At 38.9% G+C, this 288,358-nt stretch overlaps 5 protein-coding genes and 1 pseudogene across 7 annotated transcripts; 2 read left to right on the top strand and 4 right to left on the bottom strand.

Moving 5' to 3' along the window:
• Window positions 1-24,129: 24,129 nt before the first annotated feature.
• Window positions 24,130-144,045, bottom strand: LOC146385308 (alpha-1,6-mannosylglycoprotein 6-beta-N-acetylglucosaminyltransferase B-like). The gene is made up of 18 exons (XM_084930967.1): window positions 143,456-144,045; window positions 139,211-139,323; window positions 102,859-103,009; window positions 84,235-84,344; window positions 81,776-81,852; window positions 81,098-81,277; window positions 78,861-79,025; window positions 67,900-68,069; window positions 45,855-45,986; window positions 38,857-38,990; window positions 37,653-37,783; window positions 36,384-36,389; window positions 33,407-33,565; window positions 33,106-33,252; window positions 32,703-32,819; window positions 28,818-28,892; window positions 26,758-27,041; window positions 24,130-25,749 (listed from the first exon to the last, which is right to left on the bottom strand). The coding sequence occupies exons 1-18, from the start codon at window positions 143,521-143,523 to the stop codon at window positions 25,551-25,553; spliced, it is 2,418 nt and encodes an 805-aa protein (XP_084787093.1). The 5' UTR covers window positions 143,524-144,045; the 3' UTR covers window positions 24,130-25,550.
• A 46,159-nt stretch (window positions 144,046-190,204) lies between these two features.
• LOC146385309 (uncharacterized) lies at window positions 190,205-192,833 on the top strand. The gene is made up of 3 exons (XM_084929979.1): window positions 190,205-190,544; window positions 190,772-191,104; window positions 191,461-192,833. The coding sequence occupies exons 1-3, from the start codon at window positions 190,454-190,456 to the stop codon at window positions 191,847-191,849; spliced, it is 813 nt and encodes a 270-aa protein (XP_084786105.1). The 5' UTR covers window positions 190,205-190,453; the 3' UTR covers window positions 191,850-192,833.
• Window positions 192,834-237,521: 44,688 nt separating this feature from the next.
• LOC146385310 (GTP-binding protein Rhes pseudogene) lies at window positions 237,522-239,154 on the top strand (annotated as a pseudogene).
• A 2,712-nt stretch (window positions 239,155-241,866) lies between these two features.
• LOC146385311 (phosphoribosyl pyrophosphate synthase-associated protein 1-like) lies at window positions 241,867-255,011 on the bottom strand. 3 transcript variants are annotated; one of them, XM_084930968.1, is made up of 11 exons: window positions 254,306-255,004; window positions 252,102-252,154; window positions 251,940-252,006; window positions 250,456-250,628; window positions 249,705-249,820; window positions 249,526-249,581; window positions 248,013-248,158; window positions 246,875-246,916; window positions 245,177-245,247; window positions 244,695-244,841; window positions 241,867-242,695 (listed from the first exon to the last, which is right to left on the bottom strand). In XM_084930968.1, the coding sequence occupies exons 1-11, from the start codon at window positions 254,467-254,469 to the stop codon at window positions 242,537-242,539; spliced, it is 1,194 nt and encodes a 397-aa protein (XP_084787094.1). In that variant the 5' UTR covers window positions 254,470-255,004; the 3' UTR covers window positions 241,867-242,536. The 3 variants fall into 3 exon arrangements, with proteins under 3 accessions (XP_084787094.1, XP_084787095.1, XP_084787096.1); XM_084930969.1 differs by lacking the exon at window positions 246,875-246,916; XM_084930970.1 differs by lacking the exons at window positions 249,526-249,581; window positions 249,705-249,820 and having other exon boundaries at window positions 248,013-248,198; window positions 254,306-255,011.
• Window positions 255,012-255,822: 811 nt separating this feature from the next.
• LOC146385312 (uncharacterized) lies at window positions 255,823-262,046 on the bottom strand. Its single transcript, XM_084930971.1, has 7 exons — window positions 261,936-262,046; window positions 261,045-261,167; window positions 260,725-260,866; window positions 260,488-260,596; window positions 259,777-259,867; window positions 259,324-259,509; window positions 255,823-257,814 (listed from the first exon to the last, which is right to left on the bottom strand). Exons 1-7 carry the CDS (start codon window positions 261,970-261,972, stop codon window positions 257,687-257,689), a joined length of 816 nt encoding a protein of 271 aa, XP_084787097.1. The 5' UTR covers window positions 261,973-262,046; the 3' UTR covers window positions 255,823-257,686.
• A 7,779-nt stretch (window positions 262,047-269,825) lies between these two features.
• pik3r6a (phosphoinositide-3-kinase regulatory subunit 6a) lies at window positions 269,826-288,176 on the bottom strand. Its single transcript, XM_084930972.1, has 6 exons — window positions 287,884-288,176; window positions 277,339-277,459; window positions 274,677-274,750; window positions 273,880-273,994; window positions 272,219-272,289; window positions 269,826-271,753 (listed from the first exon to the last, which is right to left on the bottom strand). The coding sequence occupies exons 1-6, from the start codon at window positions 288,050-288,052 to the stop codon at window positions 271,641-271,643; spliced, it is 663 nt and encodes a 220-aa protein (XP_084787098.1). The 5' UTR covers window positions 288,053-288,176; the 3' UTR covers window positions 269,826-271,640.
• Window positions 288,177-288,358: the final 182 nt, after the last annotated feature.

Here is a 288,358-nt window from a genome sequence, read left to right on the forward strand (position 1 = left end):
TGCTGGCCAACAATATCCCCCTCTCTGGAGCAGCAGACAAGAGAAAGGGGGTGGATATTTTGCAGCCAACATTCAGGATAGATGGCAGTCTGATTCTCGTCTCTCTCTCTCACTGAAAATCATCTCTACATCTGCAATCAATATTATTTACAGTCCGGCAGCTGAAAGCACATTTTCTCTGCTTGGCCTATTCCACACTGAAATTTACAACCTTGTTTTTATCTGAATATATGAGGATGATGATTAACCAGCTCAGCCTTGTCAAATACTACATATAAATATCATTTATATATCCAGGTAAAGGTCCGACTGAGATTAAAAATCTCTTTCTTTTAAGAGAGACCTGGACAAGAAGGCAGTAGAAATGTGAAAACTTGCAGCGAAGCTTTAAGGTAAAAAGTCTTCTTGTAGTGTGGATACGCGGTTTAGCCTCAGCAGCAGCAGAGCTCTACCACATGCTGTGCTCGTGAGGTTGTGACAGAATTAATTTATGGTGTTAAAGCTCCAGTGTATCCAAAGGTTTTTGCTCAACATTGTGGACAACTTGCATTCAGCTACTCTTATTTATTCCAGAGAGCTACAGAACAGACAAATTACACAACATAATTTGAGCTTTTAAATACTTTTGAAGTTTACTGACCAACATCTCCTATTTCAAATAGGAGGGTGGATCCAGGAAGTAATGTCCCTGGCTGTGTGTTTAATCAAAATTAGGCCCACAGTAAGTATACATTCAGTGTATAAATTGTTATAAAGGGAGGTCCAGTGCTGTGGTAAAACATGTTTTTCAGTTCTTCGTGAATCAGCATAACTGAAATAACAGAACAAAGCAATTTTTCATTATAAATAAAAAGGAGTAACCTACTGTTACATTTTGAATTTAATATTCCATTCCTGTTTAAATAAATGTGCACGTGAATACTTTTAAAAATCTTTGTGATTTAATAAATAAATATGCAGGAGAAATAACCCTACTACGAAAAAAAGGTATAAATTAAAAAGGAAGTGCTGTTATTAAATCAACAAAGAATTGCCTGAATAAAATACATATTCAGAGTACGACTACAGAAAAAAAAACTCTACTGAAAGCACTCTGTATATTTCCAGAGGGAATGACAGTTGGGCAAATGAGAAAACGAATAGACAATGCAGAGCATGTCAAAGACTGTGTGTTCAGTGAGAGAGAGCAGAGAGAAAACACACACTGGTATTAAAGCCAGCAGCCTCACAAGATGAGCTAGATGCACATAAAGGGAATCAGCAGTCCACGATCTCTTGTGAGACATCAGCTCCACACAGCTGTGTTTTTACCATCTTTGTCTTAGAAAAGCAAAATGTTGGGAGTGAGACAAAGTCAAAATAAATTCTCTGAGGTTAGTTGTCTTTGACAGTAAAGGAGGAATGTAGTATTTTCCCACAACACCAGGTCAAAACCCCAAAAAGACAACTATTGACAAGCTGTGTAAAGAGTTAATAGTGGATGCAAAATGGAAGACAGAGGGTACAAAAAATAAAAATCAAACTGGCTCTTTAACAGCTAATTTTGAAATGGTACATAATCCAAACACATGAGGTGTCCTATAAAGAAACAAGAGAAAACGGGGAAGCCAAATCAGAAACACAAGCAAAGACGAGGCTACATTTACAAACTGTGAGCGCTGATTATGGATTAGGAAGGAAGGGAACAAGATACAGGTGCACACAATCCAACTCAGGTGAAAACAATCAGGGCAAGTCAGACAGGAAGCAAAGCGAAGACAGGACAGGAAAGAAACCTTTAAAGCAGGGGTGTCGAACTCCAGGCCTCGAGGGCCACCCTGGGTCAACACACCTGGATCAAATGATTAGTTCATTACCAGTAGCTTCTGGAGAACTTCAAGACACGTTGAAGAGGTCATTTAGCCATTTAAATCAGCTTTGTTGGATCAAGGACATATCTAAAACCTGCAGGACACCGACCCTCGAGGCCTGGAGTTCAACACCTGTGCTTTAAAGCAAACCAAAAGAACCAAAGACTACTGCTTTCTAGTAAAAACAGAAGACGAATGTCGATGAAGATGTAAAATCAAAACTCTCAACCAGGATAAACATAAAAAATGGACACCAAAGGCTCAGTGACAAGAGGAATGAGACTCAGGAAATACTATAAGAATAAATAACTCAAAACAAAGAAGTAAAAATGCATTCTAAAATCAACAAACACTAAAGTTTAAATCCTAGAAGCATGAACACGAAACAGAAACTGAGACTCAAAAACACTGAATAAGAATCCAGAACAGAAAAACTTGAAGGGATTTATCCATCATGCCTGTAGGATTGCTTCTGTTGGTCAGGTCTAAGTTCAGCAACATTATGTTTAAAAAAAACTGCTAACTGAATATACTAAATGACCAGAATTTCCCATATATGGATTTTATTCTTCCCTAATGGTGCTGCCATTTTCCAAGATGACAATTTCAAAATTCGCCGAGCTCAAACGGCGAAAGAGTGGTTCAAAGAGCGCGAGACATAATTTTCAACCATCGATCGGCCACCAATGAGTCCAGATCTCAATGCCCACTGAGATACTCAGGGCTGTGGTGGAGAAAACCTTATGCAGTGGTCCAACCCTCCCATCAGTCTTGCAGAAAAACTGAAGCAAATTAAATTTTATTTTGTAGTAATCAACAAAATATCAGTTTCTCAAAGGTAGGATCTTCAAGCTGACAGCCTCCATTGAGTGACTGCTTAGGGGAATGATTAATGTTGGGGTAGGTAAAGCCAGAAAAAGATTTTGTCGTAAAGACGCCGGTTCTTTACATAATTTTACCTCTAGTCTCTTGCACTTTGCTCCTGCATTTCTATATTTATGAAGTGCAGCATTTTAATGAAGTGAAAACATTTAACTTAGGCAAACATGTCTTTGGGTCAATTTTCGCTACTGTGAACCAATACGTATTTAATTGCACATTTCCGTATACTTTGCAGAGCAGTGCCACCAGTAAATTTTGCTCCGAACAAACACTTTGGAGTCGACAACAAGACTGTATGTGTCCTTCAGTTTGATACGGGAGGTGTCAGTGGAGGTCGTATCCTTTGTGACATCAATCACTTTTTGTGCACTCGCACAGGAATTAGACACACTATTGAAGGCTACTTCATAAAAGTAACTGAGGAATCTGTCAGTGCAAGGCCTTTTCTCAAACACAAAAGCGTAACGCAGACTGTGTCAGTGTCATTTATTAAGATGGAGGCTGCTTCTCCTGGTAGAGAAGATGCCCTCAGAGCAGAGGGCTAACAAGAAGCATTTGTCTGGAAATGGAAATTCTGCCTTCTCTGTGTCACTGTTTGATACACACACACACACACACACACACACACACACACACACACACACACACACACACACACACACCAACACAGTGACCAAAGCCTGCTGAGCTCAGAGGTTGTCAACCGAAACCTTGAGAAGAGAATTTAAAGGAGTGAAGGATTATCTGTAGCAGCACAGGGACACAGATACAAGCGAGATATCAGAAAGCTTTGCAGAAGGAAGCTATCCGGCCCTCGCAGATACTGCCCTTGTTACCTTAAAGTAAAAGGCTTTCACACCCACAAACCCTTTCTGACTCCTTTTGAGATGAGGAAAAAGTCTATAGTGCAAAAATTGGATATATACTGACAAAGGTTGGATCAAAAGAATGGATGAAACTGAACCTGCAGGCAAGGCTGTTCTTAGGACATGCCCTCTTATGTCTCCACACTGTGAGATTCTGGATAATACCTTTAGGAAAAATATCTTGGATCTGAGTAGACATCCCTTGACTGTTTCTCACACTCCCTGTGACAGTTGCTTCAGGTGAAAGAAGTTTCTTTGAATCTTATTAAAACTTTCATCTAATTCACTAGAGATGCTGTCAGCGCCGGTGCCTACGCTGAGGACTGAGTCAGAAAGTCACTGCATGCAAGTCTGTGATCTGAAGTTAAAGCTTTCAGGTTCCAGTTTTGATTGTGAAGCTGCTTCCTTGTCACCAGGGGTCGCCACAGTGGGCATCTCCGCAAGGCAGGTTTTCTTTCTTTTTTCTTTTTTTTCAGACACTGGATGCCATTTTGCTAATCATATATAAACAATCAACCTGCTCTTGCCACCTAAATATATATATTTTTAAAAACTGTTTATTTGGAGACCATAGACGTTTGTGTTATCATTTGTTGCACTTTGGTGTTCAGACGGTCACCCAAAGCCTAGAGCAAGCATTAAACAAATCAACGCCTCACTTGGACAGTTCACAAACACAAAATCTTTGTCCTGCTGGCTAAACTGGCTAAAAAATCAAAATGGCATTCTCGGAGGACACTGGGACTGCATGGTGACCGGTTCCTGTTTACATTTCAAAGCGATGCATGCAAATTTGCTGTGAACTGAATACACATGGTTGTCTGTTTGTATTAAGGTCATAGATTGACTGGCAACTCGTCCAGTGTGCAACCACCATCATCCTGCAGTGGTTGAGAAAATGGATGGTTCATGGTTTCTAATTTCTTAGATGTATGAACAACGGCTTTTGAGAGGAACGGTTGAGATGGCAATGTTTGTTTAACTGAAAAGTGTTCATGGCATTTTATGTTTACTCTGTTTATATATACACACACGCACACACACACACACACACACACACACACACACTCTGACAGCATACTAAAACGCATTGAAATAATTTACAGCTACACAGCCCTACAGAAGCTACAAATAATCAAGTCAAACTTTTAAAAGGTTTAGATTGATGTGTTGAAACATTATTCTCCATCTGTGTGATGTGCTTGTGGTCATTATGTATTCTCATATTCAGTTTTGACATTTATTACAGGTAATTTTTTTTTCTATAATGAAGATCATTTAAATTCAGAGTAACCAGCTGTCCTGGTTTCCACTGACAGACTACAAAGTAAATAGCCTAATACAACGTTAATACAAAAAAATAGGTAATTAAACACTGATGACAATGACACCTATAATGAGTTTCATTAATGCCTGGAGCACTAATGAAACCAGGTCATGTTGAAAACAAGTAAAAATGTTTAGTCCTAATTAATGAATACTCACAGAAATTTTATAGACTTTGTTTTTGAAACAACAGCTTTTGCTCTCCTTCCAGTATTAGCACAGCCAGTATCTCAATGCTAAAGAACAATGTCAACATATATCAGAGATACCAAAGACAAACTATCAGTAGCTTGTTTTTTTTAATGAGTAGTCTTTTACAGTTTGGAGAGAGCCTAGTAGCTTGCTACCAGCTGGTTAGCTGTTCATTTTGATTTTCAAGGTTTAATGCTAAGCTAGTCCCCTCCAGAAATGTTACACACAAAATTTCTGATGAAATTCAGATCAGAAAAGAAAAACTAATTCTTCTGAAAGCTGAGCTGTTTCTTGAGCCCTTGAAGCAATCTTGGCTAATAGTTCCAAATAAAATTTACAGTTTCTATGAAACAAAATAAAGATCCTGCTTTCAGATATCAACTTTAAGAAACTTTTTAAAGTTAGCTGCCCATGTGACCACCTCTCTGAGCTGCTTTTAACATAACAGCTCTGTTTTAGGCTCCAACACTCTGCTGCCAGTGCATCTGTGTTTATACTGGTCTAGTACTGTTGAGACCCATTTGGACTGTTTCTGTACCCAGACATGGCCATTTATAGGTGTCAGGATAAAACCCCATAACTCGGTTTTAATATCCAAAGCCTGGGCGACACTCAGGTATGCAGTCCAAGAAGCAATGACTTGGGGCAGGAGTACAAAAGTACAAAACTGGTCAAAAAATTCCAAAAAAACAGAAGTTACAGGCCAAAAACAGTAGTCCAAAAAAAAAAACTAGCAGGTCTCACAAAGAAGAAGAAAATGTTCAGAAAGATGTTGAGAGAGTCTAGGAGGGAAGACAGGGAAGCACGACTGTATAAATGCCACTAATTAGGTCAATGGAAGCAGTGTGGCAGAAACAAAGGAAGGTGGTATGTAGAACTGGCACTAAAAATACCAGGTAAGTGAGAACTTCAGTTCTGCTGTTTCTTCTAGAAAATATTGATACTTGTCAGGAAGATGATGTACTTTGATAAGCTTTATGATAAGAATTATTGGGTAACAGTGTTGTTTCCCAGAAGTCCCTGATCTCTGAAAGCTGCTGCAACTAAACCATCAAATGACTTCAAACACTCATCCTGGAACCTAAAATACTGTCTACACGTAATCGACAGTTTATCTGTTTGTTCAGATATAATTACAGTGGCTCCTGAAACAAGTATAAACATTTAATACGTAGCTTTCTTTCTTTCTTTCTTTCTTTCTTTCTTTCTTTCTTTCTTTCTTTCTTTCTTTCTTTTTAGTATTTCATACATGATGACATCCTGGTAGGTTGTTCCACAGGGGAAAGCTTTTTGCCATTTATTTAAGACAGGAAAAAAACACTTGTGAGCAGAAAAACCTAACAAGATGTTACTCTGAAATGGTGTGCGATGTTTTTATCCGCTGGGAATGGCGTTAGCTCTGTGGACACAACCGAGAGTGATAAAGGACTTAATTGAGACTTTTAACAGAAAAAAGTTAAATCTCCACAACAGATTGAATTTTAGCAAAGCAACATTTTCCTAATTATTCCATGCATGCACTTTCACTCAGACTCTCCTGGATAAAAATATTATACTCCTGCTTATATTTACAGAAATCGCCCTAGAGACTATAACTGCTGTGTGGAAAGTAAATATTTTTGGCTGTAGCTCATGCTGGTTTGTGTTCCCTGTGGGAGTTTGCTGCCTCCTAGCAGTCTCATGGCATCCATCTTTACTGTCATGCACAGAGATCGCAGCTCTGTTTTGTGTCCCATCCTCTCAATACAATAAAAGTCCATCACAGATCTGCTGAGGTTTATATCACTGTGATTTTGTTTGAAGTAGTGTATATATAGTGCATCTATACATTAAAAGAGAAGGCAGAGAAGCACAGAGTTATCATTTTTCTGATACCAACAAGGCCGTCGGAAGAGTTTTGTGCATGTGTATTTCCAGTGCCTCTGCCCACCCCAAGATAATCCACGATTTCTCTTTCCATGTAGCCTTGGGCTGATCAAAGCTTCTTTCTGCTGTAGAAGAGTCCCAAGGCTGTCTCTCTCTCTCACACACACACTCCTTGCTATAATTAAAGCTCATGTCTATTTTTGAGCATCACACTTATGAAAACACATTTCGCTGCAGTGTTTCATAAACCAGAGGTCAACACTTAATATAGGCCATGAACGTACTTGCATATAAAATTTCATTAATAAGAGGGGATTCTTCAAAGTGTGATCTTTGTTGGAGCGAGCAGCAGATTCACTTGAGGCTTTATTTTCCGAAACATCAATTTCATAGCTCTAAAAATTCCTGTCGTAAATCCTCTTACTTTTTTACACGCCACAAATCTGTGAGGTTCACTGCATTTCTGTGATTGACTTGATGCTATACATCTTTTTTTGTGAAGCTCACTTCCCTGACATGTCTACTGCAGTTGGTGAATTTCAGCTCTTTCACAAAGTGAAGCTTTCACAAAAACTCAAAATAGCGACTTAAAAGACATCATTTTTGTTTTTGCATCGATTCAAGAATCATTTGTGCTTCACAGGAAGTACAAAGTACTCCTGAAAATACCAGTATTTATGATCTATATATGGCACCTGCATAAGTGTACATAGGAAAGGGTAGGTAAGACAATACATGAGATAAAACAATATTTGTTTTAACAAATCATTATGTTACTGATATTATCACAATATACTTTTTGATTTTTTACTTTACCACAAACCACCTTTATATTGACTCGTATAATCATCAGTAGTCAGACAGCTAGTCTGTAACTTTGTAATCCAGATTATGCTGCACATTAAAATGAATGTACGGTGTAATCCTGCATGTGCGATCTAATGCATATGCTATCCTGTCGTGGATTATTCCTGCTGTAAGGTACACGAGAGTCAAGGAGGTGTGAGTGAAGGACGATCTGCACACACAGAGTGATGGCGAGCGTTATCTGGCAGATTAAGCGAAAACTCCGCTGTGGGTGAACCTAAGCTGCTCATGAGCCCAAATGTTAACTAAACAGAACAGGTGACTGAACCATGAAATAGCATTACTGTCTGTGTTTGTGCTCAAGCTAGGTTTTCCATCTTCACAAAGCTGGCTCACCCGATTGCAGTAACTTACACTGACCCAAACGTCGTTAGGAATGCATCGCTGGTACCAGGTTGGACCCTTTTTGCTGCCACAACTGCATTAATTCTTCATGGCATAGATTCAACAAGGTGCAGGAAACATCTCTCAGGTCCATATTGAGATGATGGGGAAAAACACAGGATGCAGATGTGTCCGCTACACATCCATGATGCAAATCAACAGTTCCACAACATCCTCCGGTGCTCCATTAGATTCAGAGTTAATGACTGTTGAGGCCACGTGAGTACACGAAATCAGTTTGACATGACTTGAGCTTTGTGACATGGTGGATTATGTAGCTCTGAAAAATACATGATAATTATAACTAAAACTAAACCCTCACACCATCTTCTGAATTTGGCAGTAATTTGATTTAAAGCGAACTTCAAAATCTGCACAAGCTGACCAATTTTTGTCCAGATTAAAGGTGCCCACGGGTCTTTCTCGCTGAAGACATTTCAACTGCAGTCAAAGCAGCGGTGTAAATAATAAATTGAATTTCATTTCAGTGCTTCACTTTCAGGATCCTGGTATATTGTGATTCCAGCTCACTGTCACACTGTCATGCTTTACTGAGTTGCTTGAATAAAGCAGCACCATTGTTAATGCTATTAGTAACACCTGTGCTTCTCCTACTATGACAAGTTGAAATGACTGCTGTGAAAAAAGAGACTGTGAAGCTTTAGAACACTCGAATGGCAGAGCTCATACATTTCCCCTGAATGAGAATTATAAGGTTGGAGGAACCCCCCTCCCCCCCCAAAAAAAAACCAAAACAAAAACTTGGAGAGTCTAAAGATATACTTGAGACACATGATATGCCACTTAGGAGTCAGTATTATCTTGTCATGATATAAAGTTAATCCAATGTAAAAATGGTAAATGGATATATCGCAGATTTGGATTTGGAGCACTCTGCCACTGGAAGCAGAGGCTCCTGCTTTCTTAAATGAAGAAATATTAGAAATTGCATGTCAAGGGGAAAAAATAGACAGAAGAGAACATCTTGGAAAAATAAAAGGATCAATTCAGTTAGTGCAACTACAGCACTTTTTGATGTTGTACACCTGCAGAGTCCTGCAGTGGATGCAAAATATGTTGCATTAAAATGAAACACCTAATTTAAGAATAAATATAATCTCAGGTTCATTATTAGCAACATATCTATAATCTATATTCCATACAATCCCTGATACTTGACATATGTTTGCCAGGGCAGGGCACATTGGGATTAGATTATCAAAGATCATCAGGCCTTCAAGGAAAGGAATGTATTATATGTTACTTTTCTTAAAAGTAATGCACTATGTTACTTAATTACTGGGAGGAGATGGTAAGTTGTTACACTGCTTGTTACATCACTTTCTCAATACTCTGTCAAATGACCCAAAACCAATTGTCTAATAATTAGCCTCTGATTAATATTAACTTCTATGGTCCAACACAGATCTCTATCTTAATGAAAACACACATACGATCTTTCATTTAGTATTTACGTATGGAAAACAAAGTTGACAGCACGAAGAAAAAAAGAAACCATCCCAAAGAGACTTCAATCGCCAAAGTGATCCTACTTGGAGGCTACAAACTTGACTGCTCATCACTGCTTCATCACTGGATGCAGTTTCCACTTTACCATGACACTGTTCTGCTTTTGTGCAATAAAAGCCAATGTAATATCCATATTTTCACTCCTCAAAGCTATATCACTGCACCACTCCACCATTTTCCTCCTCCTGCACAAAACCCGAAATCAGCTAATTGTAGAAGTGCACAGTTTAAAAAAAAAAAAGAAGAAGAAAAAAAAAAATTTTGGTTGATGTTTTCTTTCTATGTGCCCGGCTCGCAGATAACTGAACCTTTGTAACACAAGTAACGACACAGTTGTAACTGTAATGTTATTACTGAATTTAGTACAGTTTACATTTCAGTGCATTACTGCTTTTCTGATAAATTTAATGTCATTACGGTAGCGTGTTACTTTATTTCCACTCAAAGCTGGTGCTGGCACTAAATCAAGCTAATGCTAGCTTATGCTAAATATGAGTAAGACGTTTTTGTTTGTTTGTTTTGGGGTTTTTGCTTTTGTTTTTTGTTTTTTACAGTTGATTGGACTAAATGGATAACTGGTTTAAATGATGGAACAAATCCTTTGTGATGTTTTTGGGACGACGTCATAAAAAGTAGATATTTTATATTTTTTAATATTTTTAACTTCCTAGGACCTGGTGTCCACATATGTGGACATCACATTTTGGGTTGTATAGACCAAAATACTAAATTTTGCTCTACAAGGGCCTGATATCCACTTAAGAGGACATTATACTGCCACTGTTCTATTGAAAGCAAATGTCCTCATATTAGGATCTCATTTTTCTCAGAAACAAAAATCAGGTTAAAAAAAAAATCACGTAATTCTTTGTTTTTACATTCATCAGGTCCCAATCAGCCCAAATAACAAAGAAATTAAAAATGCATGCCATGAAAAAGTTTGGGAGGTTAAAAATATTTTAACAATTACTTTAACCTCAAGGATTTTGGTAAGCAGTATCCATGTATGGCAGACATACATGGATTACATGAAGTAGACATTCATTCACTGGGCGGTGCATGTCCAATGTATATAGTACAACATAGTTGCCACATCAACACATTGTTCCAATGAGCAGAAGCGACCAGTGTTTATCTACTGTAGTTGCTTATTTCTACATATCTGGATAAGACCTGAGAGTACGGTGCAGATGGAAGCTTCATATTTTTTTCCATTCAAATCATACACAGCCTCTTTAAAGTTGGTAATACAGAGTGACATGTTGCCAATAAGAAAGTAAGTATTGTCCCTAATCTTATCTTTTGCTTCAAGTGAGACAAGTATGTGGATGTCAAAGTAAGAGTCTGGTTCTATTTCTGGATCTTTCAGACAGGAGATGTCATGAAAATTGTGGATCATTCTTGGGGCTTCAAATATAATGAGTGACACAAGAAGCCATTAGTTCTGAAGAGCTTTCTTTTCAGACATTTGAGATATGATCATGTTGATGTTTTAAAAAAAAGCTAGCAGACAAACCTTAAGATCTACTGAAATGTCCTTTTCCCCGCCGAGGACATTGAACTTGGCTGTGAAAATAAAATTTATTTTTCAGTTCAGAATCCTTCAAACTTTATTCAGAATGAAGTTTGATCAGTACTAGAAAAGGCATCATTTTGTGCTTTCCATGTACTGGAGACTTTCAGTATCTGCTAGTGAACACTTCAGTTTATTGTGTTTCACTGTAGGTAATTGCCACTTTGTGTCTTTGTGTCTCCCTGTTTTTGCTTCCTAGTTGTCTGGCTTGTTTGCTTTGTTATTATGTGATCTGGTCAGTTTGTGACAGGCATGTAAGGCTGATTCAGACATCAGAGAAAAAGTGTTGGAGGGAAGTTAAAAGATGCTCTCATTCCTGTCCTTTTGAAAGGAGCCTATTCATCTCCTCAGCCCTCCTGCTGTGCACCCTCACTGGGCAGAATGAACACTAAGGCCTCCTATCTACCAGCTTGCAGCTCCTCTGCTGTCTTTTATCCTATCTTCTTGCAGTTGTTTTTGTTGTTTTTTTAAAAGTATATAAAGCAGCTTGAAAGAAGATAAGAAGAAAGAGACAATTTGGAAATGCCTATCCTTAAATCCCTGCTTTTAACTGACTGAATTGACCTTGAATTTTATTTTCAAATGTATTTGTTCTGATGCATGTCAGTCTTGGAGTCACATTTAACAAGTCAGCTACTTCTGTTGGCAGACTCTTCTGTGGTCGCTTTGACAAATATGAAGAGAATAACCTCAAAGCTACAATACCAATATAAATCAATACACCCAGTATCTCAGCCCATTGAGCACAATGTGATGGTCAACAGTGCAAAAGCAGCTGAAGCTGCTTCGCCATAACCTTGTACAAAATCTTACCAATAAAGTGTAACTGTGAGATTGGTTTGTAACTGCTAAGAAGCCAGGGGTCGAGCGTTTCTTTCCTTCTTTTTTTAAGTGGTTAGATGATAGCGTTCTTAAAATAGACAGGGATTTACAGGGTGGAAGCAACAGTCTGAAAGGTTGCAAAGAAAAGCGTCTGGACTTCTTTAAGTTACTTGAAGACGTTTCACCTCTCATCCGAGAAGCTTCTTCAGTTCTAAGGTCAAATGGTGGAGAGTCCCAGATATAAACCTAGTGGGAGTATCCCCCCACAGAGGGGGGGGGATACCCAACAAAGATGCACGTAAAATGCCAAGGGAGCATCATCTAATTGGAACAGATCAGGTTAAAAAACAGGTGAAAATCTTTCTAAAATAATAGGATGAGCTGGGCTGGAGAGAGGAAATTGGAACAGCTGGTGGAGCAGGAGTAAAAACATCATTTATAGTGTCAAATAACACCCTAAGATTACCTCGACTCTTCAGAACAAGTTTGAAAAGTGCCTCAGATCATAAAAACAAATGATGATGATCAGACTGTCTTAGAACATTTAAACAGGCAACTTTAAAGTTAATACTGCTAACGCTACAGGTACTATTACTACTATATAACAATCATATTTTGATCACTGTAGTGCATTTATGTTTGTTTGTTCCCAAACTCCTCCTACTTAGCTGGTTAAATGTTGATGAAATATAGGAAAACCAGATTTGTGACATATTTTTGGTTATTGAGTAAATTTGAGATACAAAGCAATGCTTTTTTTTCTGTGTACCTTTTTATATAGAAACTGTGTGACCGGGGCCGGTTTATAAACTCATACGGTTTTTACACATTTAAATCCAGTGTAACTTTTACACATTCACATGCACGTTACACATATGTTTGAAAGGTCACCAGAGAATTTAAGAATTGGCAAGTTCTCATTTCCTGTCTAGCGCACCGTTACCATTCTGTGCCATTAACTGAGGGTGAAAGATGGTCCCAACCATGGTCCCAAACACCATGATCGAAATAAAACATGACAAGTAGTTGCTGTGAACGCGACTTTTCATTCCATTGAGCTAACATATTGCCTTGTATTTTTAGTAATTTTCATCTTAATTTCTATTTTTTTTAATTAAAAACCTCTGTTATTGTTATCAATGTGAGGCTTAAATTGTCTGACCTGTAACAAAATGTTGTAAGTTGTGCCCTTTCCTCTCTCAGTGACTGTGTAAACGTGCAGTTTTAAACACTGCTCAAAATATATATTATTATATATAGTATATATAATAATAAAATGTTACTCAAACATCCAACGAAAAGTTGGTATGACCACAGCTTTTCTCAACTTGGTGCGTTTTTTGAACAAATCTCGGATGAATTGCTGTCACTGAAAGCACTTCACTGACGTACGCTGGTGCTTGTCCATGAAGGGCTCTAAAAGTCAAAATCAGAACCTTAAAGTGGGCCCTGAAGTTAATAGGCAGCCAGTGTGACAGAATTATCAATGCTGTGATATGTGAGTACTTGGAAGGCTTAGTGAGGATTCTCACAGCGGTGCTCTGAACAACCTGCAGACACTCCAAGGAAGTTTTCTTAAGACAAGTGCACAGAGTTACATTATTTGCAATGTGAAGGCATTTTCAGCTGCAGTGCTGTTTTAGATGAGACTGCTGAGGGGTTCAAACTGTGAAATTTTCTAATACTACATAAAAACAAAAATGTAGATACTGCCCCCCCATTCCTTAAAAACTATTTTAATTTTGTTTTGTTTTTTTACAGCATCCTCTCATGAGCATCAGCTGACTGTTACTCTGCAGTTAGCAGTTTGTTTACCATTTTATCTCTGCATTTGCCTAACTCTCCTGTTACCACCTCTGCTGCTTTTTTAAATCAGGTTCTTTCCTATTTTTTACTATTTCTTGCTCCCTCTGCCTCTTATTCATTCTCTTCCTCATTACTGCAGCTCCCCGAGGGGATCCTAATCAGTTTTAGCTGGCCTCACCTGCACCAGCTAAGGAAGAGGATGGGAGAAGGAATACATGCACATAGAGAGGGAAGGAAAAAGGAAATGATGAAAGAAGAGTGTAGGCGAGAGATGGGTGAGAAAAAGAAGAAATGGTTAGAGAGGAGATAAGAGTAGAGGACTGCTGTGAGGTTGGGCAGGTACAAAGATGTAAGAAATGAATTTGAAAATATAAGCACATGCATATGTGCACGCACACCCCAGCTTTAGGTGTTCTGTGCACAGCTTGTTATACGCTGCTTTGAGCCACACATGGCCCGCTTTCTCATTTATAGATGATTGGGAGGGGCTGGAGAGATGGGCTGGAGGAAGAAAGAGAGGGGGATTTTTTTTCTCCCTTTCTCACCTGTTCACCTGAGACATTTGCCATTGATTTGCTTCTCTTTAAATATTTGAGCGGCTCTTTTATTTACACACTGATTATTTATTCAGGCTCACGTCGATGCTCAGGAGGGGTCAGCCAATTACCTTTGCATTATTGACGAGGATAGTTGCGGCCTCTTGTGGCTACAATCTCTTCCTCCCTTTCTCCTTCTTTCCTTCTTCTAACCTCCTTCTCTTTCTTACAATTATGTCTTCTCCTTCTTTGTTCCCTCCCATCTTTTTTTTAATGTTTCTCACAATTTCTAACAGCTTAACTGCCTTTTATGGCTCTTATATTTCACTCGCCCACTCTGCTGGGTTCGGACATATTTATATACAAAACACGAGTGATGACAGCCCCATCACACCATGTCACAAATTAACAATGACTAATACATACATACACACAACAGCTTTCTTTTGTTCTCAGCGTCTGTCAGCCCTGGCGTTCAAGCACACTTGAGGTGTAAATCCCCAATCACTGCGTCATTTCACTGCCAGATTTGTATTCAATTTGTATATTCACTTTTCCCACAGCGTCACTATTCAAAGGAACCTCAGTACATATAGCAGGAGGTGAACACTTCATCACTTACAGTCAAAATTTTATTTGGGCAACCAACAACGTTTTCAAATTGGAGACACGTAAAGGTGTTGTTAGATTGCCAGTCTAGAAGACAAGGGGCAAAAAATAGTAGTAGCTAAGCTGCTGAAAGCAAAGGTTTTCAGTTTCCCACATTTATATCATTTAACATGCATGCATACAGACCCTTGTTCCACCTTTTATAATCGATCTGTACATGTTTGGGTCCAACTCTGCACACAGCCAAGAAGAGGATGCAGTTCAGGCAAGGGGCAGCCAATTATAATAATATTGCCTTAAAGATTCGAGCTAAAAAAGCATTTTTTCAAAGAGTGACTCAAATGAGGCATTGCATCAAAGCCCATTATAAGATAACTAAGGGTTATTTTGAACTGTGACTTATGCACAGCCAAGACTCTAAGAATAAAAATATAGAACTGGGAATTAACCTAACAGGTCCCCTTTAGCCATCATTTTCAGTGTGGAGGGTGAATGGGGAAAAAAAGTGTATCGTTACCAATGTTGCAAGGTTTTCCTAACACACAGTCTCAAACAGGAGATAAACCAAAACCAAATCATCGCCAATGACAAGACTGTCACCCCTCCTCCCTTTTTCAAATGGGACCATTTTCTCTCAGCTATCAAGTTTGCTGCAGTTGGTGCATCACAGCACAAATGGAAAAGGACACCTTTATAATGCCAGATGCTTCTGACAAAACTGTTGCGTTTAACACCCTACAATGAGAACAGGTTGTCAACAGTAATGCAGACTGTCTTCAGTTCAGTAGTAAAGTTGGCGCGTGTTGCTACGTCAAGCTGTTGCCTACATTTGTACACAGGCTAAGATTCTGACTTTAAATATCCCAACAATGGCCTCTGATGTCTGTGTGGAGGTTTCTGCTGCTAGAAACTACAGATCCAATCACTAACAATACACTATAGTCAGTTTAAATGTTCATGAACTGTGAACCTTCAACGAATCCATGCATATTTAAGTAGAAACCAAGCGGTCTCGAGTGTGAATTATGTGTTGGCACAGCAGGGGAAGTTTCTTTACAGAAGGAAAGAGTTGGATAACAGCGCATGAGAGGTGAACGGGAAATTGACGCGCTCCACCTTGATATGAAAAGCCCAGCGGGGATCGGACCACATGACTAAAAGCTCCGGATACATCCTTCTCCTCTACTTCAAAAGGCAGTCGGCTTCATTAAAGTGCCGCGCGAGAAAAACACTGGAGAAGTACTACAAAGAGATGAGTGTTTGTCTTTACATTGAGCTCACACTTCCTCTTACTTTCACACATTGACACAGCTAGCCTCATTCACATATATGAAGTAAACTGCACAGAAATGTAACGGCTAATGTGGTTTTTCTAATCAGTGGCTTTAAATGGACAAAGAAGTGTGCTGAGGTGAAAATCAGAGGAAGGGGCAATTAAAATCAGTCTGCAGAGTGTCAGACTCCCCCCACACACACAGGTTTGGTGGGCAAATTGGACCTCAGAGAACTCCAAGAGAAATGACACACAAAAACTGCACAATAGAGAGGACAAGAGGGCAAGGGAAGAAAAGGGTAAGAAATCAAAGTTTGGATTTAGGTTGAAAGCTGACTTGTCTTTATGAGTTTAGACCAGGGGTGGGCAATCTCAGTCCACGAGGGCCGGTGTCCCTGCAGGTTTTAGATGTGTCCTCGAACCAACACAGCTGATTTAAATGGCTAAATTAGCTCCTCAACATGTCCTGAAGTTCTCCAGAGGCCTGGTAATGAAATAATCATGTGATTCAGGTGTGTTGACCCAAGATGAGATCTAAAACCTGCAGGGACACCGGCCCTCGTGGACAGAGATTGCCCACCCCTGGTTTAGACAATACAGAAAGTGTGTGTGTGGTATATAGTGAATTTTTACAAGCCATCATAAATTCCTACAGAGATGTAAAGAGCGCATGTATTTGTGTGCGCAGGCTGCTGTGACTGTCAAACTCATGTCAAACTGAAGCTGAATAATGGCAGGTTCTGACAAACATGTTTCCCATAAATTTATATATTTATTATCTTTGTTAGCTCCGTAATTATTTGGCTGTGTACATCAATCTGTTCCTGTACTGATTAATTATTGTTTAAACTGAATAAATAATATGCTTGGATGTGGTTCTAATTCAAATTTCTTAACAGCTGACAGACCAAATAGGACTGATAACAAGCTCATTAATGCTGCTTTGTAGATACAGTCGCCCACACAGCCTGGAAACACTGAAAACAAGACACTAACATAAGAATGAGACGCTGATGTGGCGAGAACACACACACACACACACACACACACACACACACACACACACACACACACACACACACACACACACACACACACACACACACAGTATATTTCTTCCAGTGTTGAACTTTAGTGTCATTCTTAGGTACTTCAGCTTAGCTTGAATATGTTACGTCCTTTCTGATTTGGTTGTAGTTTTGAGGGAGTTTATTGTAATTAATATTCACTACATTTACCTGACAGCTGGAATTACTTACTGATCCAAAAATACATGTATCAGATCTGATTTCCTTATTAATGTATTAGCCAGCTGGCCAGTAAAAAGTAATGCAAATTTCCATACACATTTTTTGTTGGTTCTTCAGTTTTCAGTTATCTTATTTTGTCTGACTAACAGTGTGAAAAACAGATATATTGACTACTGACAACGCCACGGTTTTCCCTTAATCTCAGGTTAAGAGCCTCGGTGTCATCCTTGACAGCTCACTATCCTATAAATCTCATGTCAATCATCTCACCCGTTCGGCCTATTTCCATCTACGCAACATTAACCGATTACGTCCTTCTGTTTCCATCATTCGTTCATTCTTGTTCATAGTCTCGTTACCTCCCGCATTGACTATTATAATTCTTTCTTACATGGTCTCTCCCCAAAATCCCTCCATAAGCTTCAACCGGTTCAAAACTCTGCTGCCTGCATTATTACCAGAACCCCCTCCTACCAGCACATCACCCTTGTCCTTCAGGAACTTCACTGGCTCCCTGTGAAATGCAGCGTCTCCACTTTCTGAGAGTGCTCAGGAGGAACAACCTGGAGGAGAGGCTGCTGGTGACATTTTACAGAGCCACCATAGAGAGCATCCTAACGTACGGCATAACATCATGGTATGCAGGGTGCTCAGCTGCGGACAGGAAAGTACTGCAGAGGGTCATCAACACAGCCCAGAAGATCACTGGCTGCTCTCTGCCCAGCCTGGAGGTCACTGCAAACTCTCGGTACCTCAGCAGAGCTGGCAATATCATCAAGGACTACTCTCACCCCAGCAATCAACTGTTTGAACTATTACCGTCAGGCCGACGGTACAGGTCACATAAAACCAGGACAAACAGATTCAGGGATAGCTTCTTTCCCAGAGCTATCACCGTAGTAAATAAGCACAAAAACAATTGAACCTATTCCATACCGTCACTGTCATTATATTATGCTGCTACTCATACTGTCATTATATTAATGCTGCTATCCTGTATATATTGTACATACTATTGTTTGAGTAATACGATTGTTTTTTTTTTTTTGTACTTTTTATATTTTACATTTGTATTTATTATTGAAACTTGCACCAAGGGAGTGGCACTCCAATTTCGTTGTACTCTGTACAATGACAATAAAGGCTATTCTATTCTATTCTATTCTAAATTCCAAATAGTATTCAAGCTTCTTCCGTTCAGCTTCAAGGCCCTTGCTCCTCCTTACCTTTCTGACCTGTTAAGCACTACCTCTTCTGCGCGCTCACTTCGATCTTCTTCTTCTATTCAACTTGCTGTGCTTTCTTTCTGCCTCAGCACCATGGAAAGCAGAGCTTTCAGTTGCTCTGCTCCCAGGCTGTGGAACTCTCTACCCCAGGATATAAGAAACATTCTCTCTGCCAGTTTAAATCTCAACTCAAAACCTGTTCAAGTCTGCATATTCACTGTGAACTTAATGTTTGTTTATCTTGTTTTTGTTATTGTTCTTTATTTTGTCGTGTTCTACAATGTGTTTTACTTTATTGTTAAAAGAATTAACAATCATTTTCTTACATTTGATTGATAAATTGATGGCCTCATCAGTTCCAATTCCGTAACGTTTGGCTGCTTAGAGGCTTACAAACATAAATCATGGGCGTTGAAGCTTGCTCTGATGTTGCATATGACACCAGACAAGAGCTGCCAGAGGGCGAGTGGGGCGGGGGTTGTACACTCTGGACAGCTCCCCACTCTGTCGCGGGGCCAACAGAGAGACAGACAGACGACCAATCACACCTACGAGCAGTTTGTTCCTAGATTGTGGGAGGAGATAATCCACAGAGACACAAGGGACATGCAAAATCCACACACAAAAAAGTGGCCAGCCAGATGGTGGATTTGATCCCAGGACCTTCTCACTGTGAGGCAACAGTACTAACCCACTGAAATTTGAAGAAAAAAAAAAAATCACACGTGCACCTGCCTATTGAACAAAAAGCAAAATCAGAAATATTTTTACTGAGAATTTTAGTCCCCTGCGAGGCTCCTTTAAGCAGGAAGGCAGGTGAGCTGTTTTCACTGAAGGAGCCTTGATTAGGCATCACCATCGGTGATCAGCCATTGTCTGTGCAAAGGTTTCCCACTGTGGATTTGCACCTCAGGTAAAGTTTGTTTTTTTTCTTATCATGTTAAAGAGAAAAAAAGATCCCGACTTCCACTACTATCAGATCTTTAGCCTTTAAAGTCACCATAGAACAGTAACAGCTTCTTAGTAGAGAGGCAAAGAAATTCCTTTTTTGTCATTTTATTTCAAAATAAACACGCCGTTCGAAATGTTTATTTCGTGTAAGTCAGTCTGGGCGGCGCCTTCAGCTAAGAATCATTTTGGATACTAAAAACATTCTGCTGAAAATGTATCCTGAAGGTATTTAGAGGAATCCTGTTTACTGTATATGCTCATGCTCTGTATGACATGTTTTCTTTCTCTCTCACACACACACATGCATGCACACACACACAAGCACACACACTTGACGCACTTGTCCTTCAGACCCAAGTCAAGGTTTTTTGATGGGGGTCCTCCAAAGAACAGGAGTTGCAGCTGTTGAACAAAGTCCCCATATAGTTACCAGGCAGCCATGTGTTAAGTTTGAATGTCACCCTGAGAGCAGAGACACACTATTAGAGAGATAGATGAAAGCTCTGAGTTTATTGGCTCAGATTAATATCTGATGGCTGTAATAAAACTATGCAGAGTCTTCAGTGGTGTGGTTTCACATGCCTGTGTACGCCTGTATATCAGGACCTGGTCCGTGACACTGAGACTATTAGAAGATATCAAATTAAGACAGTAACCACGTCTCACATTAATGGAGCTAAATTTACCTCAATTAGGTAAATATGAATCATAAACAATGTCCTTTTTTTTTTTTTTTTTTTTTTTTTACATAATTTACATCATTACAGGCTTTAAAGCCTCTGTGAAGGTGAAAGTATTGTAAGGTTGATGCAGCTGCTGTAGGTGTGGAGGGAATTGTAATTTTCTGACTATCACTTATCATTTTTTTTGGATGCCATGGCCAGAATCTCTCTGTAGGCTCTGTGTTCATTAAAGGATCTGTGTTTTCCTGGAGTCATGCTCCAGGCGATGTCCAGGAAGTGACATCACCTGACGTTCATCATAATATCCATGTGAAACCAGGCTTTTTAAAAAAATTTTTTTAATGTAAAAATTAAACAAACAAGCTGTAATGTATGAATTTGCACTGATACTGTAAGCATTATGTTCAGGATTAATGGAGCCAGCTTAGCCCTTTTTTGGTTTTCCAGTGTATCTGCTATGAAATTTACCTTCATTATACAGCTTCATATTGAATGATTTGTAATGGGAGTGGCAATATTTTTTTACCATCTAAGAATATGTCCAAAAATACTGACCTCCCTTGAAGTGGATCAATGAAGGTGAGAATAGAGCAACAAAAAGAAATCAAACACATAGTCCAGGCAGCGTTGTGTTTTCTTCAAAACATTTTAGCTACACAAATGTGCTTAGCTCTAGTGCTCAGCTTTTACTTCATGCCAATGAATGAATTTATGAGGTGACATCTTCAGACATTATGCTCATAGATGTTACTGGAACCTTTCCATTGGCTGCAGCCAACCCCGGCTCTGTGTCCACAGAGAGAAAGAAGTGATTTTCTGCACAGGGCCTAAGTGCTTTTTTATGATGATTGTAAATATTTCACTCAAGAAGATGGATGAATTGCTGAGATGAAATGTATTCATTGTAATTGTAATTGGCTCTGGTGTTAAATTGAAATCACGGTGAGCTGGTGAATGGGGTGACATTTTTTCCCATGCCAGTACAGGTCAATGAGGATTTGATGAATCTACTTTAACAATCACACTTTTGATTTATTATTCATTGAATTTTGCATTAGTCATTGGGATTCAGACCAACAGCACTGCTGTACCTCTAATCACACACACAACCCATACATATGACACACTGTCATAATCCGATAGTTAAAGTGTGTATCTACTACTCAGGTCTAGCACGAATTAGTTCCTATTATTACCAAGTTAAAGACGTACCAAACTGAAAAATTCAAATTACTATTGATTGATATTTAATTTCATTAGCTATGCCACTTACTGCTCATTGCACAAGTTTTGCACAAACTGTAAATACCAACTTGTCTTAAATTCTCTAAATATTAATACTTTTCAAAGGAGCTTGCAAAGAAAAGCGTCTGGACTTCTTTAAGTTACTTGAAGACGTTTCACCTCTCATCCGAGAAGCTTCTTCAGTTCTAAGGTCCAATGGTGGAGAGTCCCAGATATAAACCTAGTGGGAGTATCCCCCCACAGAGGGACAAAAGGACCCCTGATGATCCTCTAATCGCCTGAGCCAAGGTGTGAAACTGGGTGTGGGTCCCACATCAGGGGGTCCTTTTGTCCCTCTGTGGGGGGATACTCCCACTAGGTTTATATCTGGGACTCTCCACCATTGGACCTTAGAACTGAAGAAGCTTCTCGGATGAGAGGTGAAACGTCTTCAAGTAACTTAAAGAAGTCCAGACGCTTTTCTTTGCAAGCTCCTTTGACTACGATGACCTGGATGACTGAGAACCTTCACAGACATTAATACTTTTCTTTTTTCCTCTCTTTTAGTAGTATTATTATTATTACTGCTATTTTCTTGTTATTTTCTTCTTAATATAACTGCACATTCTCTATATGCTCATGTAAAGCTGAGGAGCATGAGCAAAAGAATTTCATTATGGGTAAATGTGGCTACACTCTTTTTCTGTACATGACAATAAAACTTGAAACTGTTTAGGGTTTAGTAATTTAGTAATGTTACATTAGTTTTCACTATTGATAGTGGAGTCGTTCCTGCTCTAAAAACAGTTTACCTGCCGGACTCAGTGGAAATTGTGCATTCTTGTAATCTATTGTAACTTTTGAATTTTATCTCAATAACATCAGAATACAAACATCTTTACTGCTGCTACACATTTAAGGCATTCAGCTCAAACCTCAACGAGTGCAGCTATATAGTCAATGATACCAACAGTAACATATATACATATGCACACACACATATTTATATGTTAGCCATGAATATATGAATATTTCATTAATTAACAGTTATTACGTGAGTTGTTGTTGTTGTTGTTTTTATCAGTATATAGTATATGTATAGTGCTTGACAACCCAGAGTAAGGTTTACAACAAAAATGGCCCAATTTAACATTTTTAAGACACGTTTTTGACAGATTTCTATTTTTTTTTTCTTAAATACCTGTACCTACCTGAAAAGCACCAGGTGGAGAAAGCACACCTGTGGTTTCATGGCTAACATACAGCCCTGTACAGAGTTGAGTAGGCTTTAGTAACAACAGAGCAAACACTGATTAAGTCAAAGACCGCATGAACTAGAGGAGCTAGGGTGGCTGTGGTTTAAAAATTAGCTTGCAGATCCACTGTGACTATTTGTAGGCTAAAGTTACTTTAAATAGTGCACATTACATGATATTTGTTGACTGGATGGTACCAGCTGAGCAGTGAGCTCATGTAATCTGTACTGGTCAGAAATCCCTGTCCACAATGGCCAGTTGCATTGCCTGTAGGTTTTGAGTTTGACTTTATAACCAGACACTAAATTTAAGGATATACACAAAGCAATACATTTTTACCTTTTCACCTTAGTTTTAGCTTATTAAATGCTAACTAAAGTCATGACAGCCCTGAGGTCCAATCAATGAAGCACAATTCAGGTGAGTGTTAGAGGTGTCTAGGTACATGACAGGATAATAGGTTGGTCTACAAGAGAATAACATCCAAAAAAGCAAAAAAACAAACACACACACACACACACACACACACCTTTAGTCAGACGTCTGAGAATGTAGGTTACAAAAACTACAAAACAAGAATTTTTTTTTTTGCATGTCCTTTTAAAATGTTGCAAATTACTAAACAGGAGCTACTGTGAGTGTTTATGCAGAGGGTGAATTCAAGGATGCACACTTTTCTAAGATAACCACCTACCATACTGAAAAATTCTAACGTCATCTGTAGCATTAAGCCTCACAGAATCAGTAGAAAGTTTAATTACTGACATTTGTTAATGAGTCTGTCTTTGTGGTCTACGTAGATACCATATTAGTCAGAATTCAAATCTTTGCAATTCACAGTACACAGTAAAAAATCTGATTGACAAAATCAGATCCTCCAGTCAGATGTCCACACTGAAGTTTGATTCTTTAATGCGACTTCCTGCTTCTCCCTCTGTAGTGTGCTACCTCACTTCTTATAGACTGCTCCGAACTGTTTTGGCTGTCAGCTTTATGCGAAAAAAATCACGTCTCTCCCTGGAGGTGGATGAATAGATGGAAATCTGGATGAATGTGAACGCTGGGATGATTTTAACAGATGGGATGAGGAGCAACCCTGGAGCATAATAAAGGTAGGAAGAACCTAAGTAAAGACCAGACACAATACAAAACCCACATTAGCATTTTGATCCATTCTTTTTTTTATTTTCTGATTTTTCCATCACAAAAGCCCGGAGGACTTTTTAAAAATCCAACTGAAGGCTCTAAAAGCTTATTTATTGAAAAATAATCTTGTGCCCTTTATCTTTGTCCTCTCTTCTCCTCTTTCGTTTTCTGACCAGAGATGATTGCATTGAGTGATGTTACCTCAGACTTGGGTTTCAGTCTGATAAATTATTCTGTCCATCACAGGAGGAGGGGAGAAAAAGCTGGGGAGATAACCTGGTTGTCCATCATCCTTTGTCCATGTGCAGAGAGGAGATTGGATATTGACCTGAGGTTGCCTTCTCCAAGCCAAGATATTTGAAGACTTTGTCATGGAATGACAGTGTAGTCCCAATACTCTGCAGTCACATGCTTTTAAAGGGTATATTTTTCAACTGAAACCCCTTATTTTGGTGGGATACAATTCCAAAAAAATGAAATGTTGTGTATAATATCATCAGTCAGCATCTTGCAGAAACTATTATCCTGTACGTTTTTGTGAAAGTCTTTCAGCTTTGTGGGCGTTAACCCAGTCTCTGGACACTTGGAACCACTCGAATGCTATTTTAAAAAGGTTGTGGGTACTTTGAACATGTAACATATGTGAACCATTCGCAGAGCACCTCCTGTGCCACTTAAACCTTTCTAATTAATGCAAATTTCCTCTCGAGGTGTTAGAACAACATTTAAGTGCTGCATGTGCTCTGCAGAGATCTGCTCTGCATTTGCAAAAATAGGCAAGTGCTCTATTTATAATTATTAAGGTTGATGTGTGCGGTCCTTTAGCACAGAAGAGAGTCATACACTGTTTTTTTTTATTTAAATGAAACTACTGGTTATAACTTATTTTGCCAGGACCAGCTGGCGTTTGTTTACTTATACCTTAAAAGGGGCGCGTGTAGTCTGTGGATGTTAATTACTCATATCACAGAAACTGTGAAAAGCTGTAAGTTTCACAGCACTGTGCTAGGTTAAAAAAAAATGAAGGCAACACAATCCCAAGAATGAAAGCTCAGTGTTTTGCTTGCTTTGCCTGTGAGTCACTCTGCTGCAGGTGAGCTGCAGGTGTAGCCAGTAAAAGATGCATTTCATGGCACATCTGCTTCTTGAACGGTCCACATGTTATGTGTTCAGTGTAGCCAAAGTGTCTCCAGTCTGTTGCAGTATAACATCTGTTATAACAACTACAGTCATCAAATATCCTCTGATACAACCCAGGCTCAGTTCCAGTGTAAACTCTTTAAATCCATGCATGCTTCTTCGTCACGAGCCTACATTTACTTTTCGAGAGAGGCTGGCTCTCTGCAACACCAGGTGATATGTCACAGCTCTACACTTTCTTCTCTTTCTCTTTGTCCATGTCTTTTCTGTCTGTCCTTCACGTGTTCTGTCATTATAGACAGTCTCTGCACAGCGCCACCTGCCCATGGCGGAAGTCCCTGCAGGGGCAAAGACGTCTGTATTTAGGGGAGTGTCCTGCACAGCTGAAGAGTAGCGGTTCCCTCTGAAGGCCACACTCCTGCCGCACCACCGAGAAGGCTGGCAAGATGTGGTTAATCTCAGAGTCTACAACTTCACACTGTACGTCCAACCTGAGGAGTGAAAAGAGCAGCAGAAATCTAAAAAAAGAGATCACTGAGATTTATCAAGAAGAAAAGACGAATAATAAAATTCACGGTTTCATCTCAGACATGTAACAGGAAAGTGGAACTGGCATTAACCTGAAAATAAACGGGAAGCAGAAACAAGGAATGGAAACGAGTTCACCACTTTAATCACAGACGAACCAACGGGAGGAACTCAAGGAAGTGAAAAAGCTTCGGGGAAGATGGAAAAAACTATGGAGCAGGTATGAGACAAAGAGAAACAAAGAGGAGAGGCACTGTAAACCAAGACAGATAGAAAAACAACAGAAACAGAAAAATACTCAAAGGATGAAGTAAGAGCAGAGAAAAGGAGTTAAGGCTGAAAGCAGTCAGGTGGGAAATGCTCGAAGGAGAGACTCAACTGCTGACAGGATTTCTGTCTTGGAGCTTGAGAAAAGGAGATGTCTGAAAGTGAAGTTTCTGGATCAGCAGCCATGGGCTGGTACAGTAAACTAAATAAATATCAGAGTCATACTAAGGTCAGAGACGGCCTAAACTGTACTTAGTGTCAATCTTCAGTTTAAATAGAACGTTTTGAACTCTTAATCATCTCCAAAATCCAATTTCTTATGTTAAAACTTGTACAATAGAACCTTTTTTCATTTCGGCCGGTTCAGTGGCTTCACAGCCTGCAATCAGAACCAACATCCTTCAAAACCACAGCTACAGATATTATTGCATGGAGTCTTTTAGATCACTCGTCTTTGTTTAAATTTGTGTGACGTACACAAAGATTGCTTGGTTGTTTCAAATTCTCCTTTTAATTTAATTTAGACATGACAGACAGTGTTTCTACCACAGATGGTACTCCTCAGGTAACGCTGACAACGTGTGATGAGGTGTTGCTTGGTAAGTTGTAGGAGTGGAGTGTTTGATGAGGAAAGCTTGATAGTTGGGACTAAACACTTAATTAAAGCCTCGCTAGCAGGCAGTTTGTACTCTCGGCTGACCTACCTGCGCAGAGCCTCCTTGTTGTTGATGAAGCGAAAGTGAGCGGGTTCACAGATGAAACCAGCTGACTGGCAGGCGTCCACACAAGACTGGCCCTCTTGAGATACAAGCAGCCTGAGGGAGCTGAGAGGAGGCCAGGCAGGGGGAGCTGTCACATTGGATGCCCAGCCAAGAGCTGTAGTGTTGGGCAGGGGCACAAACAGAGGTCCCATCATCCTGCTGCCACCAGCGGACCCCTTTCTGGAGAGGTTGGCTGGAATGAACGGAGGCTCTGGGGCACAGAAATCCTGGAGGTGAAATAAATACAATAATTTTTAAAAATCAAATAATTGTAGAACTGTAAAATATTACCAGACTAAATAAACCTGAGTCAGTCATTGCCTTTACAGTAAAGTAAAGTGGCACCAGGTAAGTTATAAGGCGCTGCTGCACTATCACAGTTACAGGCTATATCCAATGATGTAAGAAACTTTCATACAAGCTGCTTTTACCTAACGGCTGTACTCGAAAATGAGTCGACAACAAGAGCATAGAACCAGCTGCTTCTCAGGAGAACAGCAGCAACAGCTTCAGTCCTACACAAGATGCCTTAAGTACTGAGTGTAGGTCACTCAATTCTGTGCCTTAAGGCATCCAAGCATGTGCATTTGTCAAGTGCAACACACACTCACTGTAGTTATCTGCAGTTACGCTGGTAAAATGAAAGCAAACAGACTTGAGGAGAACATGCACAGAGCACATGCTAATGCAGAGTTCTGCTTCTCAGAAGACACATTAATATTTTAGACCGATGGAGAGAAAGATGTTAAAAGATATTCACTCAAATGTTATTTCTAATTTTAAAGCACGTGCAGTTGTGGCTTGGGAAGTTGCTCCAAATCAAAATATGGTTGTTTCTGATTAATGTAAATTTAACAACAAACACAGTGATCCAAGCATATAGAGTTATAGTTAAATGCAAATGGCAATTTTACATTTAAAAAAAGTGTTTTGAAAAAAATCATAAATATAAAAATATGATAAAACCTGTAACATGTGGAAAATGCGACAAAATCATGACGCTGCTCCAGATCAGAGTATCACTATTGCCAAAGGCTTTGTTTTCTACATTATACTAAGTGAAACATTAGAGAGTGTCAACGGTGGGATAACGCCAGCTGAAAGTGTTACTGAAGCCTGTAACAAGGTGATGTTCTGACAAATGAGTATTCATGAAGTACTCAGACCCCATCCATCTTTGAACTCTGCCTTCATTTGCAGCTCAGCTACACACATTTAAATTTGTGTGACTGCAGCTCAGCGTTCAAGCTATCGCCCTGACAAAATCTGTCCCGACAGGAAGACAGAAACACCTGCCGAGCAAAAATAAAAACTTGTGGTAGTTCCTGTTAAAGTAGATCTCTCCAGGATCACATCTGGTCACGGTGACATTCAGAAACACACAGGGAGACTCGAATCACAAGGCGAAGGCTATGCTATGCTATTGCAAACCAGCTGCAGGAAGCGGTTCCTTTAGAAAATCCAATTTGAACAGAAATGTAATTTAATGTTCTCCTGTTAGTCTTTCAACAGCTTTCCGGGTCCAAAACAAGCTGCAAGTCAGGAGTGAATAAAAGTCATTGAGAGAGCTTCTGTGGTTTGTCTAACATCTTGTGGGGGGGCTTTAAAAAAGTGCTTTTATCCTAGTCCTTCATCATCATTATTCCCACACTTGTTCTTTTCCCTTACTCATCCCTCCTCATTAGTGTCAGGAGACCTTCTGCTTTAAAGCCGGAGGGCAGATATGTAGCTCCTAATGAGAGTTAGCATGTCGATTAATCGCATGCCCACATACATGGGGTACATAATCTCACACGCACACACACAAAGGCCTAGATACACGACGTCCTAGGTGCTGAATGCACACAGCCGTGAAATATTAAGCAGTGTAAGGGTTCTGAAAGCTTCAAAAAAGAAGGTATATAAATGAGAGCAAGAGCTGACTGAAGACAAAAGAAAAGGAGAGTATAGGCAAAGCGCATATGTGCAGACATTGAACTGTAGACATTTGCAGCGACACTCACCTGATGCTGTATGTATGCATGCACTCTCTCGAGCATGCCCTCGCAGGTGTATTCATAAGGCAGATAAGGCTCGACCTGAGAATCACACGTGAAAACACACAATCATCACCACGTTATTATTGCCACATTTTACTCGCAGTAAAGTGTACTTTTCGTTTTCCTTCCGCATCATTGTTCTCAGTAATTGCAATGAATTGTCTCTTCTCCTTGGTAATTTGAGCTGACGAATGTTTCTATTGTCAGGTTTCTGCGAGGCCTAATCACAGTATGTCACTGCTTGGAAAATCATTAGGCTTTATTTGCATACCAATAGATCATCTCCTCCTTTGATGTGCTGGTTTTATAACTAAAGCACACTTTTGATTGCTCTAATTAGAGATGAGCTGGAAACACCATATATCTTTTGTGTCTCTTGCTAATACCAACATGTTCAATACTTGTTAACAGACTGTCTGACACAAAAGCCGAGGAATACGAAATAGTTGCAACTGCAGTGCTGGGATTAATAAAAAATGAATTTAGCAGATTTCGTAAAGTGCTAGACTGCTGATATTCAACAGCCACACTGTACAAAGACACAAGTTCAAGTTTTATATGAACTAAAATGATCCTGTTACACACTCCAACCAAATGAAAACACATTTTTGTATTTCTAACTGCAAATACCAAGCTTTGGTGAGATCGAAGTGGATTGTCTTTATGACCTAATGCAAAGACCTGCCTTTGTAAATGATACATGACTCACTAAATTGCATTTCCTATGTGAAATCAAAGCAGTCTAATGTTCAACCATCTGTGAAATCAGACTTGGCCCATTTCAAGTGAAAACCACTGAGAAGCAAACATGCAGGGATGGTGCAATTTAAACAGCTACACACTGCTATCTGATCAAAGCCTTATGCTAATCTAATTTATAAGCAGGAGCAGAAAGCAAACATTTGAACAAGGACAGGCACACAAGCGTCCTGCAAAAACAATCAATGGACGTGTCCTTTTTCTAACAGCGTTCTCATTCGCCTTTGCTTAACCAGGCATAGTAACCCAGGCCACGTTCGCATTTACAGGTGTGGCTTTGAGTGGAGCTTTTTGAAAAGGTGCTGGAAACACTGGCAGCGGGTGGAAGCAAAGGTTTCAGGTTTTGGGTGTATGAAGGCATTTAGCACTGTTTTGCTCTATTTTTTTTTATTTTTATCACATTTGTGTAGTTTAGACTTGTGACCTTCTCTTCTTTAAGTCCTTTCTCTTATCCTTGGCTGATGTAGACTTCACTCAAAAATCAAATAGAATGAAAATCCCATTTGCATGGTTCGCTAACTGAGAAGATCTATATGATTTTCTTGGGTGTTGTTGTTGGTCTCATAAATCATCCTATCTCCAAACTCTTTTAAAATATGTGCTTAACAAAACCTTCTAGCCGACTAGAGTCCAGAAAGCTGTGGTTTTTTTTTAGCAGTTTTGACAATCACCCCTTTGTGGTTGTATACCTCCACCAATCAGTAAAGTTGGAAAAGTTGGATCCTTTATTCAGATTTGGACAAATGTGAAATATCGTGACAATGGAAGTAATCACTTGAAATGAAGGGAACTGGTCTTCTTTTTGGTTTATGAAGGCATTTCACCTCTTGTCCAAGAGGATTTTTTCAGCTCTGAAAACTAATGGGGAGTGCCAGATATTTAACCTGTAGTGGGGCTGTCCCCTTGGAAACAACCCCACCACATCCCAATAATAGTTGACCCACCCTGGGGTAGTATCATCCAACACCTTCATGACCCCAAAATAAATCCAGTTGCCTTTATTTCAAGCCATTAAGACTACCATGAACTAGATGCCTAAGAACCTACGCAGACCTGTCACAATCAACCTACTTCTGTTTCTGAGTTTGGCATTGAATAATGATCAGGCATCATATCATCATTTTATCATAACAAGTATGGCCAAAATTTTGTTTATTATGGTCAGAGTGACCTTGACTTTTGCTCACCCTATTAAGACTACTTCATGTGAACGTTAAAGTTAGCCACATTTAAAACGCCAATTCCCATAAGAAATGGAACAGGGAATAAGAAAAGAAAGAAAGAAAGAAAGAGATGGAAAAGGGTTTTATTTGAACATGAGGACTTGTCGGCCAGAGATTGCTTTGTCTTGCATGACTGAACATGAGCCTCTGCCTCACACACGGTTTGTGTATGCCTGCGTGTGCCTTGAATTTAATGGCTGTAATGTGCAGGTGAGGCTGTGTGTACTGATACGTCGCATCTTTGCAATTTCAGTGTATGAGTTGTGTTTATGTGTTTGTTTGGGTGCTGGGGGTGGTGCGTGTATATGTTGTATGGGTATGTGTGAGTTTGCTCGGGGCATTGTGCCTCCAGTGAAGGGTGAAGTGGTCCATCAGCGCTTTCTCCGTGGTCTGTCAGTGCAGATGGAGAAGGCACACTAAGCCAGTGTTGCTGAACTGTAGCTTGTCTGACTACGCAGACGAAAAGATGAGAACAGCCTCTCTCACACTCACACACACACACACACTGACAAACACACACACAGAGCTAACACTACATATATCAGCTTTTGCCTAATCTCCCTACATACCATCTCTAATCTGCAAAGGGCAGACTGCTACAGCATGTTTAAAGGATCATGCAGACAGCTGTCTCCATGTTTCCTGCTTCCCTATAGACCGATGCCTTGTTCGAGTGTTACTGTGACTCGTATTCCATATGTAAAATATGTTGCATGTCTTGTGGGATGATGTGTGTTCACAGAGTTAAATGCCAAAAGCGTTATACCTCAGCCATAAATGTATCCAGATCCATCAGATTTCCATCAGATTTGACAATAAATTTAAACATACCTTAGCGTATGCAGAACAAAATGACCATTTATAAATTCAAGAGGCCAGTTTTTGTGATGCCAAAATGGCTAGGATGGTCAATTCTCTAGAAATTCGAATCTGCGTGAAAACTAGTGATTCACAACTTCACCTCTCCGAGTGTAAAATGCATCTGCAGTTTTGAACTTCAATAAACATTATTTAGTTTCAGATATAAAAGGTCTACCCCTGTATTTTAGAGTAGAAAATATGCCTGCTTGGCATATTGGATTTCTGTTTTATAAAGATTTTGTGACTGTGCAGATGCTTGGTCAGTGTACTCTCCATCTTTCAATTTTTCTGCTCATATAATTCATTTTTTTCAACATTGCACCCAATTTCAATGCTTTCTAAAAAGATTCAGTGTACCTGGCTGACTCTTTAATTAACCCTGCTCCCTCTCTCGGAAGCTAGCGTCCTTAATCTATATCACATTCACCGAAGTGAAAAGTTCAGCACTCTGCAGTATAACTCTGCTACCTACAGACGGCAAACTCCCTCTGGAGGACTTGACCACAGCAAAATTATTGTGCTGTTTCATCAAAGTTTAAAAAACTGTTATTAGGCTCACAGCAACAAGAGCAGGTCCAGTACTTGTATTTTATCACAGCTTCAAGGGAAAACAGAATAGAACAAACCGTGCTATCTGTAACTCTAAGAGTTATCATTGAACGCTATACAAAAATGAAACGTTACAAGAGCCAAACAAGGCACAAACCAACTGCAATTTTCCTGGCCACAAAGGCACAAAAGCAATAGGTGGATAAGTACATGTAGCTATTCTTGGCATGTCTATGAAAACACGTTTGTTAAAACAGAAAGAAACACCAGAGATGTCCCTCTTTCAGCATGAAGAGAGCTTATACGAGTGAAAGAGCAGCCAGTCACGGTTAACCTCATTTATACACAGCAATGCATAATTTAACTCAGTGTAACTAATTAGTGGACATAACAGGATAAATGGTTATGTCTTTTGTCTTTATGAATTCTTTTTTAAAGCACTGTTATATGTGAGCACCTTGGTCCTCATGATTTCCTTGATAGCAGAGTCAAACTCCACAGAGTTGTTGTAGTCCACTGTCATGACGTGAGGTCGGCCAACGTACTGCTCTGCGTACGGGTGCTGGGAGAATACCTATAGAAAACAAATGCAGTGTACACAGTGACAGCTCTATAAATAAATATTTTGCAAATAAATAACATCTCTCCACAAAGACAACACTTAGCTGCAGAAAAGTCAGTTTGTCTTTATCAAATGAACACTGTCAATCATTATTTTGTACAAAGACACATAAAAATAGTTATACTGTGTCCATTAGTGTGGCAAAAATGCAGTCTGGATCTAATGTTTGAGCCACTGCTTTAATGAATCTGTTGGCAGCATGACTGATTGTGGGAAGATATACAAATAATGAACCTACCTCTCTAGATGTGGGCTTGCCTCGGAAAAACTCGTGATTTAGTGAGCTGTGGGGTGGGTTGAACTTGGGCTGGAGGAAAATGCAACCATTGGCTATAGCTTCAAGAGGGGCCGGGCCCTCGTATGGGAAACCAAAACCAATGAAGAGCTAGGAGAAAAAAGAAAGATAATTCAGGGATGTAATTTAGTGATTGTGAAATTTAAAAGCAGAAGAATTTAGTTTAGAAGTTAGAAAAGCAGAAGAAAAGTTTGTAAACACTCTGTTCATTAAACAGTGGTGACAATAACCACAAAGTTCATGCCTTGGCCTTCCGCAATAATTGCTGCAGCTCGTGCTGGGGCAGCAGGCCATGGTTCTTCACAAAGGCTGGGACCTCTGGAGGTCTCTGGGTCTCATAGTAGACTGTGCCGTGGACTTCCATGTATCTATGGAGAATCTGGAGGAAACTCTCTTTACCCTGCTGGAAGAAGATGGTTTGGTGAGACTGATGAACTGCGATGACATATAGATGGGTCGTATAGAAGAAAGAGTGTGTAATAGGAAGAACACCATAAATACATTTTTTTTTTAAAAATGGTGACCTATCTTTTTTCTTATAATAATAAATATATAGTTAGAGTGTGGGACAGTCACATTAAATTTAGCTGAAGTTTGATATAATGAGGTCAAAATCCGTACTAGTAATCTTTCAAAGACAAAAGCTCAGGCTTCAGACTTCTTTAAATGCTCCATTTCAGGCAGTTTTTTCTCTAATCTTGGCTCTGTATGATGTCGGTCAGTGCATCTGTTCCAAATAACTAAGGCGCACAGCTCTGGCTGTAAACACAGAAGCCCCAGAAGAAAGCTGGATTGAAGGAGGGACTGTAAAGGGAGCTAAAAAGGCTTCCAGGTACCAGTTTAGCTCACTGGTTGAGCAGGTGACCATATGCCACATAAGTGAAATGCAGCAGCCCGGGTTTCAGTCAAACCTGCAGGCCTTTGGTGTGAGTCTTTCCCAGCTCCCAACCTTTCTGTCAAATCTGCTTTTTTTCCACCTGTCTTGAGCCAAGACTACTTGGATCATCCATCAATGGAGGAAAAAGAAGATAGGAGGTAAAATTTGTGATCCATGTTTTGCTCAGGCAGCTTTATTTACGTCTCTGAAACAGATCCAGTTCGGTGACATCTACGTATATCTTGTACAGAATCCCTCACCTTACACTGATGCCAGGATGAACGCTTTAAGAGTACAAACAGCTACATGTATTTTCGATCTGAATGGGTGAATAATGCCACTGTGTGAAAGGTGAAGAACAAGAAATAGTTCATTGTTAAAGCAAAAGTGCTATATAGTGCGTTTTGGTGACTTTTACAGTGTAGGGCTAGAAAACGTCTGTCTGTCACACTAATATTGTATCATAAGTGTAAAGCTGTGCGAATATTTTTCCAATGTCAGGTAAATCATTTCTACAGTTTAAATGAGCCATCCGATAGCACAACAACAATGCAGCATTTTGGCTAAATTAAACTGAAAAACGTTCAAAGGATGGATGAAGGACAAAGACCACAGTACTGTTTTTGCCCGCCAGGTGGGCGTGTCCCAGTAGCTCTTATGGGCTCTTTGATTTCCTACTTTTTCTACAGGGGTTAAAAGGTGCAGTCTAGTCCTTTTTTACTCAGTGAAACAAACACAGGGCTGTTAGTTTCATTTGGTTGAATTCTTACTTTCACCTATGAAAAATGCACCAATATACACACCGAATATTAACATGTAGAGGAAAATTGCCTTCTGTTTAACCAGCAATAATTTTTGAGTTCTGCACTCCACTCATCCTATTACCTGCTGTGAAGTTTTCTTCACCTTTAATTAATATCAACCTTGATGTGAGAAAGATGGTTGAATTTTGATGTGCAAAACAAAACAAAACAAATAAAAAAAAAGAAAAAGAAATGAACAATCCTTAATAAAAATAAAATAAAATGTCAGTAAACTCTGTGGAGAAACATCTGGCAGGCAGGTATTTATTTTGCTGCGCTGAGGCTTGGTTTTAAGCAGGATAAAGCATTGATTGTCCTTATTCACTTACTTACACTTACTTGTACATACTTCTCTCCTTTTTTAATCTAATAATATATACATTACATGCTGAGGGTGAGACAGCCAGAAGGGCAGTCAAGGTTCAGCAGAACGACTGGGAGAAAAAAACAGCTAGCATCAGTTAACAACCAAAATTTAATCATGTGAACGGTGCATAACCCCGACTAGAGTATTGACCGCCTGGCGTTAAGCAGCTTACGTTATCCCTCTGCTGTGGCCCCCCTCCCACGCACACAGAGCCATAATTGGAGGCTGTAGTAATCGATAGCTTCCTCTGTGAGGATTTTCCCAGCCAATTAGGAGATTAGCTCAAGCGCTAAGTGCAGCAGACAACGACAATGAATTAGCAGGAGAAACACAGCTGTGAAAGAGTGCAGATTCCATAACCTGCACTCTCGCTTTGTGACTATGTATGTACAAGCTAACCGTCTCAGCAGGGAATGGATTAGGAATGCTAATAAATATCTGTTGTGCTGGTTTTTTGTCCCTTACCTAAGATTTAAAAAAAGAAGTTTGTATGTATATATAATGTTGATTTCTGTGTGCACAGCAGGACAGAAAGATATGTTTTTTGTTTATAGTACTTTCATACAGATTTTTTTTCATATACAGCACCATGCATTTAAACAGTTAGCTGTATGCTGATGGAATTGTAAAGTCAGTGTTTTATTATTCAACTCTTTTGGTTCCTTAAATTAAATATTTCCATAGTACTATGGAACTATTAGAACTATTTAATGTTATCTTACATAACTTTAACTGTAGTTTCCAAAACTTCATGACAACTATACAGGGGGTGAATTTTCAAACTCATTAGCTTTAATTGTATTGAGGTTTAAAGTTGCAGCAAGACTGTTTTGCCTTGTTCAGCATTCTGTTGTTCTCCACGGGGTGGGAAGCTGCGCCGTACAAGTACAATATGTTTTAGACCAATTCTTCGAGAGCCAAAATTAGCATCCCCTTCCTCTCCAGTACCACAGTGAATAATGGATGCACCAAGCTAACCAGCAGAGAAATGACATGCAGCAGCATGACCGGTCAGGAGTCGCACCTGTCTCTCATGTTGTATGCATCCTAACAAAGTTTGTCTATTCCTAGACATGAAAACGATGCAACATTACTCTCTTTTTTTTTTTTTACTCTCCTGCACAAGTGTAGGATGTGAGATGAATATAAATTGGTAAAAGTAACACGTTCTTACCTGAAGCTAATGAACACCCATCCGGTGACAAGGTCCCCCACAAGGGAAAAAAAAAGAGTGACACAAAGAGAGTAAAGTAAATTGAGGCAGAATTGTAGCCAAACAAGGCTGCAATAATTGGTAGAAACAGCTATGTGTTACATTTACTTCCTTCCTCATCAAACTGTTGCAGACTGTGCATTCATAACTGCCTTTAAGCCCATCTCTCTCACAGCCAACAACCATAAACTAATCTGGGGACTTGTGTGGGCAGACAGTAGAAAGAAATGGCAGCAAACAATGTTTTAAAAATCCTTTTAAAAATGCAGACAACTTTTTCTCAGCTACATTGAGCATATGAACAAGCAGACAGTTTTGGAGAGGAAAATTGCCTGTAAATTGAAGCTATACAGTTGTGTATAAAGAGCCCTAAGAAGCAAACTAATGGTGCAAGCAGCTTGGTGCCTTTCTTCTGTTAACATTTCAGTCGATGGTTTAAAGATTGTGTCTGCATACATGCAGGCTGAAAGACAACTGGGATGTAGTGACAATCTTTCTGCATATACAATGCAACTATTGTGCACTGCAGTATCTCTGGCAGCCTCACATTTTGTTTCTGCAATGTGAGTATGACCCCAAAATACACAACTACAACCATGAAGAACAAGCTTGAGTGGCTAACAGAAGTCTCCAACAGATGTTATGCATCCTTTGAGCAATGATGTAAAAAACAAACTAACAAAAGCACGCAGTCTGAGACTGCAACGAGACATACAATCAACGGAGGCAGCCTTACTCCACAAAAAAAGTTCTCCAAGATGCTGAGAACAATCCATCTGCTATAAAAGTACCACAAAAAATTTGTAGAAACCACACCTACTGTATAAGAGAAGTAGTGCTGTAAAGTTAAAGGTTACTTACACCGTTTTTTTCTCTTTAGTGCACAATGTATGGAGTTAATCTATAAAAAATTCATGATCCTCATTTTACTCTTAGTGTATACAATATGAGATGTTTATGAGCTTATTAAGTGTATTGTACAGGTGTAAACATGTATGTATGTACCTACAAGAATATGCTTGGATACATTATATCATATCTACTGATAATTCTAACAGTATTACATGTTATTTTATTATTATAAAAACTAGGCCTCCAAATAATTACTTGTCTGTAGCTTGTGAATTTTGTGTGTAACCGCTAATGACTCCATCATTAGCGGTTACACACAAAATTCACTAAAGTTACACTGACTGACTACCATCTGTGTGTGTAAATTGTTGTCTGTACCTTCCACATGCTGGCTTCTTTCCCATACACTACAGCCATGTTGTTGACTTTGTTCTGTTGGATGCTCCTCTTCTCCGTCTCATTCAGCTCCTCCGAAACAAAGCCCATGAATGAGTTGTCTGGTGTGTGAGCTGAATGTATTTGTGTGTGTGAGTATTTGTGAGCAGCACAGAAAGGTAGGATGTTAGCAGATGGAGAGAAAACAAAAGACAAAGAGAAAAAGAGAGATAGGAAGAAAGTTAGTGAGTAAGTAAGTGAACGAGACAGGAAAAAGTACTTTATTTTTGAAGGGTTTAGTCAGCATGTGTATGGACTCTCTAAGCATTATTAATAGCGATTGTCATAAAGCCAGCTGCTGTTAATGGTAATTGTCTGAGCTGTTTAGTATGGGAATATATGTAATATTTTTTTAAGTACTCGCTGTGAGTTCAGGTATTTCTGATGATCACAACCACCCACGTTCAATCCACGGTTCCAAAGCTACGAGCTCTTATAAAATCATTTTTTTTAGCACAGGACATTTTTATGCACTGAAGAACTCTAATAATTGGCCAGTAATGCTGCTCTCTCACAAGCGTTGCTAGAGGTTGAATCTGTCATTATAACTTTGGACAGTGTGAAACGTGGCCGTCCACAGTGGGCCACATATTGATGATATAATGACAATGATCTTACAGACGAGTGCCAGCTGTAGCTAAACAGGTACGACACTGCAGAGAGTTGAACTGTGGAAGCAGAACAGAGCTGATTCTCAGTGTTTCAGTCAGAAAGTGACGAGACAGGCGGCAAGGAGAGCTTTGAAAAAGCAGATCAGACATATTGTGTAGCATATAAGAGAACCGGAAAAACTGGAGATAACGCTCCGAAACAACTTGAAGGGATGCTAGAAGCTGCTGTTGCTGAAAATAGCCGTGTTAAACACATTGCTCCAAATTAAAATGAACAAGCAGTCAGACCTGTCAGAAAAGTGAAAACACTGAAATGGAGTCATTTTATTATATTTAGAATGAATGTCAACTATTGACAGGCCTTTGAATGTGTGTCTGTGCATGTATGCATGCAAGCTGGAGGTACATAAACACCAATTCTCAAGCTGATGGTGTATTCTACATATGATATAAAAGTTAATAATAATAATAAATAATAATAATAATAATAATAATAATAATAATAATAATAATATTAAAAATAATATAGTACATACGGAACATAGTCATGTACTGCCTTGCATTGAGGTTCCAGTAGCCCCAGTTGGTCCGGTAGCCATGCAGAGTTGCATACTCCTCGTGATTATAAGCAGGCTCCGTGCCAAAGGTGTCAATCACTCGAATATGACACCTGCAAAAAAATGACACACTCAGTTCATGTGTAATCCTGTACTACATTATTAAAAAACCCCACAAAAAATAATTAAAATGTCAGTATATTTTACTTCAAATGGTCCATGAGTTGTTGGCGGCTGTTAATATGTGCCTCTTTGTCATTTCAAGTCAGTAAATTTCTGAATTTGCTTTAACCATTATTTAATTTGTAACATAACGTTTTCTAATGTGAAGCAGGATAGCAGGAGGATTTCTTGTCTGATCTTGGTGATGTCTGATTAGTGTGAGCTCTGGATCATTTGTAGTATCCAGACTGAAGTTTGTTGGTGAATACGTCACGAGTCGTTCTGGTTTTCCATCTTTGACAAAAGTCTTACTGGCACTAGCTGACAGCCATAGATGAGCAATCAAAAGTTTACACACGAAATCACCTGGATTGCCTAGCTAAAGCTACTTTTGGCTGCTCGCTTGCCACAAGGGGTCAGCAGAGTGGGTAGTGTCGCATGTTTGATTTAGTAGTTTTTACACCAGATGCCCTTTGTGATGCAACCCAAAAGGGGATTTGCATCTCCAGCTGGAATCAAACCAGCAACCTTTCACTTGCCAAGTAAATGTGGTAACAGTTACACCACTGGAGGCACTAATTGCAGTGTCTAACTAAAAAAATATAAAATATATTAACCCAATTCTAAAGGGTTCTATAGACCGTACTTCATGTTCAATACATGTACAATTATATATTTAAATGAATTTGTGCAGCAGGTCATTCAGGTGGAATGCCACATTAGAGTACAAGGCCATCAGGTTTCTCAAAAGTGAAAGGAGAAAAACAAGAAGCTGCCACTGGAGAAGCAGATAAATAACCAAAATAACATAAGCAACCAGCAGTGTGGCAAGTTTGACATAAAAATGACAAAAAAACAATTTTTAGAGGTCGGAGGTGCGATGAGCTGCTGATAGAGTTTCCAGGTGGATGCTTCGTGGCAAAGCAGTGAAGCATAACTGAGGTTCATAACAGAATCATTCACCACAGACAGACGCGCATGCAGACGCAGAGCTCACTGTGCCCTTGTTTGCGACTGTGTTAAATCTGGCCAGTATGTGGACTCAGGGGGGATTAGAGAGAGCTAAAGGAGCAGAGTCCACTTCCTCAGATCTGAGTCTTTCCTGGCAGATAACCGCGTGTCTGAGTGTGTAAAAGAGACAGATATGGGGTAATAAAAACATTCTGCATCTGGAGAGCAATTAGAAGGCAAATATTACATCAGTAAAAAAAAAAAAAAGCTAAACTATTTCCAGGCACGTGACTCTTCTTGTAGCCGTAATAATAATAATAATGGATTGCATTTATATAGCGCTTTTCGGGGCCCTGAAAGCGCTTTACAATTCCACTATTCATTCACTCCCACATTCACACACTGGTGGAGGCAAGCTACAGTTGTAGCCACAGCTGCCCTGGGGCAGACTGACAGAAGCGAGGCTGCCATATCGCGCCATCGGCCCTTCTGGCCATCACCAGTAGGCGGTAGGTGAAGTGTCTTGCCCAAGGACACAACGACAGAGACTGTCCGAGCTGGGGCTCAAACCGGCAACCTTCCGGTTACAAGGCGAACTACAGGTAGGATGTTAGCGGTTTATTTTTGAATATCAATGGTTATTTGTAGAAAATGTAATTTAATGTATAGGTGGTTACTTTGGCAGTACAAGACAAACTGCCAACTCTTTGAGCCACGATCGTTACACATGTAACGATTTTCAGATGCCAGCATTTGTGCATTACGATTTTATTTCAGCTTCGGTTTAGCTTTGTGATCTTATTTGCTTTTCAGAAACTGCAACAAGTTTGTGTCTGCAGTAAAACCCAGCCTGCCAGCTCCTTTCATTTGGCCATTGCCTTTCACATCTTAGCAGCCCCTTGACAGGCAGATGCTCTCCGACGCAGCAGTGAAGCAAACCGTTCACGTTTTATGTTAGAGGTTAGGTTTTTTTTTTCTACTTAAGCTGTTTACAGTGCAGAAATTGGTTTCTCTGGCTCTCCCATGATGGATATGTGTTGAACATTGGTGTAAATAGCGTGTTAAAAAACCACTTATTTGCTGTCTGGAAAGCCTTCACCATAGCCTGATAGCTTTTGAACACCAACTGGATAAAATCTCACGTTTTCTACATTTGTTTAGATTATTGCCTCATTTTGCAAGAAATTCAGCTATTGTTAACAATTTTTTTGTGCAATGCACTTACATAAATGTGTTAAACAAATAAGTTAGAAATGCAGGCTTTAAAGCTTAGAATCTGACTTCCTGCAACTGTGTTTTGGTAGAATACCTAGATGTCTCTTTCGCTCTTTTCTTTCCTTTTTTTTGCATTTACACAATTTCAGAAGCTTCAGTATTGACAGCATGAAAAATATTCCCCTCTGGGCATTTTATTCTTTTTACAGACAAGGTGACACCCCAATCGTGTTTGACAATTCTCAGATATTTCTGCCAGCTACTGCAGCATCCAAGAGGCCAACCAATAAAGTGACAAAGTAACCTGGAGAGTAACGTATCAGCAAGAAAACAAATAAATAAACAAGAAACGACAAGCAGCGGCACATTGTTCATTCAAAGTTCTGAGGATGAAATTTTGCAGAAACTGTTGTGCTTCTATTTGTAAGTATATCCGAAAGCTGATAATGAATTATTAATAACGAATGTTACTTTCACTCGTCTCTACCCCGTCTTCCTGCATCCCTCACTCCAACCTGCGGCATCACATATCGACCACTCTGAAATGGTGAAAATGTTTCTGCCACCAGATAAGAAGTCCCAAAGGGAGGGAAAAAGTGGAAGAAGAGGGGGTAAGCGTAGGAGTAGCTGAGCTGAATATCTATTGGGAGATCAGAGCACCGGGCTAATCTGGGTTAAACGGTTGCTCAGCGAGACTCGCCAGTCATCTGGGGTGAGGCGAATATGGCAGCATGGTTCATTTTCACCTGCAGTCTTGTGGTGTAAATGTGATGTGGGATTATAAGAAACTGGGCATCAGTGGACAACACCACCAACATTTAATAATGAATAGTGCAAGCATTAATTCAAGAGCAACACGTTCTACTGAGTGACTCATTTTTATGTTTGAAATATGGATATACTCAAACCCATAATAATCTGAATTAAATCACCAGACTAATGCGATACAATAGTAATTAGGAAAACAACATGTTCTCCGAGTTGTTCCGAAGATATGTTGCTGTGTCGCAGATGTAATGAGCTACCTCAAGATGCTCTATGTCTTTTTTAATTTTTTTTTTTAATAAAATGATGAATACATCTGTGCTTTGTTTGTGTAATCACAGTGCCATTTTCCCTGCTAAAGCTTAGACCTCACGTGCTGCTCACCACATGCCTCCTGCTCATGCAAGGTGTAATAGTGAAAAAGCGTCAGACTGCAACGGGGGCTCTCCACAGCTCTGTGAATGTAACTAGTTGTTAGAGGTCAGCTGTTACCCAAGATGAACTACTCATTGCAAAGTACCTAAGAAACAGTTTCTGTGTCCTGTGTAACCCTGCGATAATCATTCTCCTTCTTGTGTTTGGTTGCACTTCTTACGTTAAGGTTGGGCTCAGTTACACTCGTCCACAGATTTTTCAAACAGAGAAGCAGAGATTTGTTACCCAGCTGGCGACCAGCACACAGTTGGTCGCTCACTGACCAACTTCAGTACACCAACAATCAACAGTGAGAAATACAAACTACAAAATATTGCTTAAATGCATCTCTCTGAAACCAGTGAGCTGCAGAGTTATTCACTAATTCCACCCATTTACTGCAATCAACCCAGAAGCCTCTGCCCACTTTCATCCCAGTTGTTTCCTTTGTTTGTTGAGCTGTCGATATTAAATTTTAATAAAACAGAATGACGTGTCTAAAACACAACTTATTGATTTTAGATATAATTGCTATGTTTTTTTTCTTGTTGTGATTACAACAATTCTGAAATTTGATGAAATCTTTGAACATTCATTTACTTGGTTAATCTACTACACATTTCAGACAAAAAAAATCACAACTGTTGACTTCATCTACAGTATTATGTATGTATGCATAGGGCACAAATACTGCCCACCCTTATTATAACTGAAACTACAGCGCTGACAGTTGCCCATCACTGCCTTTTAAGGAGATTTGTATAAATGAATAGTGATAGAAATTTTCTTGCACCTCAGCAAAGATAGGTAGCACATAATCAGTAGGATTACTAATTGCTCTTTCTGCTTGTATTAGCATTAACAAAATGGCTCTCTAAAAAGTGCAGGGATTTTAGCAATACCTCCTCATCGACATGCTAACTGCGCTGTATAACACGCACACGCACACGTACACGTACTGGTGGTTTCCTTCAGTTTTAGCAACAATACTTTGTTATTTGTGTTTTGTTGCAGGCCTCACCCTTGATATCTGCTCCGACCTTGCTCCGTCAAAGCAGTGAATTCATCATGCAGAGGAAATCAATGATGCTGGTCCTATTATCAGATGAGATGGTTTGGATATTATCTTTATCAACTTTCACCAACTTTAACGGCACATGTGCACTGATATACCCTCGAATGTGCACGAGTTCGCACACAGGAGTACGCGTGATTCCAAACAGCACGCCGGACTGGACAGCACCGTCTTGTTCGGGCATAATTAATGACTGTGGATGTTGGTGGGAACATATAACAAAAGTAATTAAAGGGAGTTGAAGGGTCCCAAAGCACAGAGCACTTGATTAATGATTCCTTTCAGTGCAAGAGACTCAACTAGACCAGACAAGGTGAGAGAGATAGAACGAGATAGAGAGGGGGAGAGAGCGAGAGCGGGGCGGAGAGATCAGGACGGAGTTAGAAAAGGGGGTGGGAGGTAGGTGTTATTGACCTATCCTGCACCTCTGGGGACTGCTGGGTTAATATTAAGCATGAAGCACTGATCCACTAAGCTCAGCTCTCTGGCTTTACAGCAGTATAAATTAATGGCATATGCTAGATATCATTTACCTGAATGCAAATTTGATTGCATTCTTGAGAGCTGCGTGTTAATATGGATCCACATGGGACTTAATATCGTCTGTTCACTCCTCTTCATACATTTTAAATCACTAAAGTGTATCCTCTCGTGAAAGTGAAGATAGATGTTCCTGCTTCTGTGCCTGTATTGCTGGAACATTTGGATAATTCTTTCACCGCAGCCTCCTGGGCACACAAAAGACTGTCTCCTACAAACACTAAAAGCCACATCCTGTTAGTGGAGGCAGAAATCAAGACTCCACACGGTAATGACGGAGTGAAGAACTGCTGACCTCAGCAAGCAATTAGGTGCTGACTGTCTGTCGGGTGGAAATGCGGGGTTTTGTGTGTACGAGACAACTCACGAGAAGGGAGACAAATGGTGAGACAGCGGGAGAGAGACGAAAAAAGGTTGTGTGCTGGGAAAATGGCTCCCCGGCCCACCACTAATCCATTTCTCTCACCCATAATTGGATTTTAAAAATACATGGAGCGGCCCTTTATATGTGGTGCCAGGTTGACTGCAGGTAACTTCTACTCCTCCGTTTTGTGGTATCTTTCTCTCTCCGTTCCGTGCTCCATCTGCACGCACCATCGCCGTTTTATCTCGTCCTTATTCTCATCTCCTACTGTTTCACTTTCAGTTGGCCTCCTACTCACACATGCCCTCTCCATCTTTTATCTTTCTTTGCTGCTTCTTTATGCTGGAAGCCAAAACAAGGAAAGCAAAATGTCAATTGCCGTTATCACATGCAGGGGTCAGACAAATGCCAGTTTAGTGGACCAGAAAAAATGATAGTGGGACAGAGGGTAGTGACTGCAAGCTGTTTTTAAGGAGCTGGAGAGGACAAGGCAAAAGTTAGACTTTCAGTCTTGCTTGTTTCTGAGGCAACAACATGAAAGTCCTCTGAAGATAATGTGGCTTCATATTGCTGTGCTCTGCAGGAATGTGTAGCTAAGTTTCTTTTCTTCCTCTCCTTCTTCTTTAGTTTTTTTTTTCAAATGCACTGTGGTACTTTAAATTCCTGTTTTGGGTATTTCTTTATGTTTTGTTGCCACGGTCTCATAACTGTCATGGCCTAGTTTTCCAAGTTGTTGAATGTTTGTAACAATGCCAAAAGCCATTAGCACAATTCTTTAACAGCTCAAAAATAACCCCTCTTCCTCTCTCTTCTTCTTTTCATGTTTAATCACCTCTTAACCACTCAGCGAGTCTCTGAGTGCATTCAAACAGTAATAATAAGCTGCTGAAACAGGCTTTGACTGGAAATCGGTGCTCGGATGAACAGATTTTTATGTTCCTGTGGGGTAATTAGTACACGTATGCCAATGACAAGCTTTCAATTTTACATGCACCTCTACTACTGTACTACATGTGCTTTTCATTATTGCTGATGTGCAGGGTAATGGAGCATGACAGGTGATGCCGGTGCCGGCTTGTGAGTATGCATGTTGTGCATTCGACTGCACAGCAACATACAAACTCTAATGTGTTTGACATTTTGTGCACTTTGAGCCTGTTCTACCTGGAAGGGGATGCATGATTACAGGGACAGCAAGCGTGTTTTAAGTGTGTATGTAGGTGTTAGTGTGCGTCCCTGTGTGTCTGCAACTGTGTGTTTGCGTAACAGTGTGATTTTAACAAGCCAAATGACTTACAGTAAGACACGTATCCCTTATTACCAGCAATGATTAATCTATAAACACAGCCATTAAACTCACAGACAGGCACGCACGCACACACTCACTCCACTACACACAGATAAAGCAACACATATATAAAACAACGAAAAGCGAAGATACTCGATCTCAAAGGCACACGCACACACACACAACAATGCAGATCGACTAACTTGTGTTTCTTGAGTGAGAGCCCCATGTGTTGCTTCATCTGCTGCAGGCCATGGTAGTCTGTGTAGATGAGGTCAAAGGGCAATGGACCAGTGAGTGGGCAACTGCCTCTGCCTGGGGGCACGCCGAGGAACCTGCAACACAAACACAAAATACTCACTTTATACAAGCAGAAAAAAATGACAGACAGTCAAGACATGAGATTTACACTAAAAAAATCTCCCCAAGAGCGCAGGGGTTGAACTTAAGCTTGGATTCATGCATTCATTATTAACTCACACAAAACCATTTCACTTTGCTTTTGTTATACAATAAAAAGTGTAAGGCGAAGATAGTTTTAAAATGTCCTTGGACAAAAGCTGGGTGACTACAATGATGTCTATGCTTGTCCGGGAATGACATTCTCTTATCAGAGTTCACAATCTAATTCCCCGGAGTAACGCAAAAACAAATCTTCTATGAAAGCTGATTTTAAAGGTGTGTTTATTGATCAGATAGTACATTACAGGTGATGCTGGGTTCAATCAGAATTATGCAAGTGGGCACTGGGATGTTTTTTGTTTTTTTGGCAAAACATAATTCAAAACAAATAGGATGAAAAGCGCTGAATCTGTAATGACCTGGCTGAACTGTCCACAGAAGCACCATCAGCAATAACAACAGATGGTCAATGGTGATGATGTGTTGAGATTGTGTTGAGAATGCCAGGTTATGCTATACAATAAGCACTTATGTGTGTATGAACAATGATTGCTGTGGTGAAATCCAAACGTCAGCATGTCTGTCTGTTGATACATACACTCCTACTAGTTCCAAAAAGTCTATTTCAATTACAAGAAGACCTTCAAGGCACAAGCACAGGCACACGCAGGAGCACACACAGCACAAACCAAAGGAGAAAAGATGTTTTTTTTGCTGTTCACTGGAGTGTGACTTGTTTTCCATCCTTGTTTGACTCTGTTTCAACTCATTGATTGACTTAGAACCTCTCTGCTACTGTGCCAACAGACCTACTATTGGATATTTGACCTGTGAATGGTCTGCTTGCTCTTACTTAGGTCTTACTTCTGTGACAGATGAGGCCGAAGGCTAATGGAGGCTGTAATACAATTTGTACCCCCAGTGAATTTCATCTTGCTGTGCTAGTTTTACATCGGAGTCTCTCTGGCTACAGTACTTATCCAAAGGGTAATTTTATACTGTTGCAAAGCATGGCTTACAGGAGCTTTGCTGGCAGCTGCTAACTAAAATCAGAGGAGGGTGAAAACATACAGATAAAGAAGCTTGATGCAGTGACTGAATTAAAGGACAGTAAAGCAGAGAATGCAGCATGTGGCTGTTTCATACAGTATTGGAAAGGCTTGGAAGTGTTTAGTCTTTCATTTTGCAAATGAGAATCACATTATTCATCCATCCATTGATTCATCCACTGCTTACTGGGGTCTGATTCACAGGGGCAGCAGTCTAAGTGGGGCTTGGGGGACTTACAGAAGGATAGAGGTGGGGTAGGGAGATATTTAAAAGTCAAATAATGTCGAAAAGAAGTTCATATAAAAAAAAAGAGAAATATTTAAATTCTTGTAACTGAAATTCAGTTTCTTTTAGAATAGTAGACCTCACCACTGAAAAGTGATGATAACAACACCATAATAACCACAACGTAACAATATATGGCGACTTCCTTACAAAGCCACCGTGTTCTGGGTTCCATCATATGTTCAGCAATTGTATTACTCATGCACATGAGCAATACAACTGGGGTGCCTGGCACTTATCAATCCCAAAATATTTATCAATAAAGAGCAAACCTCTTTCCAAAGGATATCCTAAAACGTCAATGGGCTTTTTATTCACATTTCCAATATGTGAACAAAGAGCCAATAAGCCTGTTCATCTGTTAATCGGGCACAGAGATAAAAGCTGAAGTGGCACCATTCTGCAGTATTTTGATCTAGGAAATCATAATTTTCAGGTATTCATGCGCCAGAACACCACCTGAATGTAGGTGTGCGGATGTTAACTTGAAAGGAATGAAGGCCGGTGGTGCTGGCGGTGCTTACATTGGCCATATTCTGCAAATTAATTTCACACTGTGTGCATACAGTGTCATGCGATGTTATGATTTGATGATCAAAGAATGTGATTAAAGTTTTCAAAATGTTTAACTCCGATCTATTTAACTGGGATTCGTTGTGATATTTTTTTTTTTAGATTTTTCCCTCCTGTTTAATTGAGTACCAAAATATTCAATAGTCATTTTCTTTTCTTTTTTTTCCACCATTGTTTTTGCTGTTGTTGAACTTGTCCACTGGTTATTACCTCCACCAGGGAGATTACATTTTTGGTATCATTTGTGTGTGCATGCACACTTTATAGGGGGTGCAGAGTGGGGGTCATGTTTACTATCCATTAAGATTTGACTTGCATCCACAAAGATCTTCAGGGTCAATTTAATGATTAATGGTTGAATACAAACAAAAAAGCCTTATAACCCATAAACTATAATTCTTAAGTGTGCTTTGAATATTCAACATATGCAAAGTACTGTATAAAGATTTCTATGATCTCTTGATCTGAAGGTCAAAGTGATAATAACTGTATACAGAGCTATTTTCAAACTATGTTTCTTACTTCCATTGTTTGCATTGACACCATAAAGGCATATAGGGAATGAAACATGCAGATTCTAAATATCACACTACTCTTTACCACTGACCTCTTCTTTAAGGTCAAACAAGGTCAAACTTTCAAAAACTGTATTTTAAAATTACTACTTACTTTGGTTTAACAGCTTACATCCATTTATTACATTATATATATCATAATATATGTGAGAAAGTGCACATTGAGGGAGGTGAGAAAGGGTGTACATTACCGTAGTAACACAACTGAAATTCATATGAATAAAATTCAAGCAAAAGGAAAGAGACAGAAAATAAGGTGACGTGGGGTTGGGTGGGGCAGTGGGGGGTGGATTGTAATCCACCAGCTGAGAAAACAGCAGTATGGTAAAATACAATCAGCTCCTTGGCTCCTCATTTCCCAGCAGCCTGTTTCTTTTATTCTTTCCCTCTAATCCCTCTCCTTTGGCAGCTGTTCAACTATAGCATATTGGCCAAGAGAGAAAATGATTTAGTTCTTGAAATGGTATTTTTTAAATATATCTTTTGTTAGGAAACACTGAAGGACATTTCCACTGGTGATACCACAATGAATACCTGACCGAACGGTTGGTATATTTTTCTGAAACTCAGATGAATCAGATGTCCGTTACATTTGCCCTTTCAGCACCGCTATCAACACCATAAACTGTATGGTGCAACTCAATATCACTCAAGTACATGTGAATGTACTGCTTTTTTATGGAGCAACAGTGTTTAATACAGAGAACGTGAGGCTTGTGACAAAAATATTCAGGGGTGAAATAGCAATACACGTTGGGCCATTAGTTCAGTAAACTAAAACACCACAGCGCGTTGTTGTATGTGTAGTTGTTTTAAACTAAATGCTGTGCATTGTAGTTTAGTGTTGAATTTTTTCAAATTTAATACTAAACTACAATGCATCATTCAGATTCTTATAACTGTGGTGATTCTTCCTCAGGCTGAGATTGAGGAGATGTATTCATGATGTAAAGTGCTCACACAGGGATCACAACTCCTGCTCTTTTACACGTACACTACTCAGAGGTCAAGCATATGCATTGTCTGGACCTTCACACACATCAGGATGCCCAAAGGGAATTCAGTTATTAAAGACACATTTTTTTAAAAGAAAGACCAGCAAGTTACTGCAAATGTAATTAAACAACTAGTCCAACTATTCGTACTTCACTTCTCTCTTACACTGGACTATAGTGTTAAAGCTGTAAAATTGCATGCACACACATGGGAGCCTCCACACACGGACACACACAGAGGATGGCAGCGATCCCAGACACTATTCCAGTGCCATACAGGGCTTCACTGGAGTCCAATTACCCAGGGTCCTCTTGTCTCCTGGCTGGCATCAAGTCAACAAGCTCTTTGAATGAAGATATATACACACACACAAACACATGCGCACACACACATGCACTGAAATGACTGCGAGAGGATATTTAACTAAGAACGTTTCCATAGTAATATCTGTTTGTGACTCTGTACAGTTTTTTTATATTAATAAAATAAAATAAAGGCATCCTAATGAAAAATTGTCTGGCATTGTCAAAGCAATTGAAAAAATGGAAATACATCTGCACTGAAGTGATTCTTACGTCAGGGGAGCTCAGAGGGTCTATCGTCTCCTGTGAAGATCTACCTGTGAGGAAGCTTCTTTTTATACCTCCAAATAAAATGTTTCCATCAAAGCTGAGTGACTCTGGCATGTTACTGTTGACACTTAGTATGCACTGGTCTATACTTTCTTTTTTCTAAAACTGTGACGTCCAAAGTAATGGCAGAACATTATAACTGAAAACAATCTCCTCCTGAATACGCTCATGAATGTTTACTGTAAATTAAATTGTAAGTACACAACCTTATATTTCTGTACACATGTTTTAGCAATTTTTATGCTTGTGTGTGTGTGTATTACTAGTTATGTTTTCCTGTGTATGGGGTTATATACTGTAGTTACTTCATTCAGTACCAAAAGCCTGTATTGATTTCCTAAGGAGCATTTTGGTAGGGTGTTATTAGAGCACAAAAAGCACACAATGAGCAATAACAGTGTATTGCTTGTGAAGAGCTGAAATCTACCATTTTGCCCATAGGTCTATTACTGCATTCTGTACTGTGTGTGTTTGTGTGTCTTTGTAAGGAGATGCAGTCTGCCAATCCTACTCAATGGTTTGTGGTAACTGCAGAAACTGCCACAAAGCTTATTGTCTGTCTTTCTGTTCAGTTCTGTGAACAGCATGTGTAAGTGCGTGTCGGTACTGAACGCTGAGCTATAGTCAGGTTTCGATCCCAGTGTAGTGTTGCAAAAGAAGGCTGTAAGATGATGCGACAAGATGACAATAATTAAAAAGTCAGGCAGTCAAATGGTTAATTCTTTATAGAGCTGCAATGAACACAAGGTAGAAAAAACTATGAAATATTTTTCATTCAATAATCTACGTTGATTTGTCTTATAGTTCAAATGAAAAAAATCTTGGTGTTGTCTTCATGCAGACCCATTTGTTTTTTCCTCGCATGATCTTTAATTTCTTGCACAGATTGAAAGCTTCAGTGCAAGTTTAAAGAAGATACACGTTTAATTGTTATATCTGATTCGACTGAACATTGCTGCATTTTGCTTTAATTCATACACCAACTTTTCCACCTCAGCCAAGCATAAAAATATGTTTGCAATATTTCATTTAATTTGTCTTATTAAAACCACACAAAGGTGTTTGATAAAACTCATTTCATGAGGCAAAGATTCATCTCAGTTTGCAAACGGATGTGTGACTGATTGGATGCATGTACACAGCTTGTAGAAATGCATTTGCCCATGATTTCAGTGACATTTAATTTTTGTGTCTGTGCATCTGTGTGTGTCTGTGTATGTGTATTTGTATGAATGACACAGAAGTTCAAGGGCATCCCAGTCAGTGCTGACAGCTGATGTCATCTACACTGTCCTGGGTTGGAGAGGGTCAGCAGCGAGATGGGAATGTTAGCAGCTCAAACTGCGGAAAACACTACACACTGTGCATTTGCGTGTGTTTTTGTGCGTATACCATCAAAAAAAAGAAAAAGTAAAAAAGAAAAGAAAAACCGACTGATGGTTGTATTGTTTGGCATTTTGTCCAAATGTACAATGGCTGGTCCACAGTGTACTGCTAAATGCAGGCTATTACCATAAGGCTCAAAGTTATATGTTATACATTTTCTTTAGTTTCTTACGTGAAATCTGCTCTGGCAGCTGTAAGAGACCCTTGTGTCAAAGCCGTTTATCATGATTAAGCTGTGATCTGTGCACACAACTCAAATGAAAACTCATACGGTGAACTGTTCAGAAATTTATAACTGTGACTGACTATAAACAATTTCAGAGGTGGGCCATGAAAAAATAAAGAGGTGGAAAAAAAAAGTCCTAAGTGTCACAAAAATGTTGCCATGGTGTTGCATAACGAAACATCAAAAAGTTTCATCCTTAAAAGTCTTGGAGTGGAATTTGGTTAAGTTTATCACCGTGACATGATGACAAAATTGTGCAACACCAGCCTGATCCTCTTATGCGTGGACCCTGGAGGCAGCTGCGAGCGGTGTAATGCTCCCATTTTAGGAAGACAAGCCAGCTTCACATGTTACCTCAGTGTTATGAGGGTGTCAGTGTAGGTTTGTATGTATATACCTTATAACTGTATACTGTGTGTTTACCACAGTATGAAATGTAGATGAAATATTGAAAAAAAAGAAAGAAAATGCCAGATAAAGTAAATACTGTGATAAATCAGCATGTTCTTAATTCTCAGCTCAATCAAATGATAGCTGTGCACATACACACACGTATAGCATAATCAAACAGTCAAACATCCATGTAATCATCTGTTTCCACATTTGCCTCTGATTACACCCAGGGGGAGCCAATCTGTCTGCATGTGGGCAAAGTTTCTCATGCACACGCGCGCACACACATGCACACACACACACACACACACACACACACACACACACACACACACACACACACACACAGATACGTGCATACCGTGCAGCACAATCTTTACACACAAGCACTCATCTGCACCCAAACACCATGTGTATACAGCCATGCTAGAAGCAGCTGACAGGCCCCAGTTATCAGCTAAGGCAGGGTGCACTAGATAAGGGAGCCTCAGGGCGTCATAAACACCAATACAGAGAGAGAGTGAGCGAGAGAGACAGAATAATGTAGGGATGGAGGGATAAATCAGAGATGAAAGAAGGAAGAGGAAAAATTCAACACTCCTGTCATAGATAATAAAATTCTCAGATAAAGAGCTACAGCGGGAAGAGAGAGAATTAGAGACGCTTGGGAAGTGTGCAAGAGAGAAAGATGGGGCAGCAAGGTGAAAGAAGAAAGTGACATGTTAGTCACAAGGGTCGGGCAGTCAGGGAAAGAAAGACAGGAAAAAACAAGTGGGAGTGAGGAAGAGGCTGGATGAGCCGGACGGTGAAGAAAACTGAAAAGAATTTATCCAGGGGACATCAGGGCCTGAGAGAGTGAGTATAAAAGTTGGAAAGTGAGAGGCATCTTACAAGAATATAAGATACACGTATAGACACAAATTATTTAATATTTAAATAACAAATAAGTTTGATAATAATACATTATAATAAAAGTAACTTATCAGTACTTTTATTTACATCATTCATTTTATTCCAATACAGCGATCAGGCACAACATTATGACCACCTGCCTAATATTGTGTTGGTCCCCCTAATATATCCCACCGACAAACAGATCGACCCAATACACTTGTCTGTACAAGATGGATAATAATGGTGTGATTAAATGCAAAAGCAAAGAAAAATGCTCAACAGACTGTACACAAAAGATGGATGTAGCCACCATGATGTCACCAATTGGTTAGTGAACTCCCATTGTGACAACTCAGGTACTGACTGACACTATTTTGGGTTTCTGGAAAAGTGATGTGATGACTTGAATGTAGCAATTTAGACCATAAAATCTCCCAAGGAGTCATAAACAGCTTATAAACAAGGTATAAAAAGGAGACGCTCTACAGATGTTCGTATAACCAAACTTTTTTTTGCAATCAGATAACTATACCAGCTACCTGCAATCGATTGCAGGCAGTTCAACTTTGAAGATATGAAGCTGTCTCCCTTTTCAGGCAGTCTATGCTTGTAGGACTCAGACCACAGCAGGGCACTATGAATGGAATGCTTTTTCTGACAGTTGCACACTAAAAAGAAATGACAGAGAGCGTTTGCATACTTGAGTCACATGATAGGCTTTTTCTACTGATTTTACACTGTGTACAGAGCACAGAGAAGATGAAAACCTCTGTAGGTTTATTCCCAAAACTGCCCACCCCCAACCCCCAACCAAAAAACAAAAGCAAATGCTGTTTCTTCTAACTGTAACCCCCAAAACAAGTCTTTACCATCACATAGCTTTTGTTTGGGGAAAAAAAAAGTATTGTCATTGATACAATAAATCCTAAACTAGTCTTTCTCTCTCTCTCACACACGCACACACATAAACACATCTATTGCATACGCACCCGCTGCTAATAAAGTCTGCTCATGCTTTGTCTCCTAAGACGTCAGGCTGCCTGCTTTTTTCCCTTCGTCAGCAAGTTTTGATCTAATCCCGCTAAATCAAGAAGAATAAGAGTCGGCATTGGTTGTGACGGGGGAAGTCGAGGGAGTTGAAAATGCACACGCACCCACCAATATGAGATCAAATAACACGCGCACACACACACACAACTGTATGAAAACGCATATGGGTGCTGGGCGTGTAAATAGATATTTTGGCAGGTGTACATATCATTATACTCTCACACATGGTGCAGATCAGATAAATCCACTTTGCAACCTGCCACCGGCACTCTGGAAGGAATAAAACACAAGCAGAGTGCCAGTCAAGTGATGCAGCAGGCAGATGCTACTTGCTCAAGTGTGAAGTGAACACACACATATGGATGAATATGTAGGGGCAAACACTCCCACTTGCAAATCATCCGGAGTCAAGTAGATGTGTGGATTCAAGTGCCATCGCCCGTCCTACCATACCCACACAGCATATAAGTGAACTGATTAGTATTATCCCAGCGACAGGACAGAGCACTAGCTGAGAACTAATTTTTACTGAAGTGTGTTGTAGATCGCCGACCTTCTTAAGCTGCACTCAACTGCCTGAATTGAGTTCCAGCTCACGCCTGAAATTAGACTTTGTAACCCACACTGGAGCTACAGACAAAAGGTTTCAGCTTTCAATGACATTTTTCTTATTTAGTACCTGGTGTCGAGCGTGTTAAAGTGTTAATTAACAGGAAGCAGTAGCACTCAGTTATACTGAAAAACATGAAGGCGTACTCTAAAAATGCCTACAAATTTTTGTTTACTTTCAAGTAAATTTGGTATTTTACAAGCAGAAATACTCCTCTGTAGTTACAAAGTTTAAAAATGACAACAGAGAGTCTGCTTCATTGTGACATCCATTTCTCAGTCTTGCAACAATTCTAGGGCTGTTGTTTATTAGTTAGACCAAAAGAAAGAAAAGACACTTTCCTCTGCTGACTTTCCTGTTGCACAATTACGGTCTGTATAAAAGACTGGCATCATATATGCAACAAATACTGATTGTTTAAAACATTTGATCAAGTCAAAGTTGAAAAAACCTAGTAACATCGTTTATGATCAATTGCCTGCACACTTGATTACATTTCAATCAACGTGGCTCTGTTTTTCATGCTAATAAGCACGTAAACCATGAATGTAACATCCCAGCATTAGCATTATGTTAATGTATCAGACACTGGTTCTAAGGCTCTTTACAGTATTTCTCTCAGATTCTTTTCTTCTAGTATGACATGCTTCAAAAATATAACACAATGCACGCAGACAGTACTTGAGCATTAGCTGAAATTTTGCATGTAACATTACCAGCTTATATAGCTTACCTGTATTGGCCCAGTTCTTAGCAATAGCAACTACTGGCTCAATTACATGCAGGTGAGACCTGCTCATAGGATTTTATGGCATCCCATTAATTAAAAAGAACCTCTATGACATAAAATAGATGATGATAATAGTATGCGGAACAGGGCAAACATCATTCTCTCAATTCTCTGCACTACACTATACAAAGTTCATCTATAAACTTTGTAGAGGGTTTAATTATAACTTACCAATATCTTCCTGGATTGGAATCAAACCTGGGCCTCTGTAATAGCCTGCAGCATATGGGTTGTCTGCTAAACCTACTGACCTACACAAGCACCCGAGTCAGCATTAAAAAAAAAACATTCTTGCATCACTTTGAGAATCAGTGAACAATACAATAGAGCTGAATAGATAATTATGAAAAATTAGCTGTCTCTGCCTGAAACTGTCCACAGTAAGGTAAATGGAAATTTTCTCTCTATTTAATCTAATCTCCTTACATTGTATGGGGTGAAATGCTGGGTGAGAGAAAATGCTTATGAATCAGAGTAAAATAAAAAGCCATTGTTGAAATTTTCCCAAAAAAGAAAATGATTTTTCAGGACAAAATGACAGTACAATAGCGGTGAAAAGGAGAGCCGCCTAGGTTACAAGTTGATTCCAATCTACCGTTTTCAGGATTTTAACAATAGAATAAAAACATCCTGAGAAAAAAAAGAGCTTGAACGCAGCTTCTGTAGCACAGAGATATTATGGACTCGCATTTCTCCATCAGACAACTTGGGCAAAAACATAGTGTCAGTTTGGCGCTGAAAAGAAGCTGTTGAAGCAGCGTTTGTCTGCTGATGCTGTCAGCAAACACAAAAGGAACTGCCAGCCTGACTTTCTGCCCTTGTGTTCAGTTATTACACAGAACGTGCTGCAAAAACTAGAGTAAGAGAAGGAGGCTAAAGTGAGACAAAGTGGGAAATCAATGACTAAAGTAAAGGTGAGAGAATAGACTGCCATCTATTTAGATTTAGTGAAATCAACACCATTCCTCGCACAGCCTAATTTCAAGGCTGGCTGCCTTAAAATGGCCCAATTCTCTTTTGCAGAGGGCACAGAAATATCAGGTGTACTGACATCAGTTTGAGCCAAGCTTTGACAGCCCATTCCTTTTAAAGCCATTAGGAAGAGGAGATACTGACAGCATCGTTGAGCAAAATGTTTTAGGGTCTCATGTCAGCTCTTAACAACTCCAAGGACACCTCATGAAGTAGGGTATGTAGGCACCAAATGTAATTATGCTCAACTTTGCTCACACCTTCTGCTCTCTCTTTTCGACAAAAGCAGAAAAATCAGGGCTTTAATATAACTCAGAAGCACTGGGAAGCTTGTTAAAATAAAATGTGAATAATAAGATGTGTCTGACCCCATTTTAGCAGTGCTTGGCACAGACGTGATAAGTCTGTGTCTCTGGTTTTAAACCCATTTAACTAACTGGAAGGTTTGAAGATAATATCAAACATCTGAATGGCCTGATGAAGAGTAAAGAGTTGACACTGACCTTGAATACAAAAAAAACCCCTATTATGTAATTAATTACTGAAAAATGTAAGCTGTAAGAATGAGAACGAAGTGATTTTTTCCTTTTTATGATACCCATAACTGATGATGCAACTATTGATATTTTCTTCAAATGAATGACTGTATACCTTCTCAACATAAAAATTGATGACTATGGGCTGGCACTGCAGGTGCCTCATACTCATTTATCAGTAGTGGTCATGCACCATTGCACTAAGAGCCAATTAAAACCCATTATGTGGTTCATAATTTTCAAGGCAGGGTTCATTATTTTTTTTAAGCCAAGACTGGATTCAGTTTATTTCAGCCACCACCCTACAGCCTCCATGACATTGTGCTAGATCTTTCACTATGGTACTCCACCTTTTATGCTCTAACTCAGTTGTTTAATAATCAGTATGTATTGTTTTGCACAGACATGTACCAGTGTTAACTAGCTAGTGCTGACCTGTAACCACTAGTAATACAAATTGATACTTAATAGCATCCAGTCTACCTTCAATTCAAGAGCAGCACTGCCCAGAAAACAACATCATAGCCACAAATCTAAAACTAACATAGGACTAATCTTACCATAACAAATGAAGCCTCTGTCGGCTTTCTTTGTTGGTCAGCTAACTCTTCCTACAGGAGTCGGGCAACCAAAATTGGTGCAACGGTATGTATCAGGCCCCCCTATAGCCAATACTATGATGTAGTCATGTCACCTAGCAACCGCCTACCAACAGGCTAAAATGACCCATTTGTAGCATTCATGCACAAATAACACAAAACTTTAATTATGCATGATGTCATCATTTTTTCTAGCAACCAATGACCAATTTTAGCCAACCTCTATGGCTTAAAAAAAAGCAGTCCTTTTTAATATGATGATATTAACATCTAATTTAACAAATATTCACTATACTAATATATTCAATTTCTGATGTTTACAGTATAAATATGACATTACATTAAATCATTTGACAGAATAACTTATGAGGTCACATTCAGGGACCGTAACATAGGCATGTAACAGTAGAGTACATATAGTATATATAGTAAAAAAAAAAAGTATCAACAAAGTAAAATAAAGAAAGTAGCCCAGCATCAAAACAAACAAATAAATAAATGAATAAATAAACAATAATTGCTATGTTCAATTTGCACTCATGCTGTGAGTGCAAATTGTGTCATGTACTCTGCTTTAGCATTGGCAGTTATGTGAAAACTTGTGAAACGGCCTGTTGCCTGTTTGTGTTGAATATGAGAATGGTTAACTTCGGGTAATGTGCTACCCTTATTCTCTGAACTGCTGGAAGTTTATATGTGAAAATGACTTAAAATGACAATTAAAAAAAGAATAGATGCAACAGTCCTCAAAGCCTGCGTCTGGGGAATTACACTGACTGTCGTTCATTTCCTGGAGACTTTCTCGAAACACACCAAACTGGCGTAAACCTAGCCTGAAGCTAAACCTAACCATAAAACATGCATTCACCTTCAAATTTAATCACTTGCTTCAGGGAGACCTGCTCTTTGTCCCTAAAAGGAAGACATTCTCATAAAGTAGCTGTGTAAACAGGTTTACTTGCACATGCACACACCCGCATACACACAGACACAGACACACACACACACACACACACACACACACACACACACACACACACACACACACACACATGCCTGTTCTCACCCACACCTCCTTGCTGTACCTGTCTGCCATGCTTTTCATTTCCCTCCCTTTATTAAGACAGAGCTAACTGACCTCCTTTAGCCTTTGTTCGTGTCAGACAACTGAGATCTTTTACACTCCAAGATGGAACCTGCCATTATACCTCACACTGCAAATGGTATCACTCTACCTTTTTCTTGTTGCTCTGTATTTATTATTTTCGACAGGGATTTAAACATCAAAATGTCAATTTAAAGTTAATTACTGTTAATATAATGTTACAACTTTATTCATGTTTTAAAACTATTTAGAGCTTTCAGCCCTGGGTTAAGAAGAGAGGTGATGATTAGCGAGCAGCAGTATGGCTTCATGCCCAGAAAGATCACTACAGATGAGATGTTTGTATAGAAAAGGTCAGAAGGAGCTTCACTGTGTCTTTGTGGATCTAGAGAAAGCCTATGATCGGGTAGCAAAAGAGGAACTGTGGTACTGTGCTAATGTCTTCACGGGGAGCGAACAGGATAGACAAGAGTAGTAATGAGTGCATCAGAGGGACAGCTCACGTTAGAGTTAGAGAAGTAAGATGAGATGGTTTGGACATGAGCAGTGAAGGGACAGTGGATAGACCTGAACAAAGGATGTTGACTATGCAGCTACCAGGCAGGAGAAAAAGAGGAAGACCTGAGAAAAGGTTCATGGACACAGTGAAAGAGGAAATGCAGAGGGTTGGTGTGACAGAGGAGGAAGCCAGGGACTCGGTGAGATGGAGGCAGGTGACCTGTTGCAGGTCCCAACAGGAGCACACCAAGAAGAAACAGAAGGAGAAAAAGATTTTTTTTTCCATTTTAAAGGTCTAGAAATAAAAAATGAAACATTTACAAGTATAACTATACCAGCACACACATGATCTCAGAGGTAAATAGGATTTTGCTAAAGCAGCAAAAAAAGCAGAGCCAGCAGTTTGTCCTGTTTGTATTTGCAACACGGCTAATGAAAGAAGTCACCCACGGGCAACAACCATTCTTTCTCTCAGCTCTCCAGATTTGAAACAAAGGTTTTGGGAACCCTTTACCAAAGTGTGCGTTCCACTGCAGTGTGCGTTTAAGTCTGTAAGGGGTTAGAAGAGTAAGGGGGGATGAAATGCTCTACAAATCTGGGAATCTGCTAACAAGCTCATTGATTTGAGCCTTGAAGAGAACAGCTGTAGGGGGTAAGAGAAAGAAACAGAGACACACTGAAAGTAGGGGCTAGACAGAAAGTGAAAAAAGGTTAGGAGACACAAAACAATTGGATGCAGGAAGGAGCGAGGGAAGTGTTGGTGTCTTTCTGCAAACTCAGACACTTAAAGCGTTTAAAATGGTGCAGCGTGAGCATACGACTCATTTGTATGCTCCAGTTTATAACAAAGAGACAAGCTGACACTCTGTCTCACATACCCCAAGCACAAATATACACTAACATCCCACAAATGATTAATGTTAATGTACTAGTTTCCCTTAAAGAAGGAGCTAACTCAGAAGTCTTTTTAGGCGTTTCACACAGATCAGCAGGTTCTTTGGATTCAAAAGATCACACACACCATCCCTTCATACCTAAAAGTTTGGATATTTTTAATAGGAAATGTGTCTTACCCTCATTTAAACCCAATTGTATAATAATGTTTTGAGTCAGCTGCTTTAAAAGTTTGCTACCTATATAGTTGCTGGCTTGCACAACAAAGTCAGAAAAAAAGAAAGAAAAAAAAGCACTAAACTTCTGAAAAAATGAGAATCAGCGATCTAAGGAAAACAATAACGGAACGTGATAACCCAATTGTGAGACATGCAAGAAAAGCAAGGGTGGAGTTTGAAATATATGTGCATGCATGTGCTCTTATCTGCTTGGCACAGGAAAACAGCTCATAGCCAGCCTATGGAATAAAAGGAGTTGAACTGAGGTCACTGACTCCACTCTCTCTACAGGCTTCACTTTAATGATGGCGCAAGGTGAAGGAGTTGTTTGACTGGGGGTGACGAGGAGGTGGAAGACTTGGGGAGACACTGGGTGGTGTTCATGTGTGTGTGTGTGTGTGTGTATTCTCGGGAGGAAAGAGGGAGGAAAGGGAAAGAGAAATAGGGAAGAAAAATTTACAAGGCACAAAAATACACAACAATAATTTTATTTTTGATTGCCTTCTCATAAATAAACAGAAACAGCTCAGAACAAACAAAACTTATTACACATTTAGACCCACACATTTATGCCTCATGCTTCAATATTAATGGAGGTCTGGGTACTGGGGGGGTGGTTAGTCCATGATGGGTTTTCCTGGTATTTCACTGATAGTGTGTTTAGTTAGTTTGTCACACAGAAAAATTACACCGTTGTCAATCAGATGCTTTTCAGATGGTACTGAAATCAACCACAATTTGAACCAAAAATGTCTAAAATGGATATGTCACTCCATAGGGCAGCATTTTTTTACAGTTTCCCTTCCTTAACACTGGCTTCTTTACAGTCCCTTTTCTACTGATATCACATTTGATATAAATGGTAAACAGACTGGTTCTTATACAATGCTTTTTACTCTAACTGAGCACTTTTTTTGCTATGTTCTTTCTAAATAAGTGCATTTTATGTAACTTTCGCACACATTTATACTGGGTGGATGTTCATATCTTGTCCAAGAATATTTGGCGTGCAGACTGGAGCAGACAGGGATCAAACAACTAACCTTCCAAATAGCAGGTGACCTTTTTTGCTACCTGAGTTACAGCCACCCCAGCCATCTGAAAGGTCAGATGCACCTGAGAGATCAGCTCAGCTCATCTGTCAGCACCTCCCGGGTGATGTGTTAGGTCTTTGCTCGATTTTGGTTGACTTTCTGATACCGCTCACCAGCTGCAGATTGTTTTTGCTACTTTTTGTTTTGTTCTCCATTTCTCTAGTTTCCTTAACTTTTTTATGAACACTCTGCACACCACGCCAAGATATAACACCTTTTCAGCTAAGCTAGTTCTTTGGAAGTAACCTCGTTGGTGCAAAAAATTCTGTTTTATTCCTGTCAAACTGTGTTATCTTAGGAATCTTTCATACACAAATTGGAACAAATGATCTGTTCCCAGTTGTGTAATAGTAACAAAGTAACACCAATTGATCACTTGAGTTAGGTGCCTTAATTATGTTTGAATTGAATGATTCATAGATAAGTTTAAATTATTTTAACAAAAAATAATAAAACTAAAAAACTAAAAAAAAAAGAAAAGGAAAAGGAAAAAAAGGAAAAGCTAATAAAAAGAAAAACTTGGATGGACATTTGGAATTCCTGGATACCTCTTGATCATGATCACTTAAAAAATTAAAAGAAAGTCTTGTTCCTTAAAAGCAAAATATAAATAAATGGGAAGTGCACAGTACTGAAACTTTGAGAAAATAAATGCTCAGCAAAGGGGTAAAACACATTACTATTGACTTTCAAAAACCCATACCTCTTACTACAAAAAAACAAAAAAAAAACTCTGACACTTTCAGCCATATATGAGAGCAACTGGACAAAGTGAAAGTGGAAAGAGAAGTGGAAAAAATATTTATAACAAGATAAAGCCTCTACAAAAAATGAGTGAAACACAGAAGGCAGACAGAATATGCTGAGAAAAACAAGTGTGCAGCAGAAAGAATCTGAAGACCAATTCAATTTTACAAGGCATTACGTAACATCAGCAGATAGGTCTTTTTGCATTAATCTCTCGGGTTATGTAAGCTATCTCTGGACTAGAGCAGATTTATAGCAATGAGCTTATGATGCAAACTAGCATTAGTTCTTTTGCAGCATGCTGCCACTGTGGTAGTGTAGTGAATCTCTCTTCATGTAAAATGTGGCCTCTCTCACACAAGACAGATGTATTTATACCCCAGAAAACATTCAGACTGAAGAATTAAAAAAAATTAAATAGACCAAAAAAACCCCCCCAAAAAACCCAAGGTGTTCCAACAGCGCAAGGGGTGTGGCACCACAGTCTTCACATATCATCATACAGCACGATATCATTGTATGAGATAAAATAAAGGCCTGGTCAAACTGTTTGAACAGAGCTCACAGAAAATGAGGGCAAAGCAATAACAATGTGATTTGTTGACTTTTGTAGTTTGACTGTCAAAGGGGAAGGCATAGTGAAAATATAAAAATACCACAGTGTAACTAAAACTTACTTAAATAGAGAAAGAAATATGGCTGGCAATGGGGAAGAGAGAGATAAAAATTGAAAGTGCTTTTATAGTAAGGATAAAAACTAAAGTGCAAAAGATTTGTGAACAGATGGGCCTTAAAAGAACTGGTTAACTGTCAGAGAGGTGTAAAGCTGACAGTTGTCATGTCTCCTGGCTTGAAACATCAGCTTTTGTGAAGCTTCAAAAGACAAACTGACTGGAAAATGTGATTTTCCTATAACAGCAGCATTACAAGGATCAAGTATTCTGTTGTCATTCACCGTGAAGAAAACCTTACAGAACGAGATGCAGTTACTCAGATCTCGGTGTTAATAATGATTAAAATAAGCAACGATAGTAGAAATGCCCCGAGGCAATAGCCCTAATAACACTAATTGTTGAAAATGCTGCTAAATAATAGCAGCTAGTTGTAGGACTGCAGGTGCAGGTAAAAATGAGAATGTGGTACCTCTACATGGAACTAAATTAGCAGTAAAATATACAGAACACAAAGTTCTGTATAGACGACGATAAATCAGTGCTACTGTCTCTTTTCAGCTCCATGCCTGAATCTGAAACTTCACATTAATTGAGAAATTACCTGCAGTAGGGATGCTGCTGTGTAGCTTGACACTTTAATTTTGAGGAATCCATGGAGAGGGCGTGCATGAGAAGGAGAAAGCGAATCTTTGCGACGTGACTGAAGATATTTTTAACAATTTCCTCCTTTTTTTTTGTGGCTTTTTCATTTTTATTGATGCCTAAGAGTTGACAGTACTGAGGCAGAGAAACTAGGAAGCAAGGGGAGATAAGGATTTTGACTTGTAATAAAGATCTTCGACAGCTATCAAACCAGATGTTGCAGTTTTGGTACGTGCTATGATTCTTAAATAACCATGACAGTTTGAGGGAGGTGGGACGGGGAGTACTGTCTTTTTAAAATAAGCAATTATTACATGTAAGACAAACTCAAAGTGGAAAAAATAAAGCAAAGTAAAAAAAGCAGGTTATAATGATCAAATAGTATTACAATGCTATGTATTATAGATCTCTTATTTAAAACAATAGCTTAAAAAAATCCTCAATAAAAATTAAAATTGCCTTTTCCCATTACCCAGGTAAGTTAAATCAAATATAACTGTAGTTAGATCAGTTAGATTTTGTACTCTTCAGCAGTAAAATGCAAAGGGGAAGAAATTTCTTGTGGCACATTTTCAAACCGACTTTAATAAAATATAGTAGATTTAATATGTTTACAGTTTTTAGCAGGCACATTTTTTGATTTCCACATGTCATCTCTGTGAACCGTCCCCACAATGCCATGTTTTTAGTTTTCATGTTACGCTCAACACATGCTCTGTGAACATAAGCCACCAGGATGATGCACCAGAAAATGAACAATTTTCCAGGCTACTTCACTGTACTTACTTCTTCGCTGTGTATCGTGCGTCCTGTGGGCATTGAACTGTAAGAGGCCATTACGCTTTTAGCCTGTGCCACTTTCTTTCATCTTCCAGTATTATTAAAGCTTCTTTATGTCACAGAACAGTAGTGGCAGGATAAGGCACAAAAGGTGCTGACCATCTAGCTTTTCAACGACTGGGAGCAGCTATCGGTGTTCCAGACCCTCCAGTTGGTAATGAGCAGGAGAGCCGTGTCTGCTCTCCCTCTAACACTAATACATCTCAGGTACCCTGGCAATCTAACTGGCATCAAATTCAGCTTTATTTCCATCAAGCGCCTCAGTATTTCACAATGTGAGGGGTGCATACTCAGCAGAAATGGTGAAACGCAAAGACCTGTACTGAATTAACTGAGATGTGTGTGCTGCAGTGTGTGGTCAGGTAACATGGGGTAAATGTGTGAAATTTCTGCTTTGTGCATAAATGACGGATGTTGTGAGATTCCAAACAAAAGAATGGCATTCATTAGTGAGCCTTCAAAAAATATCTGCATATTTGAATACCAAATATAAACTCTAAAGATGCCACCTCGGCACTTTGCTGAACTCTCTTTTTGTCTTTTCCAACAAACATTTTTTCATCGGTCTGATCTGCATGCTGACAGCCTTCAGGATGAAATAGGATTTTGATTTGTCACAGACATTTTTTTAAAATAAACAATACCTTAAAATTTAATCTATTGTGAGTTTTATTAAAAGAAGTCATTTTAGTCAATAGCTCCAATACCTTAGTAAGTCTCGACATGCTCTTTTCACTCATCTCTAGTAAATAATATCCAGCCATGTGACTGCAGTGCAGACTGAAAACTACAAAAAGGGGAGTGATACACTAAGAAAACACAACACCTAATCATTCCCACAGCGGCCAATTACAGCTACCCTGCTTCCTCCTAAGCCAATCACAACTTTCAGATGTTGTCATGAGAGCAATATTGTACCCGCTATGCTCTCTCACTCACACACACACCACAATGCAGAAATGTGAAACGGTGGAAAAGGATAGACCCTGGACACTTTTTTGCTCAGCTTTATTTTAACACTGCTCAATGTTGCCCAAAGGAAAGTGAGATGTTTCCAAATCTGTGTTTGGTCTCAGATCTAACCAAGCCTTATCTTTAGGGCAACTGTTGTCTGTTTGCCTGCTTTTTCATTTGTCTTGGTCATTTTGTCCATCCGGACTGTCAGACCTTTTGCTTCTGAATGTAATGACTCAACAATATCTGCAACCCCCCCAAAACACAACATCTGTCTTAAAATACTAATAAAAATACAGTATTAATACGAAATAAAACAACAGCAATGCATTGTTCTTGAATGTGTCTGCTGATTTGCATCTGAGGCTTTTTCTGTGTGAACCACTGATAATTACATTGCGAGGTAATCAAACCAAAAAGCTCCCTGTTTTCCAGCCTGTTTACTAACACACTGTGATAATTGCATTCGCAGGGCATGGTGTGAATGTACACAAAGCCACTATCTGAGAATGCAGCCCTAACACAGAAATGCAGCAGTGTTGAGGGAATTCTTTAATTAATTCATTCGTTGACAAAAAAAAAAAGCCCCCCATGTATTTCACAGCGCCTAAAAACAGAAAATCAATACTTATGCTTTTTAAATAACAAATCACTATGTACTTGTGTGCAGCTTCGCCGTGTGGCAGGATATATTGAAGCTAAATATACAGTATAATTGCACGTCATAGCAGCACAAAGCTGTGCCTCACAATGCATCCTCTTCTGAGAATTGAACTTGTCATTACTGGGTTCACTGAATGGACCCAGTAAACAGTGTTACATTATCCTTTATTACATGTTAGTATAACGACCACTGTGAAAAGCATTAAAAGCTTTACTTACTTTAACATTGACAGGTTTGAGGGTAACGTGAGAGGGTCTCAAGAAACTCCAGTGACGTGCATGCAGCAAAAACGATTGTGCCATCAATCTCAAAAGTCACTTTTTTATATATGAAATTCTTCTAAATTGTCCCACACTCTCTTGGCCCCTGCAGCTGCGTTATATGTCTACAGAATGTCTGCCAAAGGCTGGGCATCAATACAATGCTTCTCCTATGATTTGTGAGAGATGTCCGGAGCAGAGCACAGTATGAAATGCAGAGAACAGCCGGGCCTCTGTAGGCACCATTATATTGATCTATATTCTGTACCTGTATCACTGCGCTGATCGACGACGACAGAAAGACAAAGACTAGCGGCTCAATCGAGGCCAAACAAAGACGTCACCTAGTATGAGTCAGCTGTCTTCTCACAATATGCCTGTTCATAATTCTTCTGTCAAACATTAGCCATTCATTGACATTGAAGATGACAACCCCTATGATTTGTTCAGTCTTGACTATGAACCTGATTACTTAGACTAGACAACGCTTGAAGGATCTTTTCAATCACGACAAATTTACATCCATGCATATGTCTGTGTGTTCTGGCTCTAGTTCAGCTTTATCAGTAAGCAGAAACGCGTAATCATCCTGACACGGGACGGAAAAGAAAAATCACCAATGTAGTCGCACTGACATCAAGCTGCAGATTGAGCCTACATGAGATCAATACAGCAACAGATCAATTCAGCGACAGGACCTTAGAAACCTCGATGCTAATGCTGGCGTCAAGTGGAAATGAGCAGACTTTAAATGCAAAATTAAAAAAACACAGTGCATCAGTTGATTGGCTAAATTGGCTGTTAGTGTGAATGTGAGTGTAAATGGTTTTCTGTCTCTCTGTGTTAGCCCTGTCCGGAGTTTACTCTACTTTTCATCCTATTAACAGCTAGAAAACGGATGAAATAGATGGATATATGCCTTTTTTCCCCAATCTGTACACAAGAAACATTAGTGTCATGTTCAGTGTTTGGAGTTGCAGTTTCTTGTTTTTTAGTTTAGAGTATTCTTGTTTACCTTTGTTTTTTTTTTTTAAGGATTTATGTTTGAAGTCTTACAGTTTCTTGAGTGGTTTTGGTCATTGTTCTCTGTGTCGTCCTGGTCTGTTTCCCCAGTCATGTCTCTGTGCTGCCTGGTCCCTCTGTGGCCTGCCTCTGTGGTCTGTCATGCCTCTTTTTATTCTTCCTTTGTCTTTGTCAAGTCTGTATGTCTCAGTCTGCGTTAGTTTCCTGTTTTAGTTTGACAGTCTCTTGTCATGTGTGCGTTATATTCAGTTTTGCTTCCTCTGTCGTTACTCAAACTTAGCTCACCTGTGTCTTGTTTTCCCCAGCTGTGTTCCATCTCTCTAATTGCCTTATGTGTATATTTAAGTCCCCAATTTCCTTCTGTTCTACGTCATTTCGTCATCATATTCCTTCATGCTGTGCGCGGTCCAGTCTGTCAGTGTTTCAGTCAGTCCTCTCCAGTTAACGCCGCCTTATGTTTTGTTAAGTTTGCCGGTGCAAGCTAATAAAGCTGTGTTTTGAGTTTATGTTTGTCTGCAGAGTCTTCCACTTGGGTCCACTCTCTGCCTGACACAGCATCCCATAACAATTAGCTCTATAGCTCTATATAATTAAGATATTAAGATAACCACTGCTAACCAATCACTCCAACGCTGGTTTGTTAGATCTCGCGCACAAAGAACTCACCCCTGAAGTTCCTTGACAGACATGGAGATCTTGAGGTTGTGTCCCAGAACATGAAGTGCAGTGAGGATATCAGCCCATTGGACCATCTCTCCTAGAGGCCCTCCCTTCAACACCTTTGGGCTGAAAACATCTCCAGACTCCTCAGTTAGGAAGCCTACATGAATGAGGATCTGAAAGAGAACACATCGTTATAGAAGAGTTAAAATAAAGGTCTGTAGATGGGGTACATAAGAAAACTTGAAAGGACAATGTTTAATAATAAATAATCTTTAAACAAAGGTTTTTACGAAAATCGTGTTTTTTGTGGTTTCTTATAATGTTCTGCTGTATTTAAATTAAATTAAAATCACAAAAAAAAAAAAAAATTCAGTGAATGTACCTAAAATAATAATGATAATAGTAATAATACGTCACCAGAATAGTTTTTAAATTGTTAATAACTAGATAAAACCAACAACAGATATGAATAGAGAGTCTCAAATCATGCTTAGACTACATTAATAACTCAATGCCAATAACGTTATAAAATACAAAAATAAGCCCAACAGCTTTAGTTATTATCTGTAGCTCCAAACCAATGTACTCAAAAACCAAAGAACTATGAAGAGCACAATAAATCTTGAACAGGCCTGATGAGAAGTTAAACATATAAAAATTCAGTGTATCATGTTTTAATTCTTTGTGTTTCTTTTCTCCTCATTTAAACCCAGATTAACTCCATTGTATTGTGAAAATACAGTAGATCTAAGGGGGCCATCACATCTGTTGTAGGTCTTCTTGTTGCCTGAAACATTTTCACTATTCTACATCATATTTATTGACATAATTTTACAGTCAACATGTTTTATTTATGATGGTCTAGTTATGCCACAGGCACCCTAAATTAATAATAATAGCAATTACCAATTTTTACATGTTTCTGTAATGGTTCATTCACCAATATAAGATAAGATAAGATAAAACTTTATTAATCCCTCGGGTGGGTTCCTCTGGGAAATTCGGTTCCAAATAAGCACAGCACCGACAGAAGTTATAGAGTTACAGAATATTATATATATATATATATATATATATATATATATATATATATATACACACACATATATAAATACAAAGACATATATAGATAAAAATATACAAAGGGGATAAATAGAATAAATAGGAATAAAATAAAAATAAAAATACAAGTGGATTGCACATTTCAGGTATGGAGTCTATTGCACCGTTGACTATTAACAAAAAGTATTGCACAAAGGTAATTGCACAGTGAGGTGAAGAGGCACTACAGCTTAGTTGTTCCCCCCTCCTTTGTCCTCCTGTTTCTCCTCCCTCTCCCCTCCAGAGAGGAGTTAAACAGTCTGATGGCGTGTGGGACAAAGGAGTTTTTAAGTCTGTTGGTTCTTGTCTTGGGGAGAAGCAACCTGTCACTGAACAGGCTCTTCTGGTTGTTTATGGCCGTGTGCAGAGGATGCCCAGCATTGTCCATAATGTCCAGCAGTTTCTTTAGTGTCCTTTTCTCTGCCACTGTCACCAGAGCGTCCAGCTTCATGCCGACCACAGAGCCAGCCTTCCTGATCAGTTTTTCCAGCCTGGATGAGTCCTTCTTTGCTGTGCTGCTCCCCCAGCACACCACAGCATAGAAAAGTACTCCAGCAACCACCGACTGGTAAAACATCCTCAGGAGCTTCCTGCAGATGTTAAAAGACCTCAGCCTCCTGAGGAAGTACAGTCGGCTTTGGGCTTTTTTATACAGGTGCTCTGTGTTGCATGACCAGTCCAGTTTGTTGTCCACCCACAGCCCGAGGTACTTGTACTTGTTGACCACCTCCACCTCCTCCCCCTCTATCTGAACCGGCAGTGGACCTGCTCTGGACCTCCCAAAGTCCACAACCAGTTCCTTAGTCTTTGAGGTGTTGAGTTGCAGGTGGTTTGTGTGACTCCATGCGACAAAGTTCCTCACCAGACTTCTGTACTCCTCTTCCTGATCATCCCAGATACACCCCATGATGGCTGTGTCGTCTGCAAACTTCTGAATGTGGCATAATTCAGAGTTGTAGCAGAAGTCAGAGGTGTACAGGGTGAAGAGAAGTGGGGACAGCACAGTTCCCTGTGGTGCTCCTGTGCTGCTGATATGTGCTCGGTCTTTAATGAAAAAGCAACTTTTTATGCTAAAATGTAATCTAAAATTTGAATATATTATTAAAAGTTTACCGTTTCACAAAAAAGCTGAAAAAAATAGTAAAATGCCAAATTACAGTTATTTATTTGCATTCCTGAAAAGAAAAAAAAATAGTTTCACAGGTTGAAAGTAAAGCTTGTTATGCTAATTTCTGACTTCTCGGCAAAGTTCACTTCACCGGCTCAAATTTGGGTATAAAACGTGAAATCAGTTTGGTATTTACCTAATACATAACAATATAAACAACATAATTCATCAGTATAAACACGTTTTTGACTAATTTCCAAAATATATTTGTGTTTTCTTCTTTTTATGACAGATATTAAAATATATTAAGTCCTGTATGTGCACATAATGTACAGATGTTTACGATGAAGTACATTCACTCCAACCTGATGTCCATTATAACACTTTTAAATATTTGCATAATAGATATTGCTAAGCTCTTGGAAAGTTAAGTTTCTACTCTGCACAATGTTTTAATGACTTTGAGGATTAATATCATTGGAATTTCAAAGTGTTTGAAAAGGAAATTATGGAAATCCCCACTGAATTACTCCTCATGCTCCAATGGAACAACATCTTTCATATACACACAGAAAAACACTGTGGTAAAAATTCTTAGAAATCTAATATGAACTTTTAAAAATATATACTATGCAAAACATGTAAATTTCATAATAAAATAACTTTTACTCTTTGACTTGAACTGTTATACAAATCTTCACATAGAGGCTACAGTCCTGTCATGCATGTTCACCTAGCTGCTACATAATTAGTGCAGCCCAGCGAGAAATGAGCAACACGTTACTTTTCACAGTGGATTAGACACAGTCATGTCCAAACGTTGCTTTGCTCAGTAATCCTGATTAACTAACACAGCATGAACACCTCCAGCTGCTTTTGCTGGCAAATGGAGCCTGCAACTTTGACCATGCAACATACATAATGAGCTTAAAACCAAATGCGAGGAGTTTGCCAGGAAGTTTTCCAAGGCCTTGTTTACTGTCTCACCATTTGTGTGTAAGCGCATACAAATGGTGAGACGCATTAGTGTTTCCTGTGTCTGTACTTTTAAATCTGTTAGCTGTAGAAGATAATGTCTAAAAGCATCCAAGAGCTTTTCAGATATATGCCACAATGGCACTCATTTCACTCTCCCCCTCCTAATTATGCGTGCTAATATTGAACATGTGCACCTGCACACAATATACATACATACACACAAAACTGCTACAAAATATGAGTCATTTTATGACCAGGGGACAGACTGCATCTGAATAACAAAATGAGAAAAACGGAAAAACTGTACTAAACGAAATTAATTATTGATTTCAACCCACAATAAATGTTTAACAATATTTTCAGCTGGCCATGGAAACAGGTTGTGAACGTAACATTGAGATGTCATCATACTTTAGGTTCACATGGCAAAGTTCTGCTTAAATTATTGCCTATCTACACATTCAGCAGTTATGATGCAAAATAAGCTCTCTTTTTTGGAGTCCCAGAGTAATATTTTTAATATTTTGGTGTCCACCAAAATCCTGTGACTCATGCTGCAAAGTGCATATATAGATCTTTAAATATTAGGGGAGCTGCTCATATAGTCGATACTAATGTAGAGCCTCATTAACACGCTGTCTCACTTTCGGGACCTAATATCCGTACACATATTCTTAATACTCAACAATATGTTTGTACACTACATTTGTTTAGCTTTATTATTATATAGTGGTGTTTTTAACTTCACACACTCAGCACATTTGATCAAGTAATTTCACTGATGTACTTACTTGAAAATAAAGCGTGTATACAACTCTGGACAATAATGTGTATACAGCAGAGTCAAGCTCCAGTGAGACTCCAGCTGGCGTGAAAAATCCCCTGATTGAATAAACCTGCTCTATTAACTTCTGCTTCATAAAAAGATAAGTGAAATTTAATTACAGTTTGGGTGGCAGATGGCAAGAGTGAGAATACATGGCACCAATACTATTCCCTGGCTCGGTGTTGGTGTTGGTTATAGGGTGTATCAGTGAAACACTGGCATCGATGCAGAAATGGAGACAGAAGGAGCTGAATTTCAACTACTGGCACAACAGTAAAACTGATAAATAAATATGAGGAAAATCACACAGTGGCAGCAGCGCTGAATAACTGTAGACTGGATTCTATAAACTGGCATCCATACACAAATGCAAAGTTAATAGCAGGAGAGGAAGAGTTCACTATAAAAGCTGGCAACTCCCTTGTGATCTAAACTAGAGCCCAACCAGTACTGGATATGTGCTTTCAGACACAGGGAACAAAAACAGATTTCCCTTTAAGTTATGAGTCCTCAGTAAGATCATATGACAATGCAGCTTAAAAATACAATACATAAAATTAATCCTTGTAATGTCCTCGTGATTCCCATACACCTGGGGTCATTTTTGACCCGAGGACAACACAAGGGTTAAAAAGCAACAACAACTTGTTGTTGTGTCTGCAGCATTCAAAGAATGGAGCGTAATTTGCAGCATGAATTATCTGTCTCTTCTTTACTTTGTTCATTTTCATGTTCATTGGACATGCTGAAACCAATATATTGGCAAATAGCTAACATCAGCTGATATATCAGCTGAGATCTAAACTGCTGACGGGGCTTCCTTTCTAATAGAAAGTATTTTACTTTAATTTATAATTATAAATTCATTCTGTATGGGAACTTATGACAACAGAATTTATAAAAAATGTAGAGAGGTAAAGTTTGTGTTACCAAAAGAGAATCAAAATCTTGAGAGATGAGAGGCAAACCAATACACACTCCTGCCACCATAGCAATTTTACATACTTGCTCGCTTCAAAATGAATATGAACAGGTAGAAAGCTACACAATGGAAAGTAAACAACAGAAGGAATAACTGTGAAGCCTCATAAACTATGTGTGTCACAGCCAATTGCCTCCCTCAGGAATCTGGATAACACACAAGAGAGTTGAGTACTTTATACAGTGGACTTATGGTACTCCCAGATGGTGTGTGTGTGGTTGTGTGTGTGCGTGTCTGAAAGTGCTGATTTTTTTGTGTATTTGTTTCACGCTGACATACATCAATGAACTCCAGTTAAAATCCCCTGTGTGTGTTCAGCATAAATGCTCACTCGCAGTGAGCTTGGGGACTCTCAAAAAGCTCTGAAGCTAATTTTTCCAGTTAACATCCCATAGGGACTGAATAAAGCCTCATGAAACCCACGGAGACACAAACAGAGGTACAATACCTTGCTCACCTTTACATCTGTCCCATCTGTTTGCGTGTATGTTCATGCACCACCAATTTGAATCACAGTATTTTCACAGTATCTTTCTGTTCTAAATGCCGTTAGATAAGTTGTAGTAAAGAAAGTCTAGTCTTTGAAATGTTTATGCAATATGAGTCTGAGTCAAAGTGAAATCCTTGGAAAGACCTTGGTGCATACACTTGAGAGCGGGAGCGCAGAAGTGACTGTTAAGTATGTGTTACCCATCCAGTGGTATCCTCAGCTCGAGACATCACTAACAGGGTAACGACAGAAGTATGCAAATTCTTGGCTTAGCATCTGTTAGAACAGGACTTTGTATGGACATGTGTGTGTGTGTGTGTGTGTGTGTGTGTGTGTGTGTGTGTGTGTGTGTGTGTGTGTGCGTGTGTGTGTGAGACCTGGTTCTCTCATTCATCGTGCCCCCGAAGAAGGTTGCAGCTGTCCAGCCATGGGAGGCAACACAAGCTGGCACCGACAAAGATCACTACTCTACCCTTAATTTCACCTTCTTCCTCATCCTCCTTTCATGGCCCTACAAACAACTTTCCCCTCTTTACTTATACTCATGTCTTTCCTGCTTGTTTTCATATTCTTTCAACTTGCTTCCTCCTCTTCCTCTTTCCTCTAACAGCTTTTTCTTTTACCCCTACCCCAGTTCCTCACTCCTCACTTATCCTTCCACACTGTCTGCACTTCATCAGTCAGAGATCTATTAAATCTCAAGAGGGCAGAGATAGAGAGAAGGGGAATTAGCAGCTTGACATTTGCTGACAAACACACTAAATGTGCACACTCAAGGAAGCACAGATGCACATAAAGTGACACGGGGAGATACTAAAACTACTAGCAGACAGCCAGCGAATCTGTTGCTTTGTAGGTTAACGGGATAAGGTCAGCGTCTTTGAATCTGTACCCTCATCTTTCAAAAACCCTTCAATGATTCCTGAACTTAGCTAAATATATTTCCTTTGATGTCTAACAAAATGAAAACAGCTTTTGTTCAGATTGATTCTAATGGCAAAAAAAAAATATCGGCCCTGACTTTATATTCAGTTTCATAACGATGGTGAAAAAAAATTATTTTAAATGTATCATTGCTTTGAAAGGGAAGTGAACCAAGAGGTCGACTGTATTCTTTCTGAACCTCAGACTCACTAAGGAAATTGGCACTCACAAAGAGATTTCCTAGAATACTTAAGGCAGGCTTTTACGTCATTGTTCACTCTGATACAAAATATCACTCACTTGCAAATACACTTGACTGTAGAAAATCTATTCTGCTGTGACTTTCAGGTAAACCCTTCATAATTACATTACTCAAATGTCCAGAGCTGCTGTGATATGTACACACACAAATGCACACATGCCCACACACTCCCTGTTTGCCTTGCTTTGTCTTTCATTTCCTCTTCTTCTTGATCTTGTCGCCTACCATACCTGCTTCTGTGTTCTACTAATTTATTCTTCTTCTAGGGAAACATCTACTCTGGTTACAATCAAAGCCTGAGCCAAACAAAGAAACAGAACTGAATCAACAAAGCCTCATTGGAAAAGCAAAGACTAGAGATGAACTGACCAGACGGTGCTCAACACATAAACAGGAGCGCAATTAAAAGTCAAACACACTCATCATGAGTAAAGATCCATAGTTCAGCAAAGAAAACTGTGAGGGGGGGCACCACAAAAACTAGCAATAAATCACTTTCACCCAGCTGAACATAATAATTTCACAGAAGCTAGCGAAGGAAAAGTGGCTGTGGCTAAAGCTAAAGCAATCCACAGCTCTGACTCATCCACAAGCAGGCAGCCCTGGCAAGAGCCAGAGCATTGGAGCATACTGGAATAAAAAATAAAGGTAATGGGAATGAGTTTCACCTAATTTTATTTCAGTTCAGTTCAGTTCAGTTCATTTTATTTCAAACATTTCAAACATGTGCCTTCACAATCATTACAAAATATCATTCCATTATTTGTTTGAAAAGGAGTAGGCAGAAGTATTTACTTATTTGTCCCTACCCCCTCAAGTTTTAGCTCTCATTCATTTATTTTTTTTTTTGTCTTAAATTAAACAAACAACATATGAAACAAAAGTAAAGCAAAACAAAACAAAACATACATAAATCAAAAACAAGAAATTAGCAAGCCCCACCACAGTATAGTTTCTTTCATATGAAAAATACAAAATGTGTATATTTGCAGATACACAATTTATGGAAAAACAAATAAACCAAAACAAAAAAACCAAAAAAAGAACCACAACACCATTACCAGCATCATTACCGTCCTGGGTTAACCCCGTTTTCTTCATTCTTATACTTATTTAAAATTAGGTTTTTATATTGTACTTTAAACTGTTTTATGTTTTTACTGTCTTTTATTTCTTCTGTTAGACTGTTCTATAATTTAACTCCTGCAATTGAGATGGACATCGTTTTTAAAGTTGTTCTAGCACTTTGTATTTTTAAATTCCATTTCCCTCTTAAGTTATACCCACCTTCTCTTTCTATGAACAATTTACAGATTTCTTTGGGAAGCAATTTATTTCTTACTTTATACATTATTTGCGCTGTTTTAAGCTTCACCAAGTCTTGGAATTTAATAGCTTGCATTTTGACAAAGAGTGCATTTGTATGGTCCCTGTACCCCACATTATTTATTAATCTAATGGCCCTTTTCTGTATTATAGTTATTGTTTGTGTGTTACTTTTGTATGTGTTTCCCCAGACCTCTACACAGTAGCTCATATATGGCAGTAGTAAAGCACAGTATAAAATGTGCAGTGCTTTCTGATCCAACATATGCTTTGCTTTCCCCAGGACGGCAATGCCCCGTGCCAATTTCCCCCGAACATAAGTAATGTGTGGCTTCCAACAGAGCTTGTGGTCAATGATCACCCCAAGAAATTTTATTTCATTTACTCTTTCTAAATATACATTGTCAACACATGTTTTTCTTTTGGTTTCCAAACAACATAAATTTGGTTTTATCTAGATTCAATGATAATTTATTTATATCAAACCACTTCTTTAATATCGTTAATTCCTGTGTGATCATCCCCAAAACCTGTGGCAATTCCACACCTGAACACAGTATATTTGTGTCATCTGCAAATATTACAAACTTTAAAATCTCCGATACTCTGCAGATATCATTTAAGTACATAATAAACATTTTTGGACCCAGTACTGAACCTTGAGGTACTCCACAAGCTATATCCATCAAATTAGATTTATATTCATTTATTTGTACATATCGTTGCCTATTCCCTACATAGCTTTTTAACCATTCCAAAACCACTCCCCTAAACCCGTACTTTTCCAATTTTTTTAATAGAATTTCACGATTAACAGTATCAAACGCCTTCTTTAGATCTAAGAAAACGCCGAGCGCATACCTCTTATTATCCATACATTCCGTTATCTTTTCCATTAAATCTATCAGTGCCAAAGCTGTTGATCTGTTGCTTCTGAACCCATACTGACTATCTGTCATTAATTCACATTTTTCCACAAAACTGTCAAATCTTTTTATGAAGAGTTTTTCCAGTATCTTAGAGAACTGGGAGAGTATTGACACTGGTCTATAGTTTGTAAAATGATGCCTTTCACTGGTTTTGTAAATGGGAATAACTTTAGCAACTTTCATTTTTTGTGGAAAAACTCCTTTTTGAAACGAGAAGTTGAATATATATTTTAATGGTTTTACAATACCATCAATAACCGTCTTTACTGTTAACATATCAATATCATTCCAGTCTGTACTGGTTTTGTTCTTAAGTCCTCTAACTATGTCATAAATCTCTTTCTCTTCCACTGCTCTTAAAAACATTGAGCTACTATTCCTTTCAATATTTTCACCAGTGTCCCTTTCTATTCCATCAACCTTTATTTCTTCTGCCAGTTTTGGCCCTATGTTTATGAAGAATTCATTAAAGCCATTTACTATCTCTTCCATGTTATTAATACTTCTTGTCCCTTCTATAAAGTACCCAGGGTAATCATTATTCCTTGATTCATTTTTGATTATACTGTTTAATACATTCCATATATCTCTTGTGTTATCTTTATTGTGTTTGGTAAAGGAAACTATGTCAACTTACTGCAGTTTGGGGAAATTTTTAAAGATTAATCATTTATTTTATTATGAAAATAAACATTTTCACTGAATAAAACTTGATTTTTGTTTGTACATGCTTAGAAAGAAAATCTGAATTTGTAAAAATCTGTATCTGCAGGTCACGCTTAAGGAAAAATCAGAATCGGACAAGAAAATTGCAATCAGTGCATCTCTAGATGGTATAATCAGGCACAGTCCTGCTAATGGGAACAGGGATCGTGTCAAAGACAAATGTTAGTGCTTCTTTTTCAGGGTCAGAGTCATTTAAAATCAGGCAGTGATTCCCTCAACAGACTACTGAGTGACCTTAATTTGAAATTTCAATGGAAACCAATCTTGAGCGTTAACAGTGAAAAAAAAAAGTGTGCGTCTCTGGTTAAGACTGAGCTTTAAATGCTAAATAAAATGTAAGAGCTGCTGCATTTGGCATTTCTTTTTTATTGTCATGATATCCAATTAGTAGTCAAGCATAAACACAGACCCACACAGACTGACAGGGAATACACAGATGCACATGTTTTTTTTTTAAACTTCCGTTTCTAATTATTGTGATAAACAGCTTTAGACAGCCAAGGCTAACTCTTACAAACGCCAGGACATCTGCTGTTGAGATAGCAGCGGCAGCATTTTGTAAGGCATACACAGTTGAAGCAGCCACGAAGGCACGATAGAGGATAACAAATCCCCTCAGTGCAGAACAAGAAAGAAGAGCATCAATCACAGTGACAGAGGACTATTTCCACCCATGTTAACTTATTTTAGAGAGAGATGTGGGCAGAGAGAAATATTTTGGAAAGAGGACGCAGAATGCTTGCTCAGTCTGCCTTCTCACATTAATGCATTCATTCATCATTACTACCTTAAGTAAAAGAGTGTGAGTGTGCTCAGAGAAGGGAAAAATCAAGGGGAGTATAAACAACCAAAAATTGTGGTGTTAAGGGTAACATGCACCAAAAAAATTAAGCTGCAAAAGTAAGCTTTTAGATTACACCTTCAGTTTAATGAAGTACCCTTAATCAACAAGCAGCGTAGTCTTCCAGGCCTAATGTCTCGCTCATCTCAGGCGTGTCTCACTACCTTCCCTATTTTTAACAGTCCTTTGCTAATCCATTCTCCCTCTCCTTCCCTTTCTTTCTCATCTTACTCTTTGTCCTCTAGCACTACTGCATACATATCACTATAATCCCAATCATTCATCATCATCATTTCATCACCTTACTTGCTTTGGCTTCTTCGCCCTCATTTATCGTATGCAAGGATAAATGGCTGCCTTTCACTCACACACAGCCTCTGTCATGAATGGTTACTGTACAGCTTCAAATGCAACCTAAATGATACTGCGGTTAAAAGAAAATGCTGTTATAATCAAAGCAAAAAGACTTACCTTCTTCTGGTCTCTCCACTGTTGCTCCAATTTGGCATCCAGACGATTGGCAGCTGTTGCCCACTGTTGTGCAAGTCGCCGGATTCGCCGCTTCATAAAGCTGAGGGACTCCTTACCTGTCCCAACCTGGTCCAGCAACACAGAGAGGTCTGTACGGAAGGCAGCCTGGGAATGTGAGAATATAAAAGGTAAGCTGGTAACAAAATCAGGTAAAGTGTAAGATTTGGGCAGCACAGGGCCCACATTTTGAGCTCTGTGGTGCCTGTTTTGTATTCTACAGCAGCATGGGTGTTAAAAGCTTTGGTTATACTGCCAGTAAACACCATAGCTATGAAGGTATGTCACGGTAATTCAGCAATACCTGCAAATGCAGGCTGGTAGCCAAACAATAAATAATTTTGCCATGTTTTTCATCCCATCTGCAGCACAGAGGGACTAAAATTCAGTCAGCTTTAACACTCATAACGTACTATTACATACCAGTACTACTGTTACTAGTACTAAGTACCACACGTAATATTAAAGTACCTCTGTCAATGAAATATACAAGGAGCAGCTATGAGCAAATGCAGTCTTTCTAACTAATGCTTTGAGTTTTCTACTCTAAAAGCTTTGGCTCAGCAATGTTTTTATAAAACACAAATAGTTCAGTTATTTTTGTCAGGGAGTCGATTGGTCTTCATTTGTATTAGCATTCCGGTTAGTTTCTAAAGATGTCGCTCTTAAGACAGTTATTAAAAGAAAGGAAAAGTGAAACTGCAAACATTGTGCAGGCATCACATTTTTAACTATTTCAAAGACTCGTGATGCGGTCTGAGTGGAAGAATGTGACTGAGAAAGGTGCCACTATATTCAGATTCAGTGCACAGTTCTGTCCTTGTTCCCTATTTTGAATTTCAAAATCCATAGTCCTGTATTACCACTGCGCAGATTTGCACCTGAAGGCACCGTCAGGTTTGCTGTCAGAAAATGTATTAATTTTTTAACATTAAAAATCAATCAGTATTAGCAGCCGTGGATGAGGTCTGCTTTAAATAGGGAGTGAGCAGGGTCAGACACCTTACTCAACTGTAAGGTTTCTTCTGAAGAAAAGGACTGTTAAATTCTTTTGACTGCTACTCTGGACATTTATTAACAGCTCACCGACCTCAGGCTAGTTTTTTACATTTCTGTTGTTACTAACGGCAGCATGAAATCATAATACAAAGGCTGCACTTTCAGAGAAATGGCAGAGAGAGAAAAACAATTTTTTGAAAACACTATAATTATAGTACAAACATGCCCTATTTGTCAGTTCCAGCAGTTAACTAACACAATATTGCTTGTCTAAAGCCATTTTCCCTCTGTGGCACTCTGTTTTCCACCATCTTGACTCAACTTTCTTTCCTCTACAAAACTTACAATTTGATTTTTTTAAGTTTAAAAATAAAAAAGGTGAAAATAAGAAAGGTGAATGAAAGCAGATATTTCCAACCCTTAAAGTAAAAACCTTAGCAAACAGAAATCTGGATTACAAGTCATTTGCTATCTTAGGCTTGCACTGAATCAAAAGCTACTTCTCTAAACACGCACATCTTAATAAATAACTTACCAGCAACATCACCTCGCACTTTACATGCTTCCAGTACACAAGAAATCAGCAGAGCCTGCTGCTATCTTTGAGTCAGTGCTGCTCTGTCTGTCCTGCAGGAGATGCTTGTTATTAAGTCTAACTGACTGAGGGACAAATTAAAGTTTCATCCAAGAACATTTTATACCGAGGCAAGTAATTAACATTTAAGTATTCCATCTGCTGACCAGATGTTTGTTTAGGTGTCAACAGCGTGGGAAAGTGTTACAATAAAAGCCTTACAAGAAGTAAGTATCTACATATTGGTAACATGTTTTATTCATGTCATGAGACAAAAAAAATCAGTTTCTTTGATGTTTCACTATAAATTTTCTCAACTACTGGAAAAAAATACAGTCAATACAATATATATGAACAGAGTGGCAGTACAGGCAATTTCTAATTTTTACTTCTTTCTTCTGGATTTTTTGGCCCTTATTTCACAGAATTTTACGAAATTACAAATTTTTAAGCAACTGTGGCACAGATTCCCTTTGTGATTTTTATTAACACATCATCTTCACATTGCTGAGATGGTGAGCCAAGCATCATCACTTGTGGGTTTATTGTACATCCATCAGCTGTCTGTTGGCAGCCTGTGTTTCTAATAGCACTACTGCTCCCTTACTTGTCTCTTGGGGGACTTTGCTGGCTGTGTATGCTGGGTAGGGGGGCTGCTTTGGTTCCTCCAGGCCAGTGGGGGGCAGAACCACTCCACCTCACTCAGGTAGATGAGGAAAGAGCAGTCTGAACCATCAACACCATAGAAGGCATAGCAAGGATCTGATGTCCACCGTGCACGCATCCACTAGAGGACACACAGGGAGAAATATGTATACACGCAAAAACAGAAAAATTACTTACCAAAGATTTAATGATCTGACTCCAATATATATATATATGTGTGTGTATATATATATATATATATATATATATATATATATATATATATATATATATATATATGCTTTGAAACCCATCATAACTCTTTATTTAGTGTCATATTTACTGACACTGACGCCTGTTATGTTCTGTGCTTCTTTCTTCTTCTGGCTTTTCATAAAGCCAGAAGAAGAAATGGAAATCTAACAGCTGGGAAGTGTGTATGCGTGAGGAAGGGTGGAGAGGTCACATTACAGAGCCATGCTGCCAAAACCAAATTAGTGTTGATAGAAATCGTGTTATTTTTTCTTTTAGATGTAGTATCTTAAAGTTTATTATTTAATTGGGTAGTTATACCCTCATTAAGCCCAAATCAACTAGTCAGTTTCACACAGTGAAATGAAGAGAACAGCTAAATACTCACATCTACTTTTCCAGGACACTCTGGGAAGCGGGGGTCTCTCGGCACTTCACACTGACTTGACGACCCATCTCTCAATACTGAAAAGACACAGTGAGTGAACTTTTGCTTCCAGATTAAAACATCAATCTGTGATTTATAAGCTTCACATTTTACAGAAGATATTTACATTTGTAAATATCCAGTTAAATGATCAATTGACTTACGCCTGCTGTGAGTAAAATTAGCCACAATCACTGATGCTTCATTAGTCTACAGGCTTGCAGGCTTAGTTCACTTAAATCAGTTGGCTCTAATGAGAATATTTATTCTCCAGTGAATATAACATTTCCAATAGCAATCAGCCAATGTAATACTATCTATCAGCTCATTTATCAGCATATGGAGCTTGTCAAAGTCTCTTTAAAATTCCAGTCTCGTTTCTGCTAATCGATTTATTTACTCAAAATGACTAGACGTGAACTCGTCTGACCCAAAGGCTGCCCTCTGAGAACCAAGAGGTTACAGCATTACTCACAGTAACAGCTTCACTCCACTTGCCTATGGAAATTTCATAGCAATATTCACTTCCTTCCATAACACAATCATTTACTGTTTATGTCATACATACTGTGAAGAGCTCATAAATCTCTGTGGTTTTCCCTTTGCAGCCTTGCAACATATCTACTGCAGTGCACAATATTCACTGGGCCTGACAAAGCAGTCTGTCTCCCGCTGCCGCCAACCATCCTTCAGTTACGCTAGCAACTACGTCTGCTCACTTAGGCTGCACACACTGCATTAATTGCTCCAATGACTTAGTTAACTGCCTCTCTGCTGCCGATGTGAGAAGAAGGGAAGACTGTGCCCGAGAAGAGAACCATTGCAGTTAGATTTTCTCGCTCTTTCCCCCTCTCTTTTAAATCCCCTCCTTCTCTCCCTAGTTCTCTCTCCGGACCATCACATCTGTCTTCTCTTAGATTCTGTCTGTTTCCATTTGCCTAATGAAAAAGAGACATTTCTCTACATAAGTCTTCCCTGGGGCTTGTTTCCATCAACTGAAAACATACACGGATTGGCTGCAAATGTGATTACAATAGCAACCACTAAGGCAACAACTGAAAATGTGGTCAATTAACTAGATAAAAACTTGACTTCTGTCCCTTCTAGATGGAACATAAAAGCCTTGCCAGTGTTTGAAGGGAAGGAAATTCTAATCACGTCTTCTAACTCTATTTCTCCTGTTGTTTCTTCTCGCACATGCCTGACCACGAGATAAATAAACCGCCACTGAGCCGTATGATAATAAAGTCTTCCAGCAGTGTTTCAATTCATCTGTGATTAGAAAAAGCAGCACTGTTTTCATTTTGGCGTGTGCCGTTGTCCCTGCAGATGCAGAGGCGAAAACAAAAGGAGAAGTAATGCTCATTTATTCTCATGTAAAGAGTTGAGCAATTAGCCTCAAGAAAAAAGTAACAGAGGAAAGTGGGCGGATATTTGGTATTACTGCGGTTTTGATAAAAAAAAGTCTGTTGTGAACAAGACAACAGAAAACCACACAGTTGGATAAGAGCTGACATTTACAGAGATGACCTCGCCTCCACTTCAGAGCCTCCATGATGATTCCATAGCCTGAGTTTATTTCTCTCGATTTTTAATTTACTGGAAAAAAAACAAAACAAAAAAATCTGATATCACTGACTACAGAAGATTCTGGATGTTGACTCAAATCAAACATCTCATTTTTTTCATGTTGGTGTTTTTGACTGTCTATTTTAATCTAGTATAACGACCCATTGTCCAAATACTTTCTACTATGTTTTAATATTTTTGTGTCAGAAGGTGTCAGACAGAAGCTCTGCTAACTGACACGGTATGAAAACTGATTTGTGTCAGTGATCAAAAAACCCAAAAAACACTCAAATAACAGATGTGTGTGTGTTTCTGTTTCTCCTCGTTCCTTTGCATGTGTGGGTCTGCATATTTGTCATCACAAGCTGTTCATGTGTTCAGCTGTGCTTCAAGTTGTAAATTACTGATTACATTTCAGTGGCTGTTCTTATGCAGTGGTGCAATGTTTGCGATGCACTCTTCACATTGTGTGAGACCACGTATACCATCACTGGTACCAAGTGTCTGCCAGCGCCCTCCTCTTTTATGTGTACATTTTTATTGTGTATAATGACATTGTACACAATTGTGTGTTTATTGTGCATAATGCAAGCCCGTTTCCCTTTGGGGTAACAACGTTAATCAATCAATTTCTTATTGTAAATCATAAGAGTGGAGCAGGCTGGATTTGAGTGAGGTGTGTCTTATATACTTATTTATTGTTCTTGTAATATCCCTGTGCTGCATATTAATTTATGATGTTGTCTGTAATTGTAGCCGATCTACGGAACAAGGAAACCAATGATAAGCTGGATTTTACTCACACATATTGTAAACAAGAAGGTGAAACCATGATGATAATGATACTGTACCTCTGCCTTGCACCATACTGTTTTGCAATATCTGCTCCACCCTGATGGCCATGTTAGAGACATTCTGGGCGATAGCTTGAATCCTCTCCACCAGGCTGGCTGGTTGAAACCTGTAGACACAAAACACCTGGACTTAGAGTGAAGAAACGCAGGCGATCACGATGGACAGATGGCAAAGTAGAGCACTTGTGTCACACACCTGGCAGCAAAATCTTCAAGCAACAATTGCCATTCACCCCCATCTTGTGCATTGACATTTAGTGCATTCCCTACTACATACTCTTTCTCCATTCATTCATTCATTCATGGGCTAATGACCCTCCTTTCTTGTTATTCCACTTCTCCACTTGTGGTTTCTACCTTTTTCCGTCCGATTTGTCGCCAACTTCCTTTTCTCTCTTACTTCCATTGCAACTCTCCCTTTTTTTTTTCTTTTTTTTTTTTTTACATCTCAATAGATGTAGAAGTGTTAGTAGGGGATGCAAATTGGTAGACACATGGTTGGAGCGTGAAATAGGAAAAGACCTTCACTGTTAATACCACTTCCTCTCTGGGGTGTGACATTTCCCATTCACATAATAAGATGTGTGGGAAATGTGTGCATATTATGTGTATATGTTTCAGTTTTCCTTCCCAAAACATTAGACTGCATGGTTGCACGTCATACAGTGCAAAGCCAAGCCTGCACACCCACACTGCTGTGCCCATTATGTCCATTTAAATGATTCACTTGCAGCATGCAGCATGTGTCTGTGTATACGTGTGCCTTCCTGTCTGACTGTATTGTCTAATCAGCAGATGGTATTAACCCTCATTAAAGCCAGAGGCTTGAATAAAGCACAATAACACATCATCAGGGAAGATAATACAAATTATTGATCATGTATGTGTGTATATGTGTCTATATAGCATCATCACATGTCTGCTGAACAAAATTAATGCTAACAGCAGCAACTAAATAAATAATAAATGATGGGGCGGAGGGAATATGTGAAGAAATTTTTTTGTTGCTTTACAAAGTGTAAACAAAGAACAGGACAGCCATCAAAGTCAAAGGCAGTCTCCATGCTCCATTAGCATCTTTGTAAGTGTCACTTGTAAGCTTCACTGCGTATGTTTTCACCCTCTTTAATATGTTCACTGCAACAGAGAATCCATTATTTTTAGGGGCATGTATATTTCAGGGATAACAGCTGTCACCAGAATGTAGAAATGTTGTAAAGTAAAGTGATGTGTAGTGGTTTGGTTAGGTGAGGTAAAATTTTGGCACACAGCACACTAACTTGTACGTTTGTCTGAATAATTCACAGTAAGTGCAGCTATGGAATTACTTTTTTCTTTTTCAATAAAACTCTTGAAGAGTATGTACATGTTTGGAATATTTTTCATTTTACATAATTTCTGTTTGTCAAAAAATTCTGTTCATTAAAAACATTTTAAAGAAACATCCATTATTAGACAGTAAAAGTGAGTTTTGCTTCCAGTACTGAGCTAAGTATGAGCCACCATCCCAACTCCATCCATCGATTCATCCGTCTGTATCTGGATATCTATCGATCAACCGGCATGGACCTATGTTTAGCATTCTTTGCCCAGATCAGTGACCGGTCGATCAGCTTTACATGTAGTGGTTCGGTAATGAGGTTCATTTCAAGCATGTGCAAAACATACACAGTGGTGTGAGAATACTTGCGTAGCCATAAGGGATCATGTCATTAGTGTAAGTGATGACACAGAGTTCGCCAAAATAAAACATGGGGGAACCACTGCAAAAATGTTAATAATAACAAACCTAATGACCTTCACCCATGGACATTTTAACCTCAAGTCAGTATCTTGAGGATGGGCAGTTGCTAGGGTAATAATGTAGGCAAATGGGGAAAAAAAGAAAAAGGTTAATGTCCTGTTATCTGGTGAAATTATAAAGATACTGGAAAGTTACGTAAGTGACTTTTATTTGTTGTATATAAATTTTACTTTTATTTGATAAGGCACAATATGTCAAGTAAAGGTGGGCGTACAGCAGTTCACTTTCAGTTAATTATTAGGAACTATTTCCAGTAGCAGAGCCATTATTATCTGTTGTTTCAGAGAAAAAGTCGTCTCCAGTTCTCACATTGGTTACTTAGCTATGCTTATGCATTTTATAATTTTTTTAAGCACCGCATGTCATGTCAGTTTTGTAAAAAAGGATTTTAAACTAGAGCTTAATTAAGATCAATTATTGCATGTATTTTTTATTGCCACAAATTATACTCCGCACATCTAACAAACTACAGAGAAAACAATATCCACTGTATTAACAAACCTTTCCAAACACACTTAGCATGAATGTGCTCTGTAGCAGTTATAATAGGAGCTTACAACAGAACTAATTATGATTTCACTCCTCTGTTTCATTGAAGTGAGGCAAATACACATTAGGAAATTGCATCAGTTCAAACTTATTATCTTACATTGTCTTACAATGAGAACCAGGATCATTTTAGGTTATAAAATTCGACTGAAACATTAATATTATTTTAGAGAGGATTCCACAAAAGTTCCCAGCCGAAGAAGATAACACAGTGCTTGGTAAGATAGGTAACCCATCTTATGTAAGGCTCTCTTTGGGGGGCTTAACTGTGCAAGTTTGCCTCATGGAACATGACCTTCTAATCTCAGCTCTAATTTATGCTACAGTATAAACTAATCTCGAGAGATGAACACACAGGGAAGGAGAAAGGAGACAGCCAGAGTGGGAGAAACTAAGGCAGAGATGTGGATGAAAGAGCAATAGAAGCAGCTTGCACAATGTGATCCAGATAGGGCAAAAGCAATGAGGAAGACATACATAGACTGGGAGAGTTGAGGATAAAATGGAATAACACTGGCATGAAAGGAAAGGAGATCAACCATCCACAGCAAACAGACCACGAGTGCCAGAGGGACCTTTATGTTAAGGAAAAAGAGGATAAAATAAAGACATCCCCTGTGCCTTCACGAGGAAGCAGACAAAACAGCTTGACTGAAACATTAAACGATGATTATGATCAAAGAAGTACAAGGATATACATATTTGATGGTCGACTGTTGCATGCTACTCGCAATAAAGTTTCCTCCCGTTTGATGAATGTAGACAGTTGGCTCTTTTACAAATGAGCGGAACAAGACAGAAATGAGGAAGCGCAAAGGGAAAACAAAACGGGAAGAAAGTATAGGGGGAGAAGAAACGAGAAGAAATTCACAGATGGATGCCAAGTAGAAGTAGAACACTCTGAAAATGAACTGGCAGCAAGAGAAAATCAATGTTAACTAGAGGGAGGCTTTCTAAGGATACAAATAAAAATCTGTTTTCATGTTATTTCTCTCTCCCTCCCATTCTGATTAATGACTTCATCCTCTTAAGGGAAGAGGACAGCTCTGGCAGCATCCCATCAATGAAAGCTATCTGAACAAAAGATCCACATGACAAGGTGTTAGCTTGTGGGTTTGGCTGGTGTTTTTTTGTTTGTGCTCATGTTGTCTTATGCCACCCCGTTTCATGGTGTTAATAGACCAATTTTCACAAATACAGACTGGCATATATGCCTATACACATATATAAAGGCACAAATAAAGTGCTTGTGCCACCAAACGATTGATGAGTTTGAAGAAAAAGAATATGAATTGTATGCTATGATTTTTGCAGTCATCAGACATGAATACATATGGGAGATTTTAAGGAGCCTGGAAAGAAAAGCGACTGGACTTCTTTAGGTTTCTTGAAAGCGTTTCACCTCTCATCTGAAAAGCTTCATCAGTACTAAAACGAAATCAGGTATTTAAACCCTAATGGGAGTTGTTCCTTTAAAAGGGTCATTGACCCACTATTGATCATGTGCCTCATCAAAAGAGCCAAGGTGTGAAAACCCATTGTGAGACCTTGACTCGCCCTACCATGTGACCTACTGAGATCACCTGACGCAAGTTGTGAGTGGGCATTAAGGTGCCTGGGAAGGGATCTCAAAACTGCATTGTAGGTGGAAGACAGTTGGTGTTGTAAGCCACCCCCCTGTTCAAAGATGGTCATTCACAGAGGGAATAGGTGGCCTCTTTCACTCTTCTTTTAAACCATCTGTCCAAAATGTGAACTGGCATCCTCGAAAGATTGGCCTTTATCTTTTAGATGCAGATGTTGTGCCATGCGTTTATGGAGTGGCTGTTTGGTTTCTCCAATGTAGAGGTCTGAGCATTCCTCGCTGCACTGTACAACATACACTACGTTGTTTAAAATGTGTTTGGGAGTTTTGTCTTCGGGATGAACCAGTTTTTGTCTCAGGGTGTGGGTCTGAAGTGCACTGGGATTTCATGCTTTCTCTTATAAACCTGCTACAAGGAAGGACCAATGATGAAAATGTTGTTCTATTTGTTATTCTATATGATATCCTACCCTTCTGTAAAGAAGTGCAGTCACTTTTTTTTACAAGCTCCTTAGATTACCACAACCTGGACGACTGAGAACAAGTCAGAGGACCTGGACATTACAGACACTGTCGTATCCCTGATAGCTCAATAGCATTGAGTAATATTGGCAGACTGATACTCTTAATTGAGATCATCTATAAGCATCTTATAGAAAACAAATCCTGCTCCTCACACACAAGGTCTTAAATAATCAGGCCCAATCTTATCTTAATGACCTTGTAGTACCATATCACCCTATTAGAGCACTTTGCTCTCACACTGCAGGATTACTTGTTGTTCCTAGAGTATTTAAAAGTAGAATGGGAGGGAGAGCCTTCAGTTTTCAGGCCCCTCTTCTGTGGAACCAGCTTCCAGTTTTGATTCAGGAGACAGACACTATTTCTACTTTTAAGATTAGGCTTAAAACTTTTCTTTTTAATAAAGCATATTGTAGTGGGTCAGGGCTGTTCGGGGTTCTGTTTGTACAGTTATGTTTTGTGTATGTTGCCATGGTGACGGGTGACGCCCTCTCGCTGCGACGGTGTGTCCTTCCGGGGTCAGAGGGCGCCCTGTGTGTTGTTGCTGTGTTGTTGCCACGCTGAGCAGTTAGCTAGCGGCAGTGTGCTCTTCTGCAAATGTTAATAAACGGCTGTGCTCCCTGGCTAGCTCACGGGAAGCAAGACCAAACGATACCTCCGTCTCCTCCTTGTCTGAGCTCGCCACAATATAGTTATGACTAGAGATGGACCGATCCGATATTACGTATCGGTATCGGTCCGATACTGACCCAAATTACTGGATCGGATATCGGCGAGAAATAAAAAATGTAATCCGATCCATTAAATATCAAAAAAGCACCTCACAAAACTTGCTACACGGCGTAACTCGGCTCATAACCTAGCACGTAGCAGCAGTATGCATCACGTGATAGAGCGGCTGTGTGTATTTGTAGCTTCGCTACCAAACCAGCATTTCATCTCCGAGGAAGTGATCCCAGAGAGAAGTAAAGCAAGTGTGTAAGTTCATCTCTGAATGTTTGTAAAGCATTTTAGCGTTAAGCTTAACAACGGATATATGGAGCGACTGCTTCTCTCTCTCTCTCTCTCTCCTGCTGCTACTTCAATCGTGAAACTGCTTAATGATCAGCTGATCGGCTTTTCTGTCGCGAGTCCGTCTCTCTTCTTAGTTTTTGGCCCACTTCTCACCAGAAAGAGGAAACCAGCGGTTGAACAACAGCAGCACTATTAAGCTTGATAAGCTGTTGTTAGAATTTATTTAATATTACTTTCTACACCAGGATCTTTTTCTATGTAGCTGGTAACTGTGCAGGGGCGGATCTAGCAAAGTTTAGCCAGGGGGGCCGATAGGGCATGAACAGGGAAAAGGGGGCACAAAGACATACTTTTCTTTCTTATTCTCATTTAAAATGTCTAGCTTTTAATAAATAATTATCTGAATCTTACACCCAAAGTTTTAATCTGATGTAAAATATATAGTAGTCCATTACTGTATATAGTAACCGTTAAGTCTAATATACCCTAGTAAGCTATAGTACTTTTTCCTTTGGGAAGATACCATCTGTGCAGTCTGCAATTCTGTTGACGAAAGATGTTGAATCTATTTAATTATTCTTGAAAAATAATTTATTTCTGTGCATTTTTCCCCTGCATCAAATTAAATTTGATTACATCGATTAAGCATCATGAGGTGGAGGGTGGTTCCCTATTTTTTTTTGCTGGGAGTTTGCAACCCTATTAGTTAGGTTGCTTAATATTTCTGCTAAGTACTCTTTAAAATACCAGAATAGGGAGGATGGAGTAGGTTTAAGTTTATTAGATTGATCGGTTTTGCTGAACTATGAAATATTTTGGGCGCAGTGTATTTTTTACATACAGGTATAACAGAATAGCTTTAGTGTTGTTATTTATTTAAACTTGAGTGTAAACTTATACAAAATGCAGCAAGATATTAAAAAAACGTTTTATTGATTAAAAAATACACTATATCAGATTCATTTCGGTATCGGCAGATATCCAAATTTATGATATCGGTATCGGTATCGGACATAAAAAAGTGGTATCGTGCCATCTCTAGTTATGACTGGATCAGGTGACCCTGAATCCTCCCTTAGTTATGCTGCAATAGGTGTAGACGGCCAGGGGATTCCCATGATGCATTGAGTATTTCTTCTTCAGTCACCATGTGTTAATACACCTCTGCATAAAATCATACTCGTAATTAATCTCTGTCTCTCTTCCACAGCATGTCTTTTATCCTGTCTTCCTTCTCTCTCCCCAACCAGTCGCAGCAGATGGCCCCACCCCTCCCTGAGCCTGGTTCCGCCGGAGGTTTCTTCCTGTTAAAAGGGAGTTTTTCATTCCCACTGTCACCAAAGTGCTTGCTCATAGGGGGTCCTATGATTGTTGGGTTTCTCTGTATGTATTATTGTACGGTCTGCCTTACAATATAAAGTGCCTTTAGGCCACTGCTGTTGTGATTTGGTGCTGTATAAATAAAATTGAATTGAACTGAATTGAATTTATATAAGAGTATTGGGCTTTTACAATTTAAGAGCACCTTAACAGCACATTGGATTCTCTCACCCAAGGGGAAGGATCTAATGTTTGTGAAACTTTCTCAGTCATCAGGGCTTTTGCACCATTTTAACATCAATACTTTTTAACGCCTCAGTAAATACAAATTAGGACCAAAGAATGTCAAAATGAGCCAGAAATGATCCCAAAATGACCCAGAAACCTGGGTCAAGTAAAACATTATGCCCTCTCATTTAATGTTCATGTAGGTAGGCTAAAGGCTAAAAGGCTAAAGTAACTAAAGAGACAAATCAAATATTTTGAAGCTACTTTTGAAGCTACCTGTCTCTGTTCACTGACTACAAAAAAAACAACAACTTTAAAGCAAGTGAATCCAGGAAATTGATTAAATAGGTGTTTCGTTGCTGATTACTTCCAATAGCTGTTGTAGAAAGAAGGCCCCAGCAGTGAAGAAGTGTAGCTACCGATGGAGCCTAGATGTTGCTTAAGGGAGGAGAAATTGGTGAAGCAATGCCAGAGTAGTGATCTTCCGAGTGTCTATGCCTAAGGGTAAACTTACCAATCTAGTGGCTTATCCACTGCACAGTAAAACAGAGTGAATCAAATCTGCATCCTTTCCCCCGCCCTTATCTTCACCTCCCATTTCCTCTGTCCCTTTCCCTCCCTTTGCTCCCTTTTGTACTTTAATGAGTGGCTGCCCTGTGGGCGAATCATAGGCTGGGGCCTCAGACATCAAGTCCCATTCACTGCTACATTGGAGTGTGTCAGCACCAATGAAGCTCACATTGTGATGGGACTGCCGCCCAGTGTATATGTGTGTGAGTGTGTGCATGGGTGTGTGTGTGTGTGCCTGTCTGGCCTGGATTTGGGATATGTTTTTATAAAGTGCTTTCCTCCCATTTGTTCCTCTCCCTGCTGGCAAAAATCACAGTTTACCACGTCACTCATTCCCAATTTCCTTGCTGACACACACTCACTCATTCTGTGTAGAGCAGCCGGAAGAGAACACACAGGGAGGAAACAGGAACGTAGAAAGAAAAGTGAGACAGAGGTATTAAGAACAGGGCGGAAAAGAAACACAGAGGAAGTACGAGAGGGGAAACGATTGAGTGAATGAAAATTACTGAACTAAAGAGGAACGTTAAGTCATCAGTGTTGTGATAGTCACTCTGGTGTGCGTGTGTACAGCCATAATTTCTGCAGGTGCACAGATCTGTGCACTTTTCTCACGATCAAACTGCTTTTTAGCAGGAATGACCTCACATTAACTAATATGTGCACACACACACACATACATATTACTCCCCATCACAGAAGTTACGATTACGAATACATGGTTGTGTATGTGTGCCCATTTCTATCTGCCCACCACTTTCCTTTGTTTCTAACATCCTTTTGTTCTGCATGCTGAATCAAAACTTTTATTCCAGCTATCGCAACTCCTTCACTCCAAGGGTCTCCTTCTAAATCTGAAACAAACAAATCTCCAAAAAAGAATAATGATTAAAAAAAAAAATCAATGTTTTTTTGTGATAACAATGTGTTCTGGATTAGATTTTATATTACTCACAGAGCACTACTGCTGAGGTAAACTTTGTAATGATAGAATTGAAGAAAGTTGCACTGCTTGTAGAAAAACTTGAGTCAATCTCTAACCTTGATTTTTTTTCCTTGTCTATTTTGTGGGTTTGCTCTACAGCATGACCAATAGAAATTGGCTGCTATCCTTGCCCGACTTTGGCATACCTAAAATATACTGGTGTAAATATACTGCAAGGCTTTAGGTATGAGTCACACAGTGACCCAATACCTCAAACTACTTTGTGAAAATTGTTGCATTGAAAGTAAATTTCTATTATTGATATCAAACACAGTTGAAATATATTGTATGTACAAAACTGCTCACTGGGTTTTGGAAACCAGGAGACACTGTAATGGAATTTTTTTTTTCCTAATGAGTGGCTGCATATGCCCCCCTCAAGAAAACTGCTCCTACCATCACAAAGAATATTACCATATGGCCAGAGGGTGCCTCTCAGCAGCTGCAGGACTGTTTTGACAGGACTAACTGGGATATCTTTGAACATCAGGACTTGGAAATGTTCACAGACAGTGTTCTCTGCTATATAAAACACTGCATAGACACTGTTACAGCAGTCAAATGGATCCGGGCTTATCCCAACCAAAAGCCCTGGATGACCCGGGAGGTCAGGCAGCTGCTGAAGGAGAGGAACATTGCGTTCAGGTCTGGCAACAGGGATCACTACACCACAGCCCGATCCAACCTGAAGAGAGGCATCAGAGAGGCGAAGGGGGACTATAGGAGGAGGATTGAGGACCATCTGAAGAGTAATACCAGCCGGCAGGTGTGGCAAGGCATCCAGCACCTAACCAACTATAAGATCAATCTCGGAGCTGCGGACGGTGACCTGGAGCTGGCAGAGGAGCTGAATATCTTCTTCGCCCGCTTTGAGACCAGGGTACCGGAGGTTTTGGAGCCACAGCAGCAACACGCCATCCATAGCAGCACCACCCTCACCCTGGAAGAGCAGGAGGTGAGGCGCATGCTGCAGGCTGTTAACCCGAGGAAGGCGGCGGGTCCTGATGGTGTGCCAGGTCGAATATTGAGGGATTGTGCAGAACAGCTGGCTGGGATCTTCACCAGGATCTTCAACAAATCCCTCGCACAGGCGACTGTCCCACTCTGCCTGAAGTCCTCCACCATAGTCCCCTTGCCTAAGAAGCCCCACATCACCGGCCTGAATGACTACAGACCGGTGGCACTCACCCCAGTGGTAATGAAATGCTTTGAGAAGCTGGTCCGCAGACACATCACAGCAGCCCTGCCCCACAGCCTGGATCCACACCAGTTTGCCTACAGAGCAAACCGGTCCACGGAAGACGCTGTAGCCACAGCACTCCATGCTGCATTAACACACCTGGAAGAGCATGGTAGCTATGTGCGGATGCTCTTCGTGGATTACTGCTCAGCTTTTAACACCATCCTTCCACACAAACTGGTGGCCAAGCTACAAGACCTGGGGCTTCCATACAGCACCTGCATATGGATCAATAGCTTCCTCTCGGGCCGTAGACAGAGAGTCAGAGTTGGCCATCACACATCCTCAGCCCTGAGTCTCAGCACTGGCTCACCCCAGGGCTGTGTGCTCAGTCCACTGCTCTACTCTCTCTACACACACGACTGCACTCCTCGCCACCACAGCAACATCTTTGTGAAATTTGCAGACGACACCACAGTGGTGGGGCTCATTTCCAAGGGAGACGAGTCTACGTACAGAGACGAGGTGGAGCAGCTGACGTCATGGTGTAAGGCCAATAACTTCCTCCTCAACACTTCAAAAACCAAAGAACTCATAATAGACTTCAGAAGGAAAAAGGCAGAGATCCAACCACTATTCATAAATGGGGACTGTGTAGAAAGGGTGGCAAGCTTCCGCTTTCTGGGAGTCAAATATAGAGGAGAACCTTTCCTGGAGTGCGAACACCTCCGAGCTGCTGAAAAAGGCCCAACAGAGACTGTACTTCCTGAGAATTCTCAGGAGGAATAACATCACACAGAGACTGCTGGTGTCCTTCTACAGAGCCACCATTGAGAGTGTTCTAACTTACTGCATATGTATTTGGTACACTAGCTGCACAGGGGCTCAGAGGAAAGCACTCCAAGGGATCATTAACACCGCCCAAAAGATCACTGGCTGCCCTCTCCCCACACTGGAAGTTCTACACAACGCCCACTGTTTTAAAAAGGCCCAAAACATCATAAAAGACACCTCACGTCCTGGCCACTCCCTGTTCGAACTGTTGCCCTCAGGCAGACGGTACAGGGCAATCAGAGCAAGGACTAATAGACTCAAACACAGTTGTTATCCAACTGCAATAACACATCTGAATACTACAAAAAAAATGTCCATCACGCCACTCTTGTGTTAATCTATGCACGGTCTGAAGCATGTGTGTGGGAATGTATGTGAATGTTTTACTGTTACATCTTATTAGTATTTTAAGTATTCTATCTATTTTATTTATTGAATTTTATTGTTTTATTTATATTTTGATATTGCTAGGGATGATGCAATGATCGGGGACCATTCTTAATTTCGTTGTTCTCGTGACAATGACAATAAAGTTTCTGATTCTGATTCTGATTCTAAACGAACAGTCAGTAAGATATAAGACTTCACAGAGTCACATGAAAATTGTTTTCACATGATTATATCTCCAACTTGACCCAAATACACCCAAGTCCTTGCATTTCCTCCTTGGCAGGTTTGTGGAGCGCCAGCATCTTTTCATGTGTTCCACATCCCTCATGTGTTAAACAACAGACATAGAGCAAACACAGACTTTCTTCTGTCCATAAACTGAGATACATAGAAAGTGTTAAGTTTTGTGTCACTTCATGTTGAGGACCTGTTAGGTGGCCTGTTTCCTTAACAGAGCATTTTGATGTAGTTGTCTTGTTGCACACCTTTTAATCAACCTCTCTGACTATCCTGGCCACAGGCAGTTTGTGTCTTTCTCTTAGTAGGAAGTAGCACACCATAATATGTTTTCAATTTTATTTCCTAAATGAATAAATATCCAGAACAAGAATTTGAAAAGAAAGTGTTTTTGGCCATTTTAATACTATAATTGAACCTACAGAGGCTGATGCTTCATCAACTCACCAATTTCAGCGCTTTAATTACCACAAAGTTTTTCAGCTGTTAAAACATAATTTTGTTTTTTTCCCCAAATGATCAATTAGCATTTCAAAGGATATCAAATGATAAACTTTCATAAGTAACACAACGTTCCAACAGAAAACCGGAGTGATGGTTGCTGAAAATAGGCCTACCACTATGCAAATACTCCATTCAAATAACTCCTGTTAAATGAGACTATTGACAATTAAATGCCATTTTGCTTTGATTTAATATCATATTAGATGAAAACAAATGTGCATTTTAAAAACATTTTTTAGTGACCTTTTTTAGCAGTAGCGGTGAGCACTAAATTGAGTAAATTAGGAGAAAACACAGCAAACACCTACTCGCATCAAACTGAGTATGTGTTCCAGGTTAATTTTGTTAGCTTGATTGCAGCAATCACACTCAAAATGTTGCCCTGTTGGAGTTTTTATACTTTCTTTTACTCAGTGGTTAAAAAAAAGAAAACACAGTTACTGTTTTGGTGTATTCTGAATACTTATTTTAAAAAATACAATAAATTGAAACACCTCTCACAAAACAATAATAGTACTGACCAGACACTATTTATCGGTGTGGCTGGAGAGACCATGCTAAGATTTATTCTCTACCATTCAGATATCATAACTAAATGCTTTTATAATGCTCATACACTCCATATTTTAGGCCCGCAAGACAAACACTTTTCATTAAATATACATCTGTTTTAACATGCCCAAAAGACCTCAACCATAAGGCGAGAGGAGGCATCCTAATCAGATGACCAAACCACCTCAGTTATTTCCTGTTGACAAAGAGGAGCAGCAGGTCTGGTTTGACCCCTCCTTAATGACAGAGCTCCTCACCCTCTCACTGTGGGTGGGCCCAGAAACCCTTCAGAGGAAGAGTGTTTGTACCCACTGTGTTCTTATTGCTTCACTTACTACCCACAGATTATAGCCACAGCTGAGGGTAGGATCAATGATTACTGCAGATGCTTTACCAATCTGTCTGTCAATCTCCCACTCCACTTTTGAACAAGATATGAAGATATACTTGATGTACAAGGCCAGTAGTTGTAATGTCATATGCATACTCCATGCATGTATTATATTAATTGCTATTAGGAATGCAAGAAAAAAAATCAAGAAGGGACCATTATTACCAGTGTATGCTTGTCACATAAGAACCAAATTAATAATTAATAATCCACAACTAAATCTCCAAAATCTTATGCAGACGGTGAAATCTGAAAGAGATACTACAAGGTGGTATCAGGGGAGAATGCTGCTAAGAAGTTTTGGATGGTAGTCTGTAGGAGGACTTTGAAAATCAAGAAGAGGAAGCGAGTCAAGGCAGAGACATGGATTAAATGGTGGAAGCTGAGGAAGGAAAAAATGTTGCACAGAGTTCAGGGAGGAGTTGAGACCAGATAACTGAAAGTACAACTATAGTACTGAGAGAACGTGCCAACAGAGGGGTTTGGTGTACTCTCTGGACAGAGGAATGAGGACAAGGTGACTTTGTGGTGAAATTAGGTACAAGTGAGTAAAAGAAACTATTCACAGGAAAAGGTTAGCAAAGAAAACTTGTGATAGTCAGGGAGATGAAGACAATAGACAGGGATACTGGGAGGCTAGGCCTGCAGCAGAGAAAGGGAAAACCTGGTGTTGTATGTGAGGTTGGACTCTAACAAAGGAAAAAAAAGATGTATATTTACTGGCTGGACAGAGAGATCAAGATGGAAAGGATGTACAGCAGATTAGGGTGATGAAGGGTGTGGATGGAAGTGCACTAATAAGTGAAAAGAGTGTGTTGAGAAGCTTGAAGGATTACTTTGAGGAGCTCATGAATGCAGAATATGAGAGAGAGAGAAAGGAGGACAGATGAAGGACAGTTAATGAATTAGGAAGTGCAGAGAATTAGTAAGGAGGAAGTGAAATCAGCTATGAAGAAGATGAAGAGTGGAAAGGGCCCAGATACATACCTGTGGAGGTATGGAGATGTTTAAGGTAGTGGACTTTTTAACCAGACTGTTGAATAAAATTAAAGAGAGTGAGAGGATACCTGAGGAATGGAGAAGAAGTGCAATGGCACCAGTTTTCAAGAACAAGGGTGACATGCAGAGATGTACAAAGGGGTAAAGCTAATGAGCCATACCATGAAGCTTTGGGGAAGAGTTGTTTAAGCTAGGTTGGGAAGAGAGGTGACAACTAATGGGCAGCAGTGTGGCTTCATGCCAAGAATGAGACTGCAGATACAATGTTTGTTTGTTGATGAGACATATAAAGACGGGAAGAAAGAGTTGCTGCTGTGTCTCTGTGGATCTATACGATAGGTTGCCAAGACAGGATATGTGGTACTGCATGTGAGGGTGGTGCAGGACACATAAGAGGAAGAAAATGAAGAAGAGAGTCCAGACAAGGATGAGTGGGTGGAGATTATATCTCCAGGGTGATCTGTGACAGAAGGATAGCACCATAGGGGAAAGGTGTCTGGTTTGGAAAACTGTGACGCTGACAAAAAGAGTTAAAGATGTATAGATTTTCATTGTGAGTGACCAGAATGCACAGGCTTAGAAATGAGTACATCAGAGGAACAGCTCAGGTTGAGCAGTTTGGAAACAAAGTTCTAGAAGCATGGCTGAGATGGTTTGGACATGTGCAAAGGAGAGACAGTAAACATATTGGACAAAAGATGTTGAGGTGCTAGGCCATAGGAAAGACCACAGAGAAAATTCATGGATGTGGTTAAGAAGGGCATGCAGAGAGTTAGTGTAACAGAGGATGATACTACAGATGCACTGAGATTGAGGCACATGATTTACTGTGTGGACCCTAAACGGAGCAGCCAAAAGAACTAACTTCAGCATCATAAAATACAATTGTTTGTGAAACATAATCTGTTTCTTACACCAATAATTACACAGTTAAAAAAGTTACATCATCAATGCTTGTTGGGTAATGCTGGCTGCAAAAGGGACTTTGAACTATTTGCTGTCATGCTAGCTAACACCATCTTTTATTCCAATTTTCACAAAGTAGTTTGAAGCATTGTGTCGATACCACTTGTCTACATCAGCTGTGACTAATACCTTATAAATTCATTAAAAAAAGCTTTACTTTATACAAAAATAATATTGGGACATACAGTGAAACCACTAAAACCTACATAAATACCATATGTAAACTTTAGGTCATACTGCCCAATAGGGATGGGTATTGATAAGATTTTCACGATTCCGATTCCATTTTCGATTCTGTTTAACGATTTGATTCTCTTATCGATTCTTTTTAAAAAAAGGAGAACACTAAGGTCGATTAGCTTAGAACTTTGTTTTATATCTTCTCTTTGAACAAGATAGAAATTTAGGAGTAACATGGCCTTACAAACCCAACAGTGAGATCCTAAGAGATCCACAGGCTACGGCTCTTCAATGGGTGTCACAGGGTCCCCAGGAAAAAAAAATTGTAAATGTAAAATAATAAAATAAATATTCTTCTTTAGCAATAACAAAGTTTAACATAAATTATTCTGTAGCAATTACACAGGAATATCCAGTAATGTCCCTGCCTACAATTAAACACATTCACTTACCGAAAATCGGGGCATCTGCTGTGGCAAATGGGTGCAAGCCTTTGACCACTTAGTCACTGCTCGGTGACATTCGTCTATCCTGGCCTGAAAGGAGACGCTACCTGTAGACTGCAGCGAGAACTGCCAGCATCTGAGCCAGACTCTGTCTGTCTCTCTCATCATGGTCACATAAATGCACAGTAATGGCAGGTTTTGTAATAAGGCAGATCGCGCTAACATAATATGCACTGTTAGTTGATTATTTACCTGCCGCATTAACGGGAGAGGACGTGCAAACGTTACCGCTGCTGCTGGGTTGAGATTCACGAGTCCGGAGCGGAATTAAAAACACGACACTCATTTAAGGTTATGGCGTGTTTTGTGAGCAAATGCTTTTGCATATTCGTAGTGTTTCCTCCCTTAAATGAAAGATCTACTTTGCAAGTATAGCAAGTTGCCCTGTTGTCATCCGTTCTCGTAAAATATAATCAAACTTTTGAGCGTTTGAGCTGCCATGTTTCCTGCCAGGTAAATGACGCTCCGCAACGTGGTGACGTCATTCGGGGCGGCTGGAATCGATAAGGGAATCGTTTGCAAAAATGGCAAACAATTCCAAGGAATTGAAACAGTGGGAACCGGTTCTCAACAAGAACCGGTTTTCGATACCCATCCCTACAGCCCAATGCTACGTGGAGATGCTATTTAACTCAGTAACAGACTGTGTTAGTACTACTGTAGTTTGAGGCCATCGCTTGATAAAGTATGACCACATTATCTCCAAAAAACAAAGATGTGAACCAAAACTATTGAACTATAACCTTGAAATTCTCAATATAAAGGTTAAACAGAATCGGGCAGCCTTGTTGGAATGAAATCCCCAGCATGAACTTATTACTGGCACTGTCAAACAAGCTCTCACTACCACTGTACAGGGACCAAATAGCCTGTTCTTATGATTCAGTTATCCTAATTATGTATTTGTGAAGCATAATCACTTGTTACTACATTTTTAACTAATTTAGAGAGACCCTGCAGTACATCTATTCATTATTTAGCTGTTGTAAGCTGACAGCAATTCTAGTGCTGAAGGGCAAACTGGACTAAGTGTTTAAAAGAGGATTGTGACACAGCATTGATTTCGGCTCATGTTTAAAAGCAATTACATCTTGCCCATAGTATAAGTATCTATTCACCCCCTCAAAACAATGCCCTTCAGTAGAGTAATACATGAATACCATCCTACTTTGAGTCCCTGACAATATACAGAGTTACACTCTCAGCAGGGTACTTCTCAGTAATGGCCTAGGAGTAGAACGGCTTCCTCCACATTAAACAGCCCATTACTAGACATTGATTGCAGTTAACACCAACGTCAGACTGTATTAATCGTTCCATTCTTCCGCTCGAGTGCCTCTGCACAGACCTGAACCTGAGTGCTTATCTGGGATCATTTAACAAGGTTTGAGGAAGTGAAGGGATTTCTGTCGGTGTGTATCACATCACTCCTGCTGACTTTAGTCTGGCTGTTTGAAAATGAAAGTTGTAAATGAAGTGAACGTTATAGAAAGAGACAAATCAGATGTTTCAATGCTAACGGGGCAAAGAGGGGAGCAGTCTGATAAAAGCTAGAGTAGCAAGGTCATGCAAGACTTGTCTGTTTCCAGCAGGGATTTTGAGTTACCAGTCAGCAATTTCCACAAGTGGCTGTAGGAGGGGGAAAAGGGAGAGCAAGAACCTAAGAGCTAAACACAATATTGCAAGGAGTAAAAAGGAGAGAAGACAGAAGTCACAACTATAGTGGTGACAGGGAGATGCTGTACATGATAATAAGGAACTCATCCTAGCAACTGCAAAGCCATCTGGACATACAAGGGAAGATGAAACTGGAGGGGAAATTGGCCAAATTTAAATCACAAAAAAGGATCTACGGTACCACGAAAAAGTCTGGGGCCACTTGTTGTTTCTTTATATATTGCTAAAATATAAAGAAATGAAGAGGAAAATGGGAAATAGTTAAAGTGAAAATATAAATGGAAATACAGTATATAAGGCAAAAGCACAGTTTGTGTAAATCTTGAAATTAAGTGTATGGTATGACCAGTCTGAAGTCTCTCAGGCAAACTTTCTTGTAATTTCTTTAAGTAATCCTCAGGAATAGTTCTCCAGGTTTCTTGAAGGACATCCAAAGCTCCTCTTTGGATGCTGGCTTCCTTTTGTTCTTTTCTGTCAACATGAACCCACAAGCTTCAATAATGTTGAGGCTCAGACTATGGAGAGGCTGATCCATGAATGACAGTGTTCCATTGTGTGGTTTTCTATACAGGTATGCCTTTTCTGCATTGGCAGTGTGTTTGGGAGGACTGTCATGCTGAAAAAGCCGTTGCCAGTCAGATGCTTCCTAGATGGTATTGCATGGCGGATCCCAATCTGATTTTGTACTTTTCTGCATTCGTAATTCCATCAATTTTGACACTTCCTATTTTATCCTCTATTTGTACAGTTTGAGACATTTTCCAAGGACACACTGCACACCATGCCAATATAGGCCCAAAGAACTATTCATTTTCAGTTAATTGTTAGTGGTTTTCAGCTAATAGCTCTTTGAGAATCAACTGATTGGTATCTGTGCCTGTCAAACTGTGGAATATTTGGTATTTTTTGTACATTCAACTAAAAACATAGGAACAAATTACATGTTTTTGAGAAAGGCTGCTACTAATAAGGTGCCTAAAAATACAATTTAAAATTGGTTCTTTTCAACGCTGGCTCATCCTTCGTATTAGTTGCTTTTTATACTTTAATGACGTTTAATGTTGTAGATCGGTGGTGAGTGGCTAAAATACAAAAAAGACCCTTCGCCTAAAAATGGTCAGATATACGAATTAAACTGAGGATGAGTGAAAAATACTTTGAAGGGCCCTCAGAAGGCCTTTCAAAGTGTTAAAAGTGGTTACAACAAAGTCTGGCTCCTTGGAAGCAAAACATAAAGAAATGATGGGCGTCTCAAGACTTTTGCACAGTACTGTACTATATATTTTTTAATCTATTCCCCGAACTTCATATGTGCCACGAAGTATAAAACTCAGACTGATAACAGTGGTTACAGTGTTTTTATAGGAAGAAACCTTTGTATGTTGATTAATAAAACTGACAACATGGAGAATTTCTAATACACTTTTCTGTCCACTAAATATCACTCTTGATATTGGCAGATGCAGTTTCCAAGACAAAAAACTTAACATAAATCTGTATTTATTAATATATAATCACTATAATCATTTATGAAGGACATTACGTAGGAGAGTTGTTCTGAATAGAGTAAACTGTTGACACACAAGAACTGTAAGAAGAACTAAAAGAACTGAAAAATCATACTGTACCTGTTTATGGCAGAGCTGAGCTCATCCAGGCGCCTTGCGTCAGTGGTGGAGGTGTTGTCGAGTTTGGACAAACTGTCCATCCTCTTCAGAATCACCTCCAACATGTCGCTAATCTTCCTCAGCACACCACGTGACTCCACGCCTCCCAGCACTGAGTGGAAAGACAGACGTGAGACAGGAGATGAATGAAAGCTGGACAGTGAGTACATGAAGCTTGCAGAACAGCACGCACATTAATCATACAGCCTCCAGCTCTTCTGGCTCACCATACTGTAGCTGATTTTGGCTGTGTTCTTGTTTTGCACAACTGTCACGATGCACTTGACTACAATGAAGATCAAAAGCAAAGTGGCAAACAATGCAAAAGTCCTCAAACAGATTTGTGAGAAGGATTTCCACTTAACTTCTGTATTGTGTGTAGGAGCCTCAATATCACTTTTTCTTTTTCTTTACAAGGCTGTCAAGAAAATTACTTGTATAGTAATGAATTTTGCTTACAAGGAAGACTGTAATACAGAACGTCAGCCCATCTATGATCTTTGGTGTTGGTTGCCAATACTCCAATACGTACAATTTAGGTTCCTATCCAAAGATAAATGAAGTCAAAACTCTTTGAACTTTGTTGTGAGTCCCTATTTTTGGTGTGTGTTTCAGTTTTAAACCAACTTATTTATTAAATTAATTCCAACCCAGCAGGACTCAATAGTACCTCTAATTTAACTAACCAATGCTCATGAGTTGGATTAGACCCATCTTTGAAATCTCTCTTCCTTTTGATCTCAAATACAGGCCGATAAAATTTTGTCACAGGTGGGATGCTATCACGTTGCCAAAAATTGTTCCAGTGAAAGACTGCTAAATTACTCAAAAACTGCACGCGCATAATGGTTCCAGAATTTGGCACACACATGCACATACTATGAATCTATTGAGAGGCAATGTGATTTTATAAGTTTGACTTGCACAGTTATCGAAAATGTTCTGGCACCGAAAGCTCATCCTCACCCTACCATTTCGGACTCATGAGAGCAGCTCCTCTTCAATTCAGCCCGTGTGTTATTCTTCATCTTAAAGTCTAAAAGCCAACATTTTGATTATGTGTCTTTAACCTGCATATCTCCAGCTTGATCTCTTCCTGTCTGTCTGCAGCAGTGCACATTACCCAGTGATGTATTCTGATCTCTCCTCATAAACTGGATTTTGCTCGGGTCAGAAAACCAGACACTCTGGAGTCTGATGTCTTAATGTAGACTTATCTTTATATCCTTTGATACCCTTTGATATAAAGATATGAGGGTGAGATGTCCACCAAGGCTATATAGAATATAAAAAGCCAGCAACTAATTATGCTGGGGCGCTCAGTCACTTTCTTTTTCTTGCATGTTCTTCTGTCTGTCCGTGTGAAATCCAAGAGGAGAAATCGAAAGGAGTGGCTGTGCACACAGTTGTGTGTGTGTGTGTGTGTGGAAAGATGAATACACTGGCCATCAGAGTTGAAAAGTGACTCATAACACAAAAGAGCACATACACAGTAGCAGAGACAGTGAGAAGAGAGACGGTATAAAAAGGTTTACCACACCTCATTAGGATAATTACACTGACTCTGGCAGGGTCAAGAGTGCCTATGAATTCAGTCATAATGGACCAGAATGAGGAAGGTGACTTAAAGCATGAGACACAGATGGAAAGCTTTCTCAATGAATTACTCTTCTCTATTCAGTGTATGTACTGCTCATCATTTTTAAAGAAAAAAGTAATAGATAAATTATTCAGAGTGAAAACTAGTGTCCTAGGAAATGGAAATTATTCCAGCAAGATTTATGTAAAATCTTGGCAATACTTTATCTTTGTTTAGCTGAATCATGAAATAAAAATAAATCACATACTTTACCTCATACTGATATATTACCTCATTTAAATCAGATAGGGACAAAGCAGTTGTCACGTGTTCAACCCTTTCAAGCAACCAACAGAGCTTGAAAGGGTTTATATAATGTTTTCCAAGCAAAAGTTTCAAAGTTTCATTTAATAACTACATATTACATAAGTTGCATACTTAACCAAAACATTATGTCTTAAATCTTCAGCGACCTTTCAGTTTATTTATTTATTTTAATCTGCTTTCTTGCAAATTTAGATAAAAACAATGGTGAAGAGGTAAAAGATACCAACGTGATGCTAAAATAAAACATGAAATAAAAAACAGATTAAAGCTAACAAACTTACAAACATAAATGACAAATTAACGCAACAATGATGCGGCGAAAAGTAGCAATTTATCATTTTTGGAGGGGTCGACAGGAAACATATGTGATGTAAGGTCGATGGTTATATGAGGCAAACATAGGTAAGCGGTGATTGTGACATATACAATACCTTCAGTTGAAAGTTAAAACTTGTTTTTCAAAGGTTTGGTAACGTAAACTGATCCAGTCCATATTTTGATCACATCAGTTAGAATTGTACCAAATAGAGTCCATAAGATATTCCCTCAAAGAAATCCCGTCCACCATCATCAACAGAGTTTTGGTAACCATACGGGTTGATGGTAAGAACCTTAGAGCATGTAGCTTGGGACAGCAGGAACACAAAGGTCACAGTTTATTCCTCTAGCTTTCCATCAGGGTTTAATAGTGCCTATATTGACACTGCTAACACCTGGATTACACTGCCTGACCATTCTGTCAAACCCCATGTCTGCTGCTTGACAAGCAATTACAGCCAATAGATGTCAGAGCCTAACATCTCCAGCACAAGGTCATTGTCTGCCTTGTTTTCCGCCACCAACAGCAGGAATCGTAAGTTCAATGAGTTATTGCCACAGTGACAGATGTATTCATCTGAAACTGACAGTGTCACGTCCTCTGCCTATGATAGATTGCTGTTTAACAGTTCGCGGCTTGGTCCTTCTGGTGACATCTTTGTGACTGGCTGATAATGGATGACAGCTATCTCAAGAGTCGTGTAAATTGAAGGAATAGTTATCCTGGTAAACTGAAAATTCTTGGCACGGGTTAAACAAATGAGTGTTTGTTAATTTGAAAAAAATCCACAAAATGGCATTACTGGCAGAGCTTCACGAAGTGCATTTAGATCCAAAACACCTACTCTTTTATTAGTTTGGCTTGCCAAAATCTGGATTTGATGCTATTAATTAATAAAATACTACAGGGGAGTATGTATATTAGCAAAGAGTAGGGTATATTACGATACATTTTTTTTGACAGCTACAAGCTCCTGGGATGTTCAGCAGTGAGCAAATGGGAGTGATTTCAACCTAAAGGTATAAAAGATCCAATAAGTTAATGACTGCATCTTTCACATGTTCCCATTGTCTAATGTTCATGTCAATTCAAGTCAGGGGGCTAATCGTTTAAATGACAACACTATCCCTGTAGCTTTATTACAGGGAAACAACACGTTTAACACGTACGTCAAATGAAACCGTACACAAATCTCACTGCTGTAATACAGTATATAATAGCAAACAATGACATGTTATATGTAAGTCATGATCTTCGGGTTTGGTCAGTTTTAAAATATAATGGTGTCAAAAAAAGGCCACAGGACACAGTGTCCTCTACAGAAAGGGAATTTTAAAAAAGAAAAAGATGAGCAACAGACAGTTTTTACTTACTGCATTACTCAGCAAGGTTGTTATTTTAATTGGACTGTGGAGCCCCAGGACTTAAATTATACAACTTTTTTAAACAAGCAAAAAATAAACAAGAAAAATAGATACATTTCAACAAATTCTTTCTTGCAGCAGCTTATAGTTGCCCATTTTTAGCTTCCGTGTTCTGTTAAAGAAGGTAACTCAGAAGTGTCAGGGAAAGTTTTATATATGTGTAGTTTACTGATTTTATACAGATACCTATACTACACATTTATTTATTTATATAGCACTTTAAAAACACACCTGGTAGACCAAAGTGCTGTACAATACTAATATGCACATAGTAATAAAACCAGACATAGCAATAAAAAATAAATAAATAAAATAGGTAATAAAAATAGGTTTTTAATAAAGACTTAAAAACTGGCACTGATGTAGCCTGTCTAATATGGAGAGGAAGGTTATTCCAAAGCATCGGCGCAGCAACAGAGAACGCTCGGTCTCCTCTAAGTTTCAGCTGTGACTTTGGGACCGAAAGCAGCAACTGCTCAGCTGACCGAAGGGAACGAGTGGGGATGTGGGGCTTCAACAAGTCAGACAAATAAACAGGTGCCAGACCATTTAGAGATTTAAAAACCAATAAAAGGACTTTAAAACAGATCCTGAATTCAATTGGAAGCCAGTGTACAGAGGCTAAAATCGGAGTGATGTGATCAAATTTTCTTCTGATTCTTGATCTCTTGGTGGCGCTGTCACTTGGTGTTCGCTCGCTCTGCGGTAGAGTATCACTTCCTGTTCCTGCTCAAACACAGTGGTGTTTCTGAGTAGCTTATTTGCTTAGCAATTTAATTAACAACTTTTAAATACATTCTTCTTTCATAGTATAATCTTCACGTGCTTCATCCGAAGCACACTTTCTGTGTACTCACTACCTAATTTATAGCCAAAGTATTCACTCACTGTCTCTGTACTGTTTCGCTAGCTTAGCTTAGCTCATAGCCGATTCGTTAGCACCATGGCTACTTCACCTGTCCCTCCTGCACTTTCTTGCTCATTGTGTCAGATGTTTAGTTACTCCTCGGCCTCCTTTAGCAGTAATGATATCTGTAACAAATGTAGCATATTTGCAGCTCTGGAGGCCAGGATTACTGAATTGGAGACTCGGCTTCGCACCCTTCATTCACCCGTAGCTAGCCAGGCCCCTGTAGCTGGTGCAGCCGAAGATAGCGTAGGCCCCGCTAGCTGTTCCCCGGCAGACCCCAAGCAGCTGGGGAAAGAGGGCGGCTGGGTCACGGTGAGGAGGAAGCATAGTCCTAAACAGAAGCCCCAGGTACACCACCAACCCGTTCATGTGTCTAACCGTTTTTCCCCACTCGGTGACACACCCGCCGGGGGTCAAACTCTGGTAATTGGTGATTCTGTTCTCAGACATGTGAAGCTAGAGACACCGGCAACCATAGTCAATTGTCTTCCAGGGGCCAGAGCAGGCGACATTGAAGGAAATTTAAAACTGCTGGCTAAGGGTAAACGTAAATTCAGTAAAATCATAATTCACGTCGGCAGTAATGACACCCGGTTACGCCAATCGGAGGTCACTAAAATCAATATTGAATCGATGTGCAACTTTGCTAAAACAATGTCGGACTCTGTAGTTTTCTCTGGTCCCCTCCCCAATCAGACCAGGAGTGACATGTTTAGCCGCATGTTCTCCTTAAATTGCTGGCTGTCTGAGTGGTGTCCCAGAAACGATGTGGGCTTCATAGATAATTGGCAAACCTTCTGGAGGAAACCTGGTCTTGTTAGGAGAGACGGCATCCATCCCACTTTGGATGGAGCAGCTCTCATTTCTAGAAATATGGACAAATTTATTAAACCCCCCAAAATATGACTATCCAGAGTTGGGACCAGGAAGCAGAGTTGCAGTCTTACACGCCTCTCTGCAGCTTCTCTCCTCCTGCTACCCCCCCAAAAACCCATCTCCATAGAGACTGTGTCAGCTTCCAAAAAGACAAAAAACAAACTAAAAACCAGCAACAAACAACTTAAACATAAACAATCAAAAAGAAAGAACAATACAGTATCCACATCTGAACCAAAGAGTAAAACAGTGAAATGTGGATTATTAAATATTAGGTCTCTCTCCTCCAAGTCTCTGTTAGTACATGACTTAATAATTGATCAACAAATTGATTTACTCTGCCTTACAGAAACCTGGTTGCAGCAGGATGATTATGTTAGTTTAAATGAATCAACACCCCCGAGTCATTCTAACTACCAGAAACCTCGAAGCACAGGCCGAGGGGGCGGTGTGGCAGCAGTTTTTCACACCAGCCTATTAATTAATGAAAGACCAAGACAGACTTTTAATTCATTTGAAAGCCTGATGCTTAACATTGTCCACCCCAGCTGTGAAACTCAGAAACCAGTCTTACTTGTTATCATCTATCGTCCACCTGGGCCTTACACAGAGTTTCTGTCTGATTTCTCAGACTTTATATCTAATTTAGTTCTGAGCTCAAATAAAATAATTATTGTGGGTGATTTTAACATCCATGTAGATGCTAAAAATGACAGCCTCAACATGGCATTTAGTCTGTTATTAGACTCAATTGGCTTCTCTCAAAATGTAAAAGAACCCACCCACCACTTTAATCACACTCTAGATCTTGTTTTAACATATGGCATAGAAACTGAACATTTAACAGTGTTTCCTGAAAACCCTCTCCTGTCTGATCATTTCCTGATAACATTTACATTTACAATAATTGATTACACAGCGGTGGAGAGTAGATTTTATCAAAGTAGATGTCTTTCTGAAAGCGCTGTAACTAAGTTTAAGAATATAATCCACCCACTGTTATCATCTTCAATGCCCTGTACCAACACAGAGCAGAGCAGCTATCTGAACGCTACCCCAACAGAGGTTGATTATCTTGTTAATAATTTCACCTCCTCACTACGTACGACTCTGGATACTGTAGCTCCAGTGAAAACTAAGGTCTCTAATCAGAAGTACCTGACTCCGTGGTATAATTCTCAAACACGTAGCCTAAAGCAGATGACTCGTAATCTGGAGAGGAAATGGCGTGTCACAAATTTAGAGGATCATCATTTAGCCTGGAGAAATAGTTTGCTGCTTTATAAGAAAGCCCTCTGCAAAGCCAGAACATCTTACTATTCATCACTGATTGAAGAAAATAAGAACAACCCCAGGTTTCTCTTCAGCACTGTAGCCAGGCTGACAAAGAGTCAGAGCTCTGTTGAGCCAACCATCCCTTTAACGTTAACTAGTAATGACTTCATGAACTTCTTCACAAATAAAATTTTTATCATTAGAGAAAAAATTACCAGTAATCATCCCACAGATGTAATATTATCTACAGCTACTCTTAGTACCATTGATGTTAAATTAGACTCTTTTTCTCCAATTGATCTTTCTGAGTTAACTTCAATAATTACTTCCTCCAAACCATCAACGTGTCTTTTAGACCCCATTCCTACAAAACTGCTCAAAGAAGTCCTGCCATTGATTAATTCTTCGATCTTAAATATGATCAACCTATCTCTAATGGTCGGCTATGTACCACAGGCCTTCAAGCTGGCTGTGGTTAAACCTTTACTCAAAAAGCCATCTCTAGACCCAGCAGTCTTAGCTAATTATAGGCCAATCTCCAACCTTCCTTTCATATCAAAAATCCTTGAAAGAGTAGTTGTCAAACAGCTAACAGATCATCTGCAGAGGAATGGTTTATTTGAAGAGTTTCAGTCAGGTTTCAGAGCTCATCACAGCACAGAAACAGCTTTAGTGACGGTTACAAATGATCTTCTTATGGCCTCTGACAGTGGACTCATCTCTGTGCTTGTCCTGCTAGACCTCAGTGCAGCGTTCGATACTGTCGACCATAATATCCTATTAGAGCGATTAGAACATGCTGTAGGTATTATAGGTACTGCACTGCAGTGGTTTGTATCATATCTATCTAATAGACTCCAATTTGTGCATGTAAATGGAGAGTCCTCTTCACACACTGAGGTTAATTATGGAGTTCCACAGGGTTCAGTGCTAGGACCAATTCTGTTTACATTATACATGCTTCCCTTAGGCAGCATCATTAGAAGACATAGCATACATTTTCACTGCTATGCAGATGACACCCAGCTCTATCTGTCCATGAAGCCAGATAACACACACCAATTAGTTAAACTGCAGGAATGTCTTAAAGACATAAAGACCTGGATGGCCGCTAACTTTCTGCTTCTTAATTCAGATAAAACTGAGGTTATTGTACTCGGCCCTGAAAATCTTAGAAATATGGAATCTAACCAGATTCATACTCTGGATGGCATTACCTTGGCCTCCAGTAACGCTGTGAGGAACCTTGGAGTCATTTTTGACCAGGACATGTCCTTCAACGCACATATTAAACAAATATGTAAGACTGCTTTCTTCCATTTGCGCAACATCTCTAAAATTAGAAATATCCTGTCTCAGAGTGACGCTGAAAAACTAGTTCATGCATTTATTACTTCCAGGCTGGACTACTGTAATTCATTATTATTAGGATGTCCAAAAAACTCACTGAAAAGCCTTCAGCTAATCCAAAATGCTGCAGCAAGAGTACTGACAGGGACTAGAAGGAGAGAGCATATTTCTCCTGTTTTGGCTTCCCTTCATTGGCTTCCTGTTAAATCCAGAATTGAATTCAAAATCCTGCTCCTCACATACAAGGTCTTAAATAATCAGGCCCCATCTTATCTTAATGACCTTGTAGTACCATATCACCCTATTAGAGCACTTCGCTCTCGCTCTGCAGGCCTACTTGTTGTTCCTAGAGTATTTAAAAGTAGAATGGGAGGCAGAGCCTTCAGTTTTCAGGCCCCTCTTCTGTGGAACCAGCTTCCAGTTTGGATTCGGGAGACAGAAACTATCTCTACTTTCAAGATTAGGCTTAAAACTTTCCTTTTTGCTAAAGCATATAGTTAGGGCTGGACCAGGTGACCCTGAATCCTCCCTTAGTTATGCTGCAATAGACGTAGGCTGCCGGGGGATTCCCAAGATGCATTGAGTTTTTCCTTTCCAGTCACCTTTCTCACTCACTATGTATTAATAGACCTCTCTGCATTGAATCATATCTGTTATTAACCTCTGTCTCTCTTCCACAGCATGTCTTTTATCCTGTCTTCCTTCTCTCACCCCAACCGGTCGCAGCAGATGGCCGCCCCTCCCTGAGCCTGGTTCTGCCGGAGGTTTCTTCCTGTTAAAAGGGAGTTTTTCCTTCCCACTGTCGCCAAAGTGCTTGCTCATAGGGGGTCATATGATTGTTGGGTTTTTCTCTGTATCTATGAAGCGCCTTGAGGCGACTTTTGTTGTGATTTGGCGCTATATAAATAAAATTGAATTGAATTGAATTGAATTGAATTCTGCCAGTTAAAAATCGTGCCGCAGCATTTTGCACTAATTGCAAGCGTGACAAAGTGCCCTGCCCAACCCCTATTAAAAGAGAATTGCAATAATCTAAACGTGAGGTAATAAAGGCATGAATAACACTTTCCAAGTCACGCTTGGAAAGAAAGGGCTTAACCTTTGATAAACGTCTGAGGTGATAAAATGCTGATTTTACCACCCCGTTTACATGGTCATCAAAGGTAAGTGCAGAATCAATTTTAACTCCGAGATTTGTGATCGAACTCTTTAGTTGGGAAGTCAAAGCTGCAAGATCAACATCCGGAGTATGAGAAGAACGGCCAAATAAAATTGCTTCTGTCTTCCGATCATTAAAATTTAAAAAGTTTTTTGCCATCCATGCTTTGACATCAGTAAGGCAGTCAAGCAGAGGTCCAGTTGGGAGACTATCAGAATGACTAAAAGGTAAGTAGAGCTGGCAATCATCTGCGTATAGATGGAATGGCACTTTATGTTTCCGGAAAATCGCACCAAGAGGCAAAAGGTAGAATGAAAACAATAACGGCCCAAGAATAGATCCCTGTGGCACACCCCAAAGCAGAGGGGCCACAGAGGATGAAGCCAACCCCAACTTAACACAAAAGGTCCTATTTAAGAGATAGGACTTTAACCACAAAAGTGCCGAACCAGAAATTCCCACACAGTGCTGTAAGCGGGAGATCAGCAAATCGTGATCCACAGTGTCAAATGCAGCGGTCATGTCCAACAAGACCAGCACTGGATATTTACCACGGTCTGTCGCTATCAGGATGTCATTCATAACTTTTACGAGGGCGGTCTCCGTACTGTGGAATGGCTTAAAGCCGGACTGAAAGATTTCTGACAATTTAGAGTCATTCAAGTAGTCCATCAACTGAGTATAAACAATCCTTTCCAGAATCTTACTAAGAAAGGGAAGCTTAGAGATGGGTCTAAAATTTGATATGACTGAACTGTCTAAGCCCGGTTTCTTAAGTAAAGGATGTATGACTGCCTATACTGGGGTTGATATGAATCAAAGTTTACATAATGTTGCTCTCTGTAAAAGCTGGTGTTTCTCCTTCTGTACAGCAGAACCCACACAGCAGCAACTAGGGCTAGCTTAAATACTATTTTACATATCATTGGGCAAAAAAATAAAATAAATACATAAATAACAGTTAAAAAGTAATTAATTAGAGCAATATCAGTGATAACACTATGTGTAAGTTGACTGACACAGTGCAAAAATTAAATATTAACATATAATATATATCTGTGAAGGTTCTCAGTCATCCAGGTCATCGTAGTCAAAGGAGCTTGCAAAGAAAGCCACTTCACAAGCGCATGGCACAACACAGAAGAGCCACCTCCACAGGACAAGACTCAGCAGTCCATCTGCATCTTAAGGATAAAGGACACTCTTTCGAGGATGCCAATGTTCACATTTTGGACAGAGAGGACAGATGGTTTGAAAGAGGAGTGAAAGAAGCCATCTATGTCCACTGTGAGCGACCATCTTTGAACAGAGGCGGGGGTTTACGACACCAACTCTCTGCCATCTATAATCCAGTTTTGAGATCCCTTCCCAGACGCCTTAACGCCCACTCACATCCTGGGCCATCTGACCTCAGGAATTCGCATGATAAGGTGGGGCCAGGTTTCACAATGAACACACCCGAAACTCTGGCTGATTGGGACCCACACCCAGTTTCACACCTTGGCTCAGACGATTAGAGGATCATCAGGGGGTCCTTTTGTCCCTCTGTGGGGGGATACTCCCACTAGGTTTATATCTGGGACTCTCCACCATTTGACCTTAGAACTGAAGAAGCTTCTCGGATGAGAGGTGAAACGTCTTCAAGTAACTTAAAGAAGTCCAGACGCTTTTCTTTGCAAGCTCCTTTGACCATATAATGTATATAACACAAATATTTTCAGATTAGATTAGATCAGTCTAAGGTAATACCAACAAACCAAAAAAGACAATATTTTGGGTTTTCTGTGAGGGTCCTGTATTGTGTACCGTGTGCTGTGATGCCTCTGGTGACATGGCTCGTTATTTATTATATCTATTATAAGGGTAAACGCTGTGAGGACTGAGTGTTTCCTGACTAGCTCCCACAAAAATGTTGTTTTACTATTATCCATAGCTGTTAGCTGCTACTTTAATGATAAGACTTTAACAATAAAAGATGAGTAATGTGGCTATCGGATAAAGGTATCTAGGTCGCTCCATGTTTCCACAGGGGCTGCAGTGGATGGATCTTCATGTTTGATTTTGCAAAGATTTTATACTGGAAACACGTCCGGATACAGCCCTCCCAATTATCCCGAGATTGGGACCAGTACTGGGACTAGCTTGTGACCCCCCTGAGGCTGGGTTTGTGGCTGTGGTTAACACTGAAGTATGTAAACATTTACATTTGTCTTTGGTGAGTAGAAATCAAATGTCTAGACGAGCTGTAATATGAGACTCCAAAGAGAATACTGAATTGAATATAAGTGAGATAAAAATGAAGCCATAGTATATGTTTTTTTGACTTTTTGAAGGTAATTAAAGTCATAGAAAGGGTCAGATAAAAAAAAAAAATATTAGTGATTTTCCTTCATCAATTTTTTTCATGTTGCTAACATAAAATTACATTTCACCCAGGCAAAATGGCAATTATGACTCTACAATATTTCAATTATTAATCCCAGAGGTATGATTTTCAGTACCAAAAAATTAAACTGACTGCAATCTGCTATATTTTAGTGATGTGCTGGTGGGGCGTAACACACAAATTAACACACTTGGCCATGTGAGTTCACATAGGCAACACGCACACAAACATCCTGGAGACACATGAACATACATTTGTGTGCATAAGCTATGACGTGTGCCAAAACAGGATGATGTTTTGATTGGCTTGGGGTTGTGTTTGCTTATTCATGAGAAGAAAACCATTTATGGTTTGATGAATGCTCACAGAAGGGGCTTCTGGATAGGAGTTGACACAGCTAAATTAACTGGAGACCAGTGTAATTTTGTCACAGGCACGCACACACACCCACACACCACATGCACGCCCACACCAGTGCACACACAAGGCTTTAAACTTCACATGAAAATCCACCTTGAAACAAAACGCATATCAATTCAGAACATTAAGACTTGAATTAATAATGACACACAGAGCATTTAAAGGGATGGTTCCTCAGTGCTTAATAACGTTGTGGGCTCATAAGTGTTTTGTGTTAGATATTCCATCCCACTGAGTATAATTTGAAAGCAGGGTTTCCAGCTGTGATTCAGAAAATGCAGTTACATCCGAGTAACAACATGGGTGATGTCACCGTGTCCTGCCTGTTGTTTGCCATTATTCACTGTCAGCATCCCTATTTTAATCCACAAGCTTACCAGGGCCCAAGCCTTGACAACACAAAGAAGGAAAAAAAATACCAGGGTACCTCGGTTATTACTACTGTCGGCCTAAATAAATACTTTAGTTGCACTAAAATACACCGTTTTTGCAGTCTACACAGCTGCGAGTAAAGTGTAAAAGCAAAGCCAATTCAGTGATATACTCACTGTAATATTGTGAATGTATCGAGTTTAATATTAAATTGTTACTGAATGGAAATTGAATTTTGGATGAGAGGTCTTCGTTAAAAGACAACTACTGGTGGTTGTAATGTGCTAGCTATTTCCAGTTAAGCTCTATGGTGCAAACTGGAGTCTTGAGTGACTGGTAACATATCATTGTATGCAAATTAAGCATGGCATGCTGGACAGGGCGATAGCTCTGTGAGATGTTGAGGGACATTGAATAAGGGAGTAGACCCGAAACTCAGCCTTGATTTTCTGGTCCAGCATCAGTCTTGAGAGGACATCATCACCACTGTGCGATAGAGCTGAAAAGAGTAAGACTTGTACTGTACTAATCAAATACAGATCTAATGCATGCAATGCACATGTATATTAATGCACGTATGATGCATATTCATCTGCACGTAGTCCTCCAACTTGATCTTACTTCTCCCTAAACATTGTTCTTCTTCATCATCTTCCCCATCAGCTTTTCTGTTTCCCCGTTAATCGTATTCCTTAATTAAGTCTTCATTCCGAATGTCCAGTTTTACAAACTCCAGTAAAACTCCTCTCTCGTTCCTCAGAAACCAGACAGACAGTCGGTTAATATCCCGCTACCACTCCAATCTCCAGTACATCTCCTCTCCTCATTTCCACACCCGCATTCAATTACTACAAATCACATGCAATTTAATTATTATGGTGCAGCAGATCTACTCTTCATTAGCTAAAGAACATGAGGTCTTTGTGAAAAGAGTGGAATGAGCGGAATTTGTGTTTCCCTTCTTTGTTTTTCTTTTTTTTTTCCCAGCACAATGCAAATGAAGTAAAGGGTGAGAGCAGGGCTTAGCCAAATGAAAATGCACCAAATGAAGCATGAATGAAGTGAAATATTGCACTAGAGTAAACACAGTGAATACCAATGATCTAAAAGACAATTTAATAAGATGTAAGACCAGAAATGATGGCATGATCAATAAGCTATTTTGTGGCCTACAGTAAAAAACAACCCTGAAAGAATAGAATTTAATAGAAGCAAACCAGTTGGCGGCTAATTCTGCTACAGCTTAATTCCGTCTCTTCTTCCGCTGAACTTTTGAAATATTTATTGTTCATTTAGTTTTGACATTTTCCTCACCATTTATCCAGTGATGTCAAGGCAAATTGGATTTTATGAAACTAGATGGGACAGATGAGAGGATATTAGAAGCTACAAAGAAGGAAAGACTATTACAGTGTCTATTATCAATGACACTTTCTGTCACTTCACTTTTGAGTAGTTCTCAATTTTAGCAATCAGTGAGTTGATGAAGAAAGACTGTATAGCTGCAATGGCTATTATTGTCTTAGCAGTTCAACTTCACTTGTCCCCTCATCCTCTTTCCTCTCTTATTTCTTTCTCACTTGTAATTCCTCTAAGCTGATGGTTTATTTGATTTGTTGGACATTATCTGTCACGTTAGTATTTTTTGTTCTTTTCCCCTTTGGAACATGTTTTTGAATTCTTTGTCTATATTTTCATTCTCTCTAAGCTCTAAATGTTCCTTGTTTCCTTTTTCTCATCTTGATTTATCATGGTTTATATTAGGATGATGACATTGGATGAAAAACGAGGATCCTTTCAGACATACACACACAAGAGGCACACATCCAAACAAAGCACTTGAGACAGACGAATAATATATATGTATTTGAACAGAGACCAACTTGGATGCAGTATGAAAGGCTAATCTGTTGACAAGTGCAGTATTTCAGTGCATGTGGGTGTATTTGTTTCTTTACAAAACTGGAATGAAATAGGCTGATAAGATTTATTTCCACAGAACACAATTTCAAATGGGTTATAAAAAATGATTTTTTTCATCAGATAGTATTATTCTTTTGGGAATTACACATAAGAAATGCACTGTCAGTCTGTTTCACTGAAGGGTGACATTGTTGAGTGATGATCTCCTTTTTGGTTGAAAACATCATATATTGGCACAGTCACTGAGTATTTGGAGAGCTACTGTTATTGTTTCTTCTTAAAGCTGTATGCTTCATTTCCTTCAATGTTGCATTTTAAACTAAACCTACTCCATTAATTGGAGTAGGTTTAGTATTGAAACATGTTCAGATACAACTCTGTGAAGCTGTAGTGCTTTAAAAGTTTTATGAGTCATAATGTCTCATTTTTTGTGTGAAGCCAGTGAGCAGCCCTTAGTATCGTCTCTACTTCTGTGATGCTCCCTTGACTCCTCACTGCAGCCACTTGCAGCTGTTGCTTGTTGTCAGGTTTCTCTGCCTTTACTTTGGTCTTTAGCGACTGGAATGCAGCTCAGATGATTGAGATCTGGCAGTCAAATTGACCAGATGAGATATATTCATATTTTATATACAAAGATTTAAACTTTTTCCTTGCTATAGCTGCAGCGGTGGAATTAGAATACCAGGCTGAGACCAAGGATTCACATAGGCTTTTTTTTTTTTGTATGTAACCCTTAACGGGTGAAAATGGCATTGAAACTTTATCTTTTTCATTTCCTGATGAAGTCCACATCTGTGTGGAAACAACAACTACAGGAACAATCTTGCTACAAAAATATGATGACAAAAACAAAAGATTCTCTAGATGTAACTCTGTGCTTAACTTTTATTGGGTTTCACGGCTGATTGGGTGAGGTGGTCCCCTGGCTGTGTTTAGAGTTGTTGTCCTTTTGAATAATAAAATATTCATCAGTCACACTGTAGTTTTTTTTATATTTGTTTCCAAAATATACCAGAATATACTGCTCACAGTAAAACTGACAGACACAGGCCATAAAGGAAGTCATGTACCTCTTTTATCATCCTTTGGTGATACAAGCTATAAACCTTCAATTTGTGCTCCAAAAGTTTTAAAAGCAGTGACATGAATGCTTCTGAAATGTGGAACATATTGGTGTCTGTATTCATGCATTCTTGTTCTAATCCTTCAGAAAAAAAAGTGTAACTCTCAAAAAACAAACAAACCACAGTTTGTTGTATTTGAAAGTACAAGCAGGCACGTATTCATGTGCTATCCCGAGAAGCTTGACAGACACAAGCCGTGACCCTCATTACCATTTCCACCACTCACTGAAGTCACGTTCTCTCCTGTTTACTTTCACTATTTTCAGCACAGCTTTGCTGTTCAGAGCAGACAGGCATACGGCTGCAGGGGTTGCTTCTCACCACAGCCACAAGAATTTATGTTAGCGTGACTGGAAGATATGGAGTGCTTGAGCTTAAACAGTGTGTATGTAGCTTCAGATGGTGGTGTGCAGGAACTACGAAATATCTGTGACATGACGTTTTTGCTTTTGTGAGTGACTAAGCTGCCATATTCGTGCCTGAGTGTGCAAATATAGTCAACCATGCATGTGACAGTAGATCCTAATGACAGGTTTCTTGGAAAAGAGCAGCAGAAAAGAGAAAATAACAGGTAAAATACATATCTGCTTGCTGATGAGCCTGTTTGCCTACCTGCACATTCAAATAATGTGAGAAAATCGGCATGCTTCTGACATCAGGATAGTTATATAAAGTATGCATGACTATAATCTCGTATGTTCATATGTTAAGTACTGTATAATGTACAGTACCAATATTAAAGCATATCAACTGATAAAATATAAGAGCTGGTGAAAATTTGGAAGTGTCACCAGCAAAATAAATAGTTGGCAAATAATTATAAGCATCTCAAAATATGTAATTAAATATATACATACATAAAGAATTCCATTACTGTGTTCCCTATGCATGAAGTAGTGACACCATGGGGGATTGCACACTTAAAAGACTATGGAAGCTCTTACTTAATTTAATTAACTCAGACTTAATTTTGTGCCCCATTACTTTTGCCGTAGCCACATTATGACACTATGACTTATTAAGGGATTATATGCCTCTTAATAACCCATACAGTATGAACGAGAATAATATTCACAGCATATGTACATGTGGACAACTGGCTGGTTTAAAGCAGACCAAAAAAATCTATACATGAAATTTAAGTTTATTTGCCTTGCATGGTAGCTAACCTAGCTCATCAAAAGAGAAAACAAATATCAACTTTTTGTAACCATAAAATGAACATTTCATAAGTTTTCTCAGAACACATAAAAGGTGCTAATGTTTGGGTTATACCTAGTGCAATATTATTTTGCACATGCATAAGATGATCTCCTGCCCTAGGCAGTAACTGTGCGTTCGTTGTCTTGCCATTATCTTTCAGTACATCACTTCAAGGCCTCCCATCAATCTACATCACAATGAAACATGGTTGCACCGCAGGCCTGGGGGAAGGATAAGGGACAGATGAAAGAGAATGAAAAAGGCAGCAGAAAATTGGTTTAAGAGAAGGGGATTTTAATGGCCATCCTTTGGTATTTGAGAAATAATATCATATATGCCAGAGGACAATGACAGATTTAATGTTGTCATACAGTCAAAGCAAAGACAGCATCAATATAAAAGATAAAGAAATTATCTGTAAAACTGACATTGATGGAAACTTTTATTCTATTTTTTGTATCTAAAGATACACTATGTTGCAAGCAGGTGACTAGGCTTTCTCCTGACTAAGAGGACAGTGATTCTTTTTCAGCTTCATCCTAGTTGTTTCCCTACCTTCTACTCTCCATGCATTTACTTAGTCTGAACAATGAGTACTGAATTTCTTAAGATCAACTTCTCCTGTGACCCCTCAGTAATCTTTGTATCCTTTTTCCTGAATTTTTCTCCAGCCCCTTCACTTTCAATTGCTCCTCATTTTCGCCTCACTATTACTTTTTCATACTTTCCCTTCTGGCATCTCACACTGCTTCTTCCCCTTGAATCTCATCTAATAGCATCTACCTCAGGTCTCTCTGTGGACCTATAATGTTTGCCTCTAATTCAGCCTTCAGCAGATAAATTAGCATCTGTCAAGGCTTTGCTCTGTGCTGGGAGCTTTGGCAGAAGCTGCTCTCTTTTTTGCATAATGGCACACTCCAGAGCCCTGGCACATTCACTCATCCTGTTATTTACTCTGACTCACAGGTAATGAAGCAAGGGACTGGTGAAACTGTGTGTGAGAGAGGAACGACAAGACCACGCTTGGAGCCCGAATGGACATCTGGCCTTGTGATACTGGGAGGATGACTTGCAAACTGGGGATATACAAATGTTTACAGTAGAACTAAACAGCTGGGCTGGAGGCAGATTAGATGTACACTGCAAAAAGTTTTTTAGCTGAAGGCTAAGCCAATGACTGTGCTACAGTACTGAAATACAACAAAGATGGGATGCTGTGTAAAATCTAGATAAAAAAAAAAAGAATACAATGATTTTCAAATTTCATAACCTCACATTTGTGTTCAAACTTCATTATTTCATCAAAAATATTAGCTCATTTTGAATTTGATGTCAGCAAGACAAACTGCAACAGAGGCAGTAATGTTGGAAAAGTAATTAGTACTAAAAAGAAAAAGCTGGAGGAACACCTTGCAACTAATTAGATTAACTGGCAACGGGTCAGTATCATTGCTGGCTATAAGACTATAAGACTTTGAATTAAAATTCTGTGAATCTGAAGAAACGTCTGTACACAAGGGCCAATGACAAAAAGAAAGAAAATGCAAAACAATATTAGATGCCAGTGATCTTTGGGTCCTCAGGTTGCATTGCATTAAAAACAGGCCAGATTCTATCATTGCTAGCATTCAGGAACACTTCCAGAAGTCATTATCTATGAACACAGTTCACTGTGTCCACAAATGCAGGTTAAGTCCCTATTGTGCAAAGAAGGAGTACAAGTGAAGCATTTTTGCCCTTATCTGGGCCAAAGCTCATTTAAAAAGGTACTTTGGTTAGACAAATAGAAATTTGAAATTCATTTTGGAAAACATGGAAGATGCATCCTAAGGACTAAAGAGGAGAAGGCTTGTTATTGAATCAAAAGTCTGCATCTCTGATGGTATGATACATGCAATATACATTCAGATGGCAAAGACCTTGGGAAAACAACGCTTAACAAGACAAAAAAAATTTCAGTTGACCTTAAAAACCAGCTCCAACTCTCCAGTCACCATACTGATAAAGATCACACAGTAGATAATAAAACCTTAAAATAAATAAATCTTTTTTGCTGGCTTATATCTTGTAAGTAACACATAGCTTTTTTGCATTGAAAAGCACATTTTTTGCTGGATTTGCTTTTTGCAAGTGTAAACTTGATCACAGACGGAATATTAAAACACTACACTTTTTTTCCTCAAGACATTCAAATCAGAAAACAAAGGGCACTGTTTAAATTTTCAGGAAACATGTCTAACAGCAGCTTGTTACTCTCAAAAGCTGCATTAAATAATTAAAGACTTTTATTACAATTTTATGCATCACTGACAGAACTCAAATCTTTTTCCACCTCATTCTGACAAACATTGTATATATATAATACAATATATTAAGTTTCCTGAAATGCCATTTGTTCCTGTATGTGCTATAGTATTTAGATACTAATTCTTGTAAAAATCATATGGCAGCTTAGCTATATAGTCCAAACAATGTGTTGAGTCCTTCTAAGGTGTACACAAAATCACAAAAGAATAGTTTATTGAATCAGATGTACAATTTGATAAACTGAATTAAAATCAAAATTGAAATGATATCTCTAAATGGTAGAATGAACCGCAAACTTAGTGAGTGTAGTTAGGAAACAGAAGAGACTAAAAACCATATTAAAAAAAACACACAGTGCCCAATGAATGGAAGAAACTAGGCCAACTGACAGAGGCGCTAATAGGTGTGTGTTCAAGTCGACTAAGACAAGCCTTATCTCTGTTCGGTGTTGACAGTGTTGTGTAATCGGTAGTATGCTGTTGCATCTGCATGCTCTGTCTCTGTCTCTCATGCACCCAAATACTCACAAATCAACACATGCGTATACTAAAGCTCAGGCTCTGATTGGTCTCTCTTACAGCTTAATCTGACAGTCCTGTCAGCTTCAGTGAGCTTCTGTTTGCAGCTGTGGCTCTGTCGTCTCCCCTTAATTGCATTACCTTTCATTTACTTAAAACACTGTATTGTACTCTTCAGATAGTGATACAAAGACGACTTGCACTTTAGGAAGACTCAAAATGTTTGTCAGTTTGTGTTGTTCTGACAAACATTACTGGCCACTTAAAGGACTGAGTGAGACGAGTTGCCCCATTGTAGAAAGACATTCACACTATATTCACATCCATGTAAAGACACAAAATATGAATCGCAACACCATGCATGTAAAAAACACATTAAAATCACACTAGCATGGCTAATTTATGATTTATTACTACTACTGTGCTGGAATGACGTTCTTTTGTAATATTGATGACAGTGACTAGACAATGCTCGTTGTGTTCTTTGTGTTTAAATATGAAGATCAATAAACAAATTATTTGTGTATGGTATATTTAATATGATTATGTATACATACATGTTTCTAAAGGGCAAGTGACAACTTGTCTAGCATGCTGGAATCCGATTCATTTCTCATTAAAGACCAGAGCTTCAGCCGTAATGTGCAAACACGAGCTGCTGGAAAGCTGAACAATCTCCAGTTTATGGTAACGGGACACAGAAATGTGAGAACACTGGCTTATAGAGTTTAATGGAATTGGAGTCAAGCAGAGTTAATACTGCCTCCGGAGACAATAACTAACTATAGCCACAACATGGCAATATTTTAAATGCTAGATGCAAACAGGAAGAAGCTTTATGACAGAGAACTGTTTGCAACGAAAAGAGATCCTGACCAGGTTTTAACTGATGAGTATTTTAAGACTTCAATGGACACATACTGCTTCTGCTGCTTTCTCTGATGGAACAACACTGATGTCTAGGAATGCCAATAAAATCAATTTGAACTTGAACTGTGACAAAAAGCACAAAAAGACAAAGTTAGAGCAAGACCATTTCATGTTTTCTTTATTTTTGACACTGGTGGCTTTTAAATTAGTCAAAGTAAGCCTTAGCCTTTTGAAATGTACTACCCCAATTCTGAAAAAGCTGGAACCAGATAGAGGCAGACGAAGTTACCTTAAAATAACAAGAACCCTTAGGTGACTGTTGGGACTGTATAAATCAAACTGAATTGAACTGTTCTCTCTGTTTTGTTTTGTTTTTTAAAAGAATGCTGGCAAATTTAAGTCAATTTTAGCATGATTTACATAAAACAACATAACAACTTTGCTTATTTTATTTTAAAGACACTGCTTTGTGAAACTAGAAAAAGTATAAACCTTTAGCACTTAAGAAAGTGCTCAAACAAAAACTACTGTCAATGTATTAGCGTCAAAAAGAGACTACTTATTCTTTTCACACCCAGGCTGTGTCCAACAAATGACAATGTGTTTACACACAGTACTGCTTTATCTCTGATAATGTCTTGTCACTGACAGCAGTGACACTGATTGGTCCAAAGGATACTATGTATTGATCTGCTCAGTTGTAGACAGTGAACATTTAGCTCCAGTACAGGCCGTGGCACTTTTTGCGAGCATTTATTTCTTTATTAAGCAGATGAAACACAAAATATATGGGCATGAGGAATCCCATGATAGCTGGACATCTCAGTTTAATATTAAAAGCATCTAACAAGACAGCAGAAAAATGTACTTTGTGCGAATACTACACAACAGTAATTACAATGTAACAGGAACCTTTCTTCTGTATGAACAAGGTAGTTAGAGGGAGTCATGTATAAATTAAAGGGGGAAAAAACTACAGACAACATGAACAAGGGGTTGGTTACACTTAAATGGATCAATACTTTACAGTGGCAAAACAAGCCCAAGGGATTAAAGAGAAAGATGAACTAACTGCTCTACATCCGGGTGCATTTAAATGTAAATGCAAAAAACATGTAATTGCTGTGAACATTTATTCTAGATCTGAATGTAACATGGATTTTATTTGCACAAAGCTGTGCTGTGGGGCTGGAGGCAATTTTCTGCATTGATTTGTTAAATTGTCTGAGCTCAGCACAGCATCTTCCATGTTGCACAAGAAGAGATCAAGAGCCAAATTTTCTCCCCGTGTAATCATCCATGCATTTGCAGTGGGCAATTCTGCACAGGACGTTCCACTTAAAACTTCTAATTTGTATGCCTTGTGAGCTAATAACTGTCTGGATAGTCTGTTTATATCTATGTACACTCTCCGAGGAGTAGGTGTGCCAGTTCCTTCCATAACTTTTTGGCAGGGCAGCTACATTAACAGAAGATTATACGGCACAGATATGGCACTCAAAGAATACTAAATAGAAATGTGTGGGAAACACCACAATGTCAAAGATGTTGTATGTCCTGTCCCAAAAATCAACCCAACAGTGAAATACATAGTCAAGGTTTGTTCCTGCAGACAGGTTTAAACTGTGCTGTAGATGGCAAACATGCTTTTTTACTATTTTCATAATTAATATAATGTATTTTAAATTTATTGGCCTCATGACATAAATTGGTATGGTATTTTGTCTCATCTATTGGAATAAGAATCAGCAATCTGGATTAGGTAAATAAAGAAGGCTGATGTGAAGTAGCACCTGTGACAAAGAAAGCTTTTATTACCCTTATCTTGTGGAAAAGAAAAAAACAACTCGTTAAGCAGCTTTTATCAGGTTTAACTAGTGATTCATACATGGTGTTTTTATGTCCGGATAACATGTCAAAGAAAAGTTACAACGGACAAAATGCTATATCTCTCTGTCAATGCTGGAATTGCTGAAATTATTTCAAGCTAATTCTGTTGTGCTCCACGGTACACAAACAACAGGTGAGTTTCATTATAAGTGAAAACTCTATATGTAGCCTTTGATTTATTATTTGCCTCTGTGACTGCGATTCTACTTGCGCTTGAAATGAAGCTTAAACATGTGCTTTCACTTGTAAATCCCAGGAAAGCAGCTGTACGCAGCCGCATCGATTGTAAGGTGAGCATTTCTGACAGAAAAAAAATGGATGCACTTGTTCAAGCTGTTCTCATTCAAACGTGATGCATTTCTCAGCAGACAAATCTAGTGAATGTTACATGACATGAAACAAAGAATGAGAGATTTGGGAAAACCTTTTAGAAATTGCTTTTACTGTTGTGCTCTGACACATCTTTTATTTACTGAGAAACGGATGGGGCCTATCATTCGAGCTGACAGGTAATGCCATTTAAACTTTTCCGGAGAGAGAAAGAGCCCAAGGCTTGGCAGTATAACACATGCGCCATCAGATCAACTCAATAAGCTTCTAAACAGAAGCTGTCAGCAGAAAGCATGCATGTTTAGGTAAAACACTGAAGTGTTGTGTGTTACCATTAAGTGAATGGCAAACAATAACTAAAATGTTTAACTTTATGCATACTGTCTGTCAAAAAACCTGCATCATAATCAGGGGCACATGTTAGCCTCTAAAAAAAAGTACTTGTGCAATTTTTCTTTGCCAAAAATTCAAATATTCCACGTTATGCCTAATTGCATAACGGCAGCCAGAAAACTGGGTAGGTTCAGTTGCTTATCTTTAAAAAAATACAGTAATAATGCACAACTTGAGTGTAAACCTTAAAAGAGAAGAATTAAACATCACGTCTTTCTGTCGGCCTGAAAAGAAACAGGTACACCTCTGCACAAAAAAGTTAACCTGATGAACGCCGATGTTGATGAAACATAAATCAGGGATCTTTTTCTGAGTCTGTGTGCATGACAAGACTGGCAGCAAACGTCAGCAGCTTGGTGACATTATGTGACACAGTCCTGACAGATGTGTAATGCAGCATCTAATATCAACCCTGCTGAGGTCATTATTGCTGTCACATGATTATACACAGAAGAAAAGAGAAATGCAGAAAGCTTGTCTGCAATTTTAAATGACTGTATGATGAGTCAGTCAGGATTTATGCGTTTTTCTCTTTAGTATAAATGCATCTTATTTTAGCTTTCAGGCATATATTTATATATAAAAGCATCTTCTTGCCTCCTCTTTTGGACTTTCACCAATGATTCTCCATTTATTTTAGCACAGCTTTACAGCTCAGCTCAGACACAGTTAATCTGTCTCACTGCAGCAGACAGTGCCTGCACACACTGGCACAGTTATACAGGCGCACAAACACACACATAAGGTGAGGTTGACCTGTTTGGTCTGGTATGAAATTCAGAGTGCCTATTCACTTTTCTCTCCTGGCTTTATCTTATAGGATTAAATGAATAAAGTACATACAGGAGCAAAAATAAATACACAACAAATTTATTAAATACATCTCATACAAAGTAATATGGAGTGAATTAGTACGCACATGCACTGGAAACATAATTTATTCATTTACATTTAGAGCTAAGAAACAGATGGAAATTTATTTAAAGTGATGGTTTGTCTATTGTGCTTTTTAACAACAACGATAAAACTACAATATGTAAGTTAGACTTGGTCAGCTGTTTATTCATGTAATAATAAACAGCTGACCAAGTGAACAGTGAGTTATGTGGCAACATATCAGTGCAATTAGGCATGTAGACATGATCAAGATGACCCACCCAAACCAAGTCAAAACCGAACATTGTGGGAAAGAAAAGTAATAAAAGTGATGTTGAGTGTGGCATTGTTGTTTGTGCTAGATGGGCTGCTCGGAGTATTTGAGTTGATCTACTAGGATTTGTCAGCACAACCATTTTTAGGGTTTGCAGAGAATAATCAAAAAAGAAAAAATATCAGTGAGTGGCAGTTCTCTGGGCAAAATGCTTTGTTGATGCTGGAAGTCAGAGGAGAATGTTCAGACTGCTTTGAGCTGATAGGAAAACAACCATAACTGAAGGGAAAGCACTCTTAACATCCGGCAGAAGAGCATCTTTCAATGTACAACATGTCAAACATGAAAGGAGACTTGTTATAGCAGCAGAAGAGCACACTGGATGCCATTTAATCCAATAATTAGGTAAAGCATCAGATGGAATGGGAACCTCACAACATGAATGAGTAGCAATGATAAATGTGCAGCAAGTCTTTAAGCACCTTTATGAATCTACCGTATGCCACAAAGAATTAAGGTCGTTCTGAAAACAAATGGTGGCTGAACCCAGTACTAGAAGGGTGTAACTAATAAAGAGGCTGATGAATGTTGAATGCTTCATGGGTCAGTGAAAGTGGTTTAAGAAACAAGCAACGAAACTACATGAACATAAACAAACCACAGTATACATACTGTCTATGCTGAGTTTGAAATTACATTATGTCGAATTTAAAAAATGAATGCTGTATTCTTACACTGACAATACATGCGGCAAACTATGTGCCAGCACAAATAACTAAAAACACAACAGGAGTTCTAGAAAGAAAAGGATAGAGAGACAAAGATGAAACAAAGCTACACTGTGAATGCAGCAAATGATGCAAATCAAACAGGCATATGGCACACAGTAAAACAAACAAGCAGAGCCAAGCAGAGCCAAGCAGAGTTAACCGTTATTAGACCTACCTCTTTCATCTTTTGCTTTCTCCTCATCTGCCTATCTATACTGCATCTTTGCTAACCCCTAAGAGATGTGTCACTTCCTCCTTCCAGCTATTCCTGAAATAGCACCAGTGCCCTCATAGGCGTTGAAATGCCACATAAGCAATGTATCCAACAAGGCACTTTAGCTACAGTACAGTATACGTGATTTACTGTGCCACAATTCTAAAATCAGAGTTGGCAACATAATTTATTTATGGCCACTTATGCATGCATTTCTCACAGTAGTTTAGTTTTGCTTTCCATCTAATTTCACCAGGACATTTTTATTTTTCTGTATTTTTGTAAATACAATTGTAGTATGGCATGTAATCCCATTTTAGAGCAAACTCTGGAGGAACAACTGGATGTATGGGCATAGCTTTGTAGAAAGGACAATATTTAGGGAGTTTATTAAAGTTCTTATTTGGGTTTATATTTGAAACATGTTGCATTTTATGCTGTCTGATATTATGGAAAAAAATATTCTTATTATCTTATAGATATGTTGCTTATACATTTGGAAAGTAAAAAAACTTCCCATTTCCCATTTAACACAGTGTTTCAAGTGACAACTTGAATGTTATCACTTGATGATCTTGGCAGTACTACTGCATGTTTTAATTTGTCTACAAACAGCAAGAATGAAAAATCTCAGTCTTTCCCAACATTAAAGCCTTAACTTTAGTTGCCACTGAATGCACGAGTCTAGAATAGTAATGATTTGTTCATTCTGTTACTGGCATCTGCCGTTGCACATATATTACTGTTTCCAGCATGTCAGGAGAAATTGATTTCAACATGTACAATGACAACAGAGGAGGCTGGGGGTACTGTACATGATGTAAATGTTGCAGGGCTTGTGTTCTGACTGGCTATGCATTCACATTTTTTCTAGCAGATTTGAGAAGCTCTGCAAAGAAAGATGTAAATTTTAATTTACTACCATTATTGAAAAAGCAGGCAAAGGAACATGCAGAAGTGAGCTAAAGAAACAAAAAAAGTGACATCTGGCTATTATTCAGTCTCAGACTGGATGCTTAATATAGTCACGTCTGACGGCAAAATATGACATGAGGTGAGAAAAGTGAAATGGAAAAAATGGGTGGCTTGAGGTAAGAGTAATCTCAAGTCATGCTTGGTATGCTTTCATAGCTTTATCAGCCAAGACCAGTGAAGACACCAGACAAACACAGCTGCCTTTTTGTCAACACAGACATAATACAATCAGTAGCTTTCCCAAACTGTCAGGCGACAGGGCCTGTTGCTTTGCACCATCGCTGTGTATCTGCGGAAAGAAAGCATGAGCACACTTGAGTATGACACTATCAGGACCTGGGGAAAATAACCAGCTTATGGCAGAGGAAATGATGAGCTAGCGGCCTGTAGACAAAGCTTGATGCATCCTGGGTAATTGAAGCAGCATATTGCTGCAGAGTAACCTTCCCTGGGACATAACCATAATATAATGTGCTTTGGAGAAATTTCTCATTTATAGCAGGGTAATAGCACTTAGATCAGAACAATGGCCCTCTTTACTTGGAAATTGGATAAGGGTTTCCATTAATATGTATTGGTGTTAGGAATGGGCTAAAAAAGAACTACCACTGTGAATGACCTGAAGTTTGTAGAAAGGGGAAACAAAGTTGGTAAGGACAGTTATGAATGCAGATGGTATTTAGATTCTAAATAGCGCTGCCCAATTACCAACATACTGTACTTAAAGGTCGAACTGAAAAGATGTATTTGACTATTACTTTACATTAATATCTTGGCATGTTTCCCATAAATATTGGGAAAAACAATTTTGCACTTCCAGCCTCTGTGGCACAGACTTAAGGAATAAACAACTTTTCTTAGCTTTTTTTTATTTTTTATTTTTATTGACATTTTAGAATCACTATACAATACCATCAACTTCAGCTATCTTTCAGTACATACATTTTTTTCTTTTTTTCTATATTTAAACAACTAAAATATCCATACAATACGAATGAAAAAAGAAGAAGAAAAGAAAAAGAAGCAAAACAGGAAACAACAAACAACATAAATAAAAAATACATAAGGAAAAAGAAAAAGGAAAGAAAAATAAATAAATAAATATAGGGAGTGTGTTTTTATTTCCATTAATGTAACTAATATTTCCTCTAGTCTTCTAGTAGTTAACAAAGTCAAAATCTAAAGCAAAAGCAAAAACTGGCCTGCGTTTTCTAATGTAGTCCATCCATTTCTTCCATCGTGATACAAACAGGTCCCTCTTGTAGTTCACATCTGCTGTCATTTTCTCCATTCTGTAAATGTCCAATGTGATGTTCATCCACATGTTCATAGTTGGGCTCTCTGAAGAAAGCCATTTTTTTGTGATGGCTTTTTTGCCTGCTGCCAGTAAAATATTAAAAAAGTATTTATCGTTCTTTGTCCATCCTTCTGGCATAAGTCCAAATAATAGAGTTTTACTTTCCAAAGGTAAATATCTTCCAAATGTCTCTTGTATTGCTGCATGTATTCCCTTCCAATAAGTTTTAATAACATGACAGTCCCAGAAAATATGATAGTGATTTGCATTTGTATTTCCACAATTTCTCCAGCAAGCGGGAGGGTTACCTTCATAGTGAGATTTTTGGTGAGGTGTAATAAAATATCTTATCAGGCATTTCCACCCAAATTCCCTCCAGCTCTGTGAGCTGCTACATTTCCATTGATATGCCCATATTGTTGTCCATTCTTCCTCCTTTATCTCTATTCCTCCCTCCATTTCCCATTTTGTTTTGATATACAAGGTTGAGTGTAATTTCATATTTGTTAATCCTTTATAGAGGTCACCTATAATACCTCTATTTTTATTTGAACTATATGCCCTTTTAAATACGTCTAATTCAGCCTTAGCTTTTATCGTTTTATTGACAAAATGCCTCATCTGTAGATATCTATAAAAATCCTGTGTTTCTAATGAATATTTATCTTTCATTTTATCAAAACTAATTAGTCTCCCTTCCTCCATTACCATACATAAAGCTGTTAATCCTTTATATGTCCAATCTGTGAATGACCTGAAGTTTGTAGAAAGGGGAAACAAAGTTGGTAAGGACAGTTATGAATGCAGATGGTATTTAGATTCTAAATAGCGCTGCCCAATTACCAACATACTGTACTTAAAGGTCGAACTGAAAAGATGTATTTGACTATTACTTTACATTAATATCTTGGCATGTTTCCCATAAATATTGGGAAAAACAATTTTGCACTTCCAGCCTCTGTGGCACAGACTTAAGGAATAAACAACTTTTCTTAGCTTTTATAGATGATGGTTAAAAAAATCAGTTCAATGCTCAAGTACACCAAAATCTCCAATGGCTGTCATTAATTAGTTTTTAAGTTATAATTTATGTATTTGTATGTATTTGATATAAATAAATGATGAGTTTGAATTTAATGGACAAAGGCAATGGTAAAGGAAAGTTGTCTATTTTTGGACTTTAGGGTAGCGCTTTACAATAATGTCACACTATTAAGCATTATTAATAATTAGTAACATAGTGCCTAATTCATCATTTATATAACATTACTCCTTCTTAGTATGCCATTTATAAATACAAATATATCATTATGACTGTGATTATGATTATTATTACTAGCAGTGATGTAGTAGCAGTGATAGCCGTACATGGTGTAACAGTAACAGATGAATAAATGTATCTGTATGACAAATGACAAACTAAGGAGGACGAATGATATATAAATGACGAATTAAGCACTTACTAATGCTTAAAAGTATAACATTATTTTAAAGTGTTACTACAATTAACATATTATTAAATATATTATATTATCATCATTATTATTATTACCTTAAACATTTATTCACTTCCAGATCATTTTATTTTTCAGGACTTTGTACCTACATGGATGGTGTTACCGAGACAGATTCACAAACCCTAAACCCACACACTCCCACAGTCCATTCAAACACCACAGGCTATGTGTGCACTGATAAAGTGTACTCCCCAAGTGACTCCTCCGCTGCACCTAGCACCAGCGACATGCGAAAGATTGTCATGCCAGATTTGTTCGGCATGAAGCGATGAGAAGGAAACATAACTGCAGGGAGCGTATGATAGAGATGAACATCCAGTGTGGGAAAAAAAATTACACGAGGGGGGGGGGGTGATATGCTTGACTGGTACCTACTGTACTGTATGCTGATTTACTGAAATATATGTATACATTAAATAATACACTTCATAATCATCAAAGTGTATATGCATGCACGTTGCAGTTGCTTTTAGTGTAAATTTGACACTACAATTCTTGTAGGGCACAAATAAAAATATTTTCTGAGCATGTGTCACACTAGCATGAGTCCTTATAGCTGATGGCATGGAAACTTTGAGACGAACATCACAAAACTCAATTTAATGCGATTCAAGCAACCATTAGTCTCGGCCGCTGCTTGGGTCTAAGCACAGCATCATTTCCAAACAGAGCCTTCTGCTCTCGTCAATAACTGTTCTATTCCATACAGCCTATAATTTCTGGTATTTGAATGATAACAGTTTCAAACAGGCAGATGGTAAAGCCACAAAATGTAAAACCAAGGCAGAAAATCTACCGTTATATTATCTGTTCCCTTAGGGTCTCATCTAAACAGTGTGGAAACATTGTATCCAAAAACATACTCAGGGTAAAGAGACTGTCATGGGTCCTTTTTGTAATGTACTGTATGAACAAACTCCACAGGGAGGGACTATGATAAAGCTAAATGTTCCCCGTGTCTAGTGATTGCAACCAAGCATGAGTTTACGTACCCTTTTCACCCTGTTTTTCCTTCTCGTTCTCTTTGGTGAGCAATGTAACCTTGAAAGATCGAATTCTTTTGCCATATCAGAGACTCAAGCACGTGCAGTATCTATTCTTCTGACACCTCCCTCATCCTCCGCATTTTCACTATTGAGCCCCCTACCTCTCCATATCCGGCTCGCAGCTCTTGATGAGTCATTGAGGAGAAATGGGGATTTGAGCGAAAACCCTGTACTCTGAACATCCAGTGGAAGCCGATAATCCACAGAAGCTAGAGGTGGCAACGAAATGCAGCTAATACCCAAACAATAGCTATCAGCGTAGCTCCCACTAAGGTGACAAAGCCTTACATAAATTTGTCTGTTATTGTGTATAAACAGCAAACTGAAATCTCTGTAAAAATGACTATGCCACAGTGTGATATGAAATCCTATAAATTTGATTTATATAAAGAAAAGCCCCTTGTATACTTCTGATGGAATGTAGTCATCACATCATGGTTGACTATTAAAATGAGATGACAGCACCTGACTCAGACATCCCAAACACTGAAAGAAAAGAGGCTTATACACAATGACAGTTAAAGTGGAATATATGAATACTGAGGCAAAAGAAACGACTTAACAATTGCTGTGAGCTCTGAAGGACATTAGTTTTTTCCACATTCTAGTCTTTTTTAGCACACACTGTCACCTGCGTATGATGCGGTTCCCATCATGACCTTTGAAAGAAACAAACCTCTTGCCCTTGATGAAGTAAAGTAATTCTTTTCAGACATGTGTATGTGTGTGTTTGACATAGGAATGTCTGCAGAACTGATACTTACAATACCAACAAAAATTCTGAAACAAAGCGGTACTCATTTTCATTTATTACCATAGACACCCTATCAACCAAGATTGCAATTTTTCCAGTACTGACAGAAGCCACAGTCACCTACAAGCAGAAGCTAAACATGCCAGGAAAAACAACAACCTACATGTAGAAGAGGATGACTATTGTATCTGCAGTAAGACTTCTGGAAGGACTTTGCTCTGTTATCCTGAAATACCTGTTACAATTTTATTTGAGACACCTGGCAATACCATTGATCAACAGTATTGAGACAGACTAACTATTCTCTAAATCTTTTGCTTTTAACATACTGTTTTTCCTGGTAACAACACCTGTAACCAGCCTCTGTTGACCCTGTTCCTTCTGTGTACCAGTATACCATATACTGGAAAAATTAATAAAGACACCACCACAGCAAAACAGGACGTGCAGCACCGTTATTAAATCAGCTGCGTTCCAAAGGCTAAAATGTTTGCAACTGCTAATGTTATATAAACACTTAAAGCTAACATAATGGAAGTAACGCTACATGTGATAGTTAGTAGGCAACTCAGCAACCATCCAGCAACCATCTGTGTCCTGTTGCCATGTCAACAAAATATCATTTTAAATAATCTGCCACCACTGTCTTTGTGACTTGTGAATAAAGAAACTTATGTTGAAGATTAATTTATAAAAAAAATTTAACATTTATAAAATAATAAAAAAGAAAATTAATTATTATTATTACTATTATTATTGCCATTGTTGTTATAATTATTTAAGAGATTAGATTAAGTATTTTGCATTTGTGCATTTAAAAACATAATAAGGTACAACTTTATTTAAACTTAGTACAGTGATAAGGGTCACCACCAAAACCTTTTCTTCTCCAATGACTATTCCTGGCACAGGACAGAAGAGGTCATTAAGACGTTCACAAATTAACCGCTTTAAAGATTTTTTAAAAATTTCTTTACATTTTATTTTGCTTCTGAAACCCACATTTTTTAAAGAACTCTTTTGGATTTTTAAAAAACGAAACATTTTGATGGTTCAGTCTTTTAAGGGTGGTGAAAGGTTTCTTTTCATTTATCGCAGAGTTGAAGTGACTGACTGACTATTCATGTTTTGACAAATGTGAAAAAAGGTTTTTGATTGTTTGAGTGCCTTTTGCACAGGTGAGTCTGTGTTATGAAAAACGCCTTAACTGTTTTGTTCATAAAGAGTGGTGAGAGTGACTTTTCTGCTGCGAGAATTGAGCCCATCGATTGAGGAAAAATTATAAAGACAACTAAAACAGACTTCATTTTGTGGCCAGTTTCTCTTTCTCTCTCTGAAATTTTAAACCTATAACTTGTATCTCAGCTGTATTATTGTCAAGCTGTAAAATTGCTTTATTATTATCAAGTACTAAAGTAAAATAGAAAAGCATCTAAATAAAAAACAAAGCTAATTATGTTTCTATGGGCTACTGCTGCTGATTATAGCTCTACAAAATAGCACTTAAGCGAATGATAGCATTTGCTTCACAAAATGAACCTTCGGTTTTGGAATGCTCAAAAAGCAATATTATGCTAATCGTAAAATTTTTACTTTTCTATTCCAAAAATATTTCTCCTCCTTAACTGTGTGCAGTGGCCACTTTAACATTAATATGGAGGAAAAAACAAGAAGCATAGAAGCATTTGGCCTACGAATATCCTGTTCTGTGATCTTACAGGACGAGCATTCATTTTCTACAGCTAAATAAATTTTCTATGGAGAGATGTCCTTTTAGATGACAACTCAATCATCTGTTGACAGTTTACTGGGGATTTGTGCTTCAGTTGGGAGATCTGTGCCATAGCTGCATCGTTACCACAAATTTCTTTGAAACCCTACTCCATAATCTGACATGAGAAATGTAACTACAGGTCGACGCAGCTATTGTGATGGGAGTGCTTAGTACTGCCGATTCCTCCTGCACATTGCAGCTACTTTGTTGTCACAGTTTTGGAATTTGTCATTGAGAGAATGACGATCATTGTCTCAGTGTGGAATAAGGAATAATAATCACAGCATCAATATAAGGAGCAAATTCCTGGAGGAAGATTGCCAAAACCGGAATGGATGTGAGGAAAAGCACAAAGAAGTGGCAAAGTTTGAGGGACAAATACACAATAATTAACACCAAATGCACCAGCACAACCATGAACCCAGGCAACGCTATCAGGCTCTACAGGTATCTTTCTAGCCTTTACAAAGATTCCCTGCAGAAGTCTACACCAAGCCTTATAAGCAGGGCTGCACATAAGTGGTCCGCAGGTGCGCATTCGCTGTCGAAATAAAATACGCGCACCAGATAAGAAGTTGGAACATGCGTTTGCGTACATAAGATGTTCTGGAGGAGGACAGACATTTGCTCAGAACTCTTAAAGATGTCGAAGCTTTGTAAGCAATTGCTTTGGTGTTCCTCCACCGCAAAAGAAGATAATTTTTCATTTGGTCACATTGCAGGTTGGCACATGTACGAACTGGGAGAAGAGTGCAACTCTGTGTGTGTGTGTGTGTGTGTGTGTGTGTGTGTGTACATGTGTCTACTGCTCTGCAGGTGGTGAGTAGAGGCTTAATGAAAGGGCCAGTTGTTTTAAGGGGGTTGATTTCACAGAGAGCAGATGGATTGGGCTCTCAGTCTCTCTGGTTTCAATTTTGTCCCACACTGCTACTGTCGCCCCATTTAACAGCCAATTTCCTGCCGGCTCATCACAAACACACACAAATACACATAAAGCGGAAAATCAGCAAAAACAGTGTGAGGTAGCAGACCACAGAGACACACAAAAAGGCAGAAGTGAAGGTGAAACAGTAAGGCATACACACAAACAAATGTTGCCGGGCAAAGTGGATAACAGAGATAGGGACATTTTTTGTGCATAGACAAACAAAAAGACATTTAAAGTACACAGTGGGTACAAACAAATACATTTAACCATGCCATCAAACACAGAAAATGTTAACTGCTATGGGTAAGTGCAGCTGGACACCAAGTTTTTAATGAGCTTGGTCCAGATGTCTTTGCAGGCTGCAGTGCATGAGCGGTTGAGTAATCAAGTACATTTTGCTAAGAAACACTGACACAAACGCATTAATCCCAATTTATCACACAAACAAAGTAATCCCAATTTATCACAAGCAAAGTAATCCCAAATGACCCCTTTCCCTCTGTCCCATTATCTCTCTCACACACTGTGCTCCTGAGCTTTAATACGCTTCAGTTTCTCTGCATTCATTTAAACTCACTATTTTCTGTTTCCATTTTCACTGCTTCATCTTTCTCTCTGACAGACTGCACACTCACACACACCAACACCTGAGTGATTCACACTTAAAGGAACACTCTTGCTTCGTCTTTAACTTGCTCTCACACCCACGCAAACTGACACACGGCAAGCTTTGACTACTGCACAGCATACACACATGCTACACACATGTGGAAATGTCCTCAGAACACAGCGTTTCTTATTTTAACTCTAGCAGTAGTGGGAAGTAGCTGGCCTCCAGAAAATGAACTCTGACTTTCTATCTTCACACCTTGGACAGCAGGAGATTACAATGGCACTCTCTTTTTCTGCCTTGCCAGGGGTGGTCAACCTACGCTCCTGTTCATGTGATATTGCTGGCAGGCTTATTTAAGACATTTCATTGTTGAGTTTTGGCTTTGCTGGACAACAGCTTGGTGTCTACGCAGTGTAAGTGAAGCAGCCAAAGTGATGTGTGGAGTCAAATTTAAGGATTTAACTCGTAACAGTAATAATAATAATAGCTTAGATTTATATAGCGCATTTCAAGAAATCCAAGGTTACTTTAGACCAATTTTTTTTAAAGAGTCAAAAGCCAAAGGCTTTAGTGAGTAGGTGACATTTCAAATGCTTTTTGAGTGTGTTGCAGAACTCAGGGAGGAACATGTTGCAGAGAGTGGGAGCAACAGTGCTGGAGGCTCTGTCCCAAAGGACCACAGCCTGGTGTGAGGGAATGGAGAGAAGGACTTTAACATGTGAACACAGAGTCTGAGATGGGGTTTAGGGGAACAGAAGGTCCAATAGATTTTGTGGAGCATGGACATGGCATAAATGAGGATTTCAGCTGCTGTGACTGGGAGTCAAGGCCAAAGTCTGGAGATGTTTTTCAGATGGTCGAAGGTGGATTTAGAGACAGATTTGACATGTGATGAGAATTAGAGAGTGGAGTCCAGAACAACATCCAGGTTGCAAATATCTGGAGATGGTGAAATGAAGAATATATTCACATTAAGGCAAAGATCGGCCACTTTCAGGACGATGGCTTAGAAACAACAACAGACAGTTCGATTTTATTGTTGTTCAACTTGACAAAGTTGGTTGACATTCAGATTTTGATGTTTCCCAGAACATGATAAGGATCAGAGGAAGGTGCTGACTGGAGTGTTTAATGCTGAGATTTAACTGTGTATCATCAGCATAGTAGTGGAACCTCAGTTCAAAATAGTGGATGGTGGCGGTAAATGATGAAAAGAAGAGGTCACAGCACAGATTCTTGGGAGACATTGCCTGACTGTACTAGAGAAGGAACATCCAGGTGACATGATCTCTCCTGTCAGCAAGATATGACTGAAATCAGGAGAGCGCTACATCTGTGAGGTGAACATAGTTGGACAGAGTCAAGGAGGATGGAATAAGAGACTGCCAAAAGCTGCTGAAAAGTCCAGGAGAATGAGGATGCTGATGTGGGTCTGCAGCAAAGAGGATGTGATTTGTAATCTTGACGAGAGCAGTCTTAGTGCTGTGTGTCAGGTTCCAAGGGTTCAAAGAGTTTGTGGAGTTGGGAAGCAGCTTCTCTTTCCAGGATTTTACTCATGAACGGAAGGTTTGACTTTGGTTATCAGGGTTCAAGTAAGGTTTTTTAACAATGGAGCAAACAGCAGCTATTTGAGAGCTGAGGGTACCAGTCTAATTTCTAAAGACTTGTTGATATCTTGGCCAAGGTTTTTGGCATAGTGTCCAGGAGACAGGTGGAGTCCTTAGCTCTACAAACCAGCTCAGTAACATGAAAAACATCCAGTGGAGAGAAGGATGAAAGGCAGCACTGCCTTTCCTTACAGTTTGTGTGCATTTAGATCCAGTGTTGGGTTTTACCATATGCATGTGTGCAAACATGGATCCATGTATATACTGTATTGGCATATAACCTGTAAAGCAAAATGTCCCATGGATACATTAAAATGATGTTAATTCTATTCTATTGTTTCTGCCACTGTACATATTATATATGTGTTTTAATGGGATTAAGATTCATTTCAAGTGTACTGTTGTATGCAAAAGTGTGGAGACACCAAGGTTCTTCTTCTGGTTTTTGAAATAAAGATCTTAATCCAACCACTGCAGCTTTCGATGAATTCTGAGTCTTTAAAGTAAAAAAGCAGCAGCTTTCCCACTAAAGGTCACACTGGTGTAATGTTTCACAATTTCACTGGTTGTACAGTGGTATTTGAATTTCTCCTCATGATTTCTATGCAGTGTACCAATTTTAAAACATGAAACATTTTAATTCAGAGGAAGAGCTTTTACACACATATACTTGCAAGCGGGCTCTCATTGTCACACACAAAACATGTCATTACCTTCTGTGCGGATGGTAAAGGGGGAGTCCCCCAGTCTCTTTGCTGAGAACTGCCCCCCCAGAGAGGTCATTAGAAAACACAGGCTGAAGAAGCCTATTCCCACCACGAATATCCTGCAACACAGTGGGAGGAGAGGGGAAAGGATAAAAGGGGAGTTAAGACAGGAAAAGCATATTTATCAAGATGGGCAGGTAAATTGATATTGTGGGAAAGTAGTTGGAATATAGTATTATAATAGTAATATAATAATAGAAAGAGAAATAAGAGAGGGAAGAGAGAGGGAATAAGAGAGATTTTTAAGCCACACAATGGAAAAGTGATGAAAGGTGTAAAGCATGAAAAGAAAAAGTAGGATTGCACACAGATGAAAATGCCAACAATTACAGAAGACACGTTTTAGTTGAATAAAATGATTGACAGCAAAAAAAGGAGGGAGGGGAAAATAGAAAGATGAGAGGATGGGAGAAAATGTGGAGAAGAGACATGAACAGAGTCAAAAAAAAGCAGGAAGAAATTCCAGAAGGCAGAGCACAAACAGAGCAGTGATCGCACATAGAAGAGAAGCCAAAGGGCACTTGAAACAAACTAGTGTTGTGACATTACTGCTTGGCACACATCTAGAACAACTGCCAAAAAGAAAAAAAAAGCAAGTGATTATTAATGCAATGTGAAAGGTGTGCACAGGGAGAGAGGGCAAAAAGGCATCAAGAAGGAAGAATGGCGCCAAAAGCATTACGTTGCTAAAAACGGGTAAGAAAGTGTAATGCTAACTAAAGTCTTTGAAACAAAAAGTGGCATCAGCCAGCCCTCTGTCATAAAATGTTGTTTTGTGGCAAATATCAGATGTTTAAAATGTCACCATAAAACAGAGGGGAAAAGAAAATGAGGGTCTGTGTCGGTTCTGCCTGGTTAGACGACCATGAGAGAATGCAATCGCTGGCTTAAAAGAGTTTAAATATCAGGTCTTTGGTGTCTGTATAATACTTGTCCTGGTTAAGTTACTCTCTTCAGTGTATATGGATCAGAGGTTATCTCATTATGCTGAGAGTCTTTGGGGGAAGAAGCGAGGAAAGGCCGTCAGTGATTTTGATTCACTGGAAAAAATAACAGTCAGCCTCTGTGCCTAACAAGTCGAGCCCTACTTTTAAAATGTTTGTTGCTCTACTGATAACCTCCACAAATGGGACCCCCCCCTTAAAAACTGGGTTAAGTGACAATAAACAGCAGTAAAATAAACAGCAGTTAATTCAGCAACTTAAGCCATATTTCTAAATCATGTATATTTTTGGGGGTAAATTCTTTAACCATACAAATTATACCCATCTTAAACAGCATGATTTTGTAATATCACTATGGCAATTCACACAAATAAAATTTTTGGACAGAACTTAAAGTGGTAGAAGAAAACAAATATATGAATAATTTATATTTGCTTTTCCTCCAGAGCCAGGCATGAGTTGTTTACATGAATGCCTGGCCCACTATAAAATCTGACAGCACTTCCTGAAATGGTAAGCAGCTCCTGTCACACAAGTTTCTGAATTAAACCTCTTAATATTGAGGAAACAATTTACTATCAACACTGAGGAGGAACGGCCACTTAAAAGAACATTTGCTGAGCTGATCTAATCAAAAGGGATAGAGATGATGTCGAATAATTTGTTAAGTGTACAGCTTGGCGGTTTGGCAAGCCACTGGAGCGACTCTGACTTCAAGATAGAGCCAGTGTGTCCTGTCCTGAGTCACAGAAAATGCAATCAGGTATAATCCAGCAAAGCTTCTCTTCTTTGAGAAACTTTTTTTTTCATCCTTCTTGAACACAAGAACACACTAAAACTGAAAAAGTCATATTGATCATAGCTTGAGTTTAATGGGTTGCACCAAATACAAGCTGCTATACGGTTGAATTCAATTATTTACAGCGCAGGACACACACAGTAATTTGTGCACAAGTACATTTTGACGTGAGCCTTCCCAATCCTCATTCTCAGCGTTATTTTCTGGCGCCAAAAGCAGGTTATTCAACAACACTTTAAACTGATTATCACCGTGCCCGTCAAGATTACAGCGAGTGGCTTGAATAAATAAAGTGTCAGCATGTTAACAGACTTTTTGTGTGTGTAGAATTTCTTTATTGATTTACAGAACATAATCACAGTTACTATTTCAAAGTCTCAGTATCTAACCATTGCTGCACGCTCTCATTTGTTCTGCTTTATCATTTAGCTGTTTGTCTCTCCCAGGAAACTGCAATATTAAGAAATACTAAACCCTCCCACCCCACCCCATCTGTTCCATGCATATTATGGAATGTATTAGAACAGCTTGATCACTGTCAGAGGAACAGACTGCAACACTTCAGTATGCGATGTGACTTTAAACCCATACAGTCATTGCGATCAAGAGATTATTTGACATCGCTGTGAGGCCGTGATCCGAAGATACTTACACCTGCATGGATTATGCACTTACTCTACAAACATCTGCTCAGAAAACCAGTGAGGAAAGCAGAAAAGTCAACCCGATCTGGTACAGGCCTTTACTGAAGATGGCCTGTTATTTGGAAATCATTGTTTTTGTCAGTGCAGGTGGGGCAGTGACAGTTTGGAAAAGATAAAGGGGTTACTCACAGAAAGATTTTTTTTTTATAGCTAAACACAAAGGTTGTTTTTTTTTAAATCCACTTTATCTTTTCTTTATAATTTATCCTAGATGCAGGAATATTATGTGTGTGTGAGTGTGCAGAGGATGAGGCAAAGGCAGCGATGTTTGTAAGAAACAGGCTAATGGAAAGGGAAAAAGAGATTTTCAGCTCACGCGGGAGTGCAGAGGCTGGTCTAATGCTGTCCTAGGGCAAACGTTTCCTCTCTTATCGTTTAGCCGTTTTTCCGAAGTGGCGTTAGGTGGGTGATATGAGAGGATTATGCCCCGGTCCTGCCTGACAAGGCTTTAATTAACAGGCTTAAAGTGAATGTTCTGCTCCTTATAATTGGATCAGAGGGAGAGATGTGCTATCAGTTAACTGGCTTCCTCACAAATATACTTATCAGATTTTGCCTCTAGGTAGATGATTTTGAAGGGAGAGAATTTCTACCAGGCATGGTAGGGAGTAGGTGTTAGTTGTGGTGTTTTCCAAGAAACTTTTCCTGGCACCTAAATGAGCCTAAATTCTCATAATGACTCTTAATTTGTGGAGTTAATACACAGAAACGTAACCATATAGAAATTCACTGGAGGTTATGTTTCCACATGTATCATTTTGGCACTTTTTTTGGCTTGAGCCTGCGGGTATCACTTAAGGTTAATGTACCGCAACTATTGTGGTTTTTCAGGGATCTGTGCATTGAGCCTGGGAACCTTCATCTCACCAACCTGCTTTTTTTTTTCTCAATTAAGGGAAAAACATAATGGAATACAAGGTCTAAAATCTGGCTTCATTTCAAATGTGATACTACACAAATCTGCAACAAGCGCTCATTGTCTGTGCTGTCGAGGTTAGTGTGGCTTTATCACAAAGCTGCTTAGCTGAATGTGTTTCTGAGTTAATGCTTGAGCTACCGAGTAGATGGCAGGTGAAGTAATTCCATGCAACATGAGTGTAACCATCACCCTACCCCCATCCTACTACCCCCACTCCCCCCCTTTTTTTTTAAAAGATTGCACAGCTTTGCTCCCTTACCCTACAACATACATGTAACACTTTCCTTGAGAGACAGATTACCTTAAGGATTTCAAATCTGCCACTATCACAGAAAATTTAATAGGAAGGGCTGACAGAGATCTGCTCTGTTAAGTATAAACTCTTTTATTCATATGTAAGGAATCCTCTCCAATGCAACAGAGCCACACAGGTGTAGATCAGCGATCCACACAATATGAAACTACAGCAAGTTAGAGCACGGTTTGCAAATAGTGCAGACTTAGAGCCGCTCTATCAACATTTACAGTCACGTATTGCGTCTTTATCCATATGGATTTAGGTGGAATTGATAGGAGGAACATCTGGTGTGTGGGTGTTTTGATGAGTGACAACACATGTATGCACTCCTTCCCTGCCCTCCATGTGCACATTGCCGAATTACTGTATTTTTCAGGGCTTTGCAACTCTGTGCAGGCAGAAGTTGAGTCAGTCAGAAAACCAAAACAAGAAAAAAATAAAACTGCATGCTAAACATAAACGCAGTGAGGGGGGATGCACACGATGCTGGAGGCTATAAGAAAACTGTGTCAGCTCTTTGTTCTCACCTGAACGGTTTGAACGTTACTAGACATCTTCTGACCATTATTTTAGCGTCGGTGCTGCCAGCAATCATTTTCCAAAACCAGCGAGTCCTGCCATCGTTGTTAACCTCCCGACCTGGAACTTGAGGGGACCGACCATTTTTAAGTGCGTCCCATACAGCGGTCCACAGCGTCAGTCAACACGCCTTTTCTACAGATAGAAAAATAAACAGCTGAGCTTCTTCACCTATCCAGAAGAAAAAGTCTAAAGTTTCATTCAGCGAGCTTCTTTATCCGGGAGTGAAAATGTCATTAAAGCGTTATATTCCGTCTCCAGGCGAGCACTGTGAAGGAGAAGTCGCCGCGGGTTGCGCCGAAGCTCTGGAGTCCTTCACCAAAAAAGAAAAAAAAAAAGAAAAAACGCACAAAAAATGGCGTTTGATAAAACATGTGAGGGAAGATGTTTGTTTGTCGGCCGGAATATTCGCTCGCTCTCTTGGTTTTAAAAGAGGAGAGACAGCTTCGTAGTCGATTTAACTTCACAGCGCACCCAGCGCGAGTGTGGCCAACCAGCCAGCCGGTCTTACCGTTCAGTTCTCACGAGGCGAGCTGGCTCAGGTGAAGTGCTGAACGTCCGGCTAATCTTTTCAAAATAATAGCCCCGCCAACGAGCAACCGATTCTAACAGTGGGGACAAACACTAAAAGAAGAAGAAAAATCCAGGCGCGAATGCCAAACATCCAAATTGCAAATTACTTACAATCACAGTCCTTCACAAACAGACACTAATGTTGCCTAATTATATTCTGAAAGGGTCTATAAACACAACGAAACTATTAACTAGAAGTATAAATGTAAGTAAATATAGAAGAAAAGAAGAATTTATTTATTTATTTATTTCCCTTTAGATTTAAAGGGACTAACGTGAGGTCTTTTTTTTCCTTCTCTGAAATTTTCGCTCCTTTAACACGCCTTATTCATTTGGCTGTACAATACATGCCGGAGAATTTGGGCTGTGTCCCAGATGAAGTTGTTTTTTTCTGACAATCTCATTAGCCAATTTTCGGTCGAGCATATAAGTTGAAAAGCTCTTTAACATACACACGTACTTCTTTTATTTGGGAGGTAATTCATTTTATTTCCTGTATCATTGTAGCTACCGGTGACTGACTTGATGCTGGTCCCTCGACACTGGAGCGATGGACAGGTCTGGATGGTCGAGACCCTGGTCGCACTCACCTCTGCATGGCGCCATCCCACAACTCTCCCATGAGGAGCACTGAAACATCGCTCCGTGCTTCACTGTCTTTTTCCTTCAGTTTGTGCAAAGTATGTACAGTTAACTGTTGCACACCTTTCTCCCACGCAGCTAATCAAAGCCCCTGTTGTGACTCAGTCCCACAGGTGGATTTGAAAGGGTCATCAGTATTTCTCTACCCATGGGTGAAATGAGCGATGGCAGCTGTTTTGACACATGATTTAATGCCCGTGATTACAGCGGGTTATAATTACAATGTAGGCTGGGTTAAATTTCTTTAAGCACACTTTTTGCACATTAAGCTTTAGATTGCGCATTTGAGGATTTGCTCTGGTAATTGTTTCAGCACCATGGAGAGCGCTGAATGTGCTCAGGATGCATCGGTGGCATCCAGCGGCAGGTAGCGGTACTGCAGCAGGAGCAGACGCAGCATCAGTAGCACCAGGTGGTAGTAATCTAATGTTATGCTTTACATTACCCATTACCACATTTACACGGTGTGCTGGAATTCAGTACAATAACAAATAAAACAACACCCTCCACCCCAATGTAGTAAAGCGGGTAACACCCACTCAACACACACCTTATAGCACTGTGCAGAATTAGCTTCAACAAATAGGGAGAGACGAGACACTGGCTATCTTGAGGCTACATTATTTGTTCACCTCAATGATTTGCAGTCAGCTCTAGCCACATGCACAAAGTATGCAGCCTTTGTGGCCGGTGGAGCAGAAACAGAGTCAGAAGATGGGGTGCGGTGGGGGGGATCTGCAGTGGACCAGTCTGAGGATGACAGTGAAATCTCAAACTCCCTTCATGGATCACTTGCGCTTGTACATAAGGATTTGACTGACAGCCCACCACCCACACAGGCTGTCCCTCTCTGTGGGTTGTGGGAATAGTGCTGCTCTATCAACAGGAATCCACTGGGCAAACATGGAATTCTTGCACCTTTTGTTTGTGTGTCTGTGGGTGTGGATACATTCATTTTATTCTGCACAAATGCATAATACAGACACACACACAATTAGGCACAATCATGCACATGCACACACTACAGTAGAAATCACTGATGTTTAAAAAGCAGTCTGCGAGACTCAGAAAAATACCCAAAGGCATGGCACACCGCCTCAATTCAGACTCTTACAAACCAAATGTAGACATTATCACTGGCCCACTTTTAAGGAATCATTCGGAAAATGTTGCATCATCAGTGAGATAGATGCATTTAAAATGGCAAACTCTACCCCCTGCAGCGGTAAACAGAATTGTTTCAGTGGAAGAACAAAAGAGGTATTAGGTCAAATTCTATATTAGTAGAAATGTCACAGACTCTTTCACAGCTATAATAGTGCATTTTTTGGTAGTACCCTCATATTTTCCACCACTTGGTTAAAGAGGAGCTATTTTTCAGCTTCTTTTTTTCTTGGACTCTACTAGGGTAGCTTTGCATGGTTAAAAAAGTACCCCCAAATGTTCTGGTACTTAGCCTTGACACAGCTACTGTCATTTAGTTCTACTGCTAGTTCTAGTACTTCCCAAACTTGAATATAAATGTGCCACCTTTTACAGGAGCAAAGATTACAGCAGTGGAAATATTACACTGAATACCTGCACACCCTGGGATATAACAGTAGACTTAATTCTTCAGTACCAAGCTGTATCAAACAGTGTCTAAATACTCATGTCCCTGGTAATAGGTGAGGTGATGTGAGGGAATTACCCTAACTCCTTTTTCATATGAAAACTTCGGCTCTGTGGAAATACCACAGTTAAAGTAGCAAAATGTTATCCTGCTGATTCTAAGTGTCTGTATATTATCTCCCTGGGCAATCATTTGTTATACACAAAGCTAGCAAGTGATAGAAGAATTACAAAGAGCAGCTCGGCTACATTATAATCATGCCCATGGTCTTAACTAAAGCTGCAGTCACAATTCATGCTGTCCAGTTTTCCCTACCAGAAAAGTATTTCAGTGATATGTTTACAGCTTGTGGGTCTGACTTCTCCACATCTCTCTTTATAAAGTAGCTTTCTCTTAGCATTAGGTTGGTTGAACATCTAGCTTCACATAGGTCCTGTTCACAAGAGTCCCCTGGGAAGTGGTCTGAACAAACAAACATGCTGTCTTTTGGCTGTTCATGGTCTGAAAAAACCATTTATTTTTACATAACACAGATTTAAGAGTTATAAAACTTGTCAGAAACCTGGTGTTTAGAGCAGTCTAAAGTCTGAACCTTGGGCTCACAGGGATTACTTGTACGTACGCTTACCTCATTATTTCAAATGTAATGTTTAAAATTAGCGTCACCTTCCAAAGGTGTATGCAGTGAGACCCATAAGTTTTTGAAAGTGACACAAATCTGATACATTCTTACATTCTGGTCAGAGTATTGATTGATTCACTGACACCAAAAGACCTGAAACACAGGAGAAGTCATGAATAACAGAAGTATTCCTGTGGTTAAGAAAAACAACTTCACAACATCTATCCAATTCAACAACAGGAGGAGGTAGGCACGCCATTGTCAAAGTCTACAATGAATTTAAGCATAGAGTGTTTACAGCAAGTTACAACCAGCATGTTGGGAAGAAAACAGTATGGAGAAGGAAAGGAGCTCCTAATGATATGAAACATAACGCATCAGAGGCAGCATTATGAGATGGACAGGCCACTTTTGTTTACTGATGATGTGACTGCTAATAGAAGTATCAGGATGAACTCTGAAGTGTTTGAATCTCTACTACGATCAAACAAAGAAGCAGAAACTGAAGGTAGCAGCAGCAAAGGCCTGAAAGAGCATCGCAAGGAAAGAAACAGTATTTGGTGATGGTCATGGATTCTAGACTTCATTAACTGCAATGCATTTTCATTCATGTGTTAAAAACAACCCTTGTATGTAAAATAATGTTAGTTTGTTAGCTTAAAGCCTGCACTGCAGTTAAGCCTTGATTATACACATTGAATTGTGGTGGTGTCATAAAGAAAAATTACAAAAAAGTGTTCATGTAAAAAAGAAAAGAAAAAGAAAATCAGAATATTGATTTAAATATATGACACAGAAAATATTAAACATTTAATAGCTGCACTTTAACTCCCTCCAGTAGTACTTATCACTAGTATTAATGAGTTTTCTACCTTGAAACAGAACATCGTCTGACACAGATAAAACCAGGTGCAGATGTAAAGCTACAGTAGCTGCAGAAGAAGCTGGCAATTAGTAATGAAAACAGAAGAAAGTCCTGATGTTTAGTGAGTTTATTATCCCATGTTTTCTACACAGTCTTGGTACTGTGGACTTTCTTTCTGTATTTCCTTTTTCTTGTTTATGGTTTATGAATTAGACCCAGCTCACTGACGACATTGGGGATTTAAAAACACCCTTAACTATACTTAGTCTGCTCCAGTGCATTAGCACAGCGTACTCTAGTTAAATCACTGCAAAAGTCACCTAATAAAAATTGTAACAAATGAGAAATAATGTAAAAAAAAAAAAGAGTGTGTAATTAAAGTAGAAACACATGTGTGAGAATGCATAGAAATCTGTACAGTGCTTCATAGCATAAGCTGAATATAAATAATAACCTTTGCAGAATTTAAAGGGAGTTGCAGGACCCTAACACACAAACACACTCAAAAACAGGAACAGAGTGCATGAAATAAAGATGAAGAGAGAGCATTTGTTACATATGGTATGCTTAACACATTTTCTTGTGAGAGGGATGACTAAACTGGAAGGGGAACACTTTCCATCTATCAGCAGACAGGGACAAAGAGAGGAGAGCATACAGGGGCATTTGTTTCAGCTGTTTCACACGAACATCTTTCATCTTCCCCACAAAGTTGTTATCAGATTTCTGCCTCAACCAACTCTCTTAGCAAGGGGGAGCAACGACTTTGAGAATAACACTGTAAACCTCTCAGACACAAGCTCCCATTGTCTGTGTTTGTTACCGGTCACTATACACAGCATACACAAAAATGTTAAAAATAATAATAATCTAAAAAGATCATTTCAGCACATCAGAGTTGAGGGATTAACATTTTAGTCAGACTGGATTTTAATATATTGTCTTGTTTAAGGGAATATATGATGTAGATAACATATTTTTTCTAAACATTACCTATTTCAAATCTAAAACCACCACCAACAATTGAACAAAGGATCCAATAAGATGCTTTAATAGATGCTGGCTGATATAGCAGAGCTGTAAAATTTTGTTTACTGGTCTTCTTCAGAACATGATTAGACTACCTTGTTGTCTACTCACCACTATACTAGGTATGAGTTTTCAACTAGTCCTTAAAACAAAGAGCAACTCAACGCATTTAGGCATGTAGAGGCATCTGAGACCACCTGTTGGAGATCAAACTGAGCATCAGAATATGAAAGACAGTGAAAGAGAGGTGATTTAATTAATTTGAATTTGGCATGGTGTTTCAGAAACTGCTAAACTACTGGGATTTTCCCTCACAACCGTCTCTAGGGTTTACAGAGCATCATCCAAAGAAGAGAAAATATCCAGTGAGTGGGAGTCAGAGGAGAATGTCCAGACTGTTTTTAGTTGATAGGAAGGCAAAAGTAACCCAAATAACCACCAACAACCAAATTATGCAGATGAGTATCTCTGAATGCAGAACACATCATGCCATGTAGGAGGTGGGCTACAGCAGCAGAAGGGCACACCCAGCGTCCTTCCTATCAACAACAAACAGGAAACTGAGGCTATAATTCAACAGGGACTAAAGAGAATACAACAACAGAAGACCGGAAAAATGTTGCCTGGTCCAATGACTCTAAATTTCTATTGCAACATTTAGATGGTAGAGCCAGAGTTTGGTGTATTAATGGTGTAAACCACATAGATCTATCCTGTCCTAACTGAGCCTTCCTGAATATTATTGCTGACCATGTCTATGCATTTATGACTGGAGTGACAGCTGTTTCCAGTAGGATAACACAGAAAAGCACAAACTGGTTTCCCAAACATTACAAAGAATCTAGTGTACTCAAGAAGCCTCAGATCTCAATCCAGCAAGCACCTTTGGGATATGGGGAAACAAGACATTTGTGTTATGGATCAAAAAATTTTAAGGAATGTTTCCAGGAGCTTTTTAAATCTGTGCCACATGGAAGAAAGGCAGTTTTGAAAGGAAATGGTGTCCAAGGAGGTATTAGCATGGTGTACCTAATGTATATAGCAGCATCATGCTCGTACGGTATTTTTCAAATCAGAGAGGAATGTCTGCAGTGGTAGATTGGTACTGATAATCGTGTCATGTGTGATAGTTCAGAGATTCCACAGTTAATGGGATTATCCTAAGCATGACTTTCACAACTTGTCTTATCTAAATCTGAATAAATCATACAAAACAAATCAGAGAATCTGACGAGCAGATAAATGAGCAAAACAATCTGATGGATGATTATAAAATTAATTAACACTCAACAGTCTTATGTATGACAATGTGGCACCAAATCTCAATTACTCTATTAGAGTTGTTAGCAAATATATGCTTTTGTTTTTGTAAATATGAGATTTCCCACAGAAAGTTCTGTGGATGTTTTATTTTATTTTGGAGTTAATACAAAGCTCTGTGTCAAATTATGTAAATACTGAAAATATGTATGATTTTCACGCTAGTCGTAATGACAAATGAATTAGGAAATAATCTCCAAATGGCGGTGTAAGTGAAATTATATTACAAACTGTTATCCCGCTTTGCGAGCTAATCGAGAAGCTGTTTATCAGGACAGCTGCATTAAATTGATTTTCGGTTTCTGGAGCCAACAAAGGTCAAAGCTACTTCCTCATTTCTAAATGCATCATGCTGGAACAAAGTGTAAGACCAGTCAGCTCGAAAAAATGTGATTTTAACCAAGTGATTTATGCAGGTCATTATAAAGGCAAGTTGGTGTCTCAAGACAAGTTGAGATGAGGACAACAGACTCAGATCAGGCTCTAAACTCTGATCACGTAGACAAATCACGTATCAGTGTCAAGCACCATGCCTGCAAGTCTAATTTCTTTTTCTATGGTGGTGAGGAGAAACAACAAGAAGTAATACTGTTGGCAAAAAAAGTAGGTAGTGAAGGAGTGAAGGCAACATCTAAACAAAATAATACCTCAAGAAGTGAAATACTTTTATCAGAACAATGCCTGCAAATAGCTCAAAGAGTAACTTTGCTAAATCTTATGCAGTATGTGGGTACTTCTGACCACAATCGACTAAACGAGGTCAACATAAGTGGTTGTATCTGCAATAAAAGGCAGACTCCTGCAGTGGTCATCAGCTGCTGCATGGCCTTAAAGAAATAGGGGAACCAGTGCAACAGCACATGTCTGAATTCTTAGAGTATTTTTTGTTGCTATACATTTTAATATATTTTACATAGATTTACAGACACGTTTATCCTGTGTTGATCCAACTGCAACTGAATTTCATTCCATCTAGACTTGCTGTGTACTGAATGCCTGTCTGTCTTAGAGATCTTATATCTTAGTTGCAGACAGTATAGAACCAAATTTCTATAACCTCATCATTTAAAAATTATATATATGAGATTTTTGTGTTTTATTATCTGTCATAATGTGTGTGTGGCATTTGGGTAGAGTTTTACTGTGGTGTGTGATGTGTGGAATTGCTGTATGACTTGGTTGGCCATTGGTGAATATGGAAGCACCCATCTGGCATGGTAAAAGGAAAATGAGGTTAATCAGCAGCAAAGCATAAAAGGCTACCAGTTGGCTAATTAGTGATTGCTGCTAGTGGAGGCCACAATGCTCAGTAAACAATGCTCAGTAAATCAATTAGAAAAAGTTGGTCTGCACCGTACTCTGCTTCTGCCTTTAATGATTGCAGTGCAGCCGCTCAGTGGTCATTCATCATACTCCGTATCGCGTCTGGCCTCAAAAACTGGATTGTGGCCATAATGCAAAAATCTACACTTCAAAATTCAGCTTCATTTATTAACGGGTGATGTCACGATGGCTAAGTTCTTTATATACAGCCTATACACCCACAGATAATCAGGCTACGAGTGTCTTTGAGCTCATAGTTTGAATTAACTTTCTTTTCTCGTGCTCTTTAGCTCCAACTTGAAGCCCTAAAGCTAAAAAAAACTTTACTTCAGCACCAAACAGCAAACAAGTGGTTTCTCCATCATGATGATAGTTACACATTCAGCAACTGTTTCCCTCAGAAATTAGGAAAGGCATGTGGCTGCATACCATTAACCGACACACACTGCTCCACTGCTTTCTAAAGGAGTCTGTCCTCTTGTATAAAAAGAGAGAGAAGGTCACTGTGAACGCACTCACTGATTAGTGAGGACTTTAATCATTTTTGGCTGTTACCATCTCGGTGTTTTGTGCCAAACATATTTGCTTTGCCAAGAGGAGCTCTATAAACTCTATAGGCTTCTCTTTTTAGCTAATATCTTTTTTATTATATTTATATATGCATAGTGTAACAATGTTAGAGCTGACAGGCAGAAGAAAAGAGAAGAAAGAAGAATAGAGGTCTCTCCACAGACCCCCACACTTCATGATAACAGTTTGAGCTATGTCCATCTTCAATGACACTCTCTGCACATAACCAACACCCAGTACATATTTCTGAGATAAAAACATATTTTGTCAAAATCTCATGATTTGTAATCTTCAGAATAACAATGATTTGTGTGCATTTATAGTCTTTTTAGGCTATTCTGAAATTAAACCCCATTACTGAAGGTTTAAAACATGAATATAAAGCTAAAGTTCAATTACAAAAAACCAAAAAACTTTTCATCCAAAACTTAAGTTGCTCAGGACATTTTTCACCCCTCACAGATTTCTTACCTGTTGCTTAATCAATACAGAAGACATAGTACAGGCTTGAGATTCTGTTCTTACATTTTGCAGCAGAAATCCTTGACTTTTTAGTAAGACAGCCCAGCGAGCTACTCTCCACTAAACTTTAAAATTACTCTTGAATAATACACAATTGCAACAGAATTGATTTGTTTCAACTCCACGGGAGATACGGGAACAGCAGCAGAACAAAGACAAGAGCGGAGCAAAGCCGGGCACTGAAAAAACACCCATTCACTTATTTAGACACTTTTTTTTAAAGTTGCATTTCTGCTGCCGCTTCCAAAACAAAGACAGGCTAATTGGAGTGTGGACCCACAACAAAACAAACAAAAAACAATTGATTATCTCGTAGCAGTAATTGCATACAGAACTTAGACTTAAAAACTAATCGATAAATCATCTCATTCACCTATAGCGTTGTCATTTGTTTCTTTGTCCCCAACTTTTTTACACCAATTAAAAGCAGCTTCACTCTGAATAGAATAGAGGGAAACTGCTGAAAAGGCTGATAAAGACAAAACAGTTCAGAGAAATCTATGGAGGAATAGGGAATGGACATACAGAGAGAACATAACAATAAGGGAGATTGATTTATCTGTAATGAATGATGGAAATGGCTTAGTGCAGTGATTGACTGTAGGCCGTTTTGTGAGAGGGTGAAAAGCGATGGAGCATTGTGATGCTGACTGACAGCGCAGGTCGACACAAGAGACACAATTTGCATTTTCATTACATCTGAGATTGACTTCTTTCTCCTGTGTAGTTTGACACTGACACACACGCGCGCGCGCACACACACATATACAAAAACAGACACAAATGCAAATAAATTTACACACGTGGTCAACAGGCAGCGATCACGAAGCCGTCCCCTCAGTGCAGAGGCTGACCCTTTTGCTGTCGCTGTGAGATAACATGGGATTTGAAAACAGGAGCAACTTCTATGAAAACAGACCTAATGGAGCCAAAATATTTTTAAAAATTTAACCTAATTTCATCCACTTTTAGAAAGTGATATGTTGCATCAGCCATTATCTGATGTTCTCAGGGGAGTCTGAGAAAATTGAAGAGCACTTGTGTTCAAGGAGGTATTGTTGTAAGTGATTTTGAGTCTACTTTCAGCTTTAAATGCACATGATTAACAGTTCATATTGGCACTTTCTGCGCTGAGAGAGCACTTAAATAAAAAAATACTGTTTACATGTGGCATCAGTGGAAGGCTCATAAAGTAAAACCAGCATAGACATGTGCATGAAATATTTAGTGTAAACACTGATTTTAAATGTTATTGAAGTGGTACACATGGCTTCACTTAACATGACAGACTAATAGCGGACCACTCACTTACTTACTGAGTCATCTATTATATCTATTAACTTCAGCTACATACAGTACGCACAAATATATGCACATACAGTTTTAAATACCAACACTGTTGTTGAGCAGGCTGATCTCAGACAGAAAGGAGAAGTCATCAGACTGTAGCATTAATGCTAAAGGGCAAAGGGCTGCAGGGGGCACTGAGGGTCCTAATACTGTCAGTGTGACTGACAGGCTTCCAGTATCGTTCGGAGACAGCAACGCGAGGAAGGAATACACAAAAATGACAACGAGATCCCAAAAGCATCTTCCAGGAGACAGAAAAAAAGCAGATTCTTGCATTGTGATCCTGAAAGAAATGTTGTTCTGACTCACAAAACACTGTGCTGCTTACATTCAGAGCATACATATTTTGCCCTTGCAGAAGTAATTACTGTTTTTTCTGTTAGTTTGGTTCTAGATATAGATGTTATACAAGCACACATGTTTTCATTCTGCTCTGTCCACTTGTAATTATCTTTTTACTTCAGAAACTGATGAGTTCTGAACTGTCATCTTCTCACAAAACCTTTTAAGGTTTACAGAAAATGGTTTGGAAAAAGAGAAAAATATCCAGAGAGTGACAGGAGAAAATTCCATGCTGATGCCAGAGATCAGAGGCGAATGGGCCGACTGTTTCAAGCTGATAAGAAGGCAACGCTAACACAAAAAAACATCTTTAGCTGTCGAGGTGTAAAGAAGAACATCTGTAAATGGAGAGCATATCAAACGTTACAGCTGATGGGTTAAAGCAGCAGAAGACCACACCAGGTGCTACTCATGAAAACAGGAAAGTGAGGTGATAATTCATAGACTCACCCTGGTCAGATAAGCCCTGATTACTGCTGTGACATTAAGATGATAAGGTCATAATTTGATGTAAACAAACATGAAAGAAAGGAAAGAATGGTGCTGGTGTGATGGTGAGGAGATTTTTTTGGTACCCTTTGGTATGTTTTTGGTATGCTGGAAGTATGTTTTGTAAATGCCACAGCTGACCGTGTCCATCACTTTATGACCACAGTGTGCCTATTTTCTGATGCCTGCTTCCAGCAGGATATCACATCATGTTGCAAAACCTAAATCATCTCAAACTGGTTTCTTGAATGAGTTCACTGATCTAAATTCAACAAAGCATCTTTGGGATATGGTGAAATGGGAAAATTGCATCTTGGATGTGCAGCCAAAAACTCTACGGCATGTCTGATGCTGTCATGTCAATATAGACCGAAATTGATGAGGAACGTTTCCAGCACCTCACTGAATCTATGCCACAGTGAATTAAGGCTGCTCTGAAAGCAGAGAAGGGCCCAATCCAATATTAGCAAGGTATATCTAATAAAGTGGGCGGTGAGAACCATTCATGCTTATGCTTAACTTTCGTCTGGAGCAATGTTAAAGATAACAAAGCAGGAAATTTAATTTAAAATGAACTCATGTGAAACACTAGTTTAAATTGAAATGTACCTAAAATAAGCACCTTGATTAACATGTGCAGGCAAGGTCTCCAGAATTAGTCTTTATCAGTTTGGTCAGATATGACAACAAAACAAGTAGTACTGGTGCAAGTGTCCACACTGTGAGTTACTTACCTTCACACTGTGCTGTGTCTGCATTATAATGTTTATTCTAAACTTATGATATTTGCCCATATAAAACAATCCAAACTAAACTGTTTAAGTGAACATGTTTAAACACTAGAAATGAAAAAGGAAGCAATGAAACTCAAACTGAAAGTAAATTTGTCACAACTAACAACAAGGGCTCAAAAAACACAACTGAAGCAAAATCAGAGGGATGAGATTAGAGAGGCAAGTTTGAAATGGTTTGAACATGTTGAGAGGAGGGGTAGTGGATATACTGGTGTTGAATATGGAGCCATCAGACAGGAGGAAAAGACAAAGACCACATAGAAGATTCATGGATGCAGACGTGTTTGTGTGACGGAGGAAGATGCTGGAGAACAGACTCATGTAAGTGCACACACTACTGGAACAGGTCATAGATTACTGCACGAGAGGAGGAAAAGGATTAGTTGAAATCCACGTGACTAAGAGAGATTGATTCTGAGGATAAGTGAATTTAAGGTTTGACTTTGTATTTGGTTTTGTCTTGCCCTTGACAGTGGGGGGAGTGTGCAGGTGGGCATGGAGTCCAAGGAGTGAGGATGAAGTAGAGGGGAGAGAGGGCAAACAGGTGAGTAGAAGCAGCATTTCTCCAGGTAAAAGGTGAGTGTTTTCAGGGAAGCAGGTGAGTGTGACAGGGAAAAAAAGCTTGTGATCTTTTGGGCTATGGGAAAAAGAGGAGTTTTCTTCAGCCTTTGTTCACCAGACATTTCACTGGGAAACGAATTATAGAGCAAGATTACTAACTCAGCACACATAAGAAAAACACAGTAAACAACAAAATGAAGCTAACAACACTGACTCTACTCCAAGGGCAGAGCAGCAAGAAAAACCCCGGCCCACTACTCCATCAGAGAGCATTGAGACAGAAGGAGATAAGAGGGGCAAATAAAGTGTAGTCCACAAGGGACGATGACAACACTTGGGTTGAAATGGAGAAAGGCATATTTACAGTAGCCTGAGATTCCTACTGAATTTGGATCATGAGGAATAAACTTCATCCATCCATCCATCCATTCACTTCCGCTCATCCTGTTCAGGGTCGCGGGGGGAGCTGGAGCCTATCCCAGCTGTCATACGGCGAGAGGCGGGGTACACCCAGGACAGGTCGCCAGTCTGTCACAGGGCTAACACATAGAGACAGACTACCATTTGCTCTCACATTCACACCTATGAACAATTTAGATTAATCAATTAACTTATCCCCACTAACAGGGGCAGCACGGTGGTTAGCACAGCTAGAAGGTCTTGAGTTCAACTCCACCATCAGACCGGGGTCTTTCTGTGTGGAGTTTGCATGTTCTCCCCGGGTACACATCCAAGCCCCACATTGTGCAAGCTCCAAAGCCACTCTGCTGCATGTCCTTATTGCAACAGTTATAAGTTACCTGTTATAATCTATAATCCAGCATCACATCTCTCTATGATTTGCTGCCACGTGGAAGCAAATGAACAGCTAGGAGTCCCAGGATTACTTTTTCAGCTATCAACCATCTTTTATTTGCCATATGCAGAACAAATCAGTTTCGCCATGTACATGCCCCCATGTTCTCAAATCTTCTTTCGCTTCAGTGTCTCATAGGTTTTTCCAAACAAGGCCACAGTACTGTACCTAGATGTCACACAAGTTTCTTCTTTAAATTCAGCTGCATTCTCCTACTTCACTCACATTAAAGCACCAACAAAGGTGCATTATAGATCGTTTTCATCCACTATTGTGTCTAAAGCCAATAAGGTCTCTGCCTTTAGGTGGCAAATGAAGACGAGTGATTGATTTTACCCACCTTCCACCTATACAGCAATAAAAAGACAGTCCAGGGCAAAAGTAACAGAGGCCTATAAAAGTTTATCTGGTGCTGTGGGGATATAAGAGTATCACAGAGTGTGGTGAAGATATAGCAAGCACAGAGGAGCTGTAAGCTTGGTAACTATTCAATCTTGAAGGCAAATAAAGATAATTTTATATATTATTATTATTATTATTATTATTATTATTATTATTATTATTTCCCCAGTTTCTGTGATTTTTTAGTGGTTAACTTAAATAGAATTGATGACTTGGGAGGTGCACAAGAAAAGGTCGTCACCTCATGTATGGTAAATAGGAAGCTCTCATACCATTTTTCACAGCAATTGAACCTCCTGCTGTACTTTTACCAGCTTTACAAAACAATATATGCCCAATATCAAAGTGTCAACATGGACAGAGATAGTGTTGTAAACAGGACAAATGGTGCAAGAGCTAGGGGTAGGCAGAGATGTTTCAAACCCTGCCATGGCTGGTAAGAGGTATGAGAACTGGAGTGATTAAAGCAATGAATCACTAGTGTGGAGGTCTCAGCTGCTGATGGTGTCATCTCACACACAAGCAGGCATTTTAGGGCACCCATAACAGCCAACTGAAATTCTTTACTCAAAGTACACCAAGTCTGTATCTGTGTGAGGCAGAGACAGAAAGATGCTCTGGTTTAGACACATTATTTTCTCTCTGTTGCGTTTCACTTTATAAATGTGTCCAATTTCATTCTCATTCTTCACAAGCCGAAACAAGGCTCATAAATCTAGAAACGAGATGTGTACAGAGAGTCACAATCACTTTGTAACGCTGTATGCTGCTCTGTAATGAGTTCAGGTGTTATTTGCAGGTAGTTGTTGGAGTGGAGAAAGGCACTGCTGGATCTCAGCTGAAAACAATAACACTAAATTAAGATTACAGTATGTGATTGTTCTAAATTAAAGACTACAACAAAAAAGAAGATAGTGTCACTATCTTTTTAATGTAATTTTAAGGCATGCAAGTGCGACTTCATTTGTGCTGCATCACCAGGAGTCATGAAAAGCAAATACTTTGGAGAAAACTAGTCCATTTCACTGTAATTGGGGAGGTGCTGTTAATAGGTCACCAGTCTATTAAGGTGAAGTATATCACAGGGAAAACTTTTTTTTTTTTCTATGTAAAAATATCTTTGTGAACCAACAAACGCTGATGCAATAACAACGGCGTTACACTGCCTCAGTCCCAGATGCAAAAGTAGAGCAATAAAGCAAGACTGAAAAAAAGAAAACGGCTAGAATCATACAAGAACTGTCAAAACAAAGGTGGATATAAAACACAAAACTAAAAATAAATCTCACTTTACAAAACCTTGGATAGAGGACATAGAAAAAAGGTTAAAGAACCAGAAGGTAGAAGCGAAGGCAATACAACTGTGTGTGTCCCCTTTGGCCACACTGATAGAGCCTTAGCCAATCCATCCTCGTCTTTCATTTCACGGTTCTGTTTGCATCATTTATCCTGTTTGGGCAAGGCGTCAGTGCCAATACTTGGCAATATGAAATGTGATTGACGATGACACCCACAGTCTGCCACGATAACTCTCTTCTCTAAAACAACAGGATAAATGCCTGCTTTTGTACAGCATGAACATAGAACAGCTGTTCTGTGACACTGGGAAACTAACTGGAAGGATAAAAAAGTAGAACAATTCCTTGAGTATTTAAATAAAACCACCAACACGTGCTATTCTTTTGTCTAGCAATTAATAGTCCATATGCAAGTTGCTTATTTGCCTTGACATTACTTTTAAATTTAATTTGGATGCGAGGTATTCTTTGCCAGATTGAATGAGGCAGATTGTAAATCGATGGTGCTAAATGATCCTGAGGATGGACACCTACAGCAAAGCCTTAGACTCCATGATCCCAATCCTATTAAGAGATGCAGTGTAGGTGTTTCTGCACTTTAAAATGTGTCTTCTAAATGAGTAAGCAAACACAAGAGAGGAAATTATTACCTTAAAACAGCAACTGTGATGAAATCCAAATGGCAGTCAAATATCATTTCATGTTTTTGGCTCTGAATGGCCAGCCCCGGGCATCAGTCAGTTGGCAGGATTTTGGATTATCATGATGACAAGTCAAGAGGGAGAGAGGATCAGAGAGTGAAACAAAGCCAAGTCTAATTTGTTTTTAGCATCTCATCTTAGTATTTACGATGCTCAAAGCAATGATTTAACTACTCCATAAAGTGATTATATAAAAAAAAAAATAAAAGTTTATGCTGGTTGGTAACTTAATTTGTGTCCCTTTTTTGGCAAATAGTGTAACGAAGAAGGCAGATAGACGGGAAAGAACTGATGCATGGGAGGAAACCAAAGAAGCTTGAAATGATTTACATTCCTCCTTGGTAATCAGTATTGCCATATGATTAACGTACTTATGTTGGAAGTGCCTATATGTGTTTGCATATGTCTGTTTATACATCTGTGTCAGTGAAACTATTCTGATTGGTATAAAAAAAATTGGGTGGCAGGGATACAACTTGTTTAGTCTCTCACATGTACACGGCTTTCCTTAGTCATTGACCACACATATGCAGTTTAAAATGATTACATGTCAGAGTGTAGCAACTGAAATCGAAGTCTTTGAGCAATGACTCCTTTGCTACCTCTTGAGAAATTAGACCAAATTGGACTAACCCTGGCCATTTGTATTAGGGTTGAAAAAAAATGTGATGTAGCCTGTAAGGAAGGTACAGCCTTATTTAAGAAGTAGGATTAGAAAATGCTCATACAATAATGAAATAAAAACATGATTTAGCCCATAAAAATCAAAAACCCCAGTCTCTCCTTCATGGTATTGTTTTGTATGTGTGGACAGCTTCCAGCTCGGCTGCTATTTTTAGATTGCTTCTTGCCAGTGCATTTTCTTCCACTCGTGCCTTCGTCATACGTGCTGAAGTACAAGTCTCCTGTGTCAAAAGACAGACATTTGAAAATGTACTTTTCCATTTGTGTGAGAATTTGCAGAGAGGTAAACATGGTGGGTGCAAGGTTCTGGGATGATGGCCATTTCAGTTGACTGTTCTCCCCCAGAGGTCTCTGGGATTTAGTGTGCAACTCCATGTTGACGTCCTTCCCTTTGGTATGATTTCACATAAGGGCACAAGCTAGTGAATGTGAAAAAAAAAAGAAAGTCCCAGCCACTCAGTGCTATCCTGATGTCTTTGGGTCTGGATTCTTCTGCTGAAGATGACTGAATACTGCCTGGTTATAGCAATAAATCCAACTGCAATCAACAGCAATGATCTTCAACGTGAAAGATTGATCAGTTTAGCAGAAAAGCAGTTTTTTCTCTCCACCTCTGTGCAAATTCTGACATCACAGACATTTGATACCAAGTTGTTGTAACTTTAAGGTACTGATTGAAAAAAATAAAGGGTTCAGAGATACGTGAGAAGACTAACTGCATTTCCACTCATATATGGTATTTTAATTGAACCAAAAAAAAAAAAAAAATAGAACTTAGAGTTCCTCTTAGAACTTAAAACCTAATTTCCCTTTTTTGTTATGCATGTTTTTGTCGTTTTTGTCATTATGGTAGTCATATGTCTTGTGACACTCAAAAGAGTTTGACATATTTTCCTTAGCTGGAATCAGATACATGTGGACAGCTAAATCCTGTTTTACCCTTTTGATTAGCGCTGGATGTTTCCTAAAGCAATGACTGTTACATATCAAAAGTATAATATCAAAATAAATATCAAAAAATGAACTCTTATTTACAAAAGTATTCAGATTCTGAAGCTAGTTTTTTAAAGAAGCGCCTACAGCAACATGTGCACTGTCTTGACTCTGTAAGTTTCCACAACCTTAGCATACCTGGACTTCTGCCAGCAGATCCTGGTCCTGCACCCAGGTTTCTCTAAATATCTTCTGTGGAGTAAAGTCAGGTTGATTGGCGCTAAAATGGACTTTAACTGAATCAAAAAAAAAAAAGTCAATGTACCCATTAAAAAGTGAAAGGAAAAAAAGAATAACTTTTTTGAGGTGAATACAGGGGTTTGAGTTCATCAATTCTAGAAGATAATGAAGGTAATTTACTCAATACTCTACACATCAATTGACTGGATTGGATTTTATTTATATCGTTTACCAGCATCTAGAGTAATATGTAATTTTAATGTATAAGTAATGTAATGGTTATAAATGGGAAATATAGCTTCTACATTTCTATTTTCACAATGCTTTCTGTTTTCGCTGTTCATTATTGTTTGGCAGTCAGTGGTGGTTGGCTGTAAGCTGTAGCTTTTGTTTGCTGGAAGACAGAAATAAATGGTTTCTATTTTGAGACACCTGCTGTGTCTAGACAACCTAAATATGGCAACACTTGATCTGGCACAGTGTTACCGGTGCCCTTAACGTCCAAAAGTCCTATCCAGCACTGAAAAGTTGTACTTGACCAACGGTAGAAGTTTTGTTAGGTCAACAATATGAGTCGACGTGATAAAAAGAGATTCTTTTTTATCAGCTTTTACAAATCTCACGTACCTAAAATAAATGAATAAATAGAAGAAAGAAAATAAAGTGTCCACTCTGCCTGCCTGAGCCTAAAGGTGGTAGCATTGTGCAAAGCTTCCCTTGTACTCACAGACACAAACAAGAGTGGAAAATACCACCTGCTGCCTTACAATGCCTATGCCTTTGCTTGACCCACAGTTATCGACAGTTTGAAGATAGCAGATGGTGCTGTTGCTTTGTTTGTATTGTTCCTGTAAATACTGGTGGCAGAGGTCACACATTTTCCTTTTCTAGTCCAAATTCCCATTCTGACATTGTATTTTTTTTCTCCAAACTGTAGCTCGTGATTACAAGATTGCCTTTGAATTTCCTACCAATGACTTTTGGAATAGAGTAGCTATATGATTGTGAGGTAAATGCCTCTTCTTTAGCATGTGCTTTACTGACACAAATAAACTAAAACTGTGCCTGTGATCTATGTGAACCAAAAAAAGCTTTGAAAAGAAAGTCATCTGCAGTGTATTGTCAGAACACATCACATCCCACATCTGTAGAAATAATATATTTACCACTTTAAGCCAGTAAGCAGAATAACAGGTGGAAAAGACTGAAACTGTCCACTTGCAGGATGCTGCTTTGCCCTTGTTCAACTGGTTTTCTCTACCTCTTAGTTTAAACTCCCATTAACCATTCACATTTAATGGCTCTGGTATATCAGACAATTTAAAGTCCCTCTCTAGCAGAACGGACGGTGCAGCCGAGCGTGACAGAGAGCTAATTGAAGTCCGCTGACACCATTAGCAAACTGCCATCAGGCTGATAAACAGTCGTATAACAAGAGGCTGATGGCTTAGGAAGAGGGACAGAGAGACAGCAGATGATGAACAACACAACGTTGTCTTTCTCACAGGTTGGAGCTTGGAGCATGTGTCTCTTAACAAGCAAAACCATAAACGTTGGATGCAAACGTAGGTAGCGCAGAAAATAGGCAAAGACAGAGATGTTCACACAGAAAACTGTAAGGTGAATATACATAGATAGATGGATGAATCGATATTATAACATAAAACACTGAAAGCAGTCCCTGCACGTTCCAGTGCTACGAACTGTCTTATCAAAAAAGGACACTGGATATAGTGACCTAGTAGTTGCTGTCACACACTGGCCTTTATCTCTGCAGCTCATGCTAATGCACCATGACTGTTCCTTTTCTGAAAGGGCTAACAAGCAAACAATTGCTGGAAATGCAGTTAATAAAAAAGCCTCAAATGCAAACTATTGTATCTTCTTTTTGTATGTTTTTAGACATTTGCATAATGCAAAAAATGCATATTCTTAAAGAAATTATTATCATTATTATCATTATTTTAGAACTAGATATCAGTACAATTTCTGGTTGATACCCACAGCAAAAAATCAAACCTGCAAAATGCAGCCTGGGCAGTGTTAACAATATGAAACAATTACAGACCCCCACCTCCCCACAGGGCTGGCTCAAGCAGCAGCGCAGAAGGTGCTTGAAAATGCCAGTAACATGCCGATCTGAGCCATCGTCTCTCCCACTGTGCTCTGGATTTGATTTAACTGCGACTGTCTTTATTTCCCCTGGGCTACACTGCTATCACAGTGAAGCACGGAGGTGAGACATCTTGCTGAATGGAAATGCTCCCATAGAGGTGCAGTATGTGAGAGACTAGCCCTTGGGACCAATACTGGCTAATGGCTATCTGATTGACTGGGCAAAGAGAGGAAGCCTGTTGAGAAAGTGAGAATGGGGAGTGCAGAAAGGTGACGTCTCATCTGTTTGTCTTTTCGAGCACTCAAGTAATATGAAGACGGTGCTTATGCATGCTTATTGGTCTTGTGCGGGGCGTCTGTTCAGCGCCCCTTCAATATCTTTTTGCCTGTGGCACGAATAAAGGTTGCTTACAGCATACTAAGAGATGTGGTCAGATAATAGAGGAGGTAATTACTCCAGCACACAGTAGCCACTGATTAAGAATTGCATTACTGATCAGCTAGATGCAGAAGCGCAACGTGCCGGTGAAGGATGCAAAACTGGAGAAGAAAGAAAACTACTACATACTGTTATGCTTCCAGCCAGGCTAAGACATGAGGCACACGGGTGAGTTGACCATGTGTTATGCACACATATGAACAAACACTGCAGCCAAGCAGCTTTCAATAGCTGGGAATGCTCATCATAACTGCTCAGTGTTGAGAGAACTCTGTGGGCTGCTTCTTATTCTCAGCACCTGAGGGCAGTATGACTAGAAAGTTAAAACAAAAAAGTAACAAAAAAAAAAATATTTAATTGACATTGGTTACACCTGATTTAATTTGTTCTGTGTGGCATTTTAACAAGTATACATAATTTCAAATCTTTCCCTTTACTTACAACGCTGCCCTGGGCAGGAAGCTGTTGCACTGAATACATAATTCAGTTTAGAGCAAAGTTTAACTTGTTTTAGTACAGACAGAAACTCTGAGAGTTCCCTCTACAGACCCATATTATTAATAGAGCTTTAAAAATGAAACACAGACCAATCTATAAATGCTAAAGTATGACATGGACTTGAGTTCATATTTACTGTATGTCATTATGTTGAATAATTAAGCATCTTTTAACTGCAGCATAAATGGTAGAACCTGTGGATATTATTGTGAAACTGGCTCCATGTTGTTCCATCATAGATTATTTTTATAAATAATACAGTATATCAAGCAGTTAACAGCAAATACACACAAACACAAGGCACCCACACATGGCACAGATATTAACAATTTGCAACAAACAGTATCTTGACCTGTAAACCTTCATCCCCAGGAGCAATCGATACATCATATTGATTTCCTCTCAGAGAGCAACTTGTCAGACATTAGGCTTTGCTTAAGTACTCCAGTTCCTCTGACTGTGCCCATGCTAGAGCTTCCCCGTGCCATAGCAAGCAATTGGAATATGACACTAAACGCCAAACAACCAAAAATCCTTATTTACACATATACATAAGGAACCCAATTTTCACCCCAGTCTTTTCCAAGGCAGAATACCCTACACATTGTTAAATAAATTGCACATTCAACAGGGAAACAAGGTGGTAACTCCAGCTGTTAAATGCCAGCAGGACTCCACAGAGCATAGGTAATTATGGACCCAGATCTGCTGCAGTTTGTGCACATACATTTGTGTCTGTGTGTGTGTGTCAGTTTGTATGGGGCAGGGCTTTGTTTATACAGGTATAAATGTGGTGGCTTTAGCTTTTCATTAAAGCAGAAAGCCTTGCAGACTGGTGCTTCAGTGTTTGTCCCCAGAGGGTGCCTTTTTCAGTAAGCTCAAGGCGATCAATTTCCAACCTGGGAAGAGAGAGACAGATGTGAACGGGTATACTGAGGGATCGCCAGGTGGAAGAAGGAAAGGAGGGAGAGAGTGACGCACAGAAAACAGGATTGATAACATTAAACCTAGCTAGGAAAGGAATCCCTTCATTTCAGCCACAAGGTCTCTTGTGGGCAACAGGCAAAAGTGGAACAAAGTCAGAGGAGCTGGAGGAAAGATGAGAGGAGAATACTGAAACTGGTCTCCTCCTGTCCTTGCATCAGTAAAAGTATCACAGTGTGTGTAACAAGCAGAGTGTAAACTATTCACACTCCTAAACTGTTCGAGGAAGTTTGCAGAAAGAAACCCCTGGTAGTGAAAAACCTGTTTTTTAACCTGTTGTGCAATGTATGGGTCATTCATAAGTCTGTTAAGGATAATGGCGATGTAAGCACTACTGTCCCCAAGCAGCAAACACAAATTAAGCTATTATGAAGTACCAAAAACTGCACTTGAGGCTGGCCCCAAAATGTGAATCAGCTCACAAAGACCCCGGTGTTAAAGTCACAGCTGCACACCTGTGATTTAGCAAACCACCCTGCAGTTCAAATATTTCACATTTCAAACTAGGAAGTGATGGCTGTCAGAATCAGAAATACTTTCTTAATCCCAAAGGAAATCCATCTTTTTATACAGTCTTTTGTTGTTGATTTATTTATTTATTTGTCGGTTCTGGACCTGCCCCACATGGTGTTGAGGATGTGCATAGATATTTTTCATGTTTTATGTCAGACTTTCACCCATGAAAATGCAACAATTAATTTGTCACAAAAAACAACTCACAATATTCATATTTTTTACTCTTTACTCATAATTCAACTTAATTGTCATTGCACATGTCACAAGTACAAGGCAACGAAATGCAGTTTGCATCCATCCAGAAAGTGCTTAGCAATAATATAGATATATTACAAAATATATATTAGCAATAAAATAGATATATAGATATATTACAAAAATGGGTCTATTATAGGTATGAGGGTTAAAAAATATGGGTCTATTATGGGTATGTTACAATGTACACGGTACAAAGGTATGTTATGAATATGCTATAAGTATGTACAGGCTGTAGTGAGTGTACAAGCTATGTGCAGGATATGAACAGGACATAAATATGAAACTATACAGAAATATGAACTATAAGTTATAAATCAGGGGTCCTCAATCCCAGTCCACGAGGGCCAGTGTCCCTGCAGGTTTTAGATGTGTCCTTGATCCATCACAGCTGATTTAAATGGATAAATTACCTTCTCAACATGTCTTGAAGTTCTCCAGAGGCCTGGTAATGAACTAATCATGTGATTCAGGTGTGTTAGGGTGAGATCTAAAACCTGCAGGGACGCTGGCCCTCGTGGACTGGGATTGGGGATCCCTGTTATAAACAGTTGTAAACAGCTGTAGAATTGTAATTATTATTGTACAGAATTATACAGTAGTGCAGTTTAGATCAGTGAGATGTGTGGCCAATTCCTACAGAGGTTATATAAAGTGCTAGTTGTTGTGATGGTGGTGTTATGGCCCGTCTAGGCGCGGCCAGACCACAACATAAAGGGTGATCCATCCCCGTCCAACCCCAAGCAGCACGTCACACACTTGATACTTTGTGACAGTGATTTATTTACAGTTAAACAAAGGAAGGGAGCATATCATAACTTCAGGGTGAACCCAAGGCCAAAACAACAAACAAAAGGTAGCCTATCTCAGGAACAAACACAACTTACCTACTCAAAAGAACTAAACCAAACGACAATCACTTTCCTCCCTGCCTAACAAAAACAGGAGAAAACTGATCAAACGAAAAGGCGGTCCACCCCTACATGCTCTTACATTAACTAACATAGTGACACAGTGAACGGTCTGCCGGTTGGGTTGGGCCGAGGATGAATGACATGGCAGTCCCTGGCGGTCTCTTCTTATCCGCTGCCTCCCGGTCCTCAGCCAATCGGTGCGAGCCATCCACCCTGGATGCACCAACCACGGAGGAGCACCTGCACACTCAAATTTACATATGATTACGATCACAGTCGTAACAGTGGTTCAGTCCATGTTATTATTGTGTGTATGAGGGTACAGTTACAAAATACAGCTCACATTCAAGTTTATCCACCCTTTATTACTGTAAGGTGTTTAGGTTAGTCATCTATCCTATGTATGGGGCAATCTAACATAGATTACAGTGTATGCACCCCTCTCGTGTTATAAAAATTACAAAGCCAACACACAGTCCACTAAACTAAATCAGCAACTCACATTATTTTACACAAAGTTCTTTCAAAAAGCAAAGGGAACGTTGCTCTCAAAAACTCGCAAAATCCCACATCAACCATTGCCGAGTGTTAATCTGTGCTCAGTGTTCCTAAGCGTTCAGCATAGATACAAACAATAATGTTATTGACAGAAGCCTAATAAAAGCTCATTACATCCCCAGACATACAGTAACAGCAACACAGTGAGGACAAGAAAATGGTGCTAGATTGCTGATGTGATTGCAGGCCTAATGGAAAGTCTCAAAAACTTTCAGCATTCAGAGGAAGGTTAAATCATGGTGACTGGTGTTTCTTCTAATTCTATACACCTTAATATGTGCCCATATATTAGTCTGTTTTCTCATTATAACTTTCATATTGACAAAAAATATTTATCAAGAAACACGTTATTTTATTTTAAAAAAATGTATTGAGTCCAGTTTTTGGTTTATGTTCAGTGATTTCAAGGTTAAATAAAAAGATCAGTGATCAAGTTGTCTCACTATTTATCTATTTCATCTATTATTTAATGCATTAAAGAGGCTTACACCTTTTTAAACTCTGGGATCTTGAAATATTTGCTGAGTTGGATGAAGAAATGAATGCGGCACTCAATCATTCCTCTCCTTTTCATTGTTTAGAGGGATTGCTTTCACTGTAATGATTTCTGTGGATGAGTGGATTATTTAAAAAAATAGGTTTATAAGAGAGAAGTAAAAGCATATGACAATGTTGATAGTGAGAATGAATGCCATTTGTGCTGATTTCATCAGCTCAGAGCCTAACACCACCTACTGTGAGGTTGTTAAAAAATGCATGGTACATGGTTGTAATGTAATGACTGATGAAACTCCACTTAAATGTTTAAATAGCATCTTTAACATCTCAGTGTTAGTCAGTGTTTCAGCACCAAACTTACCAGACTTATATTTACCACAGCAGTGAATATACTGAATACACATGCTGACAATCTCCTGCTGTTTTACTGCTTCATTAGGTTTCTTGTATCTTTTTCTAACTAGCAACCTAGGCACAGCCTTCAGCTGCAATACAACAGCTGCTTTTATCATACTGTGCATGAGAACTTCTGTCTGGTCTCATGGAATAAGAACCAGGCTGATGAATTTGAATCGCCTAGGTTAGGGTTAGGCATTCTGTGACAAAGCAGCGATAATTTGCTTTGTCGAAGACCAGAGGTTTACCCACGATTCAGGTGCACAAACATGTGGATAAAGTTGATCATCTGTTAATGCAACATTGGTCCAATAGATTCCATAGTGATTTCAAGCGACTTAAAGCCAACAAGAGTTAATTCTGCTTCCAGAGTCAACAACCAACTGCGCCCACAAGAGTAATTTAAAGGATTATGCAAACATCAGCGAGAGAATCCTATGGGACACAAGGCAGTGTGCCATGAAAAGTATTTCTATATATACATATATATATATGAAAAGTATTTCTATATATACATATATATATATGAAAAGTATTTCTATATATACATATATATATATGAAAAGTATTTCTATATATACATATATATATATATATATGTATATATAGAAATACTTTTCATGGCACACTGCCTTGTGTCCCATAGGATTCTCTCGCTGATGTTTGCATAATCCTTTAAATTACTCTTGTGGGCGCAGTTGGTTGTGGGCGCAATTTAAACAGTGATGGCAGTTGGCTATACACTTTCTTGTTAGGACATAACAATAGCATAAGTGGCAAGTTTAGTAAAAGCTGTACAGAGATGAAAATGACAAGCAATAGATATTCAAGAAACAGCACAGCCGGAATTTATTACTACGCCTGAGTAGATAAGTAAGTTTCAAAGAGACAATTGTTCTCACAAAAGGAAATTACTCAGCAAAAGTCAGCTCTGTGACACTATATTAACAGTGGAAGTGATGAAGTGGTATAAGTGTCCCCCTCTTGCCCCTCTTGGAGGAGGTGCATGGGAAATTAAACATTGCTCAGCAACTATCAGACAGAAAGGGCAAAAGGTAAGAGGAACAATTGTTTTGTGATTAGCAAGTTAGCATTAGCGTGCCAGAAATAGAAATTTGATTATGATGCAGTAATATTTTTAAGAATACTTTAAGTCAACCACAAACTAATTTCAAAGTCTGACAGCAACAGAGGTGCAGCTTAACATTCACACATTGTGGAAGAGCAAGGTAAATAGTTTTGACTTTCCTTTGGAGGACTAAAGTTTTACAAGTCAGCAGCAAGTATTAGCAATTTGAAAACAACAAAATCTTTCCAAAACCAGGAAGAATTGCAAGTAACAATGCCATTTTTTTTCTAATGCGTTGTTACGTTTCAAACAATAAGGCAGGTTTCTTTTTTTTTTTTAAGAAATCAAAGGCTGAATAAACATTTGTCATAAAATATATTAGACACTTTCATCACAGACCAAAGCCTTATGAGAGAACTTTTTAAACTAGATTAAAATGACATTTGTGATGGGTTTGTTTTGCCCGAATAGCTGTGGAGCGACTCCCTTGACACCAAAGTAATATACTGGACTTCTCCTAAATTGACTGCCTCGGCATGGTACGCTTTCCGGCTTCATATAAGAGTAATCTTTACTTTGTATTTGCTCCAGGCTAACTTCAGTCTTCTCAAGCAGTTAATCAACAAACAAACTTCAACAAAAGGAAGGTCCTGGAAATCCTCTCTGGCAAAGTGACAATATTTCTACAAAGAATACCTACTGCGGCGAGCGTATAAAGAGGAAGCGGCTTTAGAAACCTGGGATGTAGCATTCAAATTGACATTGTTTTCATCTCGCCTCAAATGTAAGTCTGTTGTTCCCCTTAAAAGCAAGTAACATGACAGCAGCTGTGTTTAAAGAAAATATTTGTTAGAGAATGTTTCAGGTTATTTAAAAAAAACAACCAAAAACTTCTTTTTCAGTCATTTTTAAACATACTCTCAAAAAATGTACTGTATAATCTGTATAATCGGAAAAAACATTTATATTTGTGGGGCTTTTTCTTTCTTTCAAATATATTCCTTTATGTTTATGATGAAGCAAAACTCCCTTTTAAACTGCGTTTCATTTTCATTCATTTAATTCCAACACTAGTCGCATGAACATGTGTTCCTTTTAGTGTTGGGGCAACTTTTTAATATGCACGATCATGGGATTCATTGTTAATATAAATGTGTTAACTGTAGCCAATTATAATGTAATATATGGCTACGAGAGCTACAGAAACTCTGGCAGGTATGCCTCTTCGTTGTCTCTGTTAATATGAAACATGCACACACTACTGTGAACTACTTATGCTGTTTCCCAGAGGAAAGGGGTCAATAACCTATTATCTGAACATCTTTACTGTTTGCATTATGCTCCCTACTTCTCATAATCCTCCTTTGTCTGAGATGATGTGTTTTACTTTCTGGTATTTCCTAAGACAGCCCTGCAGCCATTCCTTGCATTGCCTTTGCAATTTAACGTGAATGATTTGACCAGCTAGCCGTTGGCAATCTGTCTTCTCAAACTTGTATTGATTTTGACTGTCACTTAGAGCTACATTCAAGACAAACAGTGTTCTGACATCAGCAGACAACCCCCGCTGCTACAGCTGTCACATGAAAATGTAAAAGTCAGCAGGGAGCATTACCGCTAGATGAACTGCCAAACGTTAACATTTACTCTTAAACACGCTTGCTGTTTGAGGTATGTGCTAATACGAAGTACTGATATTACTCATCACTTTTTAGCATTTTGTCAAACTGGGGGAAAAGCCCCGTCTGCTGTAAGATGTGAGGCTTCATTCTGTCATGTAAGAATTATGACAGAACTGTCCACACCTCTCTTTCCACAGGCAGACTCCTAGAACAATGGAAGTTGGCAGTTTTAAATATAGCATTGCACAGACACATGCCTGCACGTATGTGTGCAGGATGGAAAGGTCACAAAGTAGCACTTCTGGTCTTATGCCTACAGTATTTTTTTCCTCTTGTGGCTGTATGTATCCTTGAAGCTTCCACATTCCCATTCTTCCAACAACCGGTCCTCAGGTAAAAATACACAAACAAGCCCACCACTTAACTCTTAAAATCCATGGGGATTGTCATCACAAAAGCACAGTGTTGATGTTTGTTTTCATTGTGACCTATAAGGCAAAGATAATCTATGGCATGTCCTTAGCACATTCTTCCAACACAAGAATGAGTCTCAGTCACAGGGTCAGAGAAGTGTGGGAGCATTGATAGAGACCACTTTCATCAGCAGTCAAACTGCTCATTTTATGCACTACACCTAATGGACAGGGGTATCATTTATGAAGGGTAATGCCTTTAAAGGGGACATCAATGGAGACTAATGATCTGACCGGCACTCTGTTAGAAGCAATTCTTTGTTCGATGACATTTATAGTCATGCTTTTATGAGGTGCTGAATGTGATGAATTGTAAGCCTAAAAATGTTATGTTGATGGTCTAATAATGTCAGGTACTTTATTTTTACTGATCCATTTACAATGAAGATGATGTAACCTCCAGGTGAATACTAATACAATGTAACAAACTGCTGTGAAAATCTTTTGCAAGTATTGTGCTGTTCTTTGTGAATTTAGGTTAACAGCCTACTGCAAATGGTGAGATGTTTCAAGAAAAGAGAAATAGAAATTCTAACTCACTACAATAATCACAGCATTTTAGTTAGACATGAGTCACACTGTGATGCTTTAATCTATCCTTAAATCACCGAAAATTATGTTGGATGAAATCCATCAACTTCAACATAATGAAAGAGGCATTGTTGATAAAATGTTTTTGCAACCTGAGGATGTGGTGGACTGTAAATGTTTCCATGTTGATATTAAAATGGTAAATGGGCTGTATTTGTATAGCGCTTTACTAGTCCCTAAGGACCCCAAAGCGCTTTACACATCCAGTCATCCACCCATTCACACACACATTCACACACTGGTGATGGAAAGCTACTATTAAACTATTTATGCGGAATTTAAACAAATTCTTGTAGCTGTCCAGTGAGAGTTCCTACGGAGCCCCGCAAGGGACATGGGAGAAAAAAAAATTAAGACGGACTTTTGCGAGATCTCGCAAAACAAACTTGGGATCCCGCAAAACTTTTAGCCGCATTCTTCGAAGGCCGCCAGCTCGAAGCCGACCGGGAGGTCGAGGCACGATGTGCCGGGAGAGCGGTGTTCCTCCCAGCTGTAGTAGGTCTCGACCTCCCGTTAGCTTCGACATGGTGGGTGTCAGATCTCCGAAAACGTCGCAGCACTTTTGCAAATATGTGATGTCTTGTAAACCGAGCACATATTTGACGTTTACACAACTACATTCACGCCTCAAAATATCTTAAAAGTTTATTTTGTGACCCAGAAAGAGTAATATTACAACTAAGTAGCTGTCACCATTGTTGGAATTCAACTTTTGCGAGATCCCGAGTCTGTTTTGCGAGATCTCGCAAAAGTTCATCGTAATTTTTTTCTCCCATGTCCTTTGCGGGGCTCCGTAAGTTCCAGTGTTTGGGTTGGCCTAGTATATTATAGTCATAGTATAGTCATCAGTTAAATCATTAATTTTCAAGGTGTTTGTTATAATACTGATTACATTCATACAACAATGCAGTGAAAGGAGTGGGTAAAATGTGTAAAACCTTTTTTTTCCTTCAACATGTAGAGATAGACAAGAACACTTGTAAGCATATGCTGGCATATTCTAAGAATTCTTCTAAGGAAACAGATGAAGAGTTGTTGCTTGATACACTGAAGAACATCCAGCATGCATCTGAGAAACAGCTGCAGCTGAAGTCATCTGTACTTACCCAAGGAAATAATCTTTCTGGGGGTAATCTTGATAATCTTGAGGATGTTTGATCTCACCCCTTATGCCACCTATATGCGTTACTTTCTCTTCATGCTAGAGCTGTTCTTTCTCGGCGTCCTCCTGTGTGTAGAACTGCACATCCTCATTGATCTGTCTGTGCCACTAAACAATTAGAGATTAGATTACAGGGCTATTCAATGACAACATTAAATTGTACTGTGTTGTACTCCCCACCACCTCCCTTATGGTATTCAATGGATCTACTTTCCCGTTGAAAAGCCTGAACACTATATCATGTAATGTCAACTCAACATTACATGATCTCAAAGTTATAGATTGTAGTTAATCTATAACTGTAAATTTTTCATAGTGAAAAAGGGGTGGGCCATTTATATGGATACACTGTAATAACATGGGAATGGTTGGTGATATTAAAGTCCTGTTTGTGGCACATTAGTATATGTGAGGGGGCAAACTCCTCAAGATGGGTGGTGACCATGGTGGCCATTTAGAAGTCGGCCATCTTGGATACAACTTTTGTTTTTTCAATAGGAAGAGGGCCATGTGACACATCAAACTTATTGGTAATGTCACAAGAAAAACAACGGTGTGCTTGGCTTCAGCGTAACTTTATCCATCTTGTATCCAAGATGTCTTCATGTTTTTATTGTTTTAGTTGGCATAGCTTGTGGAGATTGGATCTCTTGTGACATACAAGCATCTTGAGTTCATCTCAGTCCTGTTCTCTTTCAGTGCTCATACATACAGTATTATTCAAATGTGATACTTTTCTTGCCTCAGTACTTTTTGTTCCTTTTCTCAGACACGCAGGTGTACAAGCACTTCCTCATACCCACATGTTTACTGTAGACACACCCGTTCTCATCGCTGCTGGATTTAGGTCCCGGCAGTATGGTGTAAACAAAAGCATAAATCACCTTTGCTTCTCCTTAATGGCTTGACTTAAATTCATGGTTCTCCCCTGCACTAAATCACAGCGGCGAGTGCCCAGGGAGGCTAGAAGGCTAATACACACCGTCCATGAATACCATCAGCATCGAGGCCAGTTTGATACATCTAAACATAGTCAATTTAGAGATGGATAGGCCTAAGTTGGGCAGCCACTGGGGAGACGAGAACACTTGAAAGGCTGCCGAGCATGTGATAATTGCGCAGAGTTTGGACAAAAAAAAATAAAATAAAAATTGTATTACCATGGGACAATCTCTCCTCTCCTCCTCTCTCCTGGTTATCAAACACATAGTCTATCACACATAACAATAGAAGATGAGGAAATGCATTTCCTTCCTTCCATATTGAAGGTCTTTACACAATACAAGTGTGTATATGGAGCTCATATTGAATTTAACCTGGGTCATTTATACTGGTAAACATTAATGCTCCTGATCTATTTGTTATTTTCCTCTTAGACCCTGAGTTATAAAATAAAGTATTACTGTAGCTTTACAGTTGTTTTTGTTATATTTTTTAGCCATGCTACAGGCGTGATGTCAATGTCATACAGCATTGACATTGTAAAACTATGAATGAACTTTAATCTGTATAGAAATGACAGCCAAGCTTATTATAAACACATTATGCTGAAATATTCACCAAGACTTACTGATTTCGTACACATATTTCTCATTTGACAAAATAAAACCCTCGGATGAGTAACATTTACTTTACTATTGGAGCTGCTAAAGATAAAAAAAATTGATTGTCCAACAGAATCACTTGAGTGCCCGATGGTTCCTCTGTGTGGCCTATCCTTTGTTTGTAATTATTTTGCTGTGTTCTTGGTAATTATTTTGCTGTGTGCGCACTCACACTAGCCAATCTAAGGTGAAGTACTAAAGCTTAATTAAAGGTGCTGTAATGCAAGCACCAGCTTGGAGACATCTGTATGGTCTTATTTTTAAATGAACAATAATTTCTCCATCCGACACGGATGGGCCATAAGGGGATGGAATGCATAGACATTCCCTTGTGCTTTGGCTATAATTACCATAATCATCTCCGTTTTATAATTCAGACTCATACTTTAAATCTCTGCAAGTGAAAGCACTCTGTCTATAGGCACTTCAGCGTGAAGTGGTTGTCTGAGTGTTGTTAATCACACAGTGGGTCATCTTTTTCACTGAGGCAGTTTGAACCACATTTAATCTTCCTATCATAAAACACCTTTAGAGGCTAGAATCTCATCTGGGAGTTGAGCCAAAATAAATGATTTTTGCAACCAGTATTACTGCAAGAACACATCAGCAACTGCAAAGTGCAATCAAACAGAGCGAGCTAATCCTTTGCGTTAGCAAACATTGGCATCAAGTTTGAGCATTTCATAAGAAGGTACGCCAGCTACCATGTATGCACTGAGCCAGATTAGCTTCCCAGTTCTCCTAAAAAAAACCCTCTGATCTTGTCAACGCTTGCTTCAAAGTGATAAACTCTCCCTCACACACAAATTTGTCCTGTGTCAAAGCCGCTGACAACCCCATCAGGGTTACAGGAGGCAAGCGATGCATGACCCCAAATACTGGATTTCATCCATTTTCAGTCCAAACAAAAGATAACAAGGATTCCTGACAGGGCTGGCCCTTTGCAGATTAGAGAGAATTATAGTTTGGAGAATTCTGTGATAATGCAGGACAGAATGATAGTCATCAAAAACAACTGCCTGAATATGATGCTAAACATATGCGCACATACACATCAAACACAAGGGACAAACATAAATACAGTTTCAGATATTATACTCTTTGATGGAGAAATTTTTTAGTACCACATATTTAATGTTAAACTATATGGAACTCTTGTAAATATATTAAGGTTATACAGTTCAAATTGACTGCTAATATTTGAGTTAGAAATTTGGTTATGTTGAGCTGGTGACAGGGATAAATCATGGATTTCCTGTCTCCCCCTCTTCAAGTACTTTTTTTCCTCCAGACATATAGTCTTCAAAGCTACCAAATGTTTTATTCACCTTTCTTCATGGATTCAGACAATATCAGCATTCTTGTTTGATCAAATAATTACACATTTTTAGCACTTCTTGTGCAAGTGAGCCCAATTCAAAGATCATTAGAGATGACTGAGAATGAAACGGCACAACTGCAAACAAGAAAATGATTTAAAACTAATGGAAACAGATTTTTAAACAACAGTATAGGACTGCAGCCCTCTCCTGCACTGTACATATCATGTCTTTTGTGAATGTGACAACATTTTTGTCCCAAAAAGAGTTGTTCTCTTGTCTCAAAGAGAACAACTCAAAGTCCTATTCCTGCCAGCTGAAGTAGGCAGCTGCATATAATCAAGATTATTCAGTTGCATCCTTTGGAAGCCTGTAACAGCCTGTAGAATATGCTGAAATTGATGTATAATGAGGCCACAGATGGCAAAGCACAATGCTCCTTAATGTTTCAATGTTCACATAGTCGCAGCAGCTTTTTCTAAACGTGTGAATATCATCTCTGCCACAGCTTAGGTTTGCATCAGTCATTATAACGGATGGCAACTTACAACTGCAGGATTCAATCCTTTTTAAATATTTAAGACAAAATGACCTTTGAACCTACAGAATGAATCAACTGCAGGGCTTAAAAGCGTCAAGAAATTTTTCATTTCTTTGTGGGTTTTCCCATTGAGATGTGCTGTAAGGTTGTTTCATGTTAAAGTGATGTGTCAAAATATAGGATTGCAGTGCTCATGTAGACTTTTTCCTGTCTACATTTTCTTTCGGGTCTGTCACTTGATAACTGCCAGGAATAAAAGCTTGGGAATAATTAATCATAATTTCAAGTCTTCCTTCTGTCACACCTTTAGGATGTGGACTGAAAATAAACTCCTGGATCCAGATAAGTGATGGATGGATAAAACCAACAGCAATGTTGGGAAAAAAAAAAAACACAAAGAGAATGTGCTGGAAACACAATTTCTATTATAAAATTGGATGTCATTTCCTTTACTCCATGTTATCTTTGCTTTTGTTAACTGCTTAAAAAAAAATCTAGCATTCATTTCTTGCAGTCTGCATACACTGTAGGTCTTTTGCTACAGTGTTAGCATTTTAATGTTAGGCGCTTAGAGAGATAGCTATGGAAGCTTGTTTATGCCTCTATTTTTTTTTTCTTTTTTTGCCATCTATATCTTGAACTTTAAAATATGTATCTCAAAATTTTGAACTAATCCAAAAAATTTAGAGTTAGGCATCTTCAAAATTCTAGTTTACAAGCTGAAATTTTGCAAAAAATAACCCTAAATTTCAAGACTCTGCCAGTCAGGAAGCTCTGTCATCAGCTACCAGTGCTACACCAGTGCCAGACTTGAATGAGCAACTGGCTCAGTTTACTATACATTGGTAGCTCACTGAGGCTATCATTATCCGATTTTGAATGTGACTGTGTCTGCGCCATCTGCTTCTGGGTATTATGAAAATGATGTTATTTACAGAGCTACCTGATTGGCAGCGCAAACTTAGAATTTCAACTCACTACCTCAATATTGCGAGAAAATAACTCAAAATTCTGAGAAAATACCTCGAAATTATGACTTACTAAATCAAATTTTCAAGTTATGGATGGGAATTTTCATCTCTTTTTGGCAGAAACAAGCTTCCATCGAGATCCAATGTGTTTGCAGTGATGAAGAGCTGTTTCTGGGCAGTTGTGGCTCAGGAGGTAGAGCAGATTTTAAGTTGCTAAGTAATAATAAATATCTTTAAATACATGATTGCCATTAAATCTGTTAAACAAACACAATCTTACAAAAAAAAAGAAATCTGTCCAAAGCAAGCTACAGGTCAAGGCCCTTGAATTCCCACAAACTCAGCTCCAGTTCATACTGTCATATATATATAGACTCATACCCTTTGACTTATATATTAACATACTGTGAAAATTTTTTGCAAACAACTATTTAACTACCTCTTCAAGCAGACATTGTTGTAACTGTCAGCTGGTGGTCTGAGCACAGACTGGGTCAGGTTGTTTGTTCAGATGAGCACATAAATGTTATCCATGATTGTGTGCGATGGAAATGTACTTAGGGTTTAAGGGTTCAAACGGGGGGCAGATAGAGGAGTTAAGAAAGAATAGCTGGCAAGCAATCTTGTGTTAAGGTAAGGTAGAGGATAACAGTCTTTTCTTTGAGTTGTTCTGAGTGATTGTCAGCATCCAAGTGTCTGTGCTTGTTGATGTACGGACGTGGCCGTCAGAATGACAGTCTCAGATGTTATGAAGAGCATCCTTTTTTCTGTTAGTAATAAATTTAGATTGAATGGCGTTTGATTCTATTTGCTGCTGATTCATTTTTTTTAGACTGCATCTCTGTATAAATTGTCTCGTAATGGTACAGTGCATCCAGAAAGTATTCACACTTCACTTGTTCCACATTTTGTCATTCTACAACCCTGTTTCAAAATGGATTTGATTCAATTTCAGCTCAAAATTCTACACACAAGAATGACAAAAAGAAAAAGTTTTGCTGACATTCTTCCAAATTAAAACAAACAAACAAAACAAAACAATATAATGTGTATAAATATTCAACAATACTTTTGTCAATACTCAGTTTGTTGAAGCACCCGACATCCTCTGGTCTTTTTGATTATGCTACAACCTTGGCACACGTATTTCTCTGGGGGTGTCTTCCATTCATCTTCGCAGAACCTTTAAAGCTCCATCAGGTTGGATGCGGCGCGTCGATGCAGCCATTTTCAGATCTCTAAAAAGATGTTTAATTGGGTTCAAGTCTGGGCTCTGGCTGGGCCACTTCATGACATTCACAGAGTGGTCCTTACGTCATTCCTTTGTCATTCTGGCTGCGTGCTTAGGGTTGTTGTCTCGTTGGAAGATTAACCTTCACCCCAGTCTGAGGTCCTCTGCAGGAGCATATTACCCTCAAGCATGTCTCAGCACATTGTTGCATTCATCTTTGCCTCAGCCCTGAGTTGCTGCTGAAAAACATCCCCACAGCATACTGCTGCTACCACTATGCTTCACTGTAGATGGTATTGGCCAGGTGACATGGCACTTGGCATTCAGGCGAAAAGGTTCAATCTTTGTATCATCAGACGAGGGAATTCTGTTTTTCATGTTCAGAGAATCACTTTGATTTATGTATGATGGAGGCCCTGTGCACTGTGCTCACTGGGACCTTCAGTGATGCAGTGCAATTCCTTAGACTTCGTGACTTTAGCTCTGACATGCACTTTTGTACTGTTCTCTCTCTGTGCTGAACATAGATAAACAACCAGCCAAACTCCTTTTGAAAGCGCCAGGAAAGTGAGCATGTTTGCTCCTTTAATAAAGATACACAGCCATAACAGTGAATTGACATCAATGAACAGGAGCGAGACTAGAAAGACACAAAAACAACTCTTAATAGACTATCCTACAATCTACAGGTAAGTATAGTTAGGCACTAACACAGTATAGTACAAAATAAGTATCCTATAGATATACAGTCTGATATTGATACAATAACCTAACAACAGGCGAGCATTCACTTGTAGCATTAGCTTACAGGTTATGTCATAAAACTACTATATTCGTAAAGAGTGAGAAAAAATGTCACAAAACACTATTATTACTTACTAGATATACAAAGAACTGATAGAACCTACAGCTATTGCTTTCTGAAGGACTCATCTCAAGGATTATTTTGAATTTCATATAAATTACCTCAAAGGTGCAGCCATGCTTTTCCCACTGTTCTCTACACTTCCTCTTTCCTAACTATCCAAATTTAAAAATAAAAGCTCTAGACATTTCTGACAATAAACAATAGAAATACAATTTCCATGGCTACATATTTATCCAATTAACATATAAAACATAATCAGGGCAGAACTTGAGTAAAGCAATGTGAATACTTTCTGAATGTACTCCATCTGCTCACAGGTGTACAGTGAAAAAAGGGTTTAGTCCATCAATAACATCATCGTAAGAGAAGGAGAACTGAAGAGGTAGTTAGCTGCAAAGAGAATACTCCTTTCGTTACCAATGGGTCTTATCATATATTGTTCCTTAATTTAGTCAAATTAATGTAGTTTTACCAGTGCCAACCTATAAAACCAATACAAACAAAACAACCACATCTCAAAAGTGTTCTTTAGAGGACATTTTTGAAAGAATGTGTTATGTTTTCAGTGATGCAACTCTAAACACAATTGAGTTTCTTCCTTTTTTGCTGTAAGCTGTGTAAATGGTATATTTGATGAATGTATATGACATACTCAGTGGTTCTCATATGCCTCGGTGATGAAGGTTATACACTACTTTTGAACCTGGTAAAATCTGACCAAGGGCATGTTTCATTTGGAACCCAACATGTCTGTATAATAGATATTTACATAGGTAATGGGAACTGCTGGAGAGCAAATCAGTTCTGATTGTCTAAGATTCACATGTATTCACATTCATTCTAGAAGCCATGATGAAGGTTTCAGGAGCATTATATAACAAAAGCTCACCTTTTATTTGTAATGTACCCACAGGCTTTTAACACAGTATTATATTCTCATACAGCAAACTGAAAAATGCTAAAGTGCTAAAACAGACAAAAAAAAAAAAAGGAAAACTAAACTCACAGAGCCATGAGGGATGAGGGACAACACAACACAGGACAGAAGGAGAAGCAGACCTAAATACACAGAAGGGTAACGAGGGAGGTGGGAGCACACGGGGAACACAGCTGACACAAATTAGACCTGATGAGATGGGGAGGAAAGAAAAACTGAAAACACTAACCCAGGACACGGACTGTCAAAGTAAAACAGGAAACACAGTGAGATGGAGACTACGATTGGGCATGGAACACGCAGACGTGAAACACACAATCAACTGGGGAGACAGGGTGGAACACAATAAGAGGGACATGGGAACGGGCAAGGGGAATAAAACACAGACACCACTAAGAGGGCACGGGAGAGCGAGAGGGGAACACAAGGACGAGGGAAAGAGAAAAAGGCTTCCTCAACAGCCACAGGCTAGAGTTTACCACATAGATGCATTCATTTGTTTTTTTTTGTTTGTTTTTTTATATCACTCCAGCGTTTATATTGTTGCTAGAAAACTCAACAGGAAGCAGAGCAAGTTTACACTCCATCATAGAAGCTCGTAACTCGAGCTGGAATTCCCCATCAGCTCCACTCCTAAATACTGACATGCTGATTAGAAGGAAACAAATGGAAATTAAATGCAACACCACTACTCTCTAAATATATTAAATTCTAAATTACATTATGTTCTATGCTGAAGGCTTACGTTAAATTTACAGTCAGAAAAACAAGGTCAGATAGCTGGTACACCTTGGCATTTTAACGTTCCAAGGTTAACATTGGAGGTGTAGACTTGATTACACCATAAAATGAGATAAAGTCAGTTACATATCAACTCATTTTGAAAACCTGCCAAGTACTGAAAGGAAAGTCCCGAACCACATTGGACACGAGTCCCTTCAAACGTTGTTCCCCTAAAAACACACTACAGTGAAAGACTAGATTTTTGTTTTCTGCAGAGATGCCCTGAGGTTGTCCTGTGAGTTCAGGAAAATTGGCTCAATTTGATTTGAAGTGGGACTTGCTACCTGCACGAAATCACTCTAGCAAAGAAAGCTGCTTTACGTCTTTGCTTGAGAAACAAATTTTTCACTACTCTAAGGATTTCTCTTGTTCTCCTAGACTCCTCTCATTTACAGCTCTCATTGCAGGATCACAGAATTGATTGCATTCACCACTTTTTGGAAATCACACAACTAATGGTTGTATCCACAATAATTGTTGGAATGAGCAGTTGCTAAAAAAGTACAAAATTAAAGGTAATGTGAACATTAAGAATTGTTGCTTAGAATATTCAGCGTATGTATTTAATAGTCTTTTAAAATCTTCTTTTCCCGTCATTGTAACTGGTTAATGTTTAACTGCAGAGACAAAAGAAATAAAGACAAAGTACAAGTGAGCTGAAGGTGTGTTAGTAAGACTGAGGAAAACAACAAGAATGTGTTCATAAACCTGGTAGCTGATAAGAAGTGACAGTTTTTAGAGATATCACATACGACACAGTAGGTAATGAATACTGTGCTGTACTTCATTTTTAAGTGAAGGGGAATTTTTAAACAGCATTCTGTGGTTAGAGGCTATTGCTTCACAAAGTGCTCATAAAGCTGTCAAATATCTGGTAATTGTAAACAAGGTAGTCGACAAACCAGCAAAAAGCAGACCTCAATATTAAAGAAAAATAACTTCATTTTGAGTAGGTGTAAAATGTTCACACCAGGAATTTAGCATTAAAGGAATTTAAAAGAAGAAAATAATCAGCCTACTTATTGTTGACGGGGGAAATAGCAGTTTAATTCTTATTCTGCAGTTTTAATCATTGAGTTGTTATGAATCTTCTCAGCTAATAAACTAATAGTCTACTGCTCAGGAATTCTCTGCTGGGTCGCTCTTGTTTTGCTGTTCACTGTCTGTGTCCCTTCTTCTGCTTTCGCTCTGTGAGCTGAGGCTTCTCAGCATCTGGATTGCATGTAGAATTAATTTATTACTGTAAAATATTTGCTTTCTAGTAAACAGCATACACAGGTCTTTTGTTTATGTTGGTATCGCACTTATCCTCTCATCAGTCTTGGCTCAACTACTAAAAGAAGAAGAAGATTCCCAGCAAGGAATTGCTGTATTTGCTGTTCAAATGCAACAGAAGTATTTGTTGTTTTTACTTCAGGGACGTCCTGCAGGTCATAGCATCAATGTATCTAATCCATGCAGAGCATGCAGTATCAAAGCTGTAGAAAGAGAATAGATATTAATAATTTTTGAACAGATTATGTCACCTACGGATGTTCAAATTCAAGTTGATTAAGATTGGTTTACAGTATGACCAGAACACTGGAGTAAAACTTAGGTGCCACACTGACAATCTTTTATGTTGAGGCTTATCAGTTAGGTCGTGTTGAACAAAGGTGTAACTCAACAAGAAATTCACATTCTTTATGGTGCCACCTAGAAATGTTTGTGTGATCATGTTTGAACAGCCAAGTAACTATTCAGTGGTTCCAAGTTAAGCAACAATCAGCTTAGTGAGTGATATCTCATTCAGGAAAACCCATAAAACTACAGCATGCTTAGCTTTGAAGTTTGTTTTTTATAAATGATAAATTGGTGGCCACTTTGTCTTGGGTCAGTCTCAATACAATAGATTTATAATGAATGTCCAAATGTCTTTAACCTGGTTCAAAAGTGAACTTAATCTCTGTCACGGCTGGCGAGGCAGGCCGTGTGGAGGTAAAGTGAGGACCCAAGTGCAGGCAGAGGTTGGTATGAGGACTGCGTTTATTTAAGGTGGAGATGGCGAGGGCAGGAACTAAGGAATAACTAAACTGGGGAAAACCTGAAAACAAAACTCATGGAGTGACACGCAAAGGAGCACAGAAAGGACGACGGAGGAAACACAGGGAGACTCAGGGAGACACAGAGGTCAACTATATGAGAGGAAATTACTAAATACACAGGGAACTAAACAGAATACATGAAACCTAAACTACAACACTGGACACTAAATTAAGATACAAAGAGAACCTTAAACATCAAACATAATACAAAAAAACACAAGGAACTCAAAACGCTGGGTCGAGAGATCCAGGATCCTGACAGGCTCAAACATAAAGCTCATGACATGCTTCAGTTCAGTCATAAATAATATCAGAGAAAATCTTTTTTTAACTGGAAATATGTAGCACAATCAAACACACACCACACTTTTTTTTTACTGCTCTCATTGTGAGGTCAGTGAGTTGATTGTTAAGTAGTATAGCAGATAAGCCTGCCATCCAGCACCTGTTGACACAGCAACATACTGTTTCTTTATTTGAATCTACAAAACCACACCACCAGTAACACAGTGTGGTAACTATAAAATAGAACGCTTGCAAGACAAGTCTACAAGAACCACAAGACCAGTGGCAACAGGTCTTATGGAGTGATGACTCAACTTTTTGGTTCCAATTGTCTTCAAAAAGTACAAAAGTGACTCTATACAGCACATCTGTAAAACATGGTGGAGACCCTGTCGTGGTGTTTCATTTAAGCCAATGGTGTTGGGCATCTTGTCAAAATTGATGGAATTATAAAAACAGAAAAGTAAAAACAGATTTTAATCCACCATGCAGTACCATCGAACCACACACGCAATGGAAGTCTACCATGTGTTTTTGCACCTTTCAAATGATCACTGCACCTATTTCCAATTTCCTAGCGTAATATCTAGAAATGAGGACTGTAACGTAATAAACAATAAAACTGTTTGGGATGGAAGTGGTCTCTCTTTAGTTTGAAATATTAAGGGCACCACGAGAGATACAAAATGACCCCAAAGTTGAAATCTGGTCTAGCGCTTAGTGTGTTAGTGGAGCTTTGGAGGTTTCAGCAGCTAACAGGGATTAGATATAGAGAAATTACTGATACAAGTTGAACCAGCATTTTTAAGGCTTTAATGCAATGGGATATCAGAAAGTCACGTAATCTCATGTAATCCTGTTTAAAGTAACTTTAAACAAGAAGCATTTAAACCTTCTGACTAATTCTTTTTGGTGTGATTTTGTGAGTAAAATTGGCATATGCACTAAATGCCATAATTCCCAGTTTTCTATGGAGTCTATTCTGATATTATTTTAGCATTTCTGGTTTCACCTCACTGCAGCCAAATCTACCTGATGAATCACTTTTGGAACAAATGCTGAATTGGACTCAAAGGCTGTATTTTTCTGAGAGCAGGAACTGTCAAACCTAATTTGATGCCAGAGACCAGATGCTAAACAACTTGAGTGGTTTTGCAGCTTTTCTGTAAGTCGTGCCAAAACCACAGATAAAACTAGGCATTATGTGTAATCTGGTCTAGACAGCAATTAAGTACAGGATAAAACTCAACATTACTAAGCTGCAGTGTTGCCGGCATTCAGGGAAGTGGAGGTCTGAGGTCACTTTTGCTTTTGCTTTTTTTTTTTTGGTGGAATGTGAGACTCAATGATTTTAAGTGTATCGTTCTGTGTTCATGTATTGCATGTGTGTGGATGTGCATACAAAAAGCCTAAAGCCAGATTACATAGAGGCTAAAATATGAACCTGCTGCTAGGGGGACAAATTCCCACTGGCCCCAAAGCCTCAGACCTCAGATATAGGTGAGTATATGTAATTCCATATTATTTTATATTATTAGTCATCATTCCTATTTTTAATATCTTTATATTACAAAGTAACAATGACACTTTATTGTTGAATATTTGGAGGAAATCATAAATATCAGATCATGTCATTTTTACAGATTATAGAAAAGAAAAAATCATCTTAAAAGCAAATTTGCACTCTGTTAAAATTAGTAAATAAGTCAAATTAAATGCCATAAAAACAATAGAAAAACAAGTTAAGATACAGAAAAGTGTATGTCATAAACAAGAAATCAAAAAGATCACCAACTTAGCCAATGTGATTTCCTCGGGCAAATCATTCCAGAGCCTTGGGGCCAAATGTTTTAATCTCTTATTTTTCAGCGGGGCTCCTTGAACAGATAAAACATCTCTGTCCAAGGTTCTCAAGGCACATACTGGAGCATGCATTACTGAGAAGTCAGAGATGTAGCTGTGAGCAAGGGCAGGAAGGGTCTCAACGAAATCAATAAAATCTGAAACATACTGGGAGCCTGTGTAAAGAAGCTAAAACCAGAGTGGTATGATCACACCTCTTAGTTCTGGGTAAAAGCCCACTAGCTTTTGTAGGTCAAAAAGTTGTAATCCAGGGTCAATAACAACACGTCAAATGGTACGTGTGTTTTTCAGCAAGGTCAGGGTTTTGAAATATTTCTAAAATGGAAAGAAAATAGTCTCCAAAATTTTCTTTGGCTTAATATTATTATTTATAATAATCTGTATTGCTATAGAGTCAGCACCAGTGCTGTCAGTCCTGTTCAATGGGTATTCATGCAGTACAGTATCATTTAAGCTATAGTAATGCAGGTTCCAACTACCCAGTTGCTCATAACATGCTTCAGTTCAGTCATGGCAGCTCAGTTACTCCTTTCACTTGCTTTCACTTTGTACTTGACCAAGTAATAAACAGATTATGATTGAATAGGTGAGCCTGTGGTTCCTTCTACCAAACTCCTCTGGGTACCTCATCGCTCTTTGTCTCTTCAGTGATGCTTTCAATTGATTTCAACATCTTTATTAATATAAGCTAAACTGAACAAGCACTGCATTTTTAATATGCTCAAATCTTACAATATTACATGTTTACAATTATTTGGTAACCATAAATAACATGTTAAACAACAATTTGGGTGCTTTCAGGGATTTTCAGGGAATTTAGGTAAGGTAGTTTATGTTTGTGTGTTTCTCTTTCATTTTGTCAGTGTTAACTGATTAAGACAGCTGATATCTCAAGCGATGAATAAGAAGCGATATCACAAGACTGACAGCTGCCAAACTGAGTTGTCCTCATATTTGCCATTAGCCTGCAGCCTTCCTGTTATGCCTTGCTCTCTGGCTGTGAACACCTGCTGAACTTGAATTGGTAAAATTTAAACCACTAGATAGTATGTTTGCAGGTAATGAGTGTTTGCTTATGACCTGCAAAACAAAGACTTAACCTTTATGTATGCACAACTTGGTGCTCACATAGTCATGGATATAGAGTAAGTAGCAAAAATGTGCATCCGTGACAACTGAATCTTGAAACATTACCACAGCAGACAACCTAAGGACTATATTAAAGTGGCTTAAACAGTAACCAGTTAATGGGCATCTAGATAAATCCTAAGAGAATAAATGTTTTCTTTTTGTAGAAACAAATCTAATGAAGTCATTGTGTTGTACATGTGCATTCAGAGGGTGATGAAACAAGCCGACCAGTGCTGACTATCACTAGGCTCACCTGTTATTGCACAATTGCTTCATAAACTTTATTAGATTATAGCCGGTGTGTATTGTGCTCATAAATATCCATCAAAGATGTTACTTTTTCTCGTAAATTTAGAATTTAGAATTTAAAGCATAGATAGAACAATAAAGAAAAATAACACAAATACAGCAGCCAGTGAAGAGTTCCAGGTACTTCATGCAAACTACATTCATTTTGCTCATGACCTGCAACACAGCTAATGCATACTGTAAAGAGTTTTCCTTCCGTTCCTTGCTCTTGCTTTCTTTCTCCGTCAAACATGGAAGAAGATTTGCAAAGTTGGACCACTTATACCTGACTGCAGCACTTAGCTGTGCACAGTATAAGTAGGAACAAAGAGGAGCTCCACAAATAGAAAGCAACAAAAAAAACAACTATAAAGTATAATAACAATTAAAGATTTTCTCATCTTGCAGCCAGACTGTATATTCTTTTTGGGCAACAGATCTCTGCCTGGGTTCATTCACATGTGCATGTACTGTGCATTTGCAGCAATAACTGTCACTAGACCTTTTTATTTCTTCTCAAAAATATACATTAAAAAAAAGTAGGTACAATCCTACAATTTAAATTCCAACAAAAGTAAGTGGTGCATACAGAATGGTAGTAAGACCCACTCACTCAACACTAATGTTCACACTCAGTGATGCTCTTTGTCACCCTTTGTTACCCTGTGACTGTAACACACTGGATTCTGTAGAACTGTAGATTTTTAATGGGTAATCTGACATCTGTGCAAAGGCAATATTTTTATAACTAACTATGGATATTTCTAAAATTGTGGCATCTACTTTCACACTGACTCGAGGCTGAACTTTTGGTAAAAGGTCAGTGTGACCTCATAAGTCTTTCTTGCTACAACACAAGCATCGTTATCTTGGATTTTACAAAAAACTAATTTAAACTAATTTCAAGATTCACAAGATTTCCGAAATGGTGAAGCAAAAAAACTTCTTTCCTGGGACAAACATATATACTCACCAGCTGCTTTATTTTATACACTTTGCTAATACTAGCTTGGTCCCCCTTTGCTTTCAGAGCTACTTTAATTCTTTATGACATCAATTCAACAAGGTGCTAGAAACATTCCTCAGGCATCTTGCTACATATTGACAAGATAGCTTCACACAGTTGATGCAATTTTTTTCTCTACATGCATGATGAGAATCTTCCATTCCACCACATCTGGTGGAGGCCGTTTGAGTACACTGACCTCATTGTCATTGCCAGGAGTTTCAAAATGATTGGAGATTCCTGGCAAACTATCCTGTTGTGAGCAGCCATCATAAAACAGGTTCACTGTCACCATAAAGGGATTAACATGGTCAGCAACAGTACTCAGGTAGGCTGAGTCCAAAATTGTGACAAAAAAATATTCTCACACCATTCGACCAGTAGCAAGCTGAACCATTGATACAAGGCATGATGGATCCACACTTTCATGCTGTTCATGCCGAATAACACTTGCGGACCAAGCAACATTTTTCAAATCATCTGTTGTCGAGTTGTAGCCTCCGTTTTTTGTTCTTAGCTGACAGGAATGATTTAGTTTCAAGGTTCAACTTGTTGGGTATTAAGAGATGCTCATGTCTTGTATGTAACAAGAGGTTATTTTGGTTACTTTTGCCTCCCCTTAAGGTTCATAAGCGTTTTATCTAGAGAACTGGATACTTTCTCTTTTTTGGACACCATTCTCTAAAAATCCCAGAGGTGGTTATGTGGGAAAATCCCATTAGGTCAGCTGACCAATTTGTCTGGGACCAACAACCAGCAAGTTGTCTGAGTTGCTGTGATGTGATTGGTAGATCAGATATCTGTCAAATATCAGATATTTGTTTTGACATGTAGTTGCAAAGGTGTACCTAATGAAGCAATTGTATAAAAGGCATCTTGATTTTTGTGTATTAATTAAATTTTTTAGCTGGGTTACACAACTGTGAGCAGTATTTCTCCCTTTTTTTTTTTTTTTTTGCTCTTAGCAAATTGGTAGGAAAAGTGAGCACAGTGTCAAAATGAAGATTGATTATTAAGCGGAGAGATCCAAACTAAAATTTATACCACAAAAGCTTTAAGTTCGTCCATAATGAAACCATATCTATGAAATCTCGTTATCATGCACACTTCCTGGACATTGACGCAGCCTTTTAGGAGATACTACACGAAATTGTGCAAAACACCAAATATATATTTGTGATAATAAATCTTGCAAGAGGCAGAATTTATTAGCTCAAATGATGATAAACCTTTTGATAATAAATCTTTCATAAACCTCTTGAGTTGTTGTTTTTTTACTCGCACAGTAGGCTTTCATTCATTTACTCCTTCTGTTTTCTTTATTCAGCAAAACAAGAAATATAGTACACATGAGTAGTGGTTTTGGTCTTTTTCTGCTGAATACAAGTTGTGTATTGTTATTAAAGCTGGAAAACAGTATTTGCCACTGATGTGCAAAATCACTTATTTACCATCTCTGTGCCCGGTTAAGGTAAGTGACCAGCCGATGTCAGTAACTTGTCACTTTCCCATGATGATATAACAGCTTTAAATAACATGACTCATTACTTTACAGTGACACACAATGAAGTCCTTAACAGAGTGAAAGTGGCTCTTCACACCATAATAGCTTACAATAAAGCATTTCCCCTGGGGTTGGATGAACAGAATTAAACAGGGATAATGACCCCATGGGAAAAAATCTATATCAGAGATGAATGCAGCAAAATGAAGCTACAGAAGATTGCTGAAGCACATCAAAGAAAGTCAGACAATTCTCTGATTGTGGTGGCTTTTACTGCTTTATGAATAGGTCTTCACTCTCATTTTGTCTGTTCTTTTCACTACTGACACACTCACACACACTCACACACACACAGAGAAATACGACACTTCCTTTCCAGTCTCACTGTTGTTTAGATTTCAACACCACGCCTTTCACAGGGATACGGCTTCAGCCTTCCTGGTAATTCCACTTAAAAGTAATGATTAACTTCATATCTTCTGAAGTCTGAGGCGGCATATGCAGAATTTATTGACGAGCCAAAAGGACTGTGGGACCACAAGCTCTGAATAAGAGCTCAGGAGAAGCAGCAGTTCTCGAGAGGTCAGTTAGGTGAACAACAAGACTTAACAGACATCTGGTTAATGACCGAAGGATGGTCAGCCTTCCATCCTGTCTGCAGGAAAACACCTAGTGTGCATTTACCGAGAGCTAATTAGGTTTGATGGTTCTCTATGTTACAGAGAAATGTGAAAGATTTGACAATGGGATTCACAGCATTGCACACGCTCTGGCTTCTGACTGCATTTGCTTTTACAACACAAGGTATGTGAAATTACTAAACTATACTAAATTACTATAAATTAGTATTTGCTGAGTAGAGTTTGGATCATATTAACTTATCTGAACTATAAATCAAAATCTAAGTTAGTGTAAAAGGGTGAATTTTCTAATAAAGATGTAATAATGGTGTGATGGCGTTACCTCCTCCAACTTTAAGACACAAAAAAACAAAACATGAAACATTTCTTTGTCTATATCTTTATCTGCAGAGTTGGTGAAACTAAGAGTTAGTCCCAAGATTACCGCAGAGTGTGGCGAGCAAGTTACCCTCAACTGCAACACATCCTCGGTTCATCATGGAATATCAATCAAACTTATGCAGTGGTTCCAAGAGGAAACACTTTTGTGTTCTGTGGACAGTAAAGGGATCATTACTGAACTCCACAGAGCATCTCTGAGTAACTTTACCTGTGAATATGAAGATGGACGGCTGTCACTAATCTTCAAAAAGATGCTCCCTCCAGAGAGCGGAAAAAAATACACGTGTAAGCAACGCTCCAACAGAGGAGCACTCAATGAATCTACTAAAGTGGAGTTACAAGGTCAGAGTTCTGCAGTTTAATTTTCCTATTAAAGAAAATTATAATATTGCAGAGTAATATTTTTAAACTTCAGTTTTATTACAAAACACATTTTTACTTTGCTTTTGCATTGCAGTCCGTTTTTTTGCCTCTGCTTCCACATTTACCAGAACACATATCAGACCAAATACAAAGAAAATGCATTTAAACACAAATGTTAATAATTAAGCAAATGTTAAGCAAATGTTTCCTTGTGATTCATCTGACAGCAAAAATTGGCGTAGGATTTGAATAGTTTCACGCGCTAAATGAGATTATTGAATGATGCGATGTACGTCGAGTGCATTTTAAAACTTTTCTCGTGGTTTTCCCTGCAGAGTGTGGTGGGATCGCGGAGGGTAAATTAACGACCACGGGACCTGTGTGCACCTTCAAGCAACTCTACCCAGACGGAAATGTCCACTGGTTCCAAGGCTCCCGCAACCTCTCAGATGGATCTCTGAAACAGTACACCGGAAAAAGCGTGGACGAACAAGGCTGGCTTACTATCCACAGTTACCTGGAGCGGAACAGTTCACACGGGCCTTACAACTGCTCCTTGAAGAGCACCGTGTCTGACAGATACATCGCAAGTATGTTGATACAGAATCCTGAATCCCAGAAGAGCACTAGAGCAACACACTCCAACGGCAACAGAGTTACAGCCCGGGAAAGTACCAGGACAATTTTTTGCCTTTTAATCTTACTTCCAGTTATATTTAAATAATGGAATTCCCACATCACAGAGTGTCACCAGACATGGGGGATGTGGGGAGGCATGAATCAATGATTAACACTGATTAGAAGCAACAAGGTACTGGGACTTATGGATTTTTTGTCAAAACCAGGGCGTCAAGGATCAGATTAAGTGAGTGATCTTGCGTAATCCAAAGGCTTATCTTTCTTTCTTTTTGGCTGACATGAACAAGAAAATTACACACCACAGTGAGGTGATAAGAAGACAGCCAGTAATCATAACAGTATAAAATGTGTTGTTGTTTGGCTTCAATAGAGGCTAGGAGAGAAATGCACAGTGGTTTCACGGATCTTTTTAAGAACACAAGGAGATGTATAAATGGAAACACTCTCAGAGAAAATGCACTTTCTTATAATTGCTAAAGTGACTAAAAAGTCTGTACTGGTTCAGTTTAATCAGCAGCTATAAACCTTTCCATGGATGTTTTTTTCTTAAGCATGTCCAGCACTGTCATCTGTGTAAAAGTTCTCTATGAATGAAGACCATAAAAGGCTCTTTGTTAGATTTATTTCAGAAATACAGAACTGTCATGTAGCAAACCCCCTCTTCTTTCAGTCAAGAAATAAATCTGTCTAGAGTTTGTGGACAGATGCTGCCCTCTGGTGATATGTGCTGCTAACTAGAAGTAGCTGCTTTAGGAACCATTTGGGAGCAATATGTTTTCATTCAATGGGATGATTTACCACACTTTGCACCAGCCTGGTAAACATAGGCAATTTAGTTCAGAATCATTAATTCCAGGTGAGAGCTGATCGATAGAAAGTAAATCAAATATCAAAATAGTTACATGACAGGAAAGCACAGGAGAAAATGTTGTGGTAATTTCACTTGCTGTCAGACTTAAACAATGGAAATGGAAAAAAAAAAAATACACAACATGAACTGTAATCAGACACGGGGGTGAAGCAATGAAGTTTTGAGATTCATGGGGTTTGTTTGTTTGTTTGTTTGTTTGTTGTTGTTTTGTTTTTTTTTTGGGGGGGGGGTGCCAAAAACACCAGTCTCAGTTTCAAATGACTGTTGACAGTGGAAAACAAAGAAGCTGATAGTTGCTGATTGCATACATTTCCATTATTATGGTTTGATAGTCAGGGATTCATACAAGTGGAAACAATGTCAAAGGAAGTGAACATGGCAAGAAAAGCAAAACATTCAAGTCCATCTGGTTCAGTTTCATCTTGAACTACAAACCTTCAAAACACACTTTCTTTTCAGCAGTGTGTTTACATTTTAAACAGAGTGATGAAAATATCTTTTGAAGTGTGTGTGAGGTCCGTCTCTGGAGCACTGCTTTATGTGTGTAGCTGTTCAGTCCCATGAAAATAAAACTCTCGGCCACAATGTAGACTGTAAAAGATGACCTCTTTGGCCAGTTTTCTTCTGAAACATGTCATACTCCAGGACATATTTGAACTGTTAGTCAAGCAACAAGTAATAGCGTGCATGTTCAAAATGCAGATTAAAGTTTCTCTTTTTTTCTTTTCATTAGCTAAAAGGTGATAATAGCCAGCTCGTTTGACTGGGGCTGTTCTTTAAGTAGCTTGTAACACACCACACATGAAAACCTGTTCATGCAATGCTCCTGGGTCTTTGACCCGGTGTTTTGAGTTTATTCTTTATTAAGTCTCCGTGTCTGGTGTTCTGCTACTTCCTGTTTTATATTGCCAGTCCCTCATCTTGTGTGCTTTGTGAAAACGTTTGCTTCCCATGTCTTGTTTTCCCTGATTTGGTTCACCTGTGTTCCTTAGTGTCTTCCTTTTTCCTAATTACCTCCTGTGTGTACTTAAGACCCCAGTTTCCTGTAGCACTTGTTGTGACCTCCCTCATGTTGTGTGCTCAGTGTGTTTCTTAGTTCCTTGTACTGTATGTATTTCTCGCTTCTGCCCCCATATTATTTGTCTCTTGTACTTTTTGGCAAGTTTACAGCACTGAAGCTGCCTTCTTTAGTTCATTTCCCAAATTATGAGTCCTGCATCTGAGTCTGCAATCTTCCTGCCACACAACACTTTATGACAGGTCACCTTAGTTTCATAAAAATGCTTACAGTAAACTTGAGCAAGAATATTGCTTCAAGTCATTATTCATGCTCCTCATCTTTCAGTTTGCTTTTCAATCTCTGACTAGTGAGTCCTAAACGCCAGAGGACAAACCCCGCTCCAAGGCAAAAACTGAGCCTTTTAACGGCTCACTGCACCCTCTTCAGACAGAACATTTGAGAGGCTTTTCAAGTCAGAGTGACTCTCAGCTAATGCTCTCACCAAAGCGGTGTCATGTAGCAGACTGGCTGAGATCTAGTGGGTAAACCAATCCAAGGTCACATATTTGAGAGCTGACAGATGCATCCAGTTACAGTACAAACCTGACACAGTATACACAGACAGATGCACAGCACACACATCTACACACATGCAATGTCCTGACCACAAATGGAAGCCTAACTAATGCCTGCCTAACACAAACCATCATCTTGACAATAAAAATGTTTTTACAAAAATGTGGTTTTAATGTCCATAACTGGGACTTACTTACTTTCCACCCCATAATTGGGGAGCTCTATAAACAAATGTATATTCCCACAGTGTCACAGCACATCAGTCCTGATATGTTTTATGAAAATGTTTGTGTTGTTTTAATGTGTTTTGCACAGAAATTGATCTGTCACATATTTAATTTTGAAAAATAATGCTAATGACACAAATTAAGTGTTCTTGCACAGAGCAAAGCAAATTACAGAAATGTCAGCAAAGTAATTCTCTTGCAGACTGAGTGATAATGAGCTAATTAAATTTGAAATTAACAGTTTAATTCCGAGTCTTAATATGTAATGCTCTTCTGTCGGATGTTATACATTCGAAGTTTAAATAAAGATTTTAATCAAGAAAAAGAATAATGCATGTCTTTACAAGCAGGAGAGCTCAGTAAAGGACTTCCGCTGTAGTTTTATCAATAGGAAATGACCTTACTAAAAAAATCTGCTTTCTCGTTTTCCTTTTTTTTCACAATACTTTAGATTTTCTGAAATTTTAGCTTTATGCTATAAACCTCATTTAAGAAAGGTTATTCAACTTTGTAATTTGTGCTGTGTCACTGCTGGAGAACTAAACAACACCTTCTGCAGTGAAACAAATAAAGCAAACACAGTAATTAAAACGTTCAACTTTCATAGCAAAATTCAGCAAACACAGTAAAACCTTACTGTGTTTTCTGTGTTTATTTGTGTCTTGGTCTATGCATTGCATACATCCATCATATGCATTTTATATACACTCCATTAGTGCACTCACACACTTTCACTATGACACTCAATATACTGAGTTTCTGAAAATGCTAGAAATAAATCAAAGCAGACCAGCTCATTGGTGCAATTCAAAGAAACACGCTTCAAAGCAATTACTTGGAAAAACCCTCCAAAATCCCACAACTTTGATCTTTGAGGGGGGAAGCCCTCCTATAATCAGACAGACAAAGACAGCTCTGTTGAGCCTTTAGCTTTTTGTAGTGATGATTTCATGAGCTTCTTCGGCAGTAAAAAATATTACAGAGAATTGGAATATAGTATCACAGATGCATCTTCAGTTACATAAGGCTTACTGTCAGTGTAGCTGGAGGATATATGGCCCATTGCTCCCTTTTTAACCTTAAGATGAATGTAACAAAAAGCTACTTGTTTTTACATAACAGCTCCACACTGAGCTGCAAAAATCTTGCTCAAACATGACAATTCAGGAGTAACTGGACTAAAAATGTCTACAAAAAAAAAAAGAGAAAGGTGACTCTGGAAAATCTGGTACTTATTCACTGTATGTTCAGCTACTTGGGGAACTCACATGATCCACGGAGCACCACTCTTCTATTCTTCTTTCTTACAATCCTAATTCTATTCTATTTTATTACCTTGTGTCCTCTCTCTCTTGACGTTTGCACATTTTACGGTCTGTCCTTGTGCTTTTTGCACCTTTTCACCCCCCCACCCCCCCCCCACACACACACACTCGCATGTTTCTGATCTGTGGTTTATTGCCACACACACTCATGGCGACACTCCTCTCCACCCAGACACTTGAGGCAGATAGTAGTCCCTCCAATCCTGAGGCTTTGACTTTCCAAAATTGAGTTCCTTTTGAAGATGCTACTTGCTAACGAGCAAGCAGATGGCCAAAATGTTTAAGTAAAAAAAAAACCCTTACTTCAGTAAACTGCTGTCTTTGTTTTACGTTATTCGTCTCAAGGTTATTATGGATAAATAAAACTAAACTAAAAAAAAACTGTGTTCAAAAGTTTCAGTGTTTTGATTTTAATAACTGTACTGTGACTCCTACATCTGGCATATGCCCTAAATATAATAGTAGTACTACGTTAACTGCATAAACTGCATTAAAACAAGCAAGCCCCTCTGGAAACTAACTGAAAGCAAACTCATTCAAAAAAAAAAAAAGAAATTACAAATACAGGCAGAAGAAGATGGATGGATCATTGCTTTTAATTGTGATATCCACTTTTAACCACAAGGTGGAGCAACTTACAAACAGATAGACGCCCTCTGGACAAACAACGATCCTAAACTAATTTCACGGTTAAGGACTCAGACGGTCCAAGCTGTCTTGGTCCGCTTGCCATGTAAATGCAGACAAATATATTACTTCACAACAAACAGTTTTCTTCACTAAGAGTTTTGTGAATTTGGTCTAATATTAAACCACTAACAGTTTGCTGAACAATTTGAACACAAATATCAAATGCATTATTACATTTATTTTTTAATTTTAGCTGAGGCATACATATTTCTATCCTCTACCAAAATGTTTTTCTTGTTAGTAGGTTTACTGCCCAGTTATGCTAAATGTTTGTACTGCAGAAATCACTGGGTGCTCTTCATAAAATTTGAAGCATCTTGACCTAAATAAATGCCCTGAGATGGCGTGTGTTGTGCAATCTAAATTAAATTCAGCTGAACTGAATCTTTTGTTTTCTTTAAAGATTTCTTGTTACTCTTGCAAAAAAAAAACGAGTCATGTTGAACAGGATATTTCCATTACCCCAGAAAACCTTGTCCCTGTTTTTATTAGTGATCATGTTGTCTTGTTGCATCATTTCTCAATGTTGGAAGTTGGTTTCTCCTGTGAGCACCTCATCTGGGCAAAGTACACAGTGGGGGGTGTACTATGTATTCACTTGGATGTGTTAGTGAGTGTATACAGAGGTTTCAGGTTATGTTCCCATGGAAACAGAGAGGTGTCTTACAGTGTGCCTTGGCTTCGACGGTGTGTGTCTCTGTGTTTAAGTGTGTGTCTGACCAATTATCCCAGTAAGCGAGAGTAATCTTCTCTTGGGGAGGTTTACATTATCACCTTGACAGCCAGGTGGTCATTGGTCAAGCCGATTGCTACAGCTCTATATCATACACAAAATCAGAGGGAGGGGCAAGAGGGAAGATCGAATGAGACAAGATAAGAAGCGGACTGACCGACAAACACTGAAGCAGGATAGATGAGAGAGGGAGGGGGGATAGGCAGGGGAATGGAAAGGGGAGATAAAAGCCAGATTATGTCAACAAACTGCTGAGATTTATGCGAAGCACTGATAGCCTGTTACCTAACATTACGGTAAATGGGAGTTGGCTTTGGATTATTTGGCCAAAAAGCTAATAGAAGGCTACAGAAACCCTGTGCTTTCATATACATGACTGCCCAAGACATTTAAAAAAAAACAAAAAAAACAAGTTTGACATATTTTATAAATCTATAAAAGATAACATCAATATCAGCTCACAACCCCAGTCTCTGAATGTCTCTGATGAGATCAGAATAACAACATATTCATCTGAAAGCAGCATATGTTTAAAGATATAATTGTAAGTGTATTTTTATATTTGTAGTGAAATTAATACTATTTTTATAGCGCCAATTCACAACAACAGTCACATCAAAATGCTCTATATTGTAAGGTAAAAACCCTAAAATAATACAGAGAAACCCCCAACAATCAGAAGACCCTCTATGGACAAGCAGTTGGCAGCAATGGGAAGGGAAAAAAGAAGAAGGAATCTCAGGCAGAACTGGGCTCAGGTCAACCATTGCAACTGGGTGAAAGGAAAGAGGAGATAAACAGAGAGGTGAGAGGTGAGAGCGATGAAGATCACTTACTGCTAATGGTTAAATACAGTATTGGTGTATAAATGCACAGAGAGTGAAAAGTCTAATATTAAAAGTAGAGAGTATTTGTTGCTCAAATCCAGACTGGGAGCTGGTTCCATATAAGACGGACAAGAAAGCTGAAGGCTCTGACTTCCACTCTGGAGGAACCACAAATAAGCCTGATGTCCAAGAGCAAAGTTCTGTGTTAGGATGGGAGATCTGAAGATATGATGGGGCTTGATTATTCAAGCTTTTGTATGTGAGGAGAAGGATTTAAAATTCAGTTTTGAATTTAATAGGGAGCCAATGAAGATAAGCCAATATTTTCTAGCCACAGCTATTACTCTTGTTGCAGAGTTCTGAATAAACTCAAAGTTTTTCAGAGAGATTCAAGAACAACCTGATAATGATGAATTGCAATAGTCGAGCCTAGATGTAATAAATGTATGAAATCACTTTTGAGTGTCACTCTCATACAGGATGTTTATAATTTAAAGGGCATATTCTGATCAAAATGGCTCCACGATTCATCTCAGTGTTATTTTAATTTTATTTTAATTTTATTTATATATCAACAAATCACGACAGTTGCCTCAAGGCGCTTTTAATTGTAAGGCAAAGGCCCTACAATACTCCAAAGAAAACAGAGACCCCCTGTGGTACATAGCCAATTAATAGAGACAGGTTGATCATTTTTAAGACTGATATAATTAATTAATGCTAGACTTCTTTGAGCAGTCTTGTAGGAAATTTTAAAAATCCCCTTAAGTCAACATTTAAGGAATGCCTGACTCAACATTTTTATCAGTGCTTTCAGAAAGACATCTGCTGTGTTTAATCCATTATTGTAAATTTAAATGTTATGATCAGACAAAAGAGGGTTTTCAGGAAATACTATTAAATGTTCTGTTTCGCCCAGGATATGAGTGGGCATTATGGCATCTGTGAAGGGATCTCAAAACTGGATTATAGATGGCATACAGTTGGTGTCGTAAGCCACCGCCTCTGTTCAAAGATGGTCATTCACAGTGCTCTTGGGGACACTCCCATAGGGCTTAAAACCTGGGACTCTCTACCAGTTGCTCTTAGAACTGAAGAAGCTTCTCGGATGAGAGGTGAAACATCTTCTAGAAACCTAAAGAAGTCCAGAAGCTTTTCTTTCCAAGCTCCTTAGACTACGATGACCTGGATGACTGAGAACCTTCAGAGACATCTCAGTAAATTAATTTGTTGATCAATTATTAATTCATGTACTAACAGGGACTTAGAAGAGGGAGACCTAATGTTTAATAATCTGCATTTCACATGGCACTCCATGACTAACTTTTGTATATGAAGGAGATCTTGAAGGACAAGAACAAAAACGAGCCCCCAATTCGAGGTCATGAGAAAATCATTTGAAACCTTCACTGTTTCTGTGCTATGATGCACTCTAAACCCTGATTAAAGCTAAATAAACCCCTCTTTTGCAAATGATCAGTGAACTGTTTGACAGCTACTCATATATTAGTAAAAGTATCACCGTAAAAGCTTGTTCTTCACATTACACCAGAGAGCCATAATATTTTTGTTTCTCAGTGAGCTAATGTTAGTGTTTCGTTCTTTTCCCAGTAACTACACATAAATCACAACAACACAGATCCGCTCAAAGGGAAATAAACATGGAAATAGCTGTAGTGTAGAAAATTTTAGTCTGAAAACAGATTCAATGGGCACTAATGGTTACGATTAAACTAATATCAGCTTTTGAGGCAATTCCCTAATAATATCAGCTGTTGTAGGCAGATTATTATTAATTGTAATATATACAAAGCTAATCTAATGTAGAACTAGAATGAAAATATCCATCCATCCCATCCATCAATTTGCTTCCGCTTATCCTTTTCAGGGTTGCGGGGGGCGCTGGAGCCTATCCCAGCTGTCATAGGGCGAGAGGCAGGGTACACCCTGGACAGGTCGCCAGTCTGTCGCAGGGCCAACACACATCGAAACTGCAATTTTAGGTCATGGCTACTCATGAAGCAGTGGTGGGTCAAACACTAAAAGGGTGTACTATCTGTAAATTTCCCAGGTGACAGCACAGGAGGTGTAATTGAACACTTCATCTCTCTGCTGCACCATGGTTATTGCATGACATATCAGATACATGACTCAGCTATTTCTGTTGTTGCCATCGCTGACTGATTTTGAACACGGTTGTGTTATTCTTCTCGGCTTTTTCAAAGAAGTTGGTAGAGGGCAGGCTTATCCATTTTAACCATTCACTGTGTATGCAGACTCCTGGCACACTTTCTACAAAAACTGTTGCTTCAGTAAGACCAATACATGAATAACTCAGTGGTAAAGCTGAGCTGTGCCTCAGCTCCTTTCACCTCCAGCGTGGGGTGTATTGAACTGTTAAGGTAACATGGGAAAATTAGAAGAGTTGAAAGGTATGAAAAAACATCAATATATGCTGTCTGTGAAGGTTCTCAGTCATCCAGGTCATCGTAGTCAAAGGAGCTTGCAAAGAAAAGCGTCTGGACTTCTTTAAGTTACTAGAAGACGTTACACCTCTCATCCGAGAAGCTTCTTCAGTTCAATATATGCTCTCAAGCTATGTGCCAGAGCTGTCTCCCCAGGTATTCACAACGGAGACGGAGCAGCAACAAAAAGACTGGATGAATGAAAACAGAAGCTATTCATCTGAAGAGACCCTGCCTGTGGAAAGCCTCTAACAATCAGAATGTCCAGTCTTCTGAGACCCATAATAAGACACCAAATATTACAGCAATTCCTGAGCTGTAGAATGCTTGAATACATGTTGCTGTTCAAGTCTTATTTTAATGTGTAGTGACTAAAAGCATATGGACTGTGAGAATTCCTTTTTTTTAACAGAATTAGCCTAAAAGTAGAGGAAGTCAGCATCAGCACACCCCCCCCCCCCCCCCCCCCCCCCCAAATCAACATCATGTTTGAAGCCCCGTTTCTAACGATCAAAAACCGCATATGACCTGTAAATCACATGATGACCTACAGTTCATATGTGAAAGTGCGGGTTCATGCTAATGCTAATGTTCTTTCCAGCAAGATAACTGGAAAATGCGTTGAAAAAAAAATAACAAGTGAGCCATGACTCCACAAATACATGTGCATGTGTTTTTCAATATTTATTTAAAACAGCCTTTTTTTTTGTTCCTCAAAGGAACACTCAAACACGCTTGTGCATTCATGCAGTTCACGGACAGCAACCAGTCATGTTTGCTTAGGTGTGTGTGCTAAAGGTAGAATTTCATTTGACTGCATGCACTTTGGGGATACTACGCACCACTGTAACCCTCACCTGTTAGACATATACAAGTACTGTGCAATACAGTACCATCTTGAGCCACCCCTCATTTCTGCGAATTTTGCTTCCTTAAGTGCTATTAAGTAACGGTTCTTCACACTTTGCGTCTTTTAGTGGTTTTTCCCTCCTTTTCCATCCAGTCCTTCTACCTGATCATTTTCAGATGAATGGGCTTCTTTTTGTTGTTTTTTGAAATACACAGTTATGTGAACGATTAGAGAAATAAAGCCTATATTTAAAAAATTAATTCCTCTTTCTTGCATATATTATTAACAAATGTTCAGCATTTTTTTGTTATATAGTTGGCAGAGACAGACTTAAATTAAGCTGCTTTTAGTTGCACATGGATCACTTCAAGTAGCCTACTTGTTGCATAAACTCTGAGAGATATGGGGAACCTTCCCTTGCCTTGCCTGAATGGGCTATTGATTAACATATGTCGAAAGCTATCTTTGTGTGTTCTCTCGGCTCAGCCGCAACAATAAAACCCCTGCGAGGTGAAGCAAATAACATTTATCATCTTGGCACAAAATAATGTATTGTTGGGAAACCATGGTTTTGGCATTCATGCAGATGTTACTTTAACACATACCACCCACCTAAACATTACTGCAGCTCAACCACAGTCATCAAAAGGTAAGAACTTTAAAGAACCGTGTCCCATTACCTCCCCAAATATCTCCTTTTTCTTTTTATCCCTGGTAATTTGCAGTTATTGTCGTTGTCCTACTTCAATCTGCAAATTTGACACTCCACCATCCAAGGGCATTGCACAAGAGACAATACTGGTGGCTGATTGAAGGTTCAGTGTGTTCACAGAATAAAACCCAGATGGTCAGGTTATATTCCACTGCATCAATTTTCTTCCATCTGCCATCCACATTTATTCTAGAGATCGTTAAAACCCAGGTATGCCTGCCTATATGGCTTTGTAACAAGGGGCTTCAATTCTCATTTGTCATTTGCTCTGAGTGCTTTAAACTTTTGCTTTCCATGATCAGATTATATCATCAATCAGATTAGATCGATCTTTTGAAAAAAGAAATGGTATGGTGAAAAACAATAAATTGAGAAAGGAACTTTATCTTAAAGTACATAGCAGGCTGAGGTGACTGCTGTTGTGATTTAGCACTAATAAACCTGTAGGCAGGTTACTCTTGAAAGGGGGTCACAGTCCTAAGATGACAGAGCCGATTTAAAGGCTCTTCTAAAAAGATGGTGTTTGTTTTTTTAAAAAGATACTGTGATAGAACTATTTTCACTTACCATAAGATGGTAAATGACTCATACTGGGTCTGCAAATTGAGATGGGAAAGTACTCATTTAAAAGTCGCACGCAGGCAGTGTTACTTTGTGCTGTGCAGCTTTGTACTTTTTCATTTCATCTCTACAAATTAAATGAGACAAAAATTAAACACCCTACAAAAGTGATTTTGCACAGTTATTTTCATGCTATTAACATATGTATTGGTAATGATTTTTATTTTAGCCTTGTGGAACAGAATTTGCATTAGTATGTGACTAAACGGGAATAAAGTCTATATTGACACTGCTGTAGCAGGAGAGAATGTGGGGGGAGGGAATCTATAAAGTCTTTTAGGATTAGCAAACAGTCCGATTTCATTAATATATCCTGTTTATGGATAAATATTTGCAATGGCCATGTTCACAGGTGCACACATACAGACACAGGCACACACACCATCGTGTTTTCATCTCTTTGTGGGGACATCTAACTGACATAATGCGTTCCCTAGATGCTTATCCTAACCCCAACCATCAAAAATTAATGCCTAATCCTAACCCTTAGCCTAAACCTAACCATAACCTAATTGTAACGCTGACATTAAACCCACACTTTGAGTCTCAAAAATGCCTTCAAATTCATGGGTACAGGGATTTTGTCCCTAAAAGGGCCATTGGTGCCCACAAGCATAGTAAACAAAGAGAAGTCCCCACAAAGATATACAAACATGGTAAACACCTACACGCACAAGCAGACACACACACACAGAATGCAAATGAACACTCATACCCAGGTCTCTCGCTAATGGATCAGAAGTATTTATTTGTGCCCATGTTTCATGTGCCAAATTTTACCAATTGGGTAACCTTACGCTGCATCATCCGGCCAATGAAGCCTTCAGAAATAAGTGGGTGTGACACAAAATATGTCCACCAAATACTGTTTTTCAATACAAGTCTTCTCATGTAACTAAATAGGTCATTGAGCAGAGTGATGCATTGGGATCACAGTCACATCATGTGATAGTTCATTAGTCACAGCTTCAACCCCCAGACACATGCAGCGTCTCTCTGCCCAAAATGCATTCAGTTAGTTCACACCAAAACAAAGTTTACATACAGTATTTATCTGTTTTTTTTTCTGGTGAATATTGCAATATTGATGAGAACTGCAGTGTGAAAATACCACCTGCATTGCATTGACATGTAAAGTGAGGTCTAAAAAGGGATCTTAAATGAAGTTATTGATTTGGTCGCTGGTCAGATTTTATTATCATTATGATAGAAATCGATAGAAGCAGGAAGGAGACTTACATGACCCAGATGTCCAAAACAGAGATGTTTACTGAAGCTCAATATTAAAAGAGAATGCTGATGTACCAACACTGCACTGAGCAGCATTTAACATCCCAGTTCTGACTTTATAACATCTAACAGATAGGATGAGGTCAAAATGACCAAACATGGCTATTCGGCATCTTTATGACGTTCTTTGTGGCAGACAATCAATTGTTACTTACTCCTGTGTGAGGCTTTTATGATGCACCAACACTTTTAAAGGGTGTTTTAAGCAGCTTAAAAACCCAACAAAAACAAAAACTCAACACTCAGGAAAACTGACATATTGATATCATGTCACTAACACACAGATTAGGTTAGATTAGACTGGAATACTTGGTGTAAAGAATTAGCACTTAACAAATCAGTAATGCAAAATTTCAAGCAGTCCTATATATGCATGCATATTAGACATAAATGCATTTTTTGGAAAGGTTTGTAGACAGAAACACTCTCAGTGTCAGTGTAACCTTTCTGAACAACAGAAATACAAACCTAGCCACACAGATTAGCCTCAAGAGTTCTTACGAGACAACTGTATTTTATTCTAACCTCAATGAGGATTGAGCAACAAGACCTACTTCACATATGTAGGTCATCATTTCAAACTAGAATTAGTCCTGACCAGAGTTTTTCCTACTCATTAATTTAAGTTATTACTAAATGTTTACTATTTGGGGTTAATTATTTAAATGTTTAAAATGTTTTTGTCCTATAAGAAAGAATATTATCTACACTATATTATGGGAACACTGAGATGTATTACTAAGTATTGCATAGGTTACCATAACAACATCAGCAAAAGTGTTAATGCTTCAACAAACCAAAATCCAACCCTCTCACTGTTTTTTTTTTCACTCAACTCAAGTCACTTAAGGTTTTTCTGTCTTGCTTTTTTTCTCCTGTTTTGACATTTGATATTTATGCATGATTGATGTTAAAGGACATCCAGACTGTTCGTGAAAGAGCTTCTGTCTATGTTTGACCTTGTTTATTTAGTTCATCCATTTACCTCACTTTGACCCCAGTTTCCTTTAAACAACACATTAAATGTTATCTCGAAAACATTTCTTTCTACCGATTATAACTGCAATAAAATGATACTGATTTACTATGCAGATGCATACAAACGCAATCAAGTATAGTCAAGTCTACTGCCTTTTAATGATTTCATAATTTTAGTGACATTCAAATGAGTTAACATATGGTCTGATGCATCACAAGATGTGCATCACAGGAAAATGTAAGAAAAATTGCGACAGACTGTTGATTTTTATGACCCCTTATATACACAGTCTAATGTCAAACTGATTTTAATGACAAGCAGCTTGCAGTACATTATAATGCACTCAAGAAAAACATTGTCATTTATATTTGTAAAATAATACTGAAATGAAAACCTGTGACATAGAAAAGTGCTGCATAATGTTTGCAGTATTAAACAGTGATATCAAAAAACAGCACTACATGCAACATGATTCAAAATGACCCACATAAACAAGAGAAGATTACACAGATTCTTAGTTGTCTAGTAATGATTTTGCTTTCCTGCCAGAACTAAAGAGACTGCCAAACCTTTGTTTTTACAATCAGCTCTGTTTGTATGCTCATACTGGCATGAGCATCACGCAAGATAACCTAAGGCTATGATGGAGACAAGTCAGCCACACTTAGCTGAAGTCATGGAAACAGACATTTGGATTTACTTTGACACCCTCACCTCACTAACTTCGAGAATCTATAAACTGGCAGGACAGCATCTGACTTTCGGCTTTATTCTATTACTCTAATTAAAGTGGTCTATTTTAACTTAAGTGCTCTATTTTTTGCAATGCGTTCTCAAACCATACAAATGTAATACCATTTTGCCAGATGCCACCTGTGTCTCCCTGCTGCACAAAAGGTATCCTTGGGCACTGATGTCTTGACTCAATATTGGCTTCCAGAAGGCATAAGTGGTTGGTTTGTTTCGACGCTGTAGTTGTCTCCTTTTGTGACCTGTATGCATTGCTTTTTATTCATTTTTTTCATTTTCATCTGCTTTTTATTTCCTGTTTCACTTGCTCCTTTTGCGAAGCTCCTTCATTTTCCCATTAGAAGTTGGACATGCTAGTACAGAGTTTCCATGGCGACTAAGAACTGTGTCAACCTATGGAAAATAATAGAGACTCGGGGACAGACAGAGTGAGGGAGGTGAAAGAGTGTAAAAAGAAAAATAAAGCTTAAATATGCAGAACGATTCCTTCTACATGCTTCATTAATGTATAAACACGACTCTAATAAACAGAAGCCCATTGATACAACTCATTACTTTGAAGACACATTAAGGAGATTGTTTATTTATAAATTTAGTACATCTAACAAAACAATTTCTTATTTTGTGGTCTTTGCTATAGAAAACCGGTGAAGGATTTCTGTGGATGCCAGGGTTTATAGACAGTGTTTATAATTATAATACTGTGAAGAACTGTGTTATTAAATTGCTTTCTCTTTGAGCCATGACACAAATGTGGATAGGTGCACACACCTAGGAATTACCTTGAATTTATGGTATTGCTGTTATTTTAATGACACACAGCACTGAAGCTTTTTTTTTAAATAAACATTGATTTTAATAAAGTATAAAATTGTGACCTCGTTCTACATGATCAACCATTAATTGTGCCAGTTTACAAGAGACATGTGAGGATTATATTTGTCAGTTTATCTGTGCTTCTTGTGTGAAATCAGCAGTTTCCATCTTATTGGAGAATATGTGATATATATGGTAATATGAGACATTAGTATAGAAATGTGCTCTTGCTGTGTTCCATATCTGAGTAAATGTCTTTTCCCCCTATAGGCATGCTTGCATCTCTCATAATGTTTCTCCTGCAAGCTGCTTAAAGTTACATGGGGTTTTTTCTGGAGTATGAATAATTTCAGCAATCTTCACTTGTACATCTGCATCGCTCAGGAGCCGCTGTTCAAAATAAAGCTGTGAAAGTGGAAAAGATCCACTTTGGTTTTAGTGGGTGACTTTAAAAGCGCCTCAGTATCTGCTTCAACATTATTTTAAAGTTGGTTTAAAATACATTATCCATCTTTATGCCGCATTATACACACCCACAAAACAATCAAGCTACTTTGAGGTATTTCAGGTCTGAAGCACTTTTGTACGACTAACTGTAATTCACTTCACTTCAGTTTTATTTATATGGTGCCAAGTCACAACAGCAGTCACCTAAAGGCACTTATATTGTAAGGTTAAGCCCTACAATAATACAGAGAAAACTGAGCAATCACACAGCAACAGTAGGAAAGAAAAACTCCCTTTTAACATGAAGAAACCTCTGACACTACCAGGCTCAGGGAGGGGCGGCAATCTGCCATGACCAGTTTGGTGTGAGGGAAGGAAGAAAGGAGAAGAGATGTATATTAGAAGAAAAAGAAGAAAACCATATATTAATAAGGGATCTGCAGGTATGCACTTCAATATTTGAAATGTTTCTTTTTTGTCATTTTATAGTGCATATTATAATGTATACCATAAGCAAATTAGTTACATTTTCTAATTTAACCATTACAGTAAAAAGGACTTTAATGATGCGACCGGGTTACTCCACATTAGGATGATCTTGTAAAGTCATGGGGCAGCACAGCAAGATCAAAAAACATTGTTAAAGGGAGTCATGAAGAACACAACAAAACGCATAATATATATAATATATAATATGTTGTACAGGAAAATCCACTTCTTTATCTCATTAACTTAATTTGGAAGCTCTAACACATCTGCATACTGAGCACATAAAGAGCTGAATATAAACCAGTGTATATAAGTATTGGCAGTGCTGACAACACTTACCTACTGAGATGAAAACCTGTTTCCAAAAAGGGCTTTCCTAAAGACCACACACTTGTATTATTTACTGTGATTTGGAGAATTCAGACACAGACTATATCAACTATTTTTCCATTTTCTCTTTTTAACTCATTGTGATGGGTATGTGATTATTTGTTGTGGCACATAATTGTCAAAAGTTAACTAATGAACAGTTAGACTGCAGTTACCAGGGAACTCCTTCACTGGAGCCAAAATTAATTTTAGAAATTAAAAATATAGAAATACTGTTGATTAATTGTTTGTATTTATTAAGCTAGTTATTAATAATCATTTTATTTATTATCTTATTTGGATTAAAAATTAGGACTTAAATGTAAGACAGTGAGGTAAAAGCAGGTAGATGTTGGAAATAATGGGAACAAGAGGAGCATAGATTAGTGAATGCAGTGTAAAGAAGAAAGGAGAGAGTGTACCAGTTATACTACTCCCACTGCATCGCGCTGCTTAAGAGACCAAGGAAACAACAAAACCAGTGCGCTGGTTGTAAGGTTTTAAACAGGGAGAAATTCTTCATAGTGTATGTAATGTGTTCACAAACTTGTCGCACAGAGGGTGACCTTTTGATGTGTCCTACATGGAGAATCAAAGAATCCAGCAGTGGTGGAGTGAAAAACCTCATCATCTATGAAAAGAGATTTATTCATGGGATATCTGCTGGGATATTGATTTAGAAGCCTGCAGTGCAGTATGTTCTTGGCTATGCAAAGCAAAAACATTGCAGTGTGATACTGGAATAAGTCAGCCACAATGCAAACAGCGCTTAAAATTGTATCATGAGACATATCAGAGAGTAATATCCTAAAATATGTTAACAGTAGATGTATCTAACAAACCTAAAGCCAGATTTAATAAACGGGATAATCTCCAAATAGCACTCCTAGGTGTGGTTAGTTTTATGGGTGATTTACTAAAGTTGCATTGTTTTCTAAACACTGGTGGAGTCAGTTCATTTCATTATCAAGTCAATATCAGCGTTTTTCAAAATCAGCGTTGCCGTGTTTTAACTGCCATACACCGTAAGTCTGACATGCCTCTAAAACTGGAACAAAATGGTCTTCACTGAAACTTCATCACACTGTGTGGGATGAATGAACTCTGTCAGCACCTTTACATGTTTGCACGAAAAACTGTTAAAGGTTATGTTAGGATTATGCTTTCCCTTCTCACGGTGCCAATAGTGCACAGTGGATCTGTAAGTTTGTTTATAAGTCTACTACACTGTTGCTAAAAAATGTGAAAAGTTTATTTTAAAAATGTAAAAAGCTTCATAAAGCCTCTTGTTGCAAATCAGATAAACTGCCTCGGGTAGCGTTACTTCAGTCTGTGACAGTTTGGTCTCAAGACTGCAAAGTTTGCGAGTGTTAAAAAGAAAATGGAGATGAGGAGTTCTCTGTAGTGAGTCTGTACTGAATAGCTGGGTTCAAATGAATTATAACTACTGCACACAATCAATAAGTTCAGCAAGGAGGAAGAAGGATTAAAAAGTGAACGTGGCAGTGTTTCACAATACAACTCATATAACAAAGAGGAGATTGAAACTAGCTGATTGGTTGCTTGTTCTTGTAGCTTTTTCCTTTTACTCTGCATCTCAAAGACTTTATTTTCCCCCAAATACCACTACATCTTATAAATTACATTAAATATTACTTACTCTTGGAATTGAATTTCCTATTTTTAGGAGAGACCTGTAGATAGTCTCTCATGTCCAACAATATACTAACACATTGTGTGTAAGCTAGAAATAAATCAATGATAACCTAAGTAGATCTCTATAAATAGCAGATTAATGACATCCAATCCTGCTCTAGCTTTTAAACCTACTGCAGCAACTGCTGCTTTCCCAGGAGAACCCCATTGATTTTGGTGCTTTTTTCTCATTATCCAAACTTCATACAGCATTTATGTTAATGAATAAGGTAAGCCATCAGACTCAGATGGTTTTCCACCTGAGCCCAGAGATTGATTTCCTAGAATTTTTTTGAATTTTAGACCCATGTATCTTGTTGGATGGCATTTTCTCTCTATTTTTAAAGGGTTCAATCTTCTTTAAAGCCACTCAGAAGTGAGAGAAAGTACATCTGCATGCCATATTCCCATGGTTCAGATTAATCATGTTAAATGTACCCTTGTTGTAAACATTAGAAGAAAGCAACAAAAACAATTAAGAGGTACTGTCATAGATATAAAGGTAATTTTATCAAGGAGGATATTTAACTAAAATATTAATGAAGTACTCTTCAACTGATATCAAAGGAGCTTGCAAAGAAAAGCGTCTGGACTTCTTTAAGTTGCTTGAAGACGTTTCACCTCTCATCCGAGAAGCTTCTTCAGTTCTAAGGTCAAATGGTGGGGAGTCCCAGATTTAAACCTAGTGGGAGTATCCCCCCACAGAGGGACAAAAGGACCCCCTGATGATCCTCTAATCGCCTGAGCCAAGGTGTGAAACTGGGTGTGGGTCCCAATCAGCCATAGTTTCGGGTGAGCTCATTGTGAAACCTGGCCCCAGCTTATCATGCAAATTCCTGAGGTCAGATGGCCCAGGATTTGAGTGGGCGTTAAGGCGTCTGGGGAGGGAACTCAAAACTGGATTATAGATGGCAGACAGTTGGTGTCGTAAACCACCGCCTCTGTTCAAAGATGGTCGCTCACAGTGGACATAAATGGCTTCTTTCACTCCTCTTTCAAACCATCTGTCCTCTCTGTCCAAAATGTGAACATTGGCATCCTCGAAAGAGTGACCTTTATCCTTTATGTTCGAGGATGCCAATGTTCACATTTTGGACAGAGAGGACAGATGGTTTGAAAGAGGAGTGAAAGAAGTCATCTTTGAACATCTTTGAACAGAGGCGGTGGTTTTCGCATGATAAGGTGGGGCCAGGTTTCACAATGAGCTCACCCAAAACCCTGGCTGATTGGGACCTGGATGACTGAGAACCTTCACAGACATTTCAACTGATATCCTTTAAAATTAGCAATAATAACCTCAAATTGGCAAACTAACTAATTCAGTTCCCCCAGTGGACCAGTAAAGCAGCAAACCGTGCCGAGTCAAAAAAGAAAAGGTGCTTTTGACATGTATGACTGTTTTGGCCTCCAAGCACTTTCAGCCATCCAGATTTAATTCAGGCTACCTGGTGCATCATTCCTTTTCTATCCCCAATTCCCAGAAGCAATGCACATCTATAGGATGTGGAACATCGAGCTGTGTAAAATGTATGGAGCTAACTGTGTTTACTATTAAAATGGATCAAAAGGTTTCGTTTTTTTCCATCCCCTGACAAGAATGACCTCAATTTGAAACCTTAACCTCCATTTCCATTACACACTGAAACAGAAAAAGGCAATTCCATAGTCAGTAACACAACAAGTGGAAAAGCCATTAATCTTAAAAGAAGCAGTGCTATCTATGTTCTGTGAATCATCGCATGCACTTGATTGCTCCTTTTTGCCTTCTGGGCTTGTTAGAGGACTTGTGCTTTGACGGTGTTATGTTGGAGCTTTTAACCAATCACTAAGGCACTGCTGAGAGGCTATTCATCACATTCTGGGTTCAACTGACAGGATCAAATATCAAATATTCAACTCAGACATTGGTCTGAATTTAAAGAGCTTGTAAAGTCTGAAAAACTAAAAATCCACTTCAGCAGATTGAAATAACCTTAAAGATAGCGCAGAGAGGTTTGTCTGTTCCTGTCAGTGTGTTTCTGTTGTAGCCTCATTGTGATGAAACACAGAGAGAGTGTTTGCAAAATGAGAAATGGCAGAAGGAGAAATAAAAGGATAAGATGGAGTGAGTTGAGGAGAAAGAGATAATCAAGATTAAGGTAAAAGAGGTGAGCACTGGTTTGTGTGATAACATACAGGAACATGATTTTCCCAGCTGATTAGCTTCTTCTATCTCGTGCACACAATCATTTTCTGTCCAGTTAAGAGTTTTCATGATGTCAGAAGGGATTCTTAATCTTTCAGTCAATGGAAGGACCTGTGGGGCAGTTTATCAGCAGGGACAACACTATGCTCTGTCATCAAATGTGATGGAAGGCTCACTGGGGCAGAACATTTGATACTGGCAAAGATTTCTTTGTACTAGCTTTTACTTTAATCTTCACGGGTTTCTGTGCAAATAAATTCCAATACAGGTGTTATATACGTTATATATGGCTCCATATTAGATAAAATATACTAACAGCATTATACTATATGGTTGCATTATTTTTAGATAACATACTGAATGTTGCCATTCTTTAAGCACATACATAATAATAATTTTAATTTCCTTTATTTGTTTGGTGTGAACATGTAAAGTATGCATATAATGCTGTGTAAGGTTTTAGGAACCTTACTGTTAATCTTATTTATTTTTAAAGTGGCCACTGTAATATAATTTTTGTGAGTGTCTGTGAGAGCATTTTGGCAGTAACTTGTTTTTTTTGTTTTTTTAACCTGACATGACGGGAGAATAGTGGTTTTGACTTGGCAATTAAAAAACAGCACAACCTCAAGTACACTCTGTATTATTATTATTATTATTTTACTCGAAAGTGTAAACAAATATAAATTGAACATCATGCTTTACTCAGTAAGACCTGAAACTAGTGATTGGGATAATGAAGGAAAATACTGCTCAGGTGAGAGGTGAGGTCGTTTACACTTCTACAACTGAATTTAGTTTTGGAGACAGAAGTCTCATTCCCGGCTGGTCATTAGAATAAATAAATAACTTATCAACACTTCACTGTCAGACTGTCTTTTATAAACATTGCTATGAATTTCTGAATTTCAGCTCCTGAATTACCATTACAAATAACGAATTCGTCTGAAGAAATCTGAAAGTGTGCCTTTCCTGTTTTTAAAGTGCTTGTCCATTTTTGTATAACGATGTTCATAACATATTACATTATTTTATTCACACAAACTGTGTCATTTTTTCCCTAAAAATTTAGCACTACAATCCAGCAGAGCAGAGTTGCACCAGTCTGTCACATGAAAATTAATAAAATGATTTTATGCATTAGTAAAGTGGATGCATGTGATAAGACGTGGAATACTAAACAGAGCATGAACAAAATCTGTATTTCATCATAAAGCCTCTTTGATTTACTCTGTTAGTATTCGCCAGCTACACTGCTGTTTGTAAAAGACCACATCAGAGTATCAAGCACAAACGTCAGCAACAAGTTTTCATTAGCATTCATTACCAAGATTACACCAGAGCTCTTTAGCCTCTATGCATCCAAAAGATCCCATCTGCCCCACTTTGTATATTCCCAAATCCTGCTGCTCAAGCATATGCACAAACTGATAAGGCTGAAGCTACTATCTGCCTGGCACACTTCTGCGTGGAAAGTCACAACCAGCTTATCCTTCTGCCTCGCAAGCATGAAGCTGAAAAGAATCTGATTAGCTTGTGGTGAATCATTCCCAAATAATAATAACAACAACAACAAAAAAAAGCAAGAATAACATTTTTTGCCATAGATCACCTTCCCAGGAATGATGATGACACTTTCCACACATTAATAAATACTGTAAGGTTGTGTGGTCAATTTTTTTATACCAGTTGGTTTAAGGCAAGACCAAAAAAACACACATTTTCATGCAAATAACTGTATTTGTTTTGAACCAATTTCTTTCTTCTACTTTCTCTTTTGAGATATGCTTTTCTTCTATAAAAGAATGGCATCTTTCTATACAGACAGTAAGAGGTGGAAACAATACATGAGCTGCCTTTTTACATAAATCCACGCTGAGTTCAGGTATTAGCTCTACACGCAACAGGGGGGCAAACCTACAAATAGGAACAATAACAATTTCATCAGCTTCAGAGGGAAAATGCCTATCTCCACATTTCACTAATGAAATGTTTACAGAGTGAGCAGAATAATAAGCAGAACGTTTCCTCGGGCACAGACAGTAAAGCTAACATCTCTCTGACTGACTCACAGCTGTCTGGCTTATCAATGCACCAATGCAGAAATGTCCTTTAAAGAGAGAACAACTAACTTTTTCAAGGGCTTAGATTTAAAGTTTATTTCAAAGCTCTCATCGGATTTTAAATGTGCATCTGTTGCAGACAGAAATCACTTTGGAAACACATTTAATTTTGCTCCGGCTCCAATTTGAGGGAGTCTGTAGTCTGACACACTTGCAAATAAGACTTTCAAAAAACAGTTACATCCAGTTGTAATTATTTTCATCTTGAATCAAACCAAAACCAAGTTACAGAGTGATCTGTTACTTGTGTATGGCACAGTGCAGGTCCGGGTAGCAGTCAATCAGATATTAAAACTGACAGCAGAACATACTGCATATTAAATGCACGTGTACCCTTTTTGGTACAGGGAATGCCCTAAATGAACATTGCACTGGTTATATTTTGGGTGAGAATAACTAAAGAAAATCAGAAAAATGTTTTTGTTTTCCTTTTTTTTTTTTTAAGGGATGCTGTTTGTCGTCTTCTGCTTGTGTACATCCTCAGGCAGCATGCAGCTGTAGAGGAGAGAAATGACGAAAGACTTAAATTTAAGACTTTAGATAGCTGACAGTTACACAACCAAATGTGACTTCTTAGCACATGAATGCCCAGCAGGCTGTTTCCCACTGTCGCCTATTACAGCTTACCTGTCAGCAGCACTGTGGCATATAAGGGGGATTAATATAAGATGAAAACATAACGCATGTCATGCGCATATAGTATATATGGAGAATGAAAATTATTTTTCTTAATGTAGGAAATAGCTTGGTTGGGAAAACACTGGAAACATTTGATTCCAAGTGGTTATATAAATTAGAATTATTGTATTATAGTTTATTTGAAAAGATACATTATTATAGAGGAAATAGCATCTCTACACAAAGCATGAGCGAGAACATGATTGAATCAAACTTTGGGGTTGAAATCTTGTTTTCTGTGGTTCCTTTTGGCACCAACACTTGACAATTATGCAGAAAGAAATACATCAAAGAAGAGAGGCAACTCCTCCACTCAGAGATACTTCATTAGAAGACACAATGTGGTCAGTGTTGAAAGGGAAGCAAATGTCCACAAGCACAGGTGCACTGCTACTCGCACATCAGTTTCATATTCTGCTCTACACATTTAATTCTTCCTATAAGGTTTGCTAAAACAAACTCTGAGGAAATATTGAGATCTTTACACTGATATAAGAAAGAAGGAAGAAGCAACAAAATACGGTTTTCAGGCTGAAAACTCAGAGGACTGATGTTTTAGCCCCTGGTCAAAGTGAAGTCATTCTGTTCCCTCAGTTTGTTATTGGCTCCAGTAGCTACAATGTCTGACATGCTTATTCCTAATTAGACTTTCAGTGTCACACCTATGTCCTCGCTACGTTCAGGCTGAGAAACATGGAGCAGCCCAACATGCTGTGATTAATGCTGCTGTCCAACAGAAGCATTTTAATTGAACAACACAGACTTTGGGGATGAAGGGAATTTCAGTTTGTTGAACCTGCTTCGGAGAAATGTACCGTGTTCATGTTTAGTGATTACTCCTCTCACCTCGTTGCTCCACAAAGCCATTAGAGCTGAGCTCTGGCCTGGTGAATTTATGCTCTCAGGACTCCACAGATCTGTGTTCAAGCTGATTAGAGGAGGTAGGGCAGCTCCTTGTGCATGCTGATTAAAGCAGGCAATTCATGATCATTTATACTTGTTAATTAATTGTTATTTTATTTCTCACAATTATGCAGAGGCAGCTTTGTGTATATATGACTCTTGCTGAGTCTAAGTTCCAAACACAGCGAGGGCTAAAGGGCTAAATGAAGGACAGTGAAACAGACGAGGGAAAAGTAAACCCTCTGAATCATACAGTGAGCATGAAATACAAGCCTGCAAGCCACAAGACAGTGTACTTTTTGAAGATGCTGTCATCTCCAGTATTCTTAGTCTCACTAAAATCTATGAGCAGAGCTGGCACTTCATACATAAAGAACAAGTGAAATGCTATGGAAAATATCTCAAATTCTGTAGTGTCAACAGAATTATTTATCGAGCCTTAGCCATGACTCATTTGAGTAGTCTTGCCCTACTAGAGGATCTGGAAAAACGTACAACGTTACAGATGATAAAAACAGCATGAAGTCATGCAAAAATAGAACAAGGAAGCAATGTGATGGTAAAGAACATTTCTCCACAAGTGAAACGGAAAAGTTTGTGAAAGTATAGGAAAACTAGGTCATGTATACTCACTGGTCACTTAGTTGAACAGGTTCAACTGCTTGTCAAAGCACTTATCTAATCAGCCAGTAACATAGCAAAACTCAGCGTATTTAGGCCCATAGGTGTGGTCTATCTACTTAAACATTCAACGGCGGTCTAGCAAACGTTTCTTACTGATGTCTGATGTCAGAGGACACTAGTTTTAGTTCTAGAGACACTAGTGCTCTGAGCAGATAGAAAGGCAATAGTAACTCAATCAGCCACTCATTACAACGAAAATATGCAGTCCACCACAGTCCAGTACTCTGTCTTATCACCCTCACTGATGCATCCAACCACTGCAGAGTCATCAGAAAACTTGGAACATGGCAGGTCTCTGTGTAGTGGCTGAAGTCTGTGGTGTATAGTGTGAAGAGCAAAGAAGAGAGGATAGTCCTTCGTGGTGCCTCGGTGTTGCTGGTCACCTTATCAGACGTAAAATATTGAAGATGCACATTTTGTGGTCTTCTTGTCAGGTAATCAACAATCCAGGACATGAGAGAGGCAGCCAGGGGCTGCATTTCTGTCATCTTGTCATCCAGGAGGGTCGACCTGAACGTACTGAATGCACTGGAAAAATTAAAAAAACATGAGCCGCGCAGTGCTCGCCAGCTGGTGCAGATGGGTGTAGACACAACTGAGCAGGTGGATGATGGCGTCCTCATCTCTTAGACGACACTGGTAAAAGAACTGAATGGGGTCCAGGGTCTTCGTGACATAATAAGTCAGTGCCACAGGTCTGTGATCCTGGCATCTTCGGTACAGGAACAAGGCCCAGCACTGAGACCCTCTGCAGACTCAGGCTCCTCATGATGAGTTTATGAAGACAAAGGGTGGGGGCAGAGACCTTGAGGACATGGGGACTCACCCTTATAATCATTATTTTGCTAAAACTTTTTGATAATTCATATTCTGGGGATAACGAATGAACATAAATAAACCTGCGTCGACTGTATTCAACAGTTGGTGATATAACAGACTACGGCTCTACTGACTACTTCATCCCTGACTCATCTGTTCAGACCGAAAACCCTGATTTCTACTGGCAGCTACTCAGCAGATTATCATAGTATTTCGTGCGGTAAGTCATGGCCCATGACAGCCGTTCTGTTTGCCAGCAGTATTTGACAAAAACTACCAAGATGAATGGAGAAGTGGAACATGGGCAAAAAAAGAGTAACAAGACAGTTCTGGAGCCAGGTGACTGTTTTTAAAACGGTCAAAAGGGGCACTGAGTTTGGCTTGTGGTTGATTTCAGTAAATTTACCAGTTCAATAGAGGTAAGACTTCTGAAAAGGGTAATATGAAGAGGTTTTTCATTCAGGCCCTGTTAAGCAGTTACAGATTAATGTCTGCCAAATAAAAAATTAAAGAAAACCCTGAACATTTAACTCTGACAGCATCTGAAAAGTAACCTATAGTCAAACATGCGCGTCTGGTGTATCAGCGTCATGTGACGGACTGATCCGACGCACCAACAGCCAACACTGCTTTGGGGGTCGTTGTTTAGATTGTGCTGTGAAATAAGTGTAAGTAACAAGTTAACATGTTGGAAAAATAAGTACATACAAATAGGACAAATTATCACACTTGATATGAGGTGATATAACGCTGATTCATTTCATCTCTGCTTAAATGGCTGCAGTACAACATGACTGCCAGTGATGAAGAGAATTAGCTGAGAGGATGTGAGCGAGAAAAGGACCTTGATGTTCACTTCTCCCACGTCAGTCCAGAAAAATAGGCCACTGATAGAATCTTCCGACAGGTGGTGGTAAGGCTGTAGGCCGTAATGCTCATTTTAGATGGACATTTTTAGATGCTGCTTGTGTGACGCGGCCATTGTAGACTTTGACTTTCCCCGATCATAAGAATCATAAATTGCACGCTGAAGTAAAACGTGATGTTTCGAGAATAATTTGTGTTTACACTCCAAGTATTTTTTAACACTGTCGTCATATCAAAATGTGAAAATACTAAAACGCACTAAAATCTCAAACTGAAATTTCCCTGCAGATAAACCAGAACCCTACAATTAAAAAGCGCTGAGCAGTAAATAAACAAAAATGTCATGTAATAGCAAAGCATCACTGTGCCCTAGATACTGGCTTTCCAAAATGACACAAATTTAACACAATAACAGCAATTACTCTAGTGAGTCACTGGATCGTGGCTTCATAATGGGATGTAAAAAATGAAAGTCTATTAGGGGCTCAACATGACATCCATTTTTTAACTTTCTGGGCCAGAGCTTCAAAACTCCGCATGCGTGGTATTAATTTAAAATCTACTGGAGGGAGAAAATATATGGGTCAGTGATAATATTGTTAGCTTGCCAATGCAAAAGCATAGTCACTGATGTCAGTCTGAAATCTAAATTATGAAAGAAGCAGAAAACTTTTTGCATACAAAGTTCACAAAAGCTCACAATTTGAGTTCCCTTTGAAATTAATTTACAGCCAACACATCTGCAGTTTGTTTTCTAAACATGTCTCTGTAATAAATTTCAGGGCCAGCAGCAAAATATAGTACATTTGTACAGAGCATCAGAGAAATAGGGAAAAAAAAGACGATGGAAAGTCATTGAATGGCTAACAAGAGCATGAATAAAAGCACAACAATGGGGTTTATGCCTAGTTTTACATGTCTAAGTTAACATTCATACATGTTTCTCAGTTTGATGTTGTATTTATGACCAGACCATGGTTGAATGCTCAGTACAGTTAGCTCTAATTTTTACATTATGCCAGAAAGCAGGGGCAGTGGGATTTGTTTTGAATGAGTGCTACTTTTTGCTGCTCCCTTATTCACAAGAGGTCACCACTGCAGGTAGCTCTGCACGTTTGATTTGGCAAATATTTACTGTCTGACAAAACTCCCACAGGATATGGAAATCCCATTCTTTGGAAGTGAATGTGTAAACCAGCACAATATCAATTTGAATTCATTTAAACAGAATTATATTAAAGACACACCATGCGTCCACGAAAGGGTTAGGGTTATCTGTCCGACCTGGGTATCTCATAACAGCATGAAGTATTTTCAGACTCATATTTTCACAGAAACATGAGATCTGGATTTTATAATTACAGAGAAAGAGATTTTCTTCCAATTAGAATGTAAAAAGATCACAAAGAAGTCAAAATGATTGCTTTTCTTTGCTAAAATGTAATGTACTTCCATACTGTGTGTCTCCATATTGTGTTTATATATTGTGTGTATATAGCATTAACACAGTACATGCTGTTATCTCTCAGCTCCATGATGTACTGACCTCAGACCAGGGTTAATGACTTGAGCTTGCTATGTGCTGTTATCTGCTAATATTAGCTGCTTGTGTCATTTGAACTCTATCCTCTGTTCATGGAAGCTTTGTCTAATCTGAATGTATTGCCTTGAATCTCAAGTCATTATCCTGCTATTAATAGAGTATCGACCAGTTAAGGGGTAACGCAGCACCAGCAGACCTGGGATCAGTGTAACATCAGCCTCTCAAAGGAATGGGCACCAGTGCATAAAGTCATAAGTAATTAAAGAAGCATGATAAGTATCACTCACTGTATTTGTGCATTAAAATGCACGTGCATCGTTAAACCAAGGGGAAAAAAACATTAACCAGAGGTTTTATTTAAGTCTTAATCAATGTTATTGAGAAAGTAAAACATAAGCTACAGTGCCTGCTATACATATATAGATATACATATATACACTGGCACATCTACATCCACAGTGCTAAGCTAAGCAGAAAATACATGCATACACTATATTATATTGTTCCTTGCAGCATAGTGTAATATTAATAGCTGTTGTTTTAGGGGGGCTTTGGGTCTTTTTTGTTTTTTACAACAGAAGCCAAATGCCATAGCGAGTTAAGAAGTGGATGTGCTTCAATGAGCTAACAGCAAAAGTAACGGTCCAGTTAATTTCCCAGCATTTATACCAGTTTATGATGTTGAAAGTAATGATTAAATTAAGATGGCTTTAAAAGTTAAAAGTTCAGCTTGACTATCCATTCTAAATCAGTGAAAACAGCAAAAAAAATACTTGAAAACTGAGGCAAACACAGCAATGGTGAAGCTGCTGGACAAAAATGCTCCCTTTTGCTTACTACTAATCCATTTATATCTTGATTTGACTTTAATACATCTTTAAGTATTCACCAGAATATAATACAAAATGTAAAATGCTTTTCAATGCCATTATAATCACACTGCTTAGGATTCCTGCTGTCTTGACTTAATTCATGCACACAAGCATTAACTGTACTGCATCTGCCAACATAATGTAAAACTGCTACACACAGTATTTGAATACTTTGGAGTTGTTTTGTGATGATATTATATATTTGACAGTATGTGTCAAATATCATCAACCTCATCAAAAATACATATTTTTAAACATTTGCCAAAGAATTATATAAAAACCAAATTCCACAAATGTTGGGATTCTGTTGAAAATGTAAACGAAACCAGAATGAACAGAGAAAATGTCATTTTAAGAAAAAATGAATGGCTCATTTTGAATTTGATGGCAGCAACATGCCTCAAAAGGTAAGAGAGAGGGGAAAGAAAAGGCTGGAAAAGTAAGTTAAACAAACAAAATACTGGCAACTGCCATTGCTAACCCTCAGCCTTCTAGTAGACACACCTGTGATATCAATTTCAGTCCTACGTTGCCTTGTTCTCAAGTTATCGCATTCACAAGATTTTTAGTAAACGTAACCTTTGACTTTGAGGTCGAGGTCACTAAGATTCAAGCTCATCCAAGATTTTTAGTAGGTCAGAAAAGTCAGTATCATTGCAGGTGATCTTTGGGCCCTGAGATGAGCACTGCATTAAAGTTTGGCATAATGCTGTCAAGGAATTCACTGCATGGGCTCAGGAAACTTCCAGAAATCACCATCTGTGAACACAGTTCACTGTGCCATCCATAAATACAGGTTAAAGGTATACTATGCAAAGATTAAGTCATAGGTGAACATGACCCAGAAACACTGCTGTCTTCTCTGTCTGGGCCAAAGCTAATTTAAAATGGACCGAGGCAAAACGAGCTAATATTTTTCTACAATTGTTACATTTTCCCATTTTAAAAATCTGATATGTTTCCTGTTTATCGTGAATAAAAAACAGGTTTATGAGATTTGCAAATCATTGTATTAAAAAATTAGAGTAAACAGAATTACATGAATGCAGACGCATCATTTGCAGAAACCAGAATTGTAAATTGGTACTTAGGTTTTGTGAAAAAACAGATTTGTCAAGTCAAGCATAAGGGTTGGAAAAATGCCTTGAAGTAAAGTCACACAACCTAACTCATTTTAACATCTAAACCCTGAAAGCAATGAAAAGAAATAATATAAAAAAAAATACCAAAATATGCCACCCTTTGAGTCTCATTAGCTGAATGCTTGTGGCCAACAGCTTCTCTCTTCCACATTCAATATGGCCCATTTCATAATAAATATGCATGGAAATTCCCAGTAAGCACAAACCAAAAAAAAAAAAAAGATTGAGGAGCATCTGTTCCACATATTGAATGGTCTGCACTGCTAGTTAGAAACAGTATAAAAGTTTTTAATTACTGAGATTTTTAAAGACTTATGTAATTTTTTAGTTAGGGTATCTAGTTAAGCTAGAAACACAACACACTCTTTTTTCTCTGTGAAAATAATAATAACCTCTCTCTTGCACACATAGCTGCTAATTAATAATCAGCGTGTCTTATATTGATCCCATTTGCTTGTTCATCCAGTGATAATGGCTAAGAGAGGTAGTGGCATTGTCCTTTTCAGCGACATTAAGTCAAAATTAGGTCAAATATCAATAAAAAATAATAATTTTGAAATGAGTAATTCACTTATCTCTTCTGTTTAAGTATATGAATCTCAGTGAGTTTGGCCAATAAATATTACTTACAGTTAATATGATTCTTCTCTATCTAAAAACCAGCTCTGCGTGACTGCTGTCCTTCCCTGTGTGTCATATGAGCCTGATGGGAGGATCTGGCATTGGCTGCCTCTCCTTCATTAAATCATGAAAACATGACAGACTTTGAGATTAACAGACAGATTTAAGATTTAATCATCACCAGCAATAAAGGAGCCATGACTACGTTTGCACTTGTAGATGGGAATACATGAAACATTTAAGGATATAAATGCACCCATAAACATGCACATATATAATATATAACCATATTAGTTTATTAATGCATCAGTAACAAATGAATTAATGCTTGGAAAGTTTTCAAAATGCATCTTTTGAAAAATTTTTGGACCCTTGGAATTGTTGTTGTGTTGAATCTGACAGGATGTGGCATTACTGATTACCCAACTGTCACATTGTTGAGCCAAGTGCAAACTGACAGCTGCTGACTCACATGTGCGCACATGCAGATTTATACACTGAAAAAAAAACTAAAAAAGAGAGAAATAAACTGAAAGCTAGGGTGATTTAAAAACTCTAGAGTTCCACTAATAAAAGGAATTTATTTGGACCAGAAAGTTTTTGTTTTTGTTACACAAACCCGTGGTAAATATGGACCACAATTCACAATGACAGATTTATAAAATGTAAAATATGTCAAAAACATTTACCATAGACTGCAGGCAGACAATAAGGAAATAGAGATATACCTGGAGTAAGATAGGTTTGAAGAGTCTTCATAAGTGAAAAGCTGCAATCCTTTACTGCTATTCTAAACTACTTCAAATATATAGAGCACAGAGTTTGAAATACTGTACCTGTACAACTTTGCAATCCTATAACAATGACAGCCGGAGATGCTGTGTTAAAAAAAAAAAAAAAAAAAAGGAGACATACTGTCTTGGTGGCCCAAAAAGGCTCACAGATGCATATTAATGGACAGATGGTCTCCCTCCCTTTAAAGTGTTTAGTATTTTAGATTTTTGAGCGATGCAAAGGAGTGACCCAGGACCAGAGATTGACAGTAACGCGTTAGTTACTGTAATCTGATTACTTTTTTCAAGTAACGAGTAAAGTAAGGGATTACTTTTGCAAAAACGGTAATTAGATTACCGTTACTTTCCCGTAGGAACGCTGCGTTACTGCGTTACTAAAACCATGATTTTTTTGCGAGAATGTCTCATGACAATAAGCGAGTGCCACGTTCGTGACAACAGCTGTGTGCAGATCAACAATGGATCATATATCAAGTGCGGGAGAGAGTATGAGCGTGCAGCATTTAAAGCGTGGAAGTACTGACCTTATTTTGAGTTTGTTTCCATAAAAAGTGACAAAAACATTAGTGTCCGTTGTGCGTGGGAAGAAAACTTCTTTTTACAGCGAAAAAAACCCCTAAACAAGTACCGAGTGCGCTACGACGTAATGGGAAATTCACAGAGAAACTCATGGATTCAACTGACCGCTGCGGCACACCTGCACCAGGGTAAACCTCCGCCTACCCCACTCCTGCTTTACAGGTGAAAATAGAGCAACGGGACCACTAGTCTATGATTTTATTTATTTTCTGCTGTGTTTTACTTGCATCTATTTGAAAGAGTGAGTGTAAACACAAAAAATATTTTATTTTATGTGCTGGAATGTGCAGAAAATAGGTTTAAATGTTAAACTAATTTCTTCAAGTCAGAGAATGGTGCATATAATTTAATTTTTGCTTGATGCATAAAGTTAAAAGATTAAAACTAATAAAACAAGTTTTAAAAAGGGACTTTTCCATTTGATTACATTTTGTATGATGGATTATGCAGAAAAAGTAGAATTGGGCTGAAAGATCTATCGCTTTATCACCTATTCAGGTTGTAAATCGTGTTTTTAAAAAGTAACTAAGTAACTAAGTAATTAATTACTTTTGAAAATAAGTAATCAGTAAAGTAACGGGATTACTTTTTGGGGGAAGTAATCAGTAATTAGTTACTGATTACTTTTTTCAAGTAACTTGACCAACACTGCCCAGGACACGCTGGAGAGATTATATCTCTCGGCTGGCCTGGGAACGTCTTGGTGTTCCCCCGGATAAGCTGGAGGAGGTGGCTGGGGAGAGGGAGTTCTGGGCTTCTCTGCTTAGGCTGCTGCCCCTGGGACCCGGCCCTGGATATAGCGGAAGAAGATGGATCGATGGATGGATGAGTGATGTAAACCCCACTCTATAACTATGCATTTAGGTGTGTAGTGCAACACTGAGTGGAGTAATTTAGACTGCTTGTTGTGTTCTGTTAAACTCCCTAAGAGACTAAAATGTGATGCATTTTAGGTTTGGCCCTAATGCTGCTCAATGAGTATGCATGTGCTGTTTGAAGTAAGCCCCACTTCAAAACAAAGTATCAGTTCATCATTATACCCATAATGATTCCCATAATGCACTGAGCGTTTCTTCTTCACTTATCTCTTCTAAGTTTTTATACAACACTACTATATTTAGTCATTAGTAATTTTGTCTGGCTCATTCTCCCATACTTTGCCTTTTGTCCCGTCACTTTCTTTGCCCCTTTCTCTTTCCCTTCTCAGGGGGGACTGCCCCTCCCTGATCCTGGTTCTGCTGGAGGTTTCTTCCTTTTAATTGGGTGTTTTTCCTTCCCACTGTCACCAGCTGCTTGCTCAGAGGGGGTCATGTGATTGTAGTCTTTACAATATAAAATGAATTGAATAACTGTACTTGTGAATTGGTGCTATATAAATAAAACAGAACTAATTAAACTAAAATGATTCTTATATTGTTTTGACATATGCACACGATTTCCAGAAATACCTAGACTAAACTTCTCATTAGCTACCTTTTTCCTGTTTCACTGACGCACAAAAACATTCACACAGCAAGTGTTTGCAGAAGGTATCAGGGTTCTGCTTGTCAGAAACATCCTGGTGCTGAGTCACTGCTGTAACAACGAACTGATTATAGAACAGGATACATTAACCCACACTTTTGGTGGTGAGTCATTGACTGAGCTGCCGGCTCAATTGGTTTCACTTGTTTCCTGTGGACTGCATTCAGCATGCCCACATTTATGAGGATGAGAGATAACATGTTGAAATATTTGATTATGGACCGCTATTTGAGCTATTTATATTTTGGAATGAGATATGACGCGCTGATCAGTTTACTGATCGGTTTACTGAAATTCAGTTAAACCCTTCAGCAGGAAGCTCTCAGTAATAACAGATAGTGGTTGTTTTGTAACATGAAAGTGCAGATGGTTGCAGCTCTCCCCTAATCCTCATTTGAAAAAAAGAATCAAATGACAATCAATCTGGAAAAATGACTATAATTAAAAAAAATAAAGGAATATTTATATTCATCTATTGCTGTCATTGCACTGTTATCCATTTATTCCAGTTAAAAATAATTTGAACTCAAACTGTTTTTATTTTTAATTTTTGCAGAAATGTTTACCTGTGATGGCTTAATAAATACTGTTAACGCCATTACGGACACATCAGAAAAGCAACAGTATCCACTAAAATTATTATTGTGTATAAAATGATAGGATAAATAATTCTGGGGTGTGATAGGCTGGTGATCTGTGCAGGGTCCAGCCCTTCTTGGATAATTAGATGAACAGAAATGTGTTTCAGTAGCTTAGGTATCCTGTAACCGAGGTTTAATCCCCCTACTTTAAGACACAGAAATCTGCTGCCCTCTCTATAAGAAAATAAAATCCTCTCTGTGGTTTAAATAATGACAAAAGATTTTATAGTAATAGCTGAACTTTAATTTTCTGGATTTTTGATCCTCTGTGGTTCACTATGATCCTCCACATCTATTTATCACCTCAACACATTTTAATAGAGAATCAGTAGCTTGGGACAAATGAGATATTAACATAATTTGTATGAAGTCTTTTTTGCACCCCCAGGCACAGAGACTCGCATACAATATCGCTACGCGTGCTTCCCACATCCAATAGCCATGTGCATAATTGGTTTGAAGATTTTCTTGTTGATTGAGAGGATGCTGTTGCTGTGAGATAGTGGTTTGTGTTAGCTATTATACTCAATAGATATAGTATGGTAGTATGTTGTTTAGCAGCTGTTATGTTTGCAGACCACTGTGATGCGTGTCTAATAAAACTCGGGTGATTTGTGACAGCCTTCCTGACACTCTTACTGAGGTGCTAATCAAGAAGGAGCTGTTAATTATGCTGTTGCAAGTGGTTCTGCTTGGCTTGGGTAGATTATGCAGGATCACATTTTGTGCAACAGTTAGTCTGAGAATCCACAACGAGAATGAACCTAAAGTGAGAAATGTTTTCGTGACCTGGACCAGGATTTTTTTGTTTTCCCCAGATTTTCAGATAAAGTTTTATCAGTGAAACACTAAAAATACACATTTTTCACTGAACATGTCATTCTCCATAGATTCATTGAGGCCGTTCCACAAAACACTGAGACAGATGGGAGCTGGAGAGAAAACTATTTCAGCGCAACGTTATAATGTCCAAAACATACAAGAGAACAAATCAGGCTGAAGAAGTGTGCATAGCTTCAGGAAACAACCCTAATCTGTCCAAGTAAGAGTGTTTTGAAAAGAGGAGAGTAACAGTCAGTGCTTTGAAAAATCACTCCAGACATGATATTGTGCTTCGCTGGCCTAAATCGCACTGCAGTTACAGGGGAAAAATGGAAACCCAAAAATAGAAAGATCACAACGGCACAGCCTACAAGATGCATGAAAGAGCCACTTTTTCCACAGTGTGTGTATGTGTGTGTCACTGACTGTGGGAGTGTCCAAATGTGACTGATACAGGAGTGTTCAAGTGAATTGTCCACAGTGGCAGATTCTGGCAGCATTTTATATTTTATACCATAAACAAACCTCATGAGAAGACACGGGGTGAGCTACATTGCTGGCTTCAACAACCAAATGACATCCAGGGTTGACAGCTGTCATATAACCAGAGGGATTTTCCCACTTAAAAAGTTTTGTTGTGTTGTAGGTGCTTGGCATCTCCTACTGGTTGGTGTAGCAATAAATCTCAACTTATTTGGACTTATACAAAGTGAAGTATGTGGTTATTTGCTGTTGAATTGGATTCTGAAAGGGTTTTCATTAGCTTAACTTCATCTTTTTTCTACTGCTGGTAGTACTTTTTTAACCATCGTGTTACGTTTAAGGTCCACGGGAAGTGGGAAAGCAGCAAAAAGTGGGGGTTGAAAAAGAAGACAGGGAGGCAAAATGAAAGGTTTTTAATAATTTTTCTATTACAAATTAAATTAAAAGACAGGGGCAAGCTGCTATCACCTTCTAATAAGGACAAGAACAAATTACAGGATTTGGTCACTAAACTGAAATGTAAGTAAAACCGGGTAAGTCACCAGAACGTACTCCTGTCCACAGAGCAGGAGCAAACAGCCACGAAATACAGAGCTCACTAGCTCACACTGGAAAAAGTTGCTCTTTCATGCATCTCACTACATCGAGTAGAAAAATATAATTAGCAAGGTAAAATAGTACAAAATGCTCAAAAATAACTAAACAGAAAAACTACTTCGTAACAGTAAAAAAAGCAAACACAATTCATTATTTTAACCACTATTGTCATTCTGATTTCCCTTTCTGTCATGGTTCCAGAGAACGATAAAAAAAACATTTCAATAGATTGTTTTATATCCAGATTTAAACAATTCCCTAAAAACTATAACTTTTGTGATTTATCCAACAGACAGCTACATTTCCCATACATCCCCAATTTTGGTGTCATCTTTGTTTCTTTTTTCAATTTGACTTATCAAATCAGCTGTTAAAGCCAGTGACTTTCAGTTAAGACTTTAAACTAAAGTTAAAACATTTCTCTCTATTAGCAACCTTGAGAAGGTCATTCAGGCTTTTATTACATCCAGACTGGATTATCATTATTATTATTATCATCATCATCATCATCATCATCATCATCATCATCATCATTATTATCATTATTATTATTATTATCATCATCATCATCAATTATTTGTATTATTTAACTATCTGATATTTTACTTGCTCTGCAGCACTTTGGTCAACATGTGACATATGACTAAACTGATGTAAATTACTCAAGCTTTAGTGAGTATTTACAGCAGCAGGGCGATGTATGCCCACCTTATCAGCAGAAAAAGTACTTGGACCGCTTTAGCAGCATTTATTAATAACAAAAATCACAATACCAGCACATTCATCCCTTAAAATCTAAATCAGTAGACAGATACTGGAGTAATCCCAAATTACATTATAACACTATCATTAGCTATGCCAAAGGACATAGATAAATATGTGCATAATAATCTGTCCTGATGTGTTTGCCATGAATAAGACACAAGTGGAACGTAGTGATAACCATTATCACTGCATGTCTATCTGTACACTGACAAAGATGCAATGACCCTAATAGTAGTTGGCAAGCCATACAGATGATTTGACTGTTGACGTACAATATCCTGGGAGACATCCTGTCAGTCCTTGAATGAGGATAGCCTGCACAAACAACAAGCCTGATTGTCAAATATAATTAAAAAACGATTTCATCAGCTAGTTGTGCTTATAACTTTACTGCAAAAAGGTGATTCTGTTCATGTGGATGTAGCATTTTGAGTGGGAGAAATGTTTCGTCACTCGTCCAAGAGGCTTCTTCATGGAGTCAAGTGACGCCTAGATGAACAGTGACAACTTTTTGAGATTTCCTTACCTGGATGATGATGAGCATGCGTCAAGACGCTTATAACTTCACTTTCATAATAAAGCTTCTTTCCTCAGAAAATACTAAAGAAAAAAGGCAGATGATTACTTTCTATTTAAGGAAGTCATGAAATAAATGACAAGGGCGGCAAAGCCAGCTGTGCGGCCATAAAGTTAAAACATGACCATAAAGTTGGTATCATTTCTACCATTAACATTTACTACTTGCTATTTGCTCATCTACTGTACATGCACGAATCAATTTGCTTCAACAAGGTGCGACTGCACAGCACAGTAGAATATCAGCACAGTGTTACAGCTGCAGAGGAAAGATTTCATGGTGACAGTAGAAAGCTGTCATGACAAGTACCTGCAATCATGGAAAATACCAAACCCTCTGCATTAATATCATGATCATCAGCATGCATAAACTGTGCTACTTAAACCTTTAACCAGTTTCACAGTTCCGTTTATGATGGATGGCATATGACTAAGCACAAAATTACCACAGTAAGTTATTTAGAACATAATGTCTATTGATAAATGTTCGACGATGCAAACTTCAAATCTTGTCAGGTGCATTTTCTCAGTAGCACCACATTGCCAGTTCCAAAAGGTAACTCCTGGGGTTATCAGATCAACATAAAAGGCACTTTATTATTTTACAGTAACAACCAAAGAGTATACGTATTAAATTGGCCTGGTGCGTGCCATCTGGGAGTTTGATGGTCAACTGCTTTTGACTTCAAACTGGCTCCAAATGAGCCAGTTGAAGTCCAAATGAGCCATATTATACTTTAAAGACGATCCGCTTTTAAAGATTTATATGTTCTTTATCTCCTCAGTAGGAAACAAAATGGCCTTAGGGCCAAGTAGCACAGCAACAGAAGGGATGACAGAAAGTATTGAAAGATCAGACTTTTCCAACAACATCTCACTTTATATAAGAACATATAGAGACAAAGAATGCATGAGTAGCAGCCAAGGTCAACTATGACATAGGGCAACATTTATATTTGGCATCTGTCAGATTGCAAGACCATCATCTCATGTCATCTTGACAAGACAGCAGTGCAGTGCACGCATTTCCAACAGGAGTGCAGACAATCAGACCAGAGGGGCCAAGACACAGGCCACTTTCTATCAATACACACAGCCAGGGCCTATGCTTCTCAATAATACACAAGGGGCTCATAGCCTCAAGGAGCCCTGTTTCAGATAAAGATGTAAAACTAATCATAATTGACTTTGGCTAAAAGACAGTTCGGGGACTTATATCTGAACAAAAAGTACCTGAGAGAGGTTTTATTTTTGTTCTTTTTAGTAACACTAATATTAACCTTTTTCCTGCTTAAAAAAAGTTCTAATTAACTACATTGGAATTAAAAGAAGAGCGATTTAAAAAAAAGAAAGAAAAAGAGAAATTGGACTAAGTGTGTGTTTGTCCCAATTCACTTCAGTTATTCACCCGAGTACTTGTTCAAGCTCCGCCTACACTTAGGTCTTAGTAAGTTTTTGGACAGTTAAGTTTTTGCTCCAGTACATCACCATGGTGATGAACATTGTCAACCGTGTAATTGCTTTCATGATGCTGTTTCTTGATTACAAATTTTGACAATGACTCTCAGAAAATTGGGGACTGTGTATAAAATGGCTAATTCCAAAGCAGTCTGGAAAAATTTACAGATCTTGGTGGCGCTGTCACTTGGTGTTCGCTCGCTCTGCGGTAGAGTATCACTTCCTGTTCCTGCTCAAACACAGTGGTGTTTCTGAATAGCTTAGTTGCTTAGCAATTTAATAAACAACTTTTAAATACATTCTTCTTTCATAGTATAATCTTCACGTGCTTCATCCGAAGCACACTTTCTGTGTACTCACTACCTAATTTATAGCCAAAGTATTCACTCACTGTCTCTGTACTGTTTCGCTAGCTTAGCTTAGCTCGTAGCCGACTCGTTAGCACCATGGCTACTTCACCTGTCCCTCCTGCACTTTCTTGCTCATTGTGTCAGATGTTTAGTTACTCCTCGGCCTCCTTTAGCAGTAATGATATCTGTAACAAATGTAGCATATTTGCAGCTCTGGAGGCCAGGATTACTGAATTGGAGACTCGGCTTCGCACCCTTCATTCACCCGTAGCTAGCCAGGCCCCTGTAGCTGGTGCAGCCGAAGATAGCGTAGGCCCCGCTAGCTGTTCCCCGGCAGACCCCAAGCAGCTGGGGAAAGAGGGCGGCTGGGTCACGGTGAGGAGGAAGCATAGTCCTAAACAGAAGCCCCAGGTACACCACCAACCCGTTCATGTGTCTAACCGTTTTTCCCCACTCGGTGACACACCCGCCGGGGGTCAAACTCTGGTAATTGGTGATTCTGTTCTCAGACATGTGAAGCTAGAGACACCGGCAACCATAGTCAATTGTCTTCCAGGGGCCAGAGCAGGCGACATTGAGGGAAATTTAAAACTGCTGGCTAAGGGTAAACGTAAATTCAGTAAAATCATAATTCACGTCGGCAGTAATGACACCCGGTTACGCCAATCGGAGGTCACTAAAATCAATATTGAATCGATGTGCAACTTTGCTAAAACAATGTCGGACTCTGTAGTTTTCTCTGGTCCCCTCCCCAATCAGACCAGGAGTGACATGTTTAGCCGCATGTTCTCCTTAAATTGCTGGCTGTCTGAGTGGTGTCCCAGAAACGATGTGGGCTTCATAGATAATTGGCAAACCTTCTGGAGGAAACCTGGTCTTGTTAGGAGAGACGGCATCCATCCCACTTTGGATGGAGCAGCTCTCATTTCTAGAAATATGGACAAATTTATTAAACCCCCCAAAATATGACTATCCAGAGTTGGGACCAGGAAGCAGAGTTGCAGTCTTACACGCCTCTCTGCAGCTTCTCTCCTCCTGCTACCCCCCCAAAAACCCATCTCCATAGAGACTGTGTCAGCTTCCAAAAAGACAAAAAACAAACTAAAAACCAGCAACAAACAACTTAAACATAAACAATTACAAAGAAAGAACAGTACAGTATCCACATCTGAACCAAAGAGTAAAACAGTGAAATGTGGATTATTAGATATTAGGTCTCTCTCCTCCAAGTCTCTGTTAGTACATGACTTAATAATTGATCAACAAATTGATTTACTCTGCCTTACAGAAACCTGGTTGCAGCAGGATGATTATGTTAGTTTAAATGAATCAACACCCCCGAGTCATTCTAACTACCAGAAACCTCGAAGCACAGGCCGAGGGGGCGGTGTGGCAGCAATTTTTCACACCAGCCTATTAATTAATGAAAGACCAAGACAGACTTTTAATTCATTTGAAAGCCTGATGCTTAACATTGTCCACCCCAGCTGTGAAACTCAGAAACCAGTCTTACTTGTTATCATCTATCGTCCACCTGAGCCTTACACAGAGTTTCTGTCTGATTTCTCAGACTTTATATCTAATTTAGTTCTGAGCTCAAATAAAATAATTATTGTGGGTGATTTTAACATCCATGTAGATGCTAAAAATGACAGCCTCAACATGGCATTTAGTCTGTTATTAGACTCAATTGGCTTCTCTCAAAATGTAAAAGAACCCACCCACCACTTTAATCACACTCTAGATCTTGTTTTAACATATGGCATAGAAACTGAACATTTAACAGTGTTTCCTGAAAACCCTCTCCTGTCTGATCATTTCCTGATAACATTTACAATAATTGATTACACAGCGGTGGAGAGTAGATTTTATCAAAGTAGATGTCTTTCTGAAAGCGCTGTAACTAAGTTTAAGAATATAATCCACCCACTGTTATCATCTTCAATGCCCTGTACCAACACAGAGCAGAGCAGCTATCTGAACGCTACCCCAACAGAGGTCGATTATCTTGTTAATAATTTCACCTCCTCACTACGTACGACTCTGGATACTGTAGCTCCAGTGAAAACTAAGGTCTCTAATCAGAAGTACCTGACTCCGTGGTATAATTCTCAAACACGTACCCTAAAGCAGATGACTCGTAATCTGGAGAGGAAATGGCGTGTCACAAATTTAGAGGATCATCATTTAGCCTGGAGAAATAGTTTGCTGCTTTATAAGAAAGCCCTCCGCAAAGCCAGAACATCTTACTATTCATCACTGATTGAAGAAAATAAGAACAACCCCAGGTTTCTCTTCAGCACTGTAGCCAGGCTGACAAACAGTCAGAGCTCTGTTGAGCCAACCATCCCTTTAACGTTAACTAGTAATGACTTCATGAACTTCTTCACAAATAAAATTTTTATCATTAGAGAAAAAATTACCAGTATTCATCCCACAGATGTAATATTATCTACAGCTACTCTTAGTACCATTGATGTTAAGTTAGACTCTTTTTCTCCAATTGATCTTTCTGAGTTAACTTCAATAATTACTTCCTCCAAACCATCAACGTGTCTTTTAGACCCCATTCCTACAAAACTGCTCAAAGAAGTCCTGCCATTAATTAATTCTTCGATCTTAAATATGATCAACCTATCTCTAATAATCGGCTATGTACCACAGGCCTTCAAGCTGGCTGTAGTTAAACCTTTACTCAAAAAGCCATCTCTAGACCCAGCAGTCTTAGCTAATTATAGGCCAATCTCCAACCTTCCTTTCATATCAAAAATCCTTGAAAGAGTAGTTGTCAAACAGCTAACAGATCATCTGCAGAGGAATGGTTTATTTGAAGAGTTTCAGTCAGGTTTCAGAGCTCATCACAGCACAGAAACAGCTTTAGTGAAGGTTACAAATGATCTTCTTATGGCCTCTGACAGTGGACTCATCTCTGTGCTTGTCCTGCTAGACCTCAGTGCAGCGTTCGATACTGTTGACCATAATATCCTATTAGAGCGATTAGAACATGCTGTAGGTATTACAGGTACTGCACTGCAGTGGTTTGTATCATATCTATCTAATAGACTCCAATTTGTGCATGTAAATGGAGAGTCCTCTTCACACACTGAGGTTAATTATGGAGTTCCACAGGGTTCAGTGCTAGGACCAATTCTGTTTACATTATACATGCTTCCCTTAGGCAGCATCATTAGAAGACATAGCATACATTTTCACTGCTATGCAGATGACACCCAGCTCTATCTGTCCATGAAGCCAGATAACACACACCAATTAGTTAAACTGCAGGAATGTCTTAAAGACAAAGACCTGGATGGCCGCTAACTTTCTGCTTCTTAATTCAGATAAAACTGAGGTTATTGTACTCGGCCCTGAAAATCTTAGAAATATGGTATCTAACTAGATTCATACTCTGGATGGCATTACCTTGGCCTCCAGTAACGCTGTGAGGAACCTTGGAGTCATTTTTGACCAGGACATGTCCTTCAACGCACATATTAAACAAATATGTAAGACTGCTTTCTTCCATTTGCGCAACATCTCTAAAATTAGAAATATCCTGTCTCAGAGTGACGCTGAAAAACTAGTTCATGCATTTATTACTTCCAGGCTGGACTACTGTAATTCATTATTATCAGGATGTCCAAAAAACTCACTGAAAAGCCTTCAGCTAATCCAAAATGCTGCAGCAAGAGTACTGACAGGGACTAGAAGGAGAGAGCATATTTCTCCTGTTTTGGCTTCCCTTCATTGGCTTCCTGTTAAGTCCAGAATTGAATTCAAAATCCTGCTCCTCACATACAAGGTCTTAAATAATCAGGCCCCATCTTATCTTAATGACCTTGTAGTACCATATCACCCTATTAGAGCACTTCGCTCTCGCTCTGCAGGCCTACTTGTTGTTCCTAGAGTATTTAAAAGTAGAATGGGAGGCAGAGCCTTCAGTTTTCAGGCCCCTCTTCTGTGGAACCAGCTTCCAGTTTGGATTCGGGAGACAGAAACTATCTCTACTTTCAAGATTAGGCTTAAAACTTTCCTTTTTGCTAAAGCATATAGTTAGGGCTGGACCAGGTGACCCTGAATCCTCCCTTAGTTATGCTGCAATAGACGTAGGCTGCCGGGGGATTCCCATGATGCATTGAGTTTTTCCTTTCCAGTCACCTTTCTCACTCACTATGTATTAATAGACCTCTCTGCATTGAATCATATCTGTTATTAACCTCTGTCTCTCTTCCGCAGCATGTCTTTTATCCTGTCTTCCTTCTCTCACCCCAACCGGTCGCAGCAGATGGCCGCCCCTCCCTGAGCCTGGTTCTGCCGGAGGTTTCTTCCTGTTAAAAGGGAGTTTTTCCTTCCCACTGTCGCCAAAGTGCTTGCTCATAGGGGGTCATATGATTGTTGGGTTTTTCTCTGTATCTATGAAGCGCCTTGAGGCGACTTTTGTTGTGATTTGGCGCTATATAAATAAAATTGAATTGAAATTACACCTTTATTGAGCCACCATTTTCATGTGCAGAGGTAAAAATGCAAAAAAAAGATGTCACTTTACAAAAACTGATAAACCTGTCTAAGAGGTGCTCCAGTTGATGTCCATCAGTTACAGAATATTTTCACGATTAGCCTTGAACGACAGTGTCAACAAAGAGAGAAAGAGGTGTACTACTTTGAATATTTTAAGCATTTTTCTGCATCTTTTCTTAGTTTTCTTTTAGTTCCACAGGGGAAAAAACAAACAAACTGTAACTCCAATAAATTTTGTGTGCCACTGCCACTGGGGCAAGGTTGTGCATGCATACAAAAGGAAATAAGCTGAAGTAGAATGGCACATTCATTACAATAATGTCACGACGCAGCTTGTGGAAACAAAGCAACCTGTTGAGCTGCCACTGAAAACTGCATGTAAACTAAAAATCAAACGACAGGAGGATAAAACAAAAGTGCTATTTCTGCATCAAACAAACATCAACACGTTGGACTGAACAGCCACGGAATCATTATGTTGTTCTATGGTATACAACAGCGCTAACACACATCAGAGCTGAATTCGTTTCAGTCCGACAGGCAACGCCATCTGGTCATTATCATCTCCACGGGGCAACGTGACCGTAAATAGAAAAATGCCTGGGATGTGAGACATAATGGCACATGAAGTACACAAAAAAACATCCAGAGGCAACAGATGGGAAGGCCACTTTTCATTTACTTTGTTAACTATTAATGGGCAGGGCTTCACGTTGTGTGAGGTCCACTTTTAATTTACATATTTCCACTGCATTTTTTAATACATAAGGCTTGTAACAAGAAGCCACAGTAACAAAGCAATAACACTTACAGTAAAGCTGTGCTTATTGACAGTTTTTTGTTTTCTTTATGGTATATTTCTCTTTAGTTGCCTCATGTACGGCAGCTGGTATTTCTTACATTACACCTCTAGATTAGGGTAGTTTAAATATATTTTTATTTTATGCTCCAACTACATGCTATTGCTCAGTTAAATATTGCACAGTAAATTATATTATGCAGTGATCGTGTCATTGATGTATTTTAGCACACAGTGCACACTGTACACAGTATCTAATAACTATAGCAATAAAATGAAATACTACACAAAGTAAAGGACAAGAGCCTGAAGACCACTATTTAAGTTTATGCAAATAATACCTGCTATGCTGACAATCTTGCAATTTCAGAAACTGTCAATGCACTGAAATGTATTCTTAAGAATACAGTTCAATGCGTACAAAGCAACCTGAGCCTAACAACAGGATACAGTTTATCTTGTGATTTAACTGAACTACCTTTGACTCGTCTGAAAGTGATCAAATCAAGCTGTGAAATTGCTTTTCTACAAATTTAAATTCCCGAGCACTGACTTCCTCGCATTGTTTTAGTCCACAGCTGAATTCCCACAGCGCTTTGCTCTGTTGCTCAGCTTAGACAGAGCAGTCCCCAGATGAAAGCATACGAGTGCATATTAAAAATATGAGCAGCTGGGACAGGTTGCAGTGTCCTCTAGAGCTTGCCGTGTTTCCACGCTGCTGCGTAACTTAACAAACCAGGTAGGTTGTGAGACGATGTCAATCTCCTGGAGGGGAATTTAGAAAGGCTCACAAGTCTGATTCACTCCCAAGGAACAAACTGAAAGCAGGCAGGATTAATTCTTAGACAGCTAGATGCATACTTGCTAGTAATAGCCACACTAGTGAATAATAAAGGCTGAGGAGCTTAAGTCACATTTCTTTTTTTTTTTTGCTTGATTTTTGTTTATTATCTCAACTTCCAAATTATTATATGCAATGGCAGCTGTTGCAAATCAAACAATAACCTTACCTGGAAGCTGACCTTCAATTCCTCTGTTCATTTTAAGTAAAGATGATCTTATGGACAATGTTTGATTTCGCAAAAAATTCATGGTGCGTTTTGTATGCACCATGAATTCATCACCTGAGATGGCTGTTTATCATTCTACGAATGCATTCTTATATTATTTATTGCAAATGAGTTACTGATAGCAATTTATGGTGAATAAGACAGAGCTTTTATCATCAGAAATTATGTTCATATATTGGATGACCATGTCTAATCAAGATGAACTCTATGACAAATAAATACAACAGATAAGATAAAACTGCCCATCCTGCTGCAACCAAAGAAAATGTCAAAATGCTGCTTAATGAAATAAATTACCTGATTATTTGTGTGCATTTCTTTCCTTATACTATCAAACCTGAGGTACTATTTCCTTTCACTGAAGTACTCTGCGACTCTTTGGAATAATAATCAGGGCTCTACTCAGACAATATTTTCTATGCTATGCTTGTCGTGTATCCACTCTCATATAGCACCTCCTTTCTCTGCCTGAAGTGGCCCTTTACACTGATTTACATACTCTGCAATCATTGGTTGTCAAGATGTTGTACTTCAACAGGCTGCCTTGAGCTGATTGGCTGCAATCGCAGGGGTGGGCCACTGAGCTCTCTCACCAAAACAAGCATAAAAGGCAGTGTGTGTAGGTTTAGGGCACAGTGAAGCACCCAATAAGCAGCTTCAACAGGGAGCTTAAAAACTATCAGGTGAAAAAACAAAAAGGAAAGAAGCTCAGGAACAAGAATTTTCAAACTGCACATGGAGAGATTTCCTTGAGAAAATATTTAGGTTAAAGATTACTGACAGGTTTAATATTTGCAAGTGCATTAAATAAGACACTTTTTGGGACATTTTCTTTTCTCAATTGGGCCAAGAAAGAAAAATAAGACATGTCTCTGGAGGTGAAGGAGAAGACACACGTGCGCCTGGTGTTTCTGGGAGCAGCAGGCGTGGGGAAGACGGCCCTTATCAGACGCTTTCTCCAAGACACCTTTGAGACCAAACATCGGCGTACTGTGGAGGAGCTGCACAGTAAAGAATATGACATTGGCGGGGTCAAGGTCACCGTGGAAATCCTGGACACCAGTGGTAGCTACTCCTTCCCCGCCATGCGCAAGCTCTCAATCCAAAGCAGTGATGCCTTCGCACTGGTGTACGCTGTGGATGACCCAGAATCACTGGAGGCAGTCAAGAGCCTCCGAGATGAGATTCTTGAGATCAAAGAGGACAAGTACACACCAATCGTGGTGGTGGGAAACAAGGTGGACAGAGAAGAGGAGCGTCAAGTGTCCAACGAGGACGTGCTATCAACTGTAGAGATGGACTGGAACAACAGTTATGTGGAAACTTCAGCAAAGGAAAATTCCAATGTCGTTGAAGTGTTCAAGGAGCTCCTGCAACAGGCAAACCTTCCCAGCCGCCTCAGCCCCGCACTACGTCGACGCAGGGAGACCTTTCCAAAAGACACCGATTTTCGGCCACCCATGAACAAGACCAACAGCTGTATTTTGTCATAGTGAGTGTCACAGGAGGGGAGATGGTGTTTTGCTTCACAAAAAGCCAGGGTGGATGAGAATATGGAAGGTATGTTGTGAAACTCAGTGCTGCTGGACAGAGAGAACGAGAGAGAAACCTGGACATCATAAGAGCTGCCTGGCTGGGATTATGGACACACACAAACACACACAAAAAACACTTCAGGAAGAAGAAAATAAGTACAGATCGAGCCTAAACAGACTGCTACCTTATGAATATCTGTGAACCTAAAATTAAATGGAGAGAATGAATTAGATGTGTACTTGATGTAACGTTGTTGTTGCTTATTTGGTGACATGCTGCTGGTGTTCAGATCACTGTAAAGCTATTGAATTTCCTCATGTTAAGCTATCTGGACTGTTGCTATCCTTTGTTTACTAAGGGGAAGTATGTGTATATATGTATCAGGTGTGGCCTCTGCAAAAGTTGTATATCTCATGTAATTTTTTTTTAACTTAGTGATTCACCTGTAGCACATGATACTGTTTGAATTTTTTTAATTGGGATTTTCTACTAAGCATAACATTACCCTTGTATTAAAAAAAAACTGTGGTCAAATGGAAATATAAATGCACTTTTCATTTTGATGTGGCCATTCAAAATGCTTGTTTTTATAAATTTCATTTTTTTATCATCACATGTATTCATATATTTTTTAGCTGTTTATTTAACAAATGTATGTGGAATAGTGTCTTTAATGTGTAATAAAAGCGAAAAGCAACACTTGTGAAAATGTTTCTGTTTCTGTAAATAAACATACCTAGGTACATAATTAAAGACATGAAAAATAGATAAGCATTGATATGTATGTGAAGAAGTACAACATCAATTTTATTCCACCCATGCAATTCAGAGGGGCTGGACCCTTTACCAGCTGTCATAGGGCGAATGATAGGCATACACCCTGGACAAATCACCAGCCTGTCACAAGGCTAACACAGAGCGACAGACAACCATTCACAGCTACAGCCAATTTCAAAATGCTCATGCATATCTTAAACTGAAATGCCCCAGCAGGCGAGTGGATTTAAACTCAGGGCTTTCCTTCTGTGATGCAACAGTGTTAACCACAGCACCGGAATTATTATTTACATTAAAGGATGTCAGGAGGTTACAAATGAATAAGGTAGTAATAAGGTCACAAAATGAGCAAAAAGACAATAGAAACCGTGCTGATAAAAAGTAGTGTATACATAAAGTTGGAAGCCAAAAAGAAGACTTAATACAGCAAAAATTATTTTCTAGAACATGTTTTGGAGTCTTATAGCCCTCTTATAACACAAAAAGCTAAACTGAAAGGTATAATTTCATAATATGAGATGGTTAAATATGATGCAGTAAAGCTTAGAAGCATCTCTTTGTTAATGCCATGCATACATTATAGGACCGCAAAGACTGTTTGTTTTGGGTGAGGCCCCAGCATGTTCCCTCTACCATTCCCTTTGCATGGGCAGTCATAAAATTACAAAATTAAGTATTCACTGTTCTTGTTACTTATTTTCTTGTGACAAGTGATTTAAACAAAATAAAAAATGAGAACATCCGGTAAAAGCAATTGTGATTAGCACAATTTGTGCTCTAAATTTCTTAACTGCACACGCCTGCCAGTATTTTCTGACCTCTGTTGCCATCTGCTGGTGAAAAACACACATTACATTAACTGAGGCCTCAATGTGGGTACGCTATATTTACTGTGGTACCTGCAAACAAGGTTATATACAGGTTAAATACAACCTTTAAAAACAGACATATTTAAGGCATGCCTATTGAGGAAAATGATTTTATGTATGACACCAAAACACCTGCAGCCAAATCTATAAAAAAAAAAAAAAAAAAGACTTTTACGTCTCCTGGAACTACGTGTTAAGATGAAAGCAACTTTAGCATAGGTTAGTAAGGTCAGCACTACGGTCTCCACCCCTGAGGCAATGGTAGACAAAGTTAAGCAAAACAAATGAAGCCTCTCAATAGCATCACAACATTTGAATACTCAACAGTTGTATTAATAATAATAATAATAATAATAATAATAATAAAAAAAATAATAATAATAATGGATTGCATTTATATAGCGCTTTTCAGGACCCCTCAAAGCGCAGAGGTTGTGCATTACTACTGTGTAGCTGTGACAACGCAGATCATTATGCAGTTCCTGAAATAGCTGTGCATGGTTCCCCTACATGCAACTGGGAGACCGTTGTAGTTCTGGTCCGAACACCCCCCCCCCAATCAGATTAGACTGAACAAAGTTTCCTGTTTTAATTTGAGGAAGTGGCCTGGTAAACGTTTGTGGGCAGTTCCTCTTTCAGTCCACATTTAAACATTCTTCCGCACTCTGCTCTTGCTCATTTGCGAAGGAAGGGAGGCCTAACAGCTTCACAGTCATGCAGGTGTGTGCTTTTGTCATCTTGTTACATGGAGTTGTACTTTAATTTACACCAAGGAATAGCTTAGGCTCTTTAGAATACATGTACATATTTTATTATCCCACTGAGAATGCTTTACTGATGCTAAATGATCATATTTACTGGGCTGGTGACCATTTAAACAGTTCTGACTTTTTCCAATAACACGTCTCTGCTCCTAGACTTGGTCAAAGCTCCTCAGCAGATTGAAGTGACTCTGAGGCGTTTAGAACAAGTTCAGGGTCTTGGACAGAAACACAAAGATTACGAAATGTCTACGTGGTGCCCGCATGTGAAAATGTAGTTATTTAAATGTTTTGTCTCTCTGTAGAAAAAAAAAAAAAAAAAAACTGCCACATGTCTATATTTACTCATTTGTGAGTCATGTTTCGATGAGTAATACACTTATAAATTTGCCTTTGCTTGAAATATGTTGGAAAAAAGTAAACTGAAAACTACATTCAATTTTAATTAATAAAAAGCAGCATCCACTATTTTTCTGGGGCTGGACTATTTTTAAGTTTCTGCTTTACACTTGAAATTCTGATCATCTAGTTTACTTTACAATGCTTGCAAAAGATTTCTATTTGCAGAATTTATTTTAAAAAAGAAAATCTCAACGGCCTGGCTCCAAAACCACAAATCATTTTTTCCCTTCCTTATCTGGACTGCATTTCATTTCCTCCTAAGTATTGTGCGTTATCACATATGACAACTGTAAAAGTATTAATCATGAAGTACTGTAAACTAACTGCAGGTGGGTACTTCATGCTTTTCCATGCTTCACAAAAACAGCCGCCTGAACAGTGACTGAAACTGCTACCGAGAGTTTCAGTTCAGGTGTGAAGCCGCTTTACTGTAGTTTTCTGGCAGTTCCACAAAAATCTTCACACATCTAAAATACAAATGAATGTATGTGAAAATGCCAGATGTGGTGTAGAGCTTTACTTCCCCACCCAGTTATTCGGCTTAGCATTTATCATTCTGAATCAAGATGGCATCAAAAAAATAAATAGAGATAAAAAATAAACATAAGAAAGCCACATGAAGAACAGCTTTATTTGGCAAACACTACAGTGTAATGAGAGGGTCCACGTGATACATCATTTGTGACATTTATGTTGTCAGACTGTATGAAAGACACATTAGCGAAGTGAAACCATTGAGTAGTGTGTACAGTTCTTCTGTGTAACAGAAATGAGAAATAAAGCAAAGTCTGAGTTTCATATGTAACATACAGCAGCGGTCCCCAACCCCCGGGCCTTGGACCGGTACCGGTCCGTGAGTCGTTTGGTACCGGGCCGCGAGAGTTGAGGCTCAGGTGTGAAATGTATGGTTTTCAGGGTTTTTATCGGTTTTCAGCGTTATTTTGTTATCGTTTTGATCGTTAACTCGGTTTTCCTGGGTCTTTTCAAGTGTGTTATGAATAAATCTTCTTTTTTTCGGTACCGGTACTAGTTTTATTTTGTTGTATTTATCCGCGACACCTTAAAGGCCGGTCCGTGAAAATATTGTCGGGCATAAACCGGTCCGTGGCGCCAAAAAGGTTGGAGACTGCTGACATACAGTACACAGAGTCAGTTATTCTCTAAGGATTAACAGGAAAACAAACTGTAACAGCTTAAAAGCCGAGCTTAAAGTAAACTGGATTCTTGGTCCTCAGTGTATGTGCTTATGAATGATGTAGCCTAAATGTACGTGTGTGTTGCCTCAGTCATCCATAGCAATGTTGTGGAACAGATAGGCCATGGATTCTCCATTGTGGATGCGTCTGATCGCCTCAGCCAGGATCATACTGACGTCCACGGTTTTGATTTTTGGACACTGAAGCTTCTGGACCTCATGGGGAACAGTGTTGGTCACCACCACCTGAAAGCACAATGTACCCTTTTATTGCTGTATTTCACACAGGTACACAGGTTTTTTTGAACCACAATCTTAAATTTTCTATTATTTAACAACACAGGAAGTTAAGTTAATGCAGCTTTATTTAGTAGTGCATTTTAAATTTTTTTTGTTTGTGTGTGTCAAATGTTATTACATCTTGTAATTGCATGTTTACACATACATGTTAATAAAATTGTATTTTTCATTTTTAACGTTTGTTATGACTAAAAGCAATTCTTTCACCCCAACTCTCGAGCTTTGTTCTTTCTTAAGCTATAACAGGCCTAAAATCCATATCACGGTATAATTTGAAGCACGTGGGGTAACGATATATATCGCGATATATTCTTTTCTTCTGTATAACGTATTTTACACACTATAAGGCACACTTAAAATCCTTTAACTTTCTCAAAAATCGACAGTGTGCCTTATGTATGAATTCTGGTTGTGCTTACTGACCTCGAACCGATTTTATGTAGCAAACAGAGCGCAGAAATCTGTCAAAAATGTTTTAGTACGACTTTGGTAAGCTATGAAGGCGCACCGCTTGATGGATTGTTGGAGCATTATGGCTACCGTAGGCAGGAGCCTCGCGGAGTAGTTAAAAACTGTCTAAATTCTTTCATCTTTAATAAAATGATCGGCGTTGCTGCTTTACCAGGTGTAACAATTAAGTTTAACATCCAGGCATCCATGAAAGAATTTATTAAATTCAACGGAGTTAGAAGTTAGCAGGAAGTTAGCTCGCTAGCTTCCACCTAAACATGATATAGCATGTTCTGACTGAGAGATTTCTGAAAAATTACAACGTACAGCTCTGCTATCACTTCCAACATAAATAAAGACAGAAAACTAAACAGCAGTGACTTTTGTAAGGTTACTGAAGTCAAACTAGCTGGTAAATAATAATGTGCTACAAACTTTTTACCACTCGATAAAATTTCACGTGAGGGTTTCTGGTTAGGGACAAATTCAATTGCATGGCAGAATATACTGCAACAACATGGGAATAGAGCAGCTGCGAGAGAATTCAGCACTAATGAATCAATGGTACAGAAGTGGAGGAAGTGCAGCTTTTGGCTTTCCCCATATTCCAAAACTGCTTCGTCTCTTTGCTATTACTGTCGCCCGGCATAATTTGCAGATGATGTTGTTTGCAGCCACTGCAATGCTTTCGACCAAAACAGGCGCAGCTGGATGACACCATCAACATGCGCTATCGCGGTAGAGCGGTATAGTCAAAATCTCAAATTTATATCGTTTCTACCGTATACCGTTTATACCGCCCACCCCTACATGAACTCACTGTGAAATTCTAGAAACCAGTTTGGGATAATTAGATCCATTTGTAACAAGTCACATTAACTTGCTGGAAGCAGCTCTAAGTATGCCAAGCAATTATTCCCCACACCATAAACATCACCACTACCCGCTTTGAAACGATGCAGAATGGAGCCACGCTTTCATGTTTACACTGACCCTAACGCTCCAGTGTTGCAGCAGAAACCGAGGTGTAAATCAGTTTGGCCATTTTCCTTTGACATCAATAAGGCATTCTCTCCCAGAGAAGAGGAATATGTCAGTAGATGAGCAATTTCTGAAAAACAGATGAGCAAATCTGGCACCACCAACCGTTCTATCACTTAAAATCATTAAATCACCTGTTTGATGCCCAGTTTGAAATTCAGCAGGTCATCTTGACCAAGTTTACATGCATAAGCGCACTGAGACACGGCCATGTGCTTGGCTGATTAGACAGTAGTGTTAATGAATGTGTGTACCTAATAAAGTGGCCAGTGAGTGCATACCTAGGATGAGACTGCTTCAAAGGTTTGGTTGTGAAAATTTTTCACCCATTAATTTTACTTTTACAGAAAGAGTTCAGCAGATCTCTAATGCTGATGCGTTTCCATGGACTGCTAAAAGTTAATGTCAGTAATGGGTAATTATAATCAATTATACCAAGTGCACATTATTTTACCTCATCAATAGCAGATTCTTCTATTAGTCTCGGAGCCTCTGCTGACAGCAAGCCATGTGTAGCCATGACGTAGATCTTGTAGGCTCCCCTCTCCTTCAGAATTTCTGCTGCTGCAACAAAGTCTTCCACATCGTCTATAATATCATCCTAAGAAAATGCCCACACATACAGACAAAAACTGAATTTCAGCATTTACATTTTGGTGTAAACAAAAAGAAGCCTTTTCCCTGTAGCTTATGCAGTGGCATTACTAACCATATTTGAAATCCTTTATTGGAAAGATGATTATTTATTGTTAATTGATTGAAAATTAACAATAGATTCTGAACACGGAAAAGATATGATCACACTGCACTTTTTTATAAACCCCCCACTAAAGCTGTTTCCTACCAATACATATATGTATGAGATGCCATTATTCAGTTAAAATAGTAGTTAAAATAGTAGTTTTAAGATAATCACATAAAACTTAGAGCTCTTACAACAATGATGGCAATTCGGCCTCCTACGTCGCCAACAACACTGATAGGAGGCTTCTCCTTTGCCATCATCACTAAAAGACACAAAAATATTAGCATTACTCTCAGGAAAAAAAGACAGGTCTTTTCTTTTAACCCAAATCAGAGGAAGCTTATTGGAATGAAGTAAAGTTAATGAGCATTTGGTGAGAAGGGATTTGGTTAAAACCTGCAAACACCATGCAGACAGCTTTAACCCAATAAGCTTCAACTACTACAGTACCATTCAAACTGTTAAGATTTTGGCAAAATATATAATTCCACAGTTTTCACATTTGTGCTTCCAACTAAATCCAAACCAAGACGTACAGCTGCTTTTGGTACAGTGGTAGATATGACTGCAGAACTGGGTTTCCCTTTGAAAACAGACCAGAATCGATTCTTATTTGTAATCCAAAACACTATTTACGACCATAAGAATATAAAAAGGTTCATCTTGGAGATTCACTAAGAGTCATCGGGAATTTAAGTTGCTCAACCCAAACATATAACATTAAAATGTACCTGAAGGGATTTCAAGCAACAATTGATTCAGGTCTAGAACTCAACACGTCTTATTTGTTGCGTTTCCCACGTGGAAATCCCAATAATGTGAAAAATCAGATGTACAAAGGCTACTGTGCAAAATATACATTTTAAAATAGTTATTTCTGGATTGAGAAGGAAGTCATGAAACTAAAGTCTTAATACTATTTAGACGTTTTGGACAGAAGGAATCACGCAGAATCTGACACCTAAAACTCAAAAACAGAAACTTGAAACAAGAGGATGTAATCACAGTGCAAAACATAACTATCAAAGGGTGGTGTTATTGTTTGTCAGGATTTCTTTCATGTTAAGCAATTAATGAACAATAGTTTTGAGTTAACACTAAAATGCTAATATGCCTAGAGCAGGGGTAGGCAACTCCAGGCCTCGAGTCCCAGTGTCCTGCAGGTTTTAGATGTGTCCTTGGTCAAATACAGCTGATTCAAATTGCTAAATGACTTCCTCAACATGTAATGAAGTTCTCCAGAGGCCTGGTAATGAACTAATCATTTGATTCAGGCGTGTGTTGACCCAGGGTGATATCTAAAACCTGCAGGACACCGGCACTCGAGGCCTGGAGTTGCCCATCCCTGGTCTCGAGGCTTTTCTTCAGCCCATAATTTAATACTTTATTCATAATATCATTCATTTAAGAGTTTCTCACTCAGGTAACAACTATTAATTTTATAAGAATCGATATTATTTTAACAGATGATGCAAAAAAAGAAGGCTTCCAGCAATTACCATGAACACTCATCAGACACTGTGGCTCAAAGATGGATATCAAGACAGTGCATTTCACTCAGTGTATGTGAAATTCACTGTAAATAACTTTGTAGGTCAAAAAATTACTCACAGTATTTAATGTTGACATGGTATGGGGTATAACCCTTCTTTTGCTGCACTAACTGGTTTCATTAACGTCAATTTGAAATGCCGTATTCATCTTTCAGAACAGTGTGTGATAGGAAAAAAGTAGTGATTTAATCCTAAAAAGAGGAAACCTCATTCAGGTTCCACAGGTGACCAGCACCACTTAGAAGTGGAAGCCTTCAGCAACTCACTGTCACTCCATGCAGGGAAGCATAAACAATCAATAGGAGGCAAGAGTGGATTCAGGCAATATTATCATACTTGGAAGCTCTATCCCAGGGAATGGCACCTGTCTGCTGCTTGCTGTGGAAAAGGATAGGATGGTACAAAACATTGTGGCATGATTAGACAAATAATTAAATACCCCCCCCCCTTCCAAAAAAAAATATTCTAAAAACTCAGAGTAGACTTAGAAGGCCTGACATTTTATGTAATCAATGAAAAGTGAAATTGGGAGAGATGACATAAGAAGAGTCAGATTCAGCCCTTGCTGGAGACAGCAAAAAGATATTGCTGACATATTTCCAAGTTGAGGCGGGAGAACGGGGAGATGGTTTAGCTGAAAGGAGAGTACATAGGGTGGAATGAGGTGAGGGAAATAAATCTGGTGCTGAAATGAAGGAAGCGACGGTGGCAGGTAGCACCTGCAATATTTCACAGGTGGTTATAACAATGTCTGAGGCAGAGCTGGCCTGCAAGCTTTTGGGAAAACTGCACATGCTGCCGTTTGTTGCTGTGCCATCAGCATTACTCTTATCTTAAAACGTGTTAATATTTTTAAAACTCCTGCAGCGACTACAGCACCGTGCCAGTTTATGGAGGTCTATGTGTCAAGCTTAGGTTTTGATTTGGCTTATGATCAGATGTAGTTGTCTGTTCAAAGTGAATACAAAGAAGAGGCTTTCTGTTTATTTATGGTGCCTAAGTTTGAATAAACATTATATTCTTACTGAAAATGTCAAGTTTGACAACACAATGTTTTAAACCTGGCATATACCATTGAGTTAGTGGTCAAAATAAATAATACGCAATGGGAGAGCCTCTCAGTCAGGACTCTGCCAGTGCTGTTTTACAGGGCAGCTCTCGTGATTATTATGCACACGAAGGTAAGAATTGAGGAAGTCAAACATTAAAAGAACACTGCTGGTGTCTTGGCAAAGAATCAAAACAGGAACAGGGAGCTTGTGGAAGCTTTCTAACAATCAACATGAAAATAAAAATGAATTTTTCTAAAGACAGACAGTAACAAAAAACAGAGTTAGTAATAAAACAGTTTCCTTTCCCAGTAAAATTATAATACCTGTAAATGACCATCAAGGCTTCAAGAAAAAAAAAAAAAAAAAAAAAGAAAGAAAAGCAACAACAACAGATACAGATAGGTTTGCGCCGTTTATCTTACATGGTAGCTCCAGGCCGGTGTGTCCTGTGATAGCACGAGACAAAGGGGGAGAATGTCGACCATCAGCCATATCGGACTCTGAGTGGTGGGCCTCCCCGTGTATCACTGCCAGCCCAAGTCGCAGCCTCTCAGCATAAGACTGAGCTCTAGGACAGACAAACATGCAGACACACAATGTCAAAGAAACTGACAAAAACAACACATAAAAAATACACAGAGAAAAGAGAGCAGAAAGAAGTTTGCAAAGGACAGAGATTACACCACCAAAGAAAAAGTGGTATACTGAAAACACAAAAGCACAATTAGGAGGCCATACAAGCGTTAGGCATTCTTTTGTTTCTTAATTTAGTCTCTAGCTTGTCCACACTTTCACTTTCAGCTCAGTTCTTTTTATTCCCATTGTTTGAAAGTTACTATAAAAACTCCCTAGAGCACCAAGATCATTAACATGTATATTGCATTTATAGTGTTGGGAATTATTTTTATAACACTCAGATCCTTACAAGTCATATATGTGTAGTAGCTGATCACAAAATGAACATCGACATTAAGTCTTTGTTATGTGCATGTTATCATTTGCAAATAAACTTTGCTACACAATTTTAAGTGCAGTGGCACATGGGGGTTACTGGAATGTGCTGTCATGCATGTCTTTAACAAGTAACTGTGGTGCTTACAGAGCCTGTAGGTGATTGCTTTGTCTTACACAATTAATATGTAGCATGCAAAGAAGAACCATGAATATATGTTTTAATATTACTTTCTTAAATTAGCATACATGCCAGTATGTTCATACATGAGCAAAGCAATCAAATGGTGCAGGCCCACAGTGTTAATAGCTCCGAAACCTATGATTGCTATGATTGGTAAACCTATGATTAGTGATTTTTTTTTTTTCTTTAAAAAAAAAAAAAAAAAAAAAAAAAAGGATGTCATGTTCTGTGAATGCAACTAACAGCAGTCATGATTTAATAAAGCTACTACACAACAAGCATCTGATTCAATCTGTGACAATGGCAAAAACTGTGGAACGTGTAGCTTGCTCTGAAGAGAATTGTGCACAGTGCATGTAGTGAACACCTGAAACATTAAGATCATAAAAGGATGAAAAAGTTTCAATAGGTTATTAGTTATGTAAGCTGCTTACTGGACTAGCTTTCACAGTATATTAACAGAAGGACCCACACACCAGGCAGGCCCCTATAGGGACTAGTATCCATGTGACTTTGAGCACAAGACTCAAGACTCAAGTATGAGGAAGAACCTCATGCTTGAAAACATCCTACAGTTTATAAAAACCTGGCTGCACCATTAATTCAGTCTTTACATTTTGAGTACTAAGGTGTGTGTAGCTTTTATCTGAGTTTCTTCTAGCTCACAAAGGGTAACACTTTAAGGCAAAAAAAAGTCAAGAGAAACAGCTTTCCAAGCTCCTTAGACAAGAGAAACAGTACTAATGCATTTCATAATAGCAACTTTAAAGATATCGGCATTGTCAGACTTGCCAAATTACCTCTTAGCAGCCGAGGGGGACTTTGCAACAATGACAGCATTTCTGTAATTTGGGATCTGAAGAGAAAAAAAAACCACTCTTGACCTCTAACCATTTATACATAACAGTAAAACACTATTTGTGTGTATGTTTGATGAGGAGGCACATCTTGTTGAGCCTACAGTATAAAGCAACCTAACCTCCTCCTGAATGTACTGGATGAGGAAAGGGGAAGCTCTCAGGTTGTCAACAGGGAAGTTAAAAAAGCCTTGGATTTCTTTCTGGTGAAGATCCATAGTGATGATGTGAGTTAGCCCTGCAGTACAAACACATAACATATGTTTATGTGTGTGAGATTATATAGTTTCAGAAATGCCTGTATCATGAAATTAAAGCTCTTCAAGATTGGTGACAGAAAAATAACATTTTGATTTGTTTAAAAGTTAATAGCTTCGTAAATTATTAAATCACTAGTTTTAAGCACAGTGAACTAAGACAACTGAAATAAGCAAATGGAATTAATAATAAAAAGGTAGGACATTTTGTAAAACAATACATTTACATGTACAGTTTCTTACATCCCTAAGCCTGTACATACTGCACAAATTTTGAAACATTTGTCGATTTCACAACTTGTAGTGGCTGACTTATAATCACACAGGAAGATTGTTTCTACCAGCTTGCAGGTATTTGTTTGCCATTTGGCACTTTGGAAGAAGCATAAACAGTATGACTGAGCAAGACCAGGAACATACTGAAAAACTAGACACTGAATAACATTCTGGCAGAAGACCATCCTATGAATCCTGCAAAAACACTAACTGCTATAGGTTATTGTGCTAAAAAACAAACATGAATGGAAACAGGCAACAAAGTATCACGTTTATTCATTTATTCAGTCCTGCGTATAAAAAAACATGATGACAAAGGAAATGAGAACAGCATATATACCAGCTTTAGCTAACATGGATGCTAGCAGCTTGCAGACAATGGAGCCTCTCTTCCTCATCTTGCACTGCTTGCTGTAAGGAAAGTAGGGAATGACCCCGATGATGTTCTTGGCACAGGACGTCTTTAGGGCATAAGCCATAACCAGCAGCTCCATGACAGCTGTGTTGACATCTCTGAGCAACACAACATCAAAAGAAAGAAAGACATAAGAGACCATATCAGGTGCCACAGACTGTAAGGTACAGGTATGGAATATTGAATCTAGGGACAAAAAATACAGAACGATGCTTTATAATTATGAGATGAAAGAGACTGTTCGGTCTGCCATTAAACATTTGTTTGCAAACATCATGTCCACAGACAGTGCAAACACCACTGTATTTGAACAAAGATTCACTTTTTTTTTTAATTTGCATCGTTTACAAGTAACCTGCACCATCGAAACAGGTTTTTCCTGTGAACCCCGAGAGAAGAACAGCTTTAAAAGTCAGCTAACGTAAATGACAAGTTTGACTCAGGAAAAACATTTGCACGTAAGAAAAGGTCTAACAGATGATTCTGATCTATAGTAACTACAAATCAAAACTGTGCTGTGATGACGACTGTCAGGAAAGTTATTTATATTATTATTAGACCAGTTTGACTACTTTTGTTTTTTGTTTTTAATGGCAAGACACAACATGTAGATAGGCAGGTGACTTAACTGCTGCCTCTGTGCACACTCAATAGGAGAAGCGCTAGAACTCGACAACATTGAATACCTCTGGTTGTTTTTTAGAGCCACTTTTTTTGTCATAGCAAAAGAATGACAAACAAGGTGGAAAACTCACCTCACATGACATGAAAAGGCAAACTTAACTGAGTCACAGCACAAAAATAGATATGCTTCGACTCCTGTTAGAATTCCTAGTAACTATCTGAGGTCATATTTAGATTTTAAAAAGCTGGCCATGTTATTGTGTCGCATAAAGGACATGTGCTTATAACATAAAACTTTGAAAACACGCCGATTTCAGTAATAAAGTACTTTAGAACATTAAATAAATAGATTAAGAGTTGTGTCTGATCAGAACTTTATTATTTTATCAAAGCATAAAGTTGTCTTAGCTGATGTGTTTACAGTTAATTGGTCATTTACATATCCAACAGAAAGTGATACATTTGCACTCATTTGGGGTCATCTTTTTCGGTTCCACCTAATCCAGCCAACCGTTCACTCTCACTTCTTGTAAAACATATACATTCACTGGCCACTTTATTAGGTATGCCTAAGCATCTCAACAACTCAATGTCATGCAGACATGGTCAAAACCAGCTAACTTTTCAAGCCAGGTGGCTAATCTAAGCTTTTTTTGTTTGTTTGTTCTTTTGTTTTTTCTAGCTCAATATTGGTGTCGCTGGATGATAGACATTTAAGAACACCAAATACTACCTTTAAAAGATTAATCATTTCTCTTTTTTTTTGCTAAAGACATCTGTCTCACCTGGGAATGGTCTGAATGATAAAGATGTCTTGTCCACGGACAGATTCTTTCACATCCACTCTAGTCTCTGAATAAAAAGCACAGTTTTTATGTATTCATGAGTTACTGTGGCAACAGGAAACCATAGTTCATTAATATTTGACATTAAATGCTTGGCCTCACCTGAATCTGACTCTTGATAAACCACTGACTTGCCCAACTCCACCCCCAAACGCCTGGGGAAAAAAAACAGAGTTAAAAAAAAACATACCTTGGTGTATTGCACTAACTGAAGCGTGTAAATATTATTTTTGTACTAAGACACTATTTTCTGCCCAGCAGTTTGATAGCTCTCCATCTGAAGAACTTCAAGAACCAAAGTTTAAAATTATTACATTATTGTGTGGAAATAAACCTTATATTTTGGCTATCAACATCGTGTGTGTCAAAATCCATTTATCTAGGTGAAATGATCAGTTTCTTAAATGATTTTAAGAAATACATTTAATTAACAAATAATTTTGGTCACTGATAACTGACCTTTTCTATTTTCTGATATAAATTTAGAAGTTTGAACTTACTGGTGAGACAAAATTTCTTTACTTGCTTTATCCCCCTGGATCACATCATAAAAATTGTACTTTGTTTCTTTACCGTTAGTCTCAAAGGTAAACACCTCAATTTGGGCTCTGATAAGTTGGCGGTTCTTAAAAAAAAATTATAAATCTTAACTAGAAGCTATTTAGGTCAAAAAGCAACAGCCAAAATGCAAGCAGAGAACCCATCAGTCTGTACTCTGTACTGCTGCCTCACCCTGTTTGCATTCATAAATCTCAGACTTTTTCAATTTTTTGTTATGACAGTACCATAAAGTAGCCTAATCAAAACAGGGGATGAACATATGAGACATTGTCCTTAAGTCTTTTTCTTTTTCCTGTTCATAGAAAGATATATTTGTCTAACCAGGGAAGGTTTCAAGCATGTTGTTTTCCTTTCATCACATCCAGTGAAGAATAAAAATAAGGATGATTTTGTTCCAGTCGTATTCACACCCAGCCTCTGAGTGCACGTTAGCATAAATATTCAGTACAGTATTCATTAATATTTTTCTCTCCATTTTCTCTGTCGTTTTTTAAAACCTTTGCTCCCCAAGAAAACACAGCATGAAAACGCAAGCATAATCTGGCTAAAAAAAAAATCTCCTGCAACTTTGCCAAGCACTGAAAACTAAGAAACCTTGATTCTTTCCCCTCCCTACTGGGTGGGAAGTGCAACTTCCATCTGGCTATCTGACAAGGCTACAGGAGCAAAAAAACAAATAAAACAAAAACAACAAAAAAATAAAGGATGCTTTCAAATTACAGTAAGAGAACCACTTGTTTTTAACCAAAAGAAACACTGCCTCATGTACATGCTCTATGAATCACAACCAATTAAGTATTTTGCCTATCACAGTAATACCCAGTAGTAAATCTATACCATGCTTACTTCGAAGACAGACCTGGATCTGAAAAGCATACTCCCTTTGTAACAATGATTACCACTGACAGGTCTGACAGGTTTATCTCCCATTGCAGAAAAAAAAAAAAAACAGATTTGTTATTAGCTAATAAAAAAAAAAAAAATCTTCACTGTACAGTGCCATCCTCAGTGTTTCGTTACTATGTAATAGCACTTCAAAATAAAATGATTTTTAGGAAAAGTGGCAGGTTTGGTTATGTTGACCATTGAGGTACATAAATTGGAGTAGAAGCTGATTAAATAGTTACACAGCATGCAATGACATCTGGAATCAGTTATCAAAAAGTAAGATAGGCAGGCAGTTTAGTTAAAGTAAACATCAATACTTTAACATATAACAAATATTTATGCACTTTTGCAGGTTTACTGTCACATCTTCGGGTACAATGAGGTGATGCATATCCACTTAATTGGATTTTCTTAAAATGTTCAGTGCAAAGTCTTTTTTTAATCTCCGTTTCTAAAGCTTTTATTCTTTGGTTCAGTATTTGCCATAAAACTTGTTGAAGTGTGTTAAAAGGATGTTTTGAACATGCATTACGTAATGTACGAATGTAGGCCATGTACACTGGGTCACACTACGCTGAGCAGTTACACCATCATCTTGTGGCGAGAGTAGTGTGATTGTCATGCCTTGGTCCACAGTTTTCACAATAGTGATTGTTTTTGTCGTACTGAATTAAAAACAACGTAAAGTCACGCGCGTGCAGCTGTAACGTGGTGTTTTGACAGAGACTTGGCTTGCTAGCAAGGCCATGTCAACATAACACACGAATCAACATGACTATGTACTCATTGTTATTAAGTCGTTAAATATGTTGCAACGACACGAACACATTAAGTCAACAGTTATTAATTTCACTTACTCTGTTATCTTCTGGGCCAGCTCGGTGCATGCGGCGGAAGAGTTGGCAGAAAAAACACGGTAGCCACCTCTGGCAATGTTCATTTTCGTGTAACCATAGGACAGCTTTGGGGACTGAGACTGAGAGACCAAAGACCTGTGACCCCCAAAGCGTCTAACTGGCATGTTGGTTTGGACTCACTGTGGGCTCTGGTTTTGTTTATCTTAAAGTGCCCAATTTAGCTGAAAACCGACTACTATACTTGAATCTAGTTCGAGCACGTTTTAGAGCTCAGCCATGCAGACGATTCTTAAATTAATAAAAATACAATAAACACTAAAACGCCAACAAAGAGCACATGCTCCACGTGTAATGTGGATGCAACACTAGCGTTAGCGAATCAACGACCACACACAAATCGCCAACCGCCACAGAAACCCCCACTCTACCACAGTCCACAGCAGATGGAAAGCTGAGCTCTCCGTTTCCATGCGGTCACTTACGTTGTGACGCATTCAGAGCAAACGCGCTGCTTTTCTAAACTATTAAGGGAACTGAAAGGTGCCAAAAGCAGCCTTAGGTACAGCAACAACCCGCTACTGCAAACACGTCGCCCGGATAATTAAAACGTAGCTGCTTTAAAACTTTCTGTATCTTAGCCGTCGCAGTAACAAAAAAACGCCACGTGCACAAGCTCATTGGATGTGGGAAAGTCGCGACTGACAGCTGGAGGTCCAATCGGAAAGAAGTTAGAAATAGCAGGCGCGCGTGATTAAATTTTTAACCAATCAGAAACCGGGATTCGTATTACCTAAAATTAAAGCGCAACGGAGTAAAAAAGAAATGTGGTGGGAGCTGCGGGGATTGGTTTACCCCTCTGTCCCTGCACTGGACTGCAATGGGAAAAAAAAGGATTCTTGCTTTAAATCGTATGAGACAACGCTGGAGCGAGTGAGTAATCGCTCGGTGTAAGGTGCAGTACCAGCAGATTAAAATAGGTTTAAAAAGAAAGAAACAAAAAACGCCCTCTGCATCAAATCATTTACAAAATACTGAGTTTTTAAGTTAATTTTACATTTCTACTGAAAAACATGTAATTTTTACGATATTTTTTTTGCCTCTTTAAAAAGATATTTTTATTAATCCCCATATTTTAGCACATGTGTGCAGGTGTACAGACAAGTTACTGTCTTAGACAAGATAATTTCCCCATGGAATAAGTTCGTGTGTGTGTGTGTGTGTGTGTGTGTGTGCGCGTATGCTATTGCCTCCTGACAAAGTCTGCATTTGAGCTCCATTTTGATAAGCAAAACAAAGGAACGAATTCATTTCTGGAAAATGAGAAGAAATACAAAGAAACATGTTACCTAAAAGTGACCACCCTCATCACTATAGTAGTTATACAACAAATCTAGTAAACAGTCTGCAAATTTGTGTAACATTTCCTAGTAAACAAAACCTTGCATATAATGGGAAAGTAACTTGTGAGGTCACACAAAAAGGTCCTTTTTTCAAGACCTAAGATGTTCCGCCTCATGAGTTTAAATATTTAGGAGATTAATGTATGATGATGATGAATCACTTTATAACAGCACTATGACATGTAGTACATTTGATTCTAAAAAATACTGTGCTTGAATAAGAGGGGGTAAATGTAAACAATGTTGATTATAAACTGCCACACGAACACTCTTTACTATTTGTTTTATTTGCAGAATAGACATCATTGCCTTTTTTAGGTTAAAACAATTTGTTTATCTGCCTTATATTTTATACAACACATTGTGGGGACCCACTGTAAGGAAAAATAACATGTCAAGTTTGTTTTCTATATAATTTCACAGTAGTGCTATCATGTAAACTAAAGTAATCATAAAAAAAACAATGTGTACATCAGCAGAAAATGTTTTTTAAAAAGTGCTGCATCGTGAACATATATCTACCTTATACTGTAACTTTTACGGCTGACCGATCCCTACGAGGGATTAGCAACTTTAACAACTACTTACAAAAAGGGTGCTAACTTTTCATTAATTAATTCATTAATATTTTATTATAAAGTAATTTTATCAAGAACAAAAAAAAAAAACTTATTCTTACAATCTGAAGAATAAGGTGAAAGACTTCATGGCTTGTTTTAGTGTGAATTTTTGCATTAAAAAGTGCTTACCAGTCAAAATACAGCAATTTGTTCAGTAAAATATAGTTTTATTTCTATGTATGTTTTTTAAAATGCCTTCAGATAGAAAATGTTTAATAAGGCATGTGTAAAGTAATTATCTGGGTAAATGCTACAGAGCTAAGAAACATTTAGGTCCATAACCCCAATTTCCTAAATATAAAGGCTATTATGTATTTATTATGTTTGCTTTTTTTTCATTCTAGCACTGCAAACAATTTTATATTCTCTGAAAAGAGCATATAATGTTGTTGGTGTCATTCTAGGAAAAGGCTAGCTTTATTGACTTTTTATAACAGAACATACACAATGATCCTGTCTGCCAGTTCTGGCTCAGTAGATCACCACACCTAAGATGCCACACCACGCCTATTTATCCTTTCCATTACTTAATTTCAGCTACTGCAGTGCTATAAAAACCTAATTCAGACTGTCACGGGAAATAAAACTCACCTAGTCTTTTAACATTTATAACAATTAGCGTGGGGCAGTTTGTGCCGGCTGATTGTTATAGATGCTGTCATTACCTGTATGTCAGTTCTGCAGCTGCTTTTAGTCTCCAAACTTTGTGCTGTTTTCAGTGCTTTATAGCTCATTTTGATAGAATGAAATTGTCTTTTTGTCCCATTAATTTAAAATCTCCTCTAAGTGATAAAATGTTGTTTTTTTTAATTTGGAGATAAAGAATCTGAAATCTATGTGCAAATCTATGTGCAAAAATATTCAGAGCCTTCGCACACCTGGATTTCTGAACTTAATTCTAATATTTCTGGTGGATCTGGCTTTGTTTTCAGTAAATTGGAGTCCCTAAAATGCATTTTAAATGCATAATTAAATTCATATTTAAGTTCTTTATGGACCCTATTTCATAATGCTACCAGCACTATGCTTTACTATGTCTGGGGAAACAGGCCAGGTGGTTTTATCAGTTTTGTCCTGTAAAAATAAATGATTGAGTGTACTTTGATAAGGAAAAGCCAATTTTACCAGTTTAAGACTATAAAACAAAAGAAAGTGCACATAAATAAGATGTCTGAACACTTTTTCAAGCAATTCCACACATTTGTCTAGGTAACCAGTATCTGACGCTCATAATCTTTTATTTCTAGTTTCACTGCATTCCTTCCTCTTTTTAGTGGATAACTTTGCCCCTCCCACTCCCAACCTCTGCAAATTTACTAAAAATAAATGCATCAAAATGCAGGTGATAAAGTTTTAATTTGTCAGCCTTTCAGCACCTTCTCTTTTAAAAGGTCCAAGATGACCTGCCTCTCTTGGCTCTCAAGCTCAAATCTCCGCTCCCTCTCTTTTCTCTCAGCTCCCAGACGTTCTCTCTCCAGAGCGATCTTACCTGAAAACGTGAAGTGAAAATGGATATCAGCACAATGGCAGCTTGACAATCTTCATAAAATTCTTTTCAGATAAGTTTTAGAGGGTATTGTTTTCAGTTTAGTGGTATTCGTTTTATTAGTATAGACACTAGTATTTTTTTGTTGTTTTTTTTGGCAGGGATAGCTCAGTAGGTAGAGTGGTCGCCCCCATGATTGGAAGGTTGGGGGTTTGAATCCCCTGAACGGCTACCCTGAGGTACCCCTGAGCAAGGTACCGTCCCTACACACTGCTCCCCGGTGCGCCTGCTTAGTGGCTGCCCACTGCTTCACTGAGTGAATGGGTCAAATGCAGAGGAGTAATTTCCCCACGGGGATCAATAAAGTATACATTATTATCATTATTCATGCACACTTGCATTTTAAATATAACATAAAAACCTAAGCATGATGCTTCAGTTCTGCTGAAGTTCAGAATGAGCATCAGTCTGGGAAAAAAAAAGTTGATTTAAGTGGCTTTGAATCTGGCATGGCAGACAGGATGGTCTCTATACTTCAAGAAATCCCCTGGGATTTTGCAACACAACCATCTCTAGGGTTTACGGAGAATGGCCAAAAAAGACAAAATATCCAGTGAAAGCAGTTTTCGGTGGACGAAAATATGTCCCTGATGTCATTAACTCAATAGTAATTCAAGTAACATGTCAAGTAATTCAAATAACCACTCATTACAACCAAGGTATGCAGAAGAGCATCTCTGAATGCACAACACATCAAACCTCAAAGCAGATGGGCTACAGAAGCAGAAGACCACACTGGATGCCACTCCTTTGGCTACAGAATCTGAGACTACAGTTTTGGTCACAAAACTCACCAAACTCAACAAAACTATAAAGAAGATTGGAAAAATGTTGCCTGATCATTTAAGTGTTGATTTCTGCGATGGTAGAACCAGAATTTGGCGTAAAAAAACATGAAAGCATGGAACCATCCTGTTTTGTATGAGTGGTTCAGGATGGTAATGTTAATAGTGTGGGGGCATGTTGTCTTGGCACATGTTGCTCCCCTTATCTAGTATCATTTAAATATCACAGGCAACTTGTGTATTATTAGTGACAATCCCAGTGAACAGAAGATTTGCGTCATATAGGATCAGCCGACAAATCTGCAGCAACTGTGTGATGATTTCATCTCAACAGACCCATATCTATGAGGAATGTTTCCTTGTTTAATGTAATCCACACATAATTAAAGCTGTTCCGAAGGCACAAGGGCATTCAACCCAGTACTAGCAAAGTGTACCTAATTAAGTGCCCACTGAGTATTCTCATGCCTGGGCTACTGGAAATAAGAAATGAGTGAGAACAATTACACACAGGTGAAACTAATGAGGGTGAACACTGAACTATAAAGGCTTACTAGACATGAAGACGTAGACAGGGGAATAGAGAAAACAGCAACTAAGATAACTATAAGTATGAAGGTGATAACAAAACCAGCAGATATTACAAGGACTATGGCAAAAATCATACTTCTCTGAATCTCCAGTTCCTCTCGGCGCAAGGCGAGCTCTTCTTCTCGAAGCCGCTGCTCCGCCTCTGAGCGTTTCTCCAAGAAGCTGAGAATCTCAGAGTAGGTCTGGCAGCAGCACTGGCAGGGCCGCTTGGCTGTGGGCGCTGCTGACAGCTCTGTCATTTCCTCACGCTCTTCTTCTTGTTCTGTAATTAGGTGAAAATTCAGGCTACTGTTCCTAAAGCTACCATAGCAGAAATAGAAAAATTTTATCTTTTTTTTTTTAAAGGGTCTTTACCTTGAATCACAATTTTAACTGAAAAATCCTGGTGATTTAATGAACAATAACCACGATATTCTGTAAACTGTCTTTCCCAGCTGTTATGACACTAAGATTTAGACATTAAACAGCATCTGTGACACCAGTGTGGATGGTTACACATCCTTTGCCCCTGTGTTTTGAATCTGTTCACCTGTAGTGGTTGTTTGCGGGATTGTGATGTTGGGTTTGTCCTGTTCTGGTAGAGTTAGTTCTTCTGCGACTCGATTTCTCCGCTCTTCATCCTAAGAAATATAAGGGAGAGATCATTTCAACAACAAAGAATACATACATTTTACTCAATGTCTTTGCTTACTTTATGATTGTGAGTATGATCCTTTGGGTAAAAATGCTGCAACAAATGACTTGAGCTTGATTGTGCTACATGTAGTGATTTTTAGCTGCTTCCTTATTTCCTAGATGTTTGATTTGAGAGATTTTTATGCCAGATGCCCTTCCTTTGTGACTTGTAATTCTGGGTATAAGCTAAACTATGAGCAGCAAAATAGGCAGATTGTTGCAGAGAATGTTAAGTGTTTTCATTCTTAATGTTCCCATTAATCTGGTCAGCCATATTTCCAAAAGATAAATCTGTAACTGTATAGAAAAAAAGTGAAATACTGTAACTTAAGTGATTTATCTACCCCTCTAATGCAACCCTCTGAGGTCTATGTTGTAAAAAAATTTTTTTTAAAAAATCACATTTTCTTCCACAGAAGAAAGCACCTTTCTCGAAAATACAGGGTTGCAGTAGGGTTGGGATTATGGTTATCACTTAGACCTTATTAAAAAAGGCATTTTTTACACTGGCATTGTAGTACACATGCTCTTCTCTCTCTGCTGACACAATAATAATGCTACTCACCTGGTACTTTGTGCCATCATTGCTGACTATGAGTCCCTTCTCAGCTTCCAGCTCCAAAACTTCATGGAGCAGATCCTCCTTCTGGGCATACAATCTCTCTGTTCCAAACCTGAGTAAAGGAAAAGCACACACGTGTGCTCAAACTAAAACTTGCTAGTAAAGCCAGTAGTGTACATCATGCATACAGTGCAAAGATTTCTTTACTCCTGGCTTTGGAATTGTGTTGACTGAACCAACCTGCGTAGGCTGGGAAAGTCTTGTTTCTTGTAGTAGTCTAGCAGCAGCATGGTTCTCTCCCTACATCTCCTGGCATCCACCTCAAAGTTTTCCTCTTGGAGGGCAGCAGTGATAATCTCACCCACGCGTGCCCAAATCCGTCCTGAAATCAATCAGTTCACACATTCATTAATGTATACAGGAGGTTTGTAATACCGACACATTTAACAACTTGAAGAAAATAAATTTATACAACTTTTTTTCCCCCACCACACACATTTATCATGCAGGAAATGCAGCTGTCGGCATTCAAGCACAAGTCATTTAAAAAAAAGACAAACCTGGCTCTTTGGAGGCAAAGGGATTCTGTGCGATAACCTCTCGCAGAAGGATGATGTCATGGCGTGCTGAAAACCGCACCTGCCGCTTTCGTGGGGTTGTGGAAGGGCAAGCGAGGGGAAAACCTTAAGATGGAAATAGAACAGAATAACTTTTTCAAAATAGTAGAAAAGAACATGCTGAAATACAGCAAGGTGTATTGGTGATCTGATATTCTTCATACACAGTGGGCTTAGTTAGAGTCCTCTTGACCTCTGACCTACTTGAAAATCAAACATGAATTTGACTCTGTGGCATTATAAATCTCTTAATTTGCACGACACCTATAAAATCTAGAGTAATCTTGAAAATCAAAGAAAAAAAAACTGCACTTCCTGACGTAGACTTCCTGTGAAATATTAAACCGCATGTGTTTTGATTAAAATAGAATTAAAATCTATTTGTTTATTTGTTTGGATTATTTTCCTTAATTCACTGTTACCTGTTTAATTGTGCAATTGCATGTTACTGCTTGTTAATGGAAAAGACATAACAAACCACGATGGAGAATAAACTGGGCCTTTGTATTGGTGAAGAGAGGTTAAATGGCAAAGGCAGTGTGCCAGTTGCAGAACTGCGATTTGACAGATGACAGCAACTCTGTGACTACACTGTCTCACACTGTGTACAAGCTGACAGTAGCCTGCAGCTACGACAGATTAATCAGAGAAGCGAGACAACCTGTAAAGCACTGATAGCGCCACTGTGGCTACAGCAAATTTAATGCCGAACCAAATGCGTAAGAGGAGGAGGAGCATCTCTGCACTAATCGAGAGCAGCAGCAAATGCTGTTTAGGAGATGTTATTTAAGTGGCTGAAAGGCGAGTTAGACGTGGAGGTGGAATGAATCTCACCGTTGTTGATCGGCACTTCCACTACTACCCGTTCCATGTTTCTGTTTGGTGCATCCGGGAACCGCCTGACGTGCACGGTACACGTCCACTCACCAGTACCGGTTCCCTACTGACGTGTAACTCAACTTGGCAGAGAATCACAATGTGGTACCGCTCTTCTTCTTTAGTTGCGCTTACTCTGTTTGACCACAAGATGAAGCCAGAGGACAGCAGGTCGAGTGCTGAAGTACGCGTATAGATGACTTCTGCTACTGATTGATCAGAACGTAGTAACAGCATATGGCTCCAGAGAGTGCCAAGCGCTCAAAATAGATGATATTTATCAGCCATGAGATATTGACAAGGGGTATTAATCATAGCCGGCCGAAGGTTGTATTGGGTGCCTCTATTATTAATAACAGACTAATTCTAATTCATGCAAAAATGCTTGTGCAACTGTCTCACTTTTTTTTTTACATTATAAAAAAATTAATAATAAAAATAGTGTAGGCAGCAATAATTCATGTCTGCTGAAGGCAAGGTCATAATAACTCAAAAGATGCTTGTAGTGCTATTAGTGACTGTCATTACAATGCATTGTCCATCAAACTGTTTGTACTGTATCAACAGTTACAAACTGTCAAATGAAGCTTATATAACATTTGTTACATATAGTGAATCAACTTTCAAGTCAATTTTATATATGGTCCAAAATCACAAATCAAATTTCAAGTTTGAGGTAAACTTGTTCCTTCCCTCTATACTGATTTGCTCCTGCATCTCTATTTCTGCTTCTTTTATGTCCTTATGTTATCCTTAACATTTTAGAGTAACTCCTAGTTTCCAAAGTCATTATCTAAATGTGACCCGAAGGAGGTATCCATTTCAATAGGAATGTTTAATGCTAATGCAAAACAAAATCTTTCTATACATGTAACAATAGGACCCAAGACAATTAACAGATCTACTTTATTAAATACATGTAAAACTATAAAATTGTACGATTGGAGGTGGAAGACATGATAAGCGCTGTAGGGAATCTATTAAAAACTAACACCATGTGTCACACGTTAAAGGCACGGCAATCTACACTTCACCCCAACTGGGCAATAATATATAAAAGAAAATCCTCAATGCCCATCACCGCGGTACACACAAATTATACATATAGCAATTTACAGTTGATCACACAGTAGTGCATTACATATAGGAATAAACAGCTATATGTAATATACTCCACACACATTAGCAATGCTCTAACAAACTATAAATACATGGTATTTTGTACAGTAATGTATTGTTAATTATAAAAACAGTATGCAAATACTGATGCCTTAGAGAAAAAAATAACCATCCATCTATCCATCCAGCCACCTCCTCCAGCTCATCCAGAGGGACACCGAGATGTTCCCAAGCGAGCCGAGAGATATAATTTCTCCTGCAAGTCCTGGGTCTGCCCCAGGGCTATGGGCTCAAAATGTGGTCATAAATATTTTGTACTTGTAAAAAAGATTTGTATGTGTAAAAAAGATTTGTGTGTGGACTTAGAAAAAAAAAACCCTGCAAGTTACAAGTACGAATTTTGACCCTATTTTTCTTCCTTTCATCTGATTGGTCAATGTCATGTCAATCACAAATGTAACAATCCAATCAGAGAACAGATGGGTTTGGCTGTCGGAGGGGCGCTTTTTTTGAACTGCAGGTCTTTGAAGGGAATAAATGCCCTTTTACATGCCAACCCAGCGTTTTCCTTCATCACCACGAAGGAAAACAGTCTGTGGTCGTCCGAGTTTGGTGATTTTTGTGTCACAGGTCTACGTGTTTAATATAGGGACTTCCACAGCCTTTTCAACAGCGCTGCGGACCGCGCGGGGTGGGGGCGGGCAGTGTTTTGGAAATGACAGTCTTCATTACAAAGCTTTCTTCGTTATGAATTAGCATACATGTTTTTATTGAACATTTGAAGAACCAGCAAAAAAAAAAAAAAAACCAAACTCTTGTAGAGGACATAAAGTCAGAGATAGAAAAGACAAGGAGCAGGTGCGACTAGTACAGGTAGAGCTGCTGCAAAAACCCACAGAGCCCAGCAGCCAGCGCAACAAATACTGGATCCTTTGCTTTTAGTTAGCATTAGCAGCACATCCTGCGTCTGATGTGAAAGGACTTTTATGCTGCGCACTGTGACTCACAGCAATGGTCCTGGGTCAGCCCTGACTTTGTGTTAAACTAATCCTAAAGTAATAATGGTATTTCTAACCACTGATATACCACAACTTTTTCCTTTCAACAGCTACTGAAAGTTAGGGGACCTAGCTGCTATCGGATATTTATATAGAGATCCTCCAGCTTCAAACTGTATCACCCTTCAAGGACCTGCAGTTCAAAAAAAGCGCCCCTCCGACAGCCAAACCCATCTGTTCTCTGATTGGATTGTTACATTTGTGATTGACATGACATTGACCAATCAGATGAAAGGAAGAAAAATAGGGTCAAAATTCGTACTTGTAACTTGCAGGTTTTTTTTTTTTCTAAGTCCACACACACAAATCTTTTTTTACGCACACACAAATCTTTTTTACGCACACACAAATCTTTTTTACAAGTACAAAATATTTATGACCACATTTTGAGCCCATACAGGGCCTCCTCCTGGAAGGAATACCTCACCTAAATGGTAAATGGCCTGTATTTGTATAGCTCTTTACTTAGTCCCGCAGGACCCCAAAGCGCTTTACACGTTCAGTCGTCCACCCATTCACACACACACACACATTCACACACATTCACACACCGGTGATGGCAAGTGTTACGTTCTTTGTCTAGACGTGTATTGAACGCAACAAGAAATTGGCCCACTCCCGCTCCACCAAAGCAAGAACCCAAACAATAGTATCTTCTAAAATGCTAAGCAGCCATTTATTTGCTTCAGCAGTGAGCAGTGCCAAAAATAACAAACAAAACTCCCTAATGGTCCCTACGCTTTCCTACACAAAATGAAAACCAAACAAAAGACAACTCACTTACCTAACTTTCTACATGAAAAACAGGAGAAAACTTAATCAACAAAAATGGCTTCTCACGCCTACTAGGCTGCTGCAGTGAACAATATATACAAGGTGAACAAAATACTCAATTGCTACTTTACAAATCTATTTACAGCTATTTACAAAAACTAAGATACCAACACTAGACACATACACACACACGGTTATACTTGCAAATCACTGGGCAAAAACACTCTATCAAAAAAACGAATCAAAAGCTCATGCTATTTGTTGGATGGTGGAGGCTAGTAGAGAGGGGGCCAGGTGGCTGCCATCTGGTAGCTAAATACTGGAGGTGATTAGCCAATTATCCAATCCAAGGACAGGAAGAGACTCCACCCAACTACTCGGCAGGCACGCCCAGGTGTCCAACTCCTAAAAGAGACAGGGGAAAAAACCCACAGCCATCCTCTGGTGGGAGGAGTCACGCATAAAACAAAACACTGACAACATTGGATCATAACACAAGCTACATTGTAGCCACAGCTGCCCTGGGGCGCACTGACAGAGGCGAGGCTGCCGGACACTGGCGCCACCGGGCCCTCTGACCACCTAGGAGGTGTCCAGTAGCCATTCTAGTCAGATGTCTTAACCACCTCAGCTGGCTCCTTTCAATGTGGAGAAGCAGCAGTTCAGCCACTCTTCAACAAAACTAATTTCTGCCACCTGTTTTTGTGACCTTACTATTTCAATCAATATATGTGAGGGTAAGAACACAGACTGACGGGTAAATTGACAGCTTTACTTTTATTCTCAGCTCTCTCTTTACCACAACAGATCGGTATTGCATCCACATCACTGCAAATGCCTCCCATGTCAATTTCACTCTCCCCTCACTTGTGAACAAGACACTGAGATACTTGAATTCCTCCACTTGGGGCAGTAACTCGTCCCTGACTTGGAGTGGGCACTCCACCTTTTTCTGACTGAGAACCATGGTCTCAGACTTGGAAGTGCTAATTCTCATTCCTGCTGCTTCACCACTTCAGTGCGAGATGGAGGTCACCACCCAATGATGCCAACAGAACCACATCATCTGCAAAAAGCAAAGATGAGATCCTGAGGCCACCAAAGTGGAGACCCTCCAACAATTGGCTATGCCCAGGTATTCTATCCATAAAAACTATGAACAGATTCAGTGACAGGGCAGCCATGGTGGAGTCCAACACCCTCCAGAAATAAATCTAACTTACTGCCGGCAGTATGAACCAAGCTCTCACAAAAGTTAAACAGGGACTGATTGGCCCATAACAACTGGCCAGACACCCCCCACAGGATAACCAGAGGGACCAGGTTGAATGCCTTCTCCAAGTCGACAAAGCACATGTAGACTGGTTGGGCACCCTCAAATGTCCTCAAGAGCAGCGGTCCCCCAACCCCCGGGCTGGTACTGGTCCGTGAGTCGTTTAGTACCGAGCCGCAAGAGTTGAGGCTTGGGTGTGAAATTTATGGCTTTCAGGGTTTTTGTTTTTATCGTTAACTCGGTTTACCTGGGTTTTTTCCCGTGTGTTTTGAATAAATCTTCCTTTTTTGGTACCAGTACTGTTTTTATTTCCCTATATTTATCCGCGACACCTTAAAGGCCGGTCCATGAAAATATTTTTGTACATAAACCAGGGACCGCTGCTCAAGAGGATAAAGAGCTGGTTGTTTCTGCTGGATCAGAGGTTGACTAACAGGTATGCTCTCCTCTCCAGTACCCTGGGATAGACTTTCCCAGGGATCCTGACGAGTGTGATCCGCCTGTAGTTGGAGCGCACCCTGCAGTCCTCCTTCTTAAACAGGGAACCACCACTCCAGTCAGTTTTACAAACCAGGTGTTTTTAATATTGTTATGATGGACACAAAGACTCACGAAAAGCTCTCCATGGATCATTAATGAAAATGTTTTGTGGTGTTTATTTTGGTTGTTTTGTGCAGACTGCTCATGTATTGTGCATTTGTAATGTGGTTTCCAGTCTTGGTGTGACCAAGAAGAGGTGTAGACAGCAAGAGGCCACCATGACAGATTCTCGCAGTGATTAATCACATCAGGCCAGCGTTAACCTTCAATGTGGCTGTTAAAGGGTTGAATAAATTCACATACAAATAACCTTGCTGTAAAAGGACTAAAGTATATGCAAGGACAGGCAGTCATATTTTGCAAAGAAAGCTCTTTATGGAGATTACAGTAGGAACCCTAAAATAAAACTACTGTATAATAATAATGCTGTAAATGCTACATGCTGTAAAGCTTTAATTCTCTGTAAAATATTTGACAGTAAGAAACTATAGGGCTGTAAATAACGCTATATACAAATATAAATATAGGCCATTTAACAAACATTGCAAATTCTTAGTATACCTAACATGCAAATAGAAAAAAACATGAATGAAAAACTAAGGAGTAAATATAGGTAAAGAAACTGCACTGCTTCGGTTAATCTTTGTGGCCATATTTAGCATACCCTTTCCAAAAACCACAGGTAGACCTAATGGTGCTCACACACTCACGCTCTGTCATTGCTACTTGTGTAAGCAAAACCACACTAGCATGACATTGCTGCTGACATAATGTCAGGCAAGTAAACAGGGACCCAGACCTGGCAACCCGCTGCATTGCAATCATTTGATTATTTGGTTGAGGGAGTGCTTTGCAACCACATTAGGAGGTGTGGGGGACGGAAACAGAGGGAGTGTGTAGGGAGGGCTTAGGGGAATGAGTCAGAGTTGCTTTTTATAAACGACAGGAAATCAGTTTCCCATATTAGTTACTTTTGGAGAGCGTTAATTAAACATGGCAGCCTTCCAAATAAAGGCGCTAACACTGCAAATGCTGTCATTACCTCTGACTTATCGGGCCATTCCCTGACTGAAAGGAGATAACAGGTAATATGAACTGGAAACAATACATTAGTAGCTGGAAACAATACGCAATCTAACAGACACTGACTAACAGAGAAAAATGAATAATGTTATCACCAACTGCACATAACCTGTGTTTATACAGTACAAACCATCGCCATGGTTATGCACATAAAAGAATATGACACAGTCAGGCTGTAGCAGCCTGTGTGCCAGCAGCTGGCATCCTTGGTGCTCAGATGTCAGTGGACTGTTAATTAGCCAGGACACACAGTGCTGGTCATGCTGGGATCAAAGAACTTTTCCAGTAAGTGTTTCAGGGAAAAGTGACCACCACAAGAACAACATGAGGAGTTTTTCCTCTTAGCACCAATCTGACAGCTTTCTAAAATGCCTCCTCGCAACTTTTCTTGCTCCATTTAATGACCATGCTTCTGCCTTTCACCCATTCTCCCTTTTTCCCATGGTATTATTGTGTATGTGCGTGTGTGTGTGTGTGTGTGTGTGCGAGTGTTTTGTTCAGTTTTAGCTATTTGTGTCTTTAAGCACTTTGTAACAAACAAGCCTCATAGAATGATGGAAAATATGCCTGGTGCTACCAGTAGAAATGAGACAGACATATTCTACTTTTCTCATCTGGTGTCTAAGTAAGAAATAAATCTAGAACAGTATAAGTGGTATTTGTAATTGTATGCAGAGGTTTCTTTGTGTGTGCGTGCGTGTGTGAACAAGAGACAGAGAGAGAGAGAGGAAGAGAGAGAAATTGTGGTATCCATGGCAGCAAGTGGGTTTCATTTCCTATTTGCCCTTTTTATTCAGTGCTACTCATCTACGTCCTTGCAAAGTCACATGCATTACTGAACACTTCAGTCACTGTCAGGCTGCTTGACACTATAATATTCAAGGGCTGAATGTACACATTAAGATTCGGCAGGTGTTCTCTTTAAGGACAATTCAGCAGATGTTTTTCTGTCGTACGTCTTCTTACAATTACACCCAGTTATGAAAGAAGCCTTTCTAACCACTAGAACAACTGCTGCCATGGAGTGTCCTTGGCCCTGTCTCTCAACGCTCTGTATTTCTTCTTTCTCCTTACATCTTGGCAGATGGCTGCCCTTCTCTGAACCTAGTTCTTCCAGATTTCTCTTCCTATTAAAAGAGAGTTCTTCTTTTCCACTGTTCCCAAGTGCTTGCTCATAGGGAACCGTCAGGTTGCTGGAGTTTTCACTGTATTGTCGGGCCTTTACCTTAAAATATTAAGCCACTTGAGGTTGTGAACTGGCGCTAAAAAGTTGGTTTCTATCACCTCTGCTTAGGCATCAAATTCAGTTCGGAAAACTTAAAATCCAGTGCTCGCCATCTTCTGTTCCTCTGAATCCAGCAAAGTTTGTTATCTAGCATGCCCTAATAAATGAAATGAATATGCTATTATAGTTTAGTATGAGCAATGACAGCTACTCTATAGTGCTCATTATGCCGAGGCACAGAAGCAAGAATATTTATATCACTCCACACAAACATTCAATCATTCTCTGTAATTCTCCCTTACAAACAGACACGTGCCATCTCTTCATACACACAGTATCTGTGCCCAAGGCCTGTGTGATTATGACATTTGAATGGCAGGCCTGCCCTTTTCAGGTGGTGCTCACTGAGAGCTGCCCTTGTGAGAAGTCACAGTGCTTCCACTATAGATGACTAACACTGAAGATGAGACCCCTCTCTAACTCTGTGCCCTCCCACTGCCTTTCTCCCTTCTTCTTCAGCTCCTCTGCTTTCAGCCACTTCAACCCTGCTTCTTAGATCATTTTCTCTCTGTGGCTCCCTTTCCTGTGACACTCTGCCTGACTCAAGAAGTGATGTGGTCTCTTCCAAGAATTCTTCACAGAAATTCTTGGATACCCAGTCTGGGCATGTAGCATTCATTTTCAGTTGGTGGGCTGCTTTTATGTCTAAATGTGAAAATTGAAATAGAATAAACATGACAGACGCTCAAAGTCTCAACACAGAAGAAATGAAGGTCTTTGCAGAGCAGAAAGCTTTATTTATCACTGTGCAGCTCAGTTATAGGAACCAACATAAAAGGCAATATCTGCATGAAAATAAAGGCAGTATGATGATTTCTTTCCATGTGAATTTGTAAATTGGCCTACCTTTACTATCTAAAAGCTTTTGTTCTAGGAGATGGTTCACATCATCATTTCACTTCATATCTTGGAGAAAGAGAAAATGAAGCCTTCATCAGAGTATACTGTCTTCTCAAAAAACTTGCACAAACCCATATTATGGCTAAGTTTACTTGCTACATCATATTTTAATTTTGGCTGTTAGAGACAGTATTTCAATATTACCGGAATACATTGAATCCTTTCTGGACTTTCATGACGCCATCAGACGTGGTTGCTGAGTGATACATGACCCCGAGGCTCCGTGACAGTGCTGAGACTGATCAAAGGACTCAATCACTCAAGTGAAGAGCCAGCTGTATCCATTTCAAAGTCTAGAAAAGAACTGAAAGCTTGCCGAAGAGACATATCATTTAAACCAATTAGATAGATTTAGGGGTCTCAAACAGAATCTACTTTAGAGACATGCATCCTCAGCATATCTACATTTCAGTAGTAAAACAATCTCGTGTTTACTTAATCTCTGTTTTGTAGATGATCCGAAAGAGTGCGGGAGAGTTTCAGATGCTTTGGAAATCCAGAATATTGAAAAAAATAATGGAAGTGGCAATAGTAATATTATTTTGTTCTCCGCCTGCCTTTCATGATAGCAATTGCCTTTGGATGTGTTACACTTTTGAAGTCTCATCTCTCTGATCCGTCCAACTTTCCTCACTGTTCCATTCTAAAGATGTGGGTTAAACAAGGTTTCCATGGCGACAACTCCTCTTTGCAACACAAAGAGATGCAAGATAGCTTAATTGGTCACTACATCCATGAACTCCATGTCCTGTATATATGACTCATTGTGCACTAAAGACCTTTATCTACAAGACCCCACGTCCTGAGAGTACAGTGGCATATGTACGGCTTCGTGTCTCGATATTGAACAACACTGCTGTCATCGATGTCAACTTGTTAGGTGCCACTGTAAATCTGCTGGAAACTTAACAGATTTTTTTAAGGGCTAGGTTTAGTCATTTTTGTCAAAATCTAAAACACCAATATGCGCTTTCCTTTTACCCAAACCTGTCTTGCCAAAAGCCACCCTCCTTGAGCCTGGCTAGCTTACCAATCATTTAAAAATAATAGAGAGAGATAGATGACTAACTCTTCCTTCACAAACCACCACTATTCAAAAGGTCATACCTATTTGGATCTAGAGTCAGATCACAGGCAACTTCATCCTGACATGGCTCCCGATTAATGCCAGATTCATTATTGTAGTGTTCATAATGCAAATAACATTATAGCGGTGTCTAGAATCCTGCTGACTCATGCACACATATTGAGCAGATGACAATAATCATAGTTCAGTGAAGCATCCTGATATAAACCTGTGGGCTATAGTAGTTTTTTTTTCCACTTTTACTTTAAGAGAACGTGCTAACTTACTTACAATGACTAGGGTTATGAGGTTTCTGTCCTTCAAACCCTATGTGAAAATGTCAAATAGATACAAATACACTGGGTTGACCTGCAAAGCCAAGACACAGCTAATAAATTAATAATAAAATAAATATAGATGAAGTTGCTTCCTGAATTCCTGGGATGGATAGCTCACTACGCTGTCATTGCTCGACCCATGCTTTAAAGTCCTTCTTGGAGCTAAAAGTGGAAAAAGGAGTCCTGTGGAAGAGCACTGCAGAGGAGCGCTGTCATTTGGCTTTAGTCTACATGATGGAGCACGTAAAGCCACAGCACTCTTTCAGGAGGGTGAGTCCTGTCTTGGTGAGGGGCGAAGACGTCTGCTGAGCCCGGGTGGGTGCCCTTCTGGTTGGCATACCTGTAACACGGTACAGTGAACTGTGCTGTATTTATGTATTGCAAAAGACATCTACATCTGTGTGCACACATACATACACAGCAAGATCAATCACTGTATACTGTATAAATAAGTTCTGATAATTAATGCATTTATGGCAAAGACCATAAGTGCATGTCCTGATGCATGCTTAATCAACCAACTAAGGAAATTCCCCAGAAACTGATTCTGTTCATCTGGAAGAAGCGAAACCCAAGTTACAGCAGAATGCAGGTTTCCCCAACTAGCTAAGACTGAAGAAGTCATTTGGATGAAACATTTCTCCCACTGAAAAACGCTGCATCCAGATGAACAGAATCAATTTTTTGGGAACATAAATACATACATTTTTCAGTCAGGTAAAGCACAGTCTCAGCACACCCATTTTCCATTTTATCAGTCGATACTTTCAAAAAAGACAACATTTCAGCTTTCATGACTGAATACCTGTCTTCTTCAGATTTCTTGGCAATTTGGACTTCAGAAAATCTGCCATTTCTTTATCTTCCTCTTTCTCCCTGTAAAAATGAATACATATGTAATACTACAATTGCAAAGTAAAACACTAAAAAATGACAAAGCTGTTATGACCTAAATTTCCCCCTGTTCCAGGAATATTAAAAAGAAAATCTTTTCCACAGGTATTCTTTCATTATCCGAAGCATCCTTAAAAATCAAGAAGGCTGGTTTTTACTAAAGCAGAGAGATGAAACATCCTCCCTAGACACCCACTAGATAAGCGAGCTAATGCACCTCTGGCAGTTAAGATTTCCTGGCAAAGGTTTCTATACGCTTAGTGCATATTAGTGAATGTCGCAGTCTCATTTTGTGTTATTTGAATACAGCCCAAATGCAAATAAGTGTATATAACTTGGATACTTGCAGTGTTTATTGTATATGAATATATATCATATGTATTTAAAAGTGATATCTAATGAATTATATTCAGTTATATTAATATTAATGTGTCTCAAAGATAAAAACTCTCGGGTAAAGATCACAGAGAGATTTCTCCTGTGATAAACAGTCTTGATTTTATAAAAGTAAAGTAAAATAACAGAAGAGAGAGCTTTATATTTATGAGCATGGACAACGTGGCCTTGGGCGCTGTCACATGCATCCTCTCCTCTCTGCACCCATTAACGCACTGCCGTTCTCCTTCTTCGTGGCTCTCACCTTCCCAGCAGCCCTGCGGCTATTTCACAGCATGCCGTCAGCTGCCAGCAGAAAGCGCTGCTCAGACAAACTAACAGTGTTTTATACAGTCTGAGATCAAACCTAGAAAACATGCTTATTATTCTACACGTGGTTGTCCACTCGCAGGCAACGTTAGATTTCAAGCTATGCAAATTAAATGTGAAATGTTTGAACCTGTGAGGATGAATATGCTACTCTGGTAGCAAATTCATCCTCACAGCAAAGCATCTGGGTCAACATTTTAAGATGCATTTATTTTCTATTGCTGCAAAATGGACAAACTGGAAGTTGATTACAGAAGATCTCAAAAACAACATGAACAGTTTAGGTGCATTTGTCCTTAAAGCACCTACTACACACTTGACCTATGGTAAGCCTGTTTTAAACTAATAAGCAATGATGATGTGTCATTTCCACATCAGTTGGCTGATTAAACCTATTTCTCTCTTTCTTTCTTTTAGTTTTGTTTTTAAATCATCAGGAGCTCCCCTTGCAGAGCTCATTGATGCACCCTGACACATCTTTAATTGAAATGGCTCTCTGCTGTGCGCTCTGTGGGACCCTCTCTGGCAGCAACGCGCCTGAGGAAACATTCAACTTTTTTCATGGGGAGCAAAAGAACTCCTTTGTCAAAACATGCATATTTTGGGTGCTGAACTGAGAGAAAAAATTATCAGCATTAGTGACTACTGAGGAGGTGCGAATCTGTGGCTTATCAGTCATTATGAAGATTTTAAGGAGGGATGAAAGATGAAAAAAACCATATCAAGCGTTTTTCCCTGCATGTACTTCCATGTGATCTGCATATGCATTAGGACTGCATTTTTAATGATTCACTCAGATTTCACGTGTGGAAGCGACCAAAGAACTCCAGTCTAGGCCATCTGTAAATCACTGAGATGAAAGCACACCTGAGACGTTCAAATTCAACATCATCCACGAGGAAATCTCTGGTCTCTACCAGCTTTTGGATCTGCTGTAGCAGCTCTTCCTCCTTCTGCCGGTCATCATTGGACTTGTCATTATCTGGAATAGCACGAAAGAAGACGACATCAGGACTATGTCCCACATTAGCTACTTTGAGTAATATGTTACTGTTTGTGCACGCAGATGAATGAACAGCTAGCTATAATGACGCACATGCAAAAATTTTGATTGATCCTTCAGTTGACTACAATCATTTATAGTTAAGAGTTAAAATGAAACCTATGGAAAAAGCAAGTCAGTATAAAGACCAGAAGCAAATGAAACACTTTATCAAGATCTTTAAAATAATGCACCTAACATTGGTTGAGTTCTTGATCAACCATCAGTGGCTACGTTATTTATTGTAAATTGTTTGCTTCATCTGTTAATAAAAAACAGCACTGCAGAGCAGGTTTGGAGAGTCGGATAAGATGTCCATAATTATTTTTGCATCCCTGTTGTTTACTTCCATTTGTTTATGCTAAGCCATAATCAAACTTTTAGATAAGGCATGAATATTAGAAATTTCCTGTCCAGCTGTTTGCCCTGGCTCTTTATGCAAACGTAGCTAAGCACTTGCTGGCTTCAGCTCCAAATGTGTGGGAGTGGAATTGATCTACTCATTCTGTTCTTGGCAACAGAGTGAATAAACCTATTCCCCAATATGTCATCATGATTTTGTTTGTTTGTTTGTTTGTTTTGGTCCAATAGCAGCAATCATGAACACCCAAAGGACTTCTACCTGGTATGGACACTAATTTGTGAAGCTCCTTCTTCAGACGAGTAATCTCTTTGCAGAGCTGAATGTCATCCATCCTGTTCAGGCATGATGGCGTAAAAGAAACACATGCACACATAAACAGAAAAAGAGCACTTATTTAAGCACTGCAGATGATGAAAATCAGAGCACTTTTTACGCTACATGTTCCAACATTACTTTGCAATTAACAGTAACATATTTTGTTTTTTACTAAAGGCTTTTTCTTGTTTTTTTCACATACATATTGCTTCATCCATATATATTGTTAAACAGAATTCATGGTCAGTAGTTTGCCAGGGTATAATGGTTAGGGTTATATTATTTAAAGACAAACCCACTTAAAGAGCTTATTAGACAGTTCTCATGTAGCCTGGTATAAAGACTAGTGACTCAGAGAATTGATTAATTCAGTCAGAGAAAGGCTTACTAATGGGACTTTACATCATCATTTAGCAGCAAACAGGTATTTGAAACTGATAGTGTCTCTGGAGTAAAAGCAAGCACTCAGTGCAAAATCCTCCAGGCTCTCCAGAGTTTGTGCATAAACCTTCATCCTGCCCCTGAACGTTCATGATGTTCAGCAAGGCCATTACCATCATTACCATCAGCAAGAAGGAGTCATTGTCTGTAATTACCATCTCACTGGGAAATGAGATAATGACCTCATCAAGACACATGGACTTCTTAAGCAACCATTTTCTGTCATGGTAAAAAATAAAAAGAACTGTGCCTGCTGAACAAAAAACAAAAAAACATCTTCACCATACACGAAGCACTACTGAATCCCTGGTTGCCATGTCAATAAAATGAGAAAGAGAAATATAATGTGGTCATCATTATCGTCTGGCCTCAACCCCTGTGAGACGCTGTCAATGACCCTTAAAAGTAGATTTATGGGGATGGACGACCGTATTCAAGAGTAAATTCTTGCTTCACTCCTGAATAGGAAAAAAATGAAATTCAAACAGAGAAAGCTTGTTATTGATCTTATATTTAACAAAGGAGGTGACACAATCTTTCTGAGCAGAAGTCCCTGAAGCAGGTCTGAGCCAGATAGCCGTTCTCTGTTTCAGTGACCCTTCACAGAATCAGTGTGAGTGGATCATTACTGATAGTGAAGAGGGATGGAAGCCCCTCCGTGCCTTGCTTGTCAAGCAAGAGGCCATCGCATGAACTCTGTATCCTATGAACAGACTTTTATTACAAACCACACACATACAGGCTCAGAAAAGGCTACACACACATTCATACATATTACACACATTCATCACTGTCAATAGAAAAAGAGACTCAACGCCACACTTGTCTACCTGTTATGTCAGATCCCATCCTTACATGAGCATCTGATAAAATGGCCAATGGCCAAGAGATGGCGATTTGGAATGGAAACTTAACTTATTAGACAAAAAAATAAATAAATAAATAAATGAATAAAATCCTTGCTTGCTACTCCACACACGTCACTCCTCGCATTCCCCCTGCCATCTGAGCAGGGGGAAGTATATGAATAAATATCCATGTATTAGCCAGCTTTGTGGAAGCTGCAGTGGAGCCATTGAAATTGTAATGGGGGTAGTTTAGGGTGTAGCTGATGGGAATTACAGACAAAAAAATTAGAGGAATTATGCCTGAGGTTTTATTTCTGAAACGTGTCCTAAATGATTACACTGCTCTTAATAGGGAAAGCATCACTGCAAATATTATAGGTTGTTTAATTTTTGCACTTATTAAAAACTCTGAATCCTTTATCTTATTCAGATTTACTACAGAATCTACAAGTTGCCCTCCAGGACTGATGAAGAAAATCAAAAAAATGATTTCAAATAACACTGAGGTGCATTTGAAGCATCTAAACTAAAAATGTACACAGTCATCAAGTTTCAAAACTGACTTCTACAAATCTAATTTAAAATACTAGTACATCCTAGTAAGTAAATTCATGCCACTCCATCAATCAGTTAATTTTTTTAGCAACATTTGAAGGGTAAGTTTGGATAGATTGCCATGGAAATTTGGTTTTAAAATGTTTATGCATCAGCAAAAATAGGCCCTAGATTACATATGCATGTTAACGTCATATTAGCATGATAACAAAGTGTCAACATCACGCTCAAAGGCAATCCTAACCACATCTCAGGCAGACCATTTTCAAAGATGTGCAGCTTCTGAAATGTGAGCTGAGCCCAAGATGGATATTTACACTCATGCACCACTGTGCAACCTTCTTGCTCTTATTTTTCTGCTTTGCAGAATACAGAAAGTGCACATTCTTGTATAAGTGACTGCTCTCAGTGCAAATTGTGGCACGATGTACAAAACAAAAAGTATATAAATAACTTTACATCGTCCTCTTTTTATAGGCTTAAATGACCATTATACTCAGTGTAATTATCTATTAGATGTAGATTTAAAAAAAGACCCTACTTGTCAATTGTAAGGTTCGATTTCTCATTTTTACACACCTAGTGGTAAAGATTTAACAATAACACAGTTGGATCTCAATTTTTCATGCATTAATTTTACCTTCTGTTGTGCAAATTTAAGCATAATAATACTGACAAAATAAATCATCTGCCAGCTCAACTAAAATCTAACAAGCAATGAATTTTCACACCCACAGCAAACAATGGTTTTAAGTCCTCACATGTATCTGAGCTCTGACTCTCTCCTAACCAGGACATCCCTGATCCTCTCAATCTTAAAGAGCTCCCCCTCGATGTCATCCACGGTGATGGTGGAGTCTGCCATGGACACCACGTCGTCCTCTGAAAGAGAGACAGCGAGAGACTTAGTCTTTCTGACAAAAGACCACACACTGGAAAAAAATACAACATTCCTAACAATGCATTTAGATTATAGACTCTTCAGTAGGTTAAAACATGCCACACACAGATTGGTGATGTGTGTGCACACTTTTGAAGATGATCTACTGTGGCATTTCAGAACCATAACTGCATATGAATTTGCATTTTAAACTGTATAAACAGCTGCAGCAGAAACTGCTGCTAGATGAGCAGAAGAGCAGAGTGTCACAGCCAAATTACCATGTGTCAGCAGCTGGCACAACTTGCATGGCTGTCGCCCCCACACACACATAACTGTGCATACACACAAACACTTTAATTGCATGATGCGTTAGGCCAGGAAGTAAGGCAGTAAAGCTGTCAACCCCTTCCACTGCAGTTTTGTTTACACTGCCATGTTGTGCTGTACAAAGTCTCTAACTGCCTGTCACTATGCATAAAGAAAAAAAATATACATTCTATTCCATGTTGTTATATTTAACGTTTATTAGTAATATTTCACATTATTTTTTAATTTTGCAGTTGCCTGTTTTCATAATTTCCACATGTGCTGTTCATAAATAAAATTTACAATCTGTGGTATGTGACTATGTGATATCCTTGTTTTGCATAGACTAGAATACACGTACAGCATTTAATACTTTTGTGTGTGCTGTGCTTAAAAGACATTTAATAATTAACTGCTGGCCGCAAAATAATTTACAATGAACGCTAATAGGAAGGAACAATGAAACAATTCACAAATTATTTTTACAACATGCTGAATTTGTGGCATGTTGTAACACAGAGATCCTTGATGACTTCCAACAAAAGCCTGATAAATAAATAAAAAATAAATAAAGCACTGCTGTGAGGAAAAACACTTTAAGGGTGTTTATTTTGCATAGTTTGCCCACCAGAGGGCATTCTGCAACTTCCTTGCTGGCCAGCTTGTGGAAATGTAAACATAACAACCAGCTGGTCTGTACTTGTATAGCGCTTTACTTGGTCCTAAGGACCCCAAAGCGCTTTACACTATACACAATCATCCACACACTGGTGATGGCAAGCTACAGTGTAGCCACAGCCACCCTGGGACGCACTGAGAGGCGAGGCTGCCGGACACTGGTGCCACCGGGCCCTCTGACCACCACCAGTAGGCATCGGGCAAAGTGTCTTGCCCAAGGACACAACGACCAACACTGTGGGAGCTGGGGCTCGAACCGGCAACCTTCCGATTACAAGACGAACGCCCAACTCTTGAGCCACGATCGCCCCATAGCCATGATCGCCCCCAGTAAAGTCGCAGAGCTTAAAGAGACACTTGTTGTGACAATAAAACAAGATAATTTTTGAATTGCACTGTTATAATATCTTAGCAAGGAGTCATATTCAGTATCTTATTATTACTCCTATCCTATTCCAGTGTTTTTATAAACATATAAATATAATAATAAAGGTTATCTTATAACTAACATAATAAATGTTGGATTTCAGGTGTCTGAAAGAAATAAGAAGTAATTGGCCAACATATCAGCTTGTTAAATCACCAAATATCAGTACAGGTATCGGTCTAAATAATCTGACATCTGTCGGGCTCTAGATTTATCATAAGAAATCAATTGTTAAAACATTAACCCACAATAAAAATTTGCAAAACTTGCTGAAAATAGACACAATCTGTCCCAAAGCATCCAGAAAATTTTGTGTGGTACAAAAAGACAGTACTTCATTGAGAGCAGCTGCTGTACACTGTGAGTAACACAAATCTAAGCTGACCTTTTTAAAAGTAGATGGCTGAAGACCGACAATGACAGCTACTGTGACTTTATAACTGAAACAGGTCACCTCTTGTCTTGAGTTGTTCCTTTTATCAGTGTAGCGGTGCTGGACACCTGTCACTTCCCTGCAGCGAGCAGCCTTACATTATGGGGTGAGAGGAACACAGCCAGGGAGATACCACTTCTGACAGTCTGTCCCTGTTTCCTCCTGAGGTCATTAAAGTCTTTCTATATACACACCATTACTCAGTGGAGCTTTATTATGGAATCTCTATTCAAGCCTCAATTAGCCCTGGGGTGGAGCACAGCTGTCTAGGTTCAAAGTGCAGTGAAAACACTTATTCTGCACTAGCCTGACAAAAAAGCAGAATAGAAATTCAAACTCCAGGGTGACTTCAGGGTAAAAGCATTAACCATACTTTATGATAACTGCAGGTTTACATGGACTCACATTGCTATGAAAGATTAGCTTGTTTTGTTTTGTTTTTTGCTGCATAAGAGACATCTGTGCGACATCAGCATAGCATCAACACAACCCTGACGCTTTAGAACAGAGAACATTGAGTGACATGAACATAAACTGTTAATGGGAATATTCATTTGAAAGACATCAACGTTACATGTCTTTCTAATACTTTAATTACACGAGGAATCCCCCCTCCCAAAAAAGAGATTTTTATAAAACAGTGTAATCTTAAAATATTACTTCTAGTTGACAATACAAATGGGAAGCTTTCCATGAGCAAAAACAAAAAGACATAATGTTACATAATGTACATAATGTGATAATTCCCCATGCCTCTGGTCTTTTGTGTTTCCATAATAATCATTATTTCTCAGCAATTTGGTTCTACTGTCTTACTTTAAAACTGTAAAAACTAGAAATTTGTGTCATCAGGTTTTTAAAAAAAGCATTTTGACCTTTGAGCCAGTGTGCTTTCTCACTTTATTTCTAACTATAGAGAATAAGAACTACTCTAATGACTGTCTATGGAGCCAGGAGGCAATTAGCTCAGCTTATAGCTAACACTTGAAGCGCAGAGAAATCAATTCAATTCAATTCAATTCAATTCAATTTTATTTATATAGCGCCAAATCACAACAAAAGTCGCCTCAAGGCGCTTCATAGATACAGAGAAAAACCCAACAATCATATGACCCCCTATGAGCAAGCACTTTGGCGACAGTGGGAAGGAAAAACTCCCTTTTAACAGGAAGAAACCTCCGGCAGAACCAGGCTCAGGGAGGGGCGGCCATCTGCTGCGACCGGTTGGGGTGAGAGAAGGAAGACAGGATAAAAGACATGCTGTGGAAGAGAGACAGAGGTTAATAACAGATATGATTCAATGCAGAGAGGTCTATTAATACATAGTGAGTGAGAAAGGTGACTGGAAAGGAAAAACTCAATGCATCTTGGGAATCCCCCGGCAGCCTACGTCTATTGCAGCATAACTAAGGGAGGATTCAGGGTCACCTGGTCCAGCCCTAACTATATGCTTTAGCAAAAAGGAAAGTTTTAAGCCTAATCTTGAAAGTAGAGATAGTTTCTGTCTCCCGAATCCAAACTGGAAGCTGGTTCCACAGAAGAGGGGCCTGAAAACTGAAGGCTCTGCCTCCCATTCTACTTTTAAATACTCTAGGAACAACAAGTAGGCCTGCAGAGCGAGAGCGAAGTGCTCTAATAGGGTGATATGGTACTACAAGGTCATTAAGATAAGATGGGGCCTGATTATTTAAGACCTTGTATGTGAGGAGCAGGATTTTGAATTCAATTCTGGATTTAACAGGAAGCCAATGAAGGGAAGCCAAAACAGGAGAAATATGCTCTCTCCTTCTAGTCCCTGTCAGTACTCTTGCTGCAGCATTTTGGATTAGCTGAAGGCTTTTCAGTGAGTTTTTTGGACATCCTAATAATAATGAATTACAGTAGTCCAGCCTGGAAGTAATAAATGCATGAACTAGTTTTTCAGCGTCACTCTGAGACAGGATATTTCTAATTTTAGAGATGTTGCGCAAATGGAAGAAAGCAGTCTTACATATTTGTTTAATATGTGCGTTGAAGGACATGTCCTGGTCAAAAATGACTCCAAGGTTCCTCACAGCGTTACTGGAGGCCAAGGTAATGCCATCCAGAGTATGAATCTGGTTAGATACCATATTTCTAAGATTTTCAGGGCCGAGTACAATAACCTCAGTTTTATCTGAATTAAGAAGCAGAAAGTTAGCGGCCATCCAGGTCTTTATGTCTTTAAGACATTCCTGCAGTTTAACTAATTGGTGTGTGTTATCTGGCTTCATGGACAGATAGAGCTGGGTGTCATCTGCATAGCAGTGAAAATGTATGCTATGTCTTCTAATGATGCTGCCTAAGGGAAGCATGTATAATGTAAACAGAATTGGTCCTAGCACTGAACCCTGTGGAACTCCATAATTAACCTCAGTGTGTGAAGAGGACTCTCCATTTACATGAACAAATTGGAGTCTATTAGATAGATATGATACAAACCACTGCAGTGCAGTACCTGTAATACCTACAGCATGTTCTAATCGCTCTAATAGGATATTATGGTCGACAGTATCGAACGCTGCACTGAGGTCTAGCAGGACAAGCACAGAGATGAGTCCACTGTCAGAGGCCATAAGAAGATCATTTGTAACCTTCACTAAAGCTGTTTCTGTGCTGTGATGAGCTCTGAAACCTGACTGAAACTCTTCAAATAAACCATTCCTCTGCAGATGATCTGTTAGCTGTTTGACAACTACTCTTTCAAGGATTTTTGATATGAAAGGAAGGTTGGAGATTGGCCTATAATTAGCTAAGACTGCTGGGTCTAGAGATGGCTTTTTGAGTAAAGGTTTAACCACAGCCAGCTTGAAGGCCTGTGGTACATAGCCGACCATTAGAGATAGGTTGATCATATTTAAGATCGAAGAATTAATCAATGGCAGGACTTCTTTGAGCAGTTTTGTAGGAATGGGGTCTAAAAGACACGTTGATGGTTTGGAGGAAGTAATTATTGAAGTTAACTCAGAAAGATCAATTGGAGAAAAAGAGTCTAACTTAACATCAATGGTACTAAGAGTAGCTGTAGATAATATTACATCTGTGGGATGATTACTGGTAATTTTTTCTCTAATGATAAAAATTTTATTTGTGAAGAAGTTCATGAAGTCATTACTAGTTAACGTTAAAGGGATGGTTGGCTCAACAGAGCTCTGACTGTTTGTCAGCCTGGCTACAGTGCTGAAGAGAAACCTGGGGTTGTTCTTATTTTCTTCAATCAGTGATGAATAGTAAGATGTTCTGGCTTTGCGGAGGGCTTTCTTATAAAGCAGCAAACTATTTCTCCAGGCTAAATGATGATCCTCTAAATTTGTGACACGCTATTTCCTCTCCAGATTACGAGTCATCTGCTTTAGGGTACGTGTTTGAGAATTATACCACGGAGTCAGGTACTTCTGATTAGAGACCTTAGTTTTCACTGGAGCTACAGTATCCAGAGTCGTACGTAGTGAGGAGGTGAAATTATTAACAAGATAATCGACCTCTGTTGGGGTAGCGTTCAGATAGCTGCTCTGCTCTGTGTTGGTACAGGGCATTGAAGATGATAACAGTGGGTGGATTATATTCTTAAACTTAGTTACAGCGCTTTCAGAAAGACATCTACTTTGATAAAATCTACTCTCCACCGCTGTGTAATCAATTATTGTAAATGTAAATGTTATCAGGAAATGATCAGACAGGAGAGGGTTTTCAGGAAACACTGTTAAATGTTCAGTTTCTATGCCATATGTTAAAACAAGATCTAGAGTGTGATTAAAGTGGTGGGTGGGTTCTTTTACATTTTGAGAGAAGCCAATTGAGTCTAATAACAGACTAAATGCCATGTTGAGGCTGTCATTTTTAGCATCTACATGGATGTTAAAATCACCCACAATAATTATTTTATTTGAGCTCAGAACTAAATTAGATATAAAGTCTGAGAAATCAGACAGAAACTCTGTGTAAGGCCCAGGTGGACGATAGATGATAACAAGTAAGACTGGTTTCTGAGTTTCACAGCTGGGGTGGACAATGTTAAGCATCAGGCTTTCAAATGAATTAAAAGTCTGTCTTGGTCTTTCATTAATTAATAGGCTGGTGTGAAAAATTGCTGCCACACCGCCCCCTCGGCCTGTGCTTCGAGGTTTCTGGTAGTTAGAATGACTCGGGGGTGTTGATTCATTTAAACTAACATAATCATCCTGCTGCAACCAGGTTTCTGTAAGGCAGAGTAAATCAATTTGTTGATCAATTATTAAGTCATGTACTAACAGAGACTTGGAGGAGAGAGACCTAATATTTAATAATCCACATTTCACTGTTTTACTCTTTGGTTCAGATGTGGATACTGTATTGTTCTTTCTTTTTGATTGTTTATGTTTAAGTTGTTTGTTGCTGGTTTTTAGTTTGTTTTTTGTCTTTTTGGAAGCTGACACAGTCTCTATGGAGATGGGTTTTTGGGGGGATAGCAGGAGGAGAGAAGCTGCAGAGAGGCGTGTAAGACTGCAACTCTGCTTCCTGGTCCCAACTCTGGATAGTCATATTTTGGGGGGTTTAATAAATTTGTCCATATTTCTAGAAATGAGAGCTGCTCCATCCAAAGTGGGATGGATGCCGTCTCTCCTAACAAGACCAGGTTTCCTCCAGAAGGTTTGCCAATTATCTATGAAGCCCACATCGTTTCTGGGACACCACTCAGACAGCCAGCAATTTAAGGAGAACATGCGGCTAAACATGTCACTCCTGGTCTGATTGGGGAGGGGACCAGAGAAAACTACAGAGTCTGACATTGTTTTAGCAAAGTTGCACATCGATTCAATATTGATTTTAGTGACCTCCGATTGGCGTAACCGGGTGTCATTACTGCCGACGTGAATTATGATTTTACTGAATTTACGTTTACCCTTAGCCAGCAGTTTTAAATTTCCTTCAATGTCGCCTGCTCTGGCCCCTGGAAGACAATTGACTATGGTTGCCGGTGTCTCTAGCTTCACATGTCTGAGAACAGAATCACCAATTACCAGAGTTTGACCCCCGGCGGGTGTGTCACCGAGTGGGGAAAAACGGTTAGACACATGAACGGGTTGGTGGTGTACCTGGGGCTTCTGTTTAGGACTATGCTTCCTCCTCACCGTGACCCAGCCGCCCTCTTTCCCCAGCTGCTTGGGGTCTGCCGGGGAACAGCTAGCGGGGCCTACGCTATCTTCGGCTGCACCAGCTACAGGGGCCTGGCTAGCTACGGGTGAATGAAGGGTGCGAAGCCGAGTCTCCAATTCAGTAATCCTGGCCTCCAGAGCTGCAAATATGCTACATTTGTTACAGATATCATTACTGCTAAAGGAGGCCGAGGAGTAACTAAACATCTGACACAATGAGCAAGAAAGTGCAGGAGGGACAGGTGAAGTAGCCATGGTGCTAACGAGTCGGCTACGAGCTAAGCTAAGCTAGCGAAACAGTACAGAGACAGTGAGTGAATACTTTGGCTATAAATTAGGTAGTGAGTACACAGAAAGTGTGCTTCGGAAGAAGCACGTGAAGATTATACTATGAAAGAAGAATGTATTTAAAAGTTGTTAATTAAATTGCTAAGCAAATAAGCTACTCAGAAACACCACTGTGTTTGAGAAGGAACAGGAAGTGATACTCTACCGCAGAGCGAGCCCAGTGTTTAACTGAAGTAATCTGTTTCAGTCTCTTTAACTGCTGTGCCAACTGTGCTCTTCTTGTTATCAAAATTACAGACATGAAATGTCTCCAGTAAAAAGGTGACACTGGATTGTAAAAAAAATGGAGCAGACTTATGTTAAGTGTTCAACCTGTTTTTTCATCTTTTTGACATGGTCACAGCAGTGTGTGCATTTTTCCAAACATTTAGCGAGGCCATTAGCTTTAAGTTAGAAAGCTTTATTGTGGCATGATCGGAGGACTTCATGCTTAGTTTTGGGGGTTTAGGTTTCAGTCAGGTGTAGGTAAGTGTTCAGTTTTGGTTCTTAGATGGGATATATAAGGTTTAGATATGGGGATTAAAAAGTGTGTTATTATGGCATAGAGGCAAGTGAAAGAAAAACAAAATAGTCGCTAACAGGACACAGCAGAGTATTTAATCAGCTGGTCACCTGGGTTTTACATAAATGAAATGCAGTGTTTTAACGTTCACTACTCTGCTGAACTTTCAGAAATCTACACTCCTACCTTGAGAGCTTCCCAGTCTCGCAGTCATTTTCAAACACTGTTTAAAACCTACTTATTCTCACTCTCTTTCAGTTCTAATTGAACAGGGCACTCTGACTTGTATTAACACAGCCTTATTTACTTTATTTGATCATTTTTAGTGTATATTTACTGTTGATGTAGTGATGTATGAATACAGTACAGCACTTTGGTCAGCTGACATTATTTTAAAATAAGCTACAAAAATAAAACTGACTTGTCACAAAAAGACATTGCAGCCACTTTGAAGATAAATATTACAGACAATTCACTACATGTATGCCTACTCAAAAACTCACTGAAGCTTCTTTTTAAACACGATTATGGATTTTCCTATCTGGGTTAAACACTATAATGTGTCCTGATGTCGTGAAAAACTCTTGGGTTGCTTTTGTAGTGTGCTTTGGGTCATTATCCATTTGCACTGTGAAGTGTGTCCAGTTAGTTTAGCAGCATTTGGCCAAATCTGAGCAGAGAGTATAGCCCTGTACACTTCAGAAATCATCCTGTTACTTCTGTCAGGAGTCACATCATCAAAAAACACTCGTAACCTGGTCCCACTGGCGTTACAAGCCCAAGCCATAACACTGCCTCCACCATGTTTGACAGATGATGTGGTATACTTTAGATCAAAGATGTTTTTCCGCTTCTGCATACTTTTCTCTTTGCATCATTATAGTGCAAAAAAGGACTTCTTTTCAGAACTGCACAGTGTCTTTTACATTTTTTCCTGACAAAACCTAATTTGGTCTTCCTGTTCTCATATATAAGCAATGGTGTGCACCTCGTTGTAAACCCTCTGTATTTCCATTTGTGATCGTGGGCCTTTACAATGGTACGTCCACCTCTTGACTTGGTTAAATGTTGTGAAGTTTTTTTTCTCAACCATGGAAATTTCTCTGTCACTATGAATAGGGATTTTCCCATCTGTTTTTAACACTGTATTGTATCCTGGGGTCAGATCTATTATTACATGGGTTGTTAACAAGTCAAATGCACTTTGAATTATATCATTAGACACAATATGCTCTGCTGCAAAGGCTCTCTAAGACAAGTAATTTTGCCACTGAGCAGTTATGACTCATCACTAGACTTCCTTTACACCTTCTATCCGTTCTCTCACTCTCACTGTTAGTGTTTCTCATCTGCCTTTGCTTCGCCTCACTCTGTATCTCTCCTACTCTGCCCTGCCCTTCTTTTCATCCAAACCCCTAAAGATGTGAATTAAATTATGAGCTCAGTTTTACTCTTTTCTTTGACTCCAACTTTCTCTCTTACACTGCCCTGATACGTTCTATGCCTAATGAGGCAAACCATCATACTGACAGACAGATCAGCCTGATTAGAGACCCCAAGGCAAACACAGAGGAGAGAGAGGTGGGAAAATCATTTAGTGTAGAGGAAAAACATAGAGGGCTTAACAGAGAGTCTGCAATAAAAAAAAGACATTGCAAAAAAACCAAAAAAAACCACAAATGCTGCTAATTAACAGTTAAAGTCACTTTCCTTGAAAATAAATGTTCACTTGCCTTTTTTTTCACTCATTATTTGAGTACTAGACTGTTATTCAGACAAATCAAGTCGCTGGGCATTTTGTTGAGAAAATGTAATCTGTCTAATGGAATTAATGTCATAAAGAGGCGTAAATGAGTTATCTTTTTAGTTACTAATAGATGATGCCAGCGTCCTGCCAAGACCCACATGTGGGCTATTATTCCTTATTTGAATAGCTGATCTCTAAGTAACCTCACCTTACTTTTAATCAAGCAAGGAAACAAACAGGCACACGCACACACACACACACACACTGCCACTCAATAGACACCTGTGGATTCTTGACATTTTCTGAGCTGCAGCTTGTTCTGCTACTGGATAAATACATTGATCTGATCTATCAGTGCTGAAAACGCTCCCAATTAATTGTTAGGGCCTATTATTGTGTGTTTTACAAATTTACCCATATATTTAGATTACATAGTTGTATAAACACAAGAAATAAACTTTACATAATGCATGTTTGTCAAACGAGGAACGTATGCTAATAAGCGCAAAACGATATAAATATATTCAAAGACAATGCTGTTTTTTAATATGCTCGATACATTAAATTATTACATTAAATTTGTTTTTTTTTCCTTTTGTGTGTGTGTACAAAGCTAATGAGGTCACCACAAGTTCACCAAACAGTTAAGACAGGAGACACTATTTGTAGCAATGCAATGCTAATGAGAACATTTCACACTAAAACCAGAATGCACAGAATTTAGTAATACTGCAGTGAACTAAAAACACATACACACTTAAGACGTCATTTAAACGTGACTGACATTATCGAAAAGTAATTATAAACCAGCAATTGTTTACTAGATAACCTGCTTTGTGGGTGTCTCTGCTCCATTCAGTGCGCTCCAGTGAACCGTACTGATGCTTCTTATCCATCGGTCCAACAGCTGCTCCTCTATTCTCCGTGCTTCCAATCGCAGAGGCTGGGGAACAGCAAAGACAGCTACAGGGGAGGGTCTCGCAGTTGTTGTGCTTCATTAAGTCATCGCCAGTCAGTCAACAACCTGCTGAGGCAGAGACAGCGAGATGCTCCAGTGATCTCCACCCGCTCCGACAGGTGACGGTGTGCGCGCGTGTGCGTTTGCAGCCTGCTAGTGTTACTACCTGGTCAACGCAAACGCGGATTTGATAGCAAATAAATAGCGACATCTGGTGGCACGTGGTTTCAATTACAGTTGGAGCCACAATTTGTCTGCCTCTGCACACCATCACAGTGGGTTTATCATTGAAACAATCGATATGTGATCGAAGCCCAGACTTTTAGATTAAATTAAATGTTTTAGG

Source organism: Perissodus microlepis, chromosome 6 (assembly GCF_051167445.1).
Source record: "Perissodus microlepis isolate ML-2025 ecotype Zambia chromosome 6, ASM5116744v1, whole genome shotgun sequence".
In the NCBI taxonomy this organism is placed as follows: Eukaryota; Metazoa; Chordata; class Actinopteri; order Cichliformes; family Cichlidae; genus Perissodus; species Perissodus microlepis.

Coding starts and splice junctions, on each gene's coding strand:
- LOC146385309 (XM_084929979.1), top strand. CDS start 190,454: ATGTTACAGAGAAATGTGAAAGATTTGACAATGGGATTCACAGCATTG. Junction 190,545..190,771: donor ATTTGCTTTTACAACACAAG/GTATGTGAAATT, acceptor CTTTATCTGCAG/AGTTGGTGAAACTAAGAGTT. Junction 191,105..191,460: donor TACTAAAGTGGAGTTACAAG/GTCAGAGTTCTG, acceptor TTTTCCCTGCAG/AGTGTGGTGGGATCGCGGAG.
- pik3r6a (XM_084930972.1), bottom strand. CDS start 288,052: ATGAAGCACAACAACTGCGAGACCCTCCCCTGTAGCTGTCTTTGCTGT. Junction 274,751..277,338: donor GAGTCAGAGCTCAGATACAT/GTGAGGACTTAA, acceptor ATGCCTGAACAG/GATGGATGACATTCAGCTCT. Junction 271,754..272,218: donor AAGAAATCTGAAGAAGACAG/GTATTCAGTCAT, acceptor ACCGTGTTACAG/GTATGCCAACCAGAAGGGCA.
- LOC146385312 (XM_084930971.1), bottom strand. CDS start 261,972: ATGGAACGGGTAGTAGTGGAAGTGCCGATCAACAACG. Junction 260,867..261,044: donor CTTTGCCTCCAAAGAGCCAG/GTTTGTCTTTTT, acceptor GATTGATTTCAG/GACGGATTTGGGCACGCGTG. Junction 260,597..260,724: donor GACTTTCCCAGCCTACGCAG/GTTGGTTCAGTC, acceptor TCCTTTACTCAG/GTTTGGAACAGAGAGATTGT.
- LOC146385308 (XM_084930967.1), bottom strand. CDS start 143,523: ATGATTGCTGGCAGCACCGACGCTAAAATAATGGTCAGAAGATGTCTA. Junction 33,253..33,406: donor AATTATTGCGGAAGGCCAAG/GCATGAACTTTG, acceptor TTTTTCTCCTAG/CTCTTCATTGGTTTTGGTTT. Junction 32,820..33,105: donor GCAAGCCCACATCTAGAGAG/GTAGGTTCATTA, acceptor TGTTTTCTATAG/GTATTCTCCCAGCACCCGTA.
- LOC146385311 (XM_084930968.1), bottom strand. CDS start 254,469: ATGCCAGTTAGACGCTTTGGGGGTCACAGGTCTTTGGTCTCTCAGTCT. Junction 250,629..251,939: donor ATCATTCAGACCATTCCCAG/GTGAGACAGATG, acceptor TGTGTTGCTCAG/AGATGTCAACACAGCTGTCA. Junction 249,582..249,704: donor TCCAGTACATTCAGGAGGAG/GTTAGGTTGCTT, acceptor TTTTCTCTTCAG/ATCCCAAATTACAGAAATGC.